This window comes from Aythya marila (assembly GCF_965140915.1).
Source record: "Aythya marila genome assembly, chromosome: 1".
Taxonomy (NCBI): domain Eukaryota; kingdom Metazoa; phylum Chordata; class Aves; order Anseriformes; family Anatidae; genus Aythya; species Aythya marila.
In genome coordinates, this window is record NC_139042.1 from 147,748,538 (window position 1) to 148,036,895 (window position 288,358).

At 44.9% G+C, this 288,358-nt stretch overlaps 2 protein-coding genes across 5 annotated transcripts in view; one reads left to right on the forward strand and one right to left on the reverse strand.

The window, feature by feature from the left end:
- Positions 1-290: 290 nt before the first annotated feature.
- HIPK2 (homeodomain interacting protein kinase 2) lies at positions 291-132,808 on the reverse strand. 3 transcript variants are annotated; one of them, XR_014316766.1, is made up of 16 exons: positions 132,419-132,807; positions 92,035-93,133; positions 44,750-44,873; positions 42,462-42,581; positions 41,588-41,674; positions 40,357-40,541; positions 36,450-36,612; positions 33,642-33,861; positions 31,718-31,839; positions 27,399-27,541; positions 26,218-26,400; positions 23,184-23,465; positions 13,938-14,185; positions 12,766-12,926; positions 10,186-10,997; positions 291-2,531 (listed from the first exon to the last, which is right to left on the reverse strand). XR_014316766.1 is itself a non-coding variant. In XM_082751758.1 (15 exons), exons 1-15 carry the CDS (start codon positions 132,435-132,437, stop codon positions 10,530-10,532), a joined length of 3,531 nt encoding a protein of 1,176 aa, XP_082607884.1. In that variant the 5' UTR covers positions 132,438-132,808; the 3' UTR covers positions 2,565-10,529. The 3 variants fall into 3 exon arrangements, 2 of the variants coding, with proteins under 2 accessions (XP_082607884.1, XP_082607883.1); XM_082751758.1 differs by lacking the exon at positions 291-2,531 and having other exon boundaries at positions 2,565-10,997; positions 33,642-33,768; positions 132,419-132,808; XM_082751757.1 differs by lacking the exon at positions 291-2,531 and having other exon boundaries at positions 2,565-10,997.
- Positions 132,809-152,269: 19,461 nt separating this feature from the next.
- Positions 152,270-288,358, forward strand: part of TBXAS1 (thromboxane A synthase 1) — a 243,912-nt gene continuing 107,823 nt past the window's right edge. Inside the window, exons 1-5 of one of the 2 annotated variants that reach the window (XM_082778122.1) lie at positions 152,270-153,067; positions 165,559-165,759; positions 216,828-216,921; positions 242,361-242,413; positions 264,850-264,946. In XM_082778122.1, coding sequence (XP_082634248.1) covers positions 165,662-165,759; positions 216,828-216,921; positions 242,361-242,413; positions 264,850-264,946 — 342 coding nt within the window. In that variant the 5' untranslated portion in view covers positions 152,270-153,067; positions 165,559-165,661. Of the gene's footprint in view, positions 153,068-163,012; positions 163,056-165,558; positions 165,760-216,827; positions 216,922-242,360; positions 242,414-264,849; positions 264,947-288,358 lie in introns of those variants that run through there. The other variant, XM_082778123.1, reaches the window with a different exon arrangement.

A 288,358-nucleotide genomic window follows, 5' to 3' on the forward strand; every position in this document is an offset into this window, starting at 1 on the left:
GCGTGCCGGGGAGCTCCAAAGGGATGTGCAAGTCGCGACCATACTGTGCTTCGGTGAAGCTCCGAGCTGAACATCCAACCATAAACACACTCTTCTGCAATGAGAACAAACTGGTAGTCTCACACGTGTAAAAATGCCACCTCAAAAGGAAAACTATTTACTTATTATTAAGGGTACTATTAGCGACGTTTTCCAAATAGACTTGGGAGATTAAATAAAAGTGACTGAAAACTAACCAAACATTCAGACCAAACTTTAACTAGCGATAAGACACACAGACACACTAACTGTGCAGTGACTTAAAACAGTTTAATGTAATTCCAAGACAAAGTGTGATTACATTTCTACACATATACAATATGCATATGTGAGTTTACAAATTCTGATTAATAACTCGTTTCACCTCAGAGACCGAAAAAATGATCAAAAAGAAACCGTGAATAACAAGCTATAACATAGTTCACCACAACGGGACCTCCTTTCTCACCCTACAGTTAGTAATATTACAATTAAAATAACTATATTCTTCTATAATGTATTTTCTGTTAAAATCATCTCATAAATTTACAATGCTATTATTAGTTTCCAAGACTAATATAAATTCACTCCATTTTTCTACAACGAAAATGATTATTAATTAGAAGCACACAACGTCATGATGAAAAACACAAGCATTTTTTTTTTTAGTAGCAAGAACTTGATTGGTTAAGAATTAATTTTCTTGTAAAACATTCTAAAGCCAAGTAAAATATCCATTCTTATAACATACCTATAATATGAGACTAAGGAATAGGTTACATAGAGGTCTACAACACATCAGTTTGTTTTTTTGTGTTTTTTTTGTTTGTTTTTTTTTTAAAAGAAGAAAGACATATTTTCCAAAAGTGAAAAAAAAAAAAAAAAAGGAAAAAGAAAAGAAAAGAAGAAAAAAAGGGACAATTCACATAGGGAAAAAAAAAAAAAAAAAAGCAGTACACAAGAAAATACTGTTGCACACAATAATTTTCACAAAGATTAACATGGATTAACACTCTTATTACAGAAACCGTACAGTGAAGGAACACAACGGCTCAGGGCTTTCATGGGGTATCTGGGCTGAGATGATGCTGTAGAGAAAGAACCATTCGAGATCCAGAGCTGGGGCAGGGGCATCTTTTCCCTTGCAGTGGTGATAGTATTTCACAGCTTTTCCTCCCCTCTCTCCACTCAAGAATTTTGGTTCAGTGTACGTTAACTTCCACTTTCCATCCAGGGTGCGCTGGGCTTGTGGGCAGTCGAAAGGTATAAAATGCTCCCTCCGCTTCCCCCTTCCTGATTTTAAAAGGATTTTACTGTTCGTAAATAATGTTTCACCTCTTGGTTTGTTTTTAACTACCCGAAGTCTAGCCTCGTCAACTTCCTAGATGCCCCTCTTTCTTCTCTCCATCTCGCTCCCTCTCTTACTCTCTCTCTCTCTCTCTCACTCCTTTAATAAAGCTATTAATTACACTTCCGCTCCTTTCAGAAATTTGGTTTGGTATGAAAGATACAGGCTACATTCTGATTCTGCCCAAGTAGAGTCAGTACCCAAAAAGCCTTGGTTTCGTGGTTGGTGAAACAGGGGATGAGGAGATCCTTTTTACACCTGAAATGGTTGTGCCCTGGGATATCCATGGAAGTTTCATTTTGAAAAGAATACAGAGCAAAAAATAAAATTAAATAAAACACAAAATCGAACACAGAAGGAATAAAGGTGGGGGAGAAGGGGAGCCAGAAGTGTTGTATGTAACCAGGTGACATGGAAGCATGGCAGAAGCCTGTTTTTTCCTTTCCGAGGGCAGCGGTGCTATACATAACCATTCGGGTTCTATGGGATGTGCGTTGCCAGTGGCCAAAACCCCTTCTTGCCTGACAATCTGCAAGCCAAAGTATTCAAAAGGACTGTCTCCTTCACTTGAGTGTGCTGGTGTTTGCGGGTCTGACCCCCCCCCTTAAGAACAAAAGGTCGTGCAAGTGCCGAGGGCAGCAAAAGGCGATGATTGAGAAAGGGGGGGGATGATCCCTGCCAGCCCCAGCGCTGCTCGTGGGCTGCCATGCGATGCATCGTCGCTTTGGTTCCGTGGGTTACGGGGTGGGCACGGCAGCCCTGAGCTGCACTGGGGGATTGTATCAGCAGCCAGCGGCACCACGAGCATCCCCATTGCTCCTCTGCAACACCGCTGACCCTGGGCTTCCTGGGACCAGTGCCTCGGGCATGGGGCAGAAATGTAAGGGCCCCCCCTGGGGTGCCCAGGCTCCACCACAGAAGCTCGGTTCTTCACACAGACACAGATTTAAGTTTTTAAATGCCAATTCCCGTGCTTTCATGACCTAGCAGTACCATTTCGCCCAGCAGACATTTATACCATGTTCATTGGTTACTCGAGTGACAGAACACAAAAGAGCAAGCTAGACAGCTAGGCGAGACTGGGGAGGGGGTAGTGTGACATACCCAGATGCAAAGTACACCGTAACAGCAGCAGGGAGACAGCACTGATGGGAACTGACGCTGGCTAAGAAAACAAAGTTGACAAGGAGATGGTCAATGAACTTTGTATTTAGTTTACTGGTTCAAAAAGTTTCTGCGGTGGTAAGCACCGTTTGTAATAACGGGGTGAACAGACGAAAGCCAAATTACAGCATTGCCTCTGAGTGGCTGTCATACACCACACACATACACACACACACACACAAAACCAAAATAAAACAGGCAATCACTAAACTCAGGAATTAATCATTTGGCTAAAGATTTATCAACAGTACAATACAATCCTTCCTTTGAATATCCTTCATTCTCTTACATGGGTATCTTCATCCAGATGAGGATCCTACACAGAACAGTGAATTTGGAAGTACTGCGCTCCCTGCTTCAACCCAAGGAGTTGGATAAAGTATGGTATTAAACGAGCACACAAACAAATAGCTTATCTGTTGGACTAGAGGTGCTAAATCCGCAATGTGGGTGGAGTGTTTTTCAACCAGACTTTGGAATACAGTGGATTACTTGATCTCTGGACTGACTTTCCAACACTATGTTATACCTCAGAACAGAATATACATATTAAAGACACACTTGTACTTTTCCATTTGTAAAGGGCAAAATTAAAAAGAGGCAGCTGTATTGAGTTTTTGAAGGTGTCACTTACAAACACAAGATTTCCCTTAAAAAGTACCAGTTTAAATGTAAACTATAAAACACTGTAATAACTATAAAATGTAGCCAGAAAACTGTTTAAGTAGCCACAGTCTATTATTCAGTTCATATTGGTTTAAAATGTGACTCATTAAATATCTTCTAGAAGGCCAAAGCATTTTACAGTAGCTATAAACATATATACTTACATGTGCATTTAACATCACAATTGATTAAGATACATAAAAGAGTAATCTATTCCTTGGTTTAACTTTTTCTCTTTAAAGATTCACTGTCTTCAGAATTCACTCAAGCAACAATGACCAGGGTGGGCATTTATCGTTATTCCGCCCATACAGAGTTTAGAGTCTTTGAATCAAAGTTCAAGCTGGCTACATGTTTTCAGAAAGGCTAAAACCAGGATGAATGCCCACATTTGAGGTAATTATTGCCATTAGGTCACAGTTTGCGTAATATAAGTGTATCTAAATCCTTCTGTAAAAAACCCGAGGGTACCCCACGGTCTGCTGGCATACCCTCTGTCGCCGTCAGGATCCCGAATCCTGACCGGCGGCGGGTTTGCTTCCAAAGGAGTCGGCGGTCCCTGAGCACCAGGCGCCCGGCGCAGCCGCCAACTGACCTAGAGCCCAGGCCAGCAAGCCTGCAGCAAGCCAGTTTTGGAAAAGAAAGGAAAAACAAAAATCAGAGGTGCCATAAAAGAGACGAATAACATTTCTGATCAGAATTCCAGACCAAAGCTTTTCTGTTTTATTCCTTTCCAAACAATTTGCTGGAGAAAAAAAAAAAAATCAAAACACATCGGCATTAAATATTAACTCTATGCCAGCACTGCAAAAACTCCTTGGCTATGTTCTGAAAATGGGATAAGCTTTGCTTTTGCTCTGAGCATTGTTGCCCCATTGCTTTCTGTTTCAAAGAGGAAACCTTGTTTTAAAGAAAAAAAAAATAGAAAAAAAAAATCCCTGGCTGTCAGAAGTACACGCAAGTATTTACAAGGTTTGTGTGAGTCTGCACACGGTTCCCCTCACAGCGAGAGAGTTAAGAACAGAGATGTCACAATATTTATCAGTGCAGTAAAAAATATCATTTTTGGAAAAAAATATACCTTTAGTATTGCCTTTCTTAGATTAACTATGATAAGCAAAAGATTAAAAACAAAAACTTTATCCTCAAACACACATGAATAGTCTGTTATAGCAGCACTGCTAAAACTGGAAGGACAAAGCTAACCCGTAAATGAGAAACAGGAGTTTCAAACTAGAAATGCAGAAAGCCAACCCTCCTAGCATGCTTCGTGAGACCTCTGAGGAACCGAGCTCCTTCGCCATTCGAGCCCCACTCCTGGTGCTGTAACACACGGTCTATAACCCACGGGGCCTGGCGCCCGTGGGGCCTATCCCTGCCCGTCCTGCAGGCTGTCACACATGCCGGCAGCTTTTAATAGGCTGCCAAACACACCGGGGTCACCCCCAGGCACTCGGGGAAAAGCCACCTCTGTCACAGAGCCCTGGCTGGCAGCTCTCGCCTCACACTGCCCCGGCGGACAGCGGTGCCGCCCATGGGACCGGGACCTGCCAGGAGAGGTCGATGCTGTGCTCCTGCCAGCTGCCCCAGCACCGCCATGTGCTGTAGGATCAATGCACCAGCTCCGGGCACTGCCGGGGTAGGGGTGGGGATCCCAGCAGTGGAGACCCCCACCTCCTCCTCCCTGCATGAGCAGCAGGCCAGGAGAGGCGAGCAGGGGCCAGCACGTGCTTTGGGCACGGGCTCTCCTCACAGGAGAACCAGGGAGATTTGGGGACCAGGGGGGTGATGGGGTTGGGTGTCCAGGATTGGGGACCAACTGCTTTGACGTTCCTGTGGGACAGGCAGGGCTACGTCAGCAGGAAGGGGGAAAGCCTTCCCGTCCCACGCTTTTCCTGTCTGTGTTGCCCACCCTGAGCAAAGATCAGTAACGTGGACTTTGCATACAGCTATCCCGAAACTGGCAGACCTCTCCGATGGGATGATTGCCACGCCGTGGAAGAGCACACCACTAAGTCCAATACCCTTACCCAGCCACATAAGGCCTGATGCTGCAGCACTCTTTGAGGTCTGACCCTCAGAACAAAACCAGCATCCCAAATCCCGAGAAGGAGGTACTACAGAAGCATGCGGAACACCCAGAAGCTTATCCCCACTACACAGCTCACAATTTCAACACCGCATTGTTGCCACTGATGCATCTTAAGGTGAACAGCAATGAGAGAAGAATAACGTTTTTGACATCCCCTAAAGTTTAGGATAGCAGCAATATTTAGTGTGAATTTCTCTGCTCATCAAGCTAGCTACTTGAGACAATGATAGAAACTTGAGAGAGAAAAAGAAAAAGACAAATGAGGCAATTCCACAGTTTATCACTGCTGCCTGGCAGCTGTGACTTGTGACTTGGTTTAATTTCCATAGTGGGTGGGGGTCTCTTTCTCTCTCTCTTTAAAAAATAAAGTTTCTTTGGTTAAAGAAAAAGCTGGGTTTATCGCCCTTCAAGTTTGCAAATGGAATTTCCTTCAAACCAAATTGCAAGACATAATCCCTTGAAAATATAAAAAAGGAAAAATGTCAGATAGAAGTGTCCCTTCCTTGGAATGTTTCAGATATTATGACAAAACCACAGAACAAAGAGAGAGAAAGAGATCTGACAAGGCCTGATTTGTTGGGTGCAAGCAGGTACAACTGCTGAGGACGATGCAATTGCTTGTGCTCTCTCAAATGACTGGATTTGTTCCAGTCTGCAGTGGGAAGTGCTTCCATTCAGGTCTTCCATTCTGATCATGTCAACTGTTTTCTCCACTCCCTTCTACAGTCTGGTTTCACAGCAATAGTCTGAAGATCCACCCCTAAGGAGAGGCAATGTCCGTGCTTCTTTCTGCTTCCCCCATGCGAAGGAAGCAAGATGAGATGATGGCGAAAGGGACCGCCTTCTTGCCATGCCAGCCACAAGCCACCCAAAACACTTCCAGTATCTAAACATTCGCCTCCTCTCTCAAGTTTCCACGCAGTTTACTCCACATCCTCAAAGAGCACCAACCCAACCCAAACACGTCAATCCTGTTTCCTCTCCAAAGGACTTTGCAAGCAAAACAAGCTGGCTGTTATTATGTATGTGGCACCGATAGCATGCAAAACTTTTGCTTCCTCTGCTAATCTGATCAGATTTCCCCTGTGACTACCAGCACCACACTTTCCCATACCATGCCTTTGTACAGGTGTGAGGGAGGAGGTGTTGCTCAGTTCCCCTGTACCCACCAGAAAACACAGCCCTCACTCGCTGTCGCCACACCACAGCAATTCAACGGCCATGCTGCTCATCCCTTGCCACCAGTGCCCCATCACCGCGATCATCTGGCCACCTCCAGCTGGCAGGTCAGCGACTCCAGCATGGACAACGTGAAAGGCCACCTCCTCCGACACGCAACGCATTGCTCCTCACCGCCAGCGTGTGCTGCTCTACCAGCTCTGCTGCCAAACGCCCCCGAAATCAGATTCAAGCCTGCGTGGGAGAGCAGGTCAGATGGGTACACAGGGAAAACACAATTAATACAACTAAAACACGTTTGTGATTGAGATTACAGCCTTCCATGCTTCAACAGTCCTAGGCCAGAGAAGCATATAAACAAGTAATTAACTTGAAGGGTTTAAGTCTATTCTTCAGTAAAGCACTCAAGTGCATGATTAAGTCTCTGCTGAAGTCCTATCATTTTTTTATGGAGTTTCAATTCAGCCACTGCTTCCCCCCATTCTAACAGAGCAGGTGATGCAAATCGAAAACATAAATACCTACATTCTAGAGACTAGAATAGCTTAATTAATTTTCACAACAAATAATTATAAAAGAAAGGAAAATCTACATCAGGGACAAAAAAAAAAAAAAAAAAGGCAAACCAAGCATCCTGGCCCTGTGGACACCTGACTAATCTTCAGTGAGAGTGGAAGAACAGGTGAGGGACCTGCTCTTTCTGCTGCTGTGTTTTACCTAGCTAACGCCTGCTGTGTGCACCAGCACTGTTTATCCCATCCGTGACTGGACTGAGAATCATGTGCACTCTTCTACTGCAGTTCCTCTGCTAGTCCTTTTTCTGGATAACCACGTATCTGATTTCTCTTTTGGGAAAACCCAACCCTTACCACATCGTGTGGCCTTGGGTTAGTCAAAAAGGCCAAATAATCATGGCCTGGAGCACAAGTAGGGCTTGATCTCAAATAAATGTCCTATCAAAGTGATGGTGAGCCAGATCCTAAGGCCCCAAGGTCCTCATCTGCCTTTAATCCTACTCTCCTGATAGATCATTGTTAGCTGGTGTTTGGTTTTGGCCTCTGAGTGAATGTTTCTGACTTATTCTGAAATGCAGATGGGACATGGAGGAACACTGTCCCTCAAGACCGTCTCCCATAGCCGCCCCACTCCTCCTAGGTTCTCATTCTCAGGACCACCTTATTTCCCCTTCCTTCTGCAGTGTTCACAAACACAGCAACTCTTCTGATGCCACTGATGGAGAGAAATAAAATTAATAACAACAACAATACTAAGAGAAAAAAAAAAACAAACACAAAGATTAAGGAATGCGTGTGCAATTAAAACCCAGAGTAAAATATAATAATAATAAAATAATAATCATAATCATAACAACCATACAATAAAATAACATTATCTTTCCTTTTCATGACACAAGCAGCATGACGCTCTCATTCCTGAACTGGTGGGACAGGAGAGGAATGCACCAGAACTTTACAGCGAGAACGGGGAATTATTTTCCTGCCCCGGATGAGAGGGGAAGTGTTGTATTTCCAAAGGGAGGGGTAAGGTGCACAGACTGCTGGGAGATCACATCTTCATCTACAGTATATTGAGCTGGAATGAAGGACAGGCAGGAAAAGAAAACTGTGCAAGGATAGCCCAAGAATCGGAGCTGGCAACCAGGAGGTTATTTGGTGGTTTGCCAGAAGACAACAGTCTTGTTGAACCATCTTGTTGAATCCGACATAGCAGGATCCCTTTTTCTTCCAGGCCAGCCATGTGCTCACCACAAGAAAATGTATTTGTGCTTGTCCTTTTGTCATCTTTTCCCACTTGAGAGAACCTCCTTCCTTATCGCCACCCAGGGAACCCACCCCTCGCCACTCTGTCAATGAACCTGCTATTTTCCAGCATCTTGTGAAACGCTTAAATACTTCATGCTCTAGTTACAGGGAATCGTGGAGTGGAGCTGAGCAGCCATGTGGATTTCATGGAAACTTTCTGTCAAACTCTCTTCCTTCTCCCAAGCCCGACCATATACATGGGTACTCTAGAGACACTTCCAAATATTGATGCAGCAGTGCAACTGCTGTTACTAGCAAAACTTCCCTCCTAACCAAGCCCAGCTGTAGGGAAGGCTCTCTTCAGAAACCTTCAGAGAACAAGACCACGTAGTGCTCCTCAGTGTGGAGGACCCACAGTACCAACGTGCCCTACCAGTCAAGGGGTACCACACCACTGCAGGAAATCTTTCACAGAACTGGTGTGAGGGGAGGAAGGGTAACTCATACTGCCACAACCGTGTTGGAGTGGGTAAGGCCCAATGTCTCGCAATATTTCTCTTTCATTTAAGAAACCTGAGTTTGACTCTCTCAACTGGATTTTCCCATTCTTGCTTTGGGTCTGCTTGTTACCTTTCCCAACTCCCTCCCACCGATAGATGTAGTGAGAGATGATGGCAATGGCTAGTGTCTCCCCCTCCCATGGGCTAAAGTTTTGTTCCCCTTTCAGATGTACAACTGAGACAACCTGACGACTTGGGAGGACTCTGTCCTCCTACTCCACCGAGAACGTCGGCAAGCAGCAACATGAGAATGCAGTTTCCGGGGAGGAAAGCTGTTACTTCAACAGGAAAGAAACAGACCAATCCACAAACACACCTTCAGACCCTTTGGGAGTCATGCTGGGTCTCACAACCAACCTGGTCACTTCCAGCCCATCCAGTGCTAGAGAAAACACCCAGATATACACATTTCTAACCCCTACAAGCCTCCCCAACGCCTTGCCAAGTGAGCTAAGATTGACAACGTGGGGAAAAAAAAAATAACACCACCATCACCAGAAGAAGAAAATCAGCAAAAACAACCTGAAAAGAAAAAAGAGCTGAGATTAAATTCCGACTAGCCTCAGTCAGTTTCTAGGAGTACCAGTGGAAGTAAACCCTTAAACCGCGTCTGTAGTTCGGTAAGGCACTACGAGGGAATGATGTAAAACTAAGACTGTGACAGTTGTAATGGCTGTGCCGAGGAACACACCACAGAGAGAAGGCAGCATCTGCACACACACACACGCACGCACACACACACATACCTGGACAATCACATTTGTTACATGCCTATGTTATATCACTTTTCTTTGTGCAATCACATTGAGGAATAGTCTATTGGTATCGTTGAAGTTCAACACAAAATAGTAAAAAGGGTGTATGACCTGTATAGTGCTACATTCTACCGGGGGCAGCTAAAATGTCTCCTCCTATACTAAAACGGCTAGGGATTAAAAGGAAAAACTCCAAATAAAACGAAATAAAATGAAACTGAAATCCAACATACATTATTAGAGATCTCATTTAGGAATAGCATTTCTCAGGGATTTATCCAGTGTGTTTGAGGAAAGGGAAAAACAACCCCATTGCTTCTGATCTCAACCAGTGCTGCGTGGCCTGTTTTGCCCTGTTACGTTTAAGCAGATCAGTGCTAATCAGAATTTAGAGCACTGGGACAACATTTCCTCCTCCTCCCTCATCCTCCCTTACCCACTTTCTATTTCCAGAAAAACCCCAAAGCCCCACGTGTGCTTTGGGATACGGAGACCGCAGCAAGGATGGGGCATAAACCCTATGAAATGCTGGATAAATCCCTAATCCATATACCTATTGGATTAAAAACCTAATGGATTTCATTTTAGGTGTTCTGGACAACAAATTTCTAAATGTAGCTCACTATTGGATGAAAATAACCTTTAAAAGTCTATTGGTGAAGTTCTTCAAAACACAGGACCCGCTGGAGGGTCCTTCTGCTTCTCTCTCTCTCTCTAGTTTGGTGTAGAATGGTTGTTTTTTTGTGGTTTTATTTTTTTTTTCTGTTCTTTTTTTCCATTTTCTTTATTATTTTTTTTTTAAATAAAAATTGTAGAATTGGTTCTCCCCCTTCTTTCCTCCTTCTCGTTTCTTCCTGAAAGTCTCCTTCGTTCAAGTTTCACGCGAGCCTCCCATTGCATTGTTAGTTTGTCATGTTCTTCAGTACAAAAGCAGCCGCCTCGCTCCCCCGCGGCGGGTGTGTCTCTCGCTCCTTATTCCAGTGTTTAGATGTAAGGGTACTGGTTGACCTTGGTGGGGCTCAGTGGGTATCCAGTGTAGACTGTGGAGGCTGGAGAAGCACTGATATAGGTCTGATGGGCAAACTGAGCCTGGTACTGACTCGGGTGGATGGTGGGCGAGGGCAGAACCCGCGGGCCCATGCTGACAGGGACCTGGTGGACGATGCTGGCGGGGTAGGTGGTGTGCTGCACGGCGTGCCGCGCAGACCCTTGGGAGGCCACCAGGTGCGCGACGGTGCCCGTGGAGCCCAGGGCAGCTGGGGCGGTGTATGTGTAGAGGTGGGGCTGGGTGGGCAGGTGAGCAGCGGCAGCCGCGGCCAAGTGAGGATGAACTGTACCATGGCTGGGACTATTGTGCGGGAAAGAGTACGGGGCCTGAGCTATCGTTGGAGTGATGTAGGCTTGCTGTCTCCGGTGACTCCCTGTGCGATCGGTCGTGATGTGCTGCTGGGCCTGGATAAAGACAGCAATAGTGATAAGCGGTTACAAGACAAGAGACGACGGCTCTTTACCTCCTCAGCCGTGCCTGGGAGCCTCCCTGCGAAACCAGGTTGGCCTCAGGAAAGGCCCTCGTGCTCCTCCTGAAACCCTCAGCATCACCGCGATCTTCCCTCGGAAACAGGCGATGGCAAAGGGTCCCTCCCAAGCCTAGCAAGACCTTGTAGCTTCGTACATTCACCAGAACGTCCCCCAGAAGGAGAGCAGAGTCCCCCATTTTGAGCCACGACCTGCTGATATAGCTACCATGAAGACCCAACCTCGGATGCTCGGGTCCTAAAAACGTCTTCCACAAGTCCAGTCACTCACACAACACCCAGCTTCTGTCACTGAACTCTGATGATGAAATTCGGTGCACTGATAGCTCAGGGGAATGAAGTCACTTAGCTATGCCTGGAATAGGCAATTTATTTTTGTTCAGTTTGGGTCTCTGAGGTTATCACGTCCACAGTAAGTAGAATAACTACTTTATTTTTTAAAAGATAAAACCCTCAACTCGATCAGATCCTGCAGGTGCCTGGTAGCCTCGTGCAATCAACTATAATTACTTTAGCACAGGCAACTTCTTGCAGTGGGACAGGAACAATGTACTTTTTCGGGGATTTTCTAAGTTGTTTTTTGCATTGCACAATAATGTCAAGGAGCTTTCCCAGCCATTTGTAATTATGGTGTAGTCAGAGCATTAAATAACTAATAAAGTAGGAATTAGAAGGCAGGAAGGGCAATGCTCCATGTTATTTCCTTCTATTTTTCCAATTCTTTTCATCCTTTTAAGCACTCCCTGTGCTGTCATTGTGGTCTGAAATGTGGCAGCCACAGTCCTCCCCCCCTCTTGGAAACGGCATTTTACCCATTTCCTCTATTTTCGCTCACTTTTATTTCAAGTTATTTGCATTTTTAAATTTCAACTAAACTTTGAGGAGGGGGAGCGTTTTTCTCCCACAGACTATTTTCTTAAAACAGTTCTGCTTACATCCAGCTCTGGATGCCAGACGGCACTGTCCTCTGAGCTCTCCAGATATTCTCCTCTGGATATGGCAGTAACTGCTCTAACTTCCCCGGGCTCATCACCTCACCTCAGGGAAGAGAAAGGCTCCAGGTGCAGCCCACGAAAAGGGCGCTATTTAAGAAGCTCCCAGGGAATCCCCTGGGTGTTTTGGTCACAGAATATGAAACATTCTGGGAACGGCATGAAGCCGAGTAACAGGATTTTTCCCAGATCTCAGATTTATCACGGAATGGATCAAACTCACTACATGACAAGAGGTCACGTATGCACACAGAGGCTCAATTTTGCCTTGTCACATCGGACGGGGACTTATCTCCCACTCCTGCAGCGGGACTGATGCACTCCATTCACCTGAAGGACACTCTCCCCACGTTACCTACAGCTACAGAGATTGAGGCCTTCCTGCATGGTCCTGTCCCACTCCTTTGTGTCTGAGCCACAGCACCTCCTCTCTTACGTTATTCCCACTCACGCTGTTAGATGATCTGACTCTAAAACACCCGGTAAGTGTACTGCCAGCCCACTCAGGGGCAGGATCTGTGCTGCTTTTACTGCCTGAGCTAGAAGATCAAGGTCTGCAGCAATGCTGAAACCAGTCGATCTAACTCAAATGGGGCCCAACTATCATTAGGCTAGAACAGTACAGCCCATGCTGGAGGAGCAGTGGGTTGCAGCTGGATGACACACCACCAAAATCTGTCTCAGTTGACTTACCTGGCTTAGATTAAGAGGCTGCTGCTGCTGGAAATGTGCTCCTGGTCGCTGCTGCCTATAGGCAACGGCTCCAGACGAGCTCCCTGAAGAGTGACCGCTGGTGGAGGTCACGGTGCTGGAGGACTTGGACTTGTAGGAGGATGAGTGGTGACTGGTGGTGACTGTGCCAGGAAAGGAAACACATTTGTAGCTTATATCACATTCTTTAATCGCTCACCCTACCTTTTCCTCACTGAACCTCCTCCAGAGTGGCTTTTGGGAGGAGATACACAACAGAAGCAGGATAAGAAAATGGTTTCTCTTACTTAAGAGAATATCTCAGCAGTGCTTCATATACACAGGCCAGCCTGTTATCCTAGAGGCAGACAAGCGGACCTGATACCTGGACCCCAAACTGGGCCCAGAGGAGGTTTTATAGATACTTCAGAAGTGTGAGGAACTGTTCTGCCAGCAGAACTGTACGATGCAGGTACAAATCCCAAAGAGAGGAAGGAAAGAATAGTGTGCACAGCATATAAAAGCCCTGGCTTGGCTGACCTCGTGGTGAGTAGGAAGGGAGGGAGAAGGAGCTAGCGGGGAGCTCACCCTCTGAGCCTTCGTGTTCACCAGCATTGTGTCAAAAGAAAGGACTGCCAAGTAGCTCAAAGCCAATTGCTTTGGGCCAGACTTCCACATAAGCCCCTTTTCAACACATCGTACTATCTAACATTGCAGAGGCTCTGGATGAGCAAACCTCATCGGTCCATAATGAAGATGCTGAGGAAATGTTCTTCCCAGAAATGTCAACAAGTTTGGATGAAAATGCACATGTGTTTTCAATCTCATACCCATTTTAAAGTAAACCTATGGAAAGGCAAGGAAGCAAAGGTTCACACTTGCATTTGGGAGCCTTTCACGTCAAATGTTGCGCTACAGGCTGCATTCTGCTCTTGGGTTTGCACAGAAGTAACTAGGAATAACACTTGCCCCCGTGACTCCTGAGTGTACCAGGGCACATAAATAATGCAATACGGCTCCCAAGAACAGATGTGTCACTTGAGAGAAGGGCAGGAGCACGGTTTCTTTGAAAAACAAAACAAACAAACAAACAAAATGAAACCGAACAATGAGATTCTTCCAAGATAAATCATTTATTTCTTACTAATTTTCTTGACGGAAGAGGTGCAATTTACCTGGTGCCAGGCTATCGCACTCTACCAACACCTCACTGGCCTGGGTTTTCAGTGGTGGCACGATGATTGTTCGGGGGTTCCCACTGCAGTGAGTCTCTGGAACCCCTTTGGTGTCGTAGGTGTTCCCGTTATTCTGCCCTGCGCGATGCTGCACGGCGTAAGGACTGTTGTTGCTGGACGAATCGGAGTAGGGGGAATCATGCACGGTGACGCAGCTGATGACGTTCTTCCTCTGCTTGGACAAGGTGCTGAAACACAAGCACACGAATGGGAAGAGTGAATGGGGAGCCATCGACTGGGAAGCCACGAGAAGAATCTGCCCACGGCAGGCTAGCTCTGCAAAGGCAGAGCGCACCCTCGGTCCTTAGACAGAGGCTGCTTAAGCCAAATCCTAGGCTGCAAAACTCACATATTGCTATTCCAGGAAAGACTTTGTGGAGGTCAAGGAGTGAGTAAGACATTGTGGATAGATCTTATATTCACACCGCTTAGAATAGCACTGAACCAGACTGCCAGATTTATTTTCAGACTGCTTTTTATATATGTGTGCAGTAGAGGCCCAGCAGTTATACTATGCTTTGTTGCAAGTCTCACCACCCACACAAAAATGTGGCGGTTTCTTCCAGCCTTCCAGCAATGATTTAATAATAGATGTTACGAATTTTCGTGATTAAATCCCATGAATCTACAAAATACACTCTGTTCTATTTACTAATATGCTACAGTGGGCATATATTCGCAAGAAGCATTTGAAACTGAGGAATGAATGAAGAGAAAATGAGCTATGTATCGCCCTACAGAAGTTTTTTTAGTTTCTTTTTCCAAATAAGCATTGAGTCTCTTGACTCTTGTGCGGATTATCAAGGTCCTGCTGCAGCTAATCTATCTATGACATCAAAAAAGTGATTAAAAAGGAACATCAACACTTCCAAGATTAGTGCTAGAAGTTCATTAGACTAGACTGCATGAGTACGATTGGGATTTGCTCTGCTATTGTGTCTAATTATTCCTGATGGTTTCTCCTTCCTGTTATGAGCTTGTTTAGGGAGAGAAAGAGAGAGCGAAAAAGAGGAGGGAGGAGGGGGGGTGGTGAAGATTTGCTTAAATGGCTCACATCCTTGACAGTGCACAGACCTTGACTACAGAAAATAGCTGCTATGTTTCACTGATTGCATTATGTTGTTATGGCAACTCAAGTTTTTAAAATGATGAAAAGAAATGGATAGCACATAAAAAGCTAAGTAATTAGGCTTAATGGTGGAAACAGCCCCAACAGGAACAGAAATGCCACAGAGAAAAGGATTCCAACTCTTAACTTTTTGAGTGCACACTTTACAGAGACAGAGATCCTTTTCCCACTGAGTCACATCTCCGTTCTCTCATGTTGGCAGGTCCAGTTCAGGAGAGAGCTGATAAACTCAGTCTTAGCCTGTGACATGGCTGTTTGCTCTCTAGTCTCAGCATCGCTTCATACCCAGGGAAAGACTAAGCAGACACTGAGAGCAGTTTCTTTGCAAGGACTTTTTGGCATATTTGTTTCTCACAGTGGCAAAGGAGCGCTGATAGGTTCCCTTCAACTTGTCTGTCCCAACGCCTCTCCAACAGCATTTGCAAGCTGCAGCTCGCTACTTAACTGCCAGGATTTGTCACTGAAAGCTGTCTTTTCCATTAGAGAGTGCCTTGGAGTGCTGCATTCACAAACAAGTTACCATCACCAACTTCTCCTGGGCTATCATCACGGGGGCCCAGCATACCCCAAAAATGGTACAAGACCACGTTGATGTACTAGGCACTGTGAAAAATACCTTAAGAGAGGCCCCTGCTATCCTAAAGCATTTATACCTGCAACAGGGAGACAGAGAAGGAGGGGAATTTGAGGAACAAGCATCTGGAAAAAAGAAATCCTTGCAGGGTCTGTGATCTTTCAGATGGGGAAGGTGTACAACAGCAAGTCCTTGTACTCTGGCATTCCACAAGGAGCCAGGTTAGGAACGAAAACAGCAACAGTTATCTTAGATGGACAGCTACTGTGTGTGAAGAAGGATACAGCAGTTTGGATATGGTGCTACAGAAGAAGAATATTAAACCAATAAAAATGACTAATATTGCATCAATATTCCTCTCCCCTTCAGTAGAAATGCCTCTAATAACACATTTATGAGTACCCACACTGCTTGCCCTTTGCAGCTACCCTTGGCTGCCAGTTGGGAAGAGATATATATTCTCTACCTCTGACAGTTATTACATTTTATAAAGAAAAATCAAGTCACTAAAGAGTTTTCTGACAACTGATAAGGTCTAGCTATTCTTTTACAGTCCCTTCCTTACATAAGGGGCTGAGCTGCTCAACTGGAAATACTTGCTGTCGGCTGATACTTGACATGGGAAAGGTTGAGCTGTAGAACTGGAAGCGTATTTTTTTGTGAAATTTGTGCTATTTATTGTTTTAGAATGGGCATATTTTTCACCAACTTGACTGAAGGTTTGCCAAAGCAGGCTCCGTGATGAGTCTTCTCTTTCAAAATGTTGTAGCTCTTTGGTCACAGCACGAAAATTAAGTAAATCTGTTTGGTTAAACAAGTAAGTGACCCCAAACCCAAACCTTCCCAGAGAAAGGGACCCTAGCAGGATATTAAACCAATTTCATGGATGAGAAACTGAGAAGGACCTGAGCTATGGTTCTGCCAGACCTTACAGAAGTGGTTAGTCCAACTAATATGTGTCGTTCCACTGAAGTCAGCTGGACTATTCCCAGTAACGGAGCGAAAGCACATAGGTAAATATTTGCAGGATTAGGGCCCAAGTGATTAGCCTTTTGATGTAGCAGGCTGCATCATTTCCAGTGCACGAGGAGTCCCATTGAAGGCAGCCAGATTTTTTTCTTTAGAAAAGGTAGCAACCGCAGTTAATGCGAGGGAACGCAGAGGAGTCAATCGGGACTGTGCACACGCTGAAGAGTTAGGTACCTGCTGCACCGCAGCCTGCCTGAGAGATTAAGGGTGGGAATTTCAAAGGCATCAAAGGCCCAACTCACGCTGAAAATCAGTTGATTCACAGGCTTAAAGGCACACGTTAAGCTGAAATGGGGGCTTTTGAAAATTCAGCCCAGAAGAGCTAGCGTTCCCTCTCCTCAAAGCCTGCTTGCTAGCCAGCAACTGCCCTCCTTCCAGCTCCCTCTGAAGACTGAGCTGCTTTGCCCACCATACAGAAAGGCAGGAGCTGTCTGTGTGGGGTCCAGGCTGATGTATTGCCTTCCCTGCTCACAAACTATCAGGGCTGAGAGCTGTTACCTGTTGACACAGCACTTGCCTACTCAGCAAGCTTACTGTGTTCCTATAACTCAGCAACAGCTTTTGGGGATGTTTGTGCTTACACAGAAAAATACTATTAAAGTCTTGCCCCCTTCCTATTAAGCTCGCTCCAACCCTGGTAATTGCTTTCCCTCCTGCAAGCACAGTAGCAGCAGCATACGTGATTTAGTAGCCTTGGGAGCCAGTGTGTGTTCCTGGTCAGCTCGTGTGCCTGCCTGCATTACAGGGGTAGGTGTATTTTAATTCTCCAGAGGAAGGAGGAGGGAAAGATTACCAAAGTGGCACCAAATCCATCTACACAGACTGAAAAGCAGGAAGCCAGGAAGGCTTTTTTAACCCTTAGTGGCTGGAGCTGTGTCCTCCCTTTCAGCAGCTGGAAAAAATAAGCATTGCTTTGTAAGCTTATTTTTTGTTCCTGAAGGGCTTGTGCTCAAGCTCAGATACAAAACAATTCACGTCCATCTAATGTGCAGGCACAGAGCAGCCTCAAATATGCAGGAGCAGCTCTCAGAGACAGCTCTCTAACATACATCACCCTCGTGAGTGCACAGTGGAGGGAAGGATGTGGGTCCCTATCCCCACAGCAAGGCAGGAGTTCGAAGGAAAACCTGATGGAGGAAACAGAAGATACTTTGTACAAAGGCACAGGGCAAGGAACTAAGCTGGGCATCTGGGATGCTGTTAATGGAAAGGTGCCAAAGGCAAACCTTGAGAATGAAACTTGAGAGGAAATTAAGGAAAAGAAGATGCTGAGTTAGGTGCTAAAAGACACCAAAACCATCTATCCACAGATAAGGACAAGGGACAACAACACTTGTAACAGTGCAGCTCAAGAGGAGATTTCTAGTTGCAGAAGGCTCAGCCAAAAAGCTTGGTAATTGATAGCATTGCATGAACAAGATCCTTCTTCCCTGAATATCTCAGGTCCCTCCAGAATCCCAGAAGGAACAAACGGAGTCCAGTAGGAGCAAGTCTTCAGTGTTTGGTTTAGCTGCAGAGATGCAAACCCTTCAGGGTGGCTGAAGCTATGGCAACAGAGGCTTCCAGCTCTCAAGGTCACCAAGATGGCCTTCCAGTTTGGGGAAAGAAGGCAGCTCTCCGCCAGCCCTGCCTCTGAACTGGTGTGCATGCACACCACAGTGTGTTAACTTTACATCACCAGAATTTTGTTCCAGGTCTCTGAAAACTCATTAAGATGAAACTTTTGAGTTTGCTGCTTCAGAATAATTCACCTATTCTAGGAAAGTATTGAGTCAGCCAACAAAAACTCGCACTGCCACTGCAATCTCTCTCTGTACGTTGAAATCCTATGCCACGCATTGCTCAGTGCTGAGAACATGCCCCTCTGTACAGCTCAAACTCTGTCCTGACCTGTTAATCTGCTCTTACCTTCTCTGTGAGCGTGTGATGGTAAGAAGTATTTATCAAGTACTACACTGAGGCCATTTTATTAGGCTACACAGCACGTGCTGTAGCTATTTAAGTCATTATCCTGAATTGCTCAGCAGGTTGTAAAGGTCCTGCTGCTGAAGGCTAGCTGAGAGAGCTACTGTCTATCTCTGTTATTTTAAGTATTAGTTGTATGTTGGTGCGTCTTCTGGAGATAGAAGGCACTCATCTTTTTACCAGATGACTGTGGTTAGTCAAGGTATTGCTATGCAGAGTCAGGCCATTATTATGCACAGCATAACACAGCCACACTAGGCTAGGTGTCAACAGAGAATTACAAAGGGTATTTTGACCCGCACATACAGATCAGCTAGCTGGCAAAAACACCTGGTTTGTGCCTGCTAGCAATTTCTGTGTGTAAGGGGAATGAATGCCCTCTGAAGTAGGCTCTACTGCCACTGCAAAATAACACAAATAAGGTAAATATGTGGAACTCACACAGAGACTTCGCTGTATAGCTTACCATCAAGGAAAAGGGAAAAAATCCCAACCCTGCAAGAATTTTGTGCCCATTAAGATGGGCAAGGAGGCAGGTACTCAAGTCTGTTTTCGTGATAGCTACGGCCAGTCTTTCTTTCTTTCTTGCCCAGGAAGACAGTGATTACTGCAATGGGAAACCAAGCTGGAGGAGTGTTACTTATGATACTAGTGACAGAGCAGACAGTAGAAAAGTGAGAGGCTCTACTATGTCTTTGGGTTGGAAAGCAGGTAAAAAAAAAAAGGTTTAATTTAGTCAAAATATTCCTTTTTTATTTGAGTATTTAAAAATTTTTCCTATTGCTTAGTTTGAAAGAAGAAAAAATTTCATTAAACCAGAAAACAAAAGTCTGAGACTTAATTAGTTAATCTCCTAACATTTTCTTCCCCTTAAAAAAAAGTCAAAACTTTTGGCAATTTTAAAGCTTCCCTCCCTAGATTACACTGCATGTGGGATATTACAAAAAAAACCCTCAGTGTATCCTGTAAAAAGTCTTGGTTTTGATAAATTGACTTTTTAATCAGGAGTTTGACCCTGAATCTCCGACCATGCCTCAAGATGGTTCCTGTGGAATTGTCCCTGAGGTCCCTCCTCTGTAATTTCACCCCTGGCACAGGGACGGGGCCCAGTAGATGGCCCCCTTTGACAAGGCTCCATGGAGCAGCTCTTTCAGAGCCTACCTCAACGCCACCTCCCCAGCTCCTTCACCCAACAGGTGAAGCTTTTAGATGACAATTGATTTGAAAAAGATTACACCAAACTACTCTCATCCTCGGGGTAAAACACATGTGGGCGAAGAACGAGCAAAATGCTGGCCTGCCTGCTCTGTCAGCTGGTATTGCATAAACATCCTACTTGAACATCTGTGTTTTTCATCAGGTAAAGGGAAATTCTGCCTGTATCACACAGAATTCTTTGCATTTTTCTTTTGACAATAAAGAAGTTGCATCTCCTGTAGCGGAAAAGCTCTCTTTGCTCCTCTGCTAAGACTGAGAGGCTCTTCTGTCTGAGCAAATCCAACCTGCTACAGCAGTATCATGTTTTATCAGCATCACCAGTCTTTCTCAAACTGAGACTTACGAACTCTTGCATCTTTGAAGGATCTGCTACTTCTCACAACCACAAGTACCTTTAATCTCTCTTCACTGAACCATCGGTAAAGCAAACATTTTAGTCTCATGGGTCAAAGAGAAATTTGTAACCCCGTAGGAAATAAGAGAAGGAGGTGCTGTAGCCAGCTCAGGAGCTGATCCAACCTCAATGAAGTTAATCCAAAGACACCACGGGTTATCAAAAAGATGGAATCAGGAAGTTAACTGTGACTGATCCACTGCCATATTGTTTCTCTATTCTAGTCTTGAAAAAGCTAAAATTACTAGGCTGTCACTCACAACATGTTTCACATTATTCCTTATTTTTCACCCCCACACCACTGCTACTGCCCAATAGCATAATATTTGCATAAACATGGGCAAGACAACACATTTTGCGCAGTTTCATGTTAGACTCAGTCATGGATCCTGAACATTTCAGCACCAATTACGACAAGGCATAGACCTCACTGCCACTCCTATTTTTCTTGGAGACAAAAAATACATGAGTAAGAAAACTAGGAGATACTTTCCTAAATGTGATGCACTTTCAATAAAACAAACAAATTCATCTTTGGCAGGGGCAAAGTTAATTGGCATTAAATGCTGATACGGCTTCCTTGGCTGAAAGCGAGACTCTTACTCTGTCTGAGAATCTGGTCTTGTATCTACCCAGGTCAGAAGGCTCTGAGCAGGCTGATTTTGCTCTCCCTGAGACTTTAACCAAAAATTCCCATTCTGACATACTGTTTTCCATCTGTGTCTCTATACCCCTAATTCTCCACTCGCTCTGGTTATATCTGCATGGACAATTTAACTCACTCTGGAACTCCAGAAAGTGCCTTAGAGCAGCCCGTGTCCATGCAAAATGTCTCTACATTGCTTAGAAATTAAATCTAGCTCTTAAGCTTCGGCCTTCCAGGAATGCTGTAGTCCTGGCACTCTGTATAGATATGCCATATGGATACAAAAAGTAGCCAGGGATCTGATCCCAGGCAGGAACGTGTCCTGAATATGCTTTAGTTATATGAAAGCCAGTTCATTTATGTAAGCCTGGCTCCTGGGACTACTTTCCTAACCCCTCGGCAGACCTTGCCCAAACATTTAAATACCCCAAACTCCCAACTTGATTTCCAGACATTTTCCAGAACTTTGTTCTGCCTGTCTCCCTGGAGAGGTGCTGAGTGAAGAAGCTGGTCAAATGGCAGCCAAGGTGAGGCAGAGGAGACTACTGTTCGATGAAGTGGCCCTTCCTTCCACCCTACTTTGGGTTCAAGACGATACCCAGAGGGTAAGTTTAAGTACTTGCACATGATTTTTCAAAGCTTGGGACCAGCACCATGGAGCTGCAAATAGCTCCCATGACTCTTGAGACAGATGTCTGCCTCCTTGCTGCCTAGCTTCAAAACCTTAGTCCTTAGTTTTCAGTAATAATTTTGTATCTTCTTTTGTACCTTCTTTTCCTTTAAAAGCCCTGGAAAAGGGGACTCTCTATTCTAGTCCTGATTTCCACTCTGACTTTTACCCCACCCTTTCTGGAAATATACTTTCTTCTGCCTGCCAAACTAAGGAATACTGCAGCAATTATTATTTTTTTAAGCTGAAATATGTGATGCTGTCCTGTGATCAGTTCCCCATTACAATAATTTCATTCATGGTGAGCTTGAATTTGGGAAGCACTTAGCTCTCTCTGCCTGGTGGAGCTCACCAGTAAGGGAAAAGGGAATGGAAAGCAGAGGTGGTTGGTGGGAGGCAGGTTGAAATTGCAGTCCTAGACACCTGAATCGAACAGCTCTACTTTACAGATCTTTAGCTCCTTGAGGCCAAATGCATCTCATCTGTTCTGTTCGTATTTGCAGCGTTCCACTTTTCACCGCAGCACAGAGATGCAGAGATAAAGATAACACCAATGATTAAAGTAAAATCTGCCATGGAGCATGTCCTAAATAAGAAATAATAAGTCTCTCCTGACAGTACTGGAAGGATAAGGTTAAAAAATTCCTAGCTCAGTTACCCGCATAAAGATGGTATAATTATTCAGCTGTTTGCACAGCTACTTCTCCGCAACTTAGAAAACTGAGTGATATTTTGTGACTGGCATCAGATGGGAAACCTAGAGTGCCTGCATGTGATGAAAGGTGCTGAAAAGACAGTCCTGGAAAATGAAGTCCTGTCTCATGCACAGTAGATGATCAGCAGTGGCAGCTGTCCTGTGCCGCACTGCTTACTTGGGAGAGCTAATTCTCTGAGGAGCAAACTCCTCACCACAGCCTTTATAGCCTCTATGCCTCTCTACAGAGTCAGTCAAAAAGCCATCAGTTTCTGCCACGTAGATGACAATGGTTCTGGGATGTTTTGAAAACACAGTCAGAGCTGAGCAACCCTCATGCAAATGTGTTTACTCTTATTGAGTGTTTATACCACAAAGTTAAATGTTTTCAGGACCTTTTTATAGAAAATACCATGTATTAAAGGTGTTATTTAATGCTCTTTACAGATGCTTGGATCACTTAGAAAGAGAAAAGGCCATTTTAAACTACCTTCCTTTCAAGCTCTTCTTATTGTCTTTGCTTTAAATAGCTATCTGACTTAAAGGGGATCATTACCACAGAACTTCTAAAACAGTCTTCTAAAACAGTGCTGTGAAATAGAAAAAACTATTATTTGCTCTTAGAGATGAGAAACCATGGTACAGGGAGACTGTGACAGCTCTCCAGGATCACACAGCAAATGTATAGTGTGGTAGGGAACATAACCAGGTCTGCAGGCTCCCCAGCTAGTATGTTGCCCTCCTCATTCTCTTTCCCCCCAAATGAGAAACCTGGGTGCTAGGATCCAACCGTATCTCCTGGGACCCTACAGCTCTTCTCTGTCTCTTTTTCTCATCAACAGAGAGAAGAGCAGAGCTGCTGCTCACCTGGTGGGTGCATGCTTCTGCTCCTCCTCTTCGTCGGTGTCGCTGCTGATAGTGATGACACTCACTGCGGGGCTAGGGGTGTCGGGAATGATTATCGTCTGCCGCTGCCGCTCCCGCGTGGTGCTGGTGGCCACGTCGCCCCAGCCGCAGGTGACGGAGGTGCTGCAGGCAGGGCTGTTGTGCACCATGGCACAGCGAGGCGGCGTGTTTTCCTTCACTCGTTTCGACCGCTGAGGCGAGCTGATGGACTGAGAGGATGAAACTTCGTAGGTGGATGCGTTTCTGGAAACAGGAAAGGCCATTAGTTGGTTAAATCTCAGCTTGCTCGGTTGCCTGTTGCCACAGCTTTTGGTTCCTGGCCTCTCATTCTCTCACACTGATTTATGGAGTCTGGGAAAACTGCAAAATTGGCATGGTCGCCTCTTCAAATGTCAGAGTGCCTCACATGACTTATTCTTATAATTGGCTGAAAAGTACCTTCTTTTAGTAAAAAACTCAATTTTGTGTTCCCCATAAATTTCCAAATGAGAAATGCTGCCTCCCAGGAGTCCCTGGCTACAGCTTGTGCTGGGAAGTAGAGGCTGCTCACACAGCCCAGACATACAAAACACAGGCGGGCACAGAGCGCCTGCCACAGCAGGAAAAAGTGCACAAACGATAGATAATTCCTTTCTCCTGTACCTGATGAACTGCAAGGATGTGTTGTGACCAGGTCTTTGTTTCTGGCTAGAAAAAGCTAGAAGTAAAATTAGAATTTATTGTGGAAAACAACAGTCATTTATCAGGAAAACTGATTTTCTTAGCTGAAAATTTAATTTTCCATTTAAGATTTTTTTTTTTTTCAATGAACGTTTCCTGCCCAGTGCTTCATCCTCTAAAGTAGTGGAGTCCCATGGATTAGGGTACCCAGATGGGAAGGCAGACACTCAGTTTCATTTCATTCCCATGTGAGGCAGCAGATACAGCACATATAAATCAGAAAAAAAAAAAAAAAAAAAATCTTTCTGTTAACACAGTGAAAAAAGAACCCAAGCCCTGTTTTTTCCCCATTCATCCTATTTCAGTTTCCCTGCCTGAAAGTTGTAAAGGACCCACCTGGGTAAGAGATCTAAGCACTGAATCTGTCCACCAAACAGTGCAGCACAGGTTTGCAGATGTATTTACCAAAGCCCATTGACTAAAGCTCATTTCATTCATTTCCCACATTTTCTTTCTTTTTTTCTTTTTTTTTTTTTTTCAAAAAAAGCCACTTGCATTTATTCTGCTCATTGCAAAACATTTGCAGATTCAAAAAAAAAAAAAAAAAGGAGAAAAACAAAACCAAAAAAACAAAGTTCTTGTTTTGTTCTACAGTCAGGTCTGGGTTGCATTTCCAGTGTGGCCTGAAAGCTAACAAAAGGAATAGGTAGCATCTATCACAAGGAAGTCATTATGGACATATCGCACTACACCAACTTACACAGGGTCTTTTGCATAACAAATGACTGCACAGGAGCATTTGCTGTGCCTTCTGAATACCAATGAGCAGCCAGGAGGAGCACGTTCCTCGTTTGGCTACAAAAGCTCCACAATTAATGGAAACGTACAGCCCTAGAAATCCACTGCTCCGTCAGTGTCCAACTCCTCCTGGACACAGGCACCCTGCCCCGGCAGAGGGGAGGAAGAGGGGAGGCCCCACACGGGCACATTTGTTGCGACAGGCACGTTATTTTGCTGGCTTGCTGGGGCCGTAGCTGCCTCTGCTCTACATTACGAATGGACTAAGACAGCTGGAGCCCACCCAAAGTAAATGCAACATTAGAGAGCAGATAAATGAGAAGGATTTAAACAGTGGCCTCTTAACTAGAGTCAAATTGGTTGTGAACTCCAAGCTCCGCTGGCCCCAGTCCAGTCACCCAGGAAAACCACAAGCTCCTGTTTTTGCCACTGCATGACTGGTGACCCATTTTGGTTCTCTCCCCTGCACTGTTTCTTTCTTGCTTTTTTTTTGAAAACAGGAATGTAGCTCAGCGGAGGTGCTAGTTTCACAGCCCAGAAGACTTTCCCCTGAACAGTTGCACGTAACTCTTAAATGGCCTTGTCCTCTAAGCAAGGCCACATGGCTGTGACAGGCAGTGCAGTCACCCCACCATTTTGGTTGTCCCACATAACATAACATGAACGAACACCCACTCTCCTTGCAGAGCCAAATGCTCCTACCTCCAGTTGATAGACTGCCCCTGCATGAGATGCCCTTATAAAATGATCTCTGTTTTATCACAGAATCATCTAGGTTGGAAGAGACCTCCAAGATCACCGAGTCCAACCTCTGACCTAACACTAACAAGTCCTCCACTAAACCATATCACTGAGCTCTACATCTAAACGTCCTTTAAACACCTCCAGGGATGGTAACTCCACCACTTCCCTGGGCAGCCCATTCCAGTGTCTAACAACCCTTTTAGTAAAGAAGTTCTTCCTAATATCCAACCTAAACCTCCCCTGGTGCAACTTTAGCCCATTTCCCCTCGTCCTGTCACCAGGCACATGGGAGAACAGACCAACCCCCACCTCACTACAGCCTCCTGTAAGGTACCTGTAGGGAGCAATAAGGCTGCCCCTGAGCCTCCTCTTCTCTCTTATGTTGCCATGATCAGAAAATGGCCAGTGTGGGTGCCCACCGCTGCAATGTGCTGTTGTTGATAGGGACCAGCTAAGGAGCTAGAGAGCTTGAAGGCAGCCTACAGCCACCCCAGTCCTCTGCTCAATAGGGCATCAAACTCTGAAGACAGATAACAATCCAATTGTTTTTGAAAGGCTCAGTCTTACATGCAGACATCAGGGACGTGTTCCTGCCCCCATGGACCTGTCGTCACAAAAGTAACCTGTGGGCAGTGGAACCAGCTGTATTTTACCCCACAGGCATCGGTACACACCACCCCTGTCAGCACGCCTGCCTTTCGGGGCTGTAACCAGCACCAGGCGGGTAGGACCTCCCTCCTGCTGCCCACTGAGGACCATCCTTCCTCCTGCTGCCCACCCGGGGCTCACTCACCGTGGCGCCGACTGGTGCTGCTTACTCTTCCTGGCGGAGGTGGCGGCGGCGGCGGGCGGCTGGCGCATGACGTGAGCGACACCCACGTTGACGGGCTGGGCTGCGGGGAGAGTCACATGGCTAGCTAACAGCGCGGGCTGCTGCATGATGGGGTTATAGTGGCTGCCGTGAGCGTGGGTGTTTCTGCAAAGGGGGGAGACAGGGACACGTTTAAAATGCGACCGGCGGCTCTTCGGCAGGCTCTCTCGCAGGCTCCCACCGCCTTCACCGAGGCCCCGCCTCGGGGCTCTTCAGTCTTTGTCAGCTCCTTTCTGGGTTTTGCCCAGAAAGGAGCGTTTCCCCCCAAGGAAGCGCCATGGCACAGCGCTGGGCTGCAAGGATGGAGGACAGAGAAGCTGCCCGCAGCTCTGACTGGGGAGGTCACAATTTATTGTGTGGTTGTGGGGTGCTGGGGGCACAGGCTGAAGCCCCCATTCCTTCCCCTCCTGCTCCACAGCCTCACAAGGCCAAGGCCAGTGGTGTTCTCCAGCACTGATGACTGCTGCACAGTGCCCTGAGGAATATTCCATGAGGAATAGGAGGAGGCTGGAGAGGATGGCAGGGCTGGAAGCAGGCTGGGAGAAAATTTCACAGAATCACAGAATTGAAGGAGCTGCCAAAGCAGGTTCCTTAGAGCAGGCTGCCCAGGTAGGCATCCAGACGGGCCTTGAATATCTCCAGAGAAGGAGACCCCACAACCTCCCTGGGCAGCCTGTTCCAGTGCTCTGTCACCCTCACCGTGAAGAAGTTCTTTCGCACGCTGCTGCGGAACTTCCTGTCATCCATGTTGTGGCCATTGCCCCTTGTCCTGTCCCCACAAACCACCAAAAAGAGGTTGGCCAAATCCCTCTGCCTCCCACACCTCAGGTATTTATACACATTGATGAGACCAAATTGAGACGAGATTTGGTCCTACAATGATGCACTCTTGGTGTCCACATGGGATACCTGAGAGCGCTCCATGACAGCAAATAAGCTGCTGAATCTCCACTGTCAGAGACAACCCTCATACCCTCAATACCAGCTCTTGAACACAGCCTCTACCAGAAGCTGACCCACTCCGGAGGCCACCACTCACACACTCACACACGCTGCCTGTCTCACGGGCACCTACGCACGTCCTCCACGTGCCTCCAGTTTACCTCCAGTCTGCCAGCGGCTGGGTGCCTGCCATGGACTCCGGGATGACGGTCGCGTGCTGGACAGAAGTGTGGGTGGCCACCCCGGTCAGCTGCTGCCAGGCGGGGGGGAGCAGGATCTGCTGTGTGCCGCTGGGCCATGCTTGCTGTCGGCCAGAGGAAAAAGTATTTCTTAGCAAAATTCGCCATACGCTGCACATAAGTGATTATCCATACCCAGCTGAGGCTCCTCACAATAATAATGATCGTAACACCTAGCTCTTAGTGTTTTTCAGTCATAGATCAAGAATAGTTTTAGGAAATATGACAAAATAGTGAAGTTATCAATAGAGAGAGCACAAGAGAGAGAAAATTTCCCTGCCTTCCAAGCAGCAGCTGTGTTTCAGGGTAAACTAGGAATGGGAGGGACTGAAACTGCATTTCAACCCAAACATCCAACGCATTAGCACCTTTTAATTTTGACGGTTCGGATCAGCTGGGCACTACGGTCTCATCAAGTGCCACTTTCCCCCCCTGTGCCAGCCAATTTTTCTTTCCACCTCAACAGACCCTAAAGGACTTCGGGAACTTAACGCAGCTTAAAACAAGAAAGAACTTTTCAGGGATCAGAGAACAAGGGGTTGCAAGGCTTCTGCAAGGAGGAAAAGAAGAGGAATTTGGGAGCACTGAAAGGGGGGACATATCAGCCACCAAGCATTCCACAGAAGGGACATCTTCCTGCATGGGCTAAGGTGCCCAGTAGCCTTAGGTCCAGCTGACCAGGACCCCTGGCCGAAGGAGAATGCAGCTATGCATGGCTACTCATCACGTGCCTGTCCTCTCCGTGCACTCTCTGGCTTTTTCTCAGCAGCTGCCCTGCTTGCAGGGTGGAGATCTCTGCCCTGCGAGGTGAGCCATCGCTCTGCTATGCCATCATCCCTCTTGTCATCCCGCTCCAGTGACTCCACACACGAGTCGAGCTGTTTTTTGGCTCGGTCACATTCCAGTTCCTTCAGAGTGAAACCTTCTTTGCTGTGTGCTGCCAGGGCTGGGGAACACAGGGGCACTGGCTACAACCCTCCTTAGGCCCATGTTGTATAACCTCCCGAGGAGGCCAAATTTTAATGAGGGGAGTCTTTGTCCAGGCATGCATGCATTAGTCCTCATCTCCATCCTCACAAGAATCCTGTAATTTATCCTTCTAATCCCCCTCTGCCATCCTCTGTAAAAAAATTGAACTTTTCCCAGTTCTGCTCCAAACTTTGACCATCTTGTAAACGATCCATGTTGCTAAGTTAGACAAAAAGGCTGCTGTGACGAGGCTTCTCTGCAACATCTAAAAAGAAAGGACTGTCACAGGGCTCCTGACAGCTCTGCATCGCAGACACTACAGCCACAGACTGACAGCCTGGTGCTGGTCAGAGCAAGTAGGAGGAAACGACAGAGAGGCAAAAGATCAGGGAGGAAAAAAAAGCTTTTTTTTTTTTTTTTTAATCCTGCTTTGATTTAAAAGTAGAGATTCAGCTACTGTTGTGCTCAGTCCCAAGGGACCACCTGGATTTACCTGCAGAGAAAAGTGCTTCCTCCCTTTTCAGCAAGAGAACTGAACATATCCAAACTCCTTCCCCTCTTGCAGAGCACAGATTTAGATTCAGTGCCAGGGTCCAGGCACAAATTCCTCACTTATTAGGTAAGGACCACTGAATCATTTAATCTGAAGGTAAGACTTGTCTAGGCTGATCCACCAGCGCTGCGCGCGGTGCTTACACACGGGAGGCTTGTGCCTGCAGCCTCAATCTGCTCCCAGTTACTGCATTATTGTGAAATTGTGCCGCTGTGGCCGAGTGCAGCGCTGGCCCCTGCTCCCCAGAGGTGGTACGGCCCCTGGTGCGACTGAGCTCCCGCTCCTGGTGTAAACAAGAACAACTAATGGAATAAACGTGTTTCTTCTGAAAGCTGGTGGCAGGACCTCCATGGGAAGAAGCATCGCTGGGAAGGAGTTAAAACGCGAGAAACTCAAGAATTCAGGGCACTGTTCAAGGACAGGGGACAGTTCTGGGTCACATCATGGAAGCCTGCCAAAAAATTGTATGGCTTTGTCCCTTTTGAGATCTGAAGCTGCAGAGAGGTACTAGGAAAGACAGGATCAGTCCTCTTTCACTCGTCTTTGTGCATACAGCATTTGGACAAACTTGCTTGGGAGGCTGGAAACAAACCCAGAGAAGTAACAAGTTACTTTCACCACCGGCTCAGCACCTCGCAGGCTGCTTGCTTTGTCTAACTCCACATCACAGGCTGCACACATGCAGCTGCCAGAGACAGTGCTCGACATCCATCACCGCCTCTGCCGTGGGTCCATCCAGCTGCTGGAACCCTTTCCCCTGCCCTGCCTCCAGGAGTGCCAGCCTCACACAAAACACACAGGGAGCGCTGGATGCCAGCTGCACTGGGATGCAGTAAAGCTTTGCCAGTATCTTCCTGATGTGGGCGAGCAGAGCAACCCATGTCGGGTGGGCAGCAGAGGAGGGCCTGATGGCACCGCACAGTGCTGGGGCGTGAGGAGTGGGTGGAAGGACAGAAGTGGGCTCTGGAGGCAGCAGGCTCTTTGCTGGGGACTGTCCCTCTCGTAGTTGGAGCAAATGCACAGGTCGGGCTGAACAGCGTTAGATAAGCAGCTGTGCATGAGAGGGATAGCTCTCAGCTGAGAGAGAGAAGCACAGCCATCCAGAGATCAGATGTGACTACAATGCATTACAAAGGAGCTGTGTTTTTCCATTCAGGAAACTGGAATTGGGTACAGATTTGTTTATCGGCCCAGCTGCTCAGCCCAAACCGAGCGAGGCCTGCGGACACCAGATGCCACCAGCATCAATCAGAGTGCCTTGCCATCAGAGCAGAAGCTAGTGTTTCTCATCACTTGAGACAGACAGATATATCAACAGACAGACTGCCTCTCTTCTAGTAAATGAAAAATAAAATCTATGTGAGCGAGGAGCATTTCTCAGAAACAGCTTAAATTCCATTGTCTAAGTGACAGTGCATAAAATGTCAATATAAAGTACCAGAGGGCAGCCCGAGAAACCACAGTTCCTGTAACTGGGGCAGGGCAGTGATCCGTAGCAAAACTTCTCCTGAGCACTCACTCCCAGACTGAGCAGTGACCCAAACAAGGCCACCTTGAGGAGAAAAAGGAACTGCAGGGCACAAGATCTTTCAGGATCCTGCTGTCTTCACCATGATTTAAATCTGACCCTCCTCTCTATGACTACGCTGCAGAGCACACCAATGCCACAACAACCCCAGACTCTTGCAGCCCTCAGGACAACTGCCTCTTAGGCCTTCCTTTCCCACCAAACAAGAGATGGTCCATGTAGGCTGTTACGACAGGCTTCAACTGAGGTAGATTCGATGTTTCAGCAGCCTTATGTCAAACAGACAGCCCTCTGACAAAGACTCTTTCCTTGGGAGCAGGCAGGGCATGTTATCTAATGGAAATCATGGAGGCTGCAAGCTGGGTTCTGATGTGCCTTCGCTCAGTAAGTGCAGTTAGCAGCTGGTGAAGAATCACAATTGCACCAAGTCTTATCCTGGCAATCCAGCACACGGACATAAACCTTGAAATCCGCCGGTACCTGACTGCATATGAACGAACGTGCTAGTATTGATGGCAGCATGGGAGATCAACTAATCCTAATCAACTAAACGCATTTTTGATTTGTAGGTCATCTTTTCCAGGCCCCACAACTTAATGCTAAATACAAGTTGTTTTGATTTGTTTGTTTGTTTTTCTCCCAGAAACATGTCTGATATTGGCAGACCTACCATGGCACCAACTGAAAACCAGTAAGTGCAGATGCACAAGAAGTGATAAACTACTCTTTTTTGAGGAGCTTGGGTTTCTTTTGAGAAAGTGTATGTGAACAGTGATACCTATTCTCATTTGGGTGTCTTCCTGGGAAGAACCATGCTTTTTCTGTGAGGGCAGTTTGGAGAATTGTGCCAACAGGTGCTGATGACAAGGTGAGCTCGTTGGTTGTTAGGCCCTTGCCTCTGCAGACTACATCTCTCTCATAACTTTAAAAATAAAAGTACATTTCATAAAAGGCTGCATAATTGAAGCATGGGAGGTTTTTCAGTGGCATACAATTCACCAGCACAACTTCTGGCCACAAACTGCCACTGAGACCACAAGCTGGGGATGAATGAGGGTTCCTACTGATTCTTCCTCAGCAGAGGCCTGACATGGTTTTCTCTGCCCTCAGAAAAAACTACTCTCCTCAGCTTCCAAGAGCTGAATAACACAGAAGATACCCGTTCTGCTTGGTGTCTTCAGAGCTCATTACCTGTGCGAGAAGTCCTGGCTGGATCTGCAGAGGCTGGGCCCCAGGAGCCTGAGTGACAATGGGAACGGCGTTCTCCATCCGAACGGAATACCCAGCATGCTTCGAAGGGGAGGCTTGTAACCCTGTTGCATGGGCACAGAAAGTACATCATTAGCCATCAACAGCATTGCTAGGAGTGGGAGTCTGGTTTTCAGAGGTGCCTAAAGGCACCCAATGATATCCATTTAAATCACAGTGTTTAGTCCCTCTGAAATATTGGTATTCTAGGAGTCCCACATACTCCACCCCAGTCCAAATATACCCATCAGATGCTAATAAACATGGTACATGCATGAAGGTACAGAAAAGATGTTTTCAAAGATGTTAAGGGATTAATGTATTTCATATTTTTAGGTTATCTCAAATCCAGGGGAAAAAATTCAATGCCATGTGTACAAGGAGAAAAGGAAGAGAGGGGAGGGAGTGGTTTCTCTTAGATGACTTTTCTCTGGTTTGACAACAGAAAATGGTCATTGCCAGCCAAAAAACGTTGCTATGTGAGAATGTTCTCTTGTGACCAAAGAGGGACAGTGGGATGGGCATCCAGAACTGTGCACTAACTCAGTCTTGTCTTGGATGAGTGGTTTTCCCTTGCACGGCTTCCCAGGAGTTATATTGAGAAGACTCTTATTTGGCTGTGTTTGACCTAGTGCACCTCAACCTCCAACCATTGCTGGCCTCGCTGTGCATTAGCCTAACTGAGCTGGGGAAAGCTCCCCACTCCACCACCTTAGTGCACAACACAGCCCATGCTACCTTCTCTCTTTTAGAGCTTTCTCAAGACAGCAAGCTGAAGATGTTAGCTTACATGTTCTGGCAATACGTTTCTGAAGTCAAACCCCTGAGATGCATTTTAACTATGTAGAAGAGGTCTAACTAAACTCCCCCAGTTCAAAAGAGCTTTGATAATCTTGCAGAACATTTAACAAGTGCCTAGAGACAGATGTACAGAGAGGCTTGGAAAAATGAATAGCAAAATTTGCACCACCTGAACCAAGGTCTATGTAGACCTTGTAGATTCCTACAGATAGCTGGCTAGTTTTACAAAATTACTGCAGTGTGTAGTCAAGAGAAGGACAAGTGTCTACGACTGGTCATCAACTGACTTGTCTTACGGGCAGGGTCTGCACACTGGGAGTACAGAGGCGTGATATATCAGTTGACACTAGCTAGTGCTCTTAGTGAACATGCTACTACTCCTAAATCAAGGCATCAACTCATCTCCAGAATTGCTCCTGTACAGTTATTGGAGTCACTGCCTGTGCATGTGTCTAATCCAGGCAGGAACATCAGGTATACAAACCAAGGTTTTCAGTCTGGGAGTGGACAGCAGTACCTTCCACTGGTATACACAGGCAGAGCTGTGTGCAGCAGGGAAGTGTCTGTCATGGGGGCAAGCCCTCATCCCTGCCAGCACCATGCTCCGCACTGCATTAACTTCCTGAGTTGCCCTTTTAACATCTGGGTTAACAAGAAACGATGAAGCAGTTATTTATGCCCTAATGAATTGTTATTGTGGGGGAAACTTATCAAGTTCGCCAAGGTAAGGCAGAAGATCCTCAAAATTTCTGTTCAGGGCAAAGGATGACAAATATTACAAGTTCTCCCTCACTCCCTACCCCTCCCACTGGAGATACCAGCGCCTGCCCCATTGTTTTAGACCAGCCACCTCCAACCCATGAGGTGAAGGCAACACGTTTACAAAATCCTCTGCTGTTGCAGACATTTCACCCTGTTGACATCCAAGTAGCCTGCAACAACCTCAATGCTCAGTTTTTCTTCCATATGATCTGCACTAAGGAAGCTTGTTTCAAACAAGAGCTAAATAAATGAGCAGTGGGGACAGGGCAGGGGGTGGCCAAGACCTGGTGAAGCTGTTACTTACCTTGGAAGCCTGGTGGGCAGACGATGAGAGCTTGCTGGAAGGGGTCAGGCCGGGCACAGATCTGCGCTGTTCCTGTCTGCAGGGGCATGCTCCGCTGGGCCACCGCAGCCATGGACGCCGCTGAGGGCTGGTAGAGTGCAGATTGGTAATTTAGTATGGAGACTTCGGGGTTGGCTAAGGAAATAGTGGCACTGGAGGAGGTGGGAGCCAGGTTGGTGGTCTAAAGGAATGACGGGAATTAAACAAAAACAAACAAAAAAATGAGGGAGATGGGAAAAAAGCAAAATCCAAAACTAAAATAAGAAAGTAAGATAGTGTAAGATAAAGTAAAAAAAAAATGTAAATAAAAAAAAACAGCAAACTGAAAACAAACAAAGGGTGGAGCAGGACACTGAGGAGCACAGAGATGAGGGCAGCAAGGGGGAAAGGAACATGGTTTACCCAAATAATAGCAGCTGTACCATGCCATGGGACCCATGGCTACACAGCGCTGCTGTGGACTGCTCAGAAACAGCGTGTTCTCCAAAGCAGAGCTCTAGCCCCAGCCAGACCCCAACTGGCTCTGGTTTGCAGCACGAAGAAGATGGGTTCAGAAAATGCTACTACCCTCAGATCGTGTTGTTCTCTCATCACACACACAGCTCTACAAGAAGCTCACACTGCTGAGGTAAAAGAAACTTGGCACCTCCGTTCCCTGCAAAGCCTCACCCTAAGAGGTGGATTACAGCCTTTCCTCTGCCTTGTATCTAAGCTGGTACATGCCCCTCAAATTACGTTTGAATCTGGAGGAATCAGAAGTATAACATTAGATAGCAATAATACTCTCAAAGTCCAAATTTTGCTTGGCTTGACTTTAAAACCTCTCAGAGCAGGAACTCCAGCAGGGGATGTTGCACAGTCACAAATATCAGCACAATGTTCTGCAAAACATTTAGAAATCTCATGGTGACTTGTGTATTACTTGGACCGAGTCTGCAGCAGTCGCAGACAAACAACCCCTAAACAGCTTTGCCACTGTTCTATAAAAATATGCCCTTAGCATTCAGGTCTATGCAAATAGGATCTACCACAACAGAGCCCATCTTTCTCCTCCCTGCTACCCCTCCCATCCAAACACAGCAGCACCACTGCTGGCGACGAGTCAGACAACACTTATCTCGCAGTGAATGTATGAAGAAGACCGAGATGAAGCCTTGATCCCAGCTGTAGGAGGCAGCAGGTCCAGCACTAAGCACTGCCCTGTTTGCCACTGGGCTGGGGAGGGGTACCCATGCTGCACAGCCACAAGAGACACCCTGGTGAAACGTTTCTTCTTCCTCCTCCTTCCCGCTCCGTGCAGAGGCAGAGAAGTGTGATCTGTTCCCCTGTGCAACACGCCCAGCAGCAACCACAACAGCTCCCACACTGCTGATCTGGGGAGTCACAACTGGAAGGAGGCAAAACCCAGGGATCTTGCAGAGACGAGGATCACTGGGGAGCCAAGATGAGTGGTATGTTGAAAAGGATGGTAAAAGGCTTGGAGCTTGTTCAAATCAGAACGCCCTTCCTGGAAACATTTTTACTACTTCTTCCAGGAACACTGGAGATACCAGTTCTGCTCACAAAGCACATCCCTTATGAAAATTCAGATTACCACAGACCTCCCCAGCTCACAACCGGTCTGAACATCAAGTGAGCTGTGAGGAAATGAAAGCAAGTTCTGCATTTCCTACTAGCAACTGTGGTACAAATGGTGTCTCTGCCCTGCAGCTGGGGCCTAGCAGAGCATGTAGCACGAATTTTTGTAGTCAGCATCTCAGAAACAGTCAAGAATGGGAACTAGTGTTTGTAACTAATACTCTTTCACACTGAACCATGACCTATCTGTGCGTGCATCTGCTTAATGAATTGCTCCAAAAGACCTTCTGTGATCACATGCATCGAGAACTGAGTCATGAAGTCTGGCTTTCCGAGTGACACAGGAACACCCTGAACATCCACACAGAATCCTTTAGTTCCTCTGCTTTTGAAATGCCAAGCGCCATTTCCGCAATACCACCTGCAATCTCTAGAGCGAATCTCAAGCAGCCAGTTCCAGAAGGGCTTAAAGGATAGCTGCTATTTCGTCAGCGTCAGTCTCCTAGAGTGCTGTCCCTGGAGAGTTTCCTTTTGCTGTTGTAATACAGCCCTGTGGTAAACAACTGAGCTTGCTAGTCATAGCAAATTTGTCAGCATGGCACTGCCCAACACTGGGGTATATAAAACTAATGCAGGAGTACGAAGTATGATTACAAAGCCAGAGCCCACCAGTGTGGTTTGCAGTGTGTTCTGTAACACGGTGACTGTGTCTGCTGTGGCACCTGGAGTGAAACCAATGAGAAAGAAGAATAAACATTACCCCTAAAATCTTCTTTCCTGTTGAGCTGTTACAGTGCCATGTCTGTTATAGAAGGGTTTAAATTCTTTTTACCTAATGCCAATTTGAAGGAGTGCTGTAAGATCACAAATACTTCTGCCTGATCCACTGCAGTCCTGCCTGCTTGCTGCATTAAGGAACTAATGAGCTTTTCCCCATAGCAACTTCCCAGGTAAGCAGGATTTATCACCCCCAACAACAACGTAAACAACGAGGGCAACGTTTCACAATCACACGAAAGGTCATGAAATTAATGTTTGCCTAAAGAAAAGAATGAGGAAGAGCTGAGGAAGGACAGTAGAAAAGTACCAGCTTTTTGCATGGGAAATGAGACGCTGCCTTTGTGTTGTGTCTTTTAGGCCTCAATTATGTAAGTGTTTCAAGCACTGGCTGCTACTGACCGATGCTCTTACCTGGTTGTGCACTGTGTTCAGCTGGTTGTTAAAAGTCATGGTCAAGTTGGTGGATGTGCTCGGGGCTACGTGGGTGATGAATGGCGTCTTGCTCTGGTTCACGGTGTCATACATATTCACCCGCCGCTTGCAGATCTCCATGTTCTGGAAGCAGGACTTGACACTGTGCGAGGAGAAGGCAGAAAATCAGCCAACCAGCCAACCAACAAGGAGAGGCAACAGCTCACCACAGCAGCCCTGGGTTAGGTCTCAATGGCAGGCTTAGCACTTTCTAGGCTTGTATGCACTTTGCTGTTTTATGCAGGTCTCTTTACCAGTGAGAGTCAGAACAACCCTGCCTGCACTGAAGAGGGCCAAATGGGTGTCAGGATGAGAGTGGCTGCTCGGGGACTCCTGAGTGCCCCCATGGGACTGAGCATAAGTCACAGAAAGGAAGCAAATCTGTCAGTCTTCGGACATCAGGAGGAAAAAACAAACCAGCTAGTTTGAAAGAGTGAAAGAGACTGAAGCAAGCAAGTGAGACACTGCCTTTATTCTGATCTGCTTGAGGCTGAGAGGAAAAGACAAATAATGCTTCCTGTTCAGGTGTATGCCTAAAGGTAGCCTAAAGTCTTGCAAGGAAGAATTTGACTGTTCTTGGTCACTGGGACCCCTGAAAAATCTTACTTGTTCCTTTTAAAAAGTAGCTCCTGATGGCTCAGTCCAGATGAGCAGAAAAAACCTTGCCCCTGTCCGGCTAAACACTTCTGCAGATGCTTATCTTAAAACACACAAGCTGTCCTCTTGTAGTGAATGGGACGATTCATATGCCAAAAGGTTACGCCAAAACCAGATTCATCAACACCCTAAGGGAATCAGGCTCTGAGGTTATCTTGAACTGAGAATCAGATCTCTAGGGAGAAAGATTACAGCCTCTTTCTTTATACAAACCTCACTTGAAATGTTACTGGTACAGCAACAGAAATTTTGAGAAATATCTTATTTGGTGTCCTCAGTAAAGCAGATGAAATACTCTCTGCATTGCTAGAGCACTCTAGGTGTCTGGTACATGAAACTGTCAATACTTCACTTTTATAATTGCCATACCAAGACACACAGGGGTTTAAGAGATAACAGTACAGTGGTCTTGAGCAAAACTGTATTTTTAATAAAATCTAATTTTTCTAAGGCCTACAAGCCTATGCATGATTTCCACAACTCTTACACAATATTTGTGTTTATTACAAATGTGTCCTCAGAGTCTGAAATACAACTTAAAAAAAAATAGAAAGGGATTTATTTCATTTCCACTATTCCGATCAATAAAAATATAAAATACAAGCCGTGAAAATCAGCTGTAGCTGTAAAAATTCGGCCATATGCATAACCTCCTTTGTAATCATCTAAGCTGTTAAAGGCAGGGCAAGTAAAGACAACTTCATGTCACGTACTTCTTAAGGAAAAAAAAAAGTCCCTTCAAAAGGAACAAACTCATACAAACTCATATGATTGCTAGGATTGGTCAGGAAGAAGACCTGGATCTTTTTATCCCTGTCTCATCTCTTACTCACATGATCATCTTTCCTCTCTTACAGGTAATTTCTTGATTACTGTATCTGTTCCATAATCACTTCCAGACAAGGGAGACTCGACACTGTGCATAGCTGCTCATTATCTGCACTCTTTTAAAGAACTATGAAATACCTGTAAGTTGCAGAACATTTAGAGAAGTCAAACACTTTTATCAAAGGAAGGTAGAAGACTATTCGATTGACTTTTCCCAGTCAAGTATGAATGTAACTCCCCCTCCAAAAAGCAGAAAGCACTGAAAAGAGTACATTTTCTGTACATGGCATATTGCATGTTACCAAAAGGTTTTATGTAAAATGGTATAATCTCTGCTAATTAATACTGTATTCTGTGTCTCAAAAAAAAAAAAAGGTAAAAAAGAAAGGCACAGAGCAAAACAGGACAGAAAGTACCCCCAAAATTAAGAGCCACACAGTCAAATATGTTTGACAGGGAGCTAAACTCGCTTTCCTGCTTGCTTGGAAGTAAGCAGAACAACCCCTTATGGGCTGCTCAAACTTACAGCCTCTCTGAAGCGTGCCACAACAGTGATTCCTTCCAGAAGCTACATCTTCCATATATTTTCACTTTCTTTGCTGCCTGATTTACTTTCAAGAGAGATTACAAGTCCCTGCACCTCTCGAGGCTTTGAAGTTTCTATTCTCAAAACCACAGGCAATCACAGACAAAATTTCCATCACCCTGCCACGCTGGTTACAGCTTATTGCTCCCTTTACCAATCACCATTTCCAGCATGGAGGGGCTATGTGGGGTTATGCACCCGGCTGGCACATTTCATATTCAGAGACCCGATGCTGAATTTTTTATTCAGATAAAATTCTTACTGATATTGGTCCCAATGACATTTTCAGCATTTCTGGGGCTTTGCCCGAGCAGCCATGAGTGAGAACCTCAAAACTGAAGACCTGCCTGTGGTGTTAGCAGAAAGATTTCTAAGGGCAACGTATTATGCCACAAATCTCTCCTTCTTACACAGTCAGCTCTTGCAAATGAGAAGACTTTTGTATATGATATTAATGCTGTTAGAAAAGACTGTCATTTTTAATGTTTTTATATGAAACTCACTTTTTCTCTGTTTAGCACAACAAACCTCCTGCCTTGTTTTCATTACCTTTATCACTTCGTATCTATTTATAGATAATAACACTCAGAGATGTCTAAGCAGGGTAAAACTGGGTCTACGCAGATCATGAACCCACTACCTTCTGGTACACAGCTGCTCTTATCTCGTGATAAATGCAAGAAAAAAGCAGCTACCTCTCCTTCACAGAGAGAAAAATACCTTAAATGAGCTTGAAGTACTGCAGGTACGTAAGAGCAGAGATATGGGCAGGAGAGCTGATGCACTGTAACTTTTTGCTCCGCAGTGTGCACACAAACATCTTCTAAAGTATTTAAGCAGCCCTCATTACTCTTGTACCCAAGCTCTTCATGGCCTTTAAGCACCCATGCACCTAGCACCTAGTGAAGCATGGTGCTGTGTTGGTAACGGAAGGGACAGCCTCTAAAACCACTTTGAACTGCAAGGAGCTGTAAGAGCAGGATGTTCAAAGGTAGGTGTTTTGAGTGCTTTGGAAAACTCCCACTATGTGCTTGTGTTTTGCACCTCGAAAATCTGGCCCTATGTGAATTTCTCAGGGGATGAGTGTGATGTGCTGGGTGCAGGTTTCCAGCATTTTAGGCTGCTACACTTCCTGACACAGCATTAGGAGAAGGAACAGTAAGGCTCGAAGGCATGATGCTTCTTCACATCTCCATCAGGGAGTGAAGTCCACCTCCATCACACAAATGCTGCAGCTGAGGTCAGAGCAGTGTGTTTAAAGTTTCACAGGTAGGCAACAACAAATCCAAAACCTGAACTTTTTTTTCCTGCTGTCTGTTCCCATAAACCAGACTGCTGCAGAAAAAGCTCTTCCCTTAAATGGCAAACAGCCCCAGATTGACCCCTGCGAGATGGGAAGGTTCTGGGAGGAAGGGTCGGCTCCCACTGCAGATAAGGTTGATTACTGCACTAACAATCAGGGCTATATTACTTGGAGATATACTGATACATTCAGCACTAATTGCATAATTTCTTCTGCATTTTAATGCAAACATATGTAATTATTGAATATTTACATAATGAATGTAGTACACTCTGCTGTGTTTTAAATGCCAAGCACCTACAACACAATTCTTACAACCTTAGATTTGGCAATCGTCTTTTTCTCTTGACCAGAAAAAGATTAAAACTCAGGGTTTAATTTTTTAAAAAATATCCCTCAGATACATTTGGTCTCAGTAACAACCGATCCTTTACCCCTCAGTTCAAAACCCAAGGGAAATGAAAGCCACATACTGTGTGCTGTGAGGGAAATCAAGCAAGTGTGTCATGGTGACAAAAGGATGGTTCAGAGTTTCAATCGGTGTTATTCTCTTATCGGCATCTATCGTCAACATCTTCTTTAACAGATCTATAAACTCCCGTCGGTCTGCCTTTTCCACCAACATATCACTTCCTTCCAAATCTGTTGTCATATTCACCTAAAAGAGAAAGGACAAGGATGAGCACCAAGGGGAAAAAACAGATGGCCAGGTCCTCAGCAAACTGTGTTTACTTCTCATTGGAGCACAAGCCCTGTGCGCCTCTCCATATCTGCAGAAGGAGTTGCTGAAGTCGCACGGCAGACTCCGGGGTGGCTAGTCACACTGTCATCTGGCTTGTGCATGTCAGATCTCCAGACAGACTGTTAAGTGTTCAGCTGGCTTGGGTCAATGGCTAATGAAACACTTAGTCACCCTCCACTGAAGATGAACAGCTTCCATGTGGTAGCAGGCAAGCTCTGGCCATCAGTATATTTGTCATACAAAGGACTGTGCTATCAGATATTTTACTATGTGTACTGTGAGCAAAATATATACACGTATAAAATAAATAAAAATTGGCAGTAAGTTTATGGGAAATATTCCATTCAGGTATCATTAAAAAAAAAAAATATGTTAATGTAGTCTTTCCTGATTTCATTCCTCAATTTCTGTATGTTTGCTTGTGAATGCTGCAGTGTCTAGCCTTTGATAGCACCAACTCCAGACATACAGTCGCAGGAGTGGTTATGCTGGAATTAACTTTCACAACCACATGGAACTGACGCAGTGAATTAGTACTCCTCATTCCCCAAAACAGTCACACTTCACAGAGCTCTGTTACAGTCAGGGTATTTCCAACGTCACTGTTTTACAAATGGAAACATTAAAGAACAGAGGAGTGAAGTGATTTGCCAGCAGTCACATGGAGGGGCTGCGGAGAGACTAGAGAAAACACAGGACTTTGACACTCAAACATGTGACTTAGCCATTTTCCAAGGCTGCTTTACTACAGCACATTGAAAACACGTGCCCCTGTGCATGTGTCCCCTTACAAATTAGTACACAATGAGATGATTTGGTAGGCATAATCTTCTTTTTTTTTTTTTTTTTTTTTTTCTCAAAGAAAAGAATGGGATACATGCAGAAAACATGTAGTTCCTCTTTCCCGGTGTTGTCCAAAAGCATGCAAAATGGTCTTGCTTGTTACTCACCAATGCTCTTACCTGTGCCATATCATCCAAACAGTTGAAAATATACTTCCTTGCTTCCTTCGACTTAATCCCCGTCTCTGCCTCATGATCATCTGGTGTCTGCTCAAAACAGGAGAAAGGCGTTGACCAGAACTGCCCAGCAATCAGCTACGAATTACGTGCTACTTCCAGCTCATGCCTCACCCTGCCCTCATTAGAGACCACTACGTGCCTCTTGCCTGAGCACATAACATCTACACTTTCTCCACTGTGATTACATGACACATTTTGTATCATTTGGAGATTTCTCTTCTCTTTTTCACTTCAGAGGATCCTCCTCCAAAGGAGGACCATCTCCCAGATAAGGCTGGTGTCCCAAAGGTTTTCTACACCCTGCCCCACTGTGAAGCTCAGCATCTCATCCTTACAGCCAGAAGCCCACTGCTTCTCTCCTTAGGGAGTGAATACAGCAAACATGCTGGTACAAGAGATTCAAGGCCCACTTGCATTACAAGTAGATACAGATAGTAGATAGACTGTCAGAAATAAAATGCTTTCTGCTTTTTTCTTCCTTCTTTTTTTTTTTCCTTTTTTTTCCTCAGTGCAGTAGATATTAGAGCGAAGTCTGCCCGGGGCATGTTTCATTTAAATTACACATTAATTCATTGAGTACTTCGAGGGATATTTCCAGGTGAACTCTGGACTTAAATTTCCCACAAATCTGTGCCAAGCAGGTGAGTTAAGGGCTGCAGACTTCTGTGATGGCAGTTTTACCTCGGGCCATACCCACCCCAGTGTCTGTGGTGTATCACAAAATGCGTACACCTAGGCTCTGAGGTGACTCGGTTGTCTCCTCACTTCCAACCAACAAGTGCAAGGTAAAAGAAACAAGGGAACGTCTTCCTACCTTCAGCCTCCACAAAGGATACGGTGAGTCTGTATCCCTGTTGAAAAACCTTGTAGTCTTTGTCCCTGCACTTAACAAATACTCTGCTGGTAAGCCCTGTGTCTGTGAGATATAGCGAATCTGTAAGAGAAGGATGAGAGGTCACTGTTCATCCTGTGAAGATCTCTGGAGGTCTTCCTTGAAGGAGGGCAGGAGGCATTTAAAACAATGGAACAAAGAAAGAAAGAGAAAACGTAGTGCACAGTTAGACTTCACCAAAAAATAAAAAAAAATAAAACAACCCACACTGAAAGGAATGACAGGAAAGAGAATTCCCGTACGGCATTCCTCCATTTATCATTTGCATCTATGGAAACTTACCCTTGTGTTATGCTGCCACAAAATCTGCAGATGAAGGAAAGTCCCTAGGTTTTAGAGGTCAGAGGGGAAGACCAACACAGAGATTTCAGTGGTGAGTTTCACTGATTTGCACCTTTTTATGTCACACTCTCCTCTCTGGGAGGTAATTTCAATAATTTGATATTTGCGCTCTAACTTTTGCTGTTTATATCCCCAGCTGAGCACACAGCCTTTCCTAGCAGCAGTTTGAAGTTCAAACCAGAAAACTATGAAGTGACTATCTTTGAACTTAGATGAAATATACACTCAAACACATTGACACCCTCATGGTGTGTAAAGTACTTCATCTCTATCGCCTACATGACTTCATTTGCTATTTGGGTTACTTCCATGATTATGACCTCGCTGGCATTCAGACAGCTATAAGATGCTACACATGTGTTTCCAGAATCCAAGACTTAAATTTATTTATTCAAAGGAGAGAGGGTATGTGATTACATAATTAAAGACTGATATAACACACGCCTGGGGTGGCACATGAAACCTGAACTTTGGCATTTCCTGACTTCTGAATATTTCGCACTGCAAATTTACTGCAGACTCTGCAAAATGCGTAAAATGTTCATCTACTCTAGAAATCCTACGGAAAAAATGAAAATGTTTTTGAGAGAAGAGACAGAGAAGAGTAAAAAAACAAACAAACACATAATAGAGGCATAAAAAGCAGCTGTGGTTCCAACGTCTTCCAAACACTCACGACCCTGGCCCATTGAGCCTGACTTGCTTGGCTCTGCAGCTCCTTACGTCCATGGGAGCTCAAACACCTGAGAAGCAGCAGAAGCCTTCCTGCAGCCCAGCACAAGAGCTGCAAGGCAGCACACGCTGCAGTGAGGGGCCAGGCTTAGCTCCTGCCCCTTCCCAGCTCCCCAGGAGCCTTCACGGCACTTCAGCAGAGGAAACTTTGCGCTGCGCAGTTAAGCTGGGCAGGTACATATGGTGATTTCTTTTTCAGCTGTGTGTTTTACGACTTTTTGGCAGGGGGTGGGGGGAGGAGAAAGAAATCTGCTCTTCATGCTTGGTATGTGATTTTCAAACGCTTCGAAGTTTTTCAGCTACATCTGATTTCCTTTGGAATCACTAATGGCCCATCTCTTCACTGCGGGATATTTCCCCTGCCAAATACCACATTTAAAACTCAGGCTAAAAAATACTGTTTGTGAAAGATGAGTCAAAGAAACATTTTCATATGCGAAAAAGTTATTTACTTATTACCCTCTTTTTTTTCCCTCTTTTTTTTTAATTTTTTTTCTAAAAGTAAAAAGACCCTTTTCAGGCCGTATTTGCAGAAAGCTAAGATCATCTGGAAGAAGACTATCAGAATGGAAATTGTTCTGCAGCCCTGACTCTAGAAGCCGCTGTGCTATCTGTTTTAGGAGTACAAAGGAAGCATAAAAGCCTATAGGGAGAGAACCACGACAGCTTATATTAACTAGAAACCTACACCACTGTGAACGTTCTCTTTCTTGTCATTGCTTTTAATATACACCCTCATAAAAGGGATTATGAAATGCAGTGGAGTTCATGCAGTTTCTTCTAACAAATAAACCTTTATTTAATACTTGCTGTTACAGTAGAGAAAGGGTGCCTGCTCTGTTCAATGATTAGAGACATGTACAGAGCTCTCTAGCCAACGGGAACGTTTACTCTTGATTGAGAATTCACTTAGGCAGTCAGTTCTTAATAGTCAGCATGCTGAATAGCACACTGGCTACCTAGAGTACTCCGGGTGGATAATGGAAAAGTTGACTCAGGAGGGTAAGAATTGCATGCAAATATCTCCTGTTAGCAAAACGGGAAAAGTTGGCATCTGTTCACTGTGAAAAAAGGGGAAAAAAAAGGCCACAAACATTTTAGCTCTTATCAATAGCCAGGGCGACATCAATACCAACCTGATCGTACTCTGAAGCTCCTGGGTACAAAGGCCAGCCCAAGAACAGCTCTGCAATGACACATCCCAATGACCACATATCGATTGCTTCACAAAATGGTAAACCAAGGATGATTTCAGGGGCTCTGCAAAGGAATAGGTTAGAAAACGTTAGCCACCAGCACAGATCCGCTCACACTCGAGATGCTGCTTGCTGTCAACAAGTGGTCCTGCTCCTACTGCAGGGCTCCTCTGCCTGCTGGCAAAGTACCTGCCGACCAAGTATGAGATGGTGAATATTTATCTTTGCCTAAATCCTCTGGCACCATTTAGTCAAGAGAGAGCCCTGCCGAGGCCTTACATTTCACAGCAGTTTACAAAGGGGAGAGCTGCCATTATTTTCCTTCGACGGGAGGGAAGACGAGGCACACGTTCCAGGCCGCTCAGCTGAGATCCCCCCTGGAGGCGCCCAGGCCCAGCTCGCTGAGGAACCACGCTGACTCTGCTACAAAACATCCTCCATTCACCGCGCTCGGAGGGCTCCACAAACAGCCAGACATTAAATAATCATTACAGGACTGGTATAAAAGGATTACTGACTTTTTAAACAAATGGATGCAAGCATAAAACAGAGAAATAACCTAATTAGATCTATTAGATCTAAGTCTGTTCCTCGGGAGGAAGTAGCCAAGAAGCCTTTGCTTTCCAATCTGTCCCAGACACCTGATTAAATTTCCTCTTCTCTTTCAGCTGAAACGGGCAAAAAGCGGCGGCAGTCCCGCCACGTAGTTACTGCCTGCTTCAGAAGATGGCCACCGAAACACCTCTGCTCAGCAGGTCTCGACATTAGCCAGCCCAGCTGAGGAAACAGAGGAGGTAAAAGCTTCAGCTCCCTCTCTCCATGAGGATGAGGCCGCAGCAGGCAGCGCAGCCGTCATGTTGTACCACTGCAGTCTCTTAGCTCAGACTTCCCCAAGTCGCTTTTCTTTCTTTCTTTCTTTCCCCACCTCAGCCCAGATTTCCGCACGCAGTTCAGTGCTATAATTCCTTTTTTTTACACAGGGACCACCTAAGGCTTCTCTCCTGCTCTTCTTGCAGATCTTGCAACGCTGTCTTTTAAAGCCTCACCTCCCGCAGTCAGGTGATGCACAACAGAAAGGAAAACTTAACTTTCCCATCCTCCTCTAACTATTGAAAAAAAAAAAAAGAAAGAAGACAGATAAGAGAAAGAAGCACACATTGCTTTAAAACTTTCATCATTTTAAAAATAGCCTTAGGATTTCTTGGGCCCTGATGCATATTTGGGGAATGTCTGAGGTTGACTACTGAGCAAATCAAGTGCCACCATCCATGGTTCCCAGTTTCCCATCTGTCATCAGGATAAGATCTGACACCAGTGAGATCATACTAAGGATTACCGATTGCAGTGGAAAATATTATGTTTTAATCGTGCTATTACACAGTCATGTGAAGACAAGTCTTTAGCTAAGAAACCAAGCAAAACGGTATTTTTTTTTTCCAAAGAAACAAGCAAAGGCCATGTAACAAGAATCCATGCCTTATCTTCAGTACACAAACTTCTCCATTTTGGGGCTGACCTGTAATGATAAAAGCCCCAAACTATTTGTTCTCAAACTAGAGACATGGAATGTAAGAATTAAGGGAATTTCTAGGATTTTAAGGCTAGTCTGCTTTGTGCCATTCCCAAAACAAACACAGAAAAACAACAACCACATGACAGCAACTTAAGAAGCAGCTACCTTTAGCCCTTCTAATTTCAGCTTTGATTGCTGTTTTCATATCCCACTGCTCTTTAGCCCGTCATGACAAACTTTATTCTAACACCAATCTCTGCTTAGGAACAAGGGGTTAATTTTCCTCCTTTCCTTCCTATTCCGTCATCCCTGCACACTAGTCGACACCTAGACAAAATGCGGAGAGAAAAAGACAGCTATGGTGACCTGAATCTCATTACTATGTAAATCCTGCATTCAAAGCCATCTGCCTCTCCCTGTCTGCCTTCCACATTGTGAACGAAATGTCCCTGGTCACTAATGAGAGCTCAGCCTCGCGTTGCCTGAACTTCAGATCCCTCCCACTAACTCAAGTGGAGGGAGCGGAGGGGTGGACTAGCGGTGGGATATTCCCAACGTGATATTGTCTAGAAACCTCCCTGTTCATAAAAAAAACCACTCGCACTGCTGTCATATGCAGCACACACTTCCTCCCCTCTCTCCCCACACTTATGCTGCCAACACCTCCAGACCCCTGCGAGAAGGGATGACCTAGAATTTGAGATTCCAAAATTCCTCATTTTTTATTGCGAGTCTTCAGCTGTCCAGTCGTTTTTCCATAAAGCTCCAGCTTCTGCAATTAGATGAGAATTTCTTTTTCACATAACAAAGTTTTGCATCTCCACTGTTGGGAAGTAAAACACAAGGCCAGCGCCCATGCCATTTCATCCATACCATTCAGACACATAAAAGGCAACTTAAGAGAATGCCATTCATTATATTAAACCAGACCTATCATTGTGGAGAGGGGAGGCGGTGATGTATTTTTACTTTATTTTCCCTGTTTGAAAGCTGGTATTTGTAGTACTCTATCAAGCCTAAACATTACTTTCAATCAAAGCCCAAACAGAAGAATGCCGACGACAAATTTGGAACAGTGGTGAGAACCCCTGTGTGAGCAGGGCCAGACCTAAATGCCGCGGGGCTGTGCGTACACCGATGCCAGCGTTTGTGTCACGGCTTTCTCACAGCCCTGCCTTCGTTTCCTCACTGCAGCTCTTCCACAGAGAGGGAGCAGCCCGAAGACAAAAGACCTTGTTAAGTTAATTAACCAGTCATTAGGACATCAAGAGAAGGACAGGTATCGTGCACCAAGCGGGCTTCCTGACTTTCCGCTAGCGGACACTTCCCATTTGTCATGCGTAAGGGAGAGCTGGAGTCACCCCAAAGGGAGCAACGTCTGTCTGTCCATCTGCCCGGCAGTGGCCGCTGGCACTCCCTGCTGACAGCCAATGCCAACCCTGTGGTGGAGATGCTACAGGTCCTGCACAGGAACAGCTCGTCCCCTGATAAAATCTCCTCCGAACCTCTGGCAGGTGGAGATTGGTTTGCACACAGACATCCTTCTGCATATGCACCTTTATCAGACACACAGAACTCCTCCCTTTCTTAGCAAAAGCACATGCCAGCTTTTTCAGGCAAGGTGAGATCTTGGCTTCAATCACACATCGTGGCACGGAGTTCCAGAGACAACTTTTTGCTTTAATTAACATCTCAAGTCTGTTGTTTAAAGCCTGATTTTCCTTTATCAGCTTTAAATTTGTCACCTCTCGCTTCATGCTCACATGAATTGGCCTAAAGGTGAAAACCTAAGATCTTGAATCATCTTTCCTTTTAGCACAAGGTATTTTTATCTCTCTGCTTTGTTCTCCCTTGCTTGTCTTCTTTCTGAATGAAGCAGCTTCTGGCTTCTTAGCTTTCCATCCCGTGGATGTTTCAGTCCCCTTCCCCTGACTCTACAGCTCCTCTTCCTGACATGACTGCCTGGAGACAGGCTGAGCAGATCTATAAACAGTCTTAAACGCAAGGATATTCCCCAGACTTATTTTGTGCTATTTGCAGAATGCTTTGGCATTCCAGTCTTCCCTGAACCTAGTATTTTGTTTGCTTTTTGGAGTGATGCTAGGCATTTCAGCAGATGTTTTATCTGGGAGATCCTCTGAGATGCACAGCCCTTTCTCCAAGGGAGCTACAGTTAATTTAAGATGTAGAATTATGTAGAAATAGTTCAGTTTTCCTCTTCAAATGCTTACTGCCTTTCAATGCTGCGCTGTTCTGGAATAAAGTTGTTTGTAACCCAGATCAAATCCCTTAAATGTTCCTGCAGCATAACTTAAACAGTTCTGTGGTATCTGCACACTCGGGCACTTCACTGCTGGCCCACCATTTTTTACAGATAATTAATATATTAAGTAACTCTGTCCTAAAATGCGTGTGCAGGCCGTTCCACAACTGACCCTTTTATTCCTAAAAGCACTCAGATTTAGCTCAGCTGCCCTAAGAATGTTGTAATTTTCTTTTCCAAGGCGAAAGAAAACATTTTCATGTCTTAGGCAGTTGTTATGTGGGATTTCTCCATTCTGCAGCTGGTAACACTATATAACAGGGTAAAATACTCTATTAAAGTGCGCACATCACAGTATTGTAATTACAAACCCAAATTCACATGGCGGCAGGTTCTCCCAGAACAGCAATGTGTGGTTTACTCTGTCTTCAACAAATCTCTTCATGGCTGCCTAGTGAAGTGTTTTCCATCCCAATAATACCGCTTGTTTTAAACACAAGCTCACCAAACCTTTCAATTTTGGCGGTGACCTCGTTTCAGACCATGCAAAGGCAGCTCGCTGCCAGATACCTTGGTACGTGCCGGCTGTGCATCTGCAGTGCCCTCAGCACAGTAATTCCAGCCTCCAGCACAAGGCACGCAGAGGGAAACCAGGAAACTTCACCCTCCTGTCCTTCCTTTGCCATGAGCTGCCTTTGATGTCTCTCAACGAAATGCACTGTTCAGCACACAGGCCCAACCACCTGGTCTACAGCTCATGCACATCTCACAGTGTTTCCTGATGCTCAGACCTCCCGTGTTTCTGTTTGTGCCCATTGCCTCTTGTCCTGTCACTGGGCACCACGTAAAAGGGCTGGGCTCTGTGCACTTTGTGCCCTCTCTTCAGCTGGGTTCCTCCCACACACCTCCAAGGGAGAAGCAGCCAGCCCATCCCCAATTCCCACATCTCCCGTCCCTTTCCCAGACAACATCACTGCCCTGGCCAGCAAAGGACGACCTGCTCCTTGGCTCAGCGCTAGGTCCACCTGAAGGCATCTGTGTCCTGTAGAGAACTGCTGGCAATTAGTGTGGGACCACACATCTCCTCTCTGTCCACACCCAGGGCATGAGGGTCCCCACAGGTCCCCAGAGAGAGAAGCACCATCTCATCATTTGCTTGCACCTCACATATGACCCTGTCCTACTTGCAGGCCTTCCACTGGCAGAGTATTTACTTTAGCAACCCAGCTTTGTGGCAGGGTAATTTCATTGTCTGGTGTTTCTGTCAGCAAAATTAATTACCAGTCTAGCTCACCGGCTTTTTCACCCACACATCACAGGACATTAAAAACAAATGCCAAAAAAAATCTTTTCCACAGACTTGGGCTCAGAGAGCTGGGCTCTTTCTGAATTTTAAAACTGTCCCCCTTGGGAATAGTTCCCCACCTCTGGGAGGGCCCCGTAGCTGAGCATCTCTGTCTCAACATAGCCCTTCATGGGCAAGTATAGAGATCAGACAAACAAAACAAAACAAAACAAAAAAACTCAAAACTTGATGCTGGCTGGCACCTTCAGCACAGAGTGTGCCTGCTCCTTGCCTTTAGGTGATGGTTGTTGAAGGAGGCTGTAGGCAGCTGTTGGTGGCAGAAACTGCTCACACTGCCCTCGCCCATCCCTCCAGATTAGTTTGTAACACATCAGAAAATATCTGTATCTGCTCAGAGGACTGGAAGCTGTATCCACTCAGCCTTCGGTGCTGGTTTATGTTACAGGACATAAATATAAACTGGAGGCTGGTAGCAAGTGAGGTACTGCAGGGGTTTATCCTGGGACCCTTCTTGTTTAACATCTTTATCGCTGGCCTGGGGCAGGAGGCACAGTGCACCCTCAGCCGGCCTGCAGATGACACCAAACTGGGGGGACCTTGCCACAAGGGCACGCTGCCACCCAGAGGGATCCGGGCAGGCAGGAGACATGAGCCAACGGGGACTTTGTGACACTCAGCCAGGACAAACGCTGAGTCCCACACTTGGGATGGGTGAACCTGGGTGATGATAGCTGGGGAGAGCTCATCTGGAAAGGCCACGAACACCTTGGGGATGAACGCAGGCCCTGGCGGTAGCGGGGCCAAAGGCCTCCCAGGCTGTGTGGCGAGCCGCAGGGCCAGCAGATGGCAGGTGCTGGTTACCCACCTCCAGCCATGCTTGTGAGGCCATATCTCGATATCACTTGCTCCAGCAAGACAAGCTCAGGCTCTAATCTCAGAGCTGACCATACCTGGAGCAGCAGGGTGAACTGAATGACCCCCCGAGGCCCCTTTCCACCTCAACTACTTCATGCAGTACGGTAGGTACACACTGGTCAATAGCAAGGTCACCCCGATCCTCCTACATATCCAGGCAAAACACTGCATAGCTGGGAGCATTTCGGGGAGTTCAGGTGTAGGTCCCAGGGCATTTTTATCGAGTGCACACACAGTTCTTTCTGTCTTCTCAAAACAGAGCAAGTTACACCAGAATTACTTCTGGACTTGAGCGGCATAATTATCAAACAAGCTTCAGGAACCTATCATTACACTAAGGCTATTTAGTAGCACATAAATCACAGAAGCAGACCAAACCACCCATCTCTTGACGCTGCTCAGGTTCCACCAGTGCTGGCTGTTAAGGGTGAAAATACTCCAGAGGATTGTGCCAGAGACTCCTAGGGCTAGCCCAGACCCCAGGAAGCCACCCACTGCCCCCCTGCCCCGATATAGTGCCATCTATGCCTATGTCCCTCCTGGCAAGCACTCAGCCAGCTTGTCTTCCAGACCTCCCATGGTGGAGAGACCATAAACCTCACTGTGCCCCAAAGGACCTCGCCCCTTGTAATTTTAAGGAATAATACAGCTGTGCATAGCTGACTTGATGTCATGCTTAATTACAACTTGTTGTCAATCTGACGTCTATGTAATATATATGGAAAAAGAAAACCTGATACATCTAACTTGACTATGCTTATACCCAGTTTTCTGCCAGGCTGTACTTCTTCCCCCTCTTCCTCCTCCCTTTGCCTGAACACAGATTTGGTACCTAAAAACTTGTCTGTTCTTCTCCCCTTTTGCTTACTTCTGTCACCTTTTCTGCTCTCTGCGTGCACTTCTCGTGGATAGAGAGAGATGGATATCATGCACAGAATTTAGGAGAGCTAAAACTTGTGGAGGGATGCACACCACGTGCCACAAACACAGCCCTGTGCTGCTGCAGGGGTGAGCTGGGTGAGTACAGGTCGTGTGCATCCATCTTCAAAACTGGGTTTTCATGCAGATACCTACACACCAGGCACCCAAGTGGGGTCTTGACGCCTGCCACGACTGTCAGCACGAGGCTGTTGTGAAAAGAAATTTGCATGGGTTAATCCTGGAAGAGAAGCCTTTAACGCAGGGTTTAAGTGGGGAAGGAGGGGTGGCTGCTGGGTGGACCCACTCTGCTCTCATGCATACATTGCACATATACATTCCGTTTAGGTTAGGGCCGGGGAGAAAACCTCCAGCTCCCTTCAGCGGGAGCAAATGACTGAAGCCCTGAGCTGGAGAAAGCAGCGCAGCTGTTTGTGGAAACAAGACAAAAGATTTAGAAACAGTTGCTTTTTTCTCCTCTCCCATGTCAGGCTGTTTACAGAAACCAAGGGATGAAATTTTGCAGACAAAAACACTGAGAGCAGCCTGTCAGTCTTGGAGGGAGGGAGAGGCAGAGGGAGGGGAGCGTAGGCTTCTTTCAGGATTATGGATCATTGCTAAATTGCTCTATCAATTATTAAACCCATCACTCAAAGCGCAGTAACCAAAATATAGCAGATAAAGCCTTTCTCATCCACTCTCCACCAGCTGCTCTCCTCCTCCTAAAGGCAGAGGGGAATGAAAATTCCCGTACTTTCTGTTTTATAAACATCATTTTCCCTGTGCCTTGAATATAAAAGCTTTTTCGGACAAGGTACAAAAGAACCAAGGCCAGGCCAGGAAAATATTAAAGGAGGACTTGCCCTTTCAGTTATCAGACCCAAAGAAAAAAAAAAAACAAACACAATCTCCCCAATCAATGTGATTTCCTAATGCCAATAGGTGAAACCATTTGTCTGTGGATAAATCAAGAGGCTCAAAGCCACCAGTAGCTGTTAGCTGCCATTTGCCTTTGTCCTTGGGTGGACCACAGCACGGTGGGTACCATCCCAGGAGAGGACATGGCATGGCCACAAGCTCTGCCTTTGGTGTGGCCAGTGGCACCGCAGAGCCATCGTGGATCAGAGAGGAGGCACTCTGGGTGGCCATGCCGACACAGAGTAAAGCCTCACAAAATAAAGAGGAGGTTCAGACTGAACATTGGGAAAAATTTCTGTACTGTGAGGGTGGGACTTGATCTTTGTGGGCCCCTTCAGCTGAACTATTCTAATTCTAAGGCAGAGAGGGGAACAGGAGCAATCTGCAGATGGCAAGGCTGTCACGTGGCTGCTGCTGTCTGACCGACATAACTTTCCAGCAGCACTGTATGTGCTTGCTGGAGGCTGCGGCTCCAGTTCAGCAAAGCCCTTTACCAGATGGGTAACCTGAAGCAAATACTTGCCTGAGTCCCCCAGAGGGCACTGGATACAGTTAAAGTTAAGCACACATTTAAGTGCTTTGCTGAATCTGAATCCACTGGCAAGTCTTTGTTGCACTTGAGCTGGAAATCTTAAGAGGCAAGAAAAGCTATTAAGCCCAATAATGGAAAAGAAAGCCGGGTCCTGGTTCAGCCAAGAGACACACTAAGCTTGTCCCAGCCGGGCGTGCATCTTAGTACATCCCCAGAGAAAGCCGGGCTGGATGGATCACGAACATGCTCATCAGCCTGGGCTCTGAAACTCAGGGCTCTGTGCACTTCAGAGAAGGGGCACGATGCTGAGCACCACCATCACCCTGGGGCACAGCAGCTCCATGCTGCCCCCAAAGTGCAGAAACATGCATGTGGGGTGGTGCAACAGCACACTGTGACCTCTGGTTGTTCCCTCAGACAAAGGGTAACGCATGGCAGGGCGGGCTGGGGTTTTCCCAGGTTATGGAAGAAAGCGGAGAATAGAAAAATCGTAATTTGAAAACAAAAGCCCCATCCATGCCAGGCAGCGAACGGATGAGCCACAGTGCATTGGGTGCAGAGATCCCCTGAAGGAGGCATCTGATCAAGAGGGGAAGAATGCCAGTTATGTGCTTCCATTCATGCCACTGCAATGCAAGCATAATTCTGACTGCTTTCTGACCCACAGTATGCGATTTATGCAAATCCAAGCTGTTCTCGCTTCCCTCAGAGCCAAATGTCCACCAATGCCAGAGCTGGCTTGAACTTTTTGTTTTCCTTTTCAAATCTATTGTTTTCACTGCTGAATATTTAAGACCTTCAGTTGTTGCTGCTGCTCTTCTTTGGAAATGGAATAATAATTAAAAAATCCCGTGGCACACAGATGCAGTCAGGAGTTGACTTCTTGCCTCCGATGCCTCCCATCCGGCCACTCACAGCTCCAGCCCAGTCCCTTATCGTTCCAGACCAGAGCCCTGCCACGTATCGGCCAACCGAAGCTCCTTGGGCCGGATCTGTAATGTTCCCCGAGACTTCTGCTCACAGCAAATACCCAAAGTTGCACCAAGCTGTATGGCGGTTTTATGGGATTAGGCTGACTACCAAGCCAACTGCCAGTATAAGGCTTCAAACAATTTCTACCCTGGCAAACAGGGATACAAACCAGGCTCTGGCCATGATCCTAAGACTGGCTTCACACAGCAAGTAGCAGGTCTGAGGCTAAAAGTATCAAATTTCTGCAGCTTTCCTTTATTTTTTTCCCTTTTAATCATGTCCACTGGCTGCTTTTTTTAATTAAAAAAAGACAAAGACAAAAATAAAGTACTTATCCTGCTTGCCTCTCAGAGAAAGGAGCACTGCCCTTCACTTATCTCTGAAGAGCCACACAGATTTAATATTATTATTAGTAGCAACTATTTGTATTTCTGTAGCACGCAGAAGTCCCAGTGGAGACTGGAGCCCCATAACGCTAGACATTAAAAGATGACGTGCTAAAAGACTGTGTCTGTTCCAGAGAATTTATGATCTAAAACGACGTGTGGTGACAATGGAACAGATTGGGGAAGCAATTTGCCCAAGATCATATGGAGAGAGCGTAGCAGCGCCAAGAAAAGAAGCGGGGTCCTTGAGAACAGCGTGCCATCGCTACTAGGCCACCGTGTCTTCTATTTATGATATTCGGGAATCACATTAATAATACATGGGTTTGAAGGGTCTTTCTAAAGAAACGGTATTAGCGATGCAAGGCAGGTTTTGAGGTGAAATGACCTGTAAATATCACCCAGCCAGGTAGTACGGAGCTGTGTCAGGAACCATTCGCAAAATTCAATGCCCAGCTCAGTGAGTCGCAGCACCCGACCTCTGCTGGGAAGACCTGCCCGGTCTACAAAGTCATTTTGGGAAAGGCCCAGGCATGCCAGCCCACCCGTGGAAGTACCCAGAGCACACTGGAGCTGGCTATTTCTGCAGCAGAGAGCTGAAAATTTCCAAATTTAACTCGAGCTCTACGAGGATAAACACACACCACGAAGCAAAACGTAGAGCATGTGATAAAAGCTCCCGGTACAAATAGCAGGGCACAGCACTGAGAGGAAAAAAAAACAACAAACAACACAAAACACTGTTCTTTCACAGAATCAGAGGAACATGAATTTATGTTCCTCTCAGAATTTAACTTTTTATTGTACTGATGTTTGGGCTAATATCTGGAAGGATGAAGCAGGGCTCTACCATACCAGGTGCTGTAAAAACAAACAAACAAACAAACAAACAAACAAAAAACAAAACAAAACAGAAAACAGTCCCTGACCTAAAAGATTCACAAGCTGGCTACAAATCCCTGATCACCCTGGAATTACAGGCTCTGGGACTTGCTGCTCAGCATCTGCTAAGCCAGGACCTACAACCAGGCCGCAGCCAGCTCACAGCATGGGCCCCGCAGGCCGTGATGGGCCCCGCTGGGACGTGCTGCTAGCCCACTGCCAGGTACCAGAGGGGCATGAGGCAGGAAGGTTTCAGCAAATCTTCAGGAAGGACAAAGGATCATCCCTAAAATCTCAGGCCCCTGCCTGCTCCAACCACCGGTTTGTTTCCTCCTCAGCTCTGGCTCTACCTGTAGGTGCCATGCATCTCGCAGGAGCCGGACAGAAGAGCAGGATATCAGCACGAATGCGTGAACGGTTCAGAAGGAATCACAGTTCTTGTGGAAGGGCAACAGAAGGGAGACTCATAAAATAAAAGTCTTTTGCAAAAGTGAGTTCATTCTTCATTTAAAATCATTACATGGAAAATTCAATTGTTCTCCAACGCATCTCTGTACCAAACCGGGAGACTAAATTCAATCATTAAAGTGTGAAGCAGATGAATTTAAATCCATAGTAAGTGCAAATTTCAACACAATTTTAAGTAAGGAGTCGCTCCCAACACCTTCATAACATGTCAACACATAGTCATATATTTGTTTCTGGGACTCTTCAAATGTCTCCTTTTACAGTTTCAATTTTTTCTTGCCAAAACAAATCCTTAAAGCTACCCCGATCTTCTGAAAAAAATATAAACATTTTCTACATGTTAAAACTTTAGGTAGCCCACGAGAGAGATTTTGGAGAGACAAAATCTGCAGAAAAATGACAAACAAAAGAAACTTTTCCTCCTCTTTGCTACAGAAGAGCAGAATTTGGAATGATTCCCGTCTGATTAATTTTAACTTTTAATTTGTCCTTGGATCTCGCTGCAGTACGGACGTCATTTCTTAATTTGACTGTTTTGCAAGTAGCCAGGAGTGTCCTTGTAAAGGGCGAAGAAATCCCCATATATCAGGAATGGTTTTGGCTGAGGGGAAGTTTGGTAATTACTCCAGAGGAATGAACACAACAATCAAAAGTACTTCCCAGGACATGAAGACAAAGATCCACCCTTTCTTGAAAGAAAGGGCTCCCTTATGTACACATTTGTATCTTCAGTTATCACGACTGCCTGTAACCATTTAGCCCTCTAAGTCAACTGCGCAGTTCAAGACCATTTCCTGGCATTCTTCACATTTTTTGCATGTCGCAATTTTATCTGGTGTACATCATATGCTTCCCTCTGAATTGCCTCAACCACGCTATCTTCCTCCTGACAAAGGAGTTCGGGGTTTATAAACTTCAGAACTGCAACTCTAAGAAACCCGATCACTCGAAGGCTGTGAAATTATTGAAAACAGAGCGAGTTTGGGTTTGATAGGTAAAACCAGAGCGTGTTCCAGCAGCCAGGGGATGCAGGTGGACCGACATCTTCACTTAAATGGGCTTTTACCTAAGCCTGTGCCACCAGTAACAGTGTAAGCACACAGATTCATCACCCCAGCAGCTTGGTGTCCACAGCAAATCTTAGGTTTTGTCACCTCCTTTGCTGCCCCTGTCCCCATCGCTGTCCCCAGAGCTCCACATGCATCTATTTCAGCCGTAGAAATTGCAGTGCTCAGTTCACCCAGCGTGGCAGCAAAGCGGGCGCTGTTTCCAGCAGCGGTACCTGGCCAGGTGGGGAGCCCCAGCACACAGAGGATGCGAGCAGGGGCAGGATGGTGATGTTCCTGCACAAGGTGTAAGTAATTACCTGAAATGTGATGTACTGCCTGCACACGGCAAGGCTGAGGGTGCAATAAGACGGCTGGACATGAGCACTTTCCTAACAAACAAGACAGGGAAGGGAATAACTATATTTCCCCTGTTATTCTAAGGGGAGGTTCATGGAAAGGTTAGAGAGAAAACAATGCAGGCCATCGATCACGCAGACGGCTAACCTAGAAAGGTTACCGCGCGTTCCTGCCTCATTTTTCACATCTATAATTACCCCGCGGCCTCCTCCCACCCGCCTCTCCCCGCGTCCCACCCACCGCCCAGCACCAGATACAAACCACCGCTGCTTTATTAATTATGGATTTTGTTGACTCTTCCTCTTGCTGCCCTGCCGAAGGATTCGGCAGCACAGCTCCTGCCATCCCCGCGGAGCAGTGCAGCTGGGACAGGGGAGCTCCTGGGACGCGTTCCCTGCTTCGTGAGGAGCTCCCACCCCTCCGCTGAGGTGGAGGTGGGATGGAGGTGGGAGGGATGCGGGTCTCTGCAACGTGATGCAGGGAAGCAAAGCAGGGGTGTGCGAGGGAAGACTGTTTCCATTCATGAAAGGCTCAGATTTGCTCTCGGATCTTCATCCAACCGAAACAAAATGCCAATATTGCTGAACATACTTAGCACCTCCTGAAGTGCAATCCTACTCCGAGCAGTGCCTTGTCTAAAAACGGCAGCGCCGGGCTCCTTGTTTACTGCATTCCCCCCGACGCCTGAACAGTACTTCTCAGTCTAAAAGAAAAATTACACTTTTTTTCCCCTATCTACCAGACCTGCAGACTCAACCAAGGCTTTGAGGGCCACTCTGGACCCATTTCTCGCGCATTTATGCATGCATTTACGGGCAGCCAAATTAGAGTTATGCGGAGATGGGCAGGGGAAGCACAAGGCAATGATTTGAAGACAGTGAATTTGCAGGGGACTCGCTATGTTTCTGCTCAAAGTACAGCATCACGTTTCTGATGCAGGGAACCCTGAGGGTCTTTATATTCTTTATTATTTTACATTTAAAAAAAAAACAACTTTTGGGGAAACCTAAAAGAGTTTCCTTTGAGAACCTGCTCTCCGTAATCACTGTTTCTTCCTTTTGCAGTATTTTTGGAGCCAGGATTTTCAGTTGCAGAATAGTAGTAAATGAGAAAGGAAAGAAAAACTTCTTCTGCAGCAACAATAGTGAGAAATACTTTAAGCCATCGATCTGAGAACTATTTTCTGGTTTTGCTCGTTTTCTATCTCACCAGAAATTACAATTAATTCATCCTCTAACAATACTAAAATCATTATTTTCTAACTGCAACCAAACCTGTAACAAAACACTGTGCTGATGTAAAGTGGGGGAAAAAATATGCTGATGAGTGCCAGTCCTGCCCAACAAATGTCGTTCATTGATACAAAGGTGCATGAACTTCCTGGTTTGGACCCCAGAAAACTTCACACACGGTTGATGTTTGTGAAGAAAGAATCACACTGGAAAAGCCTGTACTAGCAGTCTCAAGAGGAAATGAAATATGGAATTGCTTTTGAAAAAGAATCCTAGAAAGGGGAAAGCCTTTCAAATTCCTTTGAGGCTGATCATGATGGAAAACAAGATACCAGGAGGATTCAGAAAAACCAAGGAGCTCTAGGCATCCTCCACAAAAGCCAGAGAACCCAAAGCGTGGCGCTGCTCCCCTCTGAGACTAACTCACTGTATTGGCCGTAACCACATCCTACCGCACCAAAATACTCCGAGGCATTTCCATACGTTTGTTATGGGACCAAAACCACAGAGCATCAACCACCCCTAAAGCTTTACTTCTGAGCTGGATTCACAATGGGCATTGGAGAGGATGCCGTAGAAAACCCACAGCGGACGTTGGTTTTTGTGTCTCAAAGGCACCATGCAAAATCTCCCCTCCACACATGGAGTGCCAAATCTTTTCTCATCTTAGCCAAACTCCCCACTTCCCAACGCTTAGGGGCACCTCCTGCATTCAGATGAGGCTTCCCTTAGCCAAGCTATCAAAAAAGCAGCACGGGATGGCTGTAGCAGTGAGCTGCCTCCTTTGACTCTGATCATGGCACAGATATTCCAGCTACGGGCAACTCCTGTTGAGCTCTCACATCAGCAGCAAGACTGACATCGCACCCTAGTACAGCCTGCTGGACCAAGGGGGGAGATCTGGACCAGATGTCCAAAAGTCTTGGCTTTGAAAATGCCCACAAGATCCTGAGAGACATTAGAACAAAAGAGCTCTAAATGCTTTCAAGGTAATTTCTAAGAAAATTTCAGGATCTAATGTGTACGGGTTGAATGATGGGAATTTTCTTCCCCTCCCAATTAAGTCAATTTACAGCTTTTTCAGGTCGATGAGTTACCCATAAGCTGTGCAATATGTGTTGGGGGACATCTCTGGGTTGCTTCGAAATTCCATTATTTATTTACTTGCTAGAGAAACAAAGCACAAGCGGCGACGCGGTATGGAGCCGCACGCTCTGGCGTGGAGCAGCAGGCGCAGACCCATCAGGACTCCGATGGGCCCTCTGAGAATCCAGCTCACTCGCTTTCAGAAAAAATAATAATAATAAAAAAATCCTGCTTTCCCACTCTTCCTTGAAGCAGCCAGCTAGATGAGGGAACGGTTAATTAGCTGATGTTCGTAAAGCCCTTTGAAGATGAAAAGTGTTATTTTTGTTTTCAAGTCTCAAAGAAAAACAACAAAAAAGAATTAAAAAGGGGAAAAAAAAGGCCACGGGAAGGCTCGTGCTTTAACTGAGCGGTGAGCAGCAGAACGAAAGGAGCCTGGTTCCCTGCGGAGAGGGGTCTCAGACCAGAGCTCGCTCCTGCAGCAGTCCATTAAGTGGCAAGCTGACACTGCAGCCTTTCCCCCGGGGCGTGCATTAACAGGGGCTCTGCCCAGCTGCTGATTTTCATGAAACATGTAGGACTCGATGCCGCTGAGACCCCTCCCCCTGCATCAAATTTGCTAGAATTCGTCCGCCGGATTGGAAAGCTGAGGGGAAGGCAGTGGCAGAGTGATCACACGCGTCCCATTTCCTTAGAAAAGCAGCTAAAAGCGAATGAGGAAGGCCCTTGGACACAAAAAGGTGCAGTGTCTGGCTACCCGGAACCCAGGTGGGCTATTTTTTTTCCTTCGAGTGCAAACGGAGGAAGTGGTTTACTTATTTTAAACGCTTTGTGTCTATGGTTGGAATTTCTGCATCTCCCTTGTATTTTTTTGTACTTTTTTTTTTTTTTATATTATTTTTATTCCCCCTGTCCTTGGCACCCCGAGGATGCTCTTGCCGCAGAGGCACGTTGTGGTGCAGCACAACCATTCCCTGGCAGCTGGGGAGCAACAAGAAGCTTACAGGTGGGTGCCCTGCCCCGGGAGGACAAGAATAGCAAGAAGGCAGATGAGGATTGCAGTGTATTAGCAAAGCTGTGCTTAGCACCTGAGACAAGAAGGACAACAAGCTGTGACAGGTCAGGCCTGAAGTGACCCGGCAGCACAGACGGGGAAGACTTCATGTTGTGTACCCCATTAGAGCTCCTTCATCACCGTCTTCTCATCAAAATCTCACAGCCACCAAAAACAAACAGGATGCTAGCTTTGAGCTTCCCCGTTCGATAACATCTAAACATTCATCCTGATGATGATAACCTCATGTCTCGCTCCAGATAGGTTCGTTCCCCAAGACCAGGGCTGGCAGCCCTGTCCTGAGCCTGCTCCCACCTGTAATTCCTCCTCCTGCTCTCAGATCAGCCTCACACCAGAGCTGCGAGGTCCCGCTTGGAAACAGCCATCTGGTGAAGGGGCAGGAAGAACTGGTTAAAAACAGAGTAGCTCCACCATATGGAGAAAATAATTCTGTTGGGCAGTGTAGGAAGAAGCAAACCCTATTATAATAATTGTGTTGCCAGGCAATGTTGCAGGCTTGTTTTTCTCCTCACGGCTTCGGCACTGATGAAGAACAGAGCTTCCCCCGTACCATCCCCACAGCAAGACCACACCGTTCCCTGTGCGTGCTGTGGGATTACCGGGTTACACCACCAAACCAAGCCAAGCACGGGGATGGGAGCACCGCGTGCTCCACCTCCCTCTACCCCTTCCATTTTGGGCAGAATCACCAGGAATTTGGGAAAAGGTGATCTACTTCAGCTGCACTGCACCCCAAGGAAGGCGGCTGAGGCCTCAGAGCTACCACAGGAGAAAATTTCTCTAGAGACAAGCTCAGGTTTGAACGATGGCCTGCTGTTCCCAACACCAGGCAATTCACACCTCAGGGCTAAAGGGCACCTCAACATGAGAATCCTGGCCCCTTGCTTAGGCATTTCTGGGCTGTTGTTAGGAAGGTACGTGGTGTGCCAGCCCCAAACATGCTCTTGGCTGCCTGCAGCACGATGGCGATCCCTCTGTGGAGGTCACGCTGGGCAGTTCCCCACAACAGCCATCCCTCCTTGGCCTCCTAGGGTCCTGTAATCCCATTATCCTCACGAGGAGCTAACGACACACACCACGGTGAGCTAACCCATAAGGAAGGGCCCGAACTTTGCCACCACCCAGATCGATGGCAAGGTACCCACAGCCCTCAGCCTCCGAGGGCCGTCCCTCCTGCTGAGCCACATGTGGCAGGCCTGCTCTTCCAAGCACGAGGCTCCTACTTCCTTTTCGTAAAGCCCTCGCTCTTTTCCCCTTTTCCCTTTGTTCCCTGTCTCTCTCTCATCCACTCCCGTGCTCTGCCTTCACACAAAGCTACGTTTATTTCCACTGACAGCCTTGCAGCCGAAGGTGGACAAACCCTCTCCCATTTCCAGCAGCGTGGAAGGTGGAGGAGGCTGCACAGCCCCTGCTGCAGACCCCGCTCCCAGGCAAGCACAGTCCCACTCGGAGGCCAGTTAACGCATTAGTCATTAATTCTGGATAAAAGGAAGTTATTTGCACGGCCTTGCTTAGACAAGACTGAAATCGTCACGTGTCCCTCCCCCTCCCTCTGCTCTCCTTTAAGACCTTATTAATATTGTACGCCAGCACCAGCCCATATGCAAATGGAGCTCTATGCAAATACGGCTCCGTGCAAAGACAGCTGCACTTAGCTCAGTGCGTCCTAACGCCACTCCAGAGGAATAGCTGGGGGGGAAATAAATCATCTATACGATGGAGAAAGCATGTCCTAGCTTCCAAACTTCTGGGGAGAAAGCTGTGCGTGTGCATCTATCTGAGTAGAGTTTTTAGGAAGTTTTGTCGAGGAGATAAGGTCATTAATACTCTGCTAAATTACGGGCTACAATGCCTTTTTTTTTTTTTTTTCTCCAGGACACCAAAAAGATTGCCCTCCTAAGTATCTCAGGCTCTGTCTTGGCAAACCTACTTCTCAAGTGGACGTAGAAGTGCAGCTCTGCTCTGTAGAAGTGGTATTGTCAACTTTCCTGTGCACTGTTTCTCTGTAACTCCACACCAGATACGCTTAGTTTCAAGCCAGAAACCTTTTTACAGGTTTTCCCCTAAGCACAGCCCTTTGTATTCCTATAATTTCTATAGAAATATCTGTTGGCTTTTCATAAACTTTAATATCCCTGGCTAAGGAAAGCACCGTTTATTACTCCCATTTTATAGCTGGGAAAACTAAGATGTAGAAGACAAATAATTTAGACAAAAACACCCAAGTAATCAAGAAAATAACTTCCTTTCTCCCAAGTTTGTATGTTAGCCACAGGACCATCTTTAGATAAAAGTGCCAAGTTTATTAGTAAAACATTTCATTGCAATTGGTGACCTTGCCTTCAGGAATATTTAGCTGTAAAAGACAGCTGAGAACGTGTTAAGGTCACTTGGAGCACTTTTAGAGAACAAGGAGTCCAAGGAATGTCATTTTTGTTGAAGAACTATTTGGAACGAGGTTCCCATCTGGAAAGCTCATCTGCTAGGAGTGACAGAGGAAACAGGGCATCTGCCTTGCCCAATAAATACAGAAACAACATGTCCCTGCTCTTGGCATAGGAATCATGAGTCTCCAAGGAGCTGCAGTTCAGGAAAATTAAAGCCCAAGGCAGAGCAGGAGCACCTTGCACCACTCACCAGCACCTCTTCCAGCTGATGATGCTCCAGAGGTGAGCTGGGGGAAGGATTAAGTCATCTTTCCAGATTCAGCAAGGGAAAAGGGGACATCCAGAAGGCAGGCAGACAAACCCCTTGTCCTCAAACAAAGCCACTGGGCTGAACTTGTGCAAGCTTCCTCCATGCGTTGAGTTTTAGATTTTAATACAAATGCCAACTTTAAAATGAGGGAGAGGGGATGGCTACAAAACAATATAACAAATTAAATCTTTACAAAACACTGTCCTATCTTCAGCGATCTTTGATTCAAGCCCAAGATGCATTATTTTCAACTGTACTCTGTACTATTACCTGATATTCAGCTCGCTATTGCAGATAACATTATAGATCCACACCTGCCACCTGGCAGCGCTTTTATTTGGAAATAACCATCGGCAGACATCTGGCATGTAGCAACACATCAGAAAGGGCCTTAACTCTCAACTTTTTTTTTTTTTTTTTTTTTTAAATTTAAGCGTGGCCACTCTTTTAGCGCTTTTCCTTCTTTATGTAACTGGGAAAGGGCTGAGGTGAGAAGGATCCCACACAGAAAGAGCTGGCTTGCAATGCAGAAGAATGAAGGCACTGCTAGGAAAATAAGAAGACAGCTGGCTTCCACAAAGGGTGCCAGACCTCGTGTCTAAAATTAAAGAATCTTCTGTTCTGAGGAAAGCACCTAGTTTCGCCCTTAAGTAGAAAACTAAAAAGCAGGAACTGGAACACACCATGTGATTATTAGTGCCCTATAAAAAACCTTACACAGGTTGGGAGCCAGATTAAATCCTACGCATGTCGGTAGTACCTCATGGGTTTTATTTTTCAGTGGTTTGTTTCAAGGGCTGCATGAATGGAGTTCAAAAACTGTTGGTCAGCAGCCAGGAGCTGGACCCACCTTATAAAAATAGCTGCATTTGGTAGCGCAGTTACGCAGCCCTAAAGAAGCCAAAGACTGAAGCAGTCATGAGGCTGGTTTAGCCCTTTACCTAGACGCGATCTCTCCACGCCATACAAGAAGGGAAAGGAAAAGGGAAACAAGCATTTCACCCCTGTTTCAACACAGGTCATGCTACCACGCTGCCCACCTTCCCCACCTAGCTCCCCACCACATGCCCACCTTTCTTGATCGGAGGCAAACACCCTGATGAATGGAGATGGGAAACAAACTGGGCACAGGTACGGGTGACTTCTGCATAGCTGCAGGCCAACATCAAAAGCAGGCACCGGAGTCCCACCTGCACAGGGGTAAGGGGAAGCAAACCAACCCCGTGTGCTGTTCTGGAGGCTGTGCTCTCCAGGTACATCTCCTGGTGGCAGTGCAGGTTTAGCCCTGAACCCCGGTTCCCAGCCCTGTGCTCTCGCTCAGGACACGCAGGCACAAACGCTCACTGTGCTGGGAGGAGCACCGGATCGGATTCACCATGTTGAGACGGAGGCAGTGCTGCTTAAGCAGCCACCGTCACCGAAGGAGATATATGGGATCGTGCCCCCAGAAGGTACCTGCTGCCCCAGTGAGCACAAGGACAAGTTACCACACACGGATATACACGAGCAGAATGACAGAGATCGAGGTGGGGGAACACACCGCCAGCCCACGACTCAGTTCTCCTGCGCTCCCTGCAACATAGGGTGGTTTGGACATTAATCACACATGAAGGCTATTTTCACTCAGATGAAAGCAGCAACCCCCCAGCAAGCCCACCCGCTGCTGCAGTCTCTGTGACTTGCTCGGCAAGGCAAGGGGGAGCTGGCAAAGGCAGCGCCTTGTAAAGGACCACGGACTTTACACCCTCTCTGACCCTCCCTTGTGGAGCCTCACTGGGAAGCACTTTACTTTTCATATTACCACACACTGAATTCATCTCTTTCTTCTAAGAAGGGAGAGGGAAATGGCATCACCCCCTCAGTTTCCCAGCGCTCCACGTCCCACCAACACTACAAGCCAAGTACCTCACGTCCAGAAGGCAGAGAACAGCACGGGCAGGAAAACAGAGAATTTATCACTCCCAGTCAGGTAACAAATGCAGGGGAACAACATCCCTGGCAAACCGCTACAGGACTTGGGAGAAAATCTCTTCTGCTTAACCAACCCTTTCTCAGATTGCCTCCGTTTAAGGAAAAAACAAACCACCATTGTCTTTGAAGTAATTCTGAAAAATTAGCTTTGCACCGAGTCTTCCTGCACTGCCGTTGTGCTTGCTAAGGAGGCCATCGTGCCACTCCAGTCTTTGTAGGTTTTCGTTTCTCTTTAAGACACACATTTTCTCCCTGGCTTAGGGCCAAGCCTTGGTATTCCTTTAACTTGGGGGAACTCCTCAGGGAAGTCTGTCACAGTTTTGCCTAGAATCGTGGGTCTTTGCCTGTAGAGATTCATCTCTTCCCATCACTGACTAACACATGAAAACAATCCAGAGCTGGTTGTCGGGAATCTGGTAGGATTACAGAAATTTCTAGCTGCGGGAACCTTGGCTGCAACAGGCTGTGGAAATAACCTTCATGCTTGATGGGTTGAGCTACGAGAAGCCACCTGAGAATTAATGTATGCTGTTACAGGCATTGATACGGGAATCCAACATTTATTTCCCATGCTCCTAACTTCTCAGGAAACTCACTGTGGAGACAAGGCTCCCGTGTGTCTTCGTGTGCCTGCTTGGTGGGCGACTGGCAGAAGGTGGGTGCAGACCCTCTCCCCTCGCTCCCCATCCCGCCGTGCCCCTGCCCAGCCACCCCCCAGTTCAAAGTCGCTCGAGGCCTTGGTTCTTATCATGAAATGTTCTGCCAAATCAAATGTAAACAAATGACATGCACAGTTGACATGGCAACAAAGCAGCCCTGCACGCAACGATGGCAGCAGCGTTTAACTCTGCTGGGCTGGGCACGAATTTGCAGGAAAGACCAGAGCAGCAAGGTGGAAGATAGGATCTCCTCTCCTCTCCTCTCCCCACGTACCCAGAGAAACAAATATACAGCTCAGCGCCCACGGGCTTGCTGAGAAAATGTGGGATCCATCTCCTGCAAGACGTCTTCAAATTTCTGGGCAGTTTTGGGCAGCGTGAGAGAAGCTCTAGTGCAGCACATCTGCTTATACATCCTTACAAAGCAGTCCAGCATCTTAGGCTAATCTTTCCTACTGAAGACTGAAGGACTCCCTCTTTTTCCATGTGGAAGTGGAAGGACCCACCCTTGTGCAAGGGTCCTTTGCAGGAGCAGAGCCCAGGCGTCCACCATATGAACAAGAGTGATAAAAAGCAGCAAAGAGGATGAAAGGGGTCAGGGATGGGACCCAGCAATACACTGGTATGGTCAAGTGGTATACAAAATTGTGATATTTGCCCCTTTCGCAGACACCACACCAAAATACAGCCCTAGGCATACGTATATATATTTTACAAAAGCAGCCAGAATAAAAGTCACAACTGCATTGTGGCTCACACTGGCTTGTGCAGTTTCATCAGCTCCCATATCATAAGTTGGATCCAACAAGAGCTTAGCACAAAGGTAGATATTTAACTGCAAGCACTTTGGGGCAGGGATTGGAACTGCGTGACTTGATGTTGCTTTTCCCAACAGACTTCATCATGTTCTAATTTTAGATGCCCAGGATAGCTTTCATGCTCTGACCTATTAAGCTACACCAGGTGCTGGCAAAGAGCATCCTTTTACCGTGGGGGCAGCACTGTTTCAGGGATAGGGGTAGGAAACCCTATAAAGCCTGCAAAGGGTGTAAATTCTCTGGGAGACTCAGCACTGGGAAGCACAACATTTGAAGCAGAATATTTGATTTTCATCTCTCTGAGGAATGTGTGCGATCTCTGAGCACCCATCCAGGACAGCCTAGCAAAGAGCATCAAGTCTGCAAGGCAAAGCCCCTTTAAATAAAAGCGGCTGCTGATGTTAAGATAAGCATCCAAGCAGTAAAAATAATGAAGCTGGCTCTTAAATAATGAGTGCTGATGGCCCCCTCTGCTTGCATTCCTAGCCTAATTACTTACATGGTTAGCTCAGCCCTATATGCCTTTCAAATGCTGGCATTTGAAAATAAAAGTTAAATCCACTTGGAACGAACATGAACTTATGGAAACTACTGTGCATGCACACTGCTGCCAGAGGTGAGGGTCCTGCCACAGGGGCCCTTCCCCTCGGTCTGTGCTTTCAGCAAGAAAAAAAAATTAAAAAAGTAAAGTCAAGTACATAGCCAGCCTACAGATGGAAGAACAGCTCTGCAGCTTGTAAGCTTGGGAATTCAAAGTGCTGCTGGTGGGTGAGACTTTAGCAGGCCGTGGTTGTGGTGCTCATACTGGGAAAGGCAGGAGGAGAAGCTCCTGCTGAAAGAGCCCCAGACTCAGGGAAGAAACAGGGCTGTGACCCTTGCTGGTACCTCATTCAGCTCTGTCTATCTCCAGGGAAGTACCTGTGGCTGTCCTCACACCACGTAGCCACACGGACAGGCCACACACTGCATACACATGGACCAGCAAACCTCTTGGGTTCCTCACACAGCTTCCAAGACCGAATGGCCAGAATAAGATGCACGTTGAATGTGGCCAGAAAGTGGTAGGAAGGAAGACGGCCAGATAACAGCTTTGGTGAATAGGTCAGAGCCCGGAGCACAGCACCACCCATCGCCACACCACTACGAGAAGGGACCCACCAGCAGGAAGGCCACAACCGCAGCCCCGCGGGGTCGCTCCCTTACGTGCCTCTCCAACACACTCTTCCCGTTTAGCTTGGCACCAATGGTTTGGCTCCAGAAGCTATCCTGGCAACAAATTCTTTCCTGAAAATTCATCACATGCCTTTATACAAAGCTGCCAGAATCATTTATAGCCACTTATCTAACAATATCTGCTTTCGCTTCAGTCATTAAGGAAATAAACAGGGGCTGGAAAAGAGTCAGTGTGAGAAAGGGGCCTCTGCTTTGGAGAAACAACAGCCTAGGACTATCGGAGATCAGCAAATGCTGCCCTGCCTCAGGAATATGCTAGCATGACAATAATGATGGATTACAGAAAGGAATTGCTTCTCAAAATGACGTCCAATTACTCTTCATGCCCAATCAAATCGGTTTTTAGCTGTCCCTCAAGTGAAAGAAGCATTCCTGCCCTGCAAGGGAAGGCAAGGGTTATGCATGTAAATAAATAATTAGGAATAACCATGGGCTGATGGCGCAGTCTGTGAGACCTAGCAGAGAAGAAAGGAGAAAAAGCAGCAGTAATGGATTGCTTTCTGCCTGAGATCTGTGAGGATTTTTTCAAGATCTGTAGTTTATGATAGATTGTTTTTATGAACCAGCAAACAGTGATTTATAACATTAATAAGCAGTGATGGGTAAGGCCCCAAATAAGATTCCCTTGCGTACTTCTCCACGATGGGGACAGAAAATATTTTCCTTTAGAATACGAAGGCTGAGTCTCACAGAAAGGTGAGCAAGATGGTCACTTGCTCATCTGCCTCTGTCCCCATCCACAAGCACTCACCCCGAGATGTGAGGAGGGAAACCAGGGCTCAGCTCAGCCATGCATGAAGTCTGCAGGACAAGGACTCCTGGACTGCGAGGTGCTTAGGGGTGTGCTAAGCCTTTTGTAAGCGTAGCACCAGCTATACATCTACGTCCAGGGATAAATAATGAGCTCGTTGCACGCACTGCCTATCTCCAGCTCCAGTTTTCCTGCACTGAACAACTCCAGAATGCCTCTGCCCACTGCAAGAACAGATACCACACCTGACCTGAAATTTGTTTTTCTTTTACAGCCTCGCTTTAGAATAAATGGCTTGGTGGAATCCAGATCAACTCCCCCAGCCCTTTTCTCACAACTCCTCACAAATTTTGTTCCTCGGTAAAGCCCCTGCAACCGGCTGGAAGCTCACGCAGCCGATAATGAAGATGTGCCTCTACTTCCAGCACGCAATTCGTTAGGAGAGGAGCGAAGGGGAGGGCAAAGAGGGGGGAAATCAAACACAGCTCACACAATGTTCAAAATTACTCCATTGAACCAGGAGTCCGGTTCTGGGGAATATGAGCAGTAAATTGCTGAGTGGCTTTCTAATCTAATTATTTCCCTTGCAATTCAAATTATTTTCCAATTAAAACCAAGCTAATACATTCTGAAATGTAAATCAGACTCCATTACCTTTTTTAATTGCAATGCCTATACTATTCCCCTTTTCCCTTTAATTGATAAAAGTCAGGTGGAGATTTCCATACATTCTTCTGCGGTCCTTTAGGGTTATTTCACACGGGCCTTACTGGTCTCATCATCCTTCACCCTTGTCTCCACCACAGAGGAGGCTGATGCCCTCTGCTTAAGGAAAGCACAAAGCCTCCAGAACAAGGCAGGGGAATGGCTGTTTGCTCTTTACACAGCAGCACAGCTTCACCACTGCAGCAGCACAAAGGCAGGGACAAAAGGAGCCCATCGGGTGCCAGCTCTTGTCCTAGAAACATGGTGTTTGTCCCTGCAATGGTGTGGAGAGGCTAACCCCAGTGAGGTACACACCATGAGTTCCTGCAGCTTCAGTTCTCCTGCACTCCATGATTGCATTCTTCCGAAAAAAGAAGAGGAAATAAGTACAGAACATTTTGTCCATCAAGCCTCCCCAGGTCAGATATAAATATATAAAGAACAAGCAAGGAAGCCTCTTCCGCAAAGGGAAGCTATTTTCAATTTAGGCAGGGCGCTTTCCAGACTGACAACTTCTGAATAAACTTGCAGCGTCTATATTACTTCCCTTTTCTTCCTGATTGACCAAACTCAGGGGCAGATGTAGTCTGCAGGATTAATTTATCTCACATCCTATTTTCTCCCCCTTCTTCCTGAGTTGCTTGCAATGACCGATTCCACTTCTTCTACCTCCATGGTGTAGAGCAGGCCACCCCGTTCCCCGATGCCAAACTGGGGCAGAACTCAGCCCCGTGGAAACCCATGAGTACCTCTTGCTCGAGGCTGCAACGTCTGACAGACCCTGAGCCCTGCTGGTGACCTCTCCTGAAGCAGGGCCACCAGACCCAACGTGGGGAAGTGGCTGCTCACAGCACAACCCTGCCCGCCTTCCTGCAGTGCTCAGGGGGTAACACACGCTGTTTGTGCCTGTTTCTTTGTCTGCACAGGGCCATTTATCCTCTGCTCTGAGGTCCCAACGCTAGACCTTTTTCACCTTGTAGGACCAGGAAAGCTTCAGGGTGTCTTCCCTGGAAGGACCAGGAGTGAAGCATCCCTTGAGCTCCCCCAGCCCATCAGCTGCCACCCCATGTGCAGCAAACTGGCCTCCACGGCTTCTGTCACTCATCTCCACGCTCCAGAAATAGATTAAAAAAAAAAGAAAGAAAGAAAAAAAGAGAAAATAAGCATTCAATCTATTATTCTCACAAATGCTACAGCTTATTCCACCACTAACAGAATAAGCTAACAGTGACTGCAGATGTGAAACGGCTCGTCGCAAATCCAGAGGGCTCCTAATCCAAATTCTGTGTGGATTCGTACTTTGCACAGTCACATCAGCTTCAGCAGGGTTAATGGAGATATATAGGAGGTATCTACACTCCTCTTTGGTGCAAACATGCTCTCTTCTGTTGTTTAAATTTCCAGCATTACCTCTACCATGCTCTGGAGAGTCTCAGGATTCACCTTCATTCAGCAAACATCCATTCTTTACTTGTGCTTTTCCTATGGCTCGATGTAAACATTTTAATTCTTTTTAGCTTATGTCACTGCAACATCCTACAAACCATTCTGAGAATACAGTCTATAATTGCCCTTGCACAGACAAAAGTCCGTGGCATAAGACTTGAATCACCATCCCTGGAGGTCTTCAGGAAAGGTGTAGATTTAGAAGGTAGTAGCATGGTTTAGTGGTGGACGTTAGTACTGGGTTAAAGGTTGGGCTGGATCATCTTAGAGGTCTTTTCCAACCTGAATGATTTATGATTTTTTTTCTACATCTGTACTCAAATGAAGTTTTACCTGAAAAAAAATCTCTAAAGTATTTAACATATTCGATAAAACATTTAAACTATATATTATGCATGTACATTAAGGGAGAACCAGCCAGGCAGATAAAAGGGAAGATACCTTTTGTCTGAACTACCAAGATCCTTTAAAACAATTACGTGGAGATACTTTAAAAACCTGGCCACAACGTACAGTTTTCTAGAAATTATCTCAGCAGGCTGGTGTTGATCTTTTATTCCTACAGTAAGTTTTTCAGACTTCAATTTCACTGTTTAATAGAGACACAGAACAGATCCAAATCTTAGATGTGGAAATCCCGTCTTAAAGTACTAGGGGAAAAGAAGAAGAGAGACAAACATCCAACAGGAGGAATTTTTTTTGAAGTGTCAAACCTAACATTTTCTTTACTTACAAATTCATCTTATTTGGAGTAGATTCATCTCCAGCAGAGCACTGACGATTCTAGTAACCTGTCACACTTCAGAGACTGGCGTGATTTTTTAAACGTTTTTATTAACTCAATGGTAATCCCTTAATCATTCAGTTGACAATAATCTAGCATTTCCCTCTCAAACATTTCCAGTGGCTAGCTGCAGCTCTCAGAGACAGCTGTCAAAGCAGCTACGCTCTACTTTGCTTTTATTGTCCTCAGTTCAAAACCTTGAGTCCCCTGGTGCTGGCCAACCAGGGGACGAAATTAAACCACCTTTATCTAAAGCCCTCCTCTCCAGCCAGCAGGCAGGCAGAGCAGGGTGGCTTTATGCTTTCTGTCCCTCCCTTGTACTGGTGCAGTCTGCATTTTCTTGCTGTGATCTCCGCAAAACCCTCTTATACAAGCAAGTTTCCAGCAGCGCAATGATGAAGCAGAAGCACATGGGTGTGGTGGTGGGGATGGTCACCTTGGTTCTCAGCACCTAGGGGCAGCTCCTGGCTCCTCAGGGCAGTGGGCTGTGCACGTACACCATAAATCCTCCAGCAGGGAATGTCCCCAAGGACCACCCAAAGGAAGAGGTGTCAAAAGGGCACTTGCCCCAGAAGCAGCCCCAGTGCAGGCTGAGTCTATAAAATTAGGAAAGTCCAGGGTGGGGGGAAAAAAAGTTTTTTAAAAAAATCTAGCATTCTTTGGCAGTTCTATATCAGAATTTGGGGAAATTCTGGAAGCTGATTTCCAAGAGCTGTCGCTGCAGTGACCTTAAACCACGAGTAACTCCACAGCCGTTGCACCAGAGAGGCAAGGATTTAAACCAAAAGAGGCTCAGATCCTCTGACTTCAGTATCAGTCACAGAGTTATTCTTCTCCCACCAAGGCTGCTCCTGCAGGCTTTCTCCTGGGAAGGGACAACCTGAGAAGTCACTCGCCAACCTCCAAAATCATAAGGTCTTTTTTCTTTTTTAAAAACTATATATTTATAAGTATATTCAGTTTAAGCTTAGCTTGCTTTCAAGTTCATTCTTGAAATAACACTTAAGTCTAGAAGTCCCCCTCCTCACCCCATTGCATCCCCCCCCCCTTTTTATTTTTAGTTACAAACAAGACTGGGTACAAATACACCACTGCTTCAGTTGGGGCCCTTTCAAGGCAAACTTCTTCATCGTTCCCATTGTTGCACGTTCACATTGCAGAGTGGTTTCAGAGTATTAACAGCTCTTCACCCACTGAACAAGACCTAGCCCCTAAGAGCCCTCATCCAGGCCAAAAATATGGGTGTCAGGTCCCTGGCACCAAGTGTTTTGCTGTGCAGCTCCTCTCCCACTGGGTCATGTTAATTGCTGATGCATAAAGCCAGCATCTTCTGTGCTCCTGCACCTTCAGCTTGACCTCCGCTGTCATCCCTGGAGAGTGATTTTATGGTTCGCATCTCTGTGTTGACTTCTGGAGCAGCACAACTTGCATCACACAATTCCTTTAAATGAGGAGGATAAAAGCGCAGGCCTAATTTATCACAGGGCCATTTGTTAAGCCAATTAAAGTGTTAAGAAAATTAATTGAAAGGGTTAATACATATCTGTAACAGGCTATCCTGGTTATGACATTTACCTTCAGAGCCACAACCAAGTTATCCGGTCTCTTCTCTGGAGTAAAGATAAATGTCAGCAGAGATCAACAATCATGTATTATAAATACACAATGCATATTTTTTTTCTCCTGCTGTTTTGAAGCACTGAAACTGCTTTAGATGACAGGCATGAAATATTTAGAAACCGTTGGAAGAGAATGTTCTGAATCCTCCTAAACTTTTAATAACTTGCAAATCGTGATGTCACCCACAGGAGAGCACCAGGAAGGTATCTGCCAAGCAACCACAGCCAAAAACCAGCCCCACTTGCACCGCACCTAGTGGGTAGCGTTTCCTACAAAGCAGGCTTTGTAGCCGCTGGATGTTGTCTTGTTACACCCGGACAGTGGGGTATTAAATGCAGAAGAAAGTTTGCAGAATAACCGCCTGCACTCAGTGAAACCCTGCAGGGAGCTCCCAGCTCAGCGGCAGTAACTCCTCACGGCCCAGAGAAGCACAGCCCGCGCGGGAAGGATCTGCGTTACGGTAGGCACACATGTGCTCGGTAGCTGTTGTTTACTGGGTCATGTTGATTTTGCTTTCAGCTATGTTTTCTTAGGCACCCACGTCTCTTCACGTAGGAGTGCCTTAGAAATTACAAAATATTGCTCCCACTCAACATACACGCGTACGTATACACTGGGATTGTGTGTACAGAGCTCGAGAGATGCCCTCCACAAACAAACACTTGCAGCCATCGCCAACCTGCAGGAAAGCCAAGGTGCTTTTGCAGCCCTGTGCAGCAAAGCTCCGCAGCCAAGCCAAGGGAAGAGCTGCAGCCTCACCGTCCCCTTGTCCTTTTGGGATCCGCATGGCTACGGCTCCTCAAGCCTCCTTCGCTCAGGGATCAGGCTCAGCACAACCCTGGTGGCCACCCCTCTCCTGGGTGGACTGAGGAGCAAAGTGGGGTCTTCCAGCCTTTTCCTGCAACACAACTCGCTTGCAACTCAGCATTTCCCCACAGAGGGGCCTCCAAACGCATGGATAATTTCACTCTTCTCCTTCCCTCGCCTCCAAAGCATCTCTCCTGCTAGCCCAGTTTCTTGGAAAGCAGCAGGTTCTTGCTTCACAGAGGAATTCCTGCTAAGGAAGCCGAGCACACTTGAGCCCTTCCCCTCTGTCCCGACCTCCACCCTGGTTTAGGAAGCTCACCTTCCTGCAAATACCTCGGCCACAAACACAGCCCCACGACATTTCGCCCTCACAGCGCAACCCTCCCGCTTGCAGCTGCCACCCCAACAAGATCCACACCAGGACCCAAGCCATTAAAGGCACATTTTACTGGGAACAGGGGCTGGCAGAGGCACAGGTCTGCAGGCAGATAACCAGCACATGAGGCTGTGACACAAACCACCCCAACAAGCCCCCCTGCCCACATCGCCCCTTCCTTCCCCTGCACGCTGCAGAGCTGCCGTCACGCCAGGTTTGTTTCCCTCGGTAAGCAATGGCTTGCAGAAGCCACTCGGCGGAAGTTATTAAAGCTGCTTTGGTATGGGGAAAAATCTCATTAACGTCAGCAAAAGGAGGAAGACTTCTGAAAAGCTCCCAGCTAATTTGCTTTCTTTTAATTTTCTTGCAATTACAGTAAGCAGCGTAGCGCTCTCCCAATAAATGAGTCTTTAGCGCTGTGACAGGAGGTTTCTCCCCGAGTCACTCCGAGCTCCAACTTTTAACCCTTCGATAGGTTAAAGGAAGAAGTGACTGCATGGTGTGCACCTTCCTAGAACAAATGGATTTCAGGCACTTCCCGTAATTTATCTGCACGGTGGAAAATCCCTGTTTTGTCTGTACAGCTTTTTTTTTTTTCTCCTTAATTTTTGCTTTGCAGTCATCGCAGCAGTACTGAGCTGGTACTTCCCACATCCTTTACTTGCTATAAATTCGGTTTCTCTTACAGTAAACACAGCTCCTAAAGGCTGCAATCCAGTTCTTTTCTGAAAAGAGGCTCAGTGTAGCATATCCCACACACTGGCTGATTTTTAAAACTCACTATGTATGTAATCTATTTTCCCTTACCGCTTTGGAAAGTTGAAGAGCAACAATTCTATTTCAGACTTCAGCTTATTATTTTTACTCTGCCATAAAAAAAAGAAGGGAAAAAAATGTTGAAGAATGTTTAAGAATGCAGTCTAGAGATTAGTAAGGGGACAGGATATATATATACTTAAGAAAAAAGGAAAAGATGTCCTCTATATGAAGTGAAATTGGATTGATTTTTCATCCGCCAGAAATGTTGCATTAATGCCTACCACCAAGATTTCATAGTGGCAGGTTTTTAATTAGAGTAGAAGGAGGTTATTTTTTGCTAAATAATTTGAAGAAGCACTTTGTGGAGGGAAATTTTGTTCTGATTAGACCAAAATGGAGCCTTTAAATCACATAGCCAAACCAAAACAACTCAGGACAGTCCAAATACCCTTATTATTTGAAGAGTCTTGAAGTGACTAGTACTTTTTTAATACTTTTTTGTTGTTTTTGTTTTGTTTTCCTTTATTCTCAGCTGCAGATTCAACTAACAATGTTAGCTTTCTATTTTGATTAAGTTCCTAATTGCCAGAGCTCCAACCAAAGCGTTTACAGTATGAACCCTAAAACCTCAAAAAAGTACCCCCAAATAAATCATAATTTCCTGTTTTTTTGTTTGTTTGTTTTTTCCCCCCAGCAGTTTCACCAATGTTTTCTACGCGTTCCCATGGTACCAGGCAGGGGCAGCTGGAACACCTGGGACTTTGGGTAACCCCTATGGGGACATTTGGATCTTCCTGCCCATTTCTGAACGAACAGCTCAAAGGTCCAGCACCCCCAGCAGAGCCCACTGCTGATCCTATAGTGGAGAGAAATGGTGCATCGAGCTGTGTGAAAACCTCCCTGCCCTCGCAGCTATGAGAGTCCCCTCCACAACAAACGGCTTGCTTTGTGAGGTCCCCAGCACAAGCCAGAGGAAAAAAGCCCCTCCTGGTACATGCTACAATACACCGTATTATTTTTTCCTTCCCAAATTCTAATAATCTCAGCAGTAGATATTGAAAAAAAGGCTGTATGGATTAAAAACTGCATTATACGTGGAAATTAGGTGATTGGTAAACTGGTGTTCAACTGGACCCTTTGCTGAATGCATTTCAGCCACGGGAAGCTTCTCGCACTGATTTGCAAATTGCAGAAAACCCCACTGCTGGCAACATTTGAAAAAAACTAAGAAGGACCTTTGTTGTCTGAGGAAAGAAAAGAGGCCAATAAAGACATTTTTCACTTCTTTAACGGGTATGTGATGATCACAAGCTTCTTGCACTGATAAGACAGCGCCTGCACACTGAAGAAGGGTGCCCACCAGGATATACTTACACATACCAAGCACTGTACTTGCATCATTTATAGCTACTCTACATACTTTATAATGTATGCATGGATGAGCCATACTGATTATAGGATACTGAAACTGTCTCATTTGTCCAGGCCAGTCACAATCTCATAATTAAATGATAGCCATAAAGAAATCCTCGCTCAAACTGGGACAGCAGGAGAAGGTTCATTTCCTTGTTTGTTAGAAGCTTTCCCATGCCACGTGCAAATGGAATCCGGGGGTGATGGAGATTTTGAGCACTTCGAAATCAAGAGACCTGAAGTGGGTCACAAAAACCAAAATCAGAGAGTTTCTCTGGGAAGTAACACAGCCAGATCCATGAGCAGCACTACAGCAGAACTTGCTGTCAGGAACCAAATGCCAGCTCAGGTTTTCCTCCCGGCTATGGAGACATGAAACCATCATAAACACAACTCTTCCTTTCCACTCATCAGGCTCCGCACTCAGCTGACAGCATCTTAAAGCTAACCCTGTTTGGCCAGAAGAACAGAGGACACTGAACAAGCACGCCTTTCTGTAGGAAAGTCCCCTTCTTGCCACCCCTTCCTTTTCAGGCCAGAGCTCCTCAGCTGACAGGAACATTAGAAAACCCATTCTGTCATACAGCCAGAAATTTCTGCTCTCATTCAAAACACTGAGCTCGCTGTGCTCCAACAAAGCCGTGTTCAAAACAAGCGTTGGCATGTGCATTTATGCGAAATGACTGAATGGCCCTGCAGGTTGATAAAAGGTTCTGGAGTCTTTCACATAAAACTAAAGTCACTGGTTTGAATCTGACCCGTATCAGTGGTGTCTGAAACTGGCTACAGCTGGAAGGCTGTTGGCATCCCGTCTGACAGGGCTGGTAGTATCAGTCTGATTCCTGGAAGACAAATACACCCGCTGTGTTGGTAGTTTGCACAGGGAGGTCAAGACTCAACAAGGAATAAATTTTGAACTTCCTTTCCGTGCGTGCTCTTTGTCCTGCCAACACAGCCGGCGGCAGTGGTTGGTAGGCTCTTAAGGCCAGCGAGTACAAGGTACTTTCATGGATTGTGATAAACCTACCCAGCTGGGTTTAATTGAAAATATTCTGTATCATTTAATTCACTTTCACAAGTGATCTTCCACAGCCTTGTGAACCAGGGCTTACACATGACACTGATGTCTCCAAGAGAACATGCTGGAAGAGACCATCCCTCCCACACCATACAATAAAATGTTAAATCTGATGATTATCCCTGAAGAAGTAGGAAAAAAAACAAAACAAAACACCAAAACCATCCATCTGTAATCTGCCCTTCCCCCATCTCCCTAGGCCATAAACAATTCTGTCAGTTGAGTTTCCCAGACAGCTCAGCATTAGTGAACGCATTCCCCCACAAAAGAAAAAAACAACAAAAAAAAACACGGGTATACAAATCCCCCATCCCCTTTGTTTGGGTACAAACACTTTGCTTGGACAAGGCAAGAACTCATCCCTGATGCTCCCTCTGAAACTCAGCTCAGAGACCTTTGGTCTCTGACCAGGCCACAGCAGGAGCAAAATGAGGTGGGGAAAACCCAGTTTTTAATTGATACCAAACTAAAGTACGGTTCAGATCAAATCTCATTTTACTGGGATGTTCAAACCTCCTGCCAGCACTCAAACTGCTCTGGCTTTAGTCCATTGTACAGCAGCATGCTGATCACCTTAAAAATCTTATTAATCTGATGAAGAGTGCTCCCTAGACCTTGCTTTCTGTAAAGTGCTGAGCTGCTCATCAGCCCTTACCAAAAATCACAGAAATAAAGCCTGATCCTCCCAGCGTGAGCTACAAGCTTTGCCCCTTCCTCACTGAGGCAGCAAACTCCGCTGGCTTGCTCCTGTTCACACAGCCCTGCACATGCTCAATAACACCATTGATTTTGTTTGTGCAGGCAGAGAGAATCCAATTTTAAAAAGCCACATTGATTCCCACCCATTAAAAACAGAGCAAGCTGCAGCATTCGCTAAATGGATAGAAAAAGACTGAGGTCAGGGTGGAGGGGTGGGAATAATGTCATTACTACAAGCTCGTTCTGAAGGACAGTTGCAGAAACAGACAATAAAATAGTAACCGTTTGACTTCACGTTATTTGTTGTAGTTTCTAAATTACAAAAATAGTAATTCTACAACCTGGGAGTGCCCCGGCACAGCGAAGGAGATGCAAAACTGAAGGCATCCAAGAGCATGTAGCTGTGATTAGTTGATTTGGAGCATGAAAACGTACACGCACGCAGCAAGAGAGGGCACAGATACAGGAACCGAGACAGCAGCAGTATCTGCAAAGGGCCCTGTCTGCTTTTCAGTTCTTTGTTTTCATACATTAAACAAACAGAGCCATTGCACAGGTCACTGAGGACCTTCCTTCTGCATCCATGGCCCCAGCTGCACCACAGACAAAAACTATTATTATTCTCTAATGGCTGCACCTTTTGGACAATGATTCAGTGTTTTTCCCTCCCCTCTCTTCTGTGCAGTGCCACTTAGTCTTTTGCTTCATTTTATGTTTTAGTCGCACACTCTTGAAATCTTCGTGTAGCAACTAAGCATTGATGAGGAAGCTGTGAGTGGGAGCTCCTGCTTTTCGCTGCAGCTGCTCGCTGTGGGTAGGTCCTGGGAATGGATGGATGCTGCTGCAGCGGTGAGGGGCTGGGAGAAGCTGCTGAGTAGGGAGGGAGGTGGTGGTGGTGCAGCCCCTGGGGGCACTTCCCCACCCCAAATCTGGGAGCACGAGCTACAGACAGCCCCGATGCAGGGAGCCACAGCTGGTCAGTGACCAGCAGGCACAGCCCGGAGCGTGCACACACCCCACGCTCGATGTGGTGGCTGAGCTTCAGTCAAACTCCGCATGCCAGCAGGCCGTGAGGCTGCCCACATGTTGCAGAGCAGTCACTCGTCTTCCCAACTTAGTCGGAGGATGCGAGCAGGCAGGCGCTTGCTAGCACCGCTGAGGCTTTCGTAATTGGTCCCAGCTGGTTAGTCGTAACATGCCTTGTTGTTGAGCAACCACCTACTAACGCTGTCAGACATTCCCTGGTTGCATAAGGAGGGCTAGTTATCGTTATTAATTACGCGCTGCCATGGGCCTGTGCCATGCCGCACAGATAAGGAAGCCCTTAAGCTCCCAGCCAGTCATGCCCTCATCGTGCAGGCTGCCCGCAGCACTATGGGAAGCAAGCTCAGGCCCTGCAGCAGCCACGGCCATCTCCTATCCTTTCTACCATGGTTTTGAAGCGACTTGGTCCTCCCTCCCCTGCTGGAGGCCAGCAGGGGCCAGGCCAGCTAGGCCACCACAGCAGCCATCTTGTGGAAGCCATGGCGTGTCGTTGTGTGGGCACACAACCAAGAGCGCCACCGCCATTTCAAAGCATCATGAAGAGATATACCCCACCGCCTGGCCACATCACTGACAGGAGACACAACAGCAGCAAAGCTTGAAGCCTAACCTTAAACCTACAAGAGGAAACAACATAGAAAGCAAACATGCTGTTCCTGGTGCAGAAGGGAAAGACCCAACAATGTGGATCCCTCTCAGGAGGGAAAATGAGGCAGAAGCATGGGGGAAATGTAATGGAAGTGGCTATTCTACAAGCTGCCTGAGCGTACCAACAGCTCTGAAGATTTAAGTCAGCATTTCCCAGCCTCCCTGCTTCCCCAACTCTAGGTCCTCACTCACCATTCAATTTGAACTTTGCAAGACAAAAAAAAAAAAAAAAATAATAATAATAATAATCAGGGGTGTTTTGTGCAGGAAGAACAAGCAGCATCTTTTTTCTTCCCTGTCAGTGGACCACCTTGACATCCCCCTTGCAAAACTGAGGACTGTAGTTATGTGCTGCACACGAGATCCTTACATGACTTAAAATGCCATTTTGAGGGCAGTAATCCATTTCTGTAGCCACAGGCTAACGTAAAAGCTGTGAGCTTGTCTAGGAGCTGGAGCTCCAGGGCTGCTTGAAAGCACACACCTTGAGCTGGAAATTAATCTCTTCAAATCCCACGTGAAACCACATGGCAGAATCGGGCTGAGAGGAGCAGTTCACGTTGCTGTATCAGCTGCCTCAAGCAACTCTGACCTTTGCCATCCATGGCTTTTATCAGAACTAAACTCTGTTGCCCTGGGTTTGCTCCTGCTGCTTCTCTCCCAACTTCTGTATTTGCTGCCCTCCAGACCCAAGAAGCACATTGAGGCTGTTAGGAAAATACCCTGACAACTTACAGGTAGGACAGGCACTACTGCACTTCTCCAGCTGCTGGGGAGAAGCAGCTGGGGAGATTTCTTCAATTCTCTCTGAGGAGGAGGCTGAAGGCTTGGACTCGTTCAAGGTCCCCATGGAAAGACACCCACCACCAAGGTCAGAGGTTGGCAACCATGTCACAACACCATGCTGCCAAACGCTGCAGGTTGGTCCTTCAGCTTCAATGTGAGCCATCTCCCTTTGCACACACAGTGCCTCCAATCGCCACACAGGAACATTTCACACCCATTTACCACCACTCCTCGCTTTAATTCCAGTTCAGATCATGCTTTAATGTTACCCATGCCTTTGGAAGCCAAGAGGGCAATTTGCAGAAGCTTAAGTTTAGTTTCTTTTGTGCTAGATCATAGGTACTGATGCAGAAAGGTAATTCTCTAAATCTAACAAACGTTTAAAGTTTATTCTCAGTGGATTTATATAGACATAAATACACAGATTAAAAACAAGTAACACTTTGGGGGCTTTTTATTACTGTCTAAAGTAGCCAGGAACATGGACATTTTCTCTCTCTTTTCTATCTGCTTTCTTCCAACTGCACAGTTCAGAGACTTCATACAGATCAGAGACAAAGTTCAAACCAGCACTGACAATTTCATTAAAAAAAAATTGTGTTTTCTTATGTTCTTTACTCTTTTATTGCTATTTTCAAAATGAAGAACAGACCCTATCAAAGTGCTAAGGGCTGAAAACATAACTCTAAACCTGTCTCTAAATGATACACGAAACCCAACTTTGTGCCAATCCATTTTTATCATCTCTTTGTGGCCATAACAAAGCTGAGAACAAGAGCTAAACAATAGAGAGAAAAGAATAATTTCAACATATTTTTTTTTCTGAAAGTAACAATCGGTGGCAATAACAAGAACCCATTCAGAAGACAAAATGTTATCTTCCAACCCAGTTAGCATGTCTTTCTTCCTCTCACTCATTATATATCTCGCACATCACGCTATATTTTGACCTCACTTACAAAGGAATACGCTTGGAAGCGACATCTCCATACGCGTATCAGCACAGCTACGTAGGCTCCAGCCCGTGCTACCTCTCCCTTCCTGGGTCCCTCACACACCTGCTACGAGGAGATAGGTGTTATCAAAGAAACCTCCAGAAGAGCTTTACAGGAACAGTGACATGGCAAGCTTATCCTTTTGTTTGTACCCATGCAGCCCTCCTGAACCACTGATTTACATTGTTAACAATGGCAGGAGCTGTGTTTTTGACAGCTACAGGGACAAGATCTCTTAGGTAAACTTTATTTATTTTGTTTTAGATACAGGCCTGCACCATTACTTCCTTTTACCTGCCGAAACAACTGGCAGTGTTTCATCGTTAACTTTTTCAGCATAGTAACCAGGAAATTCAGCTAGCCTCAGCTGAATGTGTTTACCTTTTAGATTTCATCTGTCCCTCTTAACATTGTTTTGAGGGTCAGGGAAATATTCCATTACCCTCTTGGATGACTACCCTGTTTGCAGCTTCCCACTGGCAAGCAAAACATTCTTTTGGGGAAGAAAAAAAAAAGTTTCCATTTATTTTGTCTAAGCCATCAGATCCTCCTTCCACCCCTACCACCCTGGACTTTCTTTCCAGCGCCCAGCTCTGCGTGGAAGCAACTGGTTGAAGCAGGAGCCCTGACCGAGGAGGACAGGGGGAAGGTCAGCAGCTCTCCTGCACGCCAGCTGTCCCCCAGCCGTGCGTGCTAACCCCTGCAGTCACGTCTCCCAGCGCTACCTTTCTGTTTGAGGGCTGTTTGTACTCTGCTACCCTTCTGTCTGAGGGCCTCAGCCACAAAAATGGTTGTGTGTTAGGTGCTGTAAACACAGCCCCCGCTGCAGAAAACACAGCTTCTGGGGAAGGCAGCCTAAGGTAAACAGCAACAGACACCTTTGGGTGGACGGGGAGAAAACGTGGTATTGCTCAGCAGTACTAGCATGAGTGAGCTCATCCCAAGACTTCCAGTTAAAGACACCAACTCATTGCAGTACCGCTCCTGTTACCAAGTTAACCGAAACCTTGCTAGCTTTTTGTTGCCTGCTTTTATGTGAGCACCAGCTGCTGGAACAGACCATTTTCCCAATTCTCCAACACTTCAGGTGGTGAGCGTCCTGGGTTCAGGAGCTGAGCAAGTCACCAAAGTCATCCAAGACTGCTCCAAGCCTTCTGCAAAGGGAGAAGCTCAGTGATGACACTAAGAACCCTTTCTTTACCGAAAGGGTTGTGAGGCATTGGAACAGGCTGCCCAGGGAAGTGGTGGAGTCACCATCCCTGGAGGTCTTTAAAAGACATTTAGATGTAGAGCTTAGGGATATGGTTTAGTGGGGACTGTTAGCGTTAGGTCAGAGGTTGGACTCGATGATCTTGAGGTCTCTTCCAACCTAGAAATTCTGTGATAAGAAACTTTCAGCATTTCTCACATCCCATCAGGCCCATTGCACTACGCTTATGTTTGAGAGGTTCTGCTTGGAACTTGCTACAAATTGCAGTGGTTACAAAAATAAAAATAAAAAAAATATATATGAGGAAGAGTTAACCCAAGTTCTTCATTCAAGTTCTCTTCAGTCAGACCCAGGTCAAACCCCCTGTACCTTACCCTGCATTTACCCTCCAAACAGAGCCTTTCAAGGGGTACAACAAGTTTTGAAGGAGGTAGAAGTCTGCTACACCAGGTTAAAACTAACGCAAATCAGCAGAAGCAGGGTGGAAAGAACAGGATCTGAACGTGCCCCTAAACAACAATACTATATAGTCATGGCAAAATAAAGGCAAAACCTGTCAGCACAGCATAACTTGTGTCTGTGCAAGTAAAACAATAACTGAAATTACTTCTGTCCTTCAGTAAGGGGAAGGCAGAGGTCAAGCTGCCACTCAGAGACTCACAGTTTATTTTCCAGCTTGTCACAGAAGAAGCACGCTGTTCTGTTTGGAAATCAGCTATCCTGTTTTTAAAGCCTTCAGAGAGCAAGGAAGGTGAAACCTCATCTTCTTTCCTCCTACGCCTTTCCATACGCAGGGAATAGTGACCTCCAGGTAACCATCCTCCGCAACAGGATTTCTCTTTTCTGCCCACCCCCTCTCCAGCTTCCTAGAGCCACCTCCCTTTTATTTATTCTCTTAGAGCTGAGGCTCTCTCACAGTATATATACATACCTCTCTTCTTTTTTTTTTTTTTTCTTCTCCCCATTGTAAAATACTGCAGAATAGCCTTTTTTTATGATCTGGCCTAAAAGGAAAAAGACACTGAGCCTGCCAGAGCCTGAGAAGTGTTACACCACTGGACAATGCTCTCAGACTGATTTTTGGGTGGCCCCACACAGAGCCAGGAGTTAGACTCGATGATCCTTGTTGGTCCCTGCCAACTCAGGATATTCTCTGATTCTGTGATTTTCTTAAGCTTCCTACTTAAACAGGTAACAGCTGTGGCTGTACCTCAGCTTAAGCCAGGCCACAAGATTAGTGTTTTTCAAGCAAGGTAACAACTCTCGGGTGCTTGAGAGATGCTCATTTTCCCCAGCAGGACCTGGAGAAAGAAAATTACTGAGCCCCACCTGAGAACCAGCTGCACTTACATTCACTTAGGCTAATTTGAAGCACCACCAGTGCAGCAACTGGCTCAGGAAGTTAAGACACAAACATTGGGGACTGAAATGACAGCATTAAGGGGCCTGACACTGGGGAACCCATTGCAATTAAAGCATCTTCAGGTCATTTCTCTCTTCTTGTAATGACTCGTTCACGTATGAACCATCGTCAGTCACTTTCCTAACTTCATAGCCAGTAAGCAGCAGAGCTGAAATGCTTTCCAATCAGAAATTGCTCTTTGGTATAATACAGCTTCTCAGTCCCACCATGCTGGGGCCTAAAACTTGTGACCCTAATAAAGGCACAGATGTACACAGCCAGCTTCCTCTGTGATACACACCAATCTCTTGCCTGCAGTGAGCAAATGTGCAGGGGAGATGTTACGGATGCAAAAGCCTGATAGGATTTTTAAGTATGTGCTACTTGAGCAAAGCATCCCTGAAAGCCTGTGCAAATTGTGTTGCTAATGCCCCTTTCATATTTGGATGCATGGATGATGAATCTCCTACTAATTCGACTGATTTTTGCTCTGGGAGCACTGATGGCAAGCCAACCGCCCGTCACCTCTTTCTGCTTCTTGTCAGCCAGCGCTGCTGAGAGCCAGGCAGTGCATGGGCCCCAACGGGCCCTGAAACAAGAGCAGAGGGACAGAGGAAACCACTGCACAACCACAGCGCTTTCTCCTCTGCTGACCGCTGTGAGAGGAGCAGCTGCCCCAGGCGAAGAGCCGGGCACCTTCTGCCCCACTGCGCTTCCTTCGCGTTTGGTGAGGAAGCGACGTGGGTGGGAGGAGAGAAAGGAGGGTGAACCCAAAGCCGCAGAAGCAAGCAACTCGGGGCAGAGACCAACCTGTAGGTCTTTGGTGCACACAGCTGACACCGATGGCAGCCGGCCCCTGCTCACTAGAAAAATAGAAGGCAGGAAATCCTGTGACAGTCTTGTTTTGGTGATGATGTGAGAGACGCCGCAGCAGGAGACAACAACAAAACAAAAACCCTCTAAGCCCCCAGAGCACACGTGGGCAACCTCCAGAGGGGGGCCTGGCACTTCCTAGCCCCTCGCTGCTCCTCCCGGGGCTACCAAAACGCCTCTGGCAGCGGGTGCAGAGAAGGCAGGGAGCAGTCCAGGAGTCAGCGCTGGGTTAATCAGAAGGGCTCGTGGACGGCTGTGCCAGGAGCTCTGAGATTGTTTCAGGTGGAAGGTTGGTAAGGGAGTGTGTTTGCTCACTGCCTCCTCCTCGCAAGCCCTCTCGAAAGCTGGAGCTTAAACGTGGCCGTGTTTGAAGTGATATTTCCACGCCAGAAAGTGCCACTTTCCCTGCACCCAAGGCCGTGATCTATCCTTTCCTGTATCTGCTGTTAACGGAGCTTGTAATTTCAGGTGGGGAAGGTAAACAGCTGGAAACGAGGAACTCCTCAGAAACAAACACTCTTCTCGACGCAAATCGCTCTAGCAATGATGAACAAGGGAAAATAAATGTGGGAAGGGCAGGGTACGGTTAACAGGGGGCCTGCAGCCCAGATTTCGGGGTGCTCTTAGGGTCTCTGGCTGTTCCAGCAATTTATGGGGATTGGAGAAGCCCAAAATCTTTTTATTTATTTCTTTTTATTTTTTTACCTGTGCTTAGCGGGACATTGCCAACGTTTTCCTTGTGCCTTTGAGCTGTGGTGTTTCCTCCTGGTGGACAAAGTTGTGAAGCTGCAGCTGACTTGTCAGGAACTGGTCCCTCACCTGCACCAGCTCATGCCAAACCGGACCCTCCGAGCTGCTGCTGGTGGCCACTCGGGTCCCTGTCCCTCAGCTACAGCCACAAATGGTCCCTGCCTATCGACACACAGCACCATGAGGCTGGGATCTGCAGGAGGAATCATTACTGCCACCCCACATCTTTGCTGCGCAGGAGCTGGTTTGAGGGAGGGCAGCGGGGCCAAAAGGAACTGGCCCAGCACTCAGATATTTGCATTTTCCACTGTTCAGACAAGGATGAGCCAAAAGGGAGCAGCACAAGACTTCTCCCTCTCCTCAGCCCATCCCCAGCATCACGAGCAGGAGAGGCAGGGGCAGAGAGGGGCAGATCAGTAACGTGGCCAGGACAAAGGGGCAGCTGCGATGTCTGCTCGGAGCAAAAAGCCTAGGGAAATTGTTAGAAGGTTTCAGCAAAAAAATCCCTGGGGACACTCTAGTCTGAAGATATTGTTTAGGCTGAAGCATAGGCTTTTCTGTTTTAAATTAGACTCCAGAAAGGGAGTTATTTTGGAATACACACTGCATATCTTCTGCTGGATGCATCACGGGCACACCACCTGTTTACCATGCCTGCTCTGGGGTGATTTATACACAAAGGATCTTGGCAAAGAACTGTCTTCGCTTCACTTTTGTAAAACCAAAAACCAACCTGGCCTGACTATCACAGAGATGGGACAAAGCCAAAAGCTTTCAGCTGAGTGTCTGTTCCCTTCCAAGGCTTGGTGGTCTGGATACAAAGAAACCGAGATTCAATTAATCCTGGTGTTGGTTTTGCAAAAACATTTCTGCTGGATTTTGGTTCTGAAAACAACTCCAAACTCTGGTGTCCTTGGGAAAGAAATGAAAGACTGCTGAAAACAGTGCAGTTGGAAGGCTGCTTTCCTTCACAAAGCCTTCCACAGCGTCCTGCAAGCCTGTAACCCTAACAGGCGTATCACCACTGAGTGAAACCGAGTCTCGGCTGCTGAAAGGGTATGAGTCTGCGTGCTGTCAGATGCTCTCATGCAAAGTGTTGTCATACTTCAGTCACGAATCTTTGCAATGCAGTAAGAAACTAGAAGGAAGAGGGGAACTGCCCGTGTCAGTGCATTTCCAGTCCTCCTCTGCATACAAGCGGGGAGAGGTAAGCTCGAGGGGCTGGGCGGGTGCTTGGTGCTGGAAATGCAGCCCTGTGCCTACCATCCGTCCACTGAACACCCCTTTTGGCCACGATACGGTGTCAGCAACGAGATGTGCAGCTCCTTCGTGATCCTTTTGGAGCAGCAGAAATGACTGCGAGCTTCTCACCCCTGGAAATGTGCAGTTGAAGTAGATATACACGAGAAAACAGCACTGCAGCAGTGAGGGCCAGGCAGCACCCAGAGGTGATTTTGCAAGTCCAGAGCGGCAGAAGATTTTGAAATTTAAGTGCATTAGCACTGTTATACAAGGACTTAACAGATGCCAGCGCACTGACTAACCTAATAAGCACAGCCTATCCCTGCTGCCATTACTGCTGCCTCACTGGAAGGGCAGTTTTGGCCAGGACGACATGTGCTCTGAGTCACACGATGGGGAGGAGGCGGCGACGCTGCTCAGGAATCCACCTTGCTGCGTGTGGCTGGAGGATGATACCTGATGTCCACGTGTGGCAGGACGGAGGGGACACAGACAGCTTAGCCCCCGGCATTCCTCAGGACCAGTGCTCACCTGGCGAAGCGTGCAGAGCTAAAAACCACCCGCGCACCTCACTGTTTGCTACACAAGGCACTCAGCAGCCGACACCATGCGCAGAGCACTTCTTGCCTGTGTATCTTCTTGCAGTGAGACCGACAGAGATAACCACCTCCTCAAACTGACGCTCAGTTTCATTCTCTGTTATCAAACCACCTGATCAAAGGCCACTTACCCACACTGCAGACGTCTCAGCCCATGGCCAGACATGCCACATACCAAAGCCTCTGGAGAACAAGGCATCAAAACTACGCTTATCCATTAACAGTGCAGGGGTGACAGCCACTATTTACTTTGCAAATTCTGAAAGACTTAAATCTCATAAGGTGATTATGCCATTAATTAGTGAAATGCAGTCATCTCTGGGGTGTAGCACAGCAGCTGCTTTGGCTGAGCAGCAAAGAAAAAAACAAGCAGGCAGCGTAACATGGTGGTAGTACTCCAAAGAGAAGTCAGTCCCTCTCCCAGAAGGTATCCCTCTTTCCTTGGTAGTGTGTGAATGTTGACTCCAGTGTCTGGGGGCATCTGATGAAGCCTGAGCCCTGCATTTTGCAGGATATGAGTTTTCCTGAGAAGCTATACATGCAGGGATTATAAACCCAGAAGGGGTCTCTGGTCATTCATCCCTCTGGCCTCCTGAAAAACAGACCACAGAGCCTACCTGAATGATTTCCCCTTCAGACTGTGGCATTTTTTAGGAAAAACACACAGGCAAGAGCGCCGTATGACAAATGCAGGTCTGAAGAAGGCACGTTTATACCACGGCGAATTTACAGACTGAAGCTGCATGGGAGGAAGGAGGCTGCTCCCCGAGGAAGCCCATCTCCTCCGGCTGAGGCCTTCAGCCTGCAAACGGTCCCTGGTCATTCAGGGGCAGAGTCAGTGCCAGCACTGCTCCAGCCAGGTGCTGGCTGCTGCTCATCACCCTTCAGCAAGCACAGGGCTGGGGCAGGCACCGGGGATCTGGTGTTCCCAGAGGAGGATGCTCAGAGGCGAGGGCGTTCATGCGAGGCGCACATTAGCCCAGCACGGCCCGCCTCAGGTCCCCTACAGTCAGCAGAGAGGGAGGAAAATCTCCGGAGTATCAATTAGGGCAGCAGATCTAGCCTGGAGGAGGCTACGTCCTCTGAGAGGGACGGGAGAGAAGTTTTGCTAAACTAAAGACATTTTACTGACCTTTTTTGATACCTCCTGTTTTGCAATGCCACCTCAACAACACTGCGGTCCTTCTGGCCTAACCCGACAGGAATATTCCTGATGTGACAGAAATATTCCTGATGTGGGAGCACTCAGTGAGGGCTCTCAAGCTGCTCCAGCGATGCTATACACCATCTCCCCACTGTCCTGCTCACAGGAAATCTGCCTGGGGATCTCAGCGTATCTTCAGAGCATGTTACATGGCAGCAATGGCAAATGGCTCCTGTGCTATCTGCAAGCAGAGGAGAGAGCAGCCCTGGGACTGTCTTATTTTGCTGGAACACACCGATTCTGGTCAAGAAAGAAGACAAAGTTTGTTTCAAGTCCCTTCTGTCTTCCACCTCAGGGAGAAGGAAGCATGCCTATCATTTACAGGAGCAGGAAATGTCTGTGAGTCACTGCTGGGAGAATTACCAGGGCTCCACAGAACTCTCCTCACTTGAAAGGAGTTGGCCACCACATTCCTGAAAGTAGTGTTTAAAAAAAAAAAAAAAAAACAGATAGAGGGAAAATAAAAAAATTGTTACTAAAATATGGGGGTCGATCTGGGAATTCGCTCCCAAAAGCTCATAATAAAAAACCTCCAGCTAAGAACCAACCTCTGTTGTATTTCTTAGCGCTCTGCCTAGTTTTTCCTTAAATGTGCAAGTCACTTCTCTGGCATGTCTGCTTAGAGTCTAAAAGGTTTTACTCTCAGGAAGCTTTTCCTTCACATTCAGCTTAAATGTGCCATTTCTGGAAGTCATCCCCTTGTCTTTTACACTCTAGCAAGCAAAACAAGTGTAAATTAAATGGAAGACACATGAAATCTTTATAAAGTCCCGTGTTTCCCCTAGCTTGAAAGTTCCTTCTCTTTGGAGCAGAATAGGTCTTTATTCTGTGCTGTATTTTTCCCCATCAGAAAATGAAGAAGAATATAAATTTTCCTCATGACTTGAATTTAGCTTCATCAGCAGCCCCCTGCCGATGTAATTCATCCCAACAAGATTCTTTTTTTTTTTTTTTTTTTTTTTTTTCCCAGTGAGCCGCTGCCCCTTCTGCCCCTCCTCCCGACAATTCAGGCAGGGAAAACAAGAGAGGAATTAGACAGACAGAACTTAACAAGCTGCAACTTCAGGCCAGGCAGGAATAACATTTAAAATATAAAAAGCAAATTTTTATCAAGCCTTTTCCTCCCCAGAGACTGCCACAAAAATATTCCTTGTTTGTCGCTGAGAATGAACCATTTTTCTCTTTCATTTCTGCTTTCTGTCACATATTTCATTTTGGCTGCCCCTTCTGTCTTTCAGCTTGGGACCTAGGCTGCTAATGCAGAATCACAGATAACTCAACAACAAAATGCCTGTATTATCTTTTTTTTTTTTTTTTTTTTTTTTTTTTTTTTTTTTTTACGAGTCTGCCAGGTAATTGCAACCCTAAAAGCTTTTGCATATTTACCACAGAAACATGTCTCTCCTGGAGGATGGGACTGTCATCAGGTAGAGTATTTCATTTAATAAGCCTCTTCTGAGGTACAAACTAGGGCTGGGGATTTTTTTCTGGCCTCCTTCAGAGTAAAGGACAAGCAGATAAAAATCAGCTGCTGCAGTGCTACATTGTCAAAGTTCCTGTTCCTGTGAAAATTAACTCTTAGTGAGCTCAGAGCTCAGGAAGGTTTTGTCGGTGGGATGTTTATCATGTAGGAAAAGGGTCTGAAAACAACTCATGTGATATTTTTTCCCCAGTCCTCTCCATGCATAGGACAGAGCTCTTTCCTATTTACAAAGAGAGCAACTACCCTGCTTTTCTGTAACCCAGCTGATGAGCTGTGCACGATACCAGGACAAATTTTCATTAAATCAGTTCATCAAGAAGGATTACGTTTTCCCTCTTTGCTCCTGTTTCACAGAATTACAGTAACAAAAACATGGCCTAAACATTTCTAAATTCAGCTGTCCTTTAAAAGAATATGCTTTTTTTTTTTTTCTTACTTCTTTTACCCTAGCCTGAGCTAGCAGTAGAATTGCTTTTCTTGGCTCTTGGGATGCCAAATCAAGCTGTTTGGTACCAAAAAGAAGGTCTGAGGAGAACATCTATCAAGGGAACTTGTGTCTTGGAGTCGAGACGATGACCTTAAACGAGAAGAGGCTCGTTTGCTGAAATGTTTAACAGACTGAAGGGGAATACAGCTGGTTCACACATTTGCTTTGCATGCACCTATGCAGAGGTCATAAACTCTATCCCAGCACAACATACTTGTCATTATAATCACTGTGAGTGGGAATCAGCAGAGTGGGAATCAGACAGGCCCTCAGTCCAACCCCAAATTACTGACAATACTCGTTCATCCCTACCAACAGCATCCTGCGTGGAAGAAAAGTGTGTTTGGCCAACCTTGTTTTAGAAAAATCCCTGCTTTCACTTACAAACAAAAGCTAGAAGATACAGCTAACATACGGATTAATTGTTTAGGTTAAGGCCTTTCTGAAACCAAGAACCTACTTGTATTGACTTGGAAAGGAAATGTAGACTCCCCAGATCCAGTCCCTCTTCTGGAAACAGTCTCAGAGAGAAGGAAGCACAGACAATGGCGAAAGGCTTTCTAAATTGTAAATGGTAAATTCTTTTTTTTTTTTTTTTCCCCAACAGTCAGTATTTTATGGTTATTTACAAATTGACTATGGTTTTCACCACAAGTAAACTCCAAGAGCTGAGCATATTCCTATTGCCAACAAGCCTTTCTAAGAGCCATCCCGGCTTAGGATTAAGGGATGACTCTCATCCATTTGCAGCAAAGAAGCAAAACTCCCGTAGGTAAAATACTTCTAGCAATGCTACTTGAGCCCAGTGTCTTACCTGTAATATCTGGATTGAAGGTAGGTAGAACACACAGCTTTAGACACATGGCTAGCTGAACCGAAGTCTATGACCTTGACCCTATATGGCTGTCGAGATGGATCTACCAACATGATGTTCTCTGGTTTGAGGTCAGCGTGAATCAGTCCCAGGCTTTTCAACTTCATTAGGGCAGTTGCTACCTGCTGGAGAATTGGTCGAATGTACTTAAGGGGCAAAGGACTGAATTTGTTTTGTTTTAGGAAATCATAGAGGTTCTGCTCCAACATTTCAAAGACCAAGCACGTGTGATTCTTGTGCTGGAAGCACTCATACGCGCGGACGAAGTTGTAGTCATCCGCGCTTTCTGTGCTCAGCCGAGCCAGGATGCTCACTTCAATCTGGCCTTGCCGGGCATAGGAAGGATGGTTCTTTAGGATCTTGATGGCCACAATCTCGTTAGTGCCACGTTTCCAGCATTTGACGACTTGTCCGAAGGTCCCCCGGCCAAGAAACTCTAACACTTCGTACGTGTTGGTCATGGAACAGAGCACCTCATGTTGCACCAGTTGGTAATCCCCTTCGCTGTTGGAGCCACTGTTTTTGGAGGTGGCCGTGGAGGTGGTGGCGGTGGCTACGGTGGCCCCACTGGCATTGTTCTGAATCATTGGTGGATGCTCCTCGATGATCTGCACGCTGCTTGTGTTCTCTATCTCCTCACTCTTCCGCTTAAGTCCACATTTTTGGTAGGTGTCCAGAAGGCTCACAGTGCTGCGACGCATCAGGTTGTGTGGCCCGCCCAGTGTTTGCCCAGACACTGCAACCACACCAGAAGTGCTGTTGGCGGACGTCACCACGATGTGCCCCGTGCTTGCTGGGAAGATGATGGTCTGCTCGTAAGGGATGCTTGGATTGGGGATCTGGAGGGAGGCGTTGACGGCTGCTGCGGCGGCTGCTTGGGAGGACTGCACGTTCTTGCTCTGGCTGTAGACTTTGCTGTGTGTGCCGTACCCGGTCATATCCCAGTTCGAACTCGGCTCCACTTTCAGTTTCTTCACGCTACAGAAGGCACTTGACTGAAGGGTGTGAGGAGAGAAAACTTGCACATGCGAGGCCATACCTGCAATAAAACACCAGAGTGAAACCACAGTGTCAAGACGCCTTCCCCAGCTTTTTCCATTTGTTTGGTGGCAATAAGGGAGAATGGGATACAGCCTTCAGATACAGCACACGCACAAAAATCAAGTTCTTTCAGAAATACGTATTCAACACAAATAAAAAACAATGCTCTAAAATAAATCATTACTCCCAGCTGAACTCTACTAACAAACACTGAGACTTCTGCTCTCTTGCTCTTCCCCTTCTCATTTTTAATAATGAGAATGTAAATGTTATTTTTACCTCCTTTGCCTAAGGAGGCTCCTATTCCCATTGTCTCCAGGAACATACCTAGATCGCTTTTGCTGATGTAAAATACTGCAAAGCATTCTGCCTGTGGAGGCCAAATCTCAAATCCTCAGGCTCATCCTGTATTAACAAGTTTGGCAGACGTGACTTAAGACCTCTGTTTACCCCCATAAAACCACTGCGTAGCTGCTGGCTTGCAGAGAGCCAGGATGGGACCAGGAGTTGACACACCATGACAGGCAGAGGTGCACTGACAAAGCTGAAGAGCCAGGACAGAAGCAGCAGATGATGTCTCAGGTTGCTTGCCAAGTCTGTGTGTGGGAATCGTGCACAATGCTTGTCTCTGCTCAGGGACACTGATGATGGGAGTTAGACAACACGAGCTTCACCGTGTGCTCTTACTTGTCTCAGATTTGTAAAATTGTGTTCATCTCCTCTTATTCACAGTGACAACACTGTCACTGGAAAGCAGATCCCCTGGAAATGAACGGCATTGTTAACGATACAAGGTACAAATTAGCATGTGGTGGAATCAAGTCCTAATATAATTTATTTTTTAAGAAAAGAAAAAAACCACTGTTTTTTCTCCTGTAGGAGAACTAATGATCTTCTACACCATTATTCAAAAAAAAAAAAAAAAAAAAGAAACCCACAACCTCATAATCAAAGTCAAAATAAAGCATCACTGAGACAGGCTGACTGAGGAATCTGGGTAACATCCCACTGAAACAGAAAATGTTCCTGTTCAGAAGGTGGTCTATGGAGAAAAGGACGCCTAGGTCCCAGCTTTCTGCTGGCTCTCCCTTCCCAGGGCAGGGATGGTGCTGCTGGGGCGAAGGTACCGAGAACCCCACAAGTCTACTGGGATTTTTATGGAAGAAGCCAGTGCCCGGCGAGAGTTAAAGCAGAAAGGCACACGCTCCTTCAACCCTTCTGTCTGTCGTCAGTGTTTCTTTTTAATAAACCAGAATGACTAGGGAAGAAAAAGACAATATGCTGAGCTGGCACCGCTGCTGAATTATTAAGCACAAACATAACCTTGACTTGTTTGCAGCTTTAAGAAGTTAGAAGCTGAAGGAATGCTTCAGCAACAACAACACAACAAACTCGGCAATGCGCATGGATGACTCCTTCATATGGAGACCTCCCAGCTCACTTTCCTCAAAGAAGCCTGTTCTCCACTGGTCCTTGTTCTTCTGAAGATGTTCTGGAGTCTGTACGCACACAGGTGCACTTACACACGTACATACATACACATACACACCCACATCAAACAACAAGAGCATTATTCCACACTGCCCAAACCCTGCAAACCGCAACAAGCCCTTCTTGTCAGGCATGCCCCCTTCCCCTAATCTCATTTTTGATACCGTTTGCTGCAATTCATGTTAATTCCCCCCCCAGAGCCTATTGGGCAGCAATTTCCAAAGCTCTTGCAAGTCATCCCCCAGCTCCCTGCCCCTCTAAGAGCTTTCTCTCCTCTCCTTTCCACAGGGCGATGATGTGGCCACAGATGCCGTAGCACGCGGCGGGCTCGGAGAACCGCAGCAGTATTACTCAGCTTGTCATCCCGGACACAAACGTCGTGTGTGAGTGAGCTGAAGCTGTGTTTGTTTTTCCACTGATTGAGAAGAGTCACGGTGTTCTTTCTAGTACAGTACCAACCTTTCTGGAGAGTGGGGTTGGCGTGATGTATGTTTTCCCCCTGGACGCGAATAATAAAGCAGATGTAATTGGTAACATATTGTGGAGCTAGCTGAGGTGTAATTTATAGCTTTATGGCTTTCATTTCGTGGTGTGCTTGAGCAATATCTCTTCATATAAAATAAAAAGGGGGAAAAAGGATTGACGCAGAAGAAGGAGAGAGGTTCTTCCCACATGCTCCCCTGGAAATAACCCCAGAAGACTCAGTCTCCCCCAAATTAAAGTCTTGGATGAGGAGCACAGCAGCTGCAACTTTCTCAGTGCTGCTGTAAAAACCAGGATAATCACCACCATTAAGAGCCAGACTTTCAACTGGTGCAAACTGGCAGAGCTCCAGTCGGTATCAGCTGACGCTAAAAACAAGGTCAGCAGTCACTCAACATTGTCAACGTCAGATGGCTGCCTGTGCCCCTCGGTGAAATGAGTTGTTGTTAGGGCTTGGTTTCCACATCAACAAGCCCCTTGCTGTCCCTGCAACGCTGTTTGCACAGGAACAGGGCACCCTGTTACCCCAAAAACAGGGGAGTGGAGGAAGGAGGTGGCTAACAGGAGGACTTTGGACTCCACTGCTGCCACTGCCACCCTTCTCAGAGGTCGTACTTCATTGTAAGATAAAGTTTTTTTTTTTTTTTCCCCCATATGAAATCTTCTTCCTTCCATCCAAAATGATTTTTTCACATCTGAGGTTTTAGGGACACATGTCGTAGGAGAATAGCTCGGCTAGCTCTTCAGCACAGTCCGATACAGAGAAATTACAGTCTGACTGACAGCTTGGTGGTGGGAAAAGAAGGCTTCCACAGCAAAGTCATTTTTATTGCAAATTTGCCTGTGCAGCTAATGTGAGAAAAACACAACCTCAAATTTCCTGAGGACATTTTCAATTCATGCTGGTGGCATATTCTTTTTTTAAAAAAAAGATCTTTACTCCACAGCAATGGCAGAAATAGTAGTAAATGTGCACAGGAGTTGGAGGGCTTGTTACAAGGATCAAATTCCACCTTGCAGCCTGCGATACGATTTACACCTTCAGCCTTTTGATAACTGGCAACGACGCCAGTGAAGAGACGAGCCGGCTAGGGCATGGTGATCCACGCCAGCCCAGCCCCATGGCCACGATGCCCTCGAGCATCCCCCAGAGCCAGCCTCTGGGGAAGGAGCATCCTCCTCCTGGGCTTTGGAGAACACGGGGCTCATTTTGATATCGCCCCCACGCTCGCCTGGCGAGTCTCTGGGCTGGGAGCTGAATCAAGGCTGGGTGCGATGCATTAAATAAAATTGATAGTTCCTTTCTTTAATAATGAGTTTTAGTGTGGCCATTTAAAGCTCTCACACAATTGATAGTAACTGGATTTAATGGGGCCTTCCCTGCCCTTGATATGACTTAGGTAACTCCCTGCAGCATCCACATGAGCCGAAGTATGTAGTGTGCAGCAAGGGGACAATATTAAAACAGACCGAATGACTTTTATTAAAAGACCCGACTTTTTTTTTTTTTTCTTTTCCCAAGAACTCCTCCTACATCGGCTTTCACTTAATAATAATTTAGCAGGTGCTGTTTACAATTCAGATGGCCTTCTTCAACATGCACACATCACGCAGCCGCCTCACCACAACTTCCAACAGGTTTCAGGGAAGCGAATGAGGTAAAGTTCCCTCTCCACCCACCTCAGCCCAGAGGGCGAAAAATACACTTTGGGGACTCAAGACGGAACAGCTTGAAAGTCACTGATGTTTTCTTCTGTTTCATTCACAGCACTTAGTGCTGATTTATAAACGTGGCCTTTGCAGTGGCAGGAGACCAAGCCCCTGCCCTGTATTAAGTAGGCAGGAAGACCTTCCGCAGTACCTGCAGAGCTGCCAGTGCGCTGTAACCAGAGGCTGCTTGCTGACTGCTGGGAGAACGACAGAGCCTGCTTGAAAAATACTGTCGAAAGCACACGGCATGTGTTCAGCATATAAATGATGCGCACAAGACACTCCTGAAATAAATATCTTCCACTTCTCCCCAGAGAGGCACAGGCCTGAAAACTCATATACACACCCGGGTTAAGGAGGCAATGAAAAGGGGATCTGCCAGGTATGTCTAATGTATTGCACTTCCAAAATAGCCGTGTCTAAAGCACGGCGCTCTTTGTCAAGGTGGCCTCTGCGAGGCCTCTTCTGAGGCATTGTCCCCGGTACCACACGCTTCTGGAACCTCCTTAAAGCTGACGTCCCTGGAGGCTACGCAAATTCCTTCCCCTGTGCTACCGAGTGTCTGGAGACAACCTCAAAGCAGAGTTCAGACCTCAACAGCCTCGGCTCCTTCCTGTCCTTGGTGAGCAGAAGATGTCAAGAGGAAAATCCCTCTGCCTTCCTGCTCCGCTTTTCCTGTCCTGCTACTAAAACTGTCTCGTCCTAATTAGTAGTTTCTTAACTGCTTCAGCAGAGCATGGCGGCTCTCAGGGAAGTGACAGAGCCTGCCGCCTGCACTGCTCCAGACCTGGCTTCATGCAGCTCCGAGCTGCCTTCCTGGATCCACGTCCCACGGCCAGCGGAAGAACACTTTCCAACACACAGCGAGACGGCCAGGAACCTCTGACCGCCACCATCTTCACACCCCCTGTCCCACAGCCACCTCAACTGCCCTCCTACAGAGGTTGTGAGGTGGACGAGCCATCCACATGGGGCCTGGTCGCTGCCACCCCAGGTGGGAGCCATGGTGAGCCCTGGGGGAGCTGGGTGAGTCGGAGACACCACACGTCCCACACAGAGGGACAAGGAGGCAGGCCCCATGCTGCTGATGGCAACCCAGAGGCTGCGCCAGCCCTGTCCACCCACAGCCACCACATCTGGTGGGTCGCTAGACAGTGCCGTGCAAGCTGGCTTCAGGCTGTGGGCAACTGCTTAAAGAAGCCTGCTATACATCTGAAACACCATACTCCAAGGAATTAGTGAACAGAAGCCACTGCCAGCCACAGCCCTCCCTCTGAACCATCTGTGCCGTCTTTTATTTTGTCTCTGTAGACCCAAGTCAAGTCCCTGCACTACGAAGCCTTTCCTTCAGAACTCAGTGACCACAATCCCACTTCTCACCACTACAAAACTCCACTCTCCCGTATCCACTCTAACCCACAAGACCCTACTATTAGCCATCTTCTTTTATCTAGAAACATCACGATTCCTATTCATCTTTTTAATGTGGGTTCAGGTGCCCACGAACCTGAGTAACAAGTTGTGGGCTCTTTGACATGTTTCTGGTTTTAGGCACATGAAGTAAAATCTCAGAGACAAACATATAGGCTGTATTTAAGTCCTTAATTACACCTCAGTGAAGGATTCTTTCAGGGTCACCTCCGTCTCCCACTTTAATGAATTGCAGTAATGACAAGAGATATTATAGATTTCCTCTGTAAATCCTGTGGCTAGTTTATGTTTCACATTACAGTTCATTAATGATGCAACACCTGAGAACGCAGGTTAAAGTATTCCTCACCAGCGGCTCGGCGGCATCATTATTTCCCTGCAAATGCTGCAGCCACCAGACCAGACACCGACTTTAGGCCTTGGTGTGAGAGGGGCCAGCAGTCATGCTGCCCTGAGCAGGCAGGGGCTGAGACATTGGATCCCCTCCTGGAGGAAAACCCAGCACAATGTGAACAGTGGAAAACTTTCTCTCCGGGGCCACGGGAATGGAAATGAGGGCAGCACATGAATATGTTTGTTTTGACAAAACAGAGCTAGACCACAGTAAATAAACTCCCTTCAGCATACCTGTCAAAAGGGTACACCTCTATGGGTATCATACCGTACCTCTATGGGTATCATGCAATAACGCTGCAAAAGCTCTGGCAGGATATCTTCAGACATAATGTAAGAGAGCTGGGAGCCTGCAGTGCCCAAGGCAGGTCCCAGCAGCTCCAGAAGGCAGATGAATAGCCCTGCCTTATGAACTTCACTGAGCAACAGCCCTCCTGAGCCAGAGAGAGAAGTCTTCAGCTCCTGTGAGGACTGCTGGAGTCCCAGCAGCAAAATGAGGTGACAAGTGATAAGGACAGAGGTGACAGCAGCACCTGCAAGCCTTCGAGATCTGCCTGAGAGTGTGAAGAAACTTATGCATGATCTCAATGCACAGACATTTTAGGAAAGTAGGTGTCAATGAAGTCAGGAACAAGTTTTACAAACAACCACTTGGTACTCCCGAGAGAAGCAAGCCTCCTCTGGAGACAGACTGGGGATGAGAAAGAAAGAACAAGGCCACGCCGGGCAGGTGGGATTGACAGCAGCCCTGCTTTGAAGCTCTGTCTTCTAAGGCACTGATGAGTGTCTAACAACACTCTGCCAAAGACGTCCCTCTTTTCAGCTTCTCCCAGACAGGCAGGCAGAGGAGAGGCTGGTACCCAGCTGCGGGCTGTGGTCAGCGTGCTGGGAGAGCCATCAGCCTGGCTGCTGGAGGAGCAGACCGTGGTGACACAGCAGTGCCATGCCGAATGAGACATGGAACACGTCTGTAACACCACACTTCAGCCAGCTCCTCAAGTGATGGGGATGGCCAGAGGAGATGGCAAAGAATGCTACCAAGGAGTGCTCTGTGGCTGCCCCACCGTGAAGCCCAAACGGTGCCAGATGAACCTGTAAGTGGTAATTTGCATTCATGTGCCAGGTAGGACTGTCTGGCAACAGCACGTGTTCTGGCCAGCCTCCTTCCTCCCATCACATATCCTCCATGGAGGGTGAGTGGAGCAAATGGCAACCACAGCATTTATATAGAACCTGAAGCTTCCTTTGGAGAGCTGTACAAGACAGACTGAGAACTAAATATGACTCCGGCCAGGGCTTGCCTTGTGCTGAAGCTTAGCACGTGTGTGGGTCCATACGTCCAACCTCCCAATAGATCTGTAACACGAGAGTCTCTGGGCTCCCACCAGCTCCGTCTCTGATTACCACTTGCTGACGGAGTTGCATCCTGGAAGCAGAACTGAAAATAAGAAGGCTCTCTCTCAGTGTGACTCTGCTTTCCAGGCAGCGTGGGTCACGTCACCCAGCTGGGTCACTTCAGTTTCCTTCTTCCAAATAGGGGGGACAACAGTATCCCCATATTAGCAAGGAAAGAGAGCGTTTACTTCATTTTCCACCCCATATCCCACAGACTTCACTAGCTGCCCTACCTGCCTGTCAGCAATATTAATTCCCAGAAAAGGTATCCAGGGGCTCTGGAAAAGGGACCAAAATGAATCAGCGTTTGTCTCTGCTGCCCTGTCTGTGCCCCCATCACCCACACAGCGCGGGCACACTCTTGGAAAGGATGTTTGGGCTTTTTCCACCACTGCTGCCTCTCCACCTGGATGCCTTCCCACCTGTAAATATTAGCTTTGTAATGGCAGTGACTCCAACTCGCCCGCAAGTGCAGTAAAACCACAGGGAATGGCTGGCACCTCGCATACTTCACTTGTCAGAAGCAACCCTACCTGTGAAGGCAGGACATGGGCAAGGCTTGTTGGAGTCTCAGGCTGAGCCTCTCACTCCCACAGGATTTTTTCATAAGTGTTTCATTTGCAAAGAGGCAATTGCATGACATTCAGCGCTTGCTTTGTTTACGAAATCTGAAACTCAGATCAAGCACTAGCTGGGCTGAAAAGGTCAGCTTGCCTGTTCGCAAAGTCCCTCCCTTCATTTCATTTCCATCAGGATACAGACCTGTTGGAGAGAAACAAGCCTCTGGTGAGGTTTGGACGAAATACGCAGGATCCGAGCTGCAAAGGAAGATGAAGATGCGAGGAGAAAGGTGGGGAAGCTGGGCACAGAGCTGTGCCAGATCAGGAAATTGAGATAGACTGATTTGGTGACCTCCTGACTATCCCAAAGCCAGGGTTAACTACATCACCTCGCTTCTGCAGCAACATCTCCCTTTCAAATAACAATGACCAAAGACACGACTTACAGCACCCTACACCGAGAGCTATGGGGTGTTTCAAAAAATTAAGAAAAAAAGGGTACTTCAGGTTGACTGTTTGACCTGCGCTTTAAGTAGTTAAAACAATTCTGTAAATAACCTGTCTTCCATAGGCACAGAAAGACACCTACACAGAGAAAAGCCCTTCAGTTGTGGAAGGAAAACACATCTTGAGCATGTGTTTTTCAGCCTGCCTTCTGGACTTTAGCCTTCCCATTCCTCAGGGCCAAGAAAAGTTCCAAAAGTGAAAATGGTGGCCAAACAGTCACAATTGTCACAATTTTCACTGTTATTCACAGCTCTTGATTCGTATTCTGAAGTGAGTATAAAACCAAAGATGTAAGAAATGCGAAGGGCTGGGGCCTCCAGCACAGCTCAGAACTAGGGTGGGCAGAGGCACACGATGGGATGGGGAAGCACTGGGTTGAAGGTTTGGAAGTGAATGAATTTCTCCTCAAAAACACCGATTCAGTCATCTCTCTATTTCACAGGCAGCATCTGAAAAGAGTGGCCCTGCAGGAAAGTGCCACATAACAAGTTTGTCTTGATCCCTTCTTCTTTGAGAATGCCAAGTAGTTTGTAGTGAACCAAAGTGAAAATGAGCCGCAGTGCTCCCTACGAGAGCACCCAGTGCTATCACAAGTATCCTTGGGAACCCTTGTTACTGTGATCATCCATAAATCCCAGTGATTTTATTTTTATTTTTTATCTGAGGTTGCACTGATCTCTGTCACACCAAACACACGGCCACACTCAGACACACATGCACATGCCTGCACATGCACAGCCACAGAATGGCCCATGTAGGCAACAAACCTCTCCTCCAAAAGAAACGAGTGAAGCTATTCAGGTACCCCAAGCAATCCTGCAGAAGTGCTTCCAGACACTGCTCTGCCCCACACCGCTGACTTGCTATGGGCGATGGGGTCTGGCAGCACCTGCCTGATCTCTCACTGTCTTCACAACCTTCTTTTTAAGCAAGGTCCCACAGGACAGGGGCCAGTTCAGTGTGCAGAAAAGAAGCCTGGTTAGCCAAGGATGGGCAGCCTAGGTGATGCTCGAAGCTCTTGTTAACACAGAAAGAAAACCTGGTTTAGGCATGGGGATAAATTACATGAAAGATTTCAGAGCCTTGAAGAGTAAACATCCAAGAGCTCAGGAAAGGATATCTGACTTGAGAAGGAGGGATATAAGGCCCTTGTGTGTGATGAAGAAGCTGAGGGATACCAGTAACTGCCTACTCCCCCCCAAAGCTCTAAAAGAGAAGAAATCAGAGGAAGTCATTAAGAGAAAAAAAAACAATAAAAACCTCCACGTGTACTGGCAGAACTCCCTATCTACCATCAGTCTCTCCCCCAGGTTTCTCTTTTGTGCAGGATATGATTATTTATCGACATATTTACTTACTCGGCTCTGCACTGCTTAATGCCATGGCTTCAAGGCTTCTTGCACTAGCAAGACTAAAGAATGACAGAAGAGGAACACAGCTGAACCTGAAGATCCAGCACAATACATACCAAATGCCTTCTGTGGCTACTGCTGTGATGGGCTACACCTTCAAAAGCAGGGCCCTCAGCTGAGACAGCCCCACCATCAGACCTGCTGTACGTGCTCCTCTTCAACCAAGAAAGTGCAGCCTTGGTGGGGTGTACAGAGAAAGATAACCCTTGGTGCAGCTTTGCTCCAGTCTGCTTGTGCTTTAGAGATGACAGGCAGTGCCCTGAATGGCACCTTGCCGAGACAAAGGCACCTGAGCACACCTCAAGCCATGTACGACTGCCTTCATTTGTCACTGCCAGTAACACCTGTGTGGCACTCGTGGGCACGACAGAGTAGCTGAAGCCAAACCTACCAAATCAAAAATCCATATTAGAAAGGATAGTTAGCTACAGACAATAGGCTAGCCAAATAAAGGTGTTGTCAGGCCTGCATTTCACCCATGGTCCTACATTGGTGACCTGATGTGTCACTATACACTTTTAACAGGTTGCAGCCACTTACCTAATCTCTTCCATAAGCATCTTCTTGGCACTAATACAGCTGTTTTGCAGCCATGTCCTTTAAAGCCACAACACACAGCTCTTTCTTTTCTATACAGCAAAGAAGTTAGATAATTCAGGATAGATACAATGGGACAAGTTCAGCATCATCAAGGCATCAGTGACAGCACAGCCAAGCTGTCCACGGTCTCACCTACTGTTTTTGACCAACAATGAAAACAAAGTCAGGCCAAATGGAGCCAAGGGGAAAGAAGAGATTCTGGGAAAGTAAGCTCTGAGTGATTTCTCACAAGAAGCAAACACACTTCTGTTTCCACAGGATCCAGAAAAACAAATCAGTAACATCTTGTAGTCAATCACAAGAGCTTTTGATAGCTCTATGAGAACCTTGGACACCTTATGTCTAACATAAGAATGCCTGGAGAGAAAAGCTGCCTGAGGTGGGCCTATGGCTGTTGCTATAGTGATTATGAGAATCCCAGTAAATGATGAGAGGGGGAAACTGCCAAAAAAACAAACCCAAAAACAGCTAAAGGAATTTAGTACCAAAAGCCCCGTGAGCATTCGTGAGGCCTTCTGCACTCAAAACTCATGGAGAGCTTTCAAAAACTTTCCCAAAACAAATATCCCTGTGGATGAAGAGGCTGGAAACTAGACTCAGCAGAAGTACGGTAACTGGGGAAAGAATTTCAGTGGGAAGGGGGCCAGTTTACACCCCATATAAACACCCAATTAATTCAAAGTTTGTAGCACTCCTTTGTGGACATAGTCCCCGGGTTTGGTCATTATTCATATCTGAAAATAGCCACGCTTCCCTCTTCAGTCCTTCTTGGGCTCATGGGAGATGGAAATGAGTCACCAGAGGACCAGCTGAGTCATCCAGTCAAAGCTTGGGAAGAGATGCAGAATTGGTCATCGCATCCATGATTAAAACGTGGATGACGGCAGCTGTCCTAGCAACCAGCCATGCACGAAGCAGCGCAGGCTGGAGACCACTACCAGACGTTACTTGAAGGCAGACAGAAAGAGGCCTTAAATGAAACTAGGACAAGGCCAAACAAGCCGGATCTGCACCTGACACAAAGCCCTTCTCCCCCCGGTTCCCCACCCTGGCCACATTAGGAAAAAGGGGGCTCCTTTGCTCAGAAATGCCCTCCTCCATCTTCCAGATGACCGGCAATTTCAAGCTGCATTTTCCAACTTCTCCGAGCCAAAGCCCCAATTTGTTCCATTTCCTTAGTGTATCATCAAACCTTAACAAAACCCGTTTCAATATACAACCTACCTGAGGGCCAAACAACTATGACCTTTCAAGAACACGGCTCTGTATTTCATTTCGATGTCTATTGTTTTCAGAACAAAAGGGAGCGGGGCGATTGCTTTTGAGCACAGAAAATGTATTTACCTAACAGGCTTTTTTATGGCGATTATGAAAGTTTTGTGAGCGAGTTCAGTGGGAGACTGCTAGGCCCAGCCTGGGTGAGGCAGGCTATGAGCAGATGCAGTGCAAGCTGCCTCGGCCTGGCCTAAACGATACAGCACAACCTCACATTTCGGCACCCAGCACGCGGTGTTGATCCCGACCTGTGCCCAGCCCGGACAAATGTGGTATCACACTGGGCACACACACACCATCAGGCACGTCTCTGGCTCATTGGGATGGGCAAGAAGCACAGGGTGGGACCTCAGTCCCACAAAAGTCAGTCACGTGCATAAAGTTCACAATGGTCACGTTCATACCAGCGCCTACAAAATCAGCGCCCTGCGACACGGAGTTTGTCTTAATCTCTGTTCACATTTATGGTATTCTGGCAAAAGTAGAAAAAAATAGATGTCGCTGAGTGACAAAAAATCACTGGGGGCTAAGGAAAGCCCTAATATTAACTATTATGGAAATATTTACTTCACAGAGGAGACAAATAAAAGGGAGAAGATGTAGCTCTACAGCAAAATGAATAATAGGTAGATCTCCAGGGAACATCTGTTCTCCCCGTGTTGTCATGGAAGAATAACATTGACTTGAAAGGACTGGAGCACATTTCACAGCTGCTCGGGGAAACCCGTCTCGTACGGCTCACCATCGCCCTCTGAAACGCACTGCCACAAGATGCCAGAGCCAGCGGCCTGCAGGACTACAAAGCAGTTATAGGGACAACTCATGGGGCCGACAGACAGTGCAGGGCCCTGTGGCCCCCCTAGAAAACCTGCTTTTGGCTGGCCCTAGCAGCAGCAGTGTGTGGCACCGAGCAATGAGAGGTGAGATGGCACAGGCCAGGTTTCCACAGAACTGCTCTGTATTTCCCAACTCCTGATGCCACTCTTGTTTTTTTCTTAATCCTTCTTTCCAGCCTGTTCCTGGGTTTCAGCGAGGCTGCCATGCATCTGTGCCTCTGCTCCCAGCCCCTCAAAAAAGAAAGAAAAGGGAAGGAAAGCTGAAAGGTTTGGATGGGCACCCACGAGCAAAGGCGCAACCAGCCAGTGTAACGCTGGAGCCTTAGGGAAGACAGGTGTCAAACAGAAGCAGGTATGATGGACATGGTCTTTTAAAGACTCAGCAGTAGAGACTCGGAGCTGTTAAAATGAAATGATAACACAGCCCACGCTCTGCAGGGACAGAAAATAAATATGAAATTGGATCCCGGCAGCACCGCTAGATCCCCAAACTGACCCTCCCTCTCCTTGCTCTGCCTGCTCCAAGAAACAGGCTATTCCTGGAGGAGTTTTAAAACATAAAGTCCAGGCAAGTGTTCTGATGTCCCCTCTGCCTCCCAAAGCCTACAAGGGCAGCTCCCTGGAGCAGCCCCTGCACCCGGAGCCCTCCGGGTCCTGGCATGAGGGGCTGCGCTCGTACCAGCCGCGAGCAGTGCAGCAAACGGAGTGTGTGGCTCGGCACACGCAAGCTACAGAAAACTTGTCAGACTGTGCAAGACATGAATCATATGGATTGCCACAACAGCAACAGAGTGTGTGCAGCCCTGCAAAACAAACAAACAAACAAAAAAATCCACAGACATCCCGAAACACAGATTTAAGTAGATGGCCACTCTCCCAAGGCTGCTGGTATAGTTATGCTACAGGGCTTGCCTGAAAAATATAGTTACCGTCCTGGCTTGTGACACTTTAGAAATGCTTCTGCATGGGGAAAAGCAAGAGTAACACTCAGGCTCTTCCCACTGGGCACCTGGACCCTGACCAAGTAGACGCGAGGGTTGCCTGGGATGCTGGAAGTGGGCAAATACTTGCAAGTAAAAGCTGCTCATTAGTCACTGGGGGCTGTGGCTGCAGAGGCTGCTCCGGATCTTTTGGAAAACACACCTCCGAGTGCACTTAGCCAGCTGGTCGTAGGTGCTGGCTGCCTCATACCACTCCTGCAGCCTGCATTTGGATGTAGGCAGGAAAGCTATGCTGGAGAAACAGCTCTTTGCTCATGGAAGTCCTCTTCCTCCCGGAGCCCTCAGTGCAGCCTTGAGACATGCCTCACCTTCTACCCAGCGACTGCAAGACTGTGACCCAAGAAATGAATTAGGCTGGCAAAAGTAAAGGTTCAAGGCCAGTTTGTTTGTTTTTCCTGGAGGACCCAGGCCAACAACTCCAGCTTTTCCAGGTCAAGCCAGTGTCTGCATCAGAAAATATTCAATAAATTCTTTATTTAACTGTTCCCCTAGGGCAGCCGACTAGACCCTCATGCTCCAGGCACGTGGGTCTGTGTCTGAGTTTAAGCACATGAATTCTTAACTGACTTCAGCAGGATAACTCACACATTTAAAGCTAACCACATGTGTAAGCATTTGCAGGATCAGCCCATTAGTCATCTTCCCTTGTTTTCTGCAAGGGGTTTTGTGTAGAAAAAGCAGTAAAAAAAAAAAAAGCAAAAACCCCCACAAAGCTTGCAGATACAGTTTAGGTACCCGAGTCATACTTGAAGCTAAATTAAATCCCTCTCTCCCACTCTCCCTTTTTTTAAACTAAGTCATTTTCTACCAGTTCAGTATTTGGTCTGCTGAAGCATTTAACTGATTGAAAAAGAAATCCTGGGGAAGGTTTGGTCTAGAGAACCGATGCTGACTCTCTAAGTCACATGCCCGCAGAAGACCTGCACAGGCATTCATCAGGAGTCCTTGTCCCACAACATCTTGTGGATTTTCCCCTTCCTTCGTTCCCCATGGCCAGCACCATGCAAATTCGAACAGGCTCCCTGGTCTGGCAGAGCTCATCTGCTCCTGCTGCGCATTCTCCACCTGGGGTGAAGAATCCTCTTTGTGACAGGGCGCTGTCACTGCGGCCAGCGGTGAGGTCACAGACCGAGTATTGTGGCTTCAGCTGGGAAAAGAAGCAGCGGGAACAGATGAACTCTAAAAACAAAGAGATTGTTTTGATGTAAACAGCCTTCACAGCAAAAAAAAATAAAAAAAATAAAAATGGTATTAATAAAAATATGATAAATAGTTTTTTCTAGGCAGACCTCTCAAAGTCCCAGTGAGGTACTGAAAGGTTTCTCATTTTATTTCTGTTTTGCTAAAAAATGTGTCTCTATTAGCTTTAGAAATAAACATATTCTATCTCTTTTTTTTTTTTTTTTTTTAATACCTTCATGTCTCATCATTGTCCCAGAATAAGCAAACACCATTGCTGTGTAAAGAAACAGGTCTCAGGAAATAATGAACTGCGTGTTTCCAAAACGCTCCATAAATCCACAGGCAGCTTGCAAATACCGCCCGGTCTCCTGTGTGAGGGTTGTTGTTTTTCATAGAAGTCACGTATTAATGCATTTTGAAAAAGACCTTAGCCCCATTCAATCACAACCCTTCCACCTTCACACTGAAAACCAGAGGTTATAATTACACCCAGGAGCAGGAATAAATTAAAACAAGTGCTGGCGCCACCTTGTACTCTTTTTCTGAAAGCAAGGTGATCCCTTCTACCACGGCAGATGTGCTCTGGCCCAACTCAGAACAGCTCAGGCTGGTGTGAAGGGGCAAAGAGCAGATTTTCAAGAAACTTTTCAGAGGTCAGAAACAGAAGAATGCACTCTGTGTCCTAGCAAATATCAGGTCTTCAGATGGGGGACAATACCTTCACCACCTTTCCTTCTGCCTCCCAGGATCTCTAAGCTCTGGTGCCCTGCAAGCTCTGCAGCAGGGAGGTAGGGCATACACAAGTCACGGGTCAGACACTTTCCACCCCTTAGTACTGGGTATTTGGGGAGCAGCAAATTGTGACAAAGTCAACAACCTGCAGTTGGGTTGTGGAGAACAGGAGGTGAGGACAACAGACGGATGAAATGCAGCGGACTCCCAAAGGGCTATGTTCAAGTACTCAGTTTCTTCATGCAGGCACACGCTACACGAAGCAACACCACGGGACCACAGTCCCCTTGTTCCTCGCTCACAGGGTCCTCAGGTTGAGCAGGATCAGCTCCTCCACCCCGACTTCATCGGCACGGTTTCAAAAGAGCTGAGTAGGGCCGAGAGATCTCACCCAGATCTCTCCTGCCATCAAAAAATTTGGGGTGAAAAGGTGTCCTGTTAAAGAGCAACAGCAGACCTGCTGAAATGAGCACTAAAATAGAAGAAATCCAGTTTCAAATAAATCAGTGTTCCTTCTGCAGTAGCACAGCTCTCAGACAGACACCCTGTGGGGTGAAGGCTACACACTGCTCCCCAGCTCCACACTCCCTCCCAGGACACAAGGCCAGGGGAAGTGCCTGAAATCCCAAGGAGCCCTCAGGTGCCCACGGAAAACAGAGCGCTGGACACCTTATTCCGTGAGCAACAGGCCCACCACTCACTTTTAAATTATATTAAGTCGTTTTTAGAGTTATACACTTAAGAGATGTCAGTTCAAATGCGTGCCTCCTTCTGGATGAGCCAATGGCAGGGAATGTGAAAGGCATTTGCTATTAAAAAAAAAAAAAAAAAAAAGAGCAAGACAGAGAAATAGAAAGAGAAACTACGACTGCTTTAAAAAATTGCCTAATGCTTGAAGAACTGTAACACCCAGCCATTGCTGGCAGACCAACCCTTAACAAGCCTTTGTGAAAGCTCACAGATAGAAGGGGAAACGTTGGCAGGACCTCAGTTATCAGCTTCTCAAGGGATACCACAAATAATAAGCAGTTCCCTCCCCAAAGTACCCTGTCGGCATCCTATCTTTACAAAAAAATGACCCTTAAATATTCTTTCTAAAATATAAACTTGCCACATGTAGTCAAAATTAAAAAGAAATACAAGGCATTTTGAAAAGAAACTCCATGGGGAAAAGCAAGAGTGGAATAACCAAACATCAATTATGGAAGCCACATCAAGAAGAGGCTCTTGTGCAAAGGTTTTAGGGTTTAGGGATTTGAAGAAAATGTACGTTCTGGTTTGACTCATATGGTAGGCAGAGAACAAACAAGTTTCCTCAACTTGTACAGCTCAGTGATCTGCTCCTGCGCTAAACAGTAACCCTTTAAAGTCAGACTACCTACACAACTCTTATCACTTCCAGCTCCTGGGTCACGGCAATCTTTGCTCTCAGCTCCCACCTGCTCCACAGCATCAAAATGAGCAGCGCCCTCCCACCCTAAGTCAGTGCAGAAGCAGCAGCAAAAACCACGGTGGCACGGGCAGACTCCTGCCGCAGCGTGCATCCCAGCCTCCCCGCAGCTTGGTCATCTGTAGTGTGATCGTGATTTGAACTCAAAACCCTCACCCAGAGCATCCTCCTCCCCTGCAACTGCCCCCACATGACTCTGAACTCGTAACAGGCTGTGGGCAGCGCTACTTCATTGTACCTGAGGAAACACATATGGGTGGAAAAGCAAAATGGAAGAAAATGAGCAAAAGCAGAGAGATTTGGGGATGATTCTGCCTATGAGTCAGGGCAGGGTCATTTTCCCAAGTGTAACAATACCAGTCTCATGTGTATATGAGAATTTCCCCAGGGCAGGACCTGGAAGAGGGAAAAACCAGGACTGTGAATACCCAGGGTAAAACAAGGAAGCGCCTTCCCACAAGACCCACAGCAAAAAGCAACAGGATGATCTTGTCCTAATTTAAAACAACTTTCAAGTCTGTTGGTTTGTGGCATTACTGTTTAATGGTACACAGAGTTACTGAAGCAAAACAGCATAAATTGAGTAGTTGTCATAAGGGAAAAAAAAAAAAAAAGACATCTTGGTCTGTTTGGTTTTGTACCATCCCTGACTTCTCTCTACCTTGAGGGTCACACGTGCTCCAATACGCAATGTCTGGACAGAAGACTTCGCCAAGAATATTCTTCACTGATGACCGATGGCACAAGATGTTTCTCTGCCTTGTCTTCCAAAAGCAACAGCTGCTTATTATTCCTCATGCCCACTCCATGTGACAGACAATTACACAGAAAGCAACACAGGTGAAAGCAAGATCATTTAAAGCTGCAAATCAAGAATGCAAGGCTTAGGAAACTTCATGTTTATGACTGCCCGTGCGATCTTCCTTCACCCCCCTTTGCCTGGCTATGGTGCTAGAGCTGCTAATTGCATAATAACAGGCTATTTTTCTACAGGACCTTGGCCTCACCCGGTACACAGGATACACTGTGCTCATTTCGTGAGCAACTATTCAGTATTTCACCCTCTCCGCATTGGTCGAGGTGTGGCCCCAAGCCTTGTTTACTAGGTACCCGTCAAACTGTTCAGCAGACGGAATTAGTAATTTACTCATGGGCTTCCCAACCATATGCATCATTAGAGTAACTGAATGTTTCACAAACATAAAGGAATGTATTTTCACAATTGCCCTCATAAAGTAAGACGCTGCATTACCCATATGGCATGGGCAGGGAATTGAGGCACTGAGAGATTAACATGAAAAGCTTCCACTAATTTTAACTGCCTAATTGAAACTCTTAGGTCCCAATTCTTCAGAGATTTGTTTTGTCTGCTGAGAATGTGACAACAACATTTTTTTGTAAAGCTTAAAACTTGGCCAAGTTTGGGTTGATGCTCTCAAAGACAGCAGAAGGGGTGCATCTGACATATATACTATGTGAATTTCCATGGGGCTGTTAAGGTGGGGGGTTGTTTTCTCATTTATTTGTACATTTTTTATTTTTAACATTCAGCAAAAACAGCAGAGAGCTGTTTTCTAACTATTCAGGCTGAAGCAGGTAACTGGGATGGAAAATTTTAGCCCAGAAAAATTTAAGTTTGGAAAAGTGGTGAACAATCCAAAAGAGGGTTTTATACCACTGCTATAACATGTACTTTTCTGTCTCATGGATTATCTTATCCAGCTGCTGAAGAAACCACACGAGGCAGATATTACACTAACAAAACCAAGTCCAACTTAAATGCAAACTAACTATTCTGGTTCTGTTCAGATAAACAAGATTCATTTATTTTTTAATCTTAATGCACAATGAAGCCCTGCTACTCAGTTCCAAATAGCAACTTTTGCTTAGAGCATAAGCCCCGACTTCCCTCCTGTTCTCCTTGTAAGAGGAAGGAAGCTGAGTATCAGGCATTATAGGCTGCAGTGGTCGTAAGCTGGATAAAGGACAGACAGACAAACTACTCAGAAGCAGGGACTCTTACATTGCTACCAGCCAATCCTGATTATTTACAAGGAGATTTAGAAAATCCTAAAAAAGAACCATCTGAAAATTTCAGGCAGCGATTCATCTGTGTTAATAGCAGCAAAGAAAGACAGACGGAGAGACAGACAGACAAGGGGGAAAACAATCAATCAATACATGGTGCCAGCCTTCTTCAGAGCAGTAAATTATTTTTAGAGAGACTTTTTGTAGCAGTGTTAGATCCAGCCTTGAAACCGTCCACTGACTTGGGTGGAAACAGTGCGACTGCATGCGAGCTGGCAGGAGAATTGGTTGCTCCATCACCTTGTGAGTGTGCAAGGACAGCCCTGGGATAATTCTGACGATTCCTCTCTGCCACCCAAGCTGTATTCCTGGTGAATGATGTTATAAGCTGTCCCTCCCCCTCGACACATAGCACACGCACACAGGGATGAACACAGACCCAGTTTCTCTGTCCTGCACTGAAACTCTTGCCATACATTCCTGCTTTCCAGCTAGTAACGTCTCCTGACTGCACTAACGTTGACTAATTTAGTATTTTTAATTACAGAGGGATTTACAGCACTGCACTACAGTGCTCTCCTTTATTATACCCCCTGTTTCTACTGGATCTAGGTACACTCTACATACAAACTTGCACATTAGACAAATTACACTGCACATTAAGTAAATCTCTCTCTGGAAACAGGATTAGATGAAGAGGCAAATCTTACTCACTCCTAGTGCATAAATTAATATCTCTGAAATCAGCATCAAGAAAGAGTTCCGCACCAATTTATGAAAAGCTAAAGATAGTTTAAACTTTCTCCATGAGGAATCAAGTTTATGTAGGAGATGCATTCTTTTTCTCCTATTTTGCTTAATAAATAAAACAGCTGGTCCGAGGAATCAGGTCAATCAGTGTCTGGAAAAAGCCCCATTAAAGCTGCTATATAACCTAGTTTCTCAAGCTGTACGAGGCATTCTAATATTGGAGAGGCAGGAGTCCATGAAGAGATAGCCCTTATGCCTTGGCTTCTGGCCCTTCCGGATTTTGCAGTATATTTACCACAAAATGTAGCAGTAATTGAGGTATCTTGCAAAAAGATAAGGAGCTGGGCTCTGAAGGAGCACAACAGACAACCTGATGCATCCAGACCTGTACATTAAATACAGATTTGGAGTGAACCACGGCCTCGTGAGCAATTCCCACACTGCTCTCCCCTCACCACCACCTCCTTTCTTAGGAGGGCTGCAGGCCTTCATGGCCAAGAGGCCAAATACCTGCAACAGGTCCCTCTTTTAACCACGGGAGAGAAAAGATGGCAGCAAGGAGCAAAACACAAGTCTTACATGGCAAGTTCAAGCCCGAGAATTGTCCGCTGTGTATACTGCAAGTACCCTCCTTGAAGAGCCCTGGCTGCTTTGGAAAATGTAGCCTTTCCTTTCATCCACAGCTTTGAAAATGCTCTAAAAAAAGTATCACAATCCCCACCCCATAGAGGCAAAGATGGAACCAAAAGAAAGTGATTTGCCCAAGCTTCACAGCAAGGCAGCAGAACAACTGGGAAATGAAACCTCCTGACCCACAACCCGAGGTTTTAGCCTCTTAAATAAGGACTCTCTTTCCTCATTAAAAAACTAAGAATGGGAAGAGAAAGAGGAATCTTCTGCAGATACAATGAACTTGGCCCTTAGAGGGCTAATGACCTGAAATACTTTTTTTTTTTCCTTCTCACCTCCATTTCCCCTGGTAAAGTTACTGTAACTTCAAGGACTGTCATCCTTTACCGGTCTATTTTCACTTAATGTGTCGGCTTGACATTATTTTCCCAGCCTTCTGCAGCCAGAGACCGCTCTTCCCAGCGAGGAAGTTACCTCCTCTCTTCCAGCCTATCTGGATGTCCTCCCAACACCCTGGACGGAGACCATCCGCTTTCTGTACCATGCTGAGGGGCACCAAAGCCCCATCCGCTGGTCTCAGCCTGCGGTACGTGGCAGCCTGAAAGGGCACCCTGGAGGTAAAACCTGGCTGTTCCCTATTAATTTTTAATTTCAGTAATGGCCCCAGGGAAAGGAGGGAGATATAGGTCAGAGACTTAGGGGGCTGAGGAGTAACTCGATGTCTTCTTTCTCTTTCTCTTCCTCCCTCTTTTTTTTTTTTTTTATCTTCCAAATTCAGAAACGGGGGGTTTCCCTCTGTATTTCTCATTTACTCCTCGAACATTACAGGCATTAGTCAGCAAACTCCTGCTCTTCCTTCAGCAAGTCCCTGACGCTTGCGGAGTGACTAACCCTCCTCTCTGCACACTTCAGCTCAACAGTTGCACCTGCTCCTTCCCCACGAAGAAGGGACCTCCACGTTACGCGTGTGGTGGTCACCGCAAGGCTCACTCCTACACAGACCGCGCTCACACACAGCTGAAGAGCCACGAGGTGATGGTAGGGCCTGCACGCAGGTCACTTCTCAGCTTCCCCAAACAGGGAAGCAGTCATTGCCTAAAGCACCGGGATGTGGAGAGTACCACAAAAGCAGACCCAAGTGGCTGGGGATCTCTGGGGACAGCCTGGCCCGCATGGGTCACTTTGCCTCCAGATGCCTTTCCTCCCCGGGCCTGAGCCCTTCAGGCCTAACACAGCACACGCAAGGTGGGCTTGCTGAGAAAGGAAGGCAGGACAGTGAAAACGCAGCTCCTTGTGGCTCAGGGCCACTTCATCAGAGCATGGCAGAAGGCTCCTCGCGGCCAGGTGGCCTTGCACAAGATGTCCACCCCCAGCCACCCCCACGGGGGACCTCGCAGGCAACTCAGGCTGGCGTAAGCACATCCACAGACCTGCCCACACCTTACCCTCGGCTCCGTGCTCCAGCAGAGAGCAGATTTGTCACCTCCACCTTTCCAAGGCGATGCCGAGACCTCCCCTAGGTCCAGCATCCCAAGAGTGCCCCCGTGGCCAGCCCATGCCCTGAGGCTGCAGCAGGCGACCAGTCCCACCACCCCGAGACGGGCACGACACACATCCAGAGCACAGCACGGCAGCAAGGCTCGGTCAGAAGCCTTGCCAACTTGGGGCCGGAGAAGCCCATTCCCTGTTTGGTCCTGGCACCCCTGACACCCTCCCCACGCCCCCCTGGTACCTCGGCGCCCATTCTAGGAGGGTCTTCTGCATCGCCGCGTCGGGAGGCATGAAAACAAATCGCCGGCTCCAGTGCCACACTCCCTCCTGGCAGATCTGTTTCTCTCTTCTTAACTGTTTCCAAGTGCCTGGCTGTTTTATAATCCCCACTGAGCAGTCCCTTAACTCCTTCCTCGCTGAGTCCTTCCCACCCTCCCTCGCCTGCTCTCTCCTTACAGGCAGAAAAAGCCAAGCTGAGGTAGGGGGTACAGAAAGTGAGGGGGGGGGGTTGTGAATCAAAGGAAGAACAACTGAATCAAACTGCATGTACAACAGAACCAGTAAATTAGTCATTTCCCCAGCCTTTGCTTACGCAGACAACTGAGTCTTCTAATAAGTTTTTTTTTTCTTTTTTCTCTTCTGTAGACATTTGTGTACAGTAGAAGCTTACTTCTTTGCTGATCTCCTCCTGCTTATTCATACCATGAGGTCATATGTTTCTGCTGGTAACACAATTTTAAATCACACAGCAGCTTGCTCTTTGAGGTCTGAACTGAAAATGCTTTCTTAGATCACAAGTAAATATGAGTCGATGGCTTCACACCCAGCGTCACCACCACCCCATTTCGGCATATTGCAAAATCCTAGCAGGATCAAGCACAGGTATCGCTTTTCCGTCAGAAAGACCTTGGGACATCTCAGTGAGGGTGGCAAAGAGGAGCTCAGGCAGGACATGGGACTTTGAAATGGCCCTGAAGCGAACTGGGACAAGCCATACACATGTGCTATCAGTGCTATAGGTTGTGTACTGCATGTCTGTATATGTGCAGATGTGTAACCCAGTGCAGATGAGGGGAAGAGGGAGATTCTTGGCCCGAGACATTTAGCAGGCCCATGGGACGGGGCCACAGTAACCACAAAGTCCTGCAGGTTACCCAGTGCTGAGCAATGCTGGCAAGACGGTGCGAGCGGGATGATCCAGCAGCTTTGGATTTCACAACCCTGATTACGTGCAAAACAACGTCACAGAAAATTCCTCTTCTGAGAGAATGAATAAAGAAAACGGGGGAAAAAAGACATGGCTTTAACACGTCCCCTGCCAGGTGGGAACATGGCACCTGCAGCTGGCTTCTGCTCTTCTCTCAAAGCCCACGGCTGCTTCTTCCAGAGTCTTGAGGTTACCCCTGACAGCTAATGCTCAAAAGTTTGCCAAGGTATCTCTTTCCCCGACAAAATGAGCTATTCTGTCACACAAGGCTGGGCTGCAGGGCTTTTAAAAATGGTTCTGCTGATGTTCAAAGGGAGCAGCTTGCTGTGCAGAGGAGTGGTAGAGTTAATAGTAGTAGGATCAGCACAAGCTCCTACCCTGCCATCTGCCTTCAGCTCAGCCAGGCCTTCTGCTGAACAGCCAACACGGGCTGGGGCCACTGGAGTGAGAAGCAACTCAGCGACATGAAAGACTGCCTGGGTTAGTTGATTAAGAATAAGATTCAGAGCGCAGGAATCCTGTACAGTGCTGATACTGACTCAGTCCGGGGATTTCATGGGGATATTTAAGCCTGTTTTTTCCAAAGAAGTCTTTTATTTCGAGCAGGTGGGTGTTCGCATGCCTGCTTAAACCGGCCCCAGGAACCAATGATCCCAGAAACAGGGGTCATTCCTGAAACTGCTATGCTTTCTTCTTCAGTCACCCCCTGGTAGAAAGTAGGGATAAATAATACTTAACTGCCTCATTCCCCTGTCATGTTCAACTCCTCATTTATAAAAGTACACAGAAAATGCAGTATAGCCCACTGGAACGCCTGGGCATCCCCTTGCAGCTGTGGGTCACAGATCCCCCCCTGCTTGCTCCATGGACTTCTCCTTTTAAGCACTGGACCCTGCTACGGGCTGCTCAGCTCTGTTCCTGTACCTCCAGATTGACAGCTCCCTCAAGACCTTTCATTTAAAATAAATAAATAAATAAATAAATAAATAAATAAATAAATAAATAAATAAAAATAAAAATAAAAATAATAATAATAATAATAATAATAATAATAATAATAATAATAATAATAATAATAATAATACAAGAGTCATTTAAGGCTTGCAGATTACCTTGAAGTACTAAACTGCTGTCCCGTCCCCAAATTGTTACTTGCCAGTGCAACCACAAAGAGGAGGGCTTTCCGTGGGGGACAGTGGGGCAAAATGGTTTTGTAGAGCCATAAAAAAATGCTACGGTCCTCTCTGATGTCCTATTGCTCTGTGGTGATTGATTTCCTACAGGAATCTAACGAACCGTCCTGGCTGACCTCCAAACCTAGACCCTGCCATCCACCTTCTCCCTGAAGACAGGCAGGTCGAGAAGTGGGAGGGTGCAGGTGTGGAAGGGGCCAGAGGAGCGGGGATGAGAGAAGGCAAAATGCAAGGAACAGAGAGGCCTCTCCTCCCACAGACGGAGGATGGGAAAAAAAGACAGGAGCAGAAAGCCTGGACTTAATCATGAAAAACAATAGCTCATCATTTATTTTCATATCCCCTCGCTAATGCTGGAATAATGCTAACAGTGGAATTCTTATGGCATGCATGTCATGCCTACAAATACCAAGTGAATTACTTCTCGGCAAGGCTATGGGCTATGGCACTGAGCAGCACATTCGTTACAAGTGATTGGATGATGAACAACAGTTCCCAAATTCCTCCTTCACAATGCTACTTGCATTAGTTGTAATTTAATGAGAGAAAGAGAGAGAGAGAGAGAGAGAGAGCGGCAGAGAAAGTTTTGGCTCAAACCACTGAAATAACACTGCCTGCCGCTGCTTCCCACTGGGTCTTGTATTAACTCACACCACCGCCATCATCTCCACCTTCTCCTCCTTCTCCACCTCCTCCCTCTTCACACCTATCCTCAGGTGCTAAAAGAGGTGTCATGAAACCCATCAGCATGGCGAGAGAGCATGGCAGGAAGCCCCAGCCACAGTGATCACAAGCACACCGCATTCTTTCCAGCTGAAAGGCAGAAGAGGACGCGAAACTCTCCCTCACCCCTGCAGACGGTAATGGAGGGGTTCAGGGGGGTCCTCCAGCAGCCAGCCTCTCTGTGGAAGAGCCTTCAGCTCTGTTTTTTTTCCCCTACAAGAAAGTCTGTGCAGGTGAAAGATACTCAACTGGCAGCTCTGGAAATAGAGGCATCTCTCCGGCAAGCACACACAGCACAGCCCGTGTCCATGCAGAGCTCCCACTGTGTGTCCTTGCCAGCATTTTCCTACGGCCTCCTGCAGGGAGCCGCAGCGGGGTTGCCCAGCCCCAGCCCAGCCCCGCAGGCCGTCTTAGCTGGCTTGCTGCTCTTTGTAATGATTTAGAGGTCTGGTAAACAACCAGCAAACGTGAACAAAAACTTTGTAATAGGTAAGACATCCAGTGGTACAAATGTGCCGTTGCTGCTGAGCCCAAACAAACCTGGGAACCACTGCTTCAGGTAGGTTTGGGCAGAAACAAACCCCCTCTACTTTGCTCCGTGTGCCCCCTTGAATGAGGGCTGGCCTCTTCCAAGAGGCAGGGGCACCTTGGAGGTTTCTGTGCTGGAAGAAGCCCAGCTAGCCAGCATCGGCTCCCTCTCCTGCGGCAACCTCACCACATAGCCTGTCCCCTATCACCTGACAGGACATTTATCCACCTCATGACCCTACGCTTGGGTTCACCCCTGTAACACGACCCAGTGTGTGGGGTCTCACAGGCTGGGCCAGAAGAAAGCTGAGAGGTCTGATCTGAGCAGCAGACCTACAAGTAAGAAGCTGCAAATGTCATTACTGCTCTCCTGGTGTAGCCAGTCCCTCCAGTGCGCCCCTCTGGCAGGGCGTAAATGATAAGCATCCACCAGTTCCTGCCCCTTGGAGCATCCCGAATCCTCTTCATCCCCTCTATGCCAAATGCACTTTAAAAGCCCCCACCCCTGGCCACATTTTGTGGTGATTTGAAGGAACAAATCCCAACTAAATTTACATGTTTCTGAAACTAAGGTATAGGCAGGGGAAGGCAAAACGCCCTGAGGATTGGAACCGCATGTATTTGTGCAAATGAGAGCTAGGATTTACGGTTACCTCCCAGCCTCCAGTCTGTGCTACGCTTGGAGCTGCGGTTTAGAAACAATCTGTTTCCTTGTAAAGGTTGACAAACACCAGCAGACGTTTCCCCAGAGTGCTGGCCAAAGTGCCATGGACCTGACAGGTTAGGAAGGTAGGCAGGACACCAGAGGATGCTCCCAGGCCCCTGGCACATCGGCAGGCACAGGTTTGGTGGGGGCCCCTCACCGCAGCGCCCCGTGCAAGCCCAGGGGCAGCCTGGCAGCCTGTGCAGCTTTCCTAAAACTACAGCTGTGTTTTACACACTGACAGGGCTCTGAAATAAACGCAAGCACCCAGTGCTGAAGTCACCCCAAGTGAACGCAACAAGAATTATTACCAATTAACAAACAAGGATCAAGGCCTGAACAGCAGGAAGAATTTGTGAGCCTCGGCCTGCTGCGAATACATGTGCTTGGGGCATCTCGCCCCCTCCAGCAGCCCCAGGAAAGGGGCAGCTGTGTGGGGAACTGGAAGGCATGGGCAGGCAAGGAAAGCAAGGGGCTCCTCCAAATGATGTCCCCACAGTGGCTAAGTGGCCTTTAGGAGAGAGCCTGCTGCCCTGGGTGAAGCAATGGGGTGATCTGCTGCCCGCCACAAGCTGAACCCGCCTGCTCAGGGTCAGAGCTCCAGGGGTGAAGGCATATAACCAGATGCATGAAGGCCAGCTGGCCTGCAGGCAGAACGAGCCCGGTTCTTCCGCTTTGGGCACCCAGCGAAAACCACCGAGGTCAGAATCGCTGGCCACAATTAATCACACCTAGAGTTTAACAGCTGACCAAATCTAACGCTTTTGCTGGGACGAGAGGCTCTGAGTGGCCTCCTGGCCAGGACCAGCCTCGCAGCCTCCACAGCCCCTCAGCCTCTCCTCCATGCAGGCCATCCTGGCATACCATGGGTGAAACTCAGCCTCGACACAGGGCTGGGTCTCACAGCTCCACACACGCTGCTGGCTTGTCACCCATGACCCTACACAGGGCGACCATCCCTCAGGCTGGCCCACCCCGAGCAGGGGATGAGCGCCTGCCCTCCCCGCACCCCCAGTGGACACAATGGGGACCGCCACGAGAAGCCTCCTGTTTCATTTTGCCCGGCTTAGCCAAACCACTCCAATTTCTGCCTTTTAGCAAGCGTTTCATGGTAACCATGGAGTGTTTTTGCCACGTGAGCATGCCTGCGCTCTCACTCCCCCACACACCCACTGCCCCACAGGCCGGGAGGCCGTGTCGGGGGATTCGGCTCCCACAGAAAGCCAGCGTGTTCCCAGCACTTGGCTCGCCCGTCCTTGGCCACGAAAGCCTCAGGTGGGCTGGTAACCTTCAGCCAAGCGTGACCGAACATGACAGGGTTGTGGTAGGGAGGCAGCGGCAGAGGGCAGAGTCTGGCAGGGAGGACAAAATATGAAAGGGGAGCGAAAACCCAAACCCCTTTGCAAGTCCTACAGTGACAGAGAGCGAGGCAGTCAAGAGAACCAACTGCAGCTGCAACGCATTTGGGGAAACTTTCCATTTGTTGATGGCTGCTGCAGAGAAATAATGAAACCCAAATGAAAATCCATGACCTGCAACTTGTTCCAGTGATGCCAAATGACATAAGCACGTTCCTAGCGCACCCCCAGCGCTGCCACAAACATCTGTTTTATCGCGCCCACTATCAAAAGCATCAGGCACCCCCACCTGAAACGCTGCCCTGCCTCGCCATTCACCCACATCCCATCTTCTTCTCTCCCACCTTATTTTCTACAGGCAGGGGCTTTTTGGCAGGAGACTCGGTATCTGTTTGTGACAGGGTACGGCAAGGGAAAGCAGACGTCTCCTTGCAAAGCATCCTCTTCCTGAAACCCCTTCAAATCCTTCCTGGCTGAGAGGAAACGCGGGGACTGATAATGACTCAAGTGCTCCTCTGGGAAACGGTGATGATTTTGGAGGCGCACAAAAGCCAAGCCCATTCCTAAAGAGACAAACTCCACAGCCTGTAGCACGAGTTCCTGTTTGAGTAAGAGCAAAACCAAGGCTCAGATTCCTACCTACAGGGATGGAGAGAAAGCCACAGCTACTTTACTGGTCTCACCTACACGAGAGACTCTGAGTGGTATGGTCAACACATCTAAATGGGTACAGATTCCTGAGGAGCTACTGCATTTGCATGAAGATGCCAGCTACATTGTAGGACCAGGTCAGGACTGAAATAACTGAGGATACAGCAGGCGGGACCTGAGAGGTATCAGCAGAGCTGCAGAGATACCCAGGAAGCGGTCCAGTAGAGCCACCAAAACCTGGTGCTGGGAGAGGTGTGTAAAAGATGCCAGGCATGCAGTGGTTCTGGCTCAGGCTGGAGACGAGCTGGTAGGTGTGGATTACAGATCACTCCCAGTCAAAATGTCTTGGATTATATTTTCTTCCAGCTTGGATTTCCAGTAACCCTGTTCTTCAGCCTGAAAGAGTCACATTGCTTCAAAATCTTTCCCTGCCTTGTACAGGCAGAGTGGCAGTGTCCCCTCCCAAACACGCCGTGATTTACAGCCCTCCACGCTCACACAGGCTGCGCAGCCCCTCATGCAGACTGCAGACAGCGCTCCTGCCAACACACACGCTGCCACGGCATCGCTCTACGTAAACACCCTGCATTCACCTTGTATATATTTCCTCCTGTACGGGCTGAGACAGCTCACAAACACACAGAAGGCCTAATTTATACTTACGATAAATCTCCCTTCTTTATTCCCTGCAGTGAAGAAAAGCCTTGGTGCAAACGCAGTTTGCTGGGCGGCTGGTGTAACAGCTCTACGAAGAATCAGGCCCACACGGCCTTCAAAAGCCACAGCCACATGTGTGCTCCTACACATGCCTTCAAACACGGGAAGAGTCCCACACGTGTGCACGTACCTACATGCTCTCCCATTTGTATTCTCGCACACACAGCTCTATAACAGCATCCACTGTCCCTTCCGACTCACATGAGCTTTCAGACAGCGCAGGCATCTGGAAGCTGCACTTTCATTATCCAGGTGCTCACAGCCTCAGATAAGGAATGAGAAAATGACACTGCAAGAAAAGTATTGTCAGCATCAATGGGATATGCCTGTGTCTGGGTTTCACATGTCCTTGTCAGGTGGTGCAGCTATTTTAAATGGGGTTTGCAACGTGTTTCTTATCCCCGCTTGCTAAATACATACATCCTCTGATGTTGAGAGAATGCAGAGGGGGACTTTGATGGGAAGGCAGGTTTCTGTTAGAGCCAGTGATAGTGCCAGAAGAGATGAAGGAATTTATACTTGTACTCATGACTAAATGCGATCCCCACTTGCTCTGCAGGCACATGCCTTGGGGGAGTTATTAAGGCTTGGGTTTCTCCACAGTGCCCACAAACTGGCTGTAGGCAAGAACTGTCCTTTTTCAAAGCTGGGTTCAGAGAAAAGGTTGCGATCTCCCCTCCCTCTGCAGAGGACTTGTTCCAGTCCCCGCTGCCCCATCACCAGGAGCCCTGGCGGTGGAAGAGCGTTCCCCGCAGGGCGACGCTGTCAGCCGGCTCAGCAACGGGGCTAGCCTCCAGCGCTGGAGCCTGTCATTATATTTAATGCCTGTCATCCCGTGCGGAGCTGCACACGGGAAGCACACCAAACCAGTTCTCTGTGGTCTGGACTGGCTTCCAGTACACTTCCATGAAGGTGACCTGACTATTAATTCCTGTTGAGGTGCTCTGCGTGCGCTCGTGTTGTAACTTTAACCCCTGACAGCGTTACGGAGTTCGAGCACCTCGTGCGATTCCTCCTGCTTGCCAACTTCTCCCCAGCCTGGCTGCACTAAGCCGGACCAAAAACTCTTCACTCAACACGGCCACAAAGCCCGCCGGCAGCCTGCCCAGAGCCAGAGAGCTGCTGTGCAGTGCTCTTCTTGCACATCCTGTGCAAGGCACCAAATCGCCCTCACAAAGCCGGGCACGTTGCATACCCTCCTGCCCCATCGCATGGCTAAGGTGAGCCGATATATTGCCAAGTGACCTTCCAGCAAGCTGGCAGCATATCTGAAGGAGAAAACTCCTTCAGATGCTGGAGCTTTTTCCAGGGACCACACCTCTGCCACCATTCTTCTTTTGCTCACCTGCCCCTGTTCTTTCATGCCAGACGTGGTGGATTTGTCCACCTGTTGCATCCTTTCTCAAATGCAGGTTGTGAGCAACCAGGGGTGCTGCTGTGCCACGTTTGTCCATCTTTTTGGAAAATTTGCAGCACAGGGATCCTGGGCTTGGGATCCCAGCAGATCCTATCCCAGTGGATATGAATAATTTGTAATTAAAATAAAAATGAAGCTGCACCAGGGGATTGTTGTGCTTCCAAGTTTTTTCCAGACTAGATGACTCTCAGGGGACATGGGAGAGCTACCACTGAGATAAAAAAAAAATAAATCTCAGCCTACTAGGTTTACATAGAGACGATCAAAAATATGTGTCCGTATTGTTCTGACCTCTAGCTCGTCTTTATTTTTTTTAGCTTTTTCCTAACCTTTAAAAGGCACATAAGATAAACAGAGAAGAAACTAGGCAGACAACATCCTCGGAAGAGATGTAGGAATATAATCAAGCCCTCAGCCACACGCACACAAACACCATAATTTATCTCTTCCTCCTCCTGTTTGATATTATCCTCTGTTCTAGTATCATAATCTGTTGCCGTGGAAACTGCTATGATGTCACCACGAGAGCTTTATGGATGCCTTCAACAGGAAGGAAAGGTACATGGCGATGGGAGAGGAAGAAAAAACCCACCTCCAAACAGCTGCCGAGCAGGAGACGTTCCAGGAACGGCAAGTGTTAAAAGGAAAGAGATAAATACATCGATGGCGCTGGCGCTGCTGCAGACAAGAGCAGAATATAAACCGCGTTTTAAAAATAAAGAACACTTTACCAATTTTGCCTCCAAGTAAAGATATTCTGGGAAAGCTATAGGAGCTTCCTGAAAAACTAAACTTTCTCTGAAATGTTCTGCAAGTTTTCTGGGACTGGATGTTTTCTGAGCCTTGCTGCCAGAGTCCAAGTCTCCACCATCCCACTCTGTCGTCTGCTGTAAAATTCCCCCCAGAAGCGTTAGCCTAACACCCCCCCAATGCAGCTGATAGATGGGGAGCCCGCTGGCTACCTGCCAGCCCGTGCACCTTTACGACCTTTGACTAGGAAAAAAAAGTCGTGTCTTTAAGCAAAAATAAACAGAGACACACTGAATCCACTGGAACACATCCAGTAGCAAATAAACGCCCTAACGCCCAGCTACAAGCAAGAAATAGCTTCTCTTGCTCTCTTCGCCCAGGAGAAAACCCATAATCTTATGGACTCACTGCCAAACATCCTGAAATACCTGGCCTGCTACTGGAGAGCACAGTACGTGGACCCACACACTCAAAGCACACCCAGCCTCAGGGCTACACACACACACACGAGCAGGGCACGATGCTGGTGTGATTGAGCTTCGCCGCTGGCAGCTGCCCTCTGTTTCAGTCACCTGGACTAACCACAAGAGGACAGACACAGGGACAGAGGGTGCGACAGCCACGCGTGCCCTTAAAGCCATCAGATGAAGGTGCCTGACTGCAGGAGGACCCAGCACGCAGGGTCTGCCGGGGAGGAGGAGTGAGGACAGCGAGATCAAATTCTTCCCGCAGAGCTGCCGGCATCATGGAAAGGGCAGCGGCAGAGAGGGAGGAAACCACAGGAAGCTCAGATCAATGAAAAGTACTGATACCTCAGCTAATCTCTGCCAGAGCAGGATTTCCCCGGCATGGAGAGCAGGATCAGAGATCTTCTGGGAATGCTACAGCATCATTTTTGCCTCCAGTCTCAGCTCCAGCAGGGGAATCCCTACGCAGACTCTCCTTCCTGCCTGTAAGTGTTAGGATACAGGCAGTACCTCCCATCCTCGCCTGCCTTCCCTTCCAGAGATGCTAGAGACAACTGCAGGGAAAAGAAGTGGGAGAGACTGAAGTCAGTAAGAGCAGCTGCAAAAACAGCCCAAGCAGGAACCTTCAGCAATTCACTGAACTTTCTGTTCCTGACGGCCTTGGCTGTGACAGCCTCAGACCTTAAACTTTGCAGGGATCTTCTCCCTCTCCTGTTACAGTCACTTGCCATCATCTTTCTCCCCCACCTGTCTCTCTCATCCTCTTCTGTCTCGTCCCTGACCTACTTCCTTCCTTCCCCTCTCCCTTCAGCTCACCCTTCCCTTCCCCAAATCAAACCCCAAATGTCAGACGTTTAGGCAAATCCATACGTTGCGATTTCCTATCTCCACAGGATCCATCCTGTTTGCATTAGCCGCTATCCTGTGTCTGCAGCTACAAGAAAATAAAATTAAAAAGTAAATTCTTTAGGACGAGAACTATTTGTCACTTCATGTCAACATCATGAGCAATAAGGTCCTGCTTTTCTTTGGCACTGGTGCTGTAACAGCAAATACAACTGTTCTTGTTAATACTTTAAAGGCACCAAAGAACAGGAGGTGTGAAAAAATGCCAAGTGTTTTGTGATTTTTTTTCCCATTTCTTCTATATTTGGGGGGCAAGGCTTTTTTATGAAATAACTTTTCTTTTTCTGGGCTTTCTATTTGGGACTGCAGAGTGGAAAACAAAGCCTGGTGAATACACAGAGAGCGTGCTTTTTTTTAAAAAAAATTGGCAGGTGACACCGAGCAGGAAGGGGCTGCGAAGGCAGTGCAATCAGATGAGAACTCCAAACAGCCCTGACAAATGGATGCAGTTCCGACAGCACAAATAAGAGAACCGCATGCTTAGGTAGGAGAGGCTGGCTCCACACACACGGGATGGAAAGCAGCTCATGGGGCATCGGACTTAGGGCACGAGCTGGGAGCCACAGCACATCACGAGCTAAACACAGATGAACGATGCTGCGGTGCAGAAGGCAGAGCAAACAGGAGCACAGCCTATAAGGCACAAGGAGGGGTATTTTTGCTCTCCATGGCCAGTGTAAGGCCCCTGGTAAAGCACTGTGCTGTAGCAGTGCCATTCAGGAGGTGTGGGCTTGCTGAAGGGAACGCAGGGAACAAGAAGAATGGTCAGGGCTGCAGCAAACAAGACACAGCCAAAGAGCTGAAGGATGGGTTTGAGAAAGGATTTAGCCTAGGGAAGACAAGACCGACGAGAGACGTGACAAAGAAAAAGGAAGAACTTTGCACATCTGCTGTCAATAGAACAAGGAATCGCAGCAAGCACCGCGCAGACAAGTTACGGAGGAGGTAAAATCTTTACATTGACAAAGACAGATAAGGGCAGCGATCGCCTGGGCAGGCTGTGGAGCCTCCATTCATGGGGAATATGCTAGACAAAGGTGTTATGGAGCACGCTGGACAAGCACACGTTTGGTACAGCACACACTGTTTTGACACAGGGGGAAGAACCTCTTGAAATCTTTGCTGTGCCCACTTCCTACGATCTCTCTGATTTTGCTGAGAGCGAAGTTCCCTTGGCATTTCAGCACAGCTCACAGAGTAAGATAAGCCTGTCAGCCTCCAGAACTGAAGGAGACGTTAGCCTGCAGGTTAGCTCAGCGTAAGACTCTCGTTCCAGGTCTTGCTGATGCCTTTCAGGTTTAAAGGTTGTAACGAGCAGGGAACACGGCTGCCCTTCTGAGCTTCCCAAGTACCTCCAGCAAATATCACTGGTGACCTTTCCCACTTGTCACGGCAGGAACTCTGAGTGATGGTTCTCACTTCATCCTTCCAGAGGCAGATGTCAGCACAGGCACTGGAAGGTGAGCAGGACTGGGCATGAGGCATGAACAAAGAGCGAGCTTCTGCCTGTCCAACCAACATCCCATTCAGCGGGAACTGCTGGAGAAAAAGGAGCAAACTACACCATCCCTCGCCTGGCACAGAACTCCTTCTTGCTCCAGAACATGACCAAGACACCACTAAATGCACGGACACAGCTTCGCTGGCACTGCCACTGGTCCGTGCTGCTGCCATCAGGCCCCAGCCCGGGGGCAGTGTCAGGGGCTGGCATCCGAGGACACCTGTCTCCTGCTGGCTGCTTCGTGCCCCCACTGTGAATAAGTAAAAGACCCCATTCTTTGGCATGCTGTCAGGGGCTTGATTAGACAGCCCCTCTTTATACAGTGCTTTGAACGTACGCAGCTCTGTATAAACACACAGTATTACGGGTTATTATTACTTCCATTAGATAAATAAATTCTAATGGCACGGCTTTTCAATGCTTTCAGCCCTGACCCCGGACTCTCCACGGTGTTTTGTGACGTGGCAATGCCCTTGCTAGCCGAGGAGGACTGGGCCTGCTCCTCCTCTCATCTACCCTGTGAAGCCTTATAAGATTGCAAGTCTCACAGGAGCGATTTTGTGCTGTAGAAATTACCTTACTCAGAAGGCTACGTGAATCTGAGAGTGCTCCCAAAACACATGCCCTTGTGCTTTCCAGAGGAAGGATCTCGGCTCCTGTTGTGGCCAGACGAAAGAGGATTCAGGTGCACTCTCTGCCTCTGTGTTGTAAGCAGGTGGAAGCGGTAACGTTGCCTCTGCTCTCCCCACACCACAAATAGACAAATTGCTAAATGCCCTATCTGGAGCGAAATTATCACCTGGGCTTGTTTTCAAAACAAAAGCTGAACTCTGTACTGCTGGGGGGAAGAGTTTCAAAACAGAAGGCCTCACGTTAAACACCTAGGTCCACATTAGGGTATGTAAATAGGTGATGAGAAAACCTACTCTCCAAACAGTGCTTAATTCCTGCTTCTTGTTTTCCACTAGCTAACCTTCCAAAAGTCAGAAGAAAACACACAAACAATATTTCACATTCAGAGGGCAGAGATTTCCTAGTAAGGGTGAGGAAACAGCCTCATTTTTATAAATGGACTGATTAAGCTATAGAGGCCGTGAGTCAGAAAGGTACTTACGCGTGTGGCCAGCTTTAAAGACATAAACAATTCTAATGAAGTCAGCCGCACCGCCTGTGAGCTTAAATTTAGGCACAGGCCTTAAAATATCTTTTTAAATCGGGATCAGAGAGGAAAAGGGTGGAACTTACAAAAATACCCAGCCTCACCTCTCATCCATCTTGTCCTCTATGGATACAGGGATGGGGACACGCCATGTGCCTGTGCCAAACTCCCTTTCTCAGCTGTCCCACCCAAAGGTATGCTCTATCCCAGCTGCCTCGACACCCGTGCCTAAGAGAACTGCTCTAATCTGCCTCAAACTGGTGTCTCAGCCCAGCCTGAGCAGACCACAGCTGAACGTGACTCTGACCTTGCTGCCTGGCAGGACTGCTCCAACACCACCACCTGGGGCCCACTTGGTGAGGGCCACAGCTGGGGCAGGAACTGGCCTCCGCTCCGAAGTCACCAACCCTTCCATGATGTGGCTTCCCAGAGCCTTCCTCCTGAATGAACGTCCACATGCCATCACTGGGATGTGCCCAGAACTTAGCCCTATTCCATTAGCCGCCTAAGTGCATTGCTTGCCTCTGAGTAAATGATTTAACTTCCAGTGAGTGCCAGGAGTTCAAAACCATGACAGGCACCAAGGAGGGCTTCAGGCTGTCCCCAATCAGCAGAGTACCTGCAAGCCCACCAGTTCTTATCCAGTCTGCTCATCTCACGCTTTCAGAGCACCTCATCCACGTGGGCAGCAAAGAGCAACCACTTGCTAAATGGGAAAACGACTCTCACAAACCTTCAGGCCTCGTCCCAGCAGCCAGCTGGATTTTTCACACGGGGGCTCACTCCCACAAGTGCTGAGGGAAGGGCTTCACCCCCTGCAGACCAGCTGAGGTGTCCTACAACATCCAGCTGGGTTTCCTCACCTTCTACAGCCACGAAGGAGCCCGTGCTGCTCCGGGTCAGAGGGCTGACGGCTGTGGCTGGTACCTGTGACCTCCTCTCGTTGTCCTGGCGCGCTGTTTGTCTGCTCACCCCTGGTCCCAGCCGCGCTGTTTCCTCTTCCAAAAATAAAGCTGCATTTTTCACCCATCACTCCTAAAAAACCATTTAATCGCTAGATGCTGCGGCATGATAAGAACGATAATTATAACTGGAGGGGGCTTCCTGTTATCTTGGCGATAGCCATATCCTGAGCTAATAAAAACTTGGGCTTTTGGTCCCAGCATTGATTTAGCTGAAGTTATGGTCACGGCTTCATAAACAGGAAGCGCCTCCTGGTTATCATCGCAGTGCACAAACTTTGGGGTAAGGACCTTTCCTCGGTGTCACTGGAGCCGCTTTCCCGCTGGGAAAGCTCTGCACGCTTTAAGGAGATCTGATAACCCCCTGGAAAACGAGCGGGGCTTGCCTGTTCCTGCAGCCCTGGGAGAAAACCCTGGTGCTGAGCAGGACCTGAGCCGTGACACGGACGGGGTCAGAGCTTCAGGCCTCCGAAACCCACACGCTTTATCCAGCACGGAGCTGAGCACAGGCAGCTCCCCGCCAGCACGCAGCTCCAGCAGTGGCACCAGTGGCGAGGTGCAATTTACAAATATTACGGATATTAATTCCATAAGCCACCCACATATAAAGCTACCGACGCTGCTGCTAAAAATACGCTGCAAGTTGCAACAAAGTTGTCAGGAATAAGAAGCAAAGCAAAAAAAGGAACGAAACCAAAACAGAGGTAATGGCTGTTTAGAAAATAAAGGTTAAGGCACATCAACGCCTCCTGAAGACCCAGTTCCAAAGGATGCCAGGTAGGAGCCACCCAGGAAATTGCTGGGAAATTGACAATTGCTGGAAATTGACATCCAGCTAGGGCAGAGGGCTGCCCAGAGGCCGTTCCCTGGTGATGCCTGGTGGCAAGCCCTGTTAGAACAGGGTCTCAGTTGGTCTGCAGGCCCTGGATCTGTCCTCTGCACAAGAGGAAACTGCGCACAATGAGTGCACCAAGGATGATTCTGCCCAGCAAGGGCAACACGGCTTAGAGGAGAGCCCGAAGAAGCAGATTCTTCCCCATCCCAGGCTGTTCGCTCCCTCTGAGGCCAGCCCAGCCGCCCTGACCCCGCTGCGTTTCCAGCGCTCAGCATGCCGGCCGTGCTTGGCCTGCCTGAGCTCGAGCCGTGCAGAATTACACCTGAGGAGGCCTGCTTTCCAGCCCAGTACGTTTCCCTGTACAGCTCACAACTAAAACTCAAATCCAGGTCAAGCACTGCGCAGCGGTGTTATTTCTGTTTTATTTTACTTGGAAGGTTTTTATGTCCTTCATTTTACCGCTCAGCTCGGCAACACTTGGAAGAGATGGAATGAGAAAAAACGGTAGGGGAGAACACGACAGCAAAAGCTCTGAATTCCTTAAAAAGAATGGCAAAATCCTCCTGGCACGGGGGAGGAAGGAGGGTTTAACACCAGATATTTATTTATTCATCATGCCTCGCCTATTAACATCAGGTGAGGCACCGCTCTACTTCCCAGAACCAGTATTTAAGCCAGCTGCAAGGTACGTGCAGGCACAAAGCTTGCCTAAACGCCGAGACTCGCCGGTGATGCCGTGCGTGTGCTCCGTGTTATCACTCACCTAAAGTTCCACTGGAACCATTTTATAAGGCCTCCGAGGTGTCACATTTCCTCCCGGGGCACGTTTTCGGTACAAGAGCCGACGTTCCGAAAGCCTGCACGGCGGAGATATTGTTTCACGTCCCCCTGCCTTCCTTGCGGTGGCGGTGGGCGTGCGTATGTGCCACGAGAGAGCCCCCCATCCCTCGCCGCGCCGGCAGGAACGCAGCAGCTGCCCGCCGCAGCGCTCAGCCAGCCGCCCGGCTCTCCTCAGCGGCCTAAATGTCGCCGATGCTCCAGAGGAGGGCCACAGACCGGGCTGCTACACACACACGGTACGCTCCGGAGGGAGGACCGCGGTCCCCGTCTCCTTCCAAGGAGGCGATCGCATCCCCTGCGATAAGTTTTTTATCGATGCGCTGCGATATTTCAGGGATTTCTAAGGACCTCTCACGGCAACTCGGAGGCGAGTAACATGCATTAACCCCTCCTCCGCCTGCCTGTAACCTATCCAGGAGCAACTTCACCCGCAAGCACACTGCAGCCAGCACAATCCCCATCCACCTTCGCGCTGCTGGCTGGCTCCTGGGGACTGGCGCAGTCGCCTCCTCCGAGGCTCGAGGCGTGCGGGCAGAGTCCGGCTGGCTGCCTTGGGGTTTTTCCACAGCCTTTCCAGGGAATCTGTTCATACAGCGTGCTTGTCAGGGCGTGATCATTTCCCCCTACACACACACACACGGGGCCAGGCTGCTGCTGCACAAGTTTGGGTGCTCCCGGGCACCAAACTTCCAGCACCGCCACCTCCCCGGGACCCACGGGGGCTGAGAAGCCACCGCCGGGTCCCCGCGGCTCGCCCACGACCCCGTCCCCTCGCGGGGCTCCGCGGGCGGGTCCCGAGCAGCCCCGGGGGCCGTGCAGGTGGGCTCGGGCGGCGGCGCAGCGGCCTCGGCCTCCCGCTGGAGGCTGCCCGGGGCTCGGGGGGTGCTGGCGGGGCGGCTCGGCCAGCAGAGGGCGCCTCCGGAGGGCCGGCACCGAGCGGCACCCGGGGCCCTCCGCCGGCACCGGCCCCGGCCCCGGCCCCGGCCCCGACCCGCAGCCGCGCTGGGCCCCTCCGCGCCCCCCGGCGGCGCCGGGCTCCGGCAGACGGGGAGGGGAGGGAGGGAAGGGAAGGGAAAGGAGGGGAAGGGGAGGGGAGGAAGGGAGGGTTTCGGCCTCCCTCCGCTGCCGAAATCGCTCCGTCTTTGTCTCCCGCGGGGTCCCGGCCGTGCGGGGCTGCCCAGGAATAACCCGGCGGGGCGGTAACTTTACACCGCCCCGCTGCCGGGCGCCGCAGCCCGGAGTCGGCTTTCCCCTCGGATTAAGTTTTGCCCAGCCTCAGTCCCACTGCCGGGCCCCCCCCCTTATCTTCCCCTATCCCCCTACCCCGGCAAAGGCACCGGCACCGGGCGGCTTTCCCCCCGCTTTATGTAATGCTCCCCCGGCACCCTGCCGTCAGCGCAGCGCCAGGGGATTTAAACCAAGCCGTTCACACGCATAAATCATAATAATAACCATCGTTAATTATTATTTTTTTCCAGCCACCCCAAAACGTGCACCCCCCCCCCCACCACACACACACACACACACCCCCTTCGAACCCCAAAGAACTAAGTTAGGGCACTTTAGGTCTCCCCCCCCCGCCGCCGAGCTGACAGCAGGCTGCCGGCAGCCCCGTGCCCCCTGCCCGCTGCCACCGGGGTCCCCGCTGCCTCCCCGTGCTGTGTTATTTTTTTGGGGGGGACACACAACTCCGTGCAAAGGGGCGAGAGGAGCCGGCAGCGAGAGCCTCGCCGAGGCGCAGGGCAAGCTCCGGCCACCTCATTGTTCTGCTCGCCACCGGCACGGACTTCGCCCGCCGCCCCCTCCAGCCCCGCACCGCAGGACGGGCTGGATGGGGCGGGTGGGGGGCGAGCGGGTGGCGACCCCAGCCCGTCCTCGCCCCGGTCTCCCCCCCACACACCTCCCCCCTCGGCTGCAGCCTCCCCGGGGCACGGCTTGCTGCGGGGGGGACCCCCGGTCCCGCGGGGAGGGGAGGGCTGGAGGGGAGCCGTGGCGTGCACGGGGCTTACCTTCGTACATGGGGGCCATCGGTGCAAGGACGCCCGTTATTCATGGCAACGCCGCCACGAACGACGCGAGAGATCGCAGCCCCCCCAAACTCAGCACACATCTGCCATCTTGAGCGGGTGTCTCTCGGCGGAGGCGAAGCTGCCGCCTGCCTTCTGCATCGCCGCCCGCCTCAGCGCGGGGGGAGCCGGGCACATCCAGCCCCGCTGCCGGCCCTCCGACGCGGCCGGGGCGGGCGGGCGAGCGGGCGGGGGGCGGCGGCGCCGGGCCGGGCCGGGGCCGGGGCCGGGGCCGGGGCGAGGCGCGGCGCGGGGCCGGGCAGGGGCGGCGGGCGGCGGGGCCCCCCCGGCTCGGGACGGCGGCGCTGGGGAGGGAGGGAGGGAGGGAGGGAAGGAGGGAGGGAGAGGGAGGAGGGAGAGAGGGAGAGGGAGGGAAGGAGGGGGGCTGGCGCGGTGCCCCCGCTCTCAGCGCGGCATGGCTGCGTGTGCCGGGGCGCCTGCGAAAGTTGCGCTGGGGGCGAGAGGAAGGGGGGAAGAGAGAGAGACGGAGGGAGAGAGAGAGAGAGAGAGAGAGGGGAGACGGAGAGGGAGAGGAGGAAAAAAAAAAAAAAAAAAAAAGGGCAAAAAAAAAAAAAAAAGCCAGCGAAGGGAGTTTGCAAATAATCAAGCGCCGATGGCACTGATCGCGGCTTCCCAGAAGGAGAGGGAGCGAGCGAGAGGAACCCTCTGCTGAGATTATGTGGGATCTTGTTTAACAACACATTTCAATCAGGAGAAAAAAGGAACAGTCAACAGAAGTTGGTGAAACACTTCTGTCTTCTCCCCCCCCCCCCCCCTCCTCTTTATAGAAAAGAGAGGAAGGGAGGAAAAAAAAAATAGAAAAAGGCAGCTGATTGAAGCTTTGCAATTCACTGGCTGTGGGGATCATATAATTTGAGCTCATGTTTTACAATAGCATGGAAAATTCCTACCTCTCCCCCTCTCCCCAAATAAATCTTCTATTCCCTCAAGGCATTTCACAATCTGGTTCACTGACAAAAGTTCCAGTTTTCCCCTTTTTTTTTTTCGTTTAGCTTGCTTTCAGTGTAAATATTTAGCGGATGCATTTAAAATAAACATACGATGTTGCTTTTAGGATTTGGGTTATTTTTTTAATTATTTTTTTTAAAGAACCACATCAAAGAAGTGTTTACTTACTGAGATTGACAGCCACTGCTACCCCTCCCTCCTCCCCCCCCCCCCCCCGTTTTTATTTTGAAGGATCCATCTCCCTCATTCAGCTCTCGCTGTAAGAGCACCAACCCGACCCACATCGTTTTTGTCGATTCATACGGTAAAGCTATAGGCAAAGCCATGTTATCCAGAACACGTTTTTTTTCCCAAAAGTGGCTTTACAAAGGAAGGTAAGGCACCAGGTACCGTGACACAAGCAAGGAAGCCGAGACCCATGCAAGACACACAGCGGCAAAGCCTCTGGCAAAGGTGGAAACAAAACCTCAGGCTGCGATCCTGCGTTAGCTGTGTCTGGATCTGCCCGCCTGGAGCTCCTAACTGGTGAGCAGTCTGGGACCAGACTGGGGACGACGAACTCACTTCATGCCTGCTCTTATGGCCGGTCCTAAAAACGCTGCCACTCGCTGCTGCTGCTGCCAGCCCAAACCTCTCCTACCGCAGCACTGGGTCACGGCGGGGCTGGACACCCAGCTGCCTCCTCTGGATGTCTGGAGGAGGAGGAGGTAACTTTTATTGAGGGATTTCAGTGAGGTTCAAGCTGTCCTAACAGCCTCGTGGTGCTAGAGCATGCCTACAGCAGCAGACAAATATGGACCAGGGAACAAACCGCACTGGTCACCCTACAGAGTTGGATGGCTGTGCCCACACTGCAGAGGTCTTGATCCCCTGGGCCTCACTGCGTGCGAGGTATCCTCTACATTTTGCATGATTTTTCCCCCTCTTAAAAATGCCTGAAGCACCATGGGGGCTGTCTCCTGTTTGTATTATGTTTACGGCATGAAGGTGATTTTGCGTGCTGACCGCGCTGGGGTTGGGGAGCGGCCAACGGGGCAGGTGGAGGTGTTGGAGGGCGCAGGCGGCTGGGCCAGCACTGGAGGACTGCGTACAGCAGAGGGAGCAAAACCTGTTGCGGTCTCATCAGTGCTTCATTTTGAGAGTGATCCCCAGACCAGACACCACCAAACCTGGGAAAGGAATGGAGATGCCTTCAGCTGGACCACTGGGAAGTCCAGGCCAGAGCTGGTGGGCGAGCAGTGCCGACAGCAGTGGTGCGGTCCTTGAGCTTGCTTCTTGCCCCTCTTTTCTCGAGCTGTGCAGACCCTCAGTGTTCGGCTCTCGTCACAAAGCCAATAACCTCACATGTTCCCAAAACGCGTTTCTGGTCATTGTAATTCTGCACCTCTCTCTTCTCCTGTGATTGAGGATATTTTCTATTTTTCGAGGCCACTGATGCTTGTGATCCCGGCCTGTCTCCTTGCCCTTGATCAGAGCAGCAGCTGTGGAGCTCCGTTTCAGAGCCATGAAGGAGAGGCAGAAAAGTATCAGAGAACTGCAGAGGACAAAAACACAGTGGAGGAGCAGGAGAATAAAGCATCTGGCAGCTTCCTTCCTCGTCATTGCATTTTGCTGCAGCATGGCTTCAGGTTCGCCACAACAACCTTGTAAACCAACAGCCTCAGCTGTAAAATGGGGGCAGTGGTCCCCGTTGCAGGAAGGTGCACCAATGGTTTCTTCTCTCTGCCCTCTCAGTTTTACCCTGAGCTATCCTGTAGCCATTGGGCCTGCGTTAAACTGCACTTCCATCAAAGCTTAGCGTGACACCAGAGCTTAAAACATAAAGCAAATCCACTCCCCAGCGGAACAAAAGACGAAGGGGTCAGCAGAGGGGTTCTCAGGACTCACTTTGTGCTGCCTGGGCATGGAAATGGCAACTGTGGTGGCTGGAGGAGCATGGAGGGTGACACTGGAACAGCCAAACCTATGCAGGATCTACCTACACAGCTGTTAAGCTGCCTGGCTCCATAGCACAGGTTATTCTGCCTCTTTTAGGGCAAGGTGCTAAAACTGATGGGCCCAGGACAGCAATTCCTGATTGCCTTCTGGTTCAGTTATGCAACAAAAATTATAGATGCTTATCTGCTGGTAACGATAAGAAAGCCAATGGAGATATTTTCACTGACTAGGGCCATTCTCTACGTACGTTTAAGTGCCAGCTGAGGTCGTGGCACATGTGGGTAAACAAAACCAGCCCCATCCTTGGCTGAGACCAGCTGCTGAAGCCCGGTGCAGGGAGGAAGCTTGCAGCATGTGGGCATGCAGAAGGAGCACACCTTCACCCTTGGAGCTGGGGGTACAACCCCTTGCTGCCCTTTGCCATTGCTGTGCACAGATAGTGATGCATTCAGGAGGTGGCTCAGCTCTACCACCTGCTTTCTGATCTCCTCCAGGCTGAGCAGCCACACAAGGACATTTGCCTTGGTCATCTGCACCCCACCTGGGTCAGACCATGCAGAGGCTGTCTTTCTGGCATGGGAGACATTGTGAATGCTCTATGAATATATGTGACTGACAGGGCATGGTGCTAAAATTTTGAATCCACAGAGGTTTTCCCACCCCAACAGAGTATTTCTTCTCTTTGGCCCCTTCCCCCAGGAGAGGATGGCGAGCCGGTGCTGGAGAAGCACATTTCAATGTGTCATCACACGATTTTTCACTTCTCCATTCGCCTGCCATAAACACACTCGTGGTCAGCGGGCAAGCACGTAGACTGCTTGTAAACGTCATGGTCCTATTGGGGAAAATTGTGCACCATCAGGGCAGCGGCACCGCCAGCTACATCCTCTATGAGCATCGGGCAGCGGTGGCTGGGAGCGAGCCTGGGACAGGAGCGGTGGCTTTTGTGCCGTGGCCCAGGGGCACTTGCTCCTGTTTCTGCCCCACATGGGTAAATCTTGGTGATCTCAGGCATGTCGATCACCTCTCCAGAAAGGTGCATGGTGCTTGGCTGGCATGGAAGGCTGAGAGGGTCTGTGGCTCCCAGCTTTCTCAGCTCGTTGCCATAGTCAAGTCTGTCCACTGCATTTTCTTCTTTAGAAAGATTCAGCATGTACTAATAAAAGACTGTAATGTACACTAAAAAAAAAAAAATATAATAATACATAAAGCACAAGCAAAAGGCTGTAAGCACGCAGGGAGTGCAAGTCCCCGTCAGTAAGAACCCTTAATACCTGTTTGCCTTCATGAAGGAGCTGGAAGGCATCATTTTGTTAACGAGAATCAGGCCCCAAATCTTTCACATTAAGCAAAGCAAAATATTTTTGTAAACACCAGGGGAAGGTTTCCCAGTGAAATACACACAGATGTTTTCTTTTTAAATGTAAATCAGCACGGGAATGGACAGTTTAATTAAAAGCAAAATTATTAGGTAAGTGCTGAGGGAATCTACTTTATTTGCTGGGTACACTCACATATTTTGAATGGTGAGTCAATGGCAATTTTTAATTTCGTTCCTCCTAGTACAATCAGCTCAGAGACCAGCCGTTGTGATGTGGAGTATTTGGGGGAGGATTTTTTCCGTGGATGGCAGGAATGTCTGCTCTGTATGCAAGTTGTGGGCATCAGGCAGCCTGCTGTGGTATGTCCGTTCCCAGCCTTGTGTCTCTGCTCGTCCTTAGGTAATGCTGGGTAGAGGCTGCCTCTGTGGAGGCATCACCTGGAGAAAATCCTGACCCTTGATACTGAGATCCAGGGTCACTGCTGGCAACCCACATGTGCTTGCTTCTAGTTGGGGTACTGAAGTGGGGTTGGGGACCGATGGTTCCATCACAGCTGGCGTTCAAAATAATACCACAGAAACCTACAGCAAAATTACCGCATGCACCAGAGAGTGTGACTGTACAACGACGCAGATATTTTTACTCTGAACATCAGTGGCATCCTCACTGCGGCTGGCGTGATGCAAATGCCTCGCACGGGGGGCAGCAGCTGGATTTACGGTGCAGGCAGACAGCTCCAGCAACAGGGAGGAACGAGGCTGCATTCCCACTACAAAACCAGATGATGCTGGTGTAACTTCAGCGTCTTCAATGTACGTACCTTGATCAGACAGAAGCGTGGCACCGAGGAACAGGGCAGATGTTGGTGGAGTGCTTTCGGTATCAGGAATGGCAGCAAGGTGCAGTGCCAGCACGCGGTCTGCTCAGTGCCCCAGGGAAGGCAGAGATCTGGGTCACCTCCTCCATGCCTTCAACCATGTCTGGTCACCCTCCTGAACCTTGCTTCTCCCCCAGGAGAATCGCTGAAATAAATGCCCTAAAAATGATGTGGCCTCTGCGTTTGAGGGGTTAAACGCAATTTCCCATCATCTAGCTTTTGCAGATGGCTCAGGTATTGTTGTCAGGGTTTTGGATCCTTTTCTTCTTATTATTAAAAAAAAGAAACTTTGAAATATATTAAAAAAAAAAAAAAAAAGAAAGAAAAGTGCTTATCAGATAATGAAATTCTAGCTGTGGTCAAGTCTTTCAAACAACCAGGGCCATGATTTAATTGGAAGTAATTATAGTCTTTTCTGAAGTATAATTTTTAGGGTATTTTTTCCCCTGACATTTGCAGTGTGGAAATTAAAAATAAAACGATGTCAGAATCACGAGATTTCAATCTGTCTTCAAACAATAATGTGGGCTGGTGTCAGAGGTTTGTCCTTGGCAGGAAGGAGGAAGAATTCACTGAAGAAAATTCTCCTGGTGAAAATAGCCAACAGCACCTCGTCGTGTGCATTTTCTGTGCTCTGAAATTCCTGAGAGACTGCTGTCTCCCAGAGCTCGCAAGAAATCCTCCTACCTCAGCTGCAGTGGGAAAGGGCACATCAGTACCTAGCTCCTGAGAGCACTGCATTTGCGATTCAGGCTTGGTTAATTATTCCACGGTGGAGGCTGTGTTAAGAGACAGACTTAGAGCAAGAAAAAAAATCCCCATCCTAAACAAGAAAGATGAATGTAGTCCTTATATCTTGCTCTAAACAGCCCAGTGTGTAGCAAAGTTATTTCCACTATTTTTTTTCCCTAATATTTTCCCATTTTTTAATTTTTTTTTTTTTTTTTTTTTTTCCAAGTGATGCTCTTCTAAATTTTGCTCTGATTTTCCTAAGTAATTCCTTGGCTTTTTTTTTCCATGAAACCACCGATGTGTCCCATAAACTCCACCTCACACACTCTCTCCTACACAATCTATCGCTCTCATGGCTGGGACAGACCCCGCCAGCACAAATTCAGCCTTTCTGCTGGAAAGCAACCAGCACAGCTCTACTGGTACCAGCAATGCTGTGAGGGCTGTGCCCATGGGCAGGTATGCATGTCCCTAAGCACAGCTCCTTGGAAGGGCAATTTGGACTGGCCAGACTCCAAATAATCTTTGTAAGGTTGTGTGTGCATGAGGAATCCTCTTGCACTCTGAATCCCGTGCTTCTGCATTTGAAATTTCAGATTTAACACCCATTTTAAGTCCATTCCTGAACACCAGTGGAAGGGAAAGGAAGAAACTGTTTCAAATCTAAAGGGCAACACATAGAAAGGAATCTCATACAGGACAGGCTGTGATGACAGCATTACATAAAGAGCTGTAGAGGACTAATGTGAGGGATGCTCTGTCCTGCAAAGTACATGTATGTTGAAGCTGATCTTCCACACTTTAGGGACAAGGACATATATGCTGACAGGAACCCCATGGCTTCCGACCCGTGAGCTGCAGAGAGCCTCTGGGGATTTTCTGGATAGCAACTGCTTTTTCTAAGTTAAACATTTTTATTCCCAGTCCCCGAATGACCATAGGACTAGCAGTGTTTCAAAGGCAAGCATGCATGTTTAATTCCATGAGTTCCAAGCTGACAACAGAAAATACTTGAAATTACGGGGAAAGTTCTTAGAGATGGAGATCTTCTTCGCTTAGATTCAGTGCTCAGATCTCTACAGCAGTGCTTTCCCTGCCTTTGCACTGCGCCCTTGCTCAGCTGGGAACCCAGAGATCTGAGTGTATGCTTGATCACTGATCTGCCAGGGGACTTCGTGCATTTGGCTGGGCCAAAGGCTACAACTGGTGCGTGCAGCGCCCACCCTGACACAGCCCAGAGCTGGGCTGAAGCTCTTGGCCAGTGAAAGGAAACCTTCGTGATATTTACCCTTATTTGTATATTTCATGGCAGTCATTTGCATTTCCCACTCCTGTTTCTGTAAAAGCCAAACCCAGCCATGAAGCCCATCACTGTTAATGTTTTACCAGTGTTAATAGTGAAGCTCTGAGGGATGGGTCCGCACAATTATCCTGGGGCTTGCACAGCTCGGTTAGCTGCAGTCTGTGACTATGGCTTTAAAATTTGTGCTGAGGACGCCTTGTCTTGAGACCCTGCTGCCCACCCACTTCCATGCTGAGAGAACTGAATAAATATTTACTACTTCTCATAATAACACCCAGCCGCACTCATCCTCACCACGGCATCGCAGTTCATCTAATTGAAATAAGAATATAAGTAAGCTGTTTGTCAAGGCAGTTTATGAGGAAAAGCATTGCTGTGTCAGGAGCTCCCTCACTGTGAGAGATGCTGTGTTGTCTCTCTTAATATTTAATGCCATTTTAATAATATTTCCCAGTTAGGGGCTCAGGCTGATGCTACAGACTAAAGGCCAAGGCTGGCACATGGGGAGGAAGAAAATCTCCCAGCCTGGGGCTGGCTAAGCCCCCTGGACAGATCTGCTCGGAGGCTGGGCACACAGCAGTCCTGCTGCCTCTTCCAAGGGCCTGTGCCACCCCGTAGGCTTCCTCCGACCACTTTGCCTGAGATCTGTGGATATGACCCAGCCTCACCCAGAAGGATGCTTCAAAACTTTGGGGACCCCATCTGGGGATTGTGGGGCTGAGATGACCACACTTTTCCTTTGATGAACCCATTTATCTTCACAATTTCACCCCTGTTGGGCTCATTAATCAACCTCTACTATGAACAACTGAATTTCTCCCAGGCTTGTGATTGCAGCTGTAGCTGTAGTGTTTTTGCCTGTGTTTGGGAACCCTTGGTTTGGAAACCTCTGAACTTCTGCGTTAAAGTCAGAGGTGCTGCAGCTCAAGGAGTGGGGACATGCAGCTTCAGCATCAAAGGTCCCTGTTAGTGAAGTGCTCCACCTGTGCTGCTTCTGACTCTCCCCTCAGCCCTTACAGGCCCACTTTGGGGTCTGCCATGCTCCTCCAGCTGCTCCTGGAGCAGTGACCCCATCCCCATGCCATACCCCAGGCCTGCTCCCCACAGTGATGCCCAGCTGGGCCTGCTCCTTGCTGTGCAAGTTTCCTGCTGAAGGACCGGAGAGGCAGAGTCTTTTGAAGTGGCTGCATAATAACCTCTATTTTTTTTTCCCCCAAACATCACTAGATGGTTCAATAATAATTACATGAACTTTATAATCAACCAAACCAGCACAGACATCCACCTGGCCTACACGTAGCATTTGTGAGTAATTTTACATAAAGGGCAGGTACTTTTGAACTTAGTGCACAGGACTTGGGCACAAATAGTTATAGGAGGAGGGCCCTATTATAAATAAAATGTCCTTAGTTGTCACTTTGCTGTCTCTGACTTCCCACGCATTCAAATGCTGAGACTGATTCATTTAATCTTACTCTAAACCAGCAAGCCACAGAGGCAGTTTCCTGACAGTTCCTTAAAAAAAGCGTATCTGAGCTCTCTTAAACTGTGTTCCCTTGTATTATATTTAGACATCGTGATTAGAGAAGCTGCCACGATATGCTCTCACTCGAGGGAAGAAGTTAGGGCTGGAAGCTGTCGGAGGTGCTCTTAGGGACCGAAAGGTGCCTCGGGTCAGCCTTTGGGAGCAGCAGGCCTGAGCATGGCTCACACTGCCTGCTCCCCCAGTGCTGCCAGCCCTGGGAAACCTGAGTTTTCAAATAACTGCGGCATTATTTACAGTAATGAGACTACTGGGAAGGACGGAGGCAGCGAAAGGCTTAGCGGCTGTTGCCGTGTGTTTTTAGCAGCATCAGCTGAGCAATGCTGATGGCCTTTCCTTTCTCTTCCTTCCCTCTTCCCCCTCAAACCTGGCTTTCCTTGTCAGAGGCTCAGCTGCAAAACCTGGACACTCCTGTCATGTGAACAAGAATTATGTGTGTTTGTGTCACTGCAAAGCAGATTGTAACAACAACACTTGATGCATTTTACTCTAATTAAGTCAGTGGAGGTTTCAACAAATAAATGCTTCAACACAGACGTGACCTCGACGTGCAGCTCTGCCCTTCACGACTGCATACTAAAAAGAATACCTGAAAGCTCTGGTTCTGCTAAATGTTTAGTATCTTGTAATGCCCGGGTAAATATAGTCAATGAATGCACCCGAATGCTCTCTGCACTGAAGCTTCCCTCACTACATGACTTGCTTTGCTGGCCTGCTTGCCCAATACTGCAGACTCCAGTCCTGCTGAGCAACACCTGAGGTGAGAAGACCCCAAATTCTTGCAAGCTCACAGCCACTCATCTACAGCAGGGTAGCAGACATGGCAAAAGGCTGGCAGAAAGGACAAGTTGAAAGACCCTCTGAGCTCTAAAACTAGAAAAGCAAGGAGCAGATACTGTGCCTCCTACACAGTTTGTTAACCTGGAATAAATACTGCTGTGGAAGCTAGTGGAATTTAACACACTGAATGGAAAGGTGAGTTTCTCCCATATGTCATTTAGTCAGTTTTATGTTTGTGTTTTGTCTTCCTCCTCTATCTGATCTACAGAGATCTGTCATTTTGTTAGTGCTACTTTCATTCCCTAAACTAAAACCTGTGTGTTTAGTTGAGAACATGCATAGAAAACTCGAGGTCCTACATCCAAATCTTAATGTTGGTCGAAATGTGATTGGATTACCCATTTCTTTTAGGATCTGCTCTAGTCCTTTGCTCTCAGATAAACATCACACTAGAAGCTTTCCGTCTTCTCTGTGTCTTCAGAGAGAGTCAAGGAAATTCTTGGAGACTTGAAGGTGACTTTTCTGTGAAATGGTCTCAATATAATTCCAAATATACTTCATAATTTGGAGCCTTCTCCTCAACCGCCAGCAGAGATCAAAGGGATCCCAGAAAAAAAATTAAGCACCACGCATTCCTAGGAGCTGAGCCTTTGGCTGTGATGAATCAATCAAGTACCCTTTTATCAGCCAGATATAAATTGACTTGGGGCACTTTGGAGCCTAAGGCTAGCATAAGACTGCTGTTTTAGGCCTTATTTCCATTAAAGTTTGATTCCAGAGGAAGACCTTAGTTTCCAAATGGTGTTTTTTCCATCTACTTATTATTTTCACCTTCAAGCTTGCTTGGCCAGTTGGGTATGAAAAGCTTGTTATTGCTTCCTAGCGGCAAGATTATCTGTTGATGGTATTTATGGGGTGCTAATTACTATCTGTCACTGGTATTTATGAGGTTCCAATTGCTACAGTACCTAGGCGCCAGGTACAATATTGAGATAAGCATGAATGTTATTGAACGTGGACTCTGCTCTTCCCATCCTAGTGCTTGGCCCCCTTCACTTGAATACTTTTCTTTGTCCTCTGCCTCTCACTCCTTTTCATACTTGTGGGGCATCCGAGGAAAGGTGAATTTTGCGCTGTGCTGTGAAAACAATCACAGCTTGTGTTGTCACCCAGAGGGGCCCTGGTACCCTCAGCTCTGGGCTTCTGGCCCCGAAAAGCTTCACCCATCACAAAAAATCAGAGCTGTCTTTTTTTTTTTTTTTTTTTTAATCTCAAGTTATGATAGGTTTTGCTCTCATTTTGGCCGGGAAGTGCAGCAGTGATGCTGGAGGGAGGATCATGGTGTGGGGATTTCCTTGGGGACAACTTTAGAGGGGAGGCAGGAGGGGAGCACTGCGGAGGACACGCTCCTGCTGGCGGGCACCGATGCTGTGCACACCAGAGCAGAGCCCTCAGCATCCTCCGGTGTCGCCTGGGTCTGTTTTGCTTGCAGACTGCGCAGAGCAAGTACTCATGCATGGGATGATTTTTGAAACCCAGCAAGCTGCAGCAAATGGGACAGCTGAAATCAAACCAGGTGCTGCTTCCAAGCCTTTGCGGTGTCACAGAAGGTGTCCTGGTGTCAGAGCAATGAAAGCTTTGAACTCCTAGGACCAGGAGCTGCCTAGAAGCAAGCAGAGAGCTGTGGGAGCCTGACTGGCATTAACAGGAAGAATTTCTTCTGGCTATTAGTACTAAAGAGACAGTTTGCTGCTTAGACAAACTACAGCCTTTGCCCAATTTGATCAAGTTGCTCAAAGAAAGCTTGACCAAAAGCTGTGGCCAGAGACGGACGGTCTCAGCCCGGTTCTGAGAAAAACACAGACTTGGGACTCTCTTTCTACCACTACAGAGAAATTAAAATGATCCCACAAGAAAGTTGAGATGAGATGAAAAAATGCAGATCACAGTCGCAGTTAGTTTCTAAGTGGAACAGACATCAACTTTTTTAATGTGGATATAGAAGGGGGCATATGTTGTTTCTATTATTACCCAGCTATAGGAAAGTAGAGGGAAATTTACTTACAACCTCAGAAAGAAGTGTTCAAAACACATTTTGAAAACCTGTGAAGTTAAAAAAAAAAAAAAAAAGGATACAGAAAAGAAGTTTCTGTGAAGATTTTTTCCCTGCTTGTTGAACAGCTCTGTTGGTTCTAATTGCTGTCCAAGGATGAAGTTGGAAAATCCTTCAAAATGCAGAAGAAAGGAATTACACCCTCAGCAATCACTGCCTGTGGGACAGCAACCCTGACACAGACTGAAAATGCAAAAATAAAGAAGGTGCTGGGAAATAAGATTCATCTCCTTATAGCTTATTTCCTTACCCTAAATTTTGGGGAAGGCAGAGCTGTGAGTACCAGTAATTACATGAAGACTTTTCCTTGATGTATCACCGCTCACTACAGCCCGTGACCCTCCCAGCAGTGACGTGCTGCCTGGCAGCCCTCTGAAGCAGGCACTGATGATGCTGCAGGCTTGGTTTCCCCAGCACAAGAGGAGCAGGGGAGGGAGGCAAAGGGACAAAAAGCCAGCAGAGCAGCGATGCCGAGCTGCCTTCATCTTCATCACTCTCACGAGGTGCTCATGCCCATCCTGCTCTGCTTGGCTTTCTCTTCTCAAAACCCACCTGGCGATGCCCTGTTTGGAAGAGGACCCATCATTTTGCTCATGCAGCAGGAGCTGAAGGTCACGTAGATGTAACCAGCCCGTGCCTGGCTCCCTGGGCTGGTGGTGGCTGTGGGACAGCGCCCAGCACCCAGCACCCAGCACCAGCACCCATCCAGCCTAGGCGCTGAGTGCCGAGGGCAGCCGGAGCCGGGCTGCGTGACGCCAGTAGGTTCGTGGAGAGAGAGGAGGGCTGGAGTCAGGTTACGCCGGCTCCGAAGGAGCAGGCAGCAGCGTCCAAGGGAAAATATATGCCTGCATAAATAAAGAGGGAAATAATTACGAGTGACTAATTAACTGAGCAGAAGTAAAAACGGAAAGCAGAAGCAGGACTGAAAGGCAGAAGGAAAAGAAGAGCACCGGAGCTTTTCTGTACGTGCAGAGGTTTTGTGTCTAAAGAAGCGGGGAAGGAATGTAAATACATATTTAAGAGAAAAAAAATAAATGAGAAATGCAAAGAGCTTTGATGAGGAAGCCATTGAAGAGATAGAGCTATAAAGGCACAAATCCAAATATCAACATTTGTTCTTTCAACAGAAAAAAAAAATAGTAATTTGTTTAGCATAGACTGAAAGTAAACTTTAGGGGAAGTACCCGAGGCCAGTGCTGGGAATTGTTTACCCTGTTATTGTTGCTCCAGTCAGTGGGCAGCATGGATGTGGTAGTTGTCCAAAGTATTATTTATTCCAGTAACTATTGCATTCCTTTCCTCTCAGCACTACTTTGCTATAGCCAGGTGTATTTACTGAAATGTGCTCGAAGCCCCAAGCCGCACCACCCCTGGTCTCCCAGCCTGCTCAGACGGCCAGCAGAAGGGGAAGCACCACTCTGCAATAAGATACGCATCTTCCTCATCCACCTTTTATTCTTATTAAGGAAAAACTGGAAAAAGGACAGGCCTCATGGCACATCCCAAAAGCTGACAGACACCAATGACACCTCCCCAGACTCAAACACATGAGATGTTCTTGGTCCCTCGCTGGAGGGACCTTCTACCCCTTCAAACAGTGGTGCTGGTGGACGTGGGGCATGGAGAAAGCAGGACTGGCTTGCCAGGGAAGTATCATCTAGCTTAAACAGATCCTGAGCTGAACATCCAGCCCTCAATTTTCTCCCAAAAAGCTAGAGAGGAAACAAATCTAAACATGCTTTCTGCGCTCAACATCACAAGGTACCTTTTGTAGTCTGCTCTCTCATGTTTCCGGATGAAAGGCAATCCAGCAGGCAATTTATCACTAAATTAAATTATCACTAAATTAAAGTTGCCATTATCAAAATCATTCTGGATCCAAAAGAGTGGAGTAAATGTGATCTCACTTGTAAAAATGTATTTGGGGCGATGATAAAGAGCCTGGACCAGCTTCTTTATTAGGCAATGGAGGCAACACCTGCACTGGTATTGGTAGCAGGCCAGGAGACACTAGGGTAGGCAACACTAGGAGAAGATTTGGGCAATGTTTTTTTTTATTATTTTTATTTTATTTTATTTTATTTTATTTTATTTTATTTTATTTTATTTTATTTTATTTTATTTTATTTTATTTATTTTATTTTATTTTATTTTTGAGAGAGAATATCCCTGTATGATTTTGTGGCTCTTGGAGCATACTGGGTGATGGGGTTGGAAGTACAGGAATGCAGAGGGACTTTTTATTAGTTTAACAAACTAGAATAGCTTGCATATTTTAGCATTCAGTCACTGGAAGTAGCATTTGGTGAGACAGGGTGTTGGGCCAGTGCTGCTGATGAAGAGGCTCTTGTGCCCTCATGCTCCCCTGGGCTCCAGCAGACAGAGGCAGGCGCGGTGTTCAGCTTTCCTTCCCCTGCTTTCTATTCCCCATTCCCACACAGCTCATAGGCAATATCGTACACCGTGAGTCCCCTCCCCCAAACTTTCCCTTTTTAAATCGGTGTCACCGCAAAGGAATAGATTATTACTGACACTGATCCCAATTTAATCCTCCCAATAATCTGATTTTTCCAAGCCTATTTATATCTTTGAAATGACAGTGGGGTTTAAAGTGGTACAAATACCTGCTATCCACATCAGCCTACTTCAGTTTTGACCCTTCAAACAGAGTGTGTTCCCCCAAATTATGTGGTTAATTCCTCCCGATACGTCGGTAGTGTTAGTCCTTGGTCCCTCTTTTTGGCAACCAATTCTTTTCATGCCGCAGGCTTTCCCTTTGCATTACGCTGGTAACAAGCTGAGGTCCCAAAATAAGTTTTAGAGCTCCTATAAATGTAGAATTTCTTTTTCCTTTGTGGATTTTTAATAACCTTCTGGTGTCTGGAAATGATCAAGAAGCAAAGCTTTCATAGCAATGTAAGAAGTATAAACCGATTCTGGTTTGTTATTTCATCCAGCAACTTGAGAACTTTTTTTATTTTCTTGGGCTTTAAGGTGATCAGCCAGTGTTTTCTCCCATCCCCAATCTCCTTAAGAAGCTTATTAATGTTTTACATTCAAAATAAAGACAAAGCAATCTGAAAACAAAACCATACTTAGGGCTGCATATTCTAAATGTGCTTGCTGGACTATTTCCACTATTTGTAACCAATTCATTTTAATATCGCTCCTGCTTCTTGCTAGATCTGCAGAACTTCAGTTCACACATAGCCAAGGAGTAGTTCAACCAGCAGTCAGCAGGTTTTTGCTCTTTTTTTTTTTTTTTTTTCACTTTTATAATTCAACACAGTGACTTGTTTATATAACCGAATCCTTTTGTTTCTCCAAAGGGGACTTGGATATTCCACTGAGCCACGACACCCGTGGTAGGTGATTGTCTGTTTTTTCCAAAGCAAAGACCTCAGTTTTCAGCACAATTTACATTCCAGTAATAAATATTTAAAAGAATTATAATGGAACTGAAACAAAGAATGTCTCTCTGAAACACACGCACACACTCACGCGCTGTCAATTGGGCTGGGGTCGCTCCCGTGCAGATGGTGCCTCTGTTCAAACCCTTAAATATTTTACTTTTTCCATTAGAAAACTTGGCCACTTTGGATTTTTAATACCCCATAAAAACATTATAAAATGCTATTCCTTACTGTCCTCCCAGCAGATCAGTCAAACTTTTATGTCAAAGGCATTTTCTGCAGGAGGAACTCTTTCTGCCCCTAGAAGAGTGGAAGACAGAATATAAATCCTCTTGATTTCTTGCTGCTCTTCCTCAGATATGAGCTTTTAGGATTTTTGATCATCTGTGTTTTTTCTCCAGCAGGCAAAAATAAATGACATTACTACCGCAGTTTTGGAACATACCAGGGCTATACAACTACATTTTGGCTTCAAATGTGTAGGCCATTATTAAGCAAATGAGCTACTGATGTACTTTACAAAGCTTGTATTTGCCCCTGTGGGCATAACACCAGGTGATGTCTTAATTAATGATGGTGAAGATCACATATATGACACAAACAAAAGAACTGCTTTTGAAAAATAAAGAAAAGAAAATATTCCCACTCCCCTGAGGAACAATAATGAGCTGGCTTCAGAAAGCAGGATAATGAAAACCAAAAGGGAAAACAGGGAGGAATGTGGCGTAAATAGTGAAGTTACCTGCGCACGTCTCTCTCTGCAAATACGTACGTGTTCTGTGGGGTATGCTGTACCCTGCACAGCACTGCGTGTTGCTTATAGGATAACCTGTCACTCTTTATGTCTGCACTGAAGCATGCACACGTTAGCGGCACTGTGTTTGCATTATCCACTGCGATGCCCACCGAGCGCTGCCTGCTGAGGAGGATCCAGAGCTGCTGTCCCTGACTGTGCCGTGCATTGCCTTATTTCTTGACCTTCTTTGTCACAGCGAGCCCTGCTGCCTGCAGAGGAGTTACCCGTGGGTAACTGACCCATGGAGGCAACACGGGGTGGTGGGGTCTGACACATCTCTTCACACTGGCAGGGGAAAATGCAGCTGTTGGTGCCCTCCTCACCTGTACCCACCAGGTTATCCAAAGCAATCATGCGATGGGAACAACACAGCGCTGTGTGCCAGCCAGGGACACTATCTCTGACTTCTGAAGCTTGAAGTGTATAGGGTGGGTGGGAGCTGCAGAAGGACCTGTGTCTCTTAATGTCACAGCAAAGCAAAAGGGGTGAGGAAATGGGTGTCAGGGGGGATCCATCTTGGAGAGGGACCCTAAGGCAAGAGGGAGGGCTGAGAGCTAATATTGTCTTGTTCCATTCATTCCTGCATCCAGGGCTAAGCAGGAAAAGAGTAATTCATCTCCATTTCTAGCCCCATCTCTGATTTTTCACCTTGGGAATCTGGGCATCCTTAGCTCTGTAGGTTTAATTTGCTGAACTGACATGCACATATCCATCTTTCAGGTTGACCCTGGTTTAAACTCAACAGAAACAGAAATAAGAGTGGAAAATAAGCTCATTGGTCATTGCAGGTCGTGACACTGAACCAGCTCAGGAGAAACAGCAGGTTAACACAGGTATGTGGGAGGTCTCCATCTACCCAAGGTAGTTCAAAATTGCAAAAGGGCAGGTGTGTGTCTGTGGACATGTGAGCATGGACATGCATGCACCACTGAAGAAGAGGTGATAAACACTTCTATAAAACCCTTCTTGCCTTGTTCAGGTTTCTGCACACACCAGTGTGAGGAGGCAGCCCTGGGAGAGGTGTACGTTCATCCTGGCAGGGCTTTGGGCTGGATCCTCCTGCCAGGGGAGGAAAGGAAGGAAACCTGCTGGGTGGGAACAGTGAAACCTCTCCGTGGAGGAGCTGCTCCTGGGAAGGGGCAGGATGGAGGCAGGAGGGCCTCCCTGCAGCTCGCTCTTCCCATGCCAGCCCTGCTCCATCTACTGGTAAGAAGAACAAGGAGCTTCCGAAATTCGCCCGCCGGGGTGCAGCTGCTCTTGCGGCTTCCCCAGACCAGGTTCCCCCCACGGCCTCCTTTCATCTGCCAGAAAGGACCAAGGGTGGGAAGAGCAGAGGGTGAACATCGCTTTCTCCCTGGTCACAGGACGAGGAGCTGCCCTCCCAGGAGCTTCCCTCTGCTTTGGTTTGCAGCATGTCATCAAGGTCACAAAGGAGCACATTAAGTATTGTGCACACGCTGCATGTTTGCCATTTTGTCTGCAGATTGAGAAGCTGATTTCCCTGCTTACTTGTGGTCAGTCAAACCCAGTGAAAATGCCCTGCAAATTCCTTCCCAGAGCAGAATGCTACCGGGGATGGGGTGGGACGGCAGCACCAGCTCCTGTCCCAGCAAGTGCCCAGGAAACCAAGGTGCAGCAGCAAAAGGTATCCATGGGAATCATCAGCACTCGGGCTCATGGTTTGATGCTCAGCACTGTGCAAGTTTATTCCTTTTACACCCATTTTTCCCTTGCCCACTACGTGTTGAAGAGAACTTGCTGGGGAAAGCTCTGGTCTTTCCAAAATATGGAAACCACGCAGCAAGCTGTTGCCATGTATGTAGCCGAATGATATTGCAAACTTGCTCAGCTCTGTGCAAGGGGGCAGGCTGGGGCCCCCCAGTGCTGTGCTGTGCAGGGGCTTTAAGAAATCTCCCCTGTGGAAAGAAATGGGATTTTTAGCTCTGGCACCGTTGGCACTAAATCGTTTTTCCTCTCGTCCTGCCTTCTGCTGTTGGGAAATCAGCTGCACCTGGACTTTGCTTCTCTGGTCCGTATGGGAAACGCATCCTGTTCATCCTCCTGCGGTCCTTACAGATGGCATCTCTTCCAGCTCTGTGCTAGAGGTGATGGGGTGAGTGGGGTGGGCTGAGGTCCCCACGTCAGCCGTTCCCTCGGGGAGGGAAGCAGGGCATCCAGTGTCAGGCCAGTGTTTACACAGAGTGTAGTCTCCAGTGGATTTCCCTACTCCAGTGAAACAATAGGAAGGTCTGGCGCTATATTATCCATGCTTCCTCTTTATTCAGATTTTATCTGTGAATTCTTGCAAATAATAGAGGACTGAGACCATTATTGTTCTGGGAAATAGGAAGATGAAAACATTAGAGAGACCTTAGCAATTTCAATGGACTTCTTCCTGGTGTATTTAGTTATGCAAGTCTTTGCAGAGTCAGGGACTACCAAAGTACTTGTTGGAGTCAGTAATAATTCTGTGCTCACAAAAGCAGTTCCTTTACAGCTCATTTATAATAAGCAATACTGCCTCAGTCAACCAAATGCTACAGAGTTCAGAACAAAAAAAGAAAATAAATGTAGCTCCACCCTTAATGAGACAGGATCTTAGGAAGCAATCCATCCCGGCTTTTCTATGTCTCTGCTTTAATACATTCTCAATGTAAATTGCATGCCAATGATTAATAGATTTTGTATCAATTGAACTTGAACTGAAGTCAAAAGAACACACTCTTTTTTTCTTTTCTTCCTCTTTTCTAAACCTGCATTAAAAAAGATTATTCAGAAAAATTAGAATGAAAAGTGCCAGGTCAGAACTCACATATTTCTAGCAAGTCTATGAAACCTTACTTTTAAGAGTCGCATACTGTAGAATCTTAATCATCCTGGAAGGCTTATTGAGGTTATGGACTAAGGCTGCCGTTTGTGTGGTGCCAGCTTGTTCTGGAAGTACAAGATGAGATGCAGCGCCTTGCCATGCAGCTAAACCCTTCCCTGCGCCAGGAGGACTCCAGCAGTAGTTTGGTGGCTTGGCTGGAGCGAAGACGTCCTGCGGCCACCCACCAGCCCTGCGTGGTCTCAGCACCACAAGCCATGGCTTGTGTATGGGTCCAGGAGCACTGTGGGTCCTTTGCACTTCTGGCAGGACTCCTTGTGTGCCTCCGCATCACGTCCCGGGCTCTGGGATGTCTTCTTGGTGTGGGAACATCGCCATACAACTGCACAGAGCCAGCTGTGTGGTGCTGTGTGGAAGCTAAGAGGTCTTCCTGGGTACCACCTGTCTGGGTGGTACGACCTCCTGCATCGCTCCTGTATTATTATTTTCCATTATCTAGGAAAACAACCCTTTCTTCTCCTCCTCTTTACCTCTGATAATGGAAAGCTGTTCGTATATCCATGAGCTTAATAACTACTGGTCTTGGAAGAGCTTTTCTGGCTGGTTGTGCATTAACGTTACTCACATTTTTGATGCATGTGCAATTAATAAAACTTGGGCAAAACTTTAAAGCTTGGACTATACTCTGGACAGATTATAAGTTTTATGTATGCTCTCCACAAAGTATCATTAAAACTCGCTGTGCACAAGGAGTAATTACTGAGAGGATATTTTGCTTTGAAAGGAGAGCATTCTCCCCTCTGCACAGCCCTCCTCTCGGAATAAGAAAAACAAATACTTTGATCCTACTCATGCAAATAGGGCCATGCTTCCAAAGGGGTTTTTTTGTGGGTCTCAGGGCACTTAGTGTTCCTATAGATCTCTCAAATTGAGGACAGCAGAGATTGTGTGAGAAAGTTCACTTCTGGTCTTCAAAAGAAATACCTAGCTTTGGAGAGAAATGCCTAAAAAAAGGCTCAGACACATGCTAAAATAGAACATGCAGTTTAGGCTCACCTTGCACAAGTCTGTCAATTCAGGCAAGGGTAACTTGCGAGCTGAAAGCCCAAATGGTGCAAACAAATGCAGAATAAAGCAGCCTGAGTGAGAAATACATGTCCAGCACAGGGGAGGGGAGTTACGCAAGCGAGGCTTCTGTGCAGCAACTCCCACTGTGGATAAGCCCTTAATTACTTCTAAAATCTCACCATTACTAAGCCATGCTTATAATTTCTAGAGGCCTCGAGTTTCTGGAACAACTGGAGTATGAGATTCAATTGCATTCACTTCAGTGGAGGATACAGTTAAGTACGGGCACGTTTGAAGGCTTGAGGCCAGTCATTAACTAATTAGCGTATGGGAACGTTTGAGTTTCTCCCATCTGATTTTGCAAGTTATTTGGCAATACTTGCTTACGATCGTTTTTTCACTCCTTTTCCCCTTCCCTTCCCAGCAAACCAAAATCAAAAAAAAAAAAAAAAAAAAAAAAAAAAAAGGTAGACAAACTTCCCATTTTCCCCTTACTGTTGACAAAAAATACTTGCTGATTCTTGCTTTTGTGTGCACGTGTGTATATATGTGTTTAAAATAAAGATATTTATAGGTGTCAGAGTGCCTGCTTCCTTTCCCCACGCAGCCACGCACCAAGCAAGGGCACGGAGCGAGGGGCACTGCACGTCCCAAGGAACTACAACCCCCACAGTGCGTGGCGAGGGGCAGCAGCAGGAGGCAAGGGCTGAGAGGCACGGGGGCTTCTGGGAGTTGTAGTCCCGCGGGCTGTGCCCTGCCACCGCACCGGGGGCAGCTTTCCAAGCACCTGTCCGCTGGGTGCGAGGCAGGATGACTACGTGCTCCACCGCTCCCTTTGGGGTGGTGCAGTGCAGCTGCTGGCTCGCAGGCTGACCAGGAACCGCTGGAAGAGGCACAGGAGACACGTCAAGGTAAGGATCCTGCAGTGATTGCTGCGGAGTTGGAAGAGGAGGAGGGGGGCTGTAAATCCCGCTGCCCCGCTGGCTGTCCGGGCGGTGCGTTTTTTGGGCGGCGGGTTTTGCCATCTCGCCCTTGTGGCACGCCGTTGGGCGAGCCGGCTTTATTTGGGTTGGCTCGGGGAAGCGTTTGCAGTGCTAGCACGTGGGAGCCGCTGCACAGGGATGCCATTCTCCCCTGCAGCTGTGGTTGGAAGTGCGGCTGCTGGCTCCGCTGGGTGAAGGTTAGCAGGGATAAATATTCATTCAGCCTTAGAAGAAGGCGGGGGAAGAAATCTCACTCCCTACAGGGACTGGAGATCTAGTGAATAAGGGTCTTATGACATCCAATTTCTTGCTGAATTTAAGCTTGCTTTTCTCATTCCACTTTTTTTTTTTCTCCCCTGTATTTTTCCTTTTTCTCCTTTTATCTTGACTTCCTATGTATAACTAGAAAGAAACAGCCAAACACAAATTTTGGTTAAGCGGCTGTGAGAGCATTTGCCTGTGCATATTTCCTTGTTCCAGCGTTCCTGCTGTTTGCTGCAGGGTGGCTGAGCAGTAGGCAACTGACATTCTCAGGCTGTGCAGATCACCACGGTCAGCAGGAGAAATTCCTGGAAACGCTTTGGTTTCATCCTGCCACTCAGCGAAACAGAGCAGCGGTCAGGACAGTGCAGGGAGGATAAGCAGCTTTGTGTACTTCATGTTTGAGGTAAAACACTCCCGAGCTTTTTGGTGGTGGTCCTCTGACAGGTGGCTTCCTGGGGATCTGGTCCAGCCTTGCCGTTGGTCCTAACACCTGCGAGTAAATTTGCTGCAGAGTTTTGGGAATCCTTGGCACAAGGATGCTCTGTGGGCCTTCCAGGGTTGAACATACACTGTGTGGACAGGGACTGGGCTCATAGCTCCTGCTTCTGGGGTCGCACAGCAGGCAGTGGGCATGATGTAGGACCAGAGTGGATGTTTTTAGTTAAGGCTGCTGTTGCAAGACTATTTAAATGAAGTGGAGACAGACAGGAGTTAGTCCTAGTGAAGATCCCACCCAAAGGAAGATGCAAGAGACAGCTCTCAGTTCTGCTGAGAACTGTGTTGCCCTTTTAATGGTAATAAAGAAGCCTTGCCATTAATCTCCACAGCTGCTGCCAAATGCTGAACAGGTCTGGATGATGAGGCAATTCCCCTCCTGCTCTGAGGTTGATGTGGAGGTATGGCTTTTGGGCGGGCTGGGCTCTACCCCATGGGCTGCTGTGGTATGGAAAGGTAGAAAGCACACAGCTAATGAGCAGGTGCCCTTCATGAATCAAATGAGGGCAGAAACATTAAGCACAGTGCTCCTGAAGGCTTACCCACAAGGAGGGGTTATACATCTAAAATGAGGATGCTGTAGCTAATGTCAGAGGGACTGGCAAGAAGTGCCAAACTGAAGTGCCGTTACCTAAAATCCAGCTGCTGGTGTGGGGAGGGCTCCTGGATTTCTTCTCACTTGAAGTGTTTCATACACCTCACAGGCTTCTGGTGTACCCAATGTTCTCACTGTTTACAGTAACAGACACTGCTAATGTGTATGTAATAGAAAATAATCTGCTGGGGCAGTGGCACTGAACCTGAAAGCATCCCATACACATTCAAGAACCTTTCCCAAACGTGAGTAGCTCTAATATCAAAACCATATTTGCCTACAGCCTCTTTGCATTTCGGGCATTTCCCTATGTGCCGACACCACCTGTGTCAACTTAACCTGGGTAACAAGAGCACTGCAGAACCAGCAGCTCTGTCTCCAGAGCAGAGGCATGGCCAGGGTACCACCGAAACCCCGGGGCAGGGCAGCTGCTGGAGGAAGAGGAGCGTGATGGTGGTGGGTTATCCTGCTGCACTGAGCCCTGAGCAGTGGGTGCCTCTCCTGCCTCCCTCCTGGAGGTGAGGGTTACCCCATCAATAAGCATGAACCCCCCAGCCCTACCTGCAACGTTTAAACAGGCATGAATTTCCCTGTTGCATCTGTCGTCAGTGTGCTGCACAAAAAGCAATTGTGTCAGTTTTGTTTTCCTTTCCCGGTACATATCAGAAGTCAAACAGCGTGATGTGGCTAATGGTATTATATTGACCCACCTCTGTGGTTGCTATTAATATCTGAAGAAATTCCCAAATGTCACAGCCCCAATAATAGCACGGTTGCCTGCCCATCTTTCTCTTGCCAAACAGATTGGTGTCCTTTTATGTTATCAGGTCCTGTAATTGCTAGTCCAAATTTTGCTCCTTGCTTGTGTTAAGATGCTAGGGACCAAAAATATGTATTAGAGGACTGATATACTTGCAATTGGTAGTGAGGTGATTTGCAGTGTCATTTGAGTAGTATCCAAATTGCCAATTCTTTTCAAAATAAGGAGTCTGAAGGGACTTGGGGGAGAGGTATCCTTTTCTTCTCACTGGCTGCAAAAATATAACCCACCCTTAAAAAAAAAAAAAAAAAGTATTCAGAATCCAGCCATAGAGCACAGGCTACTAAATTTCAATTGTTGTTTTTATGTCATTATTGCAATTGTAGTGATTCTGTAAAAGACAAGACAAAAGGTTGCTCTTTTCACTTTGAGCTCTTTCCATCCTCCACTTTTACAGCAAAGGTTACCCTGAGCGATGTGTACATATGTCTGTTCTAAGTGGAGAAATACATATTATTCATACCTTGTCAATGTATATGCTGGAAAACAGAAGCTGAATTTATAGCTATATTTCCTCTCTGCCGGGGCTTTTAGAGTTGAGTGTTTCAGTGTTTCTATTATAAACCCCTGTTTTCTGAGGTTTATAACAGTCTTGAAGAGCATAGCGGTCTTGAACCATAATAGAAAACATGTAATGTTGCATTTACAATACAGCTGTAACTGCACATTAAGGAGTGTAATCTTCTCAGTGTACCCACAATGCTCCAATAAGGTTAATTGGAGTTACATATACTAAGAGAAAAACAATATTTTACCCTTAGAGTTGGTGCTCTCCACCCCGAGAGCTGTGAGCACCACACAAGGGCAGTGCCTCTACCTCTGCCAGACTTATAGCTGCATCATTCCTGGCTGTGACATGAAAACCCCATGTGCACTGCAAGGCCCCAGGAGCACTCGCCTCCCTCCTGTGATGCCTCACTGCTTCACAGACTTGCCTTGGAAATCAAGGCAAAGATGACCAGCAGATATTGTACCTCATCGAAAGTGCGGCGAGGCCTTCATCCTGTATGTCTCTGCTGTTCCTGCCCTCAGCTTTTAGTCTTGCATAAATACAGGTCCCTCCTGAAACCCCGGGCATTTCTCCATTTCCAGCCAGCTTACTCCATCTGGCATCTTGCATTCGTGTGTCACTCTGCTTACTAGGGTAAGGTAAATAAACTGAAGTTCATCATAACATCCCATTGCCCCTGGCCTAATTAGTCCAGCTCCTTTGCAGGGCACCTGGGTGGTTGCTGTTGGTAGCCTGAACTGCCACGGGCAGAGCTGGGCCTCCAGGAGGTGCCCCACACCACTGGGGTATCTGCATGGGACTTTTACTTCAGCAAAAAGTGTCTCGCTGTATTATTCACATGCAGCAGTTCCTGCATACCTGGGACAGGGAGGTAGCTGCTCGTGCGTGTCTGACAGGTCTGACTCTCAGAGCTAGCACCTTGTTTAAATTTGGCTGATAGCTACAGGGCTGCCGGGCCCGATGTCCCACTGTGCCAGTTTGGTTGCTTTGTGAGGTAACCGTGAGCACTGGGTGAGGGGGCAACGCTGGCAGGTAGCGGTGGTCTGACTTAAAATGAACACTTCAAAAATGGATAGTGAGAGAGAAGAGCTGAAGTTAAAAGTGGACAGTTGCCAGGGCTGCTGGCCGTGTTCATACTAGAGCCGATTTATCATTGCAATTGCTCGCTTGAGCTTGTTGGACTTAATTGGCTGAAGGTAAAGAAAGCAGCAGCATGTTCAGAATAGAAAGAAACTTCTAAGAATTGCTAAAAAAAAAAAAAAAAAAAAAAAAAAAAAAACACACAACAAAAAAAAACCAACCACATAACCCTTGGAGCTTGAAGACTTTGTTAGGCTCTTTGGCGAATACAAGGCTGTCCTCTCAGATTGTCACAGGGCCATGGTTTTTCCAGTTTGAACCTTAGCTTTGATCAGCAGCCAGTAAAAAGACAAAGTATGATGGCTAAAAGGTGTTTTCCATGTTCTTTTTTTTTTTTTGATATTACAGCGAAACTGAGAAGAATACCTATGTCCTGTTTGCATTAGGCCAGCCGCAGTTTAAGTCCAGGCTTATCTGCCAGCTGGTAGAAGGCAGCAGAAGGTAGGAAGGAGGTAGGAGGCTGGGCTCACTGTGAACCTTATGCTCAAATCCTGTCTGTGCATCAGTATGAGGGAGCAAGTTAGCATGAGCATCAACAGGGTTGAAATCTTAGTGAGACTAAATTCTTCTTGCTGTTTCAACTCACATCTCACCTTACTTAGTCTTCCACTTAACCTCTCTTCCCATGGCTAACAGGTCAGCTTATTGGGTTCATGGCCTTTTGGAAGTACTGCTAACCTCAAGCATTCAGAAATCACAAATTCACTCTTAGATTCATGAGACTGCAGGAAAATCATGCATTTTTTAATTGAGCAATTAAAATAGCTTAATTAGTATTTTAGTCCTGATACTTTGAATTTCACAGCTTTGGAACATCGTTTTCCTTGCTGTGAGGGGTTGACCCTTTTTGCCCCCAGTAAAACCTGTATTTGCCACAATTGCACAAATGAAGAACTAGTGCTCTAGCAAAGCCAAAAACAATAAAAACACCAGCTTAGCCAAGAGTTGCAGGAAGAACTGAAAATCTGGAAATGCTGGTTTTGTTGTTGTGCAAGTTTGTTTTTCACTTTTTTTTCTTCACTTTTTTTTTTTTTTTTTACTTTTGCCCCCTCACCAGTTATGCATGCGTGTGTTACAACATATCTGCTGAGAATGAGTGGGAGGGAGCTAAAGGGAGTTCTGATTTGGTGAATTAGTGTACAAGAGGCCAGCAGAAAGGCCTGCAGTAAAAAAAAAAAAAAAAAAAAAAGCAAAGAATGGGAGGATACAAAAGGCTGAACTAGAGTAAAAACATCTGTATGTTACATTTGCCCTTCTGTAGTATTTAAGGGGCTGCAATTTGTATGTTAGTTGTTTGTGCTCCCTTCATATGGGTAAGAAGGCCTTTGGGAATATTGGGCATGATCTACCAAGAATCATTCATCATATCATGCATGAATTTAGGTAGAGAATATCCCCTGGATATGGGGCAAAAGTCAAAGCTTTTCAATGTTCTTTATATTGCTTTATTATTATTGCCAAACACAATCTTCTTGCCACAGCTCTGTGTGTTCCAGTGTATCATACCTTTTGTGTTATCAGGGCCATCTGAAAATAATCTGACAGGATTGTTCACACCACAGTTATTGGTATTTTGAAATTTTTACCATGGGGAACATCTTCAAAAGCAAGAGAGGCAACAGGACAGCAAGCTCCCTCTGCCTGTCTACAAAAGCCAGAGCAGAATTACCAAACCCTGCAGCGGGTGTTCTGCTGGAGAAGTTCCCGTTCCCCATGAACAGCTGTTTTTGCAGCCTGCAGGAGAGGCTCTGTGGATACTGCTAAAGAGATGCTGAAGAACTGGGGTTGTCCTTAGTGATTGCTTTGAACTGTCAGGCTGAGTCTGTTTGCAGTTGCTTAGTTGTATTTCCTTTCTACAGGTGGATGTAGACTAATAGCTTCTGGGCTTCTTGAAGTTTGAAAACCATTACAGTGGCAATAGCAATAGCCTGACTTGCTTGATTTGACCTTTCTTTTTCCTTTGTGCCAGTTTACCTCCTCTTCTGCGGTGAGACTAGCTGGTGGTAGTGCCTGAATTGTAATGCCTGGCCTTTTTTTGTTATGTTCATATCGTCTAATCCATTGTACATTCTTTTGCTCTTTCATTTTGCTTTCTTATTCATCTCAGAGGGTTAATTGCATCCAATCACTCTGATGTTAGACAGTTAGAGATAATGCACACAGGCAGAGCTGATACTGTCTGCAGTTCCCAGCTGGGACTTGATTCTACCACTCTTAGTCAGCTTGAAGGCCTTAACCCATGGGAATACTCTCTGTTCACATTTGTGGGGCTTCTTCTACAAGCACATGCTATTTGAAAAAATAGTGGCAGACCTAGGGTGAAGAATGGTTGCTTTCCTCATCTGAGATTCAAGGTTTTTGAGACTTTTGATACATTCCCCTTTTTGTTATTTTGAGCTCTGACAAGGTATTGATAAAGGCGCACTATTAGTGAATGTATTCTTTTAAATAAAAGAAAGTCATTGTGCCTGTCATTATCTTTTCACCTGTTCCAGGCCTTAGTACTGAGCCTGCCAATTCCCTGAGGCCACTCGTAGGTCTTAATAATCCTGAGTGGCTTTACCTGAGGCCCCACCACTGGCCCCATCACCCCCTGCACAGGAGCCCCACTGAAATTCAGACCTGGGGGTTCAGCTCTTCCTGAGGCCAGCTGGAGGTATGCTCGTTTCCAGCCCTCCTTCCTGTGTGGACCGTGGCCTTACAGCAAAGAAAGCCTGTCTCCAGCCCTGTCCCCTAGATTGGGCAAATGTTGCAACCCCCTTTCTAGCCCTTTTTGCTTCTGATTGGACCCCTGCGTGGCCCCCAAGTCCTGGCTCAGCCCTTGGTGTGCTGGGGTCATTGGTGTGCTGGGGCCCTTGGTGGGCCTCCCTGCTGTGTTCAGCTTTCTGGGGCTGCACCCGTTGGTACGGGCTGGTCGAGGTGGAGGTTGTCCTCTGCTCCCCTCCTGTCTCCTAAACTCTGGTGCTTTAGAGAGAGATAGCGAGCAATACAAGCACACAGTTGACTTGTCCTTTTCCCAAGCAGAACGCAGGGCAGATGGTGGCGGTGGTCCCCCTGCAGCAGCCCTGGGACAGCACTCTCAAACCTGCCTCTTCACAGCTGCTGTTCTTCCCCTAGTCCATGCTATTTGTTTTTGCACTCTCTTTCCTTCCATTAGGATGACTAGAAGGATGCAAAGGCCGGGATTTCTCCAGCTGGCAATTCAGGAGCCAGGTTGCGCAGAGCAGTGCAACGTTGAGGCTAATTGCCTCCAAAGCTGCTGCCCCTTTTAAGGAGGCTGCATGTAATCTTTCTCTAAAGGAATCTCTTTGTATCCTATTGAAAGATTCCGTAATAAAATTATTGAACTGCAAACTGGAGAGGTAAGGTGGGGGATGTAGTAGCTACAGAGCACATTGAGCTCTCAAAGTGTTTCCATTAATTGGAGAAAACCAGTGTTCTATATCTTCCTATCTGCAAAGCACAGAAAAGGACTGGGCTTTGTATGTTTTGGTGTCGATTCCACGGGCTAGTGGGTGAAAGAGAAGTTGATAAGCACGATTTAGTTAATTAAATTATAGAACACAGTGCTTCTGTTAAGTTTTTCACATTCTTTCGATCTGTGGTTCAGCACTAAAACGCAGCTTGGAGAATTCAAGCCTTGAGTTTGCTATCTGAAGTAGCTTTTCAGTCGTAGAAAGTTAGACATTTTTCTTGGTGTTTAAAAACCGAACTTCATACAAGGAATTATAACTTACTGATTCTTATCACGATATTGTTACGAAGGCAAACTTAATGTGGCTTTGTGCTACTACAAGACTAGTCTAGGCAGGGTGCTTTGGCTTTTGCTATCAGCGTGGAACTATTGATTCATGAACATAAATCCTTACTTATCTGCAGTCAACTTTATAGGGTAATGAAATTATAGGATTGCTTGAATCAATCAATGTTTCTAAAGCAAACTATAGAAATATAAACAAGTTAGAGATTATTTAATAATGTCAATTTGCTTAGAAATGCTTGGACATGGGCAGCAGATGTTACATTAATTTCTGCTTTCTCTGAAATTTCACTGGGGCTGCAAGACCTTAATGTCACTATTAGCAAAGGTAACTTTATTTTAGAAACTCATTCCAAGCTCTCACAGCAAGAGGAAGAAACTGTCATTCCTTTTGACCACAAAATCTGTGCTATTTCTAAGTGGAGTTCTTTGAAATAACTAGGATATCTCACAGCTTGTTGCTTTAGAGAGGACTTAGTGCAGTGGCACTACATTTAGTTAGCATAATGAGTTTTTTAGCCCCTGTGATATTGACTGAGTTTGAAGTACCAAAACTTTTAGTCGTCTAAGCTTAAATTTGTTAGTAAAGTGCAAGGTTGCATTTCAGCTTTCCTAGAATTTTAAGTTGGGTTCCTGTTTTCTGAGAAGCAGTTAGTTTAACATAGCCAGGTTCTGACTTTGGGAAACAATTTAAGTATAAAAGTCTGTCTTTATGTTTCTCGGTAGGAAGCGTCATGAAAGCAGCTTCCTCAGCGTGGTTTCACACTTGCAGTGTAGGCCTTTTGGAGATCCAGTTCATTGGAGCGATTTTATTCAAGGTGGTTCAAGAATCTTCCATAAGTCTGCGGTGTCCTTTCAGTGCTCCTGTCTTTTTTGAATGCAGAGCAGGATCTTTATAAGTGGACTCTGATGCCTTGGTGGTCTGTCCATTGAGTAGTTTGTCATCGTTTCTCATGTGGGAGGTTAAGACCACCTGATTAATCTGCTTGGTCAGTCCTTAAGCCTGGATAGCAATAATGGAGTCATACAAGCCAGATGTAAATCCCTCTGCTCTAACACATTAATATTCTCAGTACTTTGGCTATTAAGGTCGTTTTAAATATATACAAAAAACTCTGAGAAATGTACCTTTGATCTTTTTGATTGGTCTACCTTAAAAAAGGTTAAGAATTCATTTTTACTTTGGAAAGGTTTTTGTCTTTAAATTAATATCATATATACTTATACAGTTTTGTACATGGGCTTTGTTAAAGCTTATATGTAAACTGGTTTCTGATTAATCTCATGTTTTTTAAGCTGTTCTGTGGTATTTCATTTGCAGTATTTTGTGGCTAAGCTGTCTGTGTAACAGACTTCCTTGATCTGAGGACTATGCTACAAATTTCTGTAGAGAGAAACTGCTATAAAATTTAAGCTTAACACCTTTCTGGACTTCCTTCATCTATGGTAAAGTTGGTGTGGTTCAGCCTTAATTAGATTATTATAGACCTAAAACAGATGAAGTAGAATAGCATGAGAGGATTTGAATTTGGTCGTTAGCAAGAGCTCGTGGTTAGTCTAGCTGGTTAGCCATTAGCCTCTGAAATAAATGAAAGTACATTTTCCGTTTGATATGCTTTGAAGACTGGTCAAAATCCTTAACATGATTTAGGTCTTCTGAGAAGGCCTATAATCCTGCTTTTTTAATAAGCTCTATATTTCTTGTCTGAGTGATAATTTGTTTACGTCAAGCATTGCTGAGGCTCACTGCCATGCCTGTATTAATTTTGAAGTTGAAATGCATTGTTTTGGAAGAGCATTTATAAAAATTATTCCTGGAATTAGAATGGACAGGAATTTAATGTATGAATGCTTCCTGGAAAACCTGGGTTTTCTAAATGCCTTTTTTTTTTTTTTCTTTATCAGTTGAGGAGCACTTCAGCTGCTCATACTTTGAATGCACTAATGCACTTCCCTTTTTAATATTTACTGCTGTGAACATGTGTGCAAGCTTGAAGTTCAATCCTGAACAGCCAGAGCTGCTTCTGTCTTGTAGGACTGACTTTCACTGGGGAGCTCCAAGTCTGCGGTTATGGCAGTGCTGGGGAAGAAAGGATGGATGGGTATCTTGAGCATAAGTTTGCATTGAATGAGGTGGAAATCTATGGACTTTCATTGCTGCAGAAGAGAAGAGCTCCGATGACACCACATCAAGGAGCTGTGAACCTTGGTCGATATTATCTCGAAAGAAGCCATGTGAAAGCAAATGCAGATAGTGCTGCTGACTCATAGGAGATGGACAGGAAAAGGCTACTTCCACTTCTGCTTATCTCTGGCTTCCTTCAGCATGCGGTTAGTGAGGACTTCGTGTGTGTCTCCATAGTTCCTTAATATCCTTATAATCAGCCTGCTCAATGTGTCTCCATAAAAACAGCTGGGAGGTTGGTGAAAAATATTTGTGCTATTAGCTAGTTAATAAGAATGGCATTTCTTATGTAAATGACATGTAAAGAAAGAGGGGACACTGGACGTAGGACTGATAAATAGCCTATTTTTATTGCTGCCCACATCCCTGATTCCTTTCCCCTGTCCTGCTAAGTATTTTATGGATTTTTCTGATTCTTTATGCAGCTGAAGTACTTAACTATGGGATGGTAACTGCAAACATGTGGGTCTGCAGTGACGAGTATTCCAGGTAGGTTTTGGAAATAATGCTACATGCCACTGTTCTTAATGGCTGGAGGTGCCGTGTTAAAGTCCTCTAGTAAGAAACAGGTGCTGAGGATTAAAAATAAACCCCAAACATCAACAGCAGAAAATGACAATGGTTGTTGTTGGGTGCTTGATTATGTGTTCTCTTCCAAATTGGATGCTGATGCGAGAGCCTGGTTTCTTTCAAGATGTGTGTGTTTAAGAATTGCTCATCCCACCTACCTCCCAGTGTGACTGGGACAAGTCTCCAGTGTAATTCTTAAAAAAATAAGCAAGGTCTGTACTTGGCTCTGTGTTTGCTGAACTTAATAGGAATTCAACCACAGTCTTGAATAGGAGAGTATCAGTCTTCTGTATGCAGATAAATATGACCTTTAATTAAAAAGCCAAGTAAATGAAAGCACAGTGAAACGGGAATATTATTTTTTAGCTTCTACATTTGTGGTGGTTGGTTTTCTTTTTTTTTTTTTTTTTTTTTTTTTTTTTTTTTTTTTTTTGAAGAGACTTTAATGCATATAGTTATTTGACTTTTAAAAATTATTTTCTTTCTTAAAGTCCCACAGGATCAGTTGCTGGTTGGGATTGGCCTGTGCCCACTGATTAATTCCTTGCGTCACTGGTCTTGAATCTTGTTGCAAATGTTCTTGGAGAACTTGGTAGCCGCAAACTGGCAGAGCTGTTATTGACCCAGAATAGCAATAGCAATGTTAATACAGTAAGCAAGGTTTTCTGTGATCTGCTGTGCTGTTCTGTGGAGCTGACGAGCTGGTTACCACCTTTTACTTATTCTGCAAGGATCTGAGGATGGAAGGGAATTAATGCAGTTGTGAAGCCCAGAGAACCAAAATAGCAGTGATTCAGTTAGAGTAGAGCCAAATCTTCTTAAAATTAAACTCCATTGTGTTAGAGACTTTACTTTTTTGATACCTATATTATTAACTTCTCTGATAAGAGCAGGAAATGTAATACAGTGATATTGGAGGAGCCTTGCACATTAAATCTAAGCTATTATCTTGGGGTTGTAGGAGAAGAAACTGCTCTTCATCTGGTGTGTTATGGGAATCAGATGTTGCAGACTGTTTTTCAAGGTTACCATGTAATTCACAAACCTAGGTTTTTGGAGTAGTTTTAGTTTCCTTAACTTTCAAACAGGCTGTACGGAATATGTGGGAAGGCTGCAGTGCATATATGGGTATTTATATCTTCGTAAGTAACAAACAATATACTGCGTAGTTTCAGAGAATTTTGTCATGGGCAAGTGTTTACCCCAAGTTGCAGGAGTTCATGTTGCAATCTGGAATATTTTTTATACTGGTATTAACTAACTTTGTGTGTGACAGGCTGATGGTCTTCTCTCATAGACGTGCTTCAATGTTTATATTTATGTTAACCTTGATACTACAGATACTCTGGTCACTCCTGTACTGTATCTCCAGAGAGGCTGGTTAATGGTACCTCCAAAGGGGGCACTACATTGAGCCAGGAAAATGTGCTGTAATACCTGTGAACCTGAGAGGAGCTGGTCAAACAGTGCTGCACGTGTGAATCGACTGGTGCGGCTGACCTGACTTACATGCCCGGTGCTGCAGTTGGGTTTTGTGCTCATTACTTTCTCTTTCTATATGAGTCTTGTAGTACTAGCATTGGAAGAGCTTTTCCCTAGTTCCTCCTTTTAGTTGTGAAAATTTAAAGTTTATTGTCTTCGGTTTTTTTAAAGTATAACGAGTTTGGAGATTTAGTGCTAATGAAATTGTCTATTGCAGAAATGCTCTGGTTTTGCTACTTTGCAGAATGCCACTCTTTGTATCCTTTGGGCACCACTGACAAGTCTTATATTCTTCTTCCGCAATCTGTATCCTGGTCAGGCTCTCCTCCCCTCTTTCTTTTTTCCCACATTTTCCCCAGTCTCCCACACTTGATGTCTAAGAACCTATTTGACCGCACTGATGTCTTAAGCAGTGGATATGTAAATATTTACTGGCATGACGATCAGCAAGAGGGAGGGGGGGAATTACTACGTATTACCCATTCAGTAAACCTTCAAGTTTTCTCTCTGAGTGTGCAGTCGATGAGAACAGGAAAGGTTTGCAGTTGGTGCTTGACTTGATGTATTTCTCTCTCTTGGTTCCTGTTTTTGTTGCAGATGTCAATCATATAGCTGTGGAAGGCTTTATCAGCTCTTGAGGAGACCTTCCCCTGCACACACACACTCATACCACTCAAGGCTGGCACTGTAGCAGAGGAAGATGGAGCTCGTAGATCTCCTGGCGTTCTCCTCCACAGAAATGAACAGTACAACGCTCACTCTGGCTTTGCTGGTGGTCTTCGTGGTTCTGCTGTACTGGTAAGTGATAACAGTGATATGGGCCGTGCGTCACACACAAAGCCTGCCGAAGTTCCCCCAACATCTACGGAGTCCTTCTATTCTCACGGTGAAACTGGATGATAATTGGCTGGAAGGGATGTGGAGGGTGAGGAGGTTTGGAAGCAGAGGTTGAAATGAATGCTCACAAAACTCATGTTGCTTTTTAGAGAGTTCTGTCTCCTTGCAATGTTTTGCCTTAAGTGTTTTACAAACAAACTGCTAACAGAAGTTGTCATCAAAATTAAGAACTTATTACTGTTGGTTTCTTGTTAATTTCTTCAGGCAGCAGGAGCATTGGTGCTGGTCAGAAAGAAACAGTACTCGTTGCAAGGTCTCGTTGGGCTCTTTGTACTATGCTGCACAGTTGTCACTTGCCAGTTTTCTTGGCTTAGGTTTATAGGCACTTTAACTGCTGCTTGAATTTCTTCTCTTTTTCTTTCCACACTGAGTAATAGATACAAATCAGAATAACAGCAGCCCTACTGGTAGGCACAGTAAGCATTGCAATGAGCTATGCTGAAATGGGGGGGGGAAGAATACTGCCCTGTCCAGATAATTTATTTTGGAAATTAAATTGGCTGATCTGGGAATGCTTTTCTGTCTGGTTTTACTTGAATGCCTTTTCAAATCCTGCTTTCCAGTCAGGAGAAGAAATATATTATTTTTTTTCCTCATTTGCATGTGTGTTTGAGAAAAGGTTTTAGGGAGAGTGGCAGGAAAAGAACCTCATAATAAAACCCAAAGCTAAACTCAAAGAAAATAATGGTGGCACCATGAGTTCAGCACAATCATTGTAGCAGTGTAAGTGGTGGATCGGTTCTGTTCATGTTTCTTTATTCTTTGATCCTGTCAAACTTTGTTCAACTTGTGTGTTAAGGGAGAGTCTAGAGAGATTAAAAAAGAGTCAAGTCAAGCCTCTATTTGATGTGCATTGCCATATCAGGTAGGTAGATGAGCCTGCTTTCTGAATAAGATCTGCTCAAAACTCTGGCTCAAATAATCACAAAAGTCAGTTACACTGACTTTGAACTTTATTTGGGGGAAAAAAAATGGCAAGGCTACATCTTTCATTAAATCCACACTGTTTAACTGCTGACCTGTGGATGTGTGTAAGCTTAAAGTGGTGGGAGAGAGGCCAGAGGCAGAGACACAGTTCAGAAATGCAGCACGTGGGCTGGTGAGCTCTGGCAGCCTGTGAGGTGGCTGGGAGAGCCTGATGCTCCTCAGTAGTAAATGTCAAGATGTGCCGAGGTCTGTGAAGAAACAGAACTGTTCTGTGCAAATGTACTGTGTGTTCTGGTGTACGCTTCTCCAGAGCCTCACTTTAGGACGCATTTTAAGGACGGCTGTTCTTCCTACTGGAGGGAAGACATGGGAGCTCTGTGCAGAATCTGGTCTTGACATAAACAAAGCTGGATCTAATGGCAGACTGAAATCAAACTTGAACCAGACTCCTGGCTGTGGACAGTCAACTGCTGAATTGAGTATGTGCCATATAATTTGCAGAAAGTCCAATTTAGGAGCGAGGTGGGAAGTTGCCTTACAGTAGAGATATGTCATTCAGTGTCTCTCCTTTCCTGGCTGAAGATGAGCTCTGTGAAGGCATCGAGTAAAGGAAGCTAGAGTTTTATGATGAGAAATTTTTTATACCTTTACCTGTCAGTGGTTATTACTAACTGATCTTATTGATCTGCAGGTGCAAGTTGGTTTTAGGATACTTTATTAAATACGGCTGCCTTTAGGCCACTCTTCCAATGAGAAGCTGGCATTGCTTCTTAAACTTGTAGTGAAGCATCTTGGGCAACATACTTGGGCTTATTGGTAGGTTTGCCTGGTTGACCAAGCTATTCAGATCCATTTATTTCAGTAAAATGCAATGACTGAACACATAAAGTTAGTGGCTTGAAGCATATCTACAAGCGTGGTGCTTGTTTTTCAAACCTGTCAGTCTATTCATATAAGATTCTATTTTGTATAAAACTTGTTTTATATTGCAGCTCTATTTAAGCGAATGAGTTAAAACCAACTCATGCGCATAGCCTCCTTTGTTCTCAGCTGAAACCTTGGGTTCAAGGAATTATTTAAAGAGTATGTAAGGGGTTGCTGATAGAAAGGCAGGTTCCTCATTCTAGAGGTTTTTCTTAGTACAATCATATTGCATGCAGAATTGTGTGTCTCTTCTAGGAGTTAGAGAACACAAGTGTTACCTATGTCAGAAGTAGTAATAAAGTAATAACTGCTCAAGTTCCTTATTCTAAGCCTTACTCTCATATTTTAATAACTTCTGAATCCCTCTTTTTTTTTTTTCCTTGCCTTTTTCTGCCAGCATTGTAACTTTTCAGAAGGGGAAGGGAGGAATTAATATTTGCTGTTGTAAAGTTTGTTATGAGAGTAACTTCTGATTGATCAGGGTTTTAACGTGTCTAATGTTTTGTGAGTACAAAGGCAAGGCAATTTGTCCACCTTTTTTTGCTTTAAAAGGCTTACATGCTAAACAAAAGGCAGTTGTAGGTAGAGAAGTGAGTTGTTACAATTCTAGTGTGCGTTAGATTTACCATGGTGTTGTCAACTGCCATGTTATTGAGCTATTTCCTTAGCATGATTTTTGTGGATGAATGGTACTCTGTGGTTCAAATGACACCCTTGAGTTGCTGCCCATCAGCTAAGCCTCTGTAGCTGCTAGTGTGTGCATTGTAAGGCCAGCTGTGATTTATCACAGTTCAGCTGACAGGTGATATCTTGCTAAGTTGTGATAAGACCAATCTCTTCACATTTCTGCGTAAGGTGAGGTCATATGAATTGGGGGGAGAAGCAAGGGTTGGTTGGGAAAGGGAGGAGAGGCTGTAGCAGTTTAAAAATAAACTTCTGGAGAAGATACAAGTCTTAAGAGGAAACCTGGATGCTTAGGTCATTCCTTAGACTGTTTTTTATGGTACAATTCATATTATCAATGATTCTTTTAAAAATATCCTCTAATAGCACACCTGATTTCTTACATGCCATCATCCGTGAAATACGAACATGATTCTGGTAGTGTATTGTGTCAGCCTGAATTCAGTGACTGTAAGCTGTGTTTATCCTCCATATGGCCTTAAATCTGCTATAGGGAGAGGCTTTTTAAGTCAGCCGATCTAATTTTGGGAGTGGAGAGAACAGAAGCTTTTGGGTACACAATCTCTTTGGATTTAGAACAGGGTGAGCAAACATGAAGCTGCTTTTTCTGTCTTCTGTTAATGTAACTAATGTGCTCAGGTCTGCCTGCTGTCCTCCACTTACGAAGGACTTAGTTGTCCACTTCCCTCCTCATATTTACTACTTGCTATCCATGGCTCCAAGTCTTTTCCTGTAGATCTCATACCATGGATTCTTCAATGGCAGTTGCCACTTCCTTACTATTGTGGTAGACAATGAAATTTTACTGCTTTACTGAGAACAAAAAGGTGGTATATGGCTGAGTACATAAAGCCTGGTAATACCAGAGACACAACACTGAGTGCTGTTAAAAACAAACTAAAAATCAAACTAAAACAAAAACAACAACAAAAAACCCTCATGTCTATGTTGTTCCCACCCTCTATGATTTCTACTAGCCAAACTGATTATTGGATCGGTTTCTTCTAAAAGCAATTCCTTTCTCAATTCCAAGGACTGCTGTCTCTATTTGTTTAATCTCTGAATCTCAGGGTTCTTTTTCAGGCACGAAATAAAAACAAACACTTAAGGTAGGAATGGGGTTAACATTTACAAATCCTAATGATATTAGACCAATTGACTGTATCCACTGTACTGAAAAGTACAGGGGTATATCTTTGCAACATACTGTTCATTTTCCTTTCAAGTGTATGCTGAGTTGGGTATCCCATGCTTGGTTGTAGATGCAAACATTGTTTTGTGCCTTTCTTTTTGCTGTCTGGGGAGATGTTTGATAAAATGAAAGCAGGAGTTTATCTTGCTTTAAAGTTTAATGTACCATAAGCTTAGCATTATGAAGAAGCTGTCACAGCATTCAGATACCTGTGTTCAAACTGGATTATCAAGCCCTTGTCTAAACAAACCTGTTTTTTTTCAAAAACTTGGAGGTTGGATGGGAGGTGTTTGTTTATGTTTGTAAGATACACGTCTAATTGCATGCTTTCAAACATAGCAAAATATATACCATTAATGTCCTTGTCTGTTTCTGAAAAGCTAAATTGTTCAGAAAGATGCCATTTTTACATTGAAGTAATTTTATGATCACTTGTGTAACAGAAATACTTAGACAGCGAGAGACTTGGGTTGCCCTGGGTTGAGACACTGTCCATGCATTGCATAACAAGGCAATCCTGACCCAAAGCGTTTGCTGCCACTGATCAACAAAAATGAAAACTAAGCCTTCTTTTTTAAATCTGTCCTTAAGCCTGGACATTTGCATACACTTAAATGCAGCTGATACTTGCACATGGGAGAGAATGTGTTAGAGTTCACTGGCTGATACTGTATATGTAGTAGGCCACTTTAGAAGTTACAAGTTAATTTCAGGACATAGTATCTTGATACAGGTGACTTTAACGCTATTGCTTGTTTGGCATTACTTCATATCTGTGGTTTGGGAAAGCGCTATGAAAGAGAAAGCTTAGGTATATCTGTCTCCAAATAAAACTCTGCTCAGGTTTTGCAGAACCTTGTTGTTTGGGCTTGAGTTGGGCAAAATTGAGATCAAATACATCTCTATGCTTATGGTTTGAGTGCAAGCCTAGGCTGAGGAGGTCATTCTCTCTGGCACATCCTTATATAGCTTCCAGACAGATCCATCATCAGGCTGTACAAAACCTGGATCCATTCAGAAAGAAGCACCGGTTGTGGGTGGGTATGCCCAGACTATTCCAGCTCTCTCTAAAGCCATCAAAGGCACGGTGCTATAAGGTCCGCTGTGTCTGGAAACCAAAGCCTGGATATGGAGCACCAACACACATCCGTAATGATGCATTGCTCTGCTCTCATGTCAGGCTCATTGACTTGAGAGGTTCAGAGAGGCATCCTACTCCTCAGGTGTTTAAGCAAGCTTGTTTCACCTGCTGTCAGAAAGCAGGGCTTTGCAGACAGCGAGTGCTCAGGGGCTGGTGCTCCTGGGCTGCAGCTGGGCTCTGGCTGCACTTTCACCAGGCTCTGCCTGCTGAGCTCTTTTCATCTTGTGCATCCCTCCCACAGCAGTGGCTGACTTCAGGTTTAGGCTATCAGGCTGTGATTTCTTCTCTTTTACCTAAATCAAGTGACTCTGGGTGAGCCTGAGAAGGAGCAGGGTCTTCCCCTATTACAGCTTGGTAGTTTCTCGGTTTGCATTGATTCCAGCATTAGGTTCACAGGGGAAGAAGGCAGGGAAGTGTTTTTTTTTTTTTTTTTTTTTAATATTCTGTTAACCCCAGCTTTTTTATTTTTTCCTAAAATGGCCATTATGTCAGTGGAAGTCATTCTGCCCCCCTTTATTCAAATGGCCCATTATGGAAGCTAGAAGGATCTGACTCAACAGGAAATATCAGCAAACTGCTGTTGATGACAGAAAAAGCTAACAGATTCCGAATGGTCTTTGTCATGCAGCTTTACATCAAGCAAATCTGGAATTCCCACTAACGCGTCAAACATAATTTGATCCCACAGCTGTGCAATATACGGCCTCCTCTTCCAGCTAAATCATCTCTAGGTGAGCCTGAGAAGGAGCAGCATAAGCTGCTAAATTATAATTTGGACAAGTGCCATACCACAAATGACTAAATGCTTTTTTCCTTTGAAAACAAGGTAGATTTGATCATCCAGAATGAGGTTCACTCGCTGCCCTGATTATGCTGCTTTTAAGTAAACAGAGTTCTTTATTTTGGGGGAGAGGTAAAACAGTCTTCCAGAACTACAGTTGTATCTTCAGCTTTATTTTTGGGGTTCCCTCAGGGGCTGAGTTGTAACACCGCTGTTATCCTGTTAAAGGTGGTTCAGCCTTTAGTGCTGAGAAATTTGTTTTTTGCTTGCTTGCCTGCTCTTCATTACAACTCTGAGACCTCTCATGTTCATTAAAAAAATAAAAATAAAAAAATAGGGGTTGCATGACCAGTAGTGCCAGTAGTGTTTATTCGAAGGTCCTCAAGTGCTTGTTGGTTGTGGTGTTTTTTTTCCTTTTTTTTTTTTTTTTTTTTTTCTTTTTTAAAGGTACTTTACCCTAACACATGTGTAAAGGCATCAGTCTCCAGCCTATTTATTCCTCATGGTTTTTGCTTTTCCCCAAACACTTTCATTCCTCATCCCTTAAGCACAATTGGATTTTAGTGCAGGGAGATTATAGTGTTAATTGTAGGCTAAGGTATACCTACAAGGATAAGTTAGCTTCTTTTCATGAAACAAGTATATTCACCTCTCTCTCTTCTGACATCGTATCCAGATCTAGCATCCACTGGAGCATAACCAGTGAGTGCTGTGAGGTTAGCTGATGCATGCAAATGCCACTGGGTGACAGGAGCTGGATCCAGCCCTTAAGCAGTCCCATTTCTGCTTTCCCCTCCTGCAGGGCTAGAATGGACTGGGTCTGATCTCAAGTGGGTTACATAGACAGGAGAGACTGGCAAGGGACTGTGCAATTACTCTGGCCTCTCCACCAGGCAGCTCCTGCCTGGGAGTCTTCTCTGGTGTTTTGTTTAGCTCTCCTGGACTAGCACGTTGGGTTTAGCTTCTGATCTGCTGTTTAGCTTGGGGCAGGTTGGTTTGTTTATCTTGGCAATATGCAGACACCTCACACTGTAATTTTCGGTGCTCTGCACTAACTTCTGGGAACTCCTGCCTCCATCTATTGACTGTATGAGGAACATGAGGAGCTTAACACACTGTCCTTGGTGCACCAAACAGGATTGAAATTAAAGGAGGAAAGAAGGCAATGAAAAATCTACCTTAGCGAGAAGGCTCTGGCTGCTTGAGCAATGGGACACTCCATCCCATTGCGCAGAGGCAGTCTCTTGCTGTGTCTGTGCAGTGAATTGAGACTCAGAGAGGTCTCTCGGGGCACCTGATTTCTCTTTAAAAGAAAGCTGCCTTTTATTCTTTGTTTCATTTTGTCTTTCCATCAGGTTTCATCAATGACAGTGTTGGGTCTGTGTTGTCCTCACTGCTGGCTCACTGTTAACTAACGCCTTTGACTGCTGTGTCTTGCTCCTCTTTAGTGAAGTTTTATACAGTATTTAACGGAGCTGCCTGAAAACCATTTTAAAATACAATATTGACATATTATTCAGACATTATAATTAATGGTTTCCCATGACATACCTGAATCCCTTAGATTTTTTTTTCCCCATTATCTCCCTAGGTTTGTTTTTTGTGTGTCTTCCCCACTGAAAACAAAGTTTACTGTTCGGTGAGCTCACTGTGTGCTAACTGCTGATAATTCACCAGCAGAAAAAGGTTGAAGTATTTTCTGGATTGGGTCTGGAAGTGCAGTTATTTCAATTTCACAGAAATGGTGAATGAGTTTGAGAAAATGATGTTCAATGTCAATCTCTTTGTTCCCTTTCTTTATGGACCATTGCGTAAACTGGTGACCATTTCTTTTAAACTCTGTTTGCTCATTTTACATGCATTTTCTATGGCTGAAGTAACATTGCAGGTCAACAGGGATATGAGAATTTTAATGCAGGGGCCATCTAACATATGGGAGATTGTCCATATAGTAGTTTCTTCCATGGCTAACACTTTCAATGGCTCTGAAGAATGTATACAGTTGGTCTGGGATTGTTTTCTAAGGAAGCAATAAACAGGTGAAAAGGGCAAAAACTTATATTTGTTTGGTGGCGGTTGTTGTTGTTTTTAATAGGAAAAGAAGCTGAATGTGTCCAGCAATGGCTGCAGAAGGACAGGAACAAAGGGCTGGGAACAGAAGGATATGACTCCACATTAAGTAGAAGGGGGCTGTTAGAGATTGAGACCAAGCATGTTTGGGAAAGTTGAGGCTGGAGTAAAGGAACTCAACTGAGATATATGTTGGGAGCAGAAGGGCATGGGGTCAGTGGCTATATGCTTGTGCAGGCAAAGTCTACTTCCTTGGAAAGAATAGTTCCTTTCAGCTGACAGAAACCTTGTGATACTTGTTGGCCGTTGAGGGATATGGGAAGGATGAAAAGGCAATGGACTTCAGAAGAGATGTGTAATTGGTAACTATACAATCACAAGCTCCTTCTGTTCGAACGCTCTTGGATGGGAACTATTGGCAGAGTTTTGAACCTGTAACCCAGAGTATTCTTTTAAGTTATTCAGTAGCAATAAATCTGATGCAATCTGTGCATGTATGTTTGTGGTTTCTCGTCCAAAAAGCTCCAAAGAGCTTTTATGTAAACACCCTCTCAGTAGAGCTATAACAAGATGAAGAGGTTGTGGAGGCACGTGGTTTGAAATGTGGGAAAGACATGAAATATAGCCACCCTGGGAGAGGAAGGAACAGCTAAGTATGTTGCATGCTAGCAGGAGGAAAAGAGTGAGAGAAGAAATGGTGGTCAGGACTGCAAGGGCCCTCTTCCAGCTCTTAAAATATCAATGTGGTTTGCGTGTTCTCCAAAGACTTTAACAAATCTCTGAAATACACATCATAGGTTGAGGTACAGCAGTGTCTCCAAGAGATCTCAGTATAGGTTTCATGGAAGGTACACTGAGAAGCTGAACATCTATGTAAGGATAGAATCATTAAGGTTGGAAGAGACTTCCAAGATCATCTGGTCCAACCATCCCCCTACCACCAATGTCACCCACTAAACCATGTCCCTAAGGATCACCCACTAAACCATGTCCCTAAGCACCACGTCCAACCTTTCCTTGAACACCCTCAGGGACAGTATATTGCAGTGAGTAAAGCACCACTATCCTGGATTGTTTTATGTCTCTAAAAGTTATTTGAGGTATATCTGGCCTGCTCTCATCTCCTCTTAAGAGCCAAGAATAGGTAGTACAAAGATAAATGATCCACAGTTTTATGTTAACTCTTACTAGCTATGATAACATGAGGTCTTTGCAGTTCAGAAGAATAGTATTTTAAACTTTGTCTACCAGAAATGTGTAGACTTGAGGTAATTTTTCATATTTTGGATACAATGCACAGTAGTTACATTTCTAAAGTTTAAAATTATTAGCAGTAGTTAATTAGCAGTTTCACAACTTATTTTCTTTCCTGATAATATGACTTTTTCTTAATACAAATGGAAGTCATATCAACTGTGAACTCTGACACAGAGCTCTCTTGTTGAAAGAAAGATGATCAGCTCCTGGGTGTCAGTCCTAGAGTGAGGATGCCTCCCCAGAGCAAGGTTATGGAGGAAGGCTGGAGTATTCCTCTGGGTACACAGTGGTTGTAGGACCATAAAAATCTGTGTCTTCAAAGGCCATAAGGACTGGAGTATTTACAGTGTAAGGCTATTCATACAGCCAGGATGCAGGCTGCAATTTGAGATCTGGGATTTGAGGAGTTTGTCCCTTAACCTGCTTCCTCAGTTTCAGTAGAAGTGAGCTATTAACAAGCACTGTAGGGAGGACCTCATTTCCATGACAGCTAGTGACTCAGTTCCTCTTGCAAGCCTTGACTGTATCACTGATGGACATTTTTCTACTTAATTTTTGACATTTCTGGGGCTTTTGTGCAGTAAAGCCTTTTCTCCCTCCTTCCCCCCTTTTTATTTACGTTCCTGAGTGCGAGTGTAGCCAAGCAGCGAGCTCAGTGCCATGGAAGCATTTTATATTTTGAGCAGAGATAAAAATCTCATTCCTTCTATAAACAAAACAAATCAACAGATGATGCCCAAGAGAACCATTTCTCTATAGCCATTTTCCTCCAGCTGCTTTCTATTCCGTGCGGCTTGCAATGCACCATATGAAATACGTGTGTGCCTTTGTATGTGCAGAACACAGGTTTCCTCCAGACAGTGGCAGCTCCGTTGAAAACAAGCAAAAAATACTACCTCCGCTATTTTTCTTCTACAATCCTGTAATAATAAGATTACTAATAAATAGATTACTAATAGAGTTATTTGGTCGTTTCATAGCATGTAGCTTAGCAATGCAAGAGGATATGCTGAAGGAGCTCTGCAATTGCAGCTGCTACGTCTTTATTCTGAATGGGTTCGGGCTATTGTCTGTGAAAGGATGAGGGGCAGAAATAATCTGAGTGAGCCTGAGTGCATCATAAACAGGCGGGGATGAGGACACAGCCAAAAGGCTTATTTGAAGTTTGCTGCTCTGCAGGTGCTTTCATATGCCTGTGCCTGTGAGGAGCTTGTGTCTATTGCTGCAGTGTCTTTGTGGCCAGGTACAAGCCTGTTGGAGGAATAAGTCTGGTGGAAGGCATGAGAAGTGGCCCTTCTAGCCTGTCGAAGGTTCTTGGTTGTTGACACCTCTTGCTTTCCTGCTTTTATTTAGTGAACAGTTCAGAGGCTCAAGCAAATGGCCAAAAGCCATGGTAGAGAGGGGTGAGACCAGCAGCACCATGGAGGTAGATCAGGCATGGAACAGAGCAGACGGTGCTGGATGAAGACATGGCAGAGAAAGTGCGCTGTGAGCTCCCACGTGGTCAGGAATAGCTGCAGGTGAGTTCCTGGCAGAGGGGCAGCTGCAGGTGCCTCTTATCTCAGCAGCATCTTGCTGCTCATCTCCTCCCTTCTGTACAGGAAGAGGGGGGCTAAGCCAGATGTTCCTCAGCTAGGGCCTGGAGGAGTCGCATTTGTCCCTGCGGGGGGATAGTCAGTGGCCTCTGAGACTTGGAGGAACTTGGAGCTGGTGTGGGGGGAAGCGATAAAACTTGGCAACGCCTCTTCTTGTTTCCTCACAAAGTGTGGTTTAGAACTGATGGGAAAATACTGTGGCTTCTCATCCAAATAGCTCCCAAGAGTTTTTATGTAAACAGCCTGAATGTATACATGTATGTATACACATGTATACATATGTATATATATATGTGTGACTAGGAACAAGCAGTTTCTAAGAAGAGAAGCAAAACATAACTGAGCTGATCCATGGATAGATCATGCTAAGCCCCCAAAGCAACCCCCTTATCCCATCCCTAGCCAAATGACTTCTGGCAGCCAAGGAAGTAACCTTGGGTAAAAACAATAGAACTTTTACAACGGGGATGTTAGCTACTGACCCTGGATGTATTTTATGACACCACCTTGGTTTAGTCTTGTTTATCTTCATTCTGTGGTAGTTACATTGTCCTGAGTTTCAGGAAAAAACTGCAGCCTGTGCATGCAACTCCAGCATCTATCGTTAGGCTATGCGGGCTGTGCGCTCATGTTCATCAACACTGGATCACTCCTCAAGACAGATCTAATCTGGACCAGGGCGGGCATGTGAAACAGTTTTAATTTAATAAGTTAGAGTAACTTATACCATTTCTGTTGTGCTACTGGGAGAAGGCAAGCTGTACCTGGTCTGGTTCAAAGTTTACTTTTCCATATTAACAATTTGGAATTAGCAGAGCTTGTTTTACTCTTATGAGATCAACACTTCTGGATGGTGTGGCTGAGATGGTTTTGATCAAATGTTTCTTGTCTAAAACTGGATTTGCTGTATCATTAAAACAGGGTCCCAAAATTACTTGAGAACTTGATTCCCTTTACTTTGTGCAATTGCCCTATTAACATTAAGGCACAGCAAGAAAAGGTCAGTAGAAATATTACTTACCACCATGTGGAAATTAATCACTTTTGTAAGTAATTAATCATTTTTTTAAGTTCTGTATTTGTGAATGAGTTTCTCAAGGTGATTTGTTTGTGTCCAGGCATTTAGACTGGTAATATCATTCAGGTTTAAACTCAGAGCTTTGAGGAGATAAAGTGTTGTAACGTAGCTGACTTGTTCTCCAAAGAAACAAAATATTTTAGCTGCTCAGTTCTTCTGAAAAATTGTCTTTAAACAGAGATAGTTAATAGTCAGAAATCTTGTCCCAGTTGTTGGTGGCAACCACTGTTTTGTTTTTTTTTTGGTGATGTTATTTTGTGTCAAGTTATAGAGCTGACTGTGAAATTTAAAAATGTTTTTGTAAAGTTTACGTAGAAAAATTGTCTAATTTGTTAACCAAGAAATTATGATCTTTTAAATAACTCCTATAAGCTGGTTTACCAGTTTAAACCCTTTAAATTCTTAGGCTGAATTTTGCTTGCATTATTTAGACCAGTGATAAAGCATCTTGTTCTTTTTCTTTCCTACCTGAGAAAAGTTAGAAATAAGTCTCTTACCTCTTGACTTTGACAAGGACCTTTTTCTGGCTGAAAGTGTTGCTAAACATAATATTGATACTGTAAAAAAACTAACCCACACAGAAACCCAAGCTGCACCATAAATCTTTCTCTGACGCTGCTCGCACTGGTTATGTAAATAAAAGAAAATTGATGCTGTTTGTAGAATTGTGATGATCCGGGCAAAATTGCTCTTGTGTGATAGAAATTGTATGCGCGTATGTGTGCCCTCTATCTGTCCGCCCACCCACCCAACTCCTGTTGTTCTGGTTAGCTCTGGAGCTGGCATACATACCACACAACCACTAACTGAGGCTGAAAAGGTCCTTTCTCAAGGTTTCTGAGAAGATCATTACAGTGTCTCTTTTTATCTTTTCCTTGCTTAGCAAAGACCTTTTGATTGAAAAATATATTGTCTGGTTTGGAAGGAATTACTGTATCTAGTCAGACATTAATGACTTCCAATGTGGTGGATTTGGGTTCCTGTGCCAAACAGTTCATAGAGATGTAGTATACTAAGGGACGTTTCAGCCCTGTGCCTGTTGATCCCCAAGGATGCAGCTGATCCATCTATCTATCTATACACTTTTTTTTTTTTTTTTAATTACATTGCATCTGTCAATAACTGATGGCCAAAATCATTATCAATGTGTTAATTTAAAGATCAGTCAGCATTTTCAAAGGCTGGGCAGTTTCAAGAGCTTTCTCTGAGCAAGTTGGAGGCTTTGTCTTGTAGGCTGTGAGCAAATTGTTACAAAACACGAGAGAGTTGGTAGGAGTTTGTGGAATCATAATTAATTGACAATGGTTTTTCAAAAACCACTTCTTCCAATTTGAAATAAGCTGTTAAAATAATTTAGAAGTGTTATGATAGTCCCTTGATACATGCTGGTAGCTTTGGGTTAAACACATAAATAATGCTGAAAGAACTATATTTAGTTCCAGACTGATCCAAGGACAAACTGAAAAACTGAAGGTCAAATAACAAAACAAAGAACAGAAAATTATAGCCCTCCTTATTCTGCTCTGCAGCATGCTGCTTGGCAGCCATGAAGGTTCAATACTGGGGAATTTGTCACTTACAACTCTTTATGATTTGTACTTTAAGTAAAGCAAGTAAGCCTGGAGTGCATGTACTTATTGACAAAAGCACATCACTGAGTCCTGTCAGGCTGAATCTAAACTGGAGCTTCTGAGTATTGCAGAATTGCTGGGGCCTGGATATTAAAAGGTTTATGAGAGAACAATTGCTCAAGGACGACTTCCCCCAAGCTCTGTCTTGACCCTTGTGCTCTAGGAGTTTCTACCAGGAACTGAGCCAAAGTGTAACCAGGTACTAAACATGGGACTAAGACAGTTGGATGATTGTTACTTATTTATTTTGTTTGAGCTATCAAAAATGTTGAACTACAGGAACTTCAGGTCACTCCTTACTTGAGATAGCTAGAAGTCCTTGCTGGAGTTTAAATGGTTCAAATGTAGAGCTCAATAGTTCCAATCACAGAGATAGGGCAATGAGCTTCAATCCATGCAAGACCACTCTGAGCTGGGAGTGCTTTTTGCCTCCCTGATGGAGAGACCTACGCAGCTTGCTGATCCTGGCAGCACCCAAGGTAGGAACTAGACTCCATTATCTCTATCTAGGAAAAGCATCTCACTTGCATGGCTGCAGGCCACATAGGCACTGTTAGAGCCGTTGGACCAGATCTCAGTGGCCGTGACTGTTTGTTCAGCTTAAGATCTGCACAAGGTTGGTTAGACTCTGAATGCTCAGGCTGATGCTAAATTGATGATCATCAGTGATGTGATCTATGCAATCATGTTTATGCTATGTTACACTTGACCCAATCTTGCCAAGCCTGATCATGCCAGCCTGTCATTTTCCCAGCTCCCCAGCGTGCCCAAAGCACTTGCCTAGTGGCCAACCATGCTACAGCCCCCAGGGCCAGATCCCTTCCCTGGGGTATCTGCTGGCCAGTTTGCTCCAGCCAGTTGACAAAGTCAGTTTGCCATGCTTTTATTAGGGAATATAAGTAGTAAATGGTGGAATAAATTCTTTTCAGAGGCTTCCTTCCTTTTAAACTACTTTCATGCTAGCCTTTCCAATCCTGAGCTGCATATGAAACCTTTCATTCAGTTAAAATAGCAGGGTAGGATCTCACAGACTAACAGTGTTTTAAAACTGGGTAGTACATTTTATATCAAATATATGCATTGTATGGAAAATGTTTATTCAGAAAACAAAACAATACAAAAACAAAACAAAACAAACAAACAAAAAAACCCTACTGGTTGGATAAAGATCAATGCATCCTTAGCAGACCCTAAAAATGAATGGGAACACATGTGATATAACTTGGCTGGCCAGTGGTTCCTAGGTGCATGCATTCAACTCTGAAGCAGCAACATTCAGTGGAACTGGCTTGTTTTTCTGAGATGGAAACCATTCTATATGTAATCAGTGTTTTTGTAATTTTATTCCAAGTCTAGGATTTGCATTTCAGAGGTTATGGGAAACAACAATTCCTTTCTTATTATCAGCTGACTATCAGTCAAATTTCTTCTGTGGCAATCTCTTTTTTCTTTTTAAATCTTTTTGTGGTGGTGTATGCTGTGTCTAAAAATAAAAGAAATCAAATTAGAGGCCCAGTAATTAGGGCTATCCCTTAAGCAGTCTCTGTGGAGAAGTGAAGAACAAATTGGGATTGTCCTCAGAGTCCCAGCTGATGTCTCGCTTTTGGCCTGGTTGTTTCTTTGGTTCCTGAATTTATGATATGTTTAATCTTGACAGCGTTTCAGAATAAGATGTAAACTGAGTTGTGGTTTAGAGGATTGGTTAAAGTCTTATCTTGGCCAAGGCTCATGTAAACTGAAACTTGAAACTCAGCCTTAGAAGAATTAGAACACTAATTCTTGCAAATATGTCTATTACCAGACATGTTTCTAACAAAAGGTTGTTTGCCCCCTTGTTTTTTGCTTCAGCGTTACACGGAACACTTACACAAGCAGCATATCTTTTCATTAGTTTAGTTGTGCTGTTCATTTATAGGTACACTTTACCTCAGACGTTTACAGATTATTTGCAGACTAATTCTGAGGTCATAAGCTTAGATATGCATACATATTATTATTTCTTTAACCACCAGATGGGTTAGGAATTTCTGTGTAGAGCAAGGAGTTCAGCAGTGCCATGGGTGAATGTGAGTACAGCTCTGATTTTGCTTTAATAGAAAAAGAATGACACTGCATGTGCATGCACAAGGAGGAGAAATAAACTTCTTTTTACTTTTCTGACTACAAAAAAAAAAAAGAATTAAAAAGGAACTCCCAGCCATCACTACTTATGGTATGTCACCATAGCATTTTTTGGAGTTGTTTTTGGAGGGCTATTAACTTCACTATCTAAAAGCAAGCAAGCAACCAGCATTCTTCTATCTGCCAAGAGCAAGTTAAATAGATGTTTTAAAATTAGTTTTCACCTACAAAGAACATTTTGTTGTTCTTTAGTCTGTAAGGGTGCTCAAATGCCCAAGTTGAAGTCACAGCTAGCCACATCAGGAGAAATAATCTTTACACAACATGCTATCTAACTATGCGTGCCTTTGTGATGAGAGGAATATACCTTTCCTAGCAAAACCAAGTAAGAAATATCTTAGGAGCATAGAGGGCTCAATTATGATCTTTATTACCTTGCTGTAAAGCAAGAGCAGCACCACTGAACTCCTTGGAGTTGCCCTAAATTGAAGTGTGAGCTCTGAAATACAGAGCAGAATAAATTCACTTTATAACATGTTAACTTGGAGAAGACAAGTCTCAGTGGCAGTCCCAGCAGGATTACCAGCATTCAATCAATTTCAGGGCTTGTATATCCAGCATTGTAGGTAGGCTTGGGAAGCTTATTTTGCAATAGAAATGCCACTGCTCTACCACAGAATTCTCCAGTATCAGCCAAACCCCCTAAATAATCATCATCCCTACTGTTCAGTGTGTCAGTACGAGAAACAGAGGCGCAGGGGAATCTTTCGCAGTTCTGGCAGGAAATGTGTGCCTCAGAGAACAGGAGACTTTCCACTGGCGCAGGTCCTTGCTTTTAATGTCCTGCCTCTTTGGTGAGAGATGGCAGCTTATGGCACACTTCTGTAGGGGGTGGGTATGAGCTTTCCATGCGGCTACGAAAGCCTCTGGCACTTGTGTTCCACTGCCATGGACAGAATGCAGAATTGCAGAATTTTTTAATGCTTAAATTCATTATTCAAACTCCAAAATACTGTACAGTTAGCTTGGGGGAGAAGGGAGCCCTAACCCTAATGACTTTCAGTTTTGCTATTTAAGTCGTAAACAAGTGTTAACTTACTCATAGATTTGAGGACTTTGAGATTATTTTCAGTTCTATGTAGCAACAACAAGCCTAGAAATAAGATTTAGTTGGAGCCCTTTGCCCGTGCCCAAACTCTACTTCTTTATGCAGTCATGCAGCTTTAAAACTGATGCTTTCAGAAAATTCAAATAATGAGGGATTCATGATAAAGCCGTGAGATTGTTTTGCCAGACTTATTCTTGCGAAGCAGAACTAATAAAACTTTAAGGAAGAAGCCTTAGCCAAGTTCTTGAAAGTAGGCTATTTTTATTGTGAAAAACAAAATTAAAAAAAAAAAAAAAAAGGAAAGAAAAAAAAAGCTTGAAGATTGAAACTCAAGTTAATTTAATTCATGTGGCCAGTGTAGGCTTTTTGGTGAGCTGGAACCAGACAAACAGGTGTCAGGTGCATGGAAAACAAAGTAGTGTCAGTATGTTGGCTACGAGCTCTGCTTCCTCCTCCTTGCATACATAATGCTATGATGAAAGTTGGCAAAAGGAAATATGATTGCACGTGATTAAATGTTGACAGCTGAGGAGTTTGGCTTTCGGTTTACAGAGGTTAAAATGACAAAAATAAGCTTGGGGAGTAAAGCATCCTATGTGTCTTTCAGAGTTCCCTTTGCACAGTCCTGGAAAATATGAGTTGAAAAAAAATGTAACAAAGGCTGCAATAGCAATCTGATAAGGAAAAAAAAAAAAAGAACAAAAAACTTTTAACCCCCCATCCCCCCAAAATGTTATAATGGAAAAAATCTGATGCAAATTGCAAAGGAAAATCACTGTTTCCACCCCCTGGGTGTGTACTATATCCCACAGCAGTTGGGAAATTCATGTTAAGGGGGAAGGGGGACAAGTTTTCCCTTTTCCTGGACTTTTGATGTAATTATTTAGCCAACTCTGAGGGAATCTCTGCATACTCTAAAAATTTAGTCATTTCTGAAATATTGATCTGGGGAGGTCACCGAATTCCAGAGTTGGTGAGGTCAGGGTAATGAGATCGAGTGACAGGCCCAGTGGTACCCACTGATTTAGTTGTTTAGACACTGTAACCAAACCATGACCTTCTTGCTCTGCAGCCTCTTTGATCTAACTATGTGAAAACACAGCTGCTTTGTGGAGATCGCATGTTAGTATGCATGTAGGCGTGAGGGTAACTTTTCATGACATTTACTTCAATTATTCTGGCGTCAGTTTATAACAATGATTATCGCCCACCTGCCCAGCCTTATCTGTTACTCAGAGCCCTGGCTTGTTCTCCCTTGGTGTAACTAGTGAGGAGACCACGCAGCCTGTGGGATAGCTCCTTGAAGGGGCTCCCTGTCTGACCTGGGGCTGCGGGCAGATGAAAGCCCTCTTGAGTGAGGCAGGGAGCCAGACCTAATCTCCACGGCCCTCCAGAAATATGTTGGGGCAGGGGTGGGAACTGCTGCTCTTGTCAGTCTGGGTGGACTTGCCAAAGGGCTTGTCCTGGTGGCTTCAGGTGGCTGTGACTTGCACAGTGGGCTCTGCTGGAGGACCTGCTGGCTTTTACAGGCTTTACGTGATGGGATTCACCAATTCCCCAATCCCAGGCCCAACAATGGCTCCTCAGTGCCTGCTTGCCCTGTGCCTCACCAGCCAAGGAGCCCATGGTACTGGTGATCAACAGGCAGGACGAAGCCTCTGGTGTGGGGGACACATCTGCCTCTGCAGAAGTGCCTGCGGTGTGAGTCTCTCACTTTTGGGTATCTGTTTGGTTTTTCAACATCTCTGCAACACAGTGGTTCCCTCTGCAGGTGCTCTTCCATCAGTGCCCCACTGCCTGAGCTGGAGTCTGTGTGGTATTTCCTTCCCTGGGCAGGAAAACGCAGGTATAGAGCAGAAATTAAATCTGCTAAAAGCTGTACCATGCTCCCATGGAAATACCTACCCAGACCCATATGAGATCATATGCTGGAGGCCAGCTGCTTCCTGCCCCAAGTTTAAACACCGTAAGCACGATAGTAAAGTTTGGTGATGTATGGATGTGACCTGGAATCATTTAGAGCAGAGGAGCTGGATGCAGAATTTATGTCTAGCCCAGGGCAGAGCATGTGGGCTCCTGGCTATTGTGTACTGTTGCCTTTCCACTCGCACACAAGCTTATCAAAATGTTTTTGCAGGCTTGCTTCGACTTCCCCGCACAGCTTTTAACTCTTCATTTGGGGACCTCTGCATCCTTTGTGAGCTCAGCTGGAACAGGCGGTGCTCGACGAGGGGCTGTGGTGAGAGCTTGGCCAGAGCCAGGCTTCTGCAGAGCTTGGCAGGAGCCAGGAGCCCACAGCGCTGTCTCTGCAGGCATGCTGGCTGCTCTCCTTGCCCACAGGCGCAGGGGTAGATGCATTTAAACATAAATAGAACGGCAGCCCGGAGTGCCACTGTGCTTGTCCCGATTTGAATGCGTGCAGGAGGGGAGCATGGAGATGAGTTGATGTACGGGCTGGCATCAGAAATACAAAGTACATGTGGAGCAATGCCCTACAAAGTCCAGCAAAAAAAATCTCAATCATTTCTCTCCTCCGCCACACACACTTCTGTGGGTGGTGTGGGGTACAGAAACCAGGCCCCATAGCATTAGGTGCTGAACAAATGATGAAAAGATGCTTGCTGGCCTAATATCTTGGATGCAGTGGAGTCTAATTTAGTTCCTCGTGTCTTCAATGAATATGGTAGCAATAAGGTTCAGACCTTTAAAGTGTGTTCTGTGTTTCATAGGGAGGTGGTTGTCTTTCAAGGCAGATAGAGAATACTTCAAACTTTCATCCATACTGAAGCAAAAAAAATTAAGTACATTCTTTATATGAAATTTGTGTTTGTTTTTTAAAAAAATCATCTCCTTTTTTGTATGTAACATTTGCACAGTGCATGCATAAAAGGTAACAATCACTCTAGGCACTGGCAGATTTTTGCAGTGTGTGCAAAGGTCTGGAAGAAGCAGTTTTGGGAACGTCCTCCCTGCTGTCACAAAATGTTCTTTAGCTGCAGAAAAATAAATTACTTTAGGGTGTTTTTTTTTCTTTTTTTTTTCTTTTTGAATCAGAGTGTAGAAGTTCTATGGGAAAATTAAGTAATGGCAATGCTGGTTTTTTGTTTGTTTGTTTTTGTCTGTACTTCTTCCTTGCTGTGGGGACCTGTCAAGCACCAAACCAAATTGGTAAACACGGTACAACACCAAAGCAAAGCTGCCAAACAGTCCAAATTAGATGAGGGCGGCAAGAACGTGTTTGTGTTTTACTGTGAATATCTGCGAGAAATAAGCTGAGCATTTGTAAAGTACCTGTCTGGGCTTTTATTCAGATTGATTTTTAATGTGGATTTATATCGGAATTTGTTTAATGAATGCCTGTGGAAGAAATATTTTTCTGCTGCTTAGCATTACCCATGTGAAATACTCATCTAGAGAAGAAGATCTAGCTGAACATTTCAAAGAAAAATAGCTTTCAACACGTGCACTTTCTGTTCTAGGTTAAAAGTACTATGCAAAGTCTTAAATAGCTGGCTGTATTCTACCCTTTCATGTAATGTAATAGAGAATAATAATTTACTTTTCTGTTTAATACCGTGCAGCAGCGACTTGGCTGTAAAGACTGGGACAGGCTTACGAGTGTATGAGCAGCGTGCTGCAATTCCATTGTATGCTGGAGAAGTGGAAGAAGGATTGCTAGAAACCTCCATGGGCTGCTATAAAACTGTGTCAGGAGTGCGTTGCTGCAGCGATCAAATAACTAAACCTGCAAAAAGCCGTTGTCTGTTCTCCTGATAGGATGTGTAGATAATAGAAAGCTTCTAAGAGAAAACTCTGAAATGGCCAAATTTGACAGGATCCGGAAAGTCACCTTGCAAAACGATGCGCAGTTCAGATTGACTTGCTTTATTACTTGTATGCAAATTGAAAACATTCACACGTGTACAGCAGGGAAGGCATGGCCAGAGCATTTTCACATGTGGCTCCTGAGGTGTTAAATCAGCCAGCACCTTGAATTCCTGAAACGCAGGAAATTGGAGTTGGATGCGGCTGCAGATCAGGGTGAGGCTGGTCTGCCCGGGAGACCGCTCACGGGAGTCAATGGGAGCATTCATGGAGCGAGGTACTTCTGTCTGTAATGCATGGTATCACAGGCCTGTGCAAGTCGAGGAAATGGATTTCAGAGATAGGGTAGCCAAGGGAAAACTGGGAGGAAGGAAGAAAGTCTGTCGATACGGAGGTGTGTTAGTAAGCCGCTGAGAGAAAGCTGTTTCAGTGGAGGGTGTTAGGTAACTGGGGGAATGCTGGTAGTATTTTGTGCTTTAGATGGAAACACTTTGTTAAATTTAACCCCCTCTCTAACTGTTAGCTATCCAGTTATTACAGCAACCCCATGAAGCACATGTGTGGCATTGAAATGGAGCAGATGGGTTGTGATGGAGACTGGGACTGGAGAGCACTTTCCCACAGTAACCTTCTTGCTCTGGCTGGACTTCTACATCTTGTACCTCAGTATGGGCACACTCCTACCCAAATGCTTCCTTAAGTCCAAATTGCTGCAGTCCTGCTGGTATAATGGTGCCAGCTGTGCTGTGTGTCACCCCAGCAGGCTGTCAGAGCAGGTTCTCCTTCATTAGGATCCTGGTGTTAAGGCAAATTGCAACATGTGCAGCAGGAGCCGGGCAGGGGGGATGCTCAGGAGGGAGAGGGTGCTGCTGTGAGAGATCACATTTCTGTAAGCTTTTCTGTAGGCTGTGCTCTTCCCCAGCTTACAAGTCATGCCAGAGAGGAGGGCTGATGTACAGAAATGTCAGGCTGTACCAGAGTAGACTCGTGTTCTTACATAGTTCAATATTATGCTATATCTGGGAAGAAAGCCTGAATTATTCAGTCTCTTGCATAACTGTGTGTAAGAGTGTTTATAATCAAGGACTTGGGTTCTGTCCATATTTATGAATGACCAGGGCTTGGTCTGGGCATAGTTCCAGCACTGATAGTGTGTGTGAATTGCACAATGATTGTGGATACATGACATTGCTGCTCCACGCTAGGCCACGGGCTGGATGGGACATCTGGCAGGCTGTGTTCCCTACTTGGATGAGTGCACGCACAGTGAGGACTGCTACTGTACAAGCACGCCAGCCCAGCATGCTTTGAAGTCCTTCTACTGATTTAGTCACTATCTCTGTTTTTTTCTCCTTCTGATCATTTCTGGAGTTACAGGCCGTGCCTTGAGTATAAGCGAAGCCTTCCTCCAGCAGAAATAGTAATAAGGAAAACAGCTATTATGTTCCTTGAGTACTAATTGTTGAATTCTCCTTTTGCCTTTTATTAATGGCATATGGATACAACATCTTTACTGTATCTGATGAAATGTTGGACAAAGTGTTGCCATTAGCTCCACAGCTGCTATGGTTGTTGATGTTGAACACTCATACTTCTCTAGAGACCACTTTAAATGGGAACCCGATCCTGGCCATTATTGCCAACTCCTTTTGCTTTTGCCTTCACTGACAGAGTGGAAGCCTTGATGTTACCTTGGGGGAAAAGAATAGCAAAACTGCCGTGTATCTGTTTCACTCACACCTAAGGGCTCTGTTCCGTAACGTGCTCCTCCTGCGCTAGTATTGGGCTCCACCACATAGGAGCTTGGTGTATTGCTTTCAATCCCTCCTTACCATTTCATAACGAACCAGTCATAGGCTGTCTGCAGTATTTTCCTCCTCTTCAAGATCTCCTGTCAGGGTACAAGCCTCAGGACGAGCTCACAGATTGCTCTTCAGCCATTCCTGGAAGTAAGCAGGATCCTCTCTGCCTGCGTCTGATGGTGCAAGGCACAAAGCAGAGATACATTCTTGCCCTGAAGATCCTATAGTCTGAAGCAGAGGAGTGCTGGTACTGCTGCATTCATCATCAGCTAATAGCTCTTGGCCAGTGTCCTGGATGAAGGCTCTGCCTGCTGTACTGACATCCATCCAATTTCGGTAAATACTGGATTAAGCAAGAGAAAGGCAGCAAGAAAATGTCACATTGATCTCCCAGAAACAGCCTGTGATGTATGACTCCTTTGCCTCGTCCTAAATGAATTAACACTGCTGTAGAAGTAAATGGAAAAAAAACAAAACAAAAACAAAACAAAAAAAAAAAAAAAAACAAAAAAAAACAAGCCTCTCTATGCTTTCTGTTTGTACATAATAAGAGGGGAAATGTTCCTTCCTGACCATGCTTTGGCAGGTCAGTAGATCCTTTTTGAAATGACACAGAATTGAGGATGTGGAATAATGTTCCTGTGGTAGCATAAGATACTCTAATTTCACTTCCCTATCCAAAGTAATCTCTTTGTCAAGAAACGCAACTTCAAGTAAGTGGGACGTTGCCCTATTTATTTCTAGCAACTATGAGTGGCTACTGACAACATAGGAGTTTGTTCTGAGTGTGAAGCATCTTCTCCCATTGCAGCATGTCATGGATCATTTGGTCTTAGAAATCTTCTGTTGTGTCTCTTCTGGAGGTACAAGGGTGTTCCTATGTTACTTCTAGAAACGCGCATGTCTAAGTGCAAGGCACACACCACTGAAGCTCTGGAGGAGCTCATCTTTCAAAGGAGGCGTTTGAAACTCCTTTTCAAGTTTATTTTTGTCCAAAGCCAGGATGAAGCATGTTGGTTGTGCACTCTGCTGGAGGAGTGTGAATCCTTTCTAGCTCTCTGCTGGTTGGACCAGGGCAGCACCGTCCCTGTCCTGCAGCAGGAGCACAGTCTGGCCATAAACAGTTAACGTCCGTGCTGTGGGCTGCCACCAATTATCAGGAATGGCACTTTGCTTTGAAGACTGGCTCTCTTTGGAAAGAAGATGGTGGCTGCTGTTTTTAGAAAGGAGAAAAAAAAATGCAATTACCTTTACCAAAGGAAGGGAGCAGCTCTAATAGGATTTTTTTTTATCAGACTATTTTTTTGACTATTTGGGTAATTCAGTGATTATTACTGCACAGCTCTTTTTCCTTAGGGGATGCTACACTGTTCCAAAAGCGTTTGTTAGTTTACTTAGACATTAAAGGGGTCCTTATGAATTTAGATTATGCTAAAGTAGTTCAAAGTGTCCCTAGAGGTCCAAGCCGCTTTGAACTTAACCTTTTCTGCCCAGTCTTGTCATATGTGCAAGCCTGAAGATTGTAAGCAAGAGGTCGGTGTTTCTCAGTCTTTTTAATACTTTGACCTATGTTACAACAGGAAAAAATAAACAAACCAGTATACCCTCTGATCTAGCTGGGAAGAAAGAGAGAGGATAGTTTCAGTGGGCCTCTTTGTGACCCTCTTCTTAACCTGCTCACTCTTCTGACCCATTAAATAGGACAAGCAGGAAAAAAAAGCAAACAAAACCCAACTTTAAATACCCATTGCTTTATTTCTGGTTACTTTCCTTTAAAATATGTGCTTGGTCTTCAGGGCTCCTTGAGATCTTAAATAAATAAATAAAAATGACAAAATGTGGATAATGAAGCATGTGAGACACTTGCAATTGGAAAAATATGAATTTTAATAAGCTGGTCACACTCCTTGTGAGCTATGTATATCACCAAAATGTGTGGCTTGATCCTCCGCTGGGGCTGTTTGAAATAACTGCAGTGACTCCAGTGGCACTACGCGGATTTACGTGAGGTGAGAATCTGGCTCACATCCCTTATTATCTCCCAATGTGACTCTGCAGCTGTAACGCAATCTTATTCAGCTCGTTGGGTTCGGGGGCAAAATAAGTGCCCGTGGTTATTTTTAGAAAAGAGCATCATCACAGGGGTTCATATGACTCTCTCTCTCATATATTTATTTTTTATTGCTGTTGACCTACCTGAGCACTTCTGGTGCTGGAAAACTTTAAAAAGAATAATTCAATATTTTTCTCCACCGAGGCAGCTGGATGGTAGTTTTTTTTTTCCCCCCTTCTGTTGCTTCACAGTATTGAAGGCTATACAGGCAAGGCATTATTTTGCACATGATGCAATGCAAGTCTTGCTTTTCTTGAAAGGTGGGTCTGACTGCACCTCTTTTCAGTTTTCAGGTGTCTCCACACAGCCTGCATTCTCCTGTGCTCTTTAAAATAGAAATTTGACTGTTTTAGGGTTTGTGGGTCATGCACTTCATATTTTCCCATCTGAAACCTGAGCCCTCAGACCTTATGGTCATCTTGGCTACAGATAACCATTATGGTTGTTTTTGTTTTTCCAATTTTGTCCCTTTTTTTTTTTTTGGGGTGGGGGGTTCTTCCTGGGCTACAATGGAGAGTATGAGGGCTATTTATGTCCTTGATTGAGATCAGGGTCTGTTGCCCATCAAAAAGCCTCTTAGATGTGCTCATCCTGTTTATACCTCCCTTAATTTTGTTAAGGAGGAAGAGATTGGGAGCGTCAGTTATTTCCTTAAGCAGAAAGTGCTGCTGATTTCCCCCAAGGCATCAGCAGCTTTTTAAGAACATTTAGAAGCGCAAAGCCACAAGGTACCACTGGGCGTTATCACCAGCATTCTTCTTTAAACTATTTTTATTTGCACGTACTTTATCTCCAGCACTTCTTCAGTCTGAGAAGATCAAGCAGACGCCACATGTACAGTGTAGCCCAGACAGCCAAATGACACAGTACTGTTTTGACTCGGAAGGCAGACTTCTGCTAAGCATCAAGGGGCAAACCTTTATCTCTGCACGTAGTGCTGAGGAGTGGAGGGAAGAATTCATTCCCTCAGTTAGAGGAGCTGATCTAGATTTTCCATTGCAGTCTTCAACTGCAAGCCGATGAGCTACAAGGCTCTTTTCTGTAACATATCTCTGGGACTACTCCACTTTCCCCCACAAACTTAGATCCACAAGCCTTGTGCAGCTTCATCTCCCTCATCTATTTCTCCTCTGAAGTTCAATTGCTGGGGGAAAAAAGTGCAGAAGCCTCTGATCGATGCTCCCATAAGGGTAAATGAAAAGTTGTTGCATTCTCTTTTTGTCCCACCTGTTAATGAAGTCTAATCACTGCCTTGGTCCTGCTGGAATGAAGATTGCCAGTGCCCCAAAGGAAGTGACTGATTTGCCCCCAAGAAATATGTAAACTGTAAAGGTGCTTCTTGAAATGAAGAGCTTTGATGTAAGAATTTGTCACTAGATTGTAATGTACTGAGTCACTTGGACTGACACAGGTTCTGGGTTGCAGCTTGCTGTTGAGGGCAAAGTCTTGTCCCTTACAAAAATCCTTTTTTTTTTTTTTTTTTTTTTTAAAGCATGAGGTCACCTTGTTCTGTGGAAAGTTTAGTTCATTTTTCTTCCCTGCAGTAAGGTATGCATAAATCAGGCTGTGTTATGATAGAGGTGCTCGCTGAAACAAATTCCTAATAAAAGAATAAACATGGAAGTAATCCATCTGTACCCTGCACATTCCTCAGTGAAGCCTTCCTAGAAACACGGCTAGGAAGGGAACTGCTGGAGTGGACAGGGATACCACTTGCTAGCAAATGCTGACAAATTAGGGGAGGTGCACTGAAGATATTTCAGTTCCCCAAAAAGTAAGTCAGATTCCCATTGTAGATTTAGGTTGCCAGCCAAGCTAATCCACCCCCACCAAGCCTTTGCTTTCAAAAGCTGGGATGCTAATGCATTGTGCTGCTTGCATTAGCTCAGATGTGCATCATCTGGACTTGCTGATTGCAGTATTGTTCTGAGTTTGGCTATCGAAACTGGCAACCCTGTATATTTATAAATACCATTATTAATCCCCACCCCTGCCTACCCTTTCTCCCTTTCCAAGAAAACCCCATTATCAGAAACAAACCACCTTTTAACACATCCAAATCCAAGTACGTTATCTAGGTTAAATTTTGCATAGGCTTTGCCTAGGTTTAATTCCGGCTTGCAGTCTGTCTCGTCCTACCAGGAGATTACATTTAAATAATGCTTGATAAATGGATACTTATGACAGATACCAAGCGCTTAAGAGGAGTATCCATAGAGGAAGCATAGAAGAGGCCAGACCAGTTTCCTCTACAATTCCAAGTTATTCATCCTTAAAAATATGTCAATTATTGATCAACATTTAGATTTGAAAAAGAAGAGTGGCTCTGCTTTGCAGAGGAGTTACTCTAACACTGCTTCAGCCCAGAGGTGTGTGCTTTATATTGTTTTCTTCATTTCCTTTTGTTTTAAGCCTTCAACTGTTCAATAGACAAACCTGGAATTCTTTCAAGAGCGTTGTTTTTCCCATCTAAAGGTGGGAGAGCTGAAACACAGTGAAATGATTTGCTGCTGGTGCACCAGCCCATGTCAGAGCTAAGAAAGGACCTAAAATTGTAGGTTTTCTTGGCAGCATGCTAGCTCTTATGCATTATATCATGCTCTTGTGAAAAATGAGTACCATGAAACTATCTCTCCTCCACAGCGTAGCTGCAGTGTTTCCTGCGTATTGATAACAAAGCGAAGCATCTATAATAAATTCCAGGAATTTTATTCCAGTTGTTCTGCACACAGTGATTACAGAGCAAGGGGAAAGTTGTGGTCGCAACAACTGCCTCGTCACCGTCTGAGAGCTGACTTGCCTTGTTTGTGCCTTTCCTGCCCTGCGGCGTGAGCGCTTGTGTGGTCGCCTACATAAATGACTTGGGCTGCAAGGAAGAGCATGCAGCTATTATCTTGACTTCGTGCCCAGCCTGGGCCATTTTTGAAAGACAGTCAGTCTGCAGCATTAGATGGCTGCTGTTACTCTGTACTCACAAAGACAATGTGCGTTCTTCTCAAGTTTCATTGTCTGCCTATCTGCTGCTGCTCCCTGTAGCTTGTTTGGCCACGAGGCCCTTGTGCTGAATGATTAACGCTGTTATTTGCCCTCCAGCTCCTTGCAGACTGGAGCACGTACCCAAAAGAGGTGGTCTGGAACCGCGATGGGAAAAGTGGGGAGGCTGGGGCCGAGGTTGCTGGCTTGCTTTGTGTTTCCTCACTCATGCAAGTGCCCAGAGGAGCCACTAGGGTGCTGCTGACCCTCCGTGGTGCCTTCACACTGTGCCCGTGGCCTTGCTAGCTCTCACAGCTCCATCAGTTCCTCCGTACCATGGTGCGACTGCCTGCTCAGCACCAATCCTGCTGCAGCTGTCCCTTTGTAGGATCTGGTGGTGCACGTCCAGCCATGCCTTACAACAACACCATGTTGACCATTCAGAAACAGCACGTGTTCTTGCTGGGAAGAATGGCTATGTCTCAAACTGTTTCCAAATAAAGACTTGTTCACGCTGTCTGTGCTTAATATTGATTTAACATATTTTTGCTACAACTCAGTTTGGTTTCTACTCTCATCCATCTGTGGAAACTCCTTTTGTGCATTTCTTTCATTGTATGCGTAGTGTCAACTCTCACCTAGCCCATCACCTGTTGAAAAAATCCAGAAACCCTCTTTGTTTTCATTAGCTCTATTGTGTATACACATCAGTGTTTTTGTTTTTAAAACAAAAATATCCATGAAAACAATCCTGTCATGTTACCCACATATCCCTCGTTCCTTCCCCCTCTCCCACACCCTTCCTAAACCTGTTAAAAGCATAGAGAGTCATTTGGCTTTCCTGGCTTATTGCCGTATTTATTACGTGAACAGGAACGCACAACAACACCTGTGAGCATTATAAAGGTTTTATTGATCTGACGGGCTTGCACAGTACTGTGAGGAGACGAAGGCTATGTACAAATGGAGTGGGAGGAAATAGTGGAGTCGTGCTTATGGGAGATGCTACAAAAAGCACAGAGAGGAGTCTGGGGGGATTTTTGGAGTTCAGGTGTCTTTGTGCCATTTTTTACTGATTGATTAAGGCAAGCCACAACTCACTCCCACATATGCTCACATCCCTGATGGATCACGCTTCCTTCTGTGTGTAGACTTACAGGGCAAATACAGCATTGGGCTCTTCATGCTGTCTTGTGGTTTGGGGAAAGGAACTGTCCTCCTGACACTGTGTGTTTGAGGGAGGTGGCAATTTCTGAATTTCTATGCACACAGTCATGGTTGGACATCAGCAAAATGAACATTATTATTTTCTGTGCCCACATAAATAGCGAATTATGTAAACATGAAATAGTTCATGGAAACTTCCTGCAGGTATGCACGCACATCTGCACAGGTTTGTCTCAAAGTTTGATGTTCTTTATATGGAATTAATAAAATTGTTGCAAGTTTTTGTTGGTAATTTTGAGAAATTTTCTTGCATTTTTTTTTGTCTGTCCCTTTAGAGAAAGGGATGATGTATACCAAGGAAAATTCATATACATTAATTTTAAGAGGTGTAAAGGTTGTCTGTAATGAATTAAATCAGTGGAAATTTTATGTGAAAGTCAAGATCTACTGAACTTAAAGGCTCAACATCCTCCTCCTGTATTCCTCTCAGTTCTGCTAGTTTACATGTGGGTAACCTTTGTTTCAAGGTCAGTGAGATTCTCTTGGCTGCAGACAGCATGATTAGTTAACTGAGGGCTAGCAGTTTTGTAATCACTAACCAGTACAAAGCTTTAGCAGCCCAGATTAAGCTGCCTGCTTGTGTGTCCTCTGGAGCACCACAGTGGGCATCTCTCCTTCTAAGAAAAGAGCCTTCACGGGTGCTCTGGGGCAGCAGAGCCTGTTTTTGACACAGAGCAGAGGCAGATATTGCCTTCACTGACTAGAAGCCAGGCACGAACGTGAAGCTCTGCAGTGATGTGCCATCCCTCCAGTGTGAGTTCAAACTTTGATGGACGAGTAGTTTAATGCTAGGTGAAGTGGTTAAAAGAGCTGTGGATTTTTTCTCCTCTCTGCCAGAAGAGAAGCACCATCTGGCCAGGACAGGGTAAGGCCTGCTTCTCCATAGCAGTGCTCCTTATCTGCTCTTGGAGGAATAAACCAGGCTTAATGCATGGTTCTGTACGACAAGATGACAATGTTCAGGGACACAAAGAAGCGTGATCCTTGATCACCACAGCTCTGCTGACAGAGCTCTGAGCACTTGGTCCTGGCCATGGTGGCCTTGCCACACTACAGTGGAGCACTGCACTGCTAATGCAGGGTGTTCTGGCAGTCCTGTAACACTTCAGATTTTGTGCAGCACTCATAGCTTTGCTCTGGTTGTGTGAACAAAAAGCAAGAGAGCAGTGTAGGTTCAGTCTTTTGGATGGGACATTTTTAAGAGCCCTGTGGTGCTTGCCCTCCTGTTGTAGGCTGAGACCAGCTGCAGTCCTGGGTTAAACTCACGGCAGAAGAGGCGAGATAGGACAGCAAGTTAGATAATACAAGGCTTGTAGAATTTCTGTAGCAGCAGTTATGCTTTTGTTTTCCCTTAATCACAAATCAGGTTAATTTTTTTTTTTTTTTTTTTCCCATAAAAGTCAGTGGAACTATGTCGGTAGAAAATCCTATTAGGGAAGATCATTCCTGAACACCAGCTTCTGGTTTTAGTGGGGTTTTCTGGGTCTTTCCTAAGATTATTTTCCTTTTGGCATGTCAGTAACAAAGACATGCATTTGGAAGCTCATGTAGTTCGAGGAGCTTAAAAGGTATTTCCTGCTTGATAAGGTCCATTTTTGAGAACATAATGTGTTTATTACAGGTTATCAGATCACATCACTTATAATTTGCTCAGAAAAGTGATTGGTTTCTTAGATTAAAATGGCATTGAAGAAAAAAAAATCAAGTATTTCTTAATATAGTGCCCTTTAGCCTATCTGTAGAAGGTTTTTTTTTTCTTTTTCTTGTAGTACCTATTTGCACAGTGCCTAAGTGCTGAAGCCTATTTTCCTAGTGCTATGGTTTGCATGAAATGTAACTCAGAAAAAGTGCAGTTCGCCCTCTACAAAGGCTTAATATAAGACCTAAGCACTACTTAGAGTTCAACGTAAGCCCTGTTTTGATGGGCTGAAGTAGGATACCTGCTGACTCTGTGCACAGTGATGAATTTCACCTCTACGGTTTGATTTGCAATTGATGTTAATAAGGGGATGGCTTACACGGAAAGCAGTCAGCATGAAGACAAGTGTGGAGGCCCTGCCTTTGGCTGGAAACGATAATAGGTGTGGTGCTCTAAATTTAACATGGCTTTTTTTATAGCTCGTGAAATACAGGATTGAGTAGGCCTGTCAAAAACTAAACAAAGGCACATTTTCTGCTTTCCACTGCTTATAGGACAGCCCAGCAATAAACAGTAGTAAGCAGGCAAAAGGTGGCAAGGAGAAAGCATGACGGGGTGAGTCTGGAAAAGGGACTCGTGAGACTCTGAGCCCAATCCCCTGCAACTGCAGGCACCTGTGTTATCCCATAAGTCTTTCCATAAACTGGTAAAGCCTTAAAGCTCTATCTTATTAGGTGATGTTGGCTTCCCTGTGTGAATAAGCTCCATAACACATGCTCTTGACTTCGTGCCTCAGAGCTCACTAATTCAAAGTTTGGTTGGTTGGGGTTTTTTTGAGACCAGTAAGAGGTGGTGTTAGGTAAGATGCAAAGGAGCCAAAAAATTCAGCTTTGCAGTCAGATTTTGGGAATAGTTTTGCAGAGAGACAGAGGGGTGGATGGCTTATTCATATCTACGGAAACAGGAGAATAAAAAAGTGAAGGCTGATGTCTTTGGAAGGACAGAAAAGAGGGGAGACACAAAAAGCGACTCAGAGGTGTAGCAAAGCATGTGAATTTTCAATCTGTAAAAACAAAGGTCAGAAGACTTTAATTTTGAATTTTTGTTTATAAAACATAAATGCCATTTTAAGGGCATTTTTTTTTAATTCACTGATTGTAACTGGAAATTTTGGGACAGCGTTACAAAGCTAAGTGCTGAGCAGAAGCCAGCAGTGCTGCGATACAGGGACAGCCAGCACATGCAGAAAGCAAACATCTGTTGTGCTGCCCAGCTTCCTGACAGAACAAACCAGGGGCTGCGTGTACATGGTTAGGGCTTTGAAATGTCATTGGCAATGGGGAAAGGAACATGTCTGAGCCCACTATGGCAGTGGTCACTAAAGTGGGGTGTGTGCACGACAACGGATGCTGAAGATGATTCATTTGGGTGCAGGGAGAAATATTTTATGTATCATTAATAAATAAATAAGTAAATAAAAATACCATTTACTTCATCTTATACTTTCTTAATTTCTCTTTTTATGTGTTTTATAAGGTATGTAGTATATTAGTACAGTAATACATGTATATAATTTAGAAATAAATAAATATACATATATTGGAGATGTGTGTTCATAGCATGTGTGATCAAAAAAGTCTGCAGACTTATTTACATTATTCACCCTTGATCACACTACTGCCCTACTACAGGAAGGGCAAAATCCTTATGTTACCTTTATCATGTTCAGGCCTTGCTTCTGATTTCTATAAGTCAGATTTTGTCAGCCTTTCTCATGCTCTGTAATGCTTTTATTCCAGCAGTACAGCTAATTAACACAACCATATCAAATGAGATTACTTGCGGAGTGGGTCTGATCCAAAACCCACAGAGGTCAGCTGAGGAAATCCCATGGTCTTCAGCACATGTGGGATAAGGCCCGGGGAGACAGAGCTTGTTGAAATTGGGTGGTTGAATGAGTCCCTAGCTCTTTTCCGTAGATTTGATTGAGCTGTGCTAACCGCTTTTTTTCTGAGAGGAAATAAATAGATAACAGCATGTTTGTGTACGGGCTTGTGTGCTCCTCCTTTCTCTGCCCCCTTCCCCGCACACCCATGGATCCAGCACAGAGCAGACGTGCCGTGGTGTCAGCGTCCCTCTGATAAAACTGGGGCTCTGCTGTCTGATGTGCTTGCAGTCGATTGTGCTTGATTTGAGTATGAGATTTATTTTTTTTTTGAATCTATTTTTATGCAGATTTTAAAGCCTGTAAGGTAATGAATCCATAAAGCAGCTATTAATGCTTCAATCTTTCTGATACCCAGAATCTCAGAAGGCAATGGATGAGATCTGGCTGTTATAGATTTGTCCAGCCTTTCTTTGCTTGGGTTACATTAACCCTGTGTTATATGCTGAATTTGGTACTTGGGTAGTTCCAGATTTTTGCAAATGTGAGATTCAACTACATGAAGGACTGTTCAGATGTGCATAGTGATATCTCCCTACTGCATCCTTCCTCCATTTCCACATTTATATTTCTGTGATAATGTCCCTTTTTCAAGGTAATCACACAGTAACTTTTACTGACCTTAAAAACTATGTGCTAGGACTGCCTGCTCATGACTCTGTCCTCATGTTTTCCTCCATAATGATCACAGCAGGCTTGAATAATGAGCTTCAATTTCTGTTGTCAGTGCAGGTCATGGAAGCACTGTGTCCAATTATTTAAAAGAAAAAAAAAAAAAGAATATTGTTGATTATATATTTTAGAAAATGATTTTCTGTTTTCATATGAGGTCCTGGGATAAATGACATGTACATTAGATCTCTTATTTATTTTGCTTGCCCCTCTGAGGGCATGATCTTAGTTACACTCACTGAGAGTCGCCTGTGTACAAACATAGGATGCTATTGAATGTATGAAAGTGTGCCTAACATTCCCGTATTTACGATTCCTACATGTTCAGGCTGAATAATTATACACGACGGTGCAGATAATTAGGGGTTCATGACGGCACACACTCGGTAGAATTGAGCAGCCAGTTGTGCGTCTCAGCTGTGTGAGAGCTGTGTCTCTGCTCTTCAAATTATAGCTTTTGAGGGCCAAGGTAATTTTATACGTGGAACCAGTAGGGCAGAGCCTGCAGTTCAGTTTCGGTTTTGCCTTGCAAGGCGCGGGGCAGGCAGCAGCCTGCTGGCTCCGTGCTTCTCAGGGCTGAGCTGTGTGTTGGTGAGATGGGGTTCCAGGAGAACAGGAGCCTTCTCCTTTCTAAGGCGCACACTTAATGCATACACCTCTGTTCACCTCATCCTTCCTCCCTTCTATTTCCCACCCCTATATTGCTTCCTATTCCTTCCCAGAGTTTCTAGTACAGCTGTAGGCTGTTGCAGCTGGGCACTTCTGTCATCTTAATTGCTCTGGCCTTTGTGGTCAAAATGTCTTTGCTCTGCTGTCCTCAGGTGCCTGCATTTGGACACATATATAAATAATATGACAACTTTTTTTTTTTTTTTTTTTTCTTTAGAAAAAGTCAAGCACCTGCACCTTTGTTGCTGGGGGATTCCTGTGCAATGGCTGGTTAAGATAGAGCCCCTTTGCTTGCATAGCTAAACATGGATTTAAGAACTTTGTATTTTGACACCCCAGTTTGAAAAATGTGGCTGCAGGCAGCGATGCAAACTGCATAATGTTTCTCCTCTCAAATGAGAGAAACACCAAAATGCATTTCCAATAAGCGAGCATAATGTGGAGTATGCAGCCCCTGGGTTACTTCTTCTTGTGTTTTTTAATTAAATCCAGGAAAGTTTGTTTTGTTTAAAAGTTTCCTAACCTGGGAGTTGTATCAGCTGAGCACAGAACTGCCATTTTGCTGCTTGAGCAGAAGCAAGGCCCTGGCAAAGTCCCTGGCAAGGTGGGGGAGCCCGAGCAGCTAGCTTGGATGCTGCAATCACCACGTACTCAGAGCGGCTCAACTGCCTGAGCTGACGTACTGTCTTTCCTAAGCACTGAATTGCCTTTATAAACAAACAAACCACCACCACAGGCTTTAGAGACGTGTAACCTGCGTTCTCACCAGCCACAACTTGCTGGAGGAACAATGGGAGCAGCGGTAGCCCGGGCTGACTGCTCTGCTGGTGTTTCACAACACGGGGCCTCTGAGTCACGGCCCCGCTGTTCCTTGCAGTGCTTTGCCAGCTAGGAGCAGGTACGAGGCACAGCTACCCTTCTGCCAAGGTGCCAGCAGCTGCAACTGTGAAATCCTCCCTGCCTGAGCTCAGTCCCAAGCACTCCTGATAGCCCAATCCGCAAATTTTGTCCCACCACCAAGTCCTGCTGTCAAAATCTTTTTATTTTCCTTTCTCAGGTGCTACGACTCCATTCAGGTAGACTTGTTTCAGATTCAAAATGGCAACTCTTCTTCCAGCTCTGATCTATCAGGAGAGAAGTATAGTGACAAAACCTTCATTTTCAGGACGTCTAAGCCCACAGGTGGCCTGCTCATAGTAGCAAGTCTCAGTTTCATCATCTGTTGCTAATGGAATAAATAATCCTGCCTGTCTGAGTCTCCTTGAGTGGTAAATCAGGGCAGGCACAGCTGCTGAAGGATGCATGGTCTCCTCTGGGTGTTTGCATTTAGAAGTTGAGAATGTACTTCATCAAGTCTGGTGGTTAGGAGTAGATTAGAAAATGCGTTGGTTCTCACATTATGTTGGAGAGGGGACTTGGGTAGAGGTTCTTCACATCACTGTATCTTTAGAAAGTACAGTACTTATTAGTGAGTCTGTTTGGGTGCAGTGAAAGGGTAAGTTTTGCTTTTTTTTTCTTCATTTTTTCCCCCTCCTTTCTTAAAAGATGCTTCAGGTTGTTGGTGGTAGCTGTGGATTGGAAAGCATCCTTTACAGCTACTCACATGTCCACATGTACTCTTTGCTCTGTCCAGAGGCCTGTAGAAAATCCTGCAGCGATGTGCTATAAAGTTCCAAATGGTAGCGGTGTTGTGGTCGTGCATCTGTTAGTGCTTGTGCCCTCCTAATAAGGTCCGTAGATAGAAGGCTTTATACTCTAAAACATGTTTAATGAAACTACATTGTAGGGTAAGGCACTAAAATAAAAGTCAAGTGCTTGATCCTAATAAACCTTTCAGTTCATAAAAACCTAAACATGTCTGGTGCTGCTTTGCTAATTGTTAGCGTGCTTGGTATCTCTGCTTAGTCTCCTATTTAAAGAGGCAATGTATTTGTCTTCGTAGATAAGCTGTTGCCAGTTTCTAACCAAAGCCTTTTTGTTGCTATCTTTACTTGTGTGGCTGCATTGGTGTGGAAGGGGCCAGTTCCGTGATTTTATCACTGATTTGTATTGGTAGCACAAATCCCTCCCTGATGGAGAAGGAGGGAAATAGTCCCTCTTCCATCGATAGCAAACAGCAATTAGAGTGATAGTTAATCAGTTGTTTATTTATAGACCAGAATGAGCTATGCATCCATCTAGTCTGACTTCCTGTGTATTCAGGCTGTTTTCCTTCAGACTTGCTAGGGGAAGTCCTGTTGTTAGGTATGATGTGTGGTGGGGCTTTTTTTTTTATATATATATATTTTTTTATTTTAAGGACAGAAAAAAAGGCAGTCTTCTAAAACCTGAAAGCAACAGTGAGTCCCCTAGCTCCCCTGGTTAATTGCTTTAATCTTACTGCATCCCAAGACATGTCATCTTTATTCAAGGTTATGTTTCTGTAATGGCTATGCTGAGCTCCATGCATTTGTTTGGCTTTGTCAGGGAGGATGGAAAGCTGCTCACTCTTAGAGCATTTCCCTGCTTAAGTCTTTGTATGCTCCATCTCCTTTCAGTGCTGGAGGTACGATCTGTGTTTCTGCTTCCTAGATGTCTCGCCAGGCTGCCAGATGACTTCATTTCCCTCTTCTGTAGTTGCAGCCTGTCCTTGTTGCTCTGTGACGTCCTACCAAGCTTTGTGTCAGTGTTAACTTTGCCAGGAAAGAGCTTTAGAGACGCAGTGTCTAAGGGAAACATTTCACACAGTGACTGAGCTGACCTTATGGCTTGCTCCTGCCAGAAGGGATATTCCCCTTCCCATCACCCCTGTCTGGTGCTGACTCTGGCACTCACTTGACCGTTCGGTGGACCTGTCTGGCTAACTACATGGGCACCCTTTTCTTTCCTTCTAGATACAATACCACCAGCTTCATTTTTGCCAGTTTTGTGTGCTGATCTAGTGGTTGCATCAGCACAGGCAAGGATCAGATGAACACAGGGAAAGCAGCAGGAGGGGATACGTTGAGGTGGGTGGCAGAGGGAAGGTGTTTGAAGAGCAAACACTTTTCAGCAGTTTGCTCTTTCAAGCAAGCACTTTGGGATGCCTCAACTGCCTCCTGCAGCCCAAGTCTAATAGGTGACCTGCTGACTGAATTGTTCCCCTACAAATATCATGGTCAGGATGGGATTCCTGATGTTAAAGGGAGCAGGGCTGTTGCTGGTGGTGTATAACACCCAACACTTATCAAATAGCTGCCAGGACAAATTTCCAGTTATCAAGTCCCATGGCCACTCCAATGGCTTTACAGCAGCAGGATGACCGAGAGCCTGGTGGACATGTCCGTCGCTTGGCACAGAAAATCTGGGGCCAGATTTATAATAGCTGTAATTCATAATTCCTCTTATTAGTGAATGGAGAGCTATCCCTGCAAGTCATGCTGCTGAGGCACCTGCTGATAAATACCTTGTGGTTGTCAGCTATGTTTTGTGGCCAAGAATTGAGCCAGTTTATAGTTTGTCTAACCTAGTATCATATTAGTTCTCCATGTAGTGTGAGGTCTTTTAGGCAAGATTTAAGTGGTCTATTGCTTCTAGTGCACTGGACCAACCCAAACTGATTCTATTGAAAGGGTTATATTTATCAACCCTGCTCCCCCACCCAAAAAATAAATAAATACATAAATAAAATGAAAGGCTTGTCTGATAATACTAAAAACATTAATTGAAGTTTTCATCTTTCCTCTAATTCCTTGTTGACAGCATCCCAAATTGAGGGTTCCATTACTCTGTGTAGGGATGTTGTCAATCTAATTGACTTGTTACCTCTGCTTTTCTCCTGTCCCTTTATATTTTGGGATTATGCTGGCAATCCTTCTAATACTCAAACTGTTCTGGGATATGTTAAATTCAGTATTGTTAGCATAGAGAGTCCTAGCCATTTTGTTAGGTATAAATTATGTGAGGCTATTTAATTTTCAGACCATTCACCTTCATCAGGATGCTACACTGTGCTTTCCTCAGTTACAACTTCTAACTTTCCTATTGCATCTGTTTAAGAAACACTCAAACTGTTTGTTCAGACACAGGTAGCTGTGGATGCAAAAGTGAAACCAATCAATCTCATAAACCACTTCAAGTAGGCAGCCACTTGCTTCCTCACATACTTCCATTTTCTTTTTCCTTTTCTGAGAATCCTTAGAGTTTATCTTTTTCTATTTTCTCTTGAGGGTAGAAAGGTATTACACCAACTGAGAGGTCACTGAGCTAGAGTGTTGGTCATGGGAAGGTTCTGGACCTTTGCGTGGTTGTGAAATAAAAGAGATTGTGAGGGGACCAGGGTCTGCAGCAGAGAGCCAAACGAAGGGAACAGAACAAACCTAACAGCAACTGCTAGGACTAGTGTAGAAAATCTTCAGCCTTTCATATTATGTTTTCCCTGAGTGTTGTTCAGCAGGGCAGCTTCCTGGGAGGGGGAGGAGAAACAGCCCTTTCTGAAGGATGCCAGTGTGAGTGCATGGTAGCAGAATGTCATCTTAACTCACCTCTGCTGCAGATACACCTTCAAGGGATATGTGAAAGGTGGATGCTCAGCACGCAGGAAAGCATGACGTACAGAAAACAAACAGCAAGCAAGACACACAAAGCAGTTAAATACTCATTTTGTTCTGTGGGGAATTGAGCAGTTACAGTGCGTGGGTGTGTGTATGGATGTACATATATGGATGTATACATTAATATAAAAATATGTTTTTTTGAATCAAAAGTAATCTAGCTTGAGTTACCTACTCTGCAACTGAACTAGGAATAGCTAAATAAAAGAGCCATTATGCAGTGTCGTGTGCCATCCTAGGAATCCATAGTATTTGCCAGGCGTTTACATTGCAGCCACTGTTTCACTTACCACTTTGAAGATAAGCTTTAATATTAAAGAGTTCCTGGAGCTCTAGCAGTGGCCAGTGAGGGTCACTATTTTCCAGTATACCTCATTGGGCACACGGTACATTGTCTTGGTTTGGGTGGATTGTGCTAATACTTTCTCCTCAGTGTCTTTTTTCATACTCATCCGATTCAAAGCTTGTAACCCATTGCCTTTTTGCTGTGACTGAATCTTTCAGCCTGGCTCACTTAGGAGAGGCACCAAATTCCCCAGCAGTAAGTGCATGTATTCGTCTCCAGGCCTCTAGCTTCGTGTTTATGGTTAGCTCCTTGGAGACAAACTGAAGCTGGAAATAACAAAACAGGCCTGTAATGAGCATAAAAATAAATAAATAATAATTGTTTTAGTTAGCGCTAAAAATACACAACTGTAATAATTACTGAACCTATTCCCTGGTATCTGAATTTACACCTTGTTTGAGATGTGGTGAGGATCCTGCATCCCCTGTCCAGTATGTGACTTCTGAAACTCTGCCTTTCCTTTCTTTAAACAAGAGCCTTTCTTCCTGCTGGGGTTTCTGTAGTTTGTGTCGGGCCTTGCTCCTGTGCTCTTCTGTTCTAGATCTCAAGTCTCTTGTTGGTCCTGTTATTTTATCAACTTCTTAACCTCTTTTAAAGCCCCTAGTTTCTTTGTTCTGCCTCTGGAAAATATCACTGATCTGCACCCAGGCTCTTGCAGGGAGGCTGAAGAAAACTGGCTTCTCCAGGTGTCAGCTGTCCTCTTGCCTCTAAGTGAAGGTGAATCGTTCACAGTAATGACTCACTATCGTTACCTCCCTCTGGAATTTTAGTCTGTGGTGGTAGTTAAAAAGTAATCTGCTGATAGTATGCAGACTTCCCTTCCCATTAGGGGACCCCGTGATGATGATTTATTTATCGTTTTCACTTTAGCAGGAGCTAGGAACCCCTGTCAACGATCAGGGCAACGATGAAGGCTGTGCAGTGTAATGGAAAGATGGTCACCATCTCAGTGAACTTGCTGTTGAGGTGTTGAAGCCTTTTGCTTTTGTGTGCCAGGAGTGTTAGAGGCCATTTAAATAACAGAGAGAGGGTGAGCTGGGGCAGGAGTGCAATAGTGGGTCCTTTGAGAAATGCTGTGTGTGTGTATGTAATGCATTCATATGGTATGTTACTCATGTAGGAGTCTGTCATATGTTAAAGACCCAAGTGTAGAAGAAGCACGCAACAGTAATGGACTTTCCTTTGTTAGGTGAGAGCAATGGTTACAAATTGCATCCACCAGCCTGCCAGATAAACAGTTCAAGAAAGAACATGACCGATATGCGAGCAAAGACACTTCATTAAAATTAGCTCTTCCTGTCATGTGCACAACTGCTTCATGGAAAAGAGGACTGTTACCGTGTGGATTATGGATGATCCAGATGAACGGACTGTGGAGTAAGCTGTCATGTGCTGTGACGCCAAGCAATGCAAATCAACTCTGTTCCAGGAAAACCATTTCCATGTCAGCCTGTACATGAAAATTATCTGACTTGAACAAAGGTTTCTTTAAAGTTAAGAGAATTATTCTTAAGGATTGGAGCTTGTCTGTGTCATGGAGGGATGGACAGAATGGACTTCAAAGTGCAGTCAGAAGATGAGATAATGTGCAACAAGCATTTTTTTTTTTATAACCACCAGCCCAGAGAGGAACATGTCAGCTTATAAAGTACACTTCTGTCTGAACAGTCCAACCGGCTGTTTTACAAGTAATGCACAATACTGCTGCATTTTTCAGTGATTAAAGAAGGAAAATACCTTTCAGTCCATGCTGTTCTGGGTTTAACAGCTTGTGCATACCCAGTGTTGCTATTCCTGCCTCTACTCAGTTGCTCAGTCGCCTTGTTGTTTGAATGGGTGATTCAGAGTTCCAGGAAACCCTGGATGCTTTTGTTCCGCTTTTAATCTGGATGGTACTTGGGAGCAATGCTTGAGTTCACTTTTTCTTTCTTTTTTTTTTTTTTTTTTTTGGCAGTTTTTTGAGTTCCAAGTATCTCCTTAAGTTTTCTTTCTGTGATCCTTTCATTCAGTCTGTTTGAAATTCTGCTTTTCCTTTGGCTTTGTTTGGCATTGATTCAACTACCTTCTGTTTTGCAGTAGTAGTTATCAGCCTTGGCTAGTGGCCCACGGTAGCTTACGCAGGCTGCGGATGGTGACTGCCTCTTCAAGCACACTGAAAGTCAATTAAAATAGTTTCACTGTTCTTCCTGTCTCATGCCTACAGTTGCTAAAGGGTATTCTGCTGCTGATGATGTAGGCAACAATATTTGCGCATACACCTTGCTCCTAATCACATTATCTCTTACATGATGAATTCACGCTATGACAATCTATTCTTCTGATCTATTCTTCCTTCATGTGGGCTCAACTCTTGTCAGCCCATAGGTACTTCATGGAGGCATGACTAAGGTGCAAAGAGCAGGCTGTATTTATTTGTCTGTGTGTTTGTATTTCCACAAGCCTTTGAACCCAACTTCCAAACTTCCGCTTACTGTTTGTGTGTTCAGGAGGATGGAAGGATCACCTCTTCCTGCTTCCAGGAATTAATTATATTGTTTCTTGGTGACCACAATGCTTTTCTGCTTTTCACTAAGGGAGCTCCAGACACTCTTCACTTTAATTCTAGTGGTATTAAATCATGTAGCAAAATACAAATCTCTAGACTTGCACTTTTTGGATGTGTGTGTGGTAGCTTCTCTTGCTTAGTTCTTGGGCTTTGCTGCCAGCTTTGGGTCTATTTCATGATGTAGTAGATTAACATTTGTTCCCTGAAGCATTCTCATTTTCCAGTGGCTCCTTCTATGCTGCTTAACGCGGCAGCTTCAGCCACCTTCCAGGCCATGGGATCACTCCTCCAGAGGTGTTTGTGCCTCCTTTGTATCTGCATGGTTTGGAAATGAAGTGGAGGGAAAAATGTAATTTAATCATTGTGATGTCTTTGAGAATAAAGAAAAAGGGAAGAAGAGGAGGAAGGAAAATCAAGGCAAGAAAATAAAACCAGAGGCAACCTTTCTCCTTGTAGCATCAGAGTTCACCCAGTTCCCAAGTCTTGGGGAGCAGGCAGTGTCTCCAGTATTAATTTCAATTTTATCTTTGACTGTCTGGTAATGTACAGTATTATAGCATCTTTCCTGTAATTAAAGGTCAGACAATGTTGTCATTGTCACCCTTTACTATAATGGATTATAACTTGCGTAAAATAACTAACAATGAGCTGAGATTTTTATGTGAGCTCTCGGTCTGAGCCAGCACTTCCTTTATTTCTAATCTGGCATACTTAATTATAGGTGGGTCTGAGAGCACCACAAATTAAGGTTGTATGATGCTCTCATTATACAACTCTATTTTTCAATTGTCTATTGCTTTTTCAAACTCTGACCAGATGTGCTTGAAGTTTCCTAGGGCTGGTGTCTTAGATGAAATTATTGAAAAATCTCAGTTAAAATGAGCTCCATCATTTCTGACAGAGAAGCTTAAGAAAAATGTTGTTTTGCTTGCTGCTTGCTTTATTTTGCATATCTTTCTAGGTTTACTTTATACTAGAGGTCTTTTTTGACTTTAATATTAGTTTCCACAAATATTAATGTAATATTTGTGCAGTATTGGGTGGGAGGAGGTGTTTTTTGCGTCAGTGGATGTACCCTTTGCCTTTCTCGTGCAAATTTGGGTCAATTGGAAGCCTTCAAAAATTGAAGTTAGCACACATTCATTTGAATCTTCTTTTTTTTTTTAAAAAACCTATTTATAACGTTAAGCTAATATTTCTGGTTCTGTCTTTGCTAAGCATATTCCCACCCTTTGTGCAGAGGGTTGACTAGGTGGCCAGTCCCTGCGAGCAGTTCCAACAACAACTCAGAAAAGACTTGTCTGTAGCTGATCCCCTGTGCAATAGCATCAGTGAGGCTTGGGCACAAAAACTGCAAGCAGAGTGCCTGTCCCACCTCTCTGCCAGCCCTTTTCCTCTCCACTCACCCATCACCTGTTTGCAGTGTGGCTGGGGAGGAGGGAAAGGTTGAGTAAAGTGAATGTTAATATGATGAGAAAGGAGGGGACTTGTGCAAGTGGTCTAGGGAAGAATGGGTCTAGGGAAGGAGAAACTAGGTAATGAGCTGCATGGAGGAGGATAAATGGATGAGATGGAGGAATGCAGGACTGTGTTAGGCAGAGATCAGTTGGGGAATGCTTCAATTTTGCTGCTCTTTCTCCCTGAGGAACTATTGGTGAGACCCTGCGGCAGGCTGTGCCTCGCAGCTCCCTCACATGAAAGACAACCTGCTTCTTCTGTCAGCTCTGCTGTTCGCTCACTTGGCAGAGGCCTCTGCTGCAGTCCTAGGGTCTTTTGATGACCCCTGGGGATGCAAAGTGATGCAATGTGATGGATTTTTAATGAGCTTTTTAAAAACCTGAGAACTTGCATAGAGAAAATTGCATTAAAGGCACATTATGGAGGTTGTAAAGTCAAGCACACAAAAGTTAGGAAATGACGGAACCAAGTTGGGCTGTGGACCATTAATTCAGGCACTCTGCACATTTTGAAATGATCTCTGGCTCCCTGATCACATCCGTTTCTGCTCGGCAGGACCTCTGCAATGTTCCATGCCCAGAATGGGTGGTGCCCCACTGATGTTAACCTTAATAAATAAGTTTTAAAAATTATTTCATGTGCAGTGTAATCATGAGGTCTGTCTGCATTTATCCAGAATGGTCTGAAGGGAGGTGAATTGTCCCTGCAGTCTGTCAGAGCTGCTAATTTGAGATTACAAAGGGGGAAGATGCCCAGAGGTTTGTTCCAGAAATACCTTGTCTGTTTTGGTGCATGCCAAGAGGCTGGTCTGGAAAAGGGAGGAAGGACTGCGTTCCCCACCTTGCCTTCAGTCAAGGAAGCCCTATCAGGCCTGGATGCACTGGGAAGTGTTGATTATCTTGAAGTAGTTTTGTCCTTTACTTCTCCTGTGTGGTAACGGCACTGAGTGGCTCTGCACGTCCTGTGGCTGTTGAGGAATGCGGTACTGCACCTGAACTCTAAAACCAGTTCCCTGACAACAGCAACAGACGTCAAGAGAGTTGTCTGATAGACCAGAACAGCGTGGATTTGAAAGTGACAGCTGAGGTACAAGTGTGCTATTGGGAATACAACTTGGCTTTGCCTGCATGGTGTGTTGGCGCTTGTGTGCTAGGTAATGTTTCAGGAACGCAGCCACCGTAGCACTGCAGACCATGAAGTAGTGGACCATGAAGCGCTGAAGACCCTATGAAGTAGTGGGTCAGAGGCCTAGCAAGTGCTTGCTGTGTGGCTTTGAAAACCTGAAGTGATCAGGCTCCCAGGCAGGCTTTCCTCCCTCTGTTTAAACATGAAACCTTTGTCCTTACCATTGTTGCTGGTATGTAGGAAGGGTTGTGGTGCACACAGCAACATGTGCCATGTTGTCTGCACGTGGAGTTACATCATGAGGAAAGGACCTTGTGTAATAATTAGCAAGGCTAATTAAGCTGAAACTTCTTGTCCTTTTAATTATGTAATTAAGATGCCTAATTACAAAATTAAGATATGTGATTACATGGGGAGGGAGGAAAAAATTTATGAAGTTTTACTCATTTCTGAAAATCATGTTTGTAACACCGCCCTTGTTTCTGCAAACTTCAGTCTTCATGGCTTGAAGCAAGAGCACTTAGGGCCTGGAGGTGGTACTGCTTTCATGCATGCCACACGGCATCTGTGTGAGGAAAAGGTGGGAAAAGGAAATTGAAAAAAGAGGAGATATAGTGCCAATTGTCCTGGGGAGCAAAAGGAAGGCTAGTCCTGCAGGTAGGGCAGTGGGCTGTGACATGAGGACTCAGCTCTGCCCCAGGCTTCCTGTGGACCTTTTGTATGGTCCCCCATACTCCAGAGACCTCACATCTCCCGTGGACACTCCTGCTTTGTGCCCAGAGCAGGATGTAGGCCACACCTCCCTTCCCAGGGATACCACAGAGATATAAGTGTGCAATGAACTCAGTCGCTGTTGAGCCCACTGTGAAGGGCTGAAAGTGTGGATTTATGACTCGTTCGTTTGCTCTTTATTTGGGAAAGTTGTTGCCCAGTGTGAAGGGGCTGCACTCTGAGAGAGGTGATGAAATACTGTCATCGGCCTGCTGTACGGACCATCTGTCTCTCTCAGGGCTACTCTGGAGCATGGTGAAGCATCTTGCTTTTCTGTATGGGCTTTTTTGTTTGTTTGTTTTTGTTTAATTAGCTTTGATTCACTACTATTTTTAATTTTTTTAAACCAGAGCAACCCCCCAAACTTTAAATGCACTGTGACAACCTGCAGCCTTATTACAACTAGTCCCTTGAGCCTATCGGTTCTCTTATTAAAAAGAGACACTAAAAGAATTGTTCAGCAGACCAGAACAGTGTGGATTAAAAAATGATTGTTAGCAGATAGATGAGGGATAAATGTGATATTGGGCATATAATTTGGCCTTTCCTGCACATTATTTCATTAAAGCACTTGCTAGTGCACCAGGAATAATAATCCTATGGTCATTTACATTTCGCAGCTGGAAAACATCTGCCCCTGTGGAGGCAGATGGTGCAAGTGTGTGTAATGTCTGTCTTATTCTTGTGCAATTATTTCAAAATTCAAACATTGGGAGTGCAAACAAGTGATTAAGGCAAGCAGGCATTACATGGAAGTTCTCATTATCTCTGGAACTGGTATTACAGCCCTACAAATTCATAGTTTAAAAAGTATATATTTGTTGAGCTTGAAAATGAAATTGCAGTACTCAGCCTCATCCCAAACTGGCTAAAGTCTCTTTTGAAGCTTATCTCAACAATACACTAAAACTGTACTTGTAAATATTCTTTTTTCTTAATAGTAGTCAAACATCCAAGTGCACTTCTCAGCAGAAACCTTCATTTCCACCAGAGCTACCGATAGGTAACAGTGAAGGGCAATTTGGTAGCCTTTGCCCAAAGTTAATCGAACAGGTTGTAAGAGAGTATTCCTTTCCTCAGTTTTCCATCAGCTTTGGGAGAGAGTGCTTCAAGACTTACCTACGTTCTGGGGTTGGCTGGCTGACTTTTTTTATTCAGCGAGTTCAGTTGCTGGAGGTAATAACCAGAGGTGGTGTCTGCCTTGGCTGGAATACTCTCTGGAATACCTGCTTTCAAGACCTGTGTTTTGTGTGTTCCTCTGTTGGACCAAATCATGATTTTCTGTGTTACGTGTCCTGAGTATCAGATGAGAAGAAAGACTTGTGTGATGGCAGCTCTCCAGTGGTTGTGCTGCAGTATTCATAATGCAAAAATTCCCAGAGAGAACTAAGAGCAGAAATTTCAACTCTGTAGTGAGACCAGGGATGATATCAGTGTTTTGGTGAGACTGCTTTCTAGGCTGGGCTCCCAGGAAGGCTTATATATTTTATATGAGCCATCACTGTAATGTTTGGGAGGCTACCATTATTTTGTATATTATCACTACTTTGAGCAAAAGTACATCCCAGTGTTAACAGAGACCTAGTGTGGGTATACATAAACAGAGGCAAATAGGTGAAAAATGCATGATTATGTCTTACTTGGCAGGAATGTTTTCCATTATTTTAGCAAAATGCTTTGTTTTCCTACTCAGTCTTCCAAAATAACACACCTCCCAGCTCCCCAAAAGATTAAAAACCATTACTTTTTTTTTTTCTTCCTCTCTGAGTGTCCTAGTTTATAGCTTTCAAATATTATTAGGATGTGCATTACTTAGATGTAGAAGGAATGACGCACTTTCTATTGAGAGAGGGATTTGGGGTGATTTCAATGGTATGTTAAAGTCTGTGATGCAGATTTGGCAACTTGTGAATGTTATCTGCTGTAAGAATTGATTGCAGTTTATGGTAGACCATATAATACTTTTTCTTTCAGTAGTGATCAGTACTGGACTGGTGAGGCAGATAGCTAGTTCTGTCACATATATGCATTGCAACTTATGTTAATTAGCTGTTGGTTTGGATTCCTTCTCATTTTTTTGCATGGTGTCTCATGGCAGTAAGTTTGTGTTTCAGATAGCTTAAGTCGGCCTTACAGGCCTACAGGAATGTATTTGGCATGCCAACTTTCTTTTAACAGTTATGTTTAATCTGCACAGAGATCATCTAGCTCTGAGAGGCCATTTGAATGTCTTCAAAGAGTTATTGAATTGTTTATTGATCCAGCTCATTACTGCTGTTCCTCTGATTCCTTTTGATGTGTTGTCACTTCGTTCAACATATAATGCCAGGGTTTTAAATTAGTAGTTGTGCAGGAAGCCCTACATGTGTAAATATTAGGGTATGTTTCTCCCTTGAGTGGAAACGTGGTAGGTTGTCCAGTAAATGCTGTTGCCATCAGAGTCTTACCTTCATCATGCCCCTCTTTGCACAAAGGTTCCTTCCTGACATCTTCTTTAGAAAACTTGAAGTGTCTGAAGTTTTATCTGTTAGGCTTTGTTGCAGTCTAATCTCATGCTGCCATTGGGAGCCTACAGACCAGTTCCCTGCTTATGAAAATATTTTTTTTTCTCCTTCCCTTTAATCTTTTTTCCATGTCTCCCTTTTACATTTGTTAAATTCACGAATTAAATACCTGCTGATTTTCCTTCCGTTAATTTCATCACTTTTTGAAGCTTTTTAAGCATCTAGAATAGACAACATCCTGTAGCAAGGAGTTCCATAGTTAGAATATCGATTATTTGGAAAAGTGCTTTGTTTTAATCCTGCCACCTGAACATTTATTTGTTGTGTGTGGCTTTTTTATTTAGTTAGTTATTTTTAGCAATTATGAGTAATAATTCTTTATTTATCTTCTCTAAGCTATACAGGATTTGATATGTATTTGTCATGCAGCATCAGTTGCTTCTTTTTCCAAGGTTAACATTATAGCCTGGATATTTATTCCTTCTAGAGAAGTTGTTCTGTATCTTTGGTTATTTTGGTCATGTCCCAATATCTCTTCTATTTCTAGATTCTTTGAGATGAAGTATCAGAACTGCAGGTAGTATTTAAGACAAAAGGTGGAAATGTATATTTTTGAGCAATAATATAGCTGTGCGTATCTTTTTTTTCCTTTCATTTTCCTTATAAAGGCTCTTCAGCCTAGGGAAAGGCCAGTAGTTTTTATCTTTGTCCTTTCTGTTTGCTAGTCTGATCAATAAACTTCTACCCTTAGTGCGCACACACAGAAACAGCATTTTTTATTTTGGAAGTTGCCTGCTATCAGATAAGTTGGGGGGGATAAATTAACACAGAAGTGCATTAAGTAACAGAGTGAGAAATAAGACTTCCTGCTGGTGATAAGGCAGATTCAGAACAGTTTCATTTGTATGTCAGCTTGTCGAGATGAACATAGTGTGCCTACCTGCAAGACAATTCTGCCTGTTTGCACTCTTCATCTTCTGGCCCATCTCCCCTTCTCAGCAACAAAACGTGGCCACTGTGTTCCCCAGCACTACTTAGAGCACAACTCTGCAAGCTACTGGCCAAGTGTGTGTCATGGGTGTGCTGAGTAGCTGAATCACATAAATTAGCCTGTTCCAGTTATCAGATGCTTCTGGCTGAAGAGGCAGAGGTTTGTGCCATGAAGCTGTCAGAGGCATGCATTGCTGGTGTTCATTGTGTGTTACACAGGACAGATTTTTTTTTTTAATTTGTAATTATTTTTTAATGAACTCCAGAACACCCCTTCCTCTCCCTCCTCCTACCCTCCAGTTGGTGGGCATCAGCTGAAATATTGCAGAGGTGGGGGGTGGGGGAGAAGCTCTTACAGTGATGATTAAGGTTGCAAAACATAAGCTGTTATGTTAGAAATGGCTAAAGTCAAGATTACCTTTGTAATGGTAAATATTCCTCCTTCTGTGCGTGCAACATGGTCAGTCCCGACACACTTGCATACTCTTCTCTGCAAAACTACAGGCATTTCAACAGTACCAGTACTGCAATGAAATCACAGATACAGAGCTATATGTGTTTAGTGATGAGATTTTTTAATTTTATTTTTATTGCCGGCCCTGCCTTTTTTTTGATACACTTCACTGACTACAGTGCTTCTGCTTCCCATCTCATTGTAAACCCCATTTCTCTATATTTTGAAAACCTACTTCAAATGTAGCTGAATGAAAGGTACCAGAGAAAAAATTCTTAAGAGGAAAAAGGAAAACAGATTATTGGTATGGAGCTGCCAATAAAGTTCAGAAGCTAACGAAGATGAACTGCTCATCTAAGCATAAATAGTCCACGGAGTCCAGGTGTGCTCTTGTCTTATGAACCTGGGTGCCGAGTTTTGAGCACCATACTCATTAATTCTGCTCCTTCTGAAATATTTGGTGATCACATCAATTAATTGTGCTGTGTAAGACTGTTTGAGTCTGCAGTACAAGAAGATCAGGGGTCTACAGTGTCCAGTCTACAGTGAAATTAGTAGTTGGCTGCAGCTCTGGCTGCTGTTTTGTAACCTGTCACGTATTCCACAGTAAAAACATCCAACAGAAAATGCTGCAAAATTGACTGGTTTCCATTGAGAGAGATTTTCATCTCTTCTACTGTTTACATACAGAAGATGAGGTCTTTGCTATGACACAAAGACACTTTAGGCAGATTTCAAACAGCAGCAAAAAAAAATCCCCTCTTTGGGGAAGAAAATGTATCGTGTAGGCTGTTTGTCATTTTGAAGTTAAAATGTTTTTTTTTTTTCTTCCCAAAGAATATTAGGTATTTCAGCTTTTAAAAAAACAAGCAAACAAACTTTTTTTTTTTTTTTTAAAGCAGTTATGCAGCCAAAAAGTCAATAATATATGTAAAATGTGTAATAAATTTTGACTTCTGTGCCTTTTTTCCCCCCAATACCCTGTAATACTGAAATAGCACTCCTGCATAAAGACATCACTTCTATTTAGAGGGTTTGTGTTTGGGAAGGTTTGTACTGCCACATAGGAAGCACATTGCTGATATTTAAATATATTCAGATCTGTATCTTCTGATTATAATTTTTGTAAAGTATCTTCACAAAAGAAAATCCATTAAGAGAATAGGTACTGTGCTGCAGGAAATCTCAAGAAACACAAGTACAAAAAGCTAACTAGATACTTAAGTCTGTTCTGTTTTGCTGGTCACATGAGGTTTAGTACTCTTAATTTCCTATATTTCACTTCACAGCAGCATCTTTTCCCACCTGTTGGAGGGAAGGGCCTTTTTCTGCCACCGACTCTTTTTCTCCCCCATGTTCGCTGTCCCACAGGAATTGTGCGCTCTTTGCCCATTTAATTAAACCATGATATTCCTGCCTGCATCGTGTAGGGTGTTTCAGATGAGGCGTTATGTAGCTTATGGGATCTGAAAGCAGACGTGTCCAAGTCATAGCAGTGGGTTAAGCACAGTCTTTGGAGTCAACGAGACTGTCAGCTGGGCTTAAGGGGGAGTCAGCTCACTGGGATCCCAGCGCACTGCTTCTGGCTATGTCTCTTATGCAATTCAGGTGAATTGCAGGCTCAGCAGACTAAGGCAGCTGACATCATGACCCCTACACCTACACTATATGCAGTTCATGGTTTTTACTTTGGGTTAGATTTAATTTGATCTCCAGGACCAAACAGTCTCACCGTGCTTGTGGTTTAAAGCTGAAGGACCACCAGTTAGTTCAGAACTGCCCTATTAATAGATAAAGTATGAGAGCAGAGCCTCAAGTTCACTTTCCTCTGAGTTTCCTCTCAAAAAAAGTGTAGTTGACACGTACCAAAATTGCCCCAGACATTGAAACATCATGCAGTAAGCAGGGGCAACTGAGAAGGTTCTTTAAAATCATTATTGCTCTGAGCTGGGATGCTAATGAAGAGACAGCCTTTATTAATTTCAATGATCTTTTGCCCTGGTTCTCCTGGTGATAGTGTTCAACGTGATAATAATCAGTATTATTGTGTCTTTGGCTAATCAAAACTGCTGCTGTTAGCTCCTGATCTTCCAGGTTTCACCACCTGAAGTCCACTGGTATGTGTTAAGAAAGAAGGAGAAGGGGGTAAAGGGGCTATGGGGTTGTTTCCTCCCCCACCCAGTATTGTGCCTGCCAACATGCCACAGTTCCATCTGAAACAAGGGATACACGAAGCTTTTCAGTCTGGGTTTTGTTTCCCTGTATTTTTTATCTTTGTTTAATTTGCTGACTGGCAGCTGGAAAATCACTTAATCAGCATATCTGGCCCAAATACTAGGCTTGACTTGAAAACACTGACAGTGTCTTGGCTCTCACACAACTGCAACTAGTTTGAATTCCTGTTCTGTGATCTGTATAGGTAGTGGTGATAGAAGGAAAATAAAATAATCATGTGAAGATCTGTCTTGCTTCTTTCCCAGCTGTGCCACAACCTAAATGCCCATTTCAGTCTCGTTCTAACCTCATGTAGCTTTAGCGAGTTGCTTCTGATGCACACACGACTTCCTGGGGAAGAGGAGCAGCTCTCCATTTCCACTGCCCTGTTTGTAGGCATGTGTTTCAGTCCTTTTGGTGCTTCTGAGAGGACAGAAGAACAGTGCTTTGTGTTTGCTCCTGTGGCTGAGCAATGCCACCTCACTGATCATTCTGTTTGGCCAATACAGAAAGCATCTTCTCCCTTCTCTGAACCTAGGGAAGCCACCTGAACCAATTACTCTGGAAGTCTTATTGTAACAAGGTCCAAAATTAATGTAATTCTTTATTTGTTCCAGGTACTCCACCTCTGCCTTCTCCAAACTAAGCAAAGTAGGGATCAGACATCCTCCACCTCTTCCTTTCATTGGAAACCTGCTCTTTTTCCAAGAGGTAAGGAAGAATTTTATCTGTATTTATCCAAAATATTGTGAATTGTGGGTAGGAGGTAGGAGGAATTGAAAAGGATCCTACACTTCAGTAGTACCATCCCTTAAACCGTCCCCTTCTGTAAAGAACAAGCAAAACTCCACTTTTTGAGTGAATTGGTAGAAACGGTTGTGTGCAAGCAGCACTAATTTCAGGATAAAGTAAACTTGAGGGGAAAGAAAATACATAAGCTCCTGCAGTTAATTACTTGAGCTTTTCCAAGAAAGTTCATGCCCTCAGTGAAACAAACTTAGTTATGTGAATAGAGCAGATTACGATAACTAGCCCCAACTGGTTTGTACTGAGTGGTTTTGGCTTGCACGACCTTTCTATTTGTTTGTGTTTTTGCTGATGGTACACATTTAGTTTAAAGCTTGTAGCATTGCTTGCTCCTAAGCAGTAACTGGAATTGACTACCACTGAATGCTGTTGTTCTGTGCCCCAAATGTTCCCATCCCAGCCTGGGAGGGGAAGTACTGGGGATTCTGCCACCGGATTTAATTCACTTACTCTTCCTACCCTTCACCTTCTCTCAGCCTGTTCATGCTGGTGTTTTTTATTCCTTGCTCAACTTTTCTAATGCTTCTGATTGTCCGAGTTATGTTAATAATGAGGAGCTGCTATTTCTCAGGTTGGACCCTCAATAAAGTCTCCCAAGTGTGTCTCTGTTATGTTCCAACAACTTTTCAGGAAATCTGGGCTAACTCCAGCTACAGCCCAATATCCTCTTTTAAGTGCACAGTCATCAACATCCATGCTGAGATTTGAATTATTAATGCGATTATAGTGCTTCTTACCTTGGTTTTCATGGTGATTGTTCCGTCAATATCTGACTCATTACTAGGTAAAACCCATTTAAATACCGGTTTTACATGTACATCTGATTTCATTTAGAAAATAGCATAAAAGGTGGACTTATTTGCTCTTGGTTCATTTGAAAAGGATTGACAGGATGACTTTAAGATACAGGAGATGCTGATTGTATGGAATATGGACTAGTTCACCCTGATTGTTCTGGTTTGAATTCAGCTGGATGGCATGAAGTGACTTGTTCCGTAGGCCTTTGCTGACAAAATCCTCTTATTGTTAGTCACCTGCTAACACTTGCTGTAGGAAAAGCTGCCTGGAGACTAAATTATTTTGACATGCTGTGGACAGGCTTACCCTGTACTAGTGTATGAGTAGAAAGTTTCTGAAAACTATTATCTGTGATCTGCTAGGCAAATTTCATTACCAGTGTTGCATTCATAGAACTTGCTTAAAGCAGGCTAATGAAGAAAATGGACGTAATTTAGTAACTTCTGGGGAGAAGATAAGTGAAAGTATCCATGAAACTATGTCTTGCAGTACCAAGAAATAAGAATTTCAGCCAGAGTTTTTAAGCAATTGAACACTGCAGGAGCACAAGCCCCACCAGGCTGTACGTCCAGCACTACAACGTTTCACTGTCTGTCCTGTTTATAGTCTTATAGTCAATAGGAACAGTCAGGTGTGAGTCCAAATCTTTGTAATTTTTCTTTCTTCCCTCATTTTTTACCATGTTTTCTGGACCTGGTTCTGTGGCTGCTTTCTTAGAATCATTGCCCATAATGATGCCCATGTGCTGGTAAGAGGAGGGCTGCTCTTATACTGCTGGATGTTCTTGACTAGAGCATTTTCAAGTTACAGGTACTCTCACTGTAGGACAGCTACCATGTTCCCTCCCTTTCCCAGCAGGGGAGAGCTAGGAGATGCCTCCCACCTTCCTCAGGGCTGGGGTAGGTTTTAGGGACTTTAGGGATTTAGCTGCCTGTGGCGCAGTAGTGCAAGAGCAGCAGGTTTTTGTTTGTTTGTTTGTTTTTTTAGGAAGTAGCAATGCACTTGCATGTTCATGCAGACATGCCTTTTCACTAAACTGGACATTTAAAGGTCTTCCCTTTTAAATAGGCCAGCTCCTTCTTGCTCTGTGCAGTATCACCAATGTTGTGTGTGGGAAAACACAAGTCACAATCCCACTAAAAGGGCTTTCTAGCCCTTGAACCATTTCAGAGGAGTTAATGAACGGTGGCTAAGTGGAATGAATTCTCATGTGCTGTACAGGAATCTGCATACACGGAACTTTTACATTTCCAGTGCTGAATTTGAACTACAAATCAACACGAGTTGAAAACCTCTGCATCAGAATGAGACTTAGAAATCCAAACACTTCAACAAATATATTCTTCCAGTCCAAAGAGTGTGCTCATCTTATGGTTTTGGGCTTTCATGATTGCTAGAAATTTAAGGGGAAAAAAATGGAGAAGGAAGGTGAGTCCATCTGATATAATCGAGTAAATCACAGACCTGGGGATTTTAGGGGAAAAAAAAAAGTAAACATCAAAAGGTATTGAAAAAATTTTAGGAGTAAGCAGCATTTTCTTCAGCTTCTAATGGCATAAATTCAAGGATTTGCTCGCTTTCTCCCCTGCTTACATGGATGTAAATCAGTTCTACTGATATTAGTGGAGATTCTCATTTTACTCCACTGTATATGTGAACAGAACATCAAGCCTCATCATTCCCTTTGTTGTCATTATTATTCTATAAGTGTGCCTGAAAATGCAAGCGAGATTTGACCAATAGTGCTGGGCTGTTCTTTCCTTTTTCTTTTTTAATAAACTTTCAAATGTATTTTAAATGAGAAAATGTTTTCTCCATGATATTTTTCTTGAAAGAGTTATTTTTCTGTAGGAAAATATATTGCCTGAGAAATGCCTGAAATAAGAGATGCTGTAATGTAGTGTCTCAGAAAGGAAGGGGAAGTGCTGAAAGTTAAGGGGATAAGGGAAATGCAACAGGAAAGACCTATCTCCATCACAGAAAAGTAGACTTTAAGAGCTGTCTTGGGGAAAACAAAGTTGTTTTACTGTAAGTTGCCCCTTTCCCCTCAAGTAAAAAAGAGGGGGATAATCGCAACCCGAAACTAAAGCATATCCACGTTAATCGGCTTATCTCAAAAATGAGAAGATATGAAATTATTGCAGTTCTGCAGCTGGGAAATTATCGGAGTCCAAGATATTAGATTAAAAATTCTTCATTGCATGAGAACAAATTGTGGTGGGCAAGTCTGATGTAATAGTAAATATGATTAGGCTGTTCAAAAAAAAATAAGCAGCATGTTCAATTTTCCCGGTAACTGAGCAGACTTGCAGCAGACAGACTAGCATTGTGCTAGGAACTCCTGACTGTTTCCCCCATCTCTCCGCGTACTGCATTTTTCCTACCAATCTGTGGAAAAACATTTTTTCTTCTTTTTTTTTTTTTCTCTTTTTTTCCCCATAGCAGCATAACAGGAGACACAAAGGTATACACAGCGTGGGCTTTGACTTTGAAGCCCATGCAGGTGCATGAGCGAGAGGGGCAGGCTACAGAAGAAATAAGCAGAACTATCCTATTAATTCCTAGACTAATGATTTTGTGACAAATGCTCTGAAAATCAAGAAAGTGCCCGTGCCCCTTTACCCTTCCTTCCAAAGAACCGTGGCAAACCCTTGACCTGTTGCTATGGCTCTGCTGTGCTTTTCTCCCTGTCTCCCATCCTTCTCTTAAAAGGCAGCTGTGCTGTTTTTAAATGTCACTGGCTCTGACATTTGAGCGGCTCTGGTCGCCTGGTACCGTACCTGCCTGCGCTGCTCAGCCTCCTGCAGAGCACCGCCCTGCTGCAACCTGGGGCTTGCCTCTCTGCTGTTTTGGGGTGGTGGTAGGTCTGCCTCAGCTGCCTTGTTTGGGGTTTGGTAGGCAGGCTGTGTGCAACTGGGTGATGTGCTTTGGGTCCCTGTGTTGGTGTGAACATGTGTTGCTCTCCTCTGAGTGCTCCTAGCAAGCTCCTGCAATGCTTTTGACCGGCTGCGTGCTTGCATCCCTGCCTTGCATTTTAATGAAGGACATCACTCTCTTTAGCCCCTCTCTGCTTGGACAGGATACTCTTTGTTTACTCTGTTTATTTCTGCCTGGCCTACTTGTGGATCCTGGGCTATCCTGGAGCGGCCCATTTCTGCTGAATGGAAGTGGAGGCTGTGTGGATGCTTTGTCTTGCTTTCAGTTTGGGATCTAGCTGGGCTGTGTTGTTTTATGGCTGATGGGTGGGAGTGGAGAAGGAGGGTGTGTGTGTGCAGGGAGCAAGCGGAGAGCAAACATCATCTTTTTCCACTACGTATCTGCCAAAAGCATCTTTTGACTGAAAAGTAAAGAAAAATAAAAGGCTGAGTCCTTGCAGGGATGAATTTAACCCCATGTCTAATTTGCAGCCTAGAAAGCAGTATCTCAATGCTTGGAGAGAGGCTGCAGCACTTACTGTACTGGAATTTAATGACACAGCACGTAAACCCAAACAAGGTTGGAGGGAGGCAAATAGTGAGGGTCGGGGAAAGGCTGTGGACCTGGATTTAATTACAAGAATAATATGGTTTACACTGACAGTGAAAGCCTGCATATAGTTTTGTGTTGCTTTGCACAGATAAATGAGAGGAGTGGAGTAGGGAGTGTGTGCTTTGCCTCTTGGTGGCTGTGTGGAACCAGAAAATAAAGCCATGGTACCACAGACCAGCCTGGTGCACCCACTGTGGGCTGCTGACTGCCCCGATGGGCCTCACAGGGTGCTTCAGGTCTTCTCTCACGGCCTGGAAAAATTCTTCTTGACCAGAAGGCCCATTTGTGTATTCATGTCAAATGAAATGCTCTGAAGCTAGCCACTTCAGTCTGCAACATGACAGAAAACCTGGGGATAGATGTGTTTTTGCATGTACTTCCTGTGTCTGTAAAGCCAGTCTCTCTCCTTCTTAAATACATGTGTTCTCCTAGTCTCAGCTGATACCCTGTGCCACCTCCTTTGATCAGGCGTTAGCGCTGTTGGATCCCCTGACAAAGTCAGTGCGGTACCTGGCTGTGGGAGCCTAATGCAGGAAATTGATATGTGGCAATTAGCTGACTCCAGCTTGACTACATGCCATTGGCACCCCTCAGCAGGAGCGGGACTGCTGGTTTTCAGAAGGGCCTCAGGCAGAGATGTGCTAAGGCTCATCCCAACATACTCTCTGAGCCTGTGGGACCTCAGCAGGGAGAGCAGCGCATGTTCCTCAGAAAGCCTTCTGTAAGAAAGCCTTCTGTACAGACATGATGTCCTTGGTGTTCCTGCACTTGATGTTTCTGATCACTGTGCTCACAAGTTATCCCTGAATGTGGAGTCAACAGGTTCTCTGTAATTAGCCTCTATGGAAGCTAGAGATGGTATTGTGAGGCACAAAGCAACAGGCAGGTCTTCTGTGACAGAAAAAGAGGGGTGAATCATTGCTGCTTTGTTGGTAGGTAATGGTGACCTGAGGGCAGTGGCCATGAAAGATGGTTTTACTTTTTTGGAATATAATGTTTCTTGGAATAATATATAATGTTTATTTTGGAATATAAGAGGAGAAAGAAATCTGAACTATCACTTTTGTATTCCAAGAAACAGCTTCTTGCTGCGTGCCCTCTGCCTAGAGCACCTCCTACTGCTATTTGTGCTGTGCTGAAGAGGCCTGGATGGGCCCTTCCTGTGCCTTCCTGTGGAGATGTAGAGTTACTGTCTCTCAGAGGAGATGAAAATTTCATTCATGAGCAGCATCATGTCTTTGGTATTCTGTAAACCGTGTTTTGGTAGTTCCTTTTGGCATACTTCATGCTTGCTTGTGATAAGGAGGCAATAGTTGAGGCAACTGCTAGCTGTATAAGAAGGCCTTTACCTGTTAAGTGGAAAGAGAATGATGTTTTCAAAAGCAGTACAATAAGTGAGAGCAGAGGCTTTCCAATCATGCTCCCAGCTTTCCCCAGACTCCCAGAGTGATTTTGGGCAAGTTTGACTGGGACAAAGACTCCTTATTTTCTGAATAAGCAGATCCACTTCTTTTGTTTCACCTTGTGCCTCTTTTTACCCACCCACAAAATGGCTGGCATAGATGGTGTTCTGGTACATACATCTTGGTGTTGTTTTTTTGTTGTTGTTGTTTGTTTCTCTGTTTTTCATCATGTTATGGTGAAACACTCTGATTGATGCCTAAGTGACTTCTCTAGGGACTTTTCTGTGGTAAATCTGGGGACATTGATATCACTGCTGTCTCTAATAGACTGGTCAGTTTGAAGGCAGGAGGAAATTTAATGATCCATCAATAGACACAGACCAAAGAGAGCTGTGAATCAATGCCAGCCTGAGCTCTGGCCTATAAATGAAGATGTCTGAATAAGGTGAGTCCCCAAGATCACCGTGCTGATGGACATTTCTCTGCTATTCCATTCCATCCTTGACCAAAATCATTGCCTTTTTTATTTTATTTTTTTTGTGTGTGTGTGTGTGTGTCAATGGAGAAATGGCTACCCAATATCCAAATATCCATCAAAGTAGAGGTCTGCATCGTTAAAATGGCATCTTGCTGCTAGGAGTGGTTTAGGGGAAGTTTGCCATACATTGTGCCTCTTGGAGACTGTATTTGCAAGTTCATCACAGCAAATTCCAGAGTGTTATCAGTAGCCTACTCTTTAAGAAGTGTGTACTGCTAGGTTAAAGCTAGCTCTGGCATGAAATCTAGCATCAGAGAACATAAAACAGGTGTCCTACATAGTAGTTGGGTTAAGGAAATTAAAATAATGCAGAGTTTGAATGGTAGCAGCATATAGATAGACCCAGTGTAACTGTTCAAACTGGAATTTTCCTTGGACTCTGTGGTCATGCAAAGGATTTAAGATTCCTGCAAGAAATATGGACCTTAACCTTGAAGAGCGGCTTCATAGTGATGTGACTGAACAAGAGGACTTCGAGCTGCGGTGGTAAAATTTAATGGACTTCTACACATGGCCTTAAAAAAACAGGAATATTTCTTAGATCTGATTGCCTTCTATTCAGTTTTGGCTAAATTTACATCAGTGCTGGCTTGGAGGGAATTGGATTGGAGTAAACACAAAATCTGCGATTCCTTGAAATTAAAACAGAAAGCAATAGACTCGGTGCTGCAGTAAGAGCAATCGCTGTTGTTTTAGATGAAGTTGTAACTTGTTCATATTGCATGTAGATCTGGAGTTTAGCAGTATCATATGCTGCTCACCTTCCTATTGTGATGTGTAGAAATCCACATTCAGAAAAAAAAGTTCTTCCATGACAGCAGCATCAGTACTTAGAATGATGGCCAGGTATCAGTTGTAATGCTAAAATTATAGCCAGCTCAGATTGGTTGTTGAGAATAGTCGTTATCCATGAGCCAACAAATTTAGCTGAGTCTTAACTTCATTAGCAGTGTCTAAATGCATTAGCCATATGCTCCTCAGCATATGGGTAAATACATAACAATTTATTTTCATTAGGGTTTTCTTGCAAGTGCTGCTAACCAAAGCTCCACTAGAAATGTTTATAGCATGACACGTCTCTTCAAATAAGAAGCTGGCCTTCTGCATATCAAGTCATCCTGAAAGGGTAGCAAACAAATACTTCCCCTGCCCTTTTCTGAAGTAGGAAGGTACAGCTGCTGTACATCTGATCTGCTGCAACTAGCTGTGCTCAGTTTTATGTTCAAATGAGTGTTAGAAGGCTCTGGAGAACTGCCTGTTCAAACATGTGCCATTAAATCCCCGGTATTCCTTGTGTGCTGTTCTCTGTCTGACTACAGTGCACTTTGGGTGTACCACCTCCATTTGGCTGAGGGAACAGTTCCTGAAATTAGGTCTTAGTCTTGATCCTTAGTCAAATGGATGCAGTGTTGGGAAGGACAGCCCAAGTTTGCAGAATGGACACTGGGACAGAGCCATGAGGGCTTAAGTGTCTGTGGTACGGGTACAAAGCAGTTGTTGCACGCTTGGGCTTTTGTTATATTGTCAAAAATAGGTGAAATGTTTGAAAATTTTTGACAAATATTTATGTAGTTTAATCCAGATATTAAAATTGCCTAGGTAGATACGGAGATGTAAGAAAGGGCCAATGTTGTCTGGGTGCTATAAAGTTCAAAAGTAATCTAACTCTCCACATACTCAGAGGCCTCAGAACTTGTCTAAGTGTAGACAATAAAGTGAAACCAGAATCGACCAGATTTGCACTTGAATCAGGTTTGTTTGAGGAAGAAAAAAGCAGTTTTTCAACAGGAAGTCTAAACAAACCTATGTACTTTAAAACCAGGTATCTCAAATTGCTACTGGCTTTTCTTTCTGCTTTCACTTTGCCATGCAGTGGAATGATTGATACAGTCACGGGGTATCCTTGTACTTTTTAACTTTTCATTTTATTTCCTTGCTATTATCTTTCCATTTTGTAATTCTTAAATATTTCGTGACTATTAAGTGATTTCTAATGATATACAGGGAAAAGTGAAAAATTATATTGGGACACTTCTAAATATTCAGGCAAAAGAAAAAAACAGCAACCTGCTCAACAAACGTTCTTCTTGTCATGGTGAAATGGAATTGCAAATGAGACTTACAAGCAAGAGAAAAAGACATTGAGTCCTAGATATAAGTTCTAAAATATTCCCAAATATATTGATAATAAATGCTGTGGGGTGGGGGAGCAAAACATTAAAATAAATGTAAATTACTCTTTACTTTTTTTTTTGTCACATTCTATAGGTGTTGTCCCAAGTATCTGATGACCTTTTCCAATGCTAGGAAAGTCAAACTTCCCAAAGTCTTAATCGTTTTGGCTTTTATTTGGTTTTATGTCTATATATTGAAGCAGCAGGTGGGAAGGCCTGGATGGGATAAAACACCTTGTGGCTTTGCAGGGTAGTTAGTCTAGGAAATATGTACAAAGAGGTATGAACAAGAAATTGGTGATTGATACATGAATTTTACAAGGGTTACAGCTTGCAAAGTGGTGAACAAATCCGCTTTGATAGGTTAATACTCAAGAACATATAATGTTCTGTGAAAAACATGAGGCAAGGCAGCTGGGGAAGGGTGGCATTTGAGTTATCCTTCTTCATGCTGCACATGTGAGGACAGTCTTGGACAGGATCACCTTGCAGGCAAGGAGTGGTGGCAAAGCCTCCGTATCACACACAAGAAGGGAATTGGAAACCTTCGAGAGGGAAAAAGATGCAGTTGGTGACCTTATACTAAGGGTCTCCATTTTAATAAAGAGTCTCATATAGTTCATGACAGACAGAATTAGGAACCATGCAAGTATCTTGTAGTTATATTTGTGTTTATATTTTTCTCTGTATTCCCCCCCTCCCCCCCCAGTGCCCCAGGGAACCATCTCAGAGACCTCATAAATGTGAGATTTCATTTTCTAATGCTATTTCATTTCCTGGATGGAGGACCTGCCACAAGAAGACCAGACCTCAAATTATAATAGCCCTATAAATAACTCCCTAAGGCAAAAGGGAAAAAGAAAGCCTTTGAAAGACAACTGCAGATACAAACATGGAGGTGTTTGGGTTCTTGCAGAACCAGACTAAGAAGCTCCTAATTAGGACATCATTTATTTAGTGTAAGGTTAGTGGGCTTTTTGGGTTTCCGTGTTGTTTATCTCTGTGCTCTGTTTACTTAAACAGAGCATCTCAAAAGTTCTGAGGCATTTTGCTCAAGTTTAATTTTCTACAGTGTTTTGGTGTCTTTTGGCCTGTCTTTAGAGCCTGCTAGAAAATGGAGTTCCCAGGTAAAATTGAAAATGATCAAACTGACTAAAAAAACTACAAATCGATAAAAAATAGTTTGAAATTGCAACTTTCTTCTTTCTACGTGAAATCATTTTATTTCAGAAGACCCAGACCCAGGCTGTCTGCCTGCTTTCCACTGGAAATCTGTGCAGAATTGGCACATTGACTAGAATAAAAACATTCCCGAGGAATCGGCATGTTCTGTCAAAACATTTGAACAGCTCCCGTCTCCCTGAGCACAGCACTGTTACGGAGCCTGCAAAGGGAGCTCTGAGACTGCGACGCGGCTGTGCTGGCTCCTCTTCCAGCCTCCCGGCTCAGATCCACCTTTTTGCATAGTTATGGGCAAAGCGCTGTAGGTTAAGTTATATTTTGCAGTAGTGGGAGCAGGGAATGAGGTCTGTGAGAGCCTTTTGCATCCTGATGTGACCTGTGGAAAGGCTGAAGATGAGTGTGGTCTTTGTGCTTTCTCCGTTCTCGCGAAAGCAGCGTTTATATGTGCAGAGAAGTGAGGAAGGTGAAGCTGTGGGACCCCAGTACCTTTCTAGAGCAGCTTGGGTCAGCATAGTGGCCAAGGCCAGCTGGGCTGGCAAGGCTGAGCTCTAGGGGCAGGGTTCTGCTGTGGGGGATGCCTCTGTGTGGTGCCCCTTGCTGCTGTACGGCTCTCCACTATGCGTGAGTCCAGCCAAACAGCAAAGTTTGATCTTTGTGTCGTGGAGTAACAGTGAGTTTTCTTGTGGATACCTTTTGGGACTTGGATTGATAAAAAAAATTATGATAATAAAAAAATGTAATCTGACTAGAAGATGATACATAGCAATTACAGAATGTAACTAAGCAAAGTGTGTCTAGTGTCCATCCACACAGCAGGACACTGAGTGCTTTACTTTTGCTAACTATCTTACTCCTCCAGCACTGAGGTGAACAGGTCTCACTGGTGGGTTCTACTCAATACAAATGAGCATGAAAACCAGGCCTGCAGCCAATTTACCAGAGGTGCTGTCTATCTGTTGTTGAGACTAGTTGCTTGGGAATGTAATTTTATCATTCTTGTTACCAAAACTGATATCCCTGACTGACCACAGCTAAATTAGTTTTTATTTTTGCACAATTTCTGTGTAGTTGTGTGATAATTCATTCTGGGGGACAGCATGTAGTCAGTGGTTTGAACCAAATGAAGTTTTTCTTTATATTGGAAACAATGATGTGTACTAAGCAATGCTTTGCTGTGCCAGTGAACTAGCAGATGGTGCCTTTAAGGCTGCTCATGTGACAATAGCCCATCTGAATGAGCATCCTACCTACTTTTCTAAACCCTGTCTGGCAGAAAAATCCTTTATAAGGTAGCATAACAGTAAACAAGGTGCAAAGGCAAGCAGCTAAACGCATGTGCTTGTCTCGTACACTGTAGCACATGTCCATGCAGTTCAGAGGCTTTTTGATAAAAGCGGCATCATTCAGGAACATGATGGAAGAGAATGATCTATGCCATGCAGGCCAGGGAGGGCAAAGGTGGCTTATAAACAATCCCTGCCTCTGTTTGGGTTAGTGGCAGCACGGCGATCTTGTAGGGGGTGGGATGTGAATGTGAATTCCTAACTCTTTTACTTATCCCCTGGGCCAGAAGAGCCAGATGTGTTGCACAGGCAACAAATTTAATCTGTGAATGATCATTCCTGATGGATTCCCTCCATTCAGTCCAAAAGTTACATTACTGGGCCACAGCCCACTTCAAGTAGACAGACAAGACCACCCAATCTGATGCCTTTAGGGAAGGGAGAAGGTGGAATTACCGTAATGAATAACTTTATGCAAGCGGTTGTACACACTGTGGCCAAAGTTCATATACTGGTGCCTAATCCAGCTAAAGGAACACGGGAACCTAAAAGTCTAACTGCATGACTCTCCTAAGTTAATAGGTGTTGTTACCTTCATGTGCTGCTATAACTCCTCTTATTTAATTACCCCATGTTTAGTACTCTGCACTTGTAAATTCTGGCTTGAGCATAAACCATGCTGACAAAAGTATGTTCACCTCTGCAACTGAGGGGAAGGGAATTTACTATTCCCACAGTCGTATGGGGGGAGAAAAACCAGTGAAAATCCTTCTGTGGACAACTGTGGGAAATATATGTTAAAAGGCTTTGAGATCTCACACAATGATGAGCTCAGCTATTTGTGTGAGAGGTAACTGGCTGAAACAACCTTGTTAGAACCGAAGCCTCTTAACGTACTGTATTACTGCCTTCCAAAGGTCTGACAGACTCAGATTCTTGCAGGCTCACCACTGTCCAAACACAGCAGTAGTTGCTTGATTTGCAAAAAGCTCATCATCTGCAGAGGCAGACCTGGAAGAGAGGTTCTGGCAGTTCTGTAGGTGAAGAAATTGAGGGCTCTGGCTACACCAGTTTTTCTGTACCACCCCTTGAGACCAACAGCCGAGTGTCTGCTGTCTTTGGCCATGGGAGCAGCTAGTGATCGACTCCTCCAAGACTGCAGAGAGAGGCTGTGGCAAGGCTGTAAGCTGCATTTGCATCCAGTGGGCTCTTGCTCAGCACCTCAACCACCGCTGCCTTCTCAGAGCCTCTTGTTGCTGCAGGAACAGTTTACGTTACACAGAGGAGGATAATGGCTCAAAACATCTCCGCTGGAATAAACAAGCATCTTAAGTTGAGAGTTCAAACACAACTCGCTTTTCCGCTCCTTCCCTAGTCAGGCTGGTTATTTTTGTTTGGCTTTGGAAAAAAATATGAATAAGTGTTAAATTCATGTTTAAAAGATTGCCTCTCTTCAGAGAAATTTGTTATCCTTTTTCTCATTTTCAACAAGGAAAACTTGCTTTTGCAGCAGAGATTTTGACATTAAGTGTCTTGATAGAATAATAGGCGTGAGATGGATTGCAATCTATTGCCTCAAGACTTTGCCAATCATAAACTAAAATCAGTTAATGCATTGAGTTAAATCTTGCTATGTTGTGAAATGTGCTAGTAGTATTAAAAAAATCAATCCAGAAAATATATTGATCATATTATCTCCATAGCAACAAACAATAATGGGATAACGTTAGCTTAATAATTGTGCTTTGTGAAAACCTTTCAGAATAATTACTGCATTGTGGTCTTTTCACCATGTGGAATGTAATAATGTTTCTTCCTTGACTGCAGTCACCATCAGCACTGCGTCAAGAGATGCTGTTTTTGTGTGCATGCATATGTATCCATGGGTAATTTTGCTCCGGGTGAAACAATTTAGCTGACTATTTTGGGACCCATTTTTAAATGGTCAAACAATTGGCAATTGTTTTCCGTGTGGTTTGTTTTCCCCCCACCTCCTCCGACAACTGGCTACTGTAAAAAGAGGCCGTTAACATTCTTCCTCCTGCCTCTCTCTTTACACCCAGCAAAGGTTTTGGCGCCTAACCAAGCTAAATGTCCAGCTACTATGTTAAAGATTTGGGGGAGAGAGGAAAACCCTGCTCTAAAGCCACTGCATCAAAGCTGTAGATTTAATTGAATTTAATCTGTCATCCTCTAGAAATAACCTGTTCCACAGGAGCAGAGATAGCTGTCTGTGTTCTGGAGGATATGATTCTCTTTGGCATCCTGCATTGTCATATAATTAACCTGGGGCTGTTCTTAATGAGCATATAGAAATTCTAATATATGTGTATGAGCACAACAGTTTTAGCCTGAAATTTAGTGGGATAGTGAGGGATAGATTCTTACACTCTTGGTTTTTATTTTTAATTCCAGATTGACCCCATAATTTTGCATCTGAATTAAAAAGAGGTACTGACCCAAGACTTCTGAAGAGGCCAAGTTTTTAGAATAATCAAAACAAACAACAACAACAAAAAAACAACTTAATCCCTGGAGTATAAGCAGCCCTAAACTGTCCTGTCCTTATGAAAACCCTCAGGGGCCTTACAGTGATTCAGGAGTCCATTCACTTTCTGGTCATGCTGTGGCATTTCCTGATGTTTTGTCCAAGGGCTGGGTTTAGAGGTTGGCTAGTAAAGAGCAAGCTTCTGCCACTTCTCTTATCAGCAGGAGCTTCCTTGTAGCTTTGGTAGGGTGTCCTGCTTCCCTCAGTGGTCTAGTGGGATGCCCCTTTACTTCCCAGGGCACAAGCAGATGCCTTATTCTCTACTATTGACTCCTCCAGCCCTTTTTCTGGAGGACAAACCAGAGAATAACAGTGATGTTAGGTTAAGTTTTTAGCATAATATCTTAACGTTGCAGCTTATTATTTCAGGTCTAAACTCCAAACAGAATTTGTCTTTCTAATATCAATAAATTTGGATTCTTACTGTTTACCAGATCGTACTCCCTTTTTCTTTGAGGACCTGCAGGAGGAAGCCCTTACCTTGGAACTGCTGATGAGCATTATAGGACCGCCTTGGAGCCAGGAATGTCCAAACCCTCAGCTCTGTCAGGGATGGCAATTTGGTACTGTATCCGTAAGAAATGCAGCACAGTGCAAGAGCAGACGGTTCTCAGTTTGAGATGATGTCTTCATCAGGAGCTTGCTTATGCTGCTGTTCCCTGCACCTCGTTTTCCTCTACAGTCCCTCCAGGTTGTTGCTTTACAGGGAGGGTGTAATGGAAGAGTTGTGTCCTGTCCCAGGAAGTACTTACTTCTTGTCAGTGCCCTGGCCCTCTGGGAACAGAGCTAACTCACAGGGAGAGGGAAGAGCAGTGGTTGCTCTCAGCTTTGTGCCTTGTGCCAAGGCATCCAATTTTTTGGCCACTGAATGGGGGTGCCAAGTGTTTCTCTTCTCCTCTGGGTGCAGGTGAAAGCAGCTGTGACAGGGCAGCTAAATGCATCAGTTCTGTGGAAAATACCTGCTATTTGCAGGTGTGTAGTGTCATTCATTCATTCAAAAAATATATATATATTTGGACAGATTGACAAGGTGCACTCAAAGTTATGACTGTGCCTTTGTTGTGGTGCCCTGTGCTCACTTTGGGTCCTAGCCTTGCTGATTGTGAGATCCATCCCAAATTTTTGCTCCACTGAAGCCTCCTGTGTAGTTTCCTTGTGCTATCCCAGCTCTTGCTGTTCTCCCTGATTCTCTCCCCAGCCTGTGCTGGGCTTGGCACTGTGTGTTTCAGTCTGCCTTGTTCCAGGGAGGCCCAGTGTGGCTTTCCAGTACATCTGTTCTCTGTGCTTGGATCCCACCAGCTACCACCTGGGTGGCTTGGGTCTTGAACAGTGGTTGGCTTCAGAACAGAACGTGAAAAGTAACTTACCTTAGGAAAACAAGGAGATTTTATTGAAATAATTATTTTAGGCTAGGCAAAAAGTCAACTGTGTGGTTTGATGTGGCTTTTGGGGCTGCAGCTTGTCTTATTCCAGAAGGAATAAAACTATTCCGTTCTGCATAGGATCTCACAACACGTTTCTGTCTGTAGTGGCTTAGGCTAAGGCTGTCCTACCTGGTTGACTGTGTGTCTGGGAGCAGGATGGAGCACATAAAGTGTTTGTTCACATGGCTAGGGTGAAAGATGCTCATAGCTCAGCAGCCACATGCCCCTTTGTACCCTGCTGAACGTATGGGCTCACCTTGGGGCTTGTGTGTGTCAAGCTGATTTGTCAGCCCTTAGCCTCGTGGCTTTTCCAGAGGTGCCATATGATAGATAGGAGCAAAAATGGCTTTGTCCAAGCTACAGATAGCAGCATGCTTGGTTCTGCATCAGAGGGCACTGCAGTCTATAGGGACATTTTTCTGCTTTCATGCTTGAGAGCCTGCATCCATATAAGGTGGGAATTCAGCAAGAGGAAGCTGGGCTTGTCCAGCTATGTTAAAATACGGAAGTAGTCCCGCTATCCTCCAGTAATGCATTAAGTGGCATGATTAATGTGTCACATGTAATGCTCTTTCCAGCTCTCTGCCTTTGATGGAATACTCTGCGTGCAGTGCAGTGCTTTGATTTGGGCACTGGTTTGTGTGCTAGAGTTGGCACAACATATGATCAAAATCTGGGAGCTGAACATGGATGGAGCTTGTGATAATCTTTAGTTCCTTCGGATTTTTTTTATAGTTTCAGACTTGATGGTTACAGATAATTAAGTGATATTGATTTTTATAATCAATTCATAAACCACAGCAGAGACCCCTGGCCCTCTGCAAGGGAAATGTCTCTGAGGAGGCTGAGATATTATCACCCACTGAATGAGTAATGTTGCTTCCTAAAGCTGAGGGTTTTCTTGAAACCCACCTGTCTAAATAATACCTGCTTGGGTGCTAGTGAGTTAAGGTGATATGAGATAGCCCAGAGTTTGAATCAGAAAAGGGCTTAAGCACTGTGACTCCAGTTCTGTAGATGAAGAAATAAGATTTGCATATGGATGTGTAACTTTTCCAGTATTTTTTTTCAGTCTGTTTGCCCTCTGTGGTTCCAAAGAGAAACTGTTGCACAATGGGATTGGTTAATGCCTTTTATCCTGAAAAATGACATTTTCATAACCTAGAGGAATCTGTTATTGCTGGAGCTGAGAAGGGGAACACTCTTCTGTAGTACAGAAAATACCTGAAGGAAAAGAGAGTCCCTGCCTCCCTTTCTTGGGAAAGAAGTCAACTTTCATTTCTCCAGATGCCAACTTGTTGCCCCCTAAAACAGTACTGCATTGTCAGAGTATTCCCCAAATGTTTGTTTCCCTTAGATTTAACTGGCATGTCTGCCTGTCTGTCCTCCAAGAAGAAGCTCTCATTTGTTTAGATCATGCAATTGCTGTTTTGCTCCTCTTAAGGGAGGCCAGCAAAGAAAAGTAATAAAACTCATTCACCATTAGTGATGTGCTGAATGCTTACGCTAATCCATCTGAGAGCCATTGAGCGCACAGTGAAAATACACATTGCAATGGTCTTCTATTGCACAATGAATTCCCTCCTATAGAGAGCACTGTAATTCTCTGTATTCCTGTTGTAATTTGAGGATGTAGTAATATTAAGAAAGGCAACAAAGACAGTTAGTGATCCAGTGGAATTACGTACAAGAAGAGAGAAAATCTTATTGTGTGGGAGAGAATTGTCTTCTTTCCAAACTGAGTGCAACTTAGAAGAGATTTAGTTGAAATTACACAGTCTAGTAAAAACGAGATCCATCATTCATTTCTCTCTCTTTTTTCCAATTTCTTTACTTCTTATAAATGTATATTTATCACAGGATCACAAATTGCCGTTTGTCTGTAAGACCTCATAGAGCCTTTCATGAACAAACATTGCACAAATTGTATTTCTCTTTGTACATGTCTTCATAATAACATGTTTTCTGTTTTTGATAAAGGTTCCCAGAAGCTTGCATAGATGTCTTCTGTGACATTTGCTATTCAATAAAATAAGGGCCAAGCGGGTTTATATGTTATCTAGACAATAGTCTTAATAAAAATAGTAAAGTTGCAATTACAGCTCTACAGCAGATATAAACAAGGTCTAAGCTAATGACAGACAACTTCCAAATAGATAAAAGGAAATATGACTTTTGCCAGTGTAATCAGTCTGGAGAATTCATCACTGCAAGAATCAGGGAGTCAAATACAGCAGCTGGAATAATTTGGGGGTCTGAGTAATTTTATGACTAATTACATTTATAGCTATGCATATTATGATAAGAGTAATTGAATCCAAGCTAATAGTTGGGTGAGGAAGAAACCTATTTAAAACATTTTAGAGTTAACTGCGTATTTGTTGGTGGTGTTTTGTTTTTTTCCTCTTGCTTTTCTCTGAAGCCTCAGGCATGTGATATGTCTGAATGTTCAGAAATAGATCAAATTTGTTGATATTCCTATCTCATTTCTATCTATGCTGTCTGTGTTTCAGTGGCAGAGAAGGAATGGGTTTGTAAGACATCAAGAAGGACTGAGGAACTTGCAACTCATCTCTGGCTCTGCCATTGACTTCTTGCATGGCATTTGGCAAATTGCTTAATCTCGTGTACGTCCAATTCCCCACCTGTGGCAGATGGGCACTTACCATCCCAGAGATGTTGTGGAAATGAACTTTGTAAAGTGAAATGAGAATGAAAGTAGAAAGACAAAAGGAAAGTGAAAATCTTATTGCAGCAGGCCAAGTTTATGTTTGAGGCCATATCTACATGGGAATGCTTTGGAAAGTTAAGCTGAATCAACTAGAAATGTGATTGCACTGTGCATATATAAAATTTTCACTAGAGAGGAGGCTCTTTTATTCTGGAAGTGGCTGTATGACACCTTAAGGAGTGTAGGACCAGAATAGATGCGCTGGGTTATTGATCCTTCACTCTGTTTTTCTAAGTATTCCCATCCAGCCATGTCCTCTGCATCAAAACCCTCCTCGAGGTTCCTGCCTCCGGTATTCTGGCTGCGAGGCTGTTCTAAAATCTTACTACTTTGAGAGTCTGTAACTTTCATCTAATTGCTAGCAACATTTATCTACGGCCAGTTTATATTCATTTGATCTTTTAGTAATGCAGGCCTTTATATTAAATAGATATTTTCCTTCCCTGATGATTACTCCCAGTACATTTATAGACAGCAAGCATATCTCCTCCCTTTGGTCTGCTAAAATGAACCTTTGGTTTGCTAAAATGAACTCTCCTAATTACTACTTGTAAGACAGGCCTTCCGTTCCCCGAGGATCCTTGTAACCCTTCTCTCGACTTGTTCCGTTTTTAATTCATTCCTTTTGAATGTGGCTCATCAGATTTGCATGCAGCATTCCAGAGAAAGCATACCCCAGATTTGCTGCGATTATATTTTTCACCATGCTTGTTGTTCATTGTTATCCTGTGGTTGATATGTCTATCTGAGGGTTTCCTTCTCCATCGTTTTCAAACAATCTGTTATTGCAGAAAGTCTTGGAGATAATGTAGTCCCTCTGAGGGCATGAAGTCTTGCTTTGAAGTAAAGGCTCTCATTCATTGCTGCTGTTCAGGTTCTTCAGCTCATCCAGTTCTTCTGATCTGCAGTCTCAATCTATTTGCTGACGATGTCTTTCACCACAGAATCATGAGCACACTTGGCTAAAGTCTCTCTGCTTTCCTTGCCGAAGTCAAGTCCTCAAAACACTGAGCAAAGTTTGTCCCAAGCCTGACCCCTGAGACACTTATGGATTTCCTCCTTTCATGCCTGTACTCTTTTTCCTCATCAAAGTCCATACTAATTTCTCTGTATGCCCCAGATCGAATGTATTACCAACATGTGTACATCTTCCAAAGTACTCTTACCTGCAAAATGTGTTATCTTCCCAAAGAAGGATACACAGGGTGTATCCAATTTTTCATTCCTCTCTCTGATGCTCTTCCATTAGGTATTTCTGGCAAAGCAGGGATGCCAGGTTGTTGCCAGTGGGCCAGAAGTGGTGCACAAGGGAATGTTAACCAACTGCAGCTGCTCTGTGCAGCCATGCCTCTTAGGCAGTGCTGGGGCTTACAACTTAGATGTTAAAACAAGTAGTGGTGCGTGTGAGAAAATTTGAGGACTGCATGTGTTCCATGCACTGAGAAATCCTGCATGCTATTGAGGTCAGGCTTGCAATTGTGTATTTACTTGCTTGGCTTCCCTTCTCTCCCGCTGTCTCTTCAGTTACCAGCCTATTTGAATCAGCCATTAACCTGGTTAATGGGGAGAGACAGCAAATACCAGGAAGGATGATGTGCTTTTCTTAATTCCCTCTTGGAAACCTGACTGTTTTAAACTGTAAATGTCTCAAGTAAGGGCTGAAAAGGGTCCAAAACATGTCTAGCCTTTGTAATGCAGGCACACCCAGGCAGAGGAGAACAGGAAGAAGCTGTTTTCTCCTTGGGACTTTACTGGGAAGAGATCTTTGGGGGTGAAAGGGTAGTGCCTTGCCAAAACTGCCCCGATGGCTTTGAGCTGGTCGTGTGTGCAGGCTGTGGGGTGGGGAACTGGCATGACTGAAGTGTATTGTGCCATCTGATCCTTTGAGATGACTCAGTCATCAAAAAGAGGAGTTGAGGCCCCTGGCCTCTCTGACCAAGGAGCTTGAACAGGTTTTCCAGACTCTGATATGCGAGCTGTTCATTGAAGATGGCAAGAGCTAGCACAGCACACAAACAGGAACCTGCCAACTTTTTTTTTTTTCCTTTAAGACCTGAAAAGGTAAAAGAAGAAAATATACAATTAAAAAAATTACCTGAACTAAATACCAAACAAATTATATAATGAGAACACATTGTCCACATTTTCATATGCAGATTCAATTAGTGTTCAGTTAATTAGCCTTTACAGATGAGGATTAACTTAATTACATAACACTAACCTCTCTTAATAACTATTAAGGGTAGGAAGGCTGCTTTTAATAAATTTGGAAGGGGCTATATGTGTTTTTTAAAATCCGAAATGGCATACACATAAATTAAACCAAATTACACACAAAGGACAGCTATTAAGGGCAACGATCAAAAGAAACAAACTATGTACATGGCTTGAAATCAGGCTGGTTAGAAGTTCATGCTGTTCTCCTCCTTATCTGCTGGCATCCTAGTGTTTTCACTGGGGTTATTACTGGAGATGATGTACAATCTAGGGGTCATTCCTTCAAAGTGGGCTGCAGTCAGATACCAGTTTGCTCTAATTAAATGTTAGCTTGTGTTTTGAAAAATATATATCTATATATTGATTAGGGGACTAGGCTGTTAGCACTTACAAGTGGTCCAAGGAAAAAAGGCACACAAAGGCCATTGAATAGTAAAAATCCCATCTATAAATGTTGTCATTCATTGCCATTATGTACTATAAGTAAGTGTATAGATTTTTTTTTTTTTTTTCTCTTGACAGGAGGTGTGGGTGCTCAAACACTGGTATTTCAGCTAATATCATAGTGAAACAGAACATCACTCCTGACTACAGGGAGGTGAGGGTGGGGGATGGAGCATATATGGGACTACTAATTGGGATGTGACATCTTTGGCTTCCAAGTCACAGGATTGAATCCAGGCTGTTTTGGCAAGGGGCCTTGGGGTGAACCAACCTAAGTGAAATGAGTTGGTGCTGCCTGTCCGGATCCCTGTGAGTGGGTAACACATCAGGTAACACCACCACTGGCATCCTCAAGCAAGGAGGTGCTCACGTGTGCAAATACCACCTTGCTCCCAGCCCCAGTGCTCTTTTAAGGTCAGGGTTGAGATGCACATTGCTGCTTAGTAGCCCTTGCTGCATTCTGGTATTGACTTCTAGAGTCCATATTTTGAGCTACTACCAGGAGCGTTTTCTGGATACCAGCAATGTAGTCCCCTTGAAACAATTTTATCTAGTGACCCTTACAGACTCTAGCTACGTTCGTGTAATTTATTTTCCAGCTGCAGCAAGCTGAAATTTTACAAAGCATCTTTCATGCACTTTGGGTCACCTTAAGCTTAAGTTTAAGCTTAAAGTCACATAAGTCCTTATTTTCAGCTCATGAGATTTGCAGGTATTGAGCAACTACTGAAAATAAGTCTGATAAGCCCCATGCTGACACAGTTTAATATCTTTATCAATGACGTAGACTGTGGGATCAAGTGCACCCTCAGCAAGTTTGCAGACAACACCAAGCTGAATGGTGCACTCAATACTCCAGAAGGAAGGGGTGCCATCCAAAGGGACCTGGACAAGTTTAAGAAGTGTGCCCCTGTGAATCTAATGAGGTTCAACAAGTCCAAGTGCAAGGTGCTGTACCTGGTTGGGACAATCCCAGACGTGAGTACAGACTGGGAGAACCCAGTGAGAGCAGCCCAGCAGGGAAGGACCTGGGGGTTCTGCTGGATGAAAAGCTTGACATGAGCAAGTGGTGTGCGCTTGCAGCCTAGACCAGCTGCATAAACAGGCCAGCAAGTGGAGGGGAGGGGATTGTCCCCCTCTACTCTGTCCTTGTGAGGCCCTGCTTGGAAAGGAGGAAGTTCTTCCCTCAGGGTGGTGAGGCACTGGCACAGGCTGCCCAGAGAGATTGTGGATGCCCCATCCCTGGAGGTGTTCAAGGCTGGATAGGGCCCTGGGCAATCTGATCTGGTGAGTTGCATCTCTGTTCATGGCAGGGTTGAAATTAGATGATCTTTAGGGTCCCTTCCAACCCAATCAGTTCTATGATGATTATGTGTTAGATACCCCCAAAATTAAAATGCGTAATGCTACTAGATGTTTCTGAAAACTTTGGCTAAGTGCCTACACCCATTTTCAGCAAGGAGGGAAGATGACTGCTGCAGATTTTTGAGACTGTGAGGCATTAGCAAGGTGAATATGCAATAAGGAGGATATTGCTGAAGGATCCATCTTGGAATGGCAGAATCTATTGAAAAAAGGGATGGGGGTACTTGAGCACCCCCCAGTCCCTTTTTGAAGCCCTTTGATTTGCATGCTGTACAGGCTGAAGTTTCAGTACCCAGTGTCTTGAGATAGATGGTTGGCAGAGGCCAGATTTTGCTCCCGCTGATGCAAACTCAAATCCTTTTTCCTTCCATAGGGGTTGCATCTGCATCCCTAAGAGCAGGATTTGGCCTTGCGAGTGGTTCTGCCCACAGATGCAGCCGATGATGCATGCTCAAAGGAAGGGGAGAATGCAAATTCCCTGTAGGGAGGCAACTGCCAGCCATGTAAACAAAGAAGCCTTCTGGGTGTGCAGCAGTCAGCCCACTTGAGCTGCTGTTTCCATGGTGTACCAGATGCTATAAAATATGCTTTCTTCAGGGGAAAAAAGCTTTTCGTACTCCTGCATTATCTTGTTTGATAATGCACTGTCATCAAGCTGGTACCTCGCTGTAGGAGCCGCATGCAGCAAGTCGTTCCTCCCTGCCCTGCCCTAACCCTTCTCTGAGTTGTTGTTGATGATGACAATTCATATTCTGCAGCTTCCAGACAAAGAGAAGGTCAAGTGATTTTTCTGTCTTGGAACAGCATTACTTACTACGTTTTTACACTTCATTGTTACCAATCTCTGTTTAATGTGCTATAGTTCCTCCTGATGTGCATGGTGTCATCTCATAATATAGTGCATTGTTTTGCTATTTGGTTTCTTTCTGTTTTCCTTTTATTAAAAAAAAAAAGAAAAAAGAAAAAAAGAAAAGAACCAAAAACATCTGTTTCCATTTTTTCCCTGTTCTCTATTCCCTAACCCCCACATTGCATCATTTTAGCTCCTGACTTATGGCCATTTAAACCACTGGGTACATGTCCAGCAGGCACAATTTCTGAGTTTGCTTCCTCATCATTGTGCTCACCCACTGGGTGGTCTTTGGGAGTTGAGGAGAGGTCTCTTACCTCCATTTTCATCTAGAACAGTTGCTGGCATTGGTCAGATATTCAGTTATCCTGTAAGCATTAAGTACAATTGCAACTGTAAACCTGGACAAACCTGCAATGATGACCCTTGGAGGAGATTAACAGTGGCTAGTGTTTAAAAAGAAATTAAAATAATAATAATAATAATAATAATAATAATAATAAAAGTTGCCAGTAGCAGTTATGAGGCTTGCTGTACTTCAAACACGACTCACAAGTGGAGGTTTTCAAGATACCTGTCTACTGGAAGCCATGTTCAGGGATGATGCTGTAAATCTGTCAGGGCTTTGTGGATGTGGCGTGTCCCCTGGCCCAGGAAAGTGGGCTGAGCACAGGCCTGGTTCTGTCATGCCACCGCCAGGCTTTACCTAAAAATCTTGCAGGGACTTCAGATAAGGCTGTTGATTTTGATTTATAGTTGCATATTATAACTGAATAAAAAAGAAACACTAAAAAATCTGAAGTTTTTATCAACTGTAATGAGGCTTTCTTCATCAACACTTTCTTCTTCCCCCTCCACCTTTCTCCTTCACCTTCTCTTTCCCTCTCAACAGCATCTCCGGACCACATCCCCGGTCTTGTCCCGCTGTGTTGCAGACAGGGATGCACACACATCTTGGCCATGCTCTGGCCCCCGACACCTCTCAGGGTCCCTCACATGCAATGTGCTGGTGTTTCACCTGGTGAGATGTGCAGCTGGGTGCTCACCACACTGTACCTGCCCTCAGAGCAGGGCCAAGACAGAGTGGCTGGTGGGGACAGGCACAGCAGGGCACGACATCCGAGTGACCAGGGCTGTGGGGAACAGGGGCTTTTGCTGCTCCCAAGGGTGCTTTCTTGTGGTCTCTCCTCATTACTTTTCAACTCCCTTCCTCCTCCTATCCTGCAGGTTTGCACTTCTCACTTTGTGGAGGGAGGAAAATAGGTAAATAAGTTAATTTTAACTCTGTGCAATCATTTAGGAGGCCTGGAGGTGGAAGAGCAGTTACTGGTTAACAGGCCTGCTCTGAAACGTGTTCTGCCTGACGCCACAGTAGCAAGCCAGAAGTGCTTCCAAGAAGTCAGATTTCTGGAAGGTTTCTTCACTGAATTGCTTAAAGCACAGGCGTGTTGTAAATAAAGAGAGCAGCTGGTAGATACAGGGGGGGCAATATGTGCTTGTCTCCTCGTGGTCCAGGGCAAAGCTTAGCCAGGGGGCTTGGGCTGCAGTTCGGGGTCTCCCTCCCTGGTGAAGGCCCAGGCCAGGAGGAAAGCGGGCTGAGCACAGGCCTGGTTCTGCCATGCCACCGCCGTGCTTTACCTCACATGCTGCCCTGGTGTGTTCATGTGGGCTGGGGATGCTCTCCTGAGCAATGTGGCCAGCGTGGGCCGATGAGCTGGGCCACGTAGTTTGCTTATTTGGGTTTTAAGTTAACACCTGAGGGGTGATAAGCGAGGCAAACACCTTTGATTACCAGAGTTTTTGTTTGTTTGTTTAGTGTGGTAAAATGCTCTCAGTGCATTAACAGGTTACGCGGTCTTGTTTATTTATGACTGTGGTTTATGTATTTATAACGGTTCATATCATTCTAGATAACATTCTTTAGCATGTCTTAAAAATAAGTAAGCTTCAATATCAGGCCTAAGTATTCTATTTTGTTAGTTTTCTCCAAAGAATGAAGATAGATCATAATAGCCTTCCTTGAATTAATATAAATGCAGATTAATGCAGTCAAATATGTTATTTTTCCAAAGACGAGTTACAAACACAATGCAGGATGATTTTCAAGTATTGCAGTTTTGTTAAAACAGATTTCTTTATATTCGCTTTTGGGGATAATTTTTACACACCTTCTTTCAGATTAATCAATTTAAATTCATTTAGGACAGTAACAATTTAGCACAGAGGCAGACATGTTTATATAAATGGATACCAATTTTCATCAATTATGAAAATGAAACACAGTGAAAATTCTAAAAGTTTGTTAAAATACATCTGCTTACTATTCTGCAGAATCTCCCAGGGGACTGCCTTGTGCTAAACTCCAATTTTGCTGGGTTGTTTTGTTTTTAGTTACATTATTCAAAAAAAAAAATCCCCACCGCCACCAACAAAAAAAACAACCCACAACCTTTTCAACATTCCCTCTGTTTCTCTAGTGTGTTATAAGTCATACTTATTCTGTTATTAATTTCTATGTCAGTTTTTCCATCCACACACGTATCAGAATAAGATTATGAGTCAGGACTCTGATCATGAAATTAATCAAAAATATTGTGAAATGGTAACATATTTCAGATTGTAAAGCTCTGAAAACATATTAATGGCTTTCCAGATTTTCCTTTTCCTTCAATCATCATTTGTAGACTCTCCTTTCAGAGATGGACAATAAGAGAAAGATGAGATTATCGGCTAATGCAGTGTCTCTCTTAGTTGAGGTTCAGAGCTTTGATGTGAGTGTTAGCAATACTGTGTAACAGGGTTTCTGGGTTTCTGTTAAGCGCTGTTCTAAAATACTGTGATGTTTTTCTTTTACCCAGGGCTTTTGGGAAAACCATACAAAGCTCATAAAGGAGTATGGACCTGTTTGTGGGTAAGCTTAGTTGTACCTTCAGCTGTCTGCTTTTGTGGGTCTTGCTGTTTGCTTTGGTTTGGGTTTGTTGGGTGGGAGAGGAGAATATACCACAATAAGATGCTCATTGAAATGCAAAGTGCAGTATTTCAGTCTGGGTGATAGAGGTAGAGGCTGTTTGATCACATGCAGAAAGTAGCCTTGGTTTATTTTAGTTCAGCATTTAGTGCTGGACTCCTTTCCAATATTAATTATTAATTATATAATATATATATTAATTTAATTAATTATTAATTAAAGTTTATTTTTTTTCAGAACTATACAAAGCTACCAGCACCAATATTCTCTTTATATTTATAATTAAATAATTACAACATATATACATATAATTACAACATATTATAATGTATTCTTTATATTTATGCAAAGATCAGAAATAATAATTTAATGTCTTAAAACAAACAAACAAACAAAACCAAAAACCTAGTTTATGAAATAGTGTGAATTTGGTTCAGCTATAGCTGGCTATCTTTACGCAAAAATACTAAACTTAAAATACAATGAAGTACAGTTTAGAAATGAGGCATTCATTTCTCTATATCTCAGCTGTGCTCCCTTAGCAGGTTATTCAGAGTAAAGAGGTTTTAAGTGTATTTCTTCATCCAGCACTTCCACATTTCTGTGATCTTTATTCCTTTTCTGAGAACTACTTTCCTGTTATTGCTTTAAGTGGAAATGCACTTATTTCACGGTAACTTCTATTGTTTTGGTGAGTTGGTGTTTCTAGCATAATTATTACTTCAATAGATAAGTATCAAGCAATGTCCATGAAGTAAAGACAAGATCAAATTTTTGTCCTGTGTTCTCCAGGAGTTTTATGAAACTCTGTAAAAGAGCATATATGAAAGAGTGTATGTATTTGTTTAAAAATACTATAAATACACTTTGGACGTTCTTCCAGCCAAAAAAGCTCTATCAAAAGGAAGTCAGACTCAGCCATACAAAGCATTTGATGCTCCAGTCACAGCCTTCTTGTGGCATTTATGCTCAGCCCTAAGGACAAAGTGCTGCAAGAAGCAGTAGAAATAATGAATTCCAAGGGTTAGGCACTTGTCTAAGAGGAAATAATACATTGTCTTAGCTGGCCAGGAATGGAGAAATATATTCATTAACACTGTGGCAATTTGTATGTTGTGTAACAAATGCAAAAGGACTGAGGCTTATTATCTCTGTGACCTTTGGTGTGATGCCCTTAAATGACAATAATGCAAGAACAGTGGCATTCATTGCTCAGTGTATTTCCCTCCTTATTAATATCATGCCTATTTTTTCTGAGCTGAACTTGAGACAAGTTGCTATTTAGTCATCTGTCTGTTCACTTGGCCAGGCAGAGGCAATGTCATGGGAGAAAGAGGTGTGTAATTTCTGTCTGTGAGTGGATAGATAGAAAGTTTCATTTCTCCCATCTACCCAGTTGACAGGGAATGAAACCTCTGGGACACCTCATGGGCTGCAAAGCTGGATGGTGGTGGTAGTGGTCAGCCAGGACAGCTCTGCTTCCCTGCGATCCAGTAGGTAGGAGGAGTAAGCAGATTGAGCATAACTGCATACCATTTATTTTGTGCTTGGAAAATTTAATTCGTGAGGGATCCAGGATATTGGCAGAGAATAAATACTGCTTTTGATATCTCTCAGGAAAACGAAGCTAGGCTCATACATTGCTGTGCTTGAGGTAAGCTTGATTTGTAGTTGAAGGAAAGCATTTTCAAACTTTACTTGTTGAGCTGGTGTTCAATAGATGTGTGTATGTGTCGGGGGGTGTATATCACAGTCCTGTCAATTAAAGAAATTCCTTCTCTGTGCATCTGTGTGATTCTTTCTGTGGTTCTTTGAAATAGGCAGTAAATGGTAGGTGTGTTTATGTGCACGGCCCCAGCGAAGTATTGGATCTGGCAGTTGGAAGAAGATGTGGCATTTTGCTTTTTCCAGATTGAAAACTGCTTTCCAATAAGCATAAAGAGCAATGATCTTTATTTCTACAGTGGTGAAGTGAGTTGAATACAAATCTTTGGAACTGAAGCCTTTTTTTTCTTTCTAAGGTCACTTGAATAGTCTGAATGATACCATCACAACTGTTTTCTTTTGTGTGTGAATTGGTTTCCTTGACAACAGGATGTCAAATCAACTTTTCAGCTTTAATCAAGTCAAAACAATATATCCCTTCCATTCCAAAAGGCCTCAAGTCGTAGAGAATTATTTCAAGTAAGGCTTTTGTAGGTCACAAAAGCATTTTTTTCTTTCGCTTCCGTGTGCTGATCCAAAGGAGAGGTGATGGTATTACTCTTTTATATAGAGAGACAATGCAAATTGTCTTTGGATGTGTGTGTGTGCTGTGCAAACTGTCTGATTTCATATAGAGGTGGCTCAAGATGGAGGCCAAGCGGGAAACAAACAGCTCTCGTTCGGTGCAAAAGCAGAGCTGGAACAAAGGGAATTCAAGCCACTAGCGTAGTTTTTGAGTAGATCATGCAACAGAATGGTAGTTTTTGGTTCAGCTATATTTTGGAGCACCTTCTATATAAGAAATCTCTGTACATGCTGGTTCCCATACCAAAAAAAAAAAAAAAGTGAAAGACATCCTGTTTGGAAAGCAATCTACTCTTGGTTTCTGTGGAACTTAGTGATTTCTGTCACTTATTTTTTGGATGTACTCTTGTTTTGATGCTTTGTTTTCACCCTACAATATCCAGTTGTTCCATTTCAATTGCAGGCTTTGACTACTGGTGAGAAATAGGTGGTAAGAGGAGGCAGGGAAACAAAGAACTTCTGATGAGAAATGAATAGGACGAGCATACTTGATAGAGTAAGAAAAGTGATTGCTACAACATTAGCAGAGATGTAGTGGCTGAGTTGACTTTACTTTGTATACACACTTTGTATTCATGTAACCACTTAGTGCAGTTGCATTATTATGACTTTACAACGCTGTAAGTGAGTATTAATGATTTGGAGTGGGAAAATAGTGCCAAAATAAGTAACAGACTCTTGGCCCAGCAACACTCCAGCAGTGAATGATCAGAAAATACAATATAGCCACAAGAAAACAGGTGACTGAATGTATTCTGCCTTCAACCATAGCAATATATTTGGACATGGGGAAGAGTATACAAGTTTATAAAATAGACCTCACTCTATGTAATCAAAGAGTAAGAACAGAAGATTGAAATTCAATGTAATTTGTGGGGTGATACTCTTTCTTCATGTCCTTTTGCATCTGAAACAGCTTGCAGCAGATCAAATCCAACTCTTGCTCTTCATTCATTTGAACTCTCAGCTTCAACCTGCTGTGAGAAGTCTGGCCAACTATGTAGTAGAATAAGTGCTAATGATGACAAGAACAATGTAGAAGGAAGAGGTAAAGGGATGAGTCCAAGACAAGAAAGAATAGGGTTCTTGGATTAAACCAACCTTAGAAAGGAGGTGGCAATCAGGGAGTTTGAGTCCAGGGCTGTTGGGCTGTGTACTGCTAAAGGGAGTCAACAAGCTCAGAATCTGCATTCTCTGATGGCGGGGAGGAATTATGGAGACTGTTTCTGATGAGATCCAGTTGTAAGCCATTCTCAGTCCCCAGTAAAACCACCAGCACCAGATTGCATCTACCCATGCTGAGCTTCTGCTGGGCACCAGCGCAAGCATCCCAGGATCAGCACAGCATCACAGAAAGATGTCAAGGTGCAGGTAGACAAATGGGTACATGCATGCACTCCTGAAGCGCTTTGTGAAAACACCGATGTGAATGGAGCTCTACTCCCATAAAAAGAGCATCTTGTTTTGCATCAGGTTACTTCAGTACATTTTTAGAGTAATATTCAGAAAGCAACTTAAAATAGTGTAGAAAATTATCTTAAGGTGTTTATGGAATTACACATTGTCTGATCTTTTTTGTTTGTTGGTTTTTGTTTGCTTGGTTTTTGTTGTGGTGGTGTTGTTTTTCCTTAAAGACTTCCTAATATTCCTTGAATGATTTTCTAATAGGTCATTATTGGAACCAAGATCGAGTCTGGTCATTTAAATGGTTGGCTGGTTTAAAGGATTAGGATAGATCATGGAGTCAGTCATTAACTTGAAATGTGTCCAGAGCTTAGTTGTGATGATAAGCTACACTGGCAGTTGACAGCTTTTCAGAAGTCTATGCAGCTGGAGTTTGTTCTGTCTTAATGCTTGACTTCTCCTCTACCCCCCCCCAGAAATGGTTGCTGCAGATGGCAATAGTTAGCATTTCTGCAGATGAGTCCAGAGCCAAATGGCAGTGGACAAGACACGGGCTTTTTTTACTGCTGTTCCTGGCCTCTGCATCAGGGCTGAGGCACACTGGTTAGTCCCTGCAGAGGTCTGGAGCTTTCCCCTTTTGTGTACAGTACAGGGACGTGCTTTTCTGGGATTTGGAAATCTGGAGCTTGTCATGAGTTGTTATCCTTACCAGCTATGCCTCCTCCAACACCACATTGAGAACCTAAAGTGGACTGGGGCAGGATCTCATCCTGCAAGGAACAACTGATATCTTCATCATGCACTTAATTTACTTGAGGAAGCAGTTTCTTTACTGCCATTTTAATTTCACAAACTTGATCTTTGTTTGTTTGTTTGCTTTGTTGTTGTTATTGTTGTGTTTTACCTCTTGGTTTCTAACCTTATTCTGCTTTATGTGGGAAGAGTAATCCTGGGACGGGTATTCTCATCTTTGTCTCTGAAGACTCATGTAAAGAAATAATTTAGTTTTATGAAACAATCTTATCCTGCTTGATTTCCTCTTTTACACTGGGGCTCTAACGGATTTACCACCTCTCCTGTGGTCCTTCATTTATTTTGATATTTTAAACAATTTACTTTTCGTATTTCAGTTAGAGAAAATCATTCCTGGGCAAGCATAGGGGAGGGAAGAAAAACAGGCTTTCTATTTCTGATCTATAGCTCCTCATAATCTGTCTCACATTTAATCTAATAAAGATTTTTGGTAGCCTCACTTGCCTGGATTTTTATTTTCTTTAGAGCAATACATTTATTTTTATTTTTTTTTGGACCAGAGTTGGGTCTTTCATAACCCGTCAAGATTTATTTATTTTTCTCACATTATTTCCTTCTTTATCTATTGTGATAATGCTCTTTGACTCTGCTGGATTGTTGATCACACCTAGAACTGCTCTTCTGAATTAGTTCTCTTTCCTTTAAATACCTGCAAGCTGTAGACACCGTACAGGAGAACCTTTAAATATGTGCCTAACTTTGAGCACAGGAGCAATCCCATTAAAGTCAATGGTGCTACTCAATGTGCTTTGAGTTAGGCAGAAGTTTATCTACCTTGATGAATCAGGGCAGTAAAAGAAACAATTGCATTTGTGCTTGAAAAATATTGTAACTGCTGTTGGTACACACAAACACCTAGGTTTATTGTAGCTCAAAGAAGTTAATGCGGAGAAAAATATTTCTTCCCCCTCTCCACCCTCTCTTTTGACAGCAGTTTGCATGTAGAAAATTTTATTGTTCCTCTGTGTAATGTGCTAGCTGTTCTCTCTGAAATGGAAGAGATTATCTCAAAAATTGACTGAACAATGGGGGAATCTTAATATTCTTAATTTAAACTCTCGGATTCCCCTCTCACTACTTTTTTAATTAACACTTTTGGAATTAGCTAATTCTTAAAAGTCTTTTTAAGAAGAACACAAGCCTAATGATATTCCTGGCTAAAAATTAGTGCCACGCTACAGTGCTACATCTCCATCCGACTCCTCACACTTAGCCATAATTAGGCACTGGTTACAGTTAGTTCCAATAGTTAAATCAAGCTGCTGTAATAACTTGTGAGTTACTTAGGGGTATATCATCACCAGTCTTTTTTCTCTCGAGCTAATTGGTCATGAAAACATAGCCTTTTGTGGGACTGAAGCCTAGAGATTTACTCAAAAGGTGGCATGTCACACTGTTTTGGGAATTGGAGTCTGGTGTTACTGTTATGGTTATAATAGGTTTGCTGCCTAATCGTTGTGAAGGGTTTAAGCTCTGTGCATGGAGACCTGTGGGATGCAGTTTATAGGCTGAATTTATAGTGAATTAGTTGACTAGTTTAATTCTGGCATGATTCAAATGTACTTAGGTCTCTGGGACATTGCAAAGTGATGCTCAGTGTACTAGTAATGTGGAAAGTGTTCGTTAATGAGCTCTTAGCCACGGACAAAATCTTGCATGTGGACTATGACCTCCCACAAGAACCATTCAACTTGAGCTTGTCTGCTCCGTGAAGGTTGGCTTTCATTTTGTCACTGTAGCCTCTTGCAGTCCAAGACAGGTCTGCAATCCAAGACCGGGAGCCCTTTTTTTCTAGGTATTCACAAACACAAGACCAGAGGCCCACCAAAATGTCATGGTCCCAGTCCTCAGTGCAGACAAAACCATTTGGATGGAAAAGTTTGGTGCAAGTGATGAATTCCTCTGGGTGCAAAACCATCCACGTCCCTGTGAGATTCCAGACGTAGCCCCAGGGTGGCTGCAGTGCAGGTATGTGCTCCCTGCTGCATTTTTTCCAAGTTTCTTTCCTCCACCCGTGACTGCACCATGACTCCACTGCAGCTGTCCAAGCTGACATAACTCAAAGGCCTGACGTAAGCTTTTACACCTCTGGAAAGGGAGTGTGAAATCCAACCAAATGAGGCCGGTATTTTATCCGCGCTTGGCAAGGCAGCAAAGGACAGTGTCAGTCAGCTGCACCGTGTTCCTGATGCTCATTTCTGTACTTGAAGAATGTGTGGCCTGATGAGGTTGTAGCTTCAGTTAGTGTTTGCACAGAGGGAAATTCCCTGGTCAGTACAGCTCAATTGAAGCAGTGTAGGTTGGGTGCAGAAAGGCTCTGTGAGACTGGCCACAGCTATGTCAGCTGTGATGACTGAAAGAGCAGTGCAGGCCCTTGCACCATCTGAGGAACCTCATTAAATTGAGGTCTGTTGCTCCGTGCACAGGTACCAGCTTTGGCTGAGTGGAGGTTGTACCTCTGCTTGCTCCCAAGGAGGTGTTTCTTAGTACCCATGTTTCCTTGCATGTTGGTACTCAGCTATTAAAGCATAGTCCTCGTGAGCTCCAGGTTAAGATTATTTGAAAACTGAAGTTTCTTTTTGAAAACATGCTGCCTGAGTAGAGTTTTACACCTAGTATACAATACAGGTGATCTTTGATCTCTACTGCCTGCTTCTTAGCTAATTAATACTTAAAATCATCATTTTAAAGGGTTTGGGATAGGATTGCTTAACAGATTGCCTCCTCTTAACTGTGTGACACTGTTATGATCAGCACCTGCATACCAGACTGTGGCATCCTACTTTAAGGGAGGAGGAGGGGATGTTCTGAGGGAGACCCATAGTTATAAAAACTAGTTTCCTAGTCTTAGTGTCACCTTGAATCTATCCTCTTCATCACTTACCAGAGCCTGCATTTGTTAATCTTAACAGGCTGTAAGGTCCACCTTGTAATTTTTTCCCCTTTCTACCATTTGGCAAGAAGTACGCTGTGGCCTGTAAAGACTGAAAAATCTGGGACGTTGTTTTAGTAAACCAATCCTATTTGGAGGTATAGGCAAGCAGCAGTGTTATACAATATGCACAGCAAAATCAATGCTTTTATTAGAATTTCCTACAGCAGCCAGAAGCATTGCTGCAAACCTGAAGCGGATGCATACCATACGTAATGTCCAGTAGCTATTAATGGTCGCTGACTTCACCAGCTATGTATCTGATTGTGAATTGGTGTTCCCAGTGCCATACATAGCAATTTTTAAATGAGGCTCTTGAATCATTTCCCCCTCTCTTTACACAGAGGGAGGAAAATGCATCATCCCTCTGATGTCCCCACCCCTTCCCTCTCTTGGCAGCCTTTGAAGCAGAGCAACTTTACACCAGTGCTGCAAATCAGGAGCTCCTCCTGCCCTCCTTGGTTGCCAGCACCTCACAGGCATGGTAGGTCACTCTCTACGGCTGGTTTAGCCTTCTTTGTGGCAGCCCAGAGAAATCCCAAAGTGACTTCTGGCTTCCTTCTCATGTGCCATCAGAAGCATCAAGGAAAATTGATAATTTTAGGTTGGATCTTAGGAAGAACTTCTTTACCAAAAGGGTTGTTAGGCATTGGAACAGGCTGCCCAGGGAAGTGGTGGAGTCACCATCCCTGGAAGTCTTTAAAAGACGTTTAGATGTAGAGCTTAGGGATATGGTTTAGTGGGGACTGTTAGCGTTAGGTCAGAGGTTGGACTCGATGATCTTGAGGTCTCTTCCAACCTAGAAATTCTGTGATTCTGTGATTCTGTGAAAAGGGATTTCTCTTCCCCACAATTGCCCCACTGGGAGCTGGAGGAGAAGGTACAGAGACGGAACTGGAAGCCATAACCAATCCATTGCATGTCCCAGTTTGCTGCCAGGAACTCCAGGAGGCAGGTGCTGGTCAGACCCCTCTCGCCATGCTGGGTGGGTGTCCTGAGAAAAGACTTTGTGGGGTCTCGGCCCTTGAGCACACCCAAGTGTTGTGAAGGACTACGTTTGGGATGACTTCCTTAGTTTCTTGGAAATTGTCACGTTTTCCTCCTTGAGGATTACCACAGCTTTGCCCAGGTATCTATTGAGGTGCCTCCTATTCCATTACTGTATCTTGTCCTTTGATGGTTACACCACCTGGGCTCTGGATTTTTTAATTTATTTATTTATTTTACCTTGATAGACCTGTCTTGTGGGCATTGTTTTCATGCTTCTAGCTGCATTTTTCCCCCCTAAACATTTGCCCTGGCTTTATTTTCTTTCTTTCTTCTCCTCATCCCCTTCCACTCTATGCTTTCTTCCCTCCATGCTCTAATTTTTATTCCTCCCTTGTTTTCTTACCCACGTTGAGCTGAAAACAGTAACATGACCTGACAATTTTACGTCATTCCAAGGTTTTTATGTACTTCCATAAATCTCTTCATTACCTTTTTATTGTTTTGTCATATATAGGTTTTAGTTTTTCCTCTACCTTATTAGTCTGGGGATCAATTTTAGTCTACTATGTTTTATTAGTAATAAGGGAAACAAAATATCTCCTTTTCCTTTGTTGCTTTGGCACCATCTTCAAATTACCCTTTTTTTTCTGTTTGACGACCTCTCTTCCTCCCCTGGAGAGTCTGCTTTATGTCAGACCTTCTGCTAGTTGGTAGGGAACTGGGTATGATTTCATCAGGCAATAGGCAAAAGTAGAGCCCGCTGCAGGGAAAGAAGTTGTTTTCAATTGTTAAGCTGCTTTTTTTTTTTTTTTTTTTGTAGTTTGGTGAGTGTGGAGTGAGCTTGAGCCCCCATTACCCTGGGGACTGGGAATCTTTCTTTACGCTAAATCTGGTGGCTAAACCTGAAGGCTTGTCTTGAAGGAGGATTTCTTTTAGTCATACTGATAAAATTGTACTGGTATAATTAAACAGCTATAGTAACGTCAAAACACATCCCATGCACGGACACAGCAGTTGTGGAATGGCACAAACTAAATCATGGAAAAAAGTGACCAACTCCCCCAGCAATTATTATACTGGTAGGGCTGTGCTCCTGCAGTTTTTTCTAGTCTGAGTTACGATTCCAGCCATGGCTTGTCCCAGAATCTCTTCTCTTCCCCCGTGTAAACAAGCCTGGAAATAGTGGTCTGGACCTTCAAGCTGTTGTTTACCTCGGCGTAGCTCCATTAAAAGCAAAGAGCCATGACTATTTGAGGGTCTTGACCCAATGTTTTTAGGTCTCTCTCATGTCGTATAACTTTGATTTTTGGATGCTGGTACCTATTGAATAAAATTAGGTTTGGTACAGCAAATGTTAAGATGTATCCAGACATCTTAAAGTAGCTTACAGAAAAAGGAGTGAGTTGGGAGCAATGTTCTGACTCTGTAAGGGCTAGCAGTAGACATTTTATCACTCAGCAATAATCCAAGCTTTTCTTTCAATGTTGGAATCTGTTTTATTGAAAAAGGATTTTGGCAAGGACACGGGGAATTGCTGCAGTGTCTTTCGAAAATGACAATATGAGAGGATCTTGGTTCTTTGGGGCCTTTCATCACATAGAACATCTTATAAAATACTCTGTGGGAAGGACCAAAGTAAAATATTATCTAAGCAGCGTAACAGTTTTCTGTGTCCACCAGCTGTCCATTTGGCCCAACGGGTAGTAAGCCATGCATGGGGCAGGAGAATGAGAAAATCAGTCTAAAAGTACAGCACAGAAGCAAGGGTTAAAACAGGTCAGATGGTAATGCAATATCACATGGAAAAATGTTGGCCTTTAAATATTAAATTATTTTCTGTTAAAATAATTTAAATTCTGATTTTGAGGCAGAGAAATGTATTGTAAACCTGTAAGATTAAATACTTGAAGTGACTTCTTGCTGCAGACCCAACCTTTCTCTCAAGTCAGTGGCATTTTATTTGCTTTTGTCCAAGACAGTAGCACAGCTGGATTTTCATCAATAGTGAAAAACGGAATTGAGTTTGGGAAACTACTGCAACTGTTGATTTCCGTAGCAAAACGCTTAAATAAATACACAGTTTTTAAGCCTTTTTAAGCCCCCGATGCACCATCGATACATCGTTGTGTTTATACATACACCTGACTGCTGTGGGCATTGCGTTCAGGGCAATTCCCAATCCCATGCTTTTTTTTGAACCTGCTATTTTGAATACTGCATTTCTGTGGGTGGCTGCTCCCATGATCTCCTCCGGCTGTCACCCCAGAAATCTGCGGGCTGTCCCTGTGTGCCCCCTCCTGCCGGAGGAGCCGGAGCAGTGAGCTGTGCTGAGGTCAGAGGAGAAGAGGCTTTTGCTAGCAGTGCTGAAGCTACCGTGAAGGCAGCATTGAATATTTAACTGTAAGGTCTCTGCTGGATTAAAAGGGCTCCAGGTGAGGAGAGCATGATCAATACTTACAAATATTAAAAGTGGTGCCTTCTCCCTTCCTTCTTCCCCCTTCTTCCTTTGCCTACAGGACATGAAGTATCTGAATCCCCCAGACAATTGCTCACGCATTTACATTTTCATTTGCTTGCTTTATAGCAAGGCTGTTCAGGCTTTTGGGAGGGGCAGCTATCAAAGACGTACAAGCACTGCCATTGTGTTTTATTGTTCCAGTCCATTTTTCCCTGTGAATGCAGGTGGGAGTTTTTCAGTGGGTTGGGTTTAGGTTTTTTGTTTTTGCCTCCTCTCTCTCTCCTTTTTTTTTTTTTTCCTTCTGAGCATTTATAACCCTTTTATTGTCAGTCTTCAATCATTTTTGATAGATCAATATATTTACTTCAGTGATGGTTCATCCTACAGTTGTGCCTGTATTTTTTTTTGCCTTTTTTATTGGGGTTATGGATAGATTGAGTGGGTTGTATCTCTGCTATACCTTTGTTGCTGCATGAGGATCGAGTCACTTGATCTTGCCCCAGTACCAGCATGATTAGAAGGAATATGTGCTGTTTGCATTGGCCTGCTTTCAGCTTGCTTTCCCCTTTTTTTTCTAAGTAGACTTTGAGCAATTTAAAATGCAAGCTTTTGTTGAGAAATGTTCTCCCCCAAAATATTAAGTACAAATACTGGCATTTCATGTGCACTCCACCACGTGGAGGGAAGGGCTCTAGGAAATAGTTCCAGCAGACATCAGAGACCCACTGGGTTTTGGAAGTAATATAGCAAAGCAATGTTGGATGATAACATTTACTCAGCTCATAAGTGAGGCAGGTCCCCAGGAGTCCTGAGGCCTTTAGCCAAGCAGCTATGACCAAGCCAAAGAGAAATTCTTCAGCCTACGTCTCACTAACATCCCAGGGCGGCCAAATGTGGGCTGGGGACAGCTGACTAAAGCGGCCACGAGCAGAGCTTGAATGTGTGCAGTGTGTGCATGGGGACTGGGTCCCAGCACTGTTGTGATGCGCCGTGCTGGGGCTGTCCTTCAGGAGACGGAGGTAGGTGCACAGGGTGGAAGGGCAGCTCCGTGCAAGAGGAGTAAACGAGCTCCATCATCCTCAGGGATTCAGGTTGTCTCAGGGTAAGACAACATACATGTAATTTGTTTTAAAATTCCAACCCCACCATCTGGCTCAAAATAAAAAAGAAAAAAAAAAAGGCAGCAAAAGGAGGGTATTTGTTGCAATTGATAATACGTACAAGGTGGTCAATGAAAAAATAGGTCAACGGAGCGGTGCTCTTAGTAATATTACTATTTGAAATACGATCTGTGTTGTATAACTGCACACTAAATATTGGGTCAATTCCTCGAACTTGCATGGATTTCAGTGAGGTTTAATAATTTAAACCAGGTGCTCACATTAGCTGATTGTATAGGATATTATCCCCACGGTTGTCTTACCAGGGCTGTATCTGTCCTGTTCTTCAGTACTTCAGTTTTTAGGCTGAAATAATTTGCGATGTTATGAAAGTTGTGACTCAACTGCTTCCCAGCAGCGTGATGTCCATTCGTAACAGCAGATTTTCCTGGAAGTCATTACTTTGGAGTGCCATTGTCAGCTGTGCACATCCCTTCTGCTCCTGCCGTCCTTTGTGGCGCAGATTCGCCTGTTGTTGTGAGCGAGGATGTTACCACCAATACACAATCTATCAGCTTTTTCCATTCTTTTCTTCCTTTTCTCTGTTGAATTGCAGTTTCCTTTGTCTTCTGCGTGGTGCACTGAAAGAGGTTGGGAAATTTATCACGGTTATTTTAATGGGTTTTTAAGGTCCAGCACGAGACAGATTGAATTGATTGAGGAAAATTTCCTGGAGCTGCAGGGTTTTTTTGTTTTTTTTTTTTTGCTATTAAAAATATTTCTATCTTTAGATGATTTTTTTTTTTTCTGTAAGAAAATGTATCTATTTTTTCCTTCTACTCCTATAACAAAGGCCAGCTTTCTAATGTTTCCACATGGTCAGATATTAGCCATTTCCCGAGATAATTTAGTTTGGTCATGTGTACGGCTAGCATTTTTATTGTAAAGAATTCTGCTAGTGGTTTCATGATAAATGCATAAAGCGCTGGGAAATGACTTTTATTGGGCTTAGTGCGCATTTAATAATGCATTAACAAAATTAAATGATTTTGCGTGTGTAGGTCTTAAAAATGTATAGAAAAAGTATACACTACTATAGGTATGCAAGGACTTGAAAAAAAAAAAAAAAGAATCTTGCTTGAATGCATTTTGTATGCTGTAGCATAAAAAAAGTCCATTCCCAGGAGCTCAGTAGGTGGTTACTATCCTTTTTTCCTTTGTTTCAACTTATTTTTAAGGCAGCCCAGGAAAGAAAAATGAGTCCCAGTGACTGCCCGTCTCGTGCCAGCCTGGCAACCCTTTCCTTGCTGGAGTGAGGCTGTCCAGTGCTGGCTGGCAGCTGTGAACACAGAACATGTGAACCAGCTGTGTGGTGTGCCCATTGTTTCTGCTCAGCAAACCCTGCTTTTGTTTGCTTAGACTTCAGGTATCTTCAGGCTGGTAGCCATGGCCGAGTCGCAGTCTCTTGTTTCTTATTTAAGAAAACGTCGTACTCTATGTCTGTGTAGTTTGTTATGCAAAAGTCAATATGGCTTACTCTTTTCATCGTGTTGTTGTGTACACAACGTAGGAAATCAGTGCACTGAGTCCCATCTATCTTGGAGGAATTAAAATATTCTAATATTAAGACAGTATGATACCAGAAGTGCATGGATCTGCATTAACCTAAGCAGAGCACGGGGATAAAAAGTGATGGTGCACAATATATTGCAGCGCTCTCATTGATTTAAGAGCCAAATGCCACTAAGAGGGGGTAGGCTGGTAGAAAATTGTCTGTGTTTATTTCAAACACATGCAAAAATAAAATATTGTGTCGTCCACTACTGCTGATTGTATTTACAGGAGGTAGATGAGCTGTCTTGCCTGGGAAGAAATAAAAGATAAAGTACAGAATTAAAACAAACAGAAACAGCCTACTGATTTTGAATGCCTCCGTTCTGAATGCCTCTTTTGAAGATATGTATCAGGACATGACTTTTCAGCAGATAGAGATGCTCAGTGTTTTCTGAAAGCTGTTCCTTTCCTTTAGGGCTAAAATGGATAACCAAAACCGGAGATATGAAAATATCTAGTCACACTTGAGTCCTGGCCATGATATCATGATATGCAAAGTGTATACGAGGTGAAGGTTGTAGAAATGCAGTCTTACACATGGCTTTGGTTTGTACCCTGATGTCAGGTCTCGGGGAGGAAAAATAATAAAAGTTTCTATTTTATTGTGGTCAGAAATGCTTTAATGAGAGGCAGAAGTTGGATCACACAGATTTTGTTTTAGTTTTCTTGAAGAGTGTTTGCTTATATGAGGTTAGTGATGGGCATATAACTAGCAACTTTATTACATTTGTGGTTTTATTATAGTCAACCTGTGTAATAGATTGCTGTATCTTGCTGCATCATAATATCACAAATTATATTTAAATCCTTCCACATCTCCCCAGTTTTGTTTTCTCTGCATGGCTGCACATGGTTTTGTCCCCCATCCCCAAATTTTCCCTGGAGCCTGCACCATGATGCACACACGCTTTCCTGCATCCTGGGACACAGAGGATCCTCCCTGGCTTCCCTGCTGTCTGCTTGGATGGGTCCCCCCTGCTCTGCTAGAGATCAGCAATGCCCTGCACACCCTGCATGTTCTCTAAGCCATATTTTTCTGAGTAGCATCCCAGTTGTATCCCTCATCTTCAAGTACACTGCACTATCTCCATTTATCTTCTGTGAAATGACTGCAGCCCAGCCACCCTTATGCTTCCTGTTATTTCCTAGAAATTGCTCACCTGTCTGTCAAGGGAAGCTGCTTCCAGCTTCTGACTAGAGATCAGGATATGTGCATCTCCCTCCCTTTTCTTCTTCTTTTTCTTTTTTTTTTCTTAAATAAAAGACAGAGAAAGGGCTACTCTTTTTAACCTTTGTAATATTGTCTGCTTATTGTCCTCAGCCATCTCGTAGCCTTTGCTTTTTTTTTTTTTTTGCACTGATAAAAATAAGTAACGCCATCGAACATAAATAATAGACTCACACAAATCCATATAAATGAACACTGTGTAAATGGTGGTGAGTAAAGTTTGGAGAAACAGAAAGTTTGCTATCTCCCAGATGTAGCCTTCCCTAGAAATAGTAATCCAGTGTTCTGGAAATAGTAACCTGGTGGTTTTTCTCACAGCGCACGGAAAAGGCATAGTTTGGTATTGAATTAGGTGCAGAGAGCCCAAGATGAGACTGCTCTCACGCTGTGTCTCGCACAGAAAGGCCAGGCACACAAATATGCTGAAACACACAGGAAACGTCTGCTGCAACATCACATGAGGTCAGTCAGGCATACTGTGCTTTAACGAGCGCAGACAAAACAAGCTTTGGTGAAAATGTCACAGTCTAAACATGGGTAACAAAACACAGACCGACACAGTCCAAGCTTGGTGGGAAACACGGTGGGAAAAGATTTAGAAACCTTCTTCTGGCAAGCTTGCCAAGTTGAGAGCTACGAGCATTTTGAGCATCACCCAGTCACGATGGCACCCTACTTCCAGGCAGGAGTTGCTGGCTTCTTAATAACATCTCAGCGCTTCTCATTTCCAGGAGCATCCTATAAAAAGGGTCCCTTATTTACAGCTTTCTCTCGGCATTAATGAAGTGGCGCACTGATGCAGCTAATCAGCGGGAGCGAAGTGACGCAAAACGGCGGTGCTGCAATGGTGGCAGTCGTTTTCACCCGGACGCTGGCATCAAAATAAACCCTCTGGCCCTGGGAAGGGGAAACTCCCAGATGTGGAGGAGCACAGCCTGCACCCTGCCAGGCCCTGCTCTTCTCCCACTGCCTGCCCAGTACAAGAAAACAAATGTTTCCCCTATTCACATCCCTCCCGTTTGCTGCTTCTCTTCCCCATCCGTGAACAAAGGCATGAGTTTTTGGGCTTGCTGTGACCGGACCTTGCACTTGGATCTGGACTAAAATTTCCTCAGGAAACCAAATGGACACTGATTGCCCAATATGCTTGTATAATTCAGAGGGTTGTTTTTTCTTCCCCGTGGCACTTGGTGAGCTTAATTTAATCCCTTGTCATTCCTTATATGTGGGTAAATGTCATCTACTTCATTTCATGAATGAATTAACACAGCCATGTGGAGTCTGCATCTCCCACGCTGCTCACTTGGAAGGGGGCTGGTAAATGAGGGTGAGGCACTCAGGTTGCTAAACCCTAGCTTGAGTTAGAGATGCCCAGAAACAGATCTCGCTTGCAACGTGGTGTAAGGTACTTGAAAGGCTCTACACACTCCGTATTTTGCAGTGGCCCCAGCCTGCACCCCTTTTCCTTAGCGCTACTCTTGCTCCTGTGCCACAGGTCTTTTATGGCACCTGACAAGGGAGGAGCTCCTTTAAATGTAGCTCTGCTTTTTGTGGTGGAGAGAATATAAATAATCCCAGCATTTTCCTCCTTTCCCGATACTTTCCTTAAGCATGTAGGAAAGCAGAGGTCTTGTGGCAAGGTGCAAGCCTGAGATAGCGCCGAGGTTCTTGGTATGTAGAAGATAGCATTTTTAATCCAGGGTTTGTGGACAAAGAGGTGGGCGCAGAGCAATACAGGGCAGCACAGACAGCGCGTGCGAGTGCCTGGGCATCTCGTTATGGGATATTTTTAATGCGGCCAGGAATTAAATTAATAGTTTTGTGTGCTTATTTTGAAGCTTTCATGCCATGCAAAGAAGCACAGTTCATTGAAAAAAAGGAAATGAGGAACTATTTATTCTTAAATAGAAATCACTGTGGCCATGTCTTCTTTTTCATGAATTTATACAATGGGTTGGATCAGTCTTAGGCTAAGGCATGTGTGCGCTGGCAGAGCTGTGGTTGGAAACTTTTCTTTGTGTCTGAGACTTCTCAGTGCTACCAGTGCCTCATTTTCATGTGCAACAGGATCACCTGTGTCTAGGGTGTCTTTTTTTATTATTATTATTTCTTCCCCCTCTGAAGAAGCCATGTGCCTTTCTCAGTTCTCTGTCTGCAGCACACTGAGTGCCCACGAAGGGCGCTCCCGTGGTTTGTGTCACAGCCTGGGATGCAGGAGAAGTGGCCCAGGAGCACTCCAGACGTTGCAGCGAGATGCCTGACTAAGCCTGAAGAAAGCCAGCCGCAGATTTTCGGATGTAAATGACAGCTGAGGAGCCCTGGTCCTGCAGGGAGTCAACAGGAAAAAGAGCTGATGGCTGGCAATTCCCAGCTCCTCCATCTCTGCCTGTGCCTCAGTCCCACAGCTGGAAAGTACAGGACTTTGTTTTCCTCACTGTTTGTTGCTTGTGGTTATTTAAATCTGGGGCTCTCCAGGCCTCCTATTTATGTATAACTCTGACCAAATTAGGGCCCAGGGACCTTTGAGGCCTCTCACTGCTAATATAACACAAATAATAATTGGACTCATGGGTACCTGGCAATTTTTTGTTCCCTCCTTTTTTTTTTTTTTTTTCCTCTTGGACTGAAGTAGCCATTTCTGCGAAGGCTGTGTTTGGGCTTTGCAGCTGTTAGTTATGTATCGTTTAGTCCTGCCGAGTCTGAGCTGCCAGCAGGAGCCAGGAGGGGACGATGCTTGTGACAAATCAATTTACTGACCTCTGAAATAATTAACCAAGTAACACCAGCCTTGAGTCCTATTTTACACAAGCAGCGTGCTGTTCATTTTTTGCATTTTTCTGCCTGCAGTGAATGAGTGTTTCTAAATATGAGTGTTTCTAAATAATAGAGGCAGAGTGATCGAGGATTTTTTTTTTTTTTTGGAAATGTTTCCTAAGAAAATTAGCCTTTTCCACTGTATTTCTAAGTATGCAAACATATATCTTTTTTTTTTCTTTCTTTCTTTTTGTTCTTTGCTCTTCCCTGAGGAAAATGGAGATAATAAAATTGGTGCCGTTCTTTCTTTCTTTTTTTTTTTTTTTATTTAGCTTTCCAGATGATCTTTGTGTACTTTACCAGACTGCAGCATAGAAAACAAAACCTTGTTTATTGCCTAACAACATATATGTGATTTATGATGAATGTGCTGTGTTTGTAATCCGCAGGACTGATAATAGATAGGGAGATCAAAGTCTTCTGTGAATTGACAGCAGCGCTATAAACAAGGTGAAAGGGTTGCAGGTGTTTCCCATGCGGGTGTTACCCAAAAACACGTGGCCCTTTGCCATGGTGTGCCCTGTGTGCTCTCTGGCTTTCCCCATGCAGTGAGGTGGTGCTTCTGTGGATTTGCAAGCAGCTGCTGGATCCGCTACATCACCTGGGAACAGCAAGCTGTGCCCCCAGGAGTCCCGGGACTGCCTGGGTGCTGCAGGGGCTGGGCTGTCCAGCAGGGCCCTTGTCTTACCAGGGCCGTGGCTCTTCAAGAAGCACTGGTGGGGCATGTGGGAAACAGCAGAAGTCATTGCCAGATCGCTGCTTATCCTGGAGGAAAAAAGAAAAGACGTAGCTGCTAAAGGACTAGATAAATGCAAGGAGGAGCGCAGCGTCCTGCATGAAACCTGAACCAAGCAGAAGTCTGTGTCCCTTTCATCAGCTTCTATTTGAACGGAGACTGCTCCTACAAACTGCTGCAAGCGACGGGTATTTGTAGCCTCTGAAGTTATTAAAACACTCTGGATGCAGATTAACTTCCTTTGCTCAATACACCACAGCGTAACCACCCCCTTGACCTTTGGTAAACATGCTGGAGGGCAGCCTGGCTTCTCCATAACTTCTGGGAGTAAATCTGTGCCCTCTGTTGAACATTTCTGAAAACCATTTTGTTCAGCCCTCCCTGGGTTGGTGCACCACAGGCTCCATGCCTCTTCCACCAGCAGCCTCTGGGGTGACACTGCTTTGTCCCCTGGCACAGGCCCATGCTGTCCTTAGGCTCTCAATGGACCACGTCTGCCCTGTCTCATCTTGCAATGGATCTAAAACCACTGGTCTAAAAACGGGGATGTTTTCCCCTAGTTTGGAGGGCTGCATTTTAAACCGGAATTTAAGAGAAATTGCCCCTGCAGCGTGGCTTAAAAAAGTGAGACCTCATCTACGCTTGAAAATCACACTTGTGTGCGTCACAAATTTTTGTTTTTACGGGTGTCTTACAACTGATTCCCGTGTGGACAGAGTTGTGTTGCTCTGAGGACACCGTGCTATATTCACACATTCGTATTTCTGTGCAGGAAAAAGGCAATAGCCTAAGCACTTCTATTGCACGCTCAGTGCCCTGCATGGAAACACGACAGAGGGTTGGGTTGAGCGGCGTAGTGGTACTGTAACGCTGCAGTTAAAGACAGGACTTCGGCATGTGGACAAGCCCTGTGAAAAGATTAACCTAGAGAAAGTTAATAAAAAGTGGTGTCCTAAATTATTCATGAATCCATTTGTAATGCACTTGCTGGGAGGCTTTTGTTTTTCTCAAACTCTTATTTATTAAAATCTGACAAGAATATCGGGTTTTGTTCAATAATAAATCTAAGTCTGCGCGAGGTTGGTGATATCCTCATGTAGTAATACAGAATAAAAATGAAGTAACATGGCAGGGGTGAATATGTTATTTGCTTTGGAAGAATAGATTATTGTTCAGGAGGATTTTATCTTTTATTTGCCATTTCAAATCAAGTAAAAAAAAAATCTATAGCTGGGAGATACCATTTTGGTTTGAGACTGAGGCCTTGATCCTGCAAAGGATTTTAAGTGTATTAAAACTCAGTTAAGTGTATTTCTGGTGGTTTTGCAAGTTCTAGACCTGTGTTTGGTAAATGAAATAGCTCATACAATCTTGTTTCACACTTAGCTCTTGTCCTTTTTCCTTAACCTCAGGGGAAGAGCATGGAAGTCATGCTCCTAGTTTTGACTTCCAAAGTATGTCCAAACATGCTTCTTTCTGTGTCCCATTAGAAAGATTATACTCAGAAAGTAGGAGAATGGAAAAAAGGCCAGGAAGAGGTCTTTGACTGTGTGGGATACAATAGAAGATTGTCATCTGAGTGTGTTTTACAGCAGTTGTTTCTTAAAAGCAGGCAGAACTTTGTTTAAAAAGCAATATATTTTTTTCAGTATTTTCAGTTTATAAATTTTAAGGGATTTTTTTTTTCCTTCTTTCTTTTTCCCTGCCCTTATTTATAACTGGATAATGAAGGGGAAAGCGGATGCCTATAGACAGAAAGTTAGAAAAGAGTAAATAAAAAAGAAAGAGTTTAGCTGTGGAAGCAGAACTGGGAGTTCGGATGACTGGTCTGAGCTGGAGGATGATGAATAGATTTGTTTGCATAAGCTTGGCTTGTGAGTCACTTTCTTGTAAAAACAGCTTGAGCAGGAGATGCTCCTGTCCCAAATCTTAGTCCTGAATACCTTCGAGCACAAAGCGTACTGTGACATAAGGGCTCTGACTGTGAGTACTGTCCCCTTGTTCCAGCAGACTGGAGCAGGCTTTCTGCTACTTCCCAGGACTGAAGTAAGAAGAGGTGTCATGCACAGGTGTCTCTTGGTGCTCAGGATTAAAATATCTGGGTAGACACAATTGGCTTCTGGTGCTAGGGATTTGGCCCCTATGGAAAGTTGTGTGTTGAGGTGTACCGGTCACTAACCTTTAAATGAGACTGTGGTAAACCTGGGGAGGGGAAGAGAAATGTGAAGTGTGAAGAGAGATCAGCACAAGAGACCATTATTCATGGCTGATCATCTTGGGTAGTCTCAGAGGGGTGCAGATTTTCAGCCTGGGAGCCTGCTTTGCCTTTCTAACATCAGAGAAGTTGTACAAAGTATGTGAGGAAGGGACATGTGGGGTATTATCATCTTTTGCCAAGGGTTGATCCAAACTCTATTGAAAATGAGACCTCAGCTCTTCCTTAGGCAACTCTCAGGACTCTGAAGAAAACTTTTACCATTAACAGACAGATACTTTGCTATGATTTAGCAAACTGGGAGAGGTGAGAAAGGTTTATTTTAATAGAATATGTTGAACCCGTGTCTAAGGTACAAGTGAAGCCTGTGGGTTGGATTTGGGAAATAACTGTTCGCTCTGGAAACCCACCAAACATGAAAAGAAGATCTCTTCCTTCCTGAAGATTTTTTTTTTCCTTATTCTTCTCTGCTATTTGTTCCTTATGAGTTTTGGTGGTACGGAGGTCAAGGTGGACTGTGAAACCCTGCTTTGGAATCAAGATATTTGTCTGACTTGTTTGCCCCTGGTGGAATCGGTGCTGCTGCAGCTTCATTGCCATGGGAACCTCCCGTTACTAAATTTAATTCAGCCCAGGGTTTGCTTGTCTGCTCTGTTGCTGCAATGTAGACAGGTGATAAGCAACACATTGATACTAAGCTGTATCGTACCAAAATGATCAGGCGTTGATATTACCGCAGTCTTGCAGCATCTGTGGTGCTGCTCTTGTGCTGTGCTCTGAGCTGCCCAGCCTTCCTGTGCCTGCCTCCAGCCTCCTCTTCCTCTCTCCCGGCAGAGCAGAGGCAGAACCACCTGCACAGTCTTTCTGGCCCAGCAACCAGCAAAGGTAGGGACAGCAGGAAACCTTTGCTTTCTGGCCGTGCTCCTTCCTCACCCCTGCACAGCAGCCAAGCAGTCCTGGAGTAGCCGTGGGCCTTGGGGGGAATCCTGCTGGAGAAGGGAGCTCTGTGCCCCTCGGAGCTGTGGGGTGTGGGGTGGGTCCCAGTACTTCTGTAGCACCCACTGTGGTGTCAAGTCCCCCAAGGGATGGATCCTGGCACCACAAGATCTGATCAAACTGGGAGCAGGGAGATAGAAGGTGTATGAGCAGAGAGTGAGTCACCCCTGTCACCCAGTCTTGCCCTAAAGTTTTATTACTTTCTTTATACTTAGTGAGCCTTGCAGCTTTCTTCTTTGTTTTTCTTTTCTCCCTTCGGTATCTGTTAGGTGGATGTGTTCATGGTGATGATGAGCCTGTGGTCTGAGATGCGCTCAGTTCCAGTGCTTCCAATAGAAGTGGTGGAAGCGTGCCTTTATTGCAGCCACTCTGGGGGGACATTTTGTATGGCTAGCTGAAGGCTAATTGACATTGCAGGTCTTTCATGACTGTTGGAGTTGTTGGTTACTAATGCTTTGCCTCTGTGTAGTTAGGTTTAGTGGTACTGCATCGCTTTGTCCAGAATTCACAAGTGAGTGCAGAGTGTGTAAACCATTAGGTTAAAATGCTGGCTAAGTATTGATTAATCAGTAAAAGGTTTTAAGCTGTTTCCTTTAAATTCCAGGACCATGCATCTTAATTTAATAGTTGAGAGGGAGGAGGAAAGATACTGATCTACACAAGGGAATATATTTTCTGTAGTATTTGCTCATGGCAAGTGTTTTCAAGCCAAGAGAGAGATTTTAGAGAAGGTGGTGATTCTCTCATTGATGTTATCTGCTAAAATGGCTCTCTACTTCCTTTCTTTCAGATACTACATTGGTCGCCAGATGTTTGTGGTGGTCTCCACACCAGAGATGATCAAGCAAATCTTAGTGACAGACTTCAGTAACTTCACCAACAGAACTGTAAGTAGATAGAAAGGTCCTCTTTGTGGCCAGAGGTGGTAGTACTGCTCATTTGCGCTCAGACAAAAAGTCACTGCAAGACAGCTGGAAATAGAGGTGGGGAGTAGTACAACATGGTTCCTAAAACTTAAAGGTATATAAACTCAGTGTATGCATTGCAGTCAAAGGCTCCTGTTACCAGCACACTGAGAATGAAAGAGACCATCTTAAAAAGAAATGCAATGCCCTTGTGACTGAGGCACCGAATGGATGCTGAAGAGAGGGTTTCAGTATCCAATTCTGCCACTTACTTCCTGGGAAAATCCTAGGTTTTCTTCCTTGGTTTTCAATCTGTAATATGGGAACAATGCTATTTGCTTTCTCCCACCCATGGTCTGTTTTGTCTTTTTAGACTTTCTGGGGCAGGAGGAGGCTGCTGGGGACATGGGCATACCTCTCTCAGTTAACATATATTGCTTTGCACTCTGAAAACAAGAAATAGAAAAGGATGAAGTTGGGGTTAGCAAGGGCTTTTACATATACTGTTGGTTACTTATTTTACTTTTATACACATATATATTGAAAAGCACTTTTCTACGCATTGGTTAGAACAGATAATGGAGGGCAAGAGGGGAGGTGTGTGGTCAGAGGTATAGTAAAGATTCCCAGCATTTTACAAGGAAATACTATCACATCTGACCACACGCTGCCTCAGTGCCATCCATTCCTTTCTTCCTCCTGGCCCCTTTGTATGCTCAAACCTTCTCACATAAGCCTGTATGTATTCAGGAGGGCTGTTCGTGCCCTCAGGGAAAATTTCATCTCTGATCAGCTGTCTGTCTCCTCTGCCCCTCTGATCCTCTCTGCAACCAGTCAGTCTGTTTGCAGATTGCTTGTCTCCTTTGCTTGCTTCTTCTGGTACATAAGGTTCATCTTGTGACTACCTGTATCTTATTTAATAACCACTTGTACCAGTCAACCTTTGTTCTGCGTGTAACATCTGAATGGAAGAATCCCAGCGTGCAAGCTTCTTAGGCTGAAGTAGTTGCATGTGGAAAAGGCCTATTCCCAATTTTCTCTGTTTTTGAAGGAGTTTCCTGCCCCTTTCCTTCCTCCATCCACAAACAGGAACACTGTTTCTTCCTGTCTACAACTTTCCCATGCTTTTATTCTGTATATTTGGTGTGAGTAGGTTGTGTGCAGTATTCATAGTAGTAACTGCTGCACGAATAACACCTCCTGAAATTAGAGAGCATTTCTTTGAGAGGGTATGTTCACATACTCATTCTGCTCTTAATTTCAGTCAGCTTCATCATTTGAATATATCTGTCTGTGCATTGTCATCCTTCCTATATTGGCCAAATTTTACTTTTTCTTCAGGCTTTGATGGTGAGACATTTATCTTTCTTTTGTTTATACAACCATCTGTCATGCTTTGTAATATTTGTGTTCTTCTCAAATTAAGGTAATTCAGGTCTCTATAACCAGTCTCTTTTTAATTTTTTTTTCACTTCATCAGAGATCAGTTAGGTATAGTTGTCTGTGTAGGTTCATATCTTACCCTTATCACTTTACTGTCCGCTGAACAATCTGTGGGTTTTCTGCACAGTACCTTCCTTTATGCATGAGGAACTGAGGTGCAGACTGAGTGATATCCCTGCCACCAACCAGAAAGCCTGTGGCATAGGGGAAAATTTAACTCCTACCTCTCTCTGGAATAAAAGGAGCAGTTTCCCCACAATGCACTGTTGTTATATCTAGTTTGCCCAATGTCCATAGATCTAATTCAAGTGAACTTCATCTTGTATGCTTTTATCTGCTCATACCATGGTCTTCTCACCCAGCTGCACACTTCAGATGTTGGTATCTACCACTTCCCACTTCTTCCCTCTCTTCCACCCATTGTTCTTCATTAGCAGAGGATAAACAGCCTTCCATTTCTAAGTCCTTCCACATCTGACTTGGGAATCTGTTCCCCCTCTTGAATTTTTACACTAGAAGCTTCCTCTCCTCTTTAATTCACCATCAACTCTATCAGTGAAGTGTTCTGTTATGCTCTATACTAAGGATCCTATATGATAATAAATAATGCTGTATAGTATGTAAAGAAGGGCAGTGAGATTTATTCAGATGTAATTTTGGTTGTATGTGAATAATGGTTGAAAAGTGAGAGTGGGAAAAGCACTTTCCAAGTAATAGATTCTTTTTTCTCATATCAACTGAATAAATGTTATTTTAAAGCTTTTAATAGGGTTGCTTCTGTTTATACTTTTAAAAACTACTCAAAGCAAGCTCCTCTGCTTTAAGTGAGAGTGTCTGTTTGCCAGGGAAGAATTCAAAACACAGAATAGATCCCTCTGCCTTATTTTACCCATTCCTTCCCCAGATACTGTGCTGATGAGTGATTGTAGAACTGGCTTTGGAGTTAATGCTGTTCGTAGAGCTACGCTAATATATTTTTGTCCAGACACGGCATTCACTTATGTTGTGGTTTAACCCAGCAGGCAGCTAAACACTACACAGCCATTTGCTCACTCCCTCTGCCCAGTGGGATGGGCGAGAAAATTGAAAAGAAAAGTGCAAAAACTCATGGGTAGAGGTAAGAACACTTTAGTAAGAAAGGAGGAAAAAAAGGCTGAGAAAATAAATAAACACAACACAATAACAAAAAAACAAGGGGTACACAGCACAATTGCTCACCACCAGCTGACCAGTGATGCCCAGCCAGTCCCTGAGCACTGGCAGCCCCTCCAGACAAATCCCCTTAGTTTTATTTTTCTCCAGGATGCCACATGGCATGGGACATCCCTCTGGCCAGTCTGGGCCAGCTGTCTTGGCTCTGTCCCCTCCCAGGCTCCTCGCTGGCAGGGCAGCACAAGAAGCTGAAAAGTCCTTGGCTCTGTGAGAGCACTGCTCTGCATCTTAAACATCAGTGTGTTATCAGCATCATTCTCATCCTAAATCCAAAACACAGCACCACACCACCTACTGGGAAGAAAATTAACTCTTTCCCAGCCAGAAGCAGGACAACTTATTATTTCAACCCAAAGCCTTTTCATTGGCTTGGAAGTGTCAGTTTTTCAGGGTGGGAAACATAGGAAAGGGGGTGATCCCAGTAGGTTTGAACAGGCCTTGGGAAAACCCACCATGATCTTTTCTTTCTATTGCCCTTCTTTTGCCCCTAAATACATTTCCAAAATCTAGATTTGTGCCTTATCCACCAGAGGGAAATGTAAGTTATCTAACCCAGAATACCAAAGAGAGATTATTCACCACACTCTGTAACAGTTGTATCAATCACACGAAGTTGCAGGATGCACAGGATGAATTCTAAAAGCTAAATGTATTAGCAGAAAAAGTTGATATTCCGTGTATATTTTGCTACTCTTTCAATTGATCTAAATATATATATATTATAATAAGAAGTAATGGAAAATTGAATTTGTGAAGAGTTGCAAACAATGGATGTACTTGATAGACAAGAGCGGATAAGATGATGCTTCGGTTTTTATTAAAGCTGCCCACAACATAACGTCATACCTTTGAGTGCTTGGAAGAAGAATGACCTTTATCTATGATTCTACACTTGCTGGCTACTTGCTGGGAAGTAATCAGAAAATCTTTATGGAATCAGGGTGGTTTTAATCTGCTGAGAGGACTGGAGGAAGAGTTGGCTTATTTTAATACCTAGATAAGAGATCATGTGTTTCAGTGAAGGAAAAATGTAAAGGGCTGTGCTACCCACAGTCTGGATGCTGAATCTAAAGTGTAAGAAGACGTGTGCAGCTCTCTTTTGTGAGTGCCAGGTTATGGCATGTGTGGGTTCCTGACCCAGAACATCTCCCGTGGAGCTGGAAAGGCTGTCTTTGCCTGGTTTTCTTCTGGAGGAAGAGAATCACAGAATCATCTAGGTTGGAAGAGACCTCCAAGATCACCTAGTCCTACCTCTGACCTAACACTAACCAGTCCTCCACTAAACCATATCCCTAAGCTCTACATCTAAACGTCTTTTAAAGACCTCCAGGGATGGTGACTCAACCACTTCAACCGCTACAGCCTCCTTTAAGGTGCCTGTAAAGAGCAATAAGGTCGCCCCGAGCCTCCTTTTCTCCAGGCTGAACAATCCCAGCTCCCTCAGCCACTCCTCGTAAGACTTGTTCTCCAGAACAGACGAGAGGGTTTGCCATTCCTATTGAAATAATGACAATCTCATGTTTCTCTGTTTTCTGCTACAAGAGAGCTGGCGTGGTGTTGTATTTGGCCTGAAGGGACCTGGTTGTGGTTGTACTGATACGGGGAATCATTTTCAGTAACTTGATTTTCTGTTGCTGGATTGATGGAGTGCCATAAGGATTCCTTGTGTCGAGGGGAGCTCCATGCTCCCGGGTGCTGGACAAAATTCAGTGGGCCAAAGCATGGCAATAGCACCAGGTAGTGGGTGAATTGGCCCTATCTGTGCTGGGTGTGGGTGGCTGTGCTTGAGTGATAGCTGCAGAAAAGGCAGCATCTTTGTGTCCTCTCTCCACATCCAGAGAGAGCTAGATCACTTGCATGCTTCTCCCACATTGAAGCAGACTGCTCACTCATTACATGGACAAAGTAGATTTTGCATGTGAACAGAAGCCAAACGATTGCTCATTTTATGCGAATATGTTTCCCTTTGATACTACACATTTCGCATCCTTGCTACAAATCTCTTTTGAATATTGCTTTTAAAAGCCTTTTAGATTCCTTTGCCCTCTTCTGTTCCTTCTGAGCTACTGATTAGTAATTCTTGTGACAGAAGTGTATGGTGACTGCAGATCAAATCTACAGTAAGGTTCGCTTCATTTTAGAGCCAGCAACCAGGTCTTGCACACAGGATGTTATTCCCCTGTATGCATGGGGTATATTTTAGTGTTAACCATATAATCACAGAAAGGCAGTAATGACATCCTATTTTCCCTCTTAATTTTGACTTGATTAAGGTGAGCATTGTATCCATTTAAAAACAGAAATGTCTACTGTAATGTACCTTCATACTTAAGGCATATGAAGCCCTTTCCCTATGTTTTTAATTATAGTTGAAGAAGAAAAGATGAAAATTAGCTTATAGACCTTCTGCCAAAAAATATGGAATTGATTTTAATTTAGGTTAACCATGGAAACCTCAGCCAGAATCCTAGGCAGGGCTGTGCTGCAGTAAATGATACCTTCTTCTCACAGCCGTGGTAAGTCATTTCTTGAATAGAAGTTTTCTTTTAAAAGCACTAGGAACGTTCTTTACCCTTTTTAGCTGCATTACTGTGTTGCATGTGAGACAAGTTTATGATGCTTGTTGCATTCTGCCAGGCAGGATAATGATACATAATCTGTTTTCAGATTGTTTTTAATTTCTGCAATGAAAAATTCTTTCTGAATTAGTATTTTAGAATCATTGAAGCATACATTTAAAAACATAAGAGCCGAATGTTAGGATGGAGCAATCTGAAGAGGAGATTACCTGGTATCTAATATAAATGAGAATTTTCCTCAAAGCTGCAGACCAAAAATGTGGATCAGTGATCTCTAAGGCGAAGGTAAGCACTGGCCAGTTGAGGTTTGTCGGGCTGCTGGAGTCAATGTTCTGCCAGAATTCATGTGGCTATCACAAGTGGAAACTAGTAGTTGATCCAGACCAAATCCTTAAATGTGTGCCAACCCACTGGAGGAGGGCGATGTTTTTAAATACACAAATCTGCACCAATTCCAGTAGCTCTAAGAGAACAGCACCGTTTTTTCATTAGAAGTTTTGCTGTTACAGTGGAAAAAGTAACAATGGGATAATAACAAATAATAATGAAGTAGGAAAAATAACAAAAAGCTAGCAAGAAAGTTGAGATAACATGGCAGTACAAATTCTTTGTATCCCTCTTGAAGGAAAAGAGGGTTGCCCAAGCTCCTTTTCTTTTCACTTCTGTTTGTCCTTCCCCTTTTCCACTCCTAATTCATCCATGCGGGACACAGTTGTTCTCTTCACAGATAGAAATTGCCAGTTACACTTAAGCTGTTGGCTTCATCCTTATTTTGTTAAATCTGTAAAGCTCCAGGCCTACCTGTGGCGTTAAACAAACAAACCAGTTGCCAGATAGGATGGTGCAGGATGGCTGATATAGCTGCACATCAGCTGATCTTTTTGCTCTCTAGCTTGGGGACAGAGTACCAGCAAGAAAAGTGTCTGTGTACATTGCTCTGTCAAAAGGTCTATCCAAATTTGATACAAGATGCCCTCCAGAGGTCCCTTCCAATCTCAGCCATCTGTGATTCTGTGAATTTTGGGCCAGGGCCTCAGCCAGTGTGAATCAGCAGACTGCCATTAACTTCAGACGACCCCACACTGGCTGATAGGAATTATTCATCTCCAGAGCAGGGCTTGGATGCATGACTGGCTTGAAACAGCTCAGTGTGGTGCCTCAGGAACTGACTGTGTGTGTGTGTGTGTTCTTGGCCTTTTTCAAGTGCAGGGTCATTGGCGTGTCTTGAGCAAGATCTTACCGGAGTCATTCTGCCTTGGTTCTCAGAGCGCACGCACTGCAGTGCGCAGCAGCCCGGCCGATGTGCTGGCATTGCGTAAACAGTGGCCATGCAGTTGTGTATCCAAACGCAAGGTCTGATCCAGCTTACAGGCTGGGCTTGCGTCTTCAGTTCCTCTCTGACAAATACGGGTTTTGTTTTGAAAAATAAACCCACTCATATATTCATCTGGAGACAAGTCATACAAAAATAGTTAGCGAAAAGTTGCGTATTGTTGCCAGAAATGTGTATGTGTGCTGTCTTGACCCTGTACCCGTGGTTGTTTGGTTTAGAAATGTTTCTTTTCTTGAAATTAAATGTCTTCCTGTTGTGTCAGTGTCATCATCATCATCTCATGTGAATTTCTTAGTTTATTTCCAAATTGTTGTTGCAAAGTGTAATAAACTCAATCTGTAAACAGCCGATGAGCATACTTTGCCAGGGGCTCACCTTCACATGGGCGCCTGGTTTGGAGCAGCACAGACACACACACACACTGTGATGGTGGGAAAGTCAGTATTTGGGAAATGATGCAGACAATTTAAACAAGAGAAAAAAAAATGTTGAAATATGTCATGAGAGCTTCAGTTTACCACAATTTGAATGAGTGTTCAGTGGGATGGTATTGTACACAAGTGATGTTCCGGTGTGTGCTAATAATCGGATTGCAATTTTTAGTTAGAGGCAAGCTGCTCTTTGAGGGAGTGGAGAGAAGGAGTAAAAGGGCTTTAGGTTTACTTATCATCCCAGTCTTTTTCAATATATTTCTTTATTTTTCTATTCCTTCATCTTGTTTCATCCTGTTTTTGTCAGGTTCGCATAGGACATGCAAAGTGACCGGCATAAGGCTTCTGTCTCAGTATTGTTGTTACTCCTGCGTGTGCACACGTATTTGTACGTATTTCTGGATGTGTATAGATGCACACGTATTTGATTTGGGGTTTCTTTGCACTTTGAGGAAATGCTGAAACTCCAGTCCTCGCTACAGCCTTGCAGACCTCAGTTGTGCCAAGCCATGTTACAGGAACATCACAAAATGTGCCTCCTCCAGTGCCACGGTGAGAGTTCGGTTCATGATGCAGCAAAGCCATCCCACCCGATGGCAGGCCGTGCCTTGAACGCGCAGCTCTTTGTGACGGAGCTGCAATTTTCTCTTCTCCCTCCCTCCCTTTGTAGGACAAATTGAAGCAAGTGTCGATCCTGCCACATGTACAATAAGGCTCAGTCTCATTGAGCTGAGAATATTCAGTGCTTCCAAAAATCGCTCTGTGCCTTACGAGGATAAGTGAAAAGGTGTCCAAGCAGTGAATTTATTAAGATGTACTTTTTTGCCTAGCGGTTTTCTACAGCTGCTAGATCATCGTTGGTTTGAAATCTTGGCTGGTACAGCATGATTATAGAAAGGGAATTATGCTAGGAGGGAACGTGTTTGGCTGTATAGCACTTAACTGTTTAATATTAATTTGTTTGACTGCATATCTCTGGGTGCTGTTGTACAGCCATGTGAGCCCAGATGCCTGAGAGATTTTTTCAGTGTTGGTGTCTGCCAGGGAGCTGGGCAAGGGCTCTTACCCCTGTTCTGACCTGGTGGTTCTCAGGAGGGTTTGCTGGGGCTGGAGCTCCTGGGCTCAACAACTGCAATGAAATATCCACTTTCCTTCCCTAGCATGGCTATCTTCTAGCCATATTGGTGTACCTTTCTAGCCTGGTCAATGTGTGTGTAACTATTTTGCCTCCTCCTTTACTTTGTAAAATAGCATTTAATTCTGTATTTCTTTTTTCTTTCCTCTTCTTGCTTTCAGAGCTTACTAGTTAATTTTTCTAAGTGATTAAATCCAGTTTTGTTTAAATGTTTTAAAGTAGGAGTGCATATGCTCGCTATAGACACTTTAAAAATTAAAATAATAAATATTGAGAGGGTCATTTCTTTCAGGCTGTGTATGTCTTTTTATGCATGCACAATAAATTACCCCTTATTCCCCATCTGTTGCAGCTAATAGCACAAAACTAATGTTGTCAAATGATTGCTACTATTGACTGTAAAATTAATCAGATTTTGGCTTCAGTTATCCTTAAAGAAAAACTTAACGTGTTAGTAGGCTGTGCTCTGGGAACCACCTGATGCTCGGAATCCCAGTGAGGTGAAGTCTGGTTTTGTGATTAAGGCTCTAGGTGGGGATTTAGGAGCTCTGAGCTCAGTTTTTGGCTTTGCTGTAGAATTCCTGTGTTCACAAGGACAAATCATTTAGGAAGTGCTTTGTCACCTTAACAAATGTAAAAGAGCGTGTTGGGAATTTCCAGCTGAACATTGCCATTAGTGAATGTGAGTGCTTCGGAACTGATGGCAACGATTGTTGGGTTTTGATTTTTTTGGTTAATTCCAATTGCTGTACTCTTTTCTATCTCTTCCTTTTTTTTTTTTTTTTTTTTTTTTTTTTTAGGAAGACTTTTTTTTTTAAGTAGCTTCAGAAATAGAAGGAAGAGTTTTATTTGAAAGTTTGCTTTTTTCTTTTTTTCAAGTAAGTATTTTGAAGTACTAAAAAAAGTAGCAAATATAGTATTAACAGGTTCAATTGACTGTATATTGAGGATTATCTTCTCTGAACTTTGTCATTTTTCTTTTGTAAATCTGATTCAGAATAGGAAGTGAAATCTGTCCTGCAAGGTTGGAAAGCTCATACTTACCTTGCACACCTGGAGTTTGCCTATGAACTGCTAGTCATAAAAAAAATGTTACCATTTACTTCCTTATACATGCATATACTTGTCTCATTTAATTCAGCGGGCCATGAGTGAATATTTACCTAAGTATTTTTATTAATAGTCTGTCCAGAATAAGGATGTTCCCTTAAACTGGAGCCTATGTCCTTCTGCACCTCTCTTGGTGAGGCGGGCAAACAGTCTCTTCTCATATGTTTAAGTGTTTGGTAATGACAGGTACCTAAAGCTTTAGGGAAGATGCTGAAAACAATAGTTCAGGCTCTCACAGAACAGCTTACTAGAAAGCAATTTAAAAATGCTGACTGTAGTTAATGTAGAATCATTATACACAATCATAGAATCATTTAGGTTTGAAAAGACCCATAAGATCATCGAGTCCAACCATCCACCTAACTCTACCAATTGCACCACTGAACCATGTCCCTAGGCACCATGTCCACACGTCTCTTAAATACCTCCAGGGAGGCTAATGTATGTAGGATATTTCCCTACATAGACTTAAAATAATAGCTTAGTGACCAAGGTAGATCATGTTTGCTTAAGATTTATGAATGTTTGATTGAGGAAGTGAACACTAAAGTTGGTCATATTTCCAGGTAAGATAGCAAAGAAAAATGGCTGATCCCTTCTGTGCGAAGGGCTAGTAGAGATGGTGGGAACAGATGGGTTGCACGCAGATGGAATACTGGAATAAAAACTTTCTACTTCTGTGTATGGCAGCTCTTTTTCAGAATAAAGAAGGACATGGGTTGTCTGCTTTCAGATGCCATGGGCCATAAACCTCAGCAATATAAAAGCAATGCAATTGACTGTAAGGAGACTGAAAGGCTTAAAAACAAGTTTCATCTTCCCTTGCCCCCCATCAGGATATGATGAATCAGTAGGTTGAGACCACGGCTGCTGTTGAGATGGACAGTCATTTTATTTTTTTGCAGGGTTTGTTGTAATATGAGTTATTTTTCAGCATGGGTCTAAGTATTTTAATCTATCCCTGAGTCTTTCCCTGGTTTATTAATGGGCTGCAGTGCTCCCATCACCATGGTATCCTGATACCTCTTCCTTTATGAAGGCTGCAAAACTGAACGTTGATGAAATTTACATTTTTAATTCTCCACTCTCCACGCCTATACATAGAAAATGATTTGGAAAACCATTGGGGGAAACAAACACAAGGACAATATGGCATGGAGAAATGACTGGGGTTGCTGTGTTGTTTTGTTTGTTTTTAATGCTCTTTCTTTCTGCTTTTATAGTGCAGCCATCGTTGGTTCAATACCTGCTCCTAGGTAGACACCAGAACACCAGATGGATTACGTACTTTAGAGCACTAATGATAGTGGCTGATAATGTGTGCAAATCTCCCTTTCACTGATTGTTCAAGGCAGTTAAGAAATACTGAATACAGCTGTACATAATTACGCTTCTTTTGAAACTAAACCAGCCTGTGAAATTTCTGTTCCTGGAAAATGGTCAAAATTAGTCAATAACAAAAAACAAAACAAAACAAACAACAAAAACCTGAACCCTTTGCATGTATTTAGTTAATAGTATATTGTGACATTCTGTTTCTTAGATGCAAGGCTTCCCTGCCAAGTCTATTGAGACTTAAAGAAAAAGAGAAAAAAAAAAAAAAGAAAGCTGCATAATGAAACTACAAAAAGGTGGTTTTGCTGCAGGTGTTGGAAGATGCTGATTTGACAACACTATGCCTATGCACTTGTTTATGTCAGGAAGCATTTGTGTAAGACTGAGTATGTGTGTCTTTAGCATGTGGCAGGTATGTGAAGGGAGAGCCCCTCTTTCCACCCACTCCCTTGTTCTTTCATGTGTTTCTTTGAGTTACAGCAAGTGCAACTTTTGAAATCACCTTTATTGGTTTATTTAAGCCCACCTTGTTTTTTCCTCTCACTCCGCAAATTTCCTATTTTAAATGACTGAAGAAGCCAAGATCAGTTTTATTAGGTTTTTCCTTCCCTTCCCCCCAGTTTTTCTCCTGTTGAAACTTGCCAATCACTTTTAAAGCCTACATTGGGCTTTTCTGCAGCACAGGAGATATCATTAAGGCTTTAAACCCACTAATGAGGGAAATGTGCACTGCTTGAAGGCTCCTGCAATATTAACTACATCCAATTATGTTAGGTAAACGTATGAGTATAGTCAAAACAGGATGAAAGCATATCTTTCTATTCAGGCCAAAAGCAGTCTTCAGAGCCAATCTTTCATCAAACTCACATTGGCTATTTATTTACTGGTTTTGTGGCACTTTGCTTTCATACTGCAAGTCCTAAGACAAACAACAGTTATAGACAGGGAGGGACTATCTGTTCCCAGGGCTCTGTTCTTTATTTAAAGAGCACATTTTATTGCTGGATAAAATATGTGAAATCTTAAGGCTGATAAATAGATTTTCCTGGTTAGATACAGCATTGCTTTGAGCAACCTGACCTAGTGGGAGGTGTCCCTGCCCATGGCAGGGGGGTTGGAGTTAGATTATCTTTAAGGTCTCTTCCGGCCCAAACCATGCTGTGATCCTATGATTCCTCATCTAACCTTGTCCTTAGCTGGCTGCTATGAGTAGGTGTATGTGTGCAGAGGAGATGCAGCTTGTGTTTGTATTGCTGGTCCCCACCTTTGTTTTCTGTTGTTGATTTATTATTATTATTATTATTATTATTATTATTATTATTATTATTATTATTATTATTATTATTATTATTATTATTATTATTATATTTTTAAGGGAAAGTCACCTTATCCTACTTCTTTGGGCATATGCTGTGCAGATTTTTTTGTTTCTTTAAACTTAGTTACTCCAATAACATCCCTTTTGCAGTCTGTCACTTCTGACTTCTGAAACTATTATTTGTCAGTAGCAGATCAGTTTCATTGTTTGCAGTTTTCTCTCTTTCCTCTATTCTTGATATACAATAGAGTGTCATGTCCCTTAATTTCTGCCCAGAGAACTGATTTCCATGCACCTACCTAGAAGCCTCAAAGTTCAGCACTGAGCATTGGATCAGATGTGACCCGGAAAATTGTGATAGCTTGAATGGTTCCCATATACTGTGCCTGAGATCTATGTAGCCTAGCTGAGCATCCTCTTCTCAAAGGTGGCCAGCAGCAGAAGCCACAGGTCCAGTATAATAACAAGGCAAACAATTACATTTCATCTTCCTTCCGGCTTTTCCACCCAGTCTCCAGCAACCAGCACTGTGGTGACTTCCAGTGCCGGAGAATGACCTGGGCATCATTTGTCCGAATGGGTCTGCTGGCTATGAATCAGCTTACCACCACTGTTGTACCCTTTCTCTAATGGGATATGAGCAGGTGGATTTTTTTTTCAATGGATCTACTTTCTGTTTAGAATACGATAGGAGGACTTGTGTGTCTGTAGGTGAAGTTCATTCCTGTTCAGTGAGAGTTAATGTGATACAGGTGGGCATTATTATACTAATCCTTGGAAGCCTCTGCTTTTCATTTTAAGTAGTTTGAAAGTAAGTCATATCAAAAATAATTTGAGAATAATTCGCTCTTTAGTCATCCCTTCAGATTGCTTAATCCATTCACCTGTCTTTACATTTATATTTAAACTTGAACATATGAAGGGCTTGATGCTGTCTTGTTTTTTCTTTGTTGTATATATATATATATATATTAAGATTGTGGTAATATTCTTATCTAACACAATGATAACACATTCTTTTAACATGTCTCAGCTGGACTTCCCATTCCCATAGCAAGACCTATAAAATGGATCATGTGAGCATTCCTCATCTGGTTCAGCACAGAAGCTAATCCATCTTAGTTTATGTATCAATGCAGACTTTTTCAGAGACATGCAAGCTGACTTGGTGCTCAAGCAGACGATGAGAGCTCACATGGGCTCTCCACCAGCTCCGTTGTGACAGTGGTAATCCTCAATAGATGGGGAGTGGTGAACCGCTGATAGGGTACTGACATCTTAAATTGATGCCGCTGTTTTTTCAGTGTTTCCCTGACGATAGGCTGGAAAGTTCTCTTCTGATCTTTATGAAATTACCTCACGGTTAACTCCAGTAGCTTTGGTCTGGGCAAAAGATTTTTGCCATCCTTTGGGTTTTGTTTGTTTGTGATCACATGCAATTTTAAGTTCATTCTTCAAGACTAAAACCTCCATGGGAAAGGGCATTTAGAGATGATGCACTCCTTACCACTGACAACATGTTGCAGCTATAAATCTTATGGATCATAAGTGAAAAATGAGTCGGCAGGGCTTATTTTAGTTTCTAGTGAGAATTCTTCTTTGTTTATATAGCAGCCACGTACCTTGGCACCTTTTGTTGTAAATAGTCGACAGCAAATAGTTGGCTGGTCTGAACCTTAGGAAGGGAGCACACTGCAGTGTGGGGTGCAGGTGAAGCTCAGGGCTGCGCACACGGTGCTCCTGGTCACGACTGAAGAAAGTTGCAGAGCACTTGCCTGGACAGTCGCTGTTTGTGGGCTTTCAATTCACCACACTTAAGAGAAAAGAAGAGGAGGAATGTAAATTTCAAGTCTTCACACTGCATGGCTTGCTCCCTGATCTCCAGCGTAACAAGTGCTCGCTGCTTTGGGCACTGCTGGCCACTGATTCACATCTTTCTGAAAGCTCAGTGATAGCTAAAGGAGACTTCATTTAGACATACGGACACGTATACAGCAACAGGCATACACATGGATCAGGAAACAGCTGTCCTGAAGCAAAAGAAAAGGATTGTTAGTCATTGTTAATTATTTACTCCTGTCCATCTCCTCTCACAGGTGCTAAGCAATAGTAAAATAACTGCATTTGTTACCAGAATGTGTGCCATTCTTGTTTTCCTTTCATGCCTGCTCTTGCAAAAATGATTTGGGGAACTAAGTTGTAAAAATAAGAACCATCTTGCACTGTTCTCCGCTGCCAGGTTAGTTGTAAGTTTGAGATGCATGAGATATTCTTTTTTCCCTTTTCAAGGCAATTGCAAAGGACAGTTTCACCATTTCCCTTTCCATTTTCCGTATGCGCATTTAGATGAAGCTAAAACTGCACTCTTGCACTTTTTATGCAGGTTTCCTAAAATAATTCTGAATAATTTAGCAATGGCTCAGAAGCATCCCAGTTTAACCAGTCTTTGACCTTCAGTCACGTTTTAATGTAATCAGGACTCACTCCAGTATTTCATCAGTTTCCAAAGAAGCTGTATAGTAGCGGAGGCAGAGGTGATATCTATAATTAACTTTGCCCACTCTGTTCCATTCTAATGTTTACCTTTCAGGAGTTTATCAGACTTTAACTCCTTCAATTAATATTTTCCATTTAGAAGGTTTCAGTCAAAATGGTCTTGGTATTTTGGAACAGAGACCTAGGGAAAAGATAGGGCTATTTATCCACTGTGGGGAAAAATAAACACAATGTCCTTTTCTTTGACTTTGGCTTTGATCCCTCTGGTGTAAGGGCTGGATATAAAAAAAAACACTTTGAAAATCTGACCAAACTGCTTAAGTTTATAAGCCCCTGAAGAATCTCAGTAAACATAGACTCAATAAAAACTATTAAAGACTGAGGAAACTCACTTGCAAGTATCGCTCTCTGGTGACAGGGCTCTACAGATCACTAACTTCTTCTACAAGTTGTCACGTGAGCTGGATGCCTAAAGGCTGAGAATCCTGACTTTGTGACTGATTCATTTCACATGAAAGATTTATATATATATATATATATATATAATGTTATATATTTATGACATTAAAACCTTTCACAACATTTTTTTCATCCTAGTATAAACTGACTTGACTGCAGTTTGGATATATGGCATACTATATTGCCAATGATAAGAATTCAAAAATATATGTATACCTAACATTTCCTTATCAAATCTCAGAAAGCATTGAGGGCAATGTGGGAAAGTTGCATATTGTGGCTGATTTAGAAGAGTCAAAAGCTCAAATAATAATAATAATAAAAGTTAATTGGAATATTTTGTTTCAGTTAAAGCTTTTAATGAAAACTCATGGCCGTTTCAGTTTGCAAAGTAACGTTATCTTGTTCCAAAACCATATATAGCAAGATATTTTGTTGGAACTTTTCTCCATTTTTCTTCCCAAAACCCTGGAAAAGCAAATTGATTTTGCAGTATTTCCAGTTTCTCTCAACCATGCAGCTATAAGCATTTCTAACTAGCTCTGGTTTTATTTTGTTTAATGTTTGATGTCAGTTTTTGGATCAAACACCTCCTCCCTCGCTGGTGTTTGACCGTGTCAAGGCAAATGTTCCCTGGATGCCCTGGCTGCTGGATGGCACAGCCTTGGTTTTTCCCTCCTCAGCGGTCCAGTGGGGCAGCTCTCATTTCCTCACTTCTATTCCCTTGGTGCTCGTGGTGGCTTTTATACTATGTTGGCAGTGCACAGGCAGTTTTGGCTCTAAGATCTTAGGCTGGTCCCAGGGTTAAGATTTATTCTAAGGAAAAGTTTTACCAGGGTTTGAGACATGTTGCAGAGGGTTATTATTGTATTTTGTTTTCAGTTTCGAGATCCCTTTAATTTATCAGGCTGTTGGATACAGGGGTGGATTCAGCACTGACCTTAGATGTGGAGAAGCAGCTGTGCAGATGCCAGATCAGTCCGTGTGATGTGGGAGCACATGCTGCACCAGCCAGCACTGGTGGCTGGAAACGGCAGCCCCTTCTCTTCCCCTTCTCCTGCCCCCCAGTAAAGCCGTGCTTGGACGTGCAGGGGCCGATAAATGACAGAAGCATTGGGGCATGTGGTCAGGCATGGAGCACGCAGTATGCATAGCCTGGCAACCTCACTGACATGTGGGCTTCTGGAGAGTGAGGCCTCTTTTCTCCTTTCTGGAGGAAGAACTGTGTTGCTCTCAGCAGGCAGGGCTGTGGCAAGCTCTGTGCAAGTCACCTGCCTTTATGCATGTGCCCAGCTATTCTGAGGTTAATACTCAGTGAAAGGTTGCAGGTGTTTCCCTCTGAGGGCTGGCACTTGTTCCTTCTCTGGGCACTTGATAAAAGGGAATCTGAATTGCAGACACTTTTCTGTCCTGTTGTGCATTTGCTGAGTTTCCAGCATGTCCAACTCTGAAATGCTAGCGCTGGTTTTGGGGGCAAGTAAATGGCGGGCAGGGCAACTTAGGGAAAGGAGAGTTCAGCATCCAGCTGACCTCTCTAGTTTCATGTCACGGAGGGAATACAGTAAAACTGAAACAATGAGATGCTGGAACAGCCCTCCATGCACAGGAGGTGTCTTGGTTTGCAGGAAAGGGATCAGTGACCTCCGGGATGGGGTCTCCAATCTGTTTTGTTTATTTGTTTTGTTTTATTGTTGCTTGTTTGTTTGCTTAATTCTATCTTGTCCTAGAACTCTTCAGATTACAAGGTACGGTGACGTGCTTTATGCTTCATAATCCACACTGCTTGCTATCACAAGCTAATATGCTTAGGAACGTGAAAGTAGCTGATACTGTTAATTTATTTTGAACAAGGTACTTGCTGATACTCAGAGGAGCGTTTTAACTCCTCTCCTTGAAGAAATCAAACACGAGTGATATGAAGAGCAGTCTGGTTACAGGTTGGTTGTGAAGTGAGGCTGTTCTAGTGAAACTGAGAGCTCCAGGCAACTCATGATAAGTCTGTAGGTCCTGTGGTATTATCCGTACACAGTAGGATTTTATTTGTTGAAATTGTCTTGTGACAAACACTTAATTGTCAATGTCTTCAAATTAATGTGAGTGTCAAATAATAATAAAAAAAAGCTATTTCATACAAGCATGTTTTTACATGCTTTAATGAGTTTGGTTTCAATCAATTTAGAAAAAATCCTAAGAAATAATAACAAATGTGAAATCTGGGAAGATAAAATCCTGGAAGTGTGCTGTGCAACTACTTACAAAGTTTTATAGCTCAGCTCTTCTTGAGGGACAAATAAACGAGGAGCTAAAGCAGCTACTACTATCAGGAAAATGCATTAGTGTTTTGACAGATAGATGTGGAGATCTTAATATACGAAGTTGGTTTTTTCCCCTGATGTGTAAATATTCACTTAATGTAATTAGAAACAATTGTGAAGTGGCAGGCAGGGAATTCAAATTCTTCAGCTAAGCGGATATTGCAAATGTGATTTGTTGACAGCTTGTCGTGCTGCCATTACAGCTGACCTGGAGTTTTCTTTCTGAACAATTTTTCAAAGGAAATCTAAGATAAAAAGAATCATATTTGGCCAGAGAGTGCTCTGCCTCTGACTAGCAGCAGATGCTCAAAGCAAGAGCACAAGAACATAGCAAGTGTTGAGTGGTATTTCCTCTAGCATAGCCCCCTAACTTTGACTGTCAATGGCTTTTGGACTTGTGGAGCTGTAGGTTACATCCACATTTTTAACTTCTACTAGCCCCTTTTTTCCAGTAGTTTGATTTAAATAGCATCTTGAACCCATTTGCATTTTTGAAAGTCATGTAAGAGTCTTTGCATGTAACCTTTTATTTGCTTTGTTTGACATTGTTTTCGAATTTTCATTTTGGCATCGAGGAAAAAAATAGAATAATTTTCTGCATTTGTTTTGCATGAATTGGAGCTCTTCAATCTGAAGATGTTCTGTTTCAAAATAAGTAAATGAGACTGAAGTATATTTTGTATATCAGGGTGTTGTCTTATAGGAAATGTGAAATTGGGCAACAGCTTTTAGGTGCTATATGGGAATTTAGAAGACCAACAGAAGCCCTTCAAAAGGACTCTCGGGTTTTAGACGTTATCTACTGCTTACTCACATGTTTTATTGTTTCTCAGTGCTCTGAGATTTTAAGCTGGACTGGCCAGTTTATTTCTATATAAAAATATATATATATTGTTGTATTATATATATTATTTATATTTTTCTTTCTATATTTCTTTTCAGTGAAAGACTTCAAACCAAAATTGTCAATAAAATACAAAGTGAGAAAAAAGTGACATTTTTGTATATACTGTGCTCTGAAGAAAAGTTTTTCCTAAGAGTAATATTTTTAAAGTAAGCCACTGGTAAGGCTCCCCTTCACCTGGCTAGCTTGGCTCTGTCAGCAATCAGAAATTCTTAAGCATTTTAGTCTGATTCAGGGAGCTTACACTGAAGATATAGATCCTTAAAACCCTCGCTGGGCCATACCTAATGCCTGGAAGTGCCTTGAGTCCCTTGGGGCTGGCAGTTTCATCACTGAGGTTTCTTAGACACCTGCAATTCTTCCTCTCAGCTTGGTCAGAAAAACTTAGGTGCTAAACTGCTTAGCAGTTTTGAGACCTGTTTTGTGTCCAGCCTAGGAGACCTATGAACATGATGCTGGACCTCACAGGTATGCTTTGAAACTGCCTGGTGGTTCAGGCTCTGAAAAAAATAGCAGCAAACAAATTCCTTTGAGTTGCAAGAGAAGGCAACAACACATCTCCTTTTGTACAAGGGGAGTTGCCCAGAGTGCAAGAAAAAGGCTTTCATGCTTTTCTCTGCTGGAAATTGTGGCAAGGCACTCACATCTCTCTGGGAAGTGCCCTGCGTAGCAACCTATAGGTGATTCTTGGGGAAGATGCACTTGTAGCACTCTGTGTGGAAGAAATTCCCTTTTCTGTTCAGTCCTTGGCATTTCTGGTGGAGAAGTCAGCACACCTCCTCAACCTCATAGGGCAGTCATCTGAATCAGGGAGGCCAAGGTTTCAGATACTGCTACAAAATATTGCTGATCACAGAGGCCAAGGTTTCAGATACCACTGCAAAATATTACTCGCGTACCTTTATCTCATGATAGTTTTTGTATAAACAGACCTTGGAGAGGAACTGAGACTGAAGCCCTTTTCACAAGGGGAATGAATGCTCTAATTCCAGTCTCAGTTCGCTCCTAAGTATTCCCTGGGAAGGACAGGAGGGTTTAGGAATAGTATCCCTCCCCACACCTTCCCCTCACCTGTCCTGCTGTGATGGTTCATTCCTTCTTCATTATTCTTATTTCTTTACCTTTCTTCCCATCTCTACCCACAGGAAGGAATTGCAACTTTTTCTCCTGTGTGTGAGTTGAGTTCCCTCAGCGATGATGTGTAAGTGAGTCACCATCATGACTTCCTTCACATTTCAGGTCAAAGAAAGGGGGTAACCCCTGAGCACAGCTGTAGTGGCCTCTCTTCTGGACCCCACTGTGCTGTGATGTCAATCAGGAGGGAGGTGGCAAGGCCCTATGGAAGTGTAGGACTCTTCTTGCATTGCTGCCACAGCAGCTTCGACAACTCTGTGCTCAGCTTTGGTGAAGGCAGTTCTGAGGTATCTAACTGCAGACCTAAGGCTTTTGACAGGTGTCAGCAGCCTAGAGGACAAGTACTGGGAGGTTGGGTAGTATTTAAAATCTGCCTTAGTATTCTCCAGAATCTCCAGAGGTTCTGCGGAGATGTCCTTCAATAAGCAGATTATAGAAAGATGTTTCTGAATGAGCAGATTATAGAATATAATGTTTCTATGTAACAGAGATCTAGCTTGGCTTCCTGTGGGCATCACCTGCAATTTCTCTGCATGCTAATGATTGAAAACATGGGAATATATCTGCTGCAGTGGGAGCTATTTTTCTCCCAGTTCACCTTACAATCTGTAAAAGGAAACTTTTGGTCCTCAACCTTTCCTCTAGGAAAATTCTGCATAAACAGAGAGGCTTTTAATAATCTTATGACTTTATCCAACACTAAATAGTCCAGTTACGTCACCTGGAAAGTAGATTTAAAGATTTAAACGCTATGCTTTAAAAATGTTTCTCAGCACAGCAGAAACTGAGTATAGAACACAGGTTCTCTAGCACAACCTGAATTTGTTTGTAGTATCAAAACTCCTAATTAATTAACAGTAAATACTTTTTTGACTGTTTTGACCCCAAATATCCAAACTGCTCCTCATATGCAAACAGATGAAGGTGTGGACTTAATTTTGGTCTTGTTTACATCAACATATGGAATGATGTGTGTCTTGCACCAGTCTAGGTCAGGCTGCAGGAGGCCATATGTGTTTATTTTAGCATTTACGAATGGTTATATTTGCCTCATAGCAATGACTCGCTTTGGTTTCTATTGACAAAACCATGACTTAAGAGAATGTTTGCAAAGACAAGAACAGATGTTTCCAGGCAGCTTGCCACAGAAAGGAAAAATGCCAGTATTTACTTGTAAGCTGGTCTTGGCTGTGCCATTTTTCCAATGAGTAATGATGAACAGTAGCCATTAGTCAGTTGTTGAAAATCCTAACTTGACAACAAAGGAACGGGCTCAGAGATGCTTTTTTGTATAGTCTAATCTGTACAGTAGAGTGGAGACAATTGCTGCAATCACTGCAACCAATTCTACCTTGTAACACTCTTTTGAAGTCATTTAATGACCAAGGAGAACCTAAAAGCCTAATAAATACATAATACGTGGATATTTCCTTCCCTTCTCAGCAAGCATGTTGGTTTCAAATTAAGCTTAATAAGTGTACTAGACGCTTTTATGAAAGTACAAAGCAATACAAACTTGCTGGAGTTAGTTTGGTGAGATTTTTTTCTTCTTCAATCATAAAGTGACCTCCTAAATCAGAGATACTAAACTTGGGCTAGTTTTAAATGGACTTTAATAAGGGGGGGAAATAGTGCGATAGACTTTCAGTAGAGATAATGACGGTCTGGGAGGGCTTTGGGGAAAATTTATGTGTGTGTGTGTGTGTGCTCAACTGTAGTGGGCAAGAAGGGACTGAGTTCAGTCACCCACATGCCACAGTGTGTGGTGTGTGGCTTCTGAGGACTTACAGAGAGAGTTCAGGAAAGGCAAGTGAAGACTGAGTCTACCTGGGGAGACACTACACCTGTGTGTAGCAACCACTGCTGCTGTGATACGTGTGGAAAGACCCCTGCAGACAGAGCAGAGGGGTGGGAGGGACCCGATTGTCTCCTGCTCGGGGGCACAGTGCTTAGTGGGCAGTGCCAGGCCTTTGCCCTCCATGAAGGCTGTGGACTTTGGGAGGGGAGCTGAGTCCTTCTCCAGCTATGAGAAAATGTGATGGTTTGTGAAAAGTTATGGATGCCTGCTATGTCCATGTAAGCAGGAACCTCATAGATGGAAGTGATAATGAACCAGAGTATATGACAAAAACCCACTCTGCTTTTGCTTTTTTTTTTTTTTTTTTTTTTTTTTTTAATAGCATGTAACACAGTGCTCTCCTCCTGGTGCAATCAGCAGTCACTACACGATAGATATATTTTTCAATGTCACGAATGCAGAGAGAGCCAAGCAGGATTTTCTTCTTACAAATCTCCAAGCAAGTTTAAAAGCATATCAGTTTACCAGGGGGAAAATTTTAAGCTAATATATGGAGGCATCTTCTGCAATCCCATTTTCATAATGCAACTCTTAGATGCTTATTTTTGTTGTGTTTCATATACATTTTTTTAGTTATAATGATGATTTATTTATTTTTTTAAGAGGAGGTGCTGTGTTGTTCCTTAAGTGTCATGCCACTGCCACTGCCTGGATGAAACACTGTCTGAGTAGTTCATGGGCTTACTGGTTCCACCTGCTGGTTGAACTGGTGGTGGTGACCTGTCAGTCAAGTGCAAGCAGGGCTGAAGAAGTAATCCTATGAAAAAATTTTACAAATAATTCATTTCTGAGGGGTGGGGATAGAGACTTGTCTTCGTGGTACTAGCCTTCTCTCTGTTATCTTGTTAAACTCAAATTGAAAATGCAATTTCTTAAGCAGGGTGGCATTACCTGGTCACAAGTGTGCGTTTAGGAAGAGAAGGACAGCAACCCTCCTTGAAAATAAAAAGATGAACAAACCAAACTACTGGTGTGGCAGCCCTGCTGTCTGTGGCTCACACAGGGAGAGAAAGCCCAACCCCATCACTCCTACAGCTATGACAGACACTGCATGGCACGTCTGAGGATTAGACCTTGCATTGGGAACACACCTCAGAATTGTCCCAAAGAAGGAAAAGGGGGGACTCAGGGGGGGCTACATCTGGATTTATCTCTGGACACTGCAGTGCCCATGAACAAAGGCTGGAGGTGAGAGGAGAAGATGGCTCTTGTTGGCATGAGCTGTAGGGTTGTTACCAGGGCTAGATTTTCAAAATAGTGTGGGTGTGGGATTCCATTTACAGGGCTAGGAGAAAGCTGAATACTTGCATGAAGGCAAATGGTTTTTGCTAGGTAAATTCTGGCATTTGACTAATGCCAGAATTAATGTTGGATTTCCTGTTAGGATTTGGGATTTTGGGTTCTCTACAGCCTTGTTCATTTTCTGAATCTTACCTGGGTTTCAGTGCTGAGGGTTGATTCCAGCAGAAGTGAGTCATTTTTGGTTGTTTTTTAACCTGGGAACACTAAATTATGGTTAAGACAAAGTTAAGACAAAGTTTCTGAGATCCCATTTTGCAGACTTTAATTTCATGCCATGTTGTCAAAGCCCATGGAGTAAATGAGCAGCTGTTTCTACAGAGGTGAATGGTTTATATATTAGGCTTTGGAGCTAGTAGGTTCTTAAGGATCTTCAGAGATGCCCATTTGGTCCTTTTGAAGCTTCACTTCTTCAGGATATTTTAAGAGTGCATGGCTGAGTTAACCTTCTTCTGCTGGTGGCAAACTTCATTCCTTATTTTTCTATCCAAGGAAAAAAGCTGAGAAGGTTTCTGAGGGATCATCATGGTGCTGCCACCCTTCCTGCTGCTTCAGGCAGTCATTGCTGGCTCCCAGTGATTCAGACTGGCTTGTGAGTGACAAACTCAGAAAAGGAGAAAATGACTTTTGAATCACACTCACAAGGCTATAGTTATAATTCTGAAAACAAAAACAACCGTGCCAATATACTAGTGCATGAGTAGGTCCTACAGACGTCCATACTGATGCAGTTCTTAGCACTGTTTTGTATTGTATTGATGAGTCCTTCCCCAGGCACAGTCCGGGCACAGTTCAGGAGATTAACATGTGCTGCTCCCAGTAAGCAGTTTGGATGTGGCCATTCTCTTTGGGAAAATGATTTAACCTTGGGGACAGGAGGCGTGCTGTACCACTTGCCCTCGGAGCCAGAGAATAGTTGCTTGCTTGAATTATTTAGTAATACATAGCAAGCCAAATTGACTTGGGGACGAACAAGCCAATAAGTGGGTCTGAAGGGTCAGCCTAAGGAACAGTTTAATGGGGAGGGAATTCT

Excerpts from the sequence above, each read along its gene's own strand:
- HIPK2 (XM_082751757.1), bottom strand. Across the intron at positions 40,542-41,587 it reads GTTTGGATGATATGGCACAG|GTGAATATGACAACAGATTT; the intron begins GTAAGAGCATTG and ends TTTCTCTTTTAG. Across the intron at positions 31,840-33,641 it reads CTGCCCACCAGGCTTCCAAG|GGTTACAAGCCTCCCCTTCG; the intron begins GTAAGTAACAGC and ends CCCATGCAACAG.